We start from the raw sequence: 288,358 nt of genomic DNA on the forward strand, positions 1-288,358 counted from the left end.
TGCTTAATGATGTCTATTTAGTAACATTGAAGTCCCCAGGGTCTAGCTTCCTTGCTGTCCTCTTCTACTGTGTGAACCATTTGGGGTAGGGAGTATATCTGAGCGACTTAGTCTCACATGCACCCTTGACAACATACCTATTAAGCGACTGATGGAGGTTTGCATCTTTCTGAACAGAATCTGCAGTGGAGCCTTCTTGCTGTTTACATGAATACGAATCCTGGGATGGTAATAAAGTGAATCAGGGGCACCTGGGTAGTTCAGTCGCTTACGGGTCTGACTCTTGGTTTCAGCTCAGGTCATGAGCTCCCGGTGCATGAGTTTGAGACCCACGTGGAGCTCGGCACTGACAGTGAGGAGCCTGCTTGGGATTCTCTCTCTCCTCTCTCTCTGCCTGTCCCCAGCTCCGCTGACTTGCTCTCTCAAAATAAATAAAGTAAAAAACATAATAATGACAAAAAAATAAAGTGCATGGGAGGTGAGAGGGAAAAAAAGCAGCACAGAGAAGGGGAAAGGAGGCGCACATGGCAGTTACTGCCGTTGTCGTCATACTTTCTGTCTGGTAACACATCACATTTGGCTGGAGCTGAAAAGCAAAATCCTATATTTAATGAGCCAATAAAATGCCTGGAGCACCAGTGGGCTTGGGGAGGCTTGACTTTCCACTAAGCTAAAAGCTGATAATTGAGCCCGTGTGCCAGCTGGGACCTGGAGGTTTCTACTCAAAGAGCCGTGGCTTTCACATTTTTTTTTTCTTCTTCCCCTCTCATGTACAGCCAGCTCCTGATCAGGGCTCCGATTCTCCGGAGAGTTAACTGCTATCACCTCAATTATTTTGATTAACCCTTAACTCTGAGAGTCTCAATTTACTGACATGCCACATGAACGGCAATACTCCCGTGTAAATGCCTGCAGGGGACGTGCTACACCAGGTCCAATACCAGGAGGATGGGGTTGAGCCTTTTTAGGTTTTTAAGCTTGAAATAGAATTGTAACTGTTTCTGCTTCAGAAACACACAAGGGAGAGGAAAAGGTTAGCAGGAAAGAGCATTTTATATAATTGCAACTAATCTCCCCCTCCAAGTGACAAGTTCAGCTGGAAGATTGCTTTTAGTGGGGATATTTTTAAAAGTTCCATGGTGTGTTTAAGCAATTTTCATAATATAGCTGACCCCTGATTCCCAAAGTCTTCACCATGTATGCCGTGAGTTAGAGTTGATTCTGCAGGGAGTTTTACGTGAATGCTTTCTTGAGATTTAGGAGCCGTGGTCGAGAATTGTCTTGGGCATTTAAGGAACTGAAAACATCAGCAAATCTTAGTCCATTCAGACTGTTCTAACAGAATGCCACAGACGGGTGCCTATAAACAACAGGAATTTACTTCAGAGACCTGGAGGCTGGGAAGACCAAGATCAAGGCACCAGCAAATTCAGTGTCTGATGATAGAGCCAGAGTCCATGTTCGCAGAGGACTGTCTTCTCAGTGCTTTCACATTTGGGGTCTCTTTTGTAAGGTTACTAATCCCATTCATGAGAGCTCTACCCTTGTGACCTAATCACTTCCCAAAGGCGCCACCTTCTAAGACCATGATGTTGGGCATTATGGGTTAATATTACAAATTAGGGATTAATATTATAGTCTCCAGCAAGTCTAACAGACTAGCTCAACTACAGTCGTGGACTTCGAAGGCTAATGCGTGGCTTTTGAGCTCGATCCAGAACCTGGACCTATGGTGTGAGATATGATAAAAGAAACCAATTTGATGTTCAGAGTCCACTGAGGTTTTGGTAGGTTTTTCAAGGTGTGCAGGAAGAAGTTCAAGGTAACATTCTATAGTGATTCATATGTCAAATTTAATACATACTATGACTGCACACCCCAACAATAGACAAATTTAAGTGAAGATGAGTCATTAAAATTTAGGCAAGTGTATTGTATTATAGGCTAGAGAAGCATCGATCTTTTGCCATTTCATCTGCAAAGATGTTTTATGCCATTCTTCTTTCATTTAAAAATGTTTTTAGAGCGTTTACTATAACTTCAATATAGTTCTATAGGATAAAAGGGTTTGTTTAGCATATTTTAGTCAGAAAATCATTCCCCTTTGGCCTACATTTGCAAACTGTCTGTACATACAATCTGGACAATTGAGAAGCCAACTTAAGACTCATTTTCTAGAGATAGTATTTTGTCTTCTTCCTTTTGCCCCTTGCACCTCATTTCTTCTGCATCAGTCTCATTTTGTCTGAGAATTGGCATTGAGATTTCAGAAGAACTTAAGAAGAAATGAGAAAAAATTGCAAATCAAGGAGGTAAATAATGAATAAATAGTGAATGTTGCCTGGAAAGTCCTGCTCAGAACCCCCTAACTGACCTGAGTTAAAGGGGTTGCTAGGCTCCTATATGGGGTTCCTCATGTGTTCTTAATTATGTATTATCCTCATGCTTGCGGACTTTCCTCCATAAATCACACTCTTTTATAAGGAGACGCACACACACAAAAAAAACTTTTTTGTTTGGGGAAATAAAAATTCCGTTTGAATCCATTAAAACTTAAACTGAGATCCATCACTACTGAATGAAACTGGAATCAGTAATAGTTGATGTAATTAATATGGCCATGTATTCTAAAATAATTTATTAGAGTAAGTTCCAGAGATTCACTTTAAAATTGAGAACAGATTTTCTTGGCTTTAAGGTTTGAAATCAAACCATATGCTTTAACCCTTCCTCTTACCTCAGTCATTCTCAAATGCTCGTGCGCATGAATCAGAAGCAGCTGAAGGGCTTGTTCAAACTCTTTAGTGGGGTAGATCCCACTCTGAGAGTTCCCGATTCAGTAAGGCCGGGTTAGGGCCAGAGAATTTGAATTTCTAAAAGTTCCCAGGTGGGATGGCAAAACTCTATAAAGATGTCCCACCAGGAATCCCATCCCCTGGTTTATTCAATCAAATACCAGTCTGGGAAATGCGGGAATGGTCTTTGCAGATGAGATCCAGGTTGCTAATCAACTGACTGTAAAATAGGAGATTAGCTTGGTTTCTCTGGGTGGGACCCAAGGTAATCACATGAGCCCTTAAAAGTGAAAGGGGGAGGTCAGAGAGAGTTCAAGCATGAGAAATATTCACTCCATCCTTGCTAGCTTTGAGGAAGAAGGAAGGAGGCTGCAAGCCAAGGATGTGGTTGGCTTCTGGAAACAGAGAACAGCCCTAAACACTTAAGGAAACAGAGACCTCCGTCCTACATGGATCTGAATTCTGGCAATGACCTGAATGAGCTGGAAAGTGGATTCATTCCCAGAACTTCTAGAAAGAAGTACAGTCCTGATGACACCTCAATTTTGGCCTTGTGAGACTAAACAGAGAACCAGCTGAGCCACGCTATGCCCAGACATCTGACCTGCAGAAACTGTGAGATAATAAATTTCTGTTATTTTTACCATTAAATTTGTGATCATTGATTACAATGGCAACAGAATAGAAAATTAATACACATGGTAATACTGGTGCTGCTGTTCCCAGAAACCCAACTGGAAAATCACTGGCTTCTCTTTTATAAGTCTTATTACCAACTTACAGACTTCTGAAAAAGTTTAATCATATCCTTTGTTTTTTGCTTTTCCAGAAAATGAATACTAATGGAAGGTTGCTATTTTTGTTATTTAAAATGAAATAACATGTAAAACATTTAGAAGAGTGCTCAGCCCTTGCTGAGTGTTTAATAATGAGTAGCTATGATAATAGCTTACGTGAGTGGATAACATTTCCTAAAATGCTCCTTGCCAGGCATTGTGCTAGTTATTTACTATGCATGTGCTTGATTTGTCCTCATATTAACTCTATGACGTAGGTGCTGTCATTGTTCTTATTTTATAGACATGCAAACTGAGGTTCAGAGGAAACTTGCCCGGAATCAGGCACTCAGTAAAAACTGGAGGTGATATATAAATGTAGGCAGTTTGACTGTGGAGCCTAAACTCCTAATTGTTATTGGCTTCTTAATGTTTTTTCACATCTGATTATGCATTTGTATCTTGTTGACCACTGGAGTTAAGCATTCCTACATAGTTTTACAAAGTAATAAAGCTTAGCTGTTCAATTTCATCTTTATCAAACTTTGCTAACACAATAAAGCCTATCATTCATTGAACCAGAATCTACTGACCAGCTACTACATGGCAGGCTCTGTGCTGGGACTGAGTTTACAGGTTTGTGAGTGCTCCCTACCCCTGCTGAATTTATAAAATCACTCACTAAAGTCCTTAGACAAATACTGTAGAGTATTCCTGGTAAAATCAGAAACAGTGCCTCAGTGCTATAATCACTATTATTTGGCATGATTCTTGTACTAGCAATGCAACTATATTGGCTAGATTTAGCAAATAAAAGCATAGGATAGCCAGTTAAATGTGAATTTCAGAAAAACAAAGAATTTTTTAGTATTGATATTTCTAAAATATTGGATGGGAAATAATTGAGAGTTATCTGTTGTTTAACTGAGCAAATAATTTTTAGTCCTTTATTTTATCTGGTTGTGCTAATTGCAGTTATATAAGATTAAAGATGTAGGACTATTATTTGAAGCTAATTAACTGAAAAACTGTTATATTCTATTGATACTAAGTTAAATGACTGGCTATAAAATATGTAAAAGTCAACATTTGCAGACACCAACCATAGTTGGAAAATGTAATGAATACTAGTCCTATTTTACCTTATTTGCTAAATTGAGATATAATTGACATATTACACTGTATTAGTTTTAGGTGTACAACATAATGATTTGGTATATGTATAAATTATGATATGATTACCATAACATCCATCACCACATATAATTACAATTATTTTCTTGTGATGAGAAATTTTAAGATCTGCTCTCTTGGCAACTTTTTATAACTTTTTATTTTTTTAGTGTTTTATTTTTGAGAGAGAGAGCATGAACAGGGGAGGGGCAGAGAGAGAGAGAGAGAGAGAGAGAGAGAGAGAGAATCTGAAGCAGGCTCCAGGTGCCATACTGGCACCAAGCCTGATGCAGGGCTCAAACTCACCAACTGATAGATCATGATTTAAGCCGAAGTTGTATGCTTAACCAACTGAGCCACCCAGGTGCCCTGGCAACTTTCAAATATACACAACCATCCTGTTAACTATAGTTTCCGTGCTACATATCTTCTTAGCACCTTTTAATCTTATCACTGCAAGTTTGTATCTTTTGACCACCTTCACCCATTTCTTCCATTTCTTATCCCCCAACCTAGGCCTCTAGCAACTACTAGTCTTTTCTCTGTATCTCTGAATTTGGTGTTTTTTAGATTCTACCTAAAGTGAAATCATACAATATTTGTCTTTCTCTGTCTGACTGCTTTTACTTACCACAATGCCTTCAAAGTCCATCCATGTTGTTACAAATGGCAAGATTTCCTTCTCTTCTATGGCTGAACAATATTTCACTGAGTACACACACACACACATACACACACACCACATTTTCTTTATTCATTTATCCATTGATGGGCATTTCGGTTGTTTCTATGCCTTAGCTCTTGTGAATGATGTTGCAGTGAATGAACATCGTGGTGTAAACATCTCTTTGACATCATGGCTTCATTTCCTCCTGGGTCATATGGTAGTTATGTTAATTTTTTGAGGAGACTTCACACGTTTTCCATGAAGGCTGAGCTGATTTATGTTCCCACCAACAGTACACAAGGGTTCTACTGTCTCCATATCCTGGCCAACTCTTGTTATTTCTTATCTTTTAAGAATAGGTGTGAGGTGATAACTCATCATGGTTTTTGATTTGCATTTCCCTGATGATCTGTGATGGTGAGTATCTTTTCATGTAACCATCAGCCACTTGTATGCCTCATTTGGAGATATATATAGATCTATATATAATTTGCAAATATTTTCTTCCATCTGGTAGGTTGCCTTTTCATTTTGTTGATGGTTTCCTTTGCTGTGCAAAAGCTTTTTAGTTTGATGTAGTCCCACTTGCTTCTTTTTGCTCTTGTTGCTTTTTGCCAAATTAAAAAAAAATTATTTCCATATCAAGGAGCTTACTACCTTTGTTTTATTCTGGCAATTTTAGGTTTCAGATCTTCTATTCAAGTCTTTAACTAATATTCAGTTGACTTGTGTGTTTGTGTGTGTGTGTATGGTATCAGATAGTAGTCCATTTTCAGTCATTTGAATGTGGTTCTACAGTTCTCCCAACACCATTTACTGAAGAAACGAAACTTTCCTCATTGTATATTCTCGTCTCCTTTGTTGTAAATATGTGGTTTTATTTCTGGGCTTTCAATTTTATTCCATTGATCTCTATGTCTGTTTTTATGTCCATACTATACTGTTTTGATTATTATAGCTTTGTCATATAGTTTGACAAGGAATTCTGATGCCTGTAGCTTTGTTCTTTCTCAGGGCTGCTTTGGTTATTTGGAATCTTTTGTAGTTTTGTACAAATTTTAGGATTGTTTACCCTTTCTATGAAAACTACCAATGGAATTTTGATAAAGATTGCATTGAATCTTTAGATTTCTTTGAGTCATATAGCCATTTCAATATTCTTCCAATCCATGAGCATTGAATAGCTCCACTTATTTGTATCTACTTTAATTCATTTCATCCATGTGTTATAGTTTTCAGAGTACAGATCTTTCATCTTCTTGGTTAAATTTATTCCCAGGTGTTTTATTCTTTTTGATGTAATTCCAAATAACGTTGTTTTCTTTTTCTTTTTTTTTAAATTTTTAAAAATGTTTTGTTTATTTTTGAGAGCAAGAGAGATAAAGAGCACGAGTGGGGGCAGAGAGAGAGAGAGGCAGACACAGAATCCAAAGCAGGTTCCAGGCTCTGAGCTGTCAGCACAGAGCCCAATGTGGGGCTCAAACTCACAGACCATGAGTTCATGACCTGAGCTGAAGTCTGACACTTAACTACCTGAGCCATTCAGGTGCCCCAAATAGCATTGTTTTCTTAATTTCTCTGATAGTTTATTGTTAATGTATAGAAATACAACTTATTTTTCCATGTTGATTTTTCTATTCTGCAACTTTCCTGAATTTCTTTATTAGTTCTAACAGACTTTTGGTGGCATCTTTAGGGTTTTCATCATATACTATTTTACTATTTCCTCTGTAAACAGTTTTATTTCTCCTTCCCAATTTGGATAACTTTTACTTAAAATTTTTTTTTTTTCGGCCTAATTGCTCTGGCTAGGATTTCTAACACTATGGTGAAGAAAAGTAATGCATGGACATACTCCTCTTGTTCTGATCTTAGAAGAAAAGCTTTGATCATACACCATTAGAGTATGATGTTAGCTGTGGATTTGTCATATATGGCCTTAATTGTGTTGGGTATGTTCCTTCTATACTCAGTATGTTGAGACTTTTTATCCCTGATGTTGAATTTTGTCAAATGCCTTTTCTGCATCTGCTGAAATAATCATGTAATTTCATCCTTCTTTTTATTTTTTAATCAAAGTATAATTAAAAAACAGTTATATTAGTTTAAGGTATATAATGTAATGATTCAGTAATTCTATATGTTACTCAGTGCTCATCACAATGAGTGTACTCTTAATCCCTTTTATCTTTTTTATCCATTCCCCCACCTACCTTACCTTTGGCAATCATCAGTTTGTTCTCTGTATTTAAGAATCTGTTTTTCTTTTTTTTCTGTTTTCTTTCTTTAATTCAACATATAAGTGAAGTCATATGCTATTTGCTTTTGTATGTCTGACTTATTTCACTTAGCATTATGCCCTACAGTTTCATCTATGTTATTACAAATGGCAAGATCTCAACCTTTTTTATGGCCAAGTAATATTCCATTGTATATATTTACCTTATCTTCTTTAACCATTCATCTATGAATGGACACTGGGTTACGTCCATATCTTGGCTATTGTAAGTAATGCTGCAATAAACCTAGAGGCTCATTTATCTTTTCAAATTAGTATGTTCACTTTCTTTGGGTATATATCCAGCAATGGAATTACTGGAATGATACAGTATTTCTTTTCTAGTTTTTTGAGGAAACTCCATACTGTTTTCCACAGTAGCTGTACCAATTTGCATTCCCACCAACAGTGCATGAATGTTTTTTTTAAAAAAACATCTTCACCAACACTTATTTCTTGCCTTTTTGATTTTTAGCCATTCTGACAGGTGTGAGATGATATCTCATGGTCATTTTGATTTACATTTTCTTGTTGATTAATGATGTTGAGAATCTTCTTCTGTGTCTGTTTGCCATTGTATGTCTTCTTTGGAAAATGTCTATTAAGGTCTTCTGCCCATTTTTAACTGGATTATTGGTGTGTGTGTGTGTGTGTGTGTGTGTGTGTGTATTGACTAGTACAAGTTCTCTATATATTTTGGATATTAAGCCCTTATCAAATATATCATTTGCAAATATCTTCTATTCAGTGGGTTTCCTTATGATTTTATTGAAGGATTCCTTCACTATACAAAAGCTTTTAATTTTGATAAAATCCCAATAGTTTAATTTTGCTTTTGTTTCTCCTGCTTGAGGAGACATTTATAAAAATGTTTCTATAACCAATATCAAATTACTGCCTATGTTTTCTTCTAGGAATTCTATTATTTAAGGTCTCACATTTATGTCTTTCATCCAGATTTAGTTTTTTTGGTGTACGGTATAAGAAAGTGGTCCTATTTTATTCTTTTACATGTAGCTTTCCAGTTTTTTCTGTGCCATTTGTTGAAGAGGTCATTTTTCATATGTTAATACATATTGTGCTACCCCTTGATGAATCTGCATCCCTGGAAGAAATCCCTCGTGGTCCTGCTGTATGATCTTTTCAATATATTGTTGAATTCAGCTTGCTAATACTTTGTTGAGGATTTCTGTTAAGATTGTTTCACGTATTTTGGTCTGCAGTTTTCTTTTCTTGTACTGTCCTTGTCTGGTTTTGGAATCTGAATAGTGTCTCATAAAATGAGTTTCTATGTTTTAAAAAAATTTTTTTTGGGAACGATTGGTGTTAATTCTTCATGTTTGGAAGAATTCACCTGTGAAGGCATCTGGTCCTGGACTTTTATTTGTTGGGAGGTTTTTCATTAGAGATTCAATCTCTTTACTAGTAATTGGTCTGTTCAGATTTTCTATTTCTTCATGATTCTGTCTATGTAGATATGTTTCTAGAAATTTACTTCTAAGTTGTCCAACTTTTGGAATAAAATTGTTTATAGTAGTCTCTTACAATCCCTTGTTGTTTTGACATCAGTTGTAATCTGTTTCCTTTCTGAATATATGTATTTGAGTCTTCTCTCTTTTTCTGGGTGAGTCTAACTAAGGGTTTGTCCATTTTATTTAGCTTTTCAAAAATCAGCTCTTAGTTTAATCTTTTCTGTTGTCTTTTAAAATCTCTACTTCATTTATTTCCCCTCTGATATTTGATATTTCCTTTCTATTAACTTTGGGCTTCATTCGTTAGTTTTCTACCTCCTTGTGGTGTAAAGTTAGATTGTTCATGTGAGAGCTTTCCTTTTTATCAGTGTAGGTATTTGTTATTATGAACTTTCCTCTTAGCACTACTGAATCCCATAAATTTTGTTATGTTATATTTCCACTTTCAAGTAGCTCAAGATTTTTAAAATTTCTGTTTTGATTCCATTGCCCCATTGATCAGCAGCATGCTTTGTATTGTCCATTTATTTGTGAGAATTTTCCTTTTTTTTCCTTGTAATTGATTTCTAGTTTCATACCACTATGATTAGAAAAGATACTTGGTGTGGTTTTAGTCTTCTTACTTATCAAGACTTGTTTTGAGCCTAAGATCTATTCTATATTAAAGAATGTTACATGTACACTTGAGAGGAATGTATATTCGTCTTTTGGATGGAATGTTCTGGAAATGTCTGTTAAGTCCATCTGGTCTAATGTGGCATTTAAGTCCAATGTTTCCTTATTGATTTTCAGTCTGCATGCTCTATCCATTGATGAAAGTGGTGTGTTGAAGTCCCCTATATTATTGTATTACTCTCTATTTCCTCCTTGAGGTCTGTTAAATTTTTCTTTAAATATATAGGTGCTCCTATGATAGGCAAATAGATGTTTACAATTGTTATATCCTCTCCTGGGATTGATTCTATTGTGGGATTGGCCCCTTTATCATTATATAATGGCCTACTTTGTCTCTTATTACAGTGTTTAAGGCCTATATTGTCTGACATAAGTGTAACCACCGCTGCCTGCTTTCTTTTGGCTTCCTTTTGCATGGAAAATGGTTTTTCATCCTTTCACTTAGAATCTGTGTCCTTTGAGCTGAAATGATTCTTGTAGGCAGCATATAGTTGGGCCCTGCTTTTTAACCCATTCGTTCACTCTGTTTTGATTGTAAGTATTGCCAGTTTAATTGTTTTCTAACTGTGTTGTAATTCATTTTTTTCCTTTTGTTCTCTTCCTTGGTGATTTGATGATTTTCTCTAGTTGTATGCTTAGATTCCTTACTTGTTATCTTTCATGTATCTACCATAAGCTTTTGTTTGGTGGTTATCATGAAGCTTACATAAAACATATTTATAGGTCTATTTGAAGTTAATAACAGCTTAAGTTTGAATATATTCTAAAGTTTTACATTTTTACTCTCCTTTCCCCCTTTTATGTTTTTGATGCTACCATTACCTCTGTTTATCTTGTATATCCATTAAATTGTTATTCTTACTACTTCTGTCTTTTACCCTTCATACTATGTTTCTAAGTAATTAACTCACCACCATTACATTAGAGCATTCTAAATTTAACTATATATTTACCTATATTAAGATTTATACTTCCATATATTTTCCTGTTATTAATTGGTACCCTGTGTTTCATCTTGTGGAGGTCCCCTTAATATTTCTTGTAAGACTGGTCTAATGGTGATGAATTCCCTCAGCTTTTATTTGTCTGAAAAACTCTTTATCCAATTTTAAAAACAAATTTCCAGGTAGACTATTCTTCGTTCCCAGTTGTTTTCTCTCAGTACTTTGGTTCTGCTGAAATAATTTTTCTGCTGAAAAAAGCTGCTGATAGTCTTACGAGGGTCTCCTTGTACATGACTAATTGCTTTTCCTTTGCCACTTTTAAGATTCCCTTGTTGTCTTTCTTTAACTTTTGACATTTAAATATAATGTGGCTTGGTGTGGGTCTCTTTAGGTTCAGCCTATTTGGAACTCTCTATGATTCCCAGATCTGATATCTCGGCCTCCTACAGGTTAGGGAAGTTTTCTTCTATTTTTCCTTCAAATGAGTTTTCTACTCTGTATTTTTTTTCTAGGAGCTCTATAATGTGAATATTGGTCTGGTTTGATGGTATCCCATGAGTCCCTTAAGCTATCTTCATTTTTTTTCCCACTATTTTTCCTCTTTGCTTCTCTGATAGGATGAATTCCACGACCCTGTCTTTGAGTTCACCAGTTTTTTCTTCTTCTTCATCTAGTCTGTTATTGAACCCCTCTATTAAATTTTTCAGTTCAGTTTTTATATTCTTAGATCTGTGATTTTTCTTTAGTACTTTCTCATGTTTTCTCTTTGTTAAAATTCTCACTTTGTTCACACATTGTTCTCTTAACTTCTTTGTGAATGTTGTTTTGAACTCTTTTTTTTAAATAAATCACTCATCTCTATTTTGTTAAGGTCTTTTTCTGTAGTTTTATCTTGCTCATTTATTTGGAACATATTTCTGTCTCTTCATTTTCTTTGACTCTCTGTTGGTTTCTATGCATTTCATAAAGCAATGACCTCTCTTAGTCTTGAAGAAGTTATTTTGTGTAGGAGATGAACCTTATTATTCAACCCAACCCTAGCTCTTAGTTGTCTCTCAAATATTTTGACTGTCCAAGCAGGCTCCTTGTTTTTAGTGGCTCCCAGTAGCTGACGGTGTGCCAAGACCTGTCAGTGTCCCGAGGTGGAGGATCTCGGTCAATACCTAGATTCATGATGATTGGAAGCCCAACTCCCATGCAGGACTTTTAAAATAAGCAAGTATTCCTCTTTCAGAGGAAAATAGGAGAATGAGTGTTTCTGTCTGTTGCTTCTGCACTGAGCCCTGGTTTTGGGTGGGGGGGTGGTGAGGATAGTCAGTTAAAAACTTTATTTGCTACTGTCCTGTTGAAACTTTGAACTTAACCCTGATGGTCATCAGATCCAGGCAATCAAGGGATGCATCCCCTTGTGGCAGTCACAAAAGTCAGGGTGCCAGTCGTGTGTACAAGTTCATTTTCAGGAGATACTGGCAACCTGGAATGACATAGAGGGATAGCATGAAAATGGCAACTGCCAACCTCCATGATCTCTGAAGATTATTAAAGCTGCCTCTAATGTGTGTTAAATTAAAAGACTCCTCCCCCCCCCCCCCCCCCCCCCCCCCCCCCCCCCCCCCCCCCCCCGCCTTACCAAAGCTTATAAGATAAGCAAATAGGTCTCTTTCACAGAAGGGTTGGGCCCATTTTAGTCTGTTGTCTCTGCTCTGTGCCTGGGGAGATACCCAGAGTGAGTCCATGGGAACTTGTTAAGGACTACTTTACAGTCCACTATAACCTTGTGGACCCCATTGACTCAAGCTCCACTAACTCTCAAAGGTAGATATTTGGGGCATCTTTCTCTCTATGTGAAGTCTGAAACACTGGGTACCATATGTGAAGTCCGAAACACTGGATACCATATGTGAAGTCCAAACCCTTCACTCCTCAGGGAGAAGCTGGGAGTAGTGAGCTTCCTCCTGGCTTTGTGTTGTTGCACTAGAGGTGAGATTTATGAAGAGTTTACGTCTCAGCCTCTTCTAACCTGTTTTGATGTGAGTGTTTGCTTGCTTACCAGTATGTAGGAGTTTCTCATTCAGTTTCTAGATTTCTTTCAGAAGGATTTGTTCTATATAAAGATGTTTTTTGGTGTGTGAATGAGAGAAGGTAAGTTCAGAACCTCCTATGTTACCATCTTGACCTAGAACCACTGAAATTAGCAGTCAACAATAAAAAAATAAAGATCAAAGTTACCAAGACATGTATAGGATAATATGGAGAAAATTGTAAAATGTAAGAGGCATGAACGGGTTCTTGAAAAAAATATGCATAGCCATATACAGTCAATTTAGAAGCTATCTTTTTCTTAAAATAGTATATTTAATGTAATCATAATTAAAATCCTTGTGGCATTAGGGGTGGGAAGTGAATAGGAGAAATTTGAAAAATGAATTTAAAATTTTCTGGATGTGGGGCACCTCAGTGGCTCTGTTGGTTAAGTGTCTGACTCTTGATTTTGGTTCAGATCATGATCTCAATTCATGAGTTCAAGCCCCACGTCGGGCTCTGCACTCACAACATAGAGACTGCTTGGGACTCTCTCTCCTTCCCTCTCTCTCTCTCTCTCTCTCTCTGCCCCTCTCCTACACTCTCATGCTTTCTCTCAAAATAGATAAATAAGCATTTAAAATAAATAAATAAAATTTTCTGGACAAGTAAACATATGAGACTAGCTTAAGTCTGCGAAAGAGGATTAGAAGGGATGAAAATGTGGCTAAACTGAATTTTGGTGCAAGAGAGCTGGGTCTTGGTAAGTCCAATTAAGTTCAGGAATTGTTTATATAAGTCTTCCTGAATAGGGTTGTAAGTTCCGAGTATAAAAGAATTGTGGCATAGCATGGTAGCCCCAGCATAGACAGAATAGTGTCACTGGGCTCCCTATCATTAGAATATTGGGGTGTGGGCCAAGGACCTATAATTGAGATACAAAGCATTTGCTTCTGCTTTTACAGCCATCTCACTTTCACCAAATTTGATGAATAAATCAGGAAGTGTGTGTGTGTGTGTGTGTGTGTGTGTGTGTGTTGAGCACTCTTCCTGCTAATCTGTAGCCCACTTGAATTTCTACAGAGGCAGAAGTCAATGTGCATGTACTGTGAAGAGGAGAGGGCATGACACAGGTGAAAACCCACAAGGCAAAAGATGTTTAGATTTGCTTTAAAAATAAAATGCACATTTAAATATGTATACACTAGTTTTTCTCAACCTATCAGACAAAATGCCAATATTCCTCATGGACAAAGAACTCTTTAATTTTTATACAAAAATATGACCCATAATAGAAAAATGAATCTTTACCAATAGTGCTAGGAATGCCCAATAAACCCACAAAAATTAGAAATAAAACAAGGTTCTATTGTTTTAAAACTATTACCCATATAAGGTTTGAAGTAGAGAACACCATACCTTGGCAAGGATAATGCGGGCTCTCATAACTTGTGGTAAAAATGTGTCAAGAGCATCTGAGATTTTATGTTACTGGCAAAACCAACAAGTTAGGCTGTCACATCTCACAAACAGAAGACCGTATTACTCCCACCAATGACAATAGCCAGAAAAGCAGCATCTTTGGTACCAAGTTCCTAAGCCTCAATTCCCACCAGGGGACTTTTACCCAAAATGTATTGTAAGGAAGTTGTTGGAAGGGTGCAGACATACATACACATATGTGTGCATGTGTTTTCATTGCCGCGTTTTTTTACAGCATTGATAAAAAGTTAGAAAGGACTCAGATATGTGATTGTTTAAATGATAGTGCATCCAAACAAGGGAATATTAGGAAACCATTAAAATGATCATACAAATCTATATTTAGTGATGTGAATTTAAATATCTTTAAAATTTTTATGCGGATGTTATAGACTGGATCATGTCTTCCCAAAATTCATATGTTGAAGCCTTAACCCCCCAATGTGACTGTTATTTGGAGAGAGGACTTTTATGGGAATAATTAAAATTAAATAACATAACTAGGGTTGGTCTCTAATTTGACAGGACTAGTGTCCTTTAGGAAGTGGAAAAGACATCAGAACTCTCTTGGCATGCATGGAGGAAAAGCCATGTGAGGGCACAGTGAGAAGGCAGGAGTCTACAATCCAGAAAGAGGGATTTCCCCAGAAGCCGGCCTTCCTCTCCCCTTGCTCTTGGACTTCTACTGGTCTCCATTCCTGTGAGAAAATGAATTTCTGTTGCTTAAGCCATTCAATCAGTGGTATTTTGTTATAGTAGCCTAAGCAAACAAACAAAGGAAGAAAATAGCTCACATGAATTTCAACTAATTTATATATAATTTTACAATTATGTCTTTGCATAAAGAGATGTTTAAAAGGCTATTCACTATTGATATCAACAATGGTTATCTCTGGTATGTGTGGGCTGACATTTAAACCTTCTTACTCATTCTCTTCTATATTGCTTAACTTTCTACAGTAAATGTGTTGTCTTTTATATTCCAGGAAAAAAAAGTTTTTAAAGGTAACATCTTCATAACTCCATTTAAAAAAAATTCTGGCTTGTCACCTCCTAGCCACTTATATGATTTTACCCTTGGTTCAAGTAATGATTTCACTGAGGAGTCAAATGGATCCTGAGATGGACAATCTTAGAGGTTCTGATAAGTGGCTCCTGATTAAAAAAAAAAAAAAAAAAAAGAGTGGTTAGAAGTATGAGACAGGGCTAATGCCACAGGGAATTATATTAGATCTCTTTTTGAATGTGAACTTGAACAGGTTGGAAACTTCCCAGTAATTAGATGGGTGAACATCTTTTGCTTCACTCTCTCTGCTCCTCAAAATAATGCTGACCTATTTAAGTGGTTCTTTTATGGTTTCCTCTTATTGACAGCTTTGGTTCAGATATTATTGGTATGATGAACATTTAAAAGGCAGAGATCCAGAGTTGATTTTTTAAAAAATTTTAGTTAGTATTTTCGGGTAGGTATAAAAGCAGATGCTGTCTCATTTACCAAGGTAAGGCAGCTTATTTTTAAACAGTGTATAGATGAGGCTTATTTTCATTAGTTGTGTCATTAGGAATTCTGTCTTATTCAATGGAACTGTTTTCATTGTAATTGGTGTTGGTCTAATTATAATATCATGCCTTTTGTACACAATTTTGATATATTAGTTCCTTATAACTCATCGCATTTTTCAATAGTGAACCAAGGATGCATTTGTACCCATTATTGAAAATGAAATTAACATATATAACCCAGATGTCAGTTGGGGCTCTGGTCCTTGAAGAATTAGCTAAGTTTGATCCAAACCTTCAATATCTGTTATTCTATACACAGAGTTTTGTATAAAATTTCTATGACTTCCTACACTTATTTCTTTTTTAAAAAAATGTTTATTTATTACTGAGACAGAAACAGAGCATGAGTTGGGGAGGGGCAAAGAGAGGGAGAGACACTAAATCTGAAGCAGGCTCCAAGCTCTGAGCTGTCAGCATAGAGCCTGACACGGGGCTTGAATCCACGAACCATGAGATCATGACCTGAGCTGAAGTCAGATGCTTCACTGACTGAGCCAACCAGGCACCTCCCCCCCATACTTATTTCTAATGGTTGCTCCTATATATCTTCAATCCTAGAATATGCATGCTATTATAATCTAGCCTACACCAGCCAATATGAAGACCTTCATCATTTCATTTTATTTTCTATGAAAAAAATCCTGTTATGATTTTGTGGATTGAGTAACACTATTGAAAGCTTGAAGGGCTGTCATGAGAGATCACATCACTCACACACACTCTTTTACCAGTTTCCTTACCTCACTTGTCAGGCTCTAAATGTCCATACCTCTGACAAAAGACCATTCTCATGATTTACAGATTTCTGAAAAATACAAACTATTCCTATCAGCTTGACTCCTTCTTTAATGGGGAACATTCCCTTCAGTTTGTTATGCCTACCTCTGACACCAGGAATTATGGAAAATACATTTTTTTATTTCATTAGATTTTATTTTTTCTATTTCACTATAATGATGCCATGAAAATGTAACGTTGCTGACACATCACAAATTGGTGGCAGGGGTGATACCCTCATTCAACAAAGAGGAATTTATCAGGCAACCTCCAAGTACTTGATACTGTGCCAAGCTTTTTTCATTTGAAAAAAAAAAAGAATGGAAAGTTACAGAACTTTACAACTAGAAAGGTGCTTGGTGGTCACCTGTTTGAACTATATTCTTACACAGGTTGGAGAACTAAGGAAAAAGAGTATATAATTCATTGATGACAGGGCTAGGGCTGGTAGCTGTGTCTTCTGTCTCTTGGTCTAGTTCTTTGTCCTGGACATCTTGGATTATGGGGGATTTTGACCAAGTAAGATTATGGGTGAGATGTGTTGGAGAAATACCAAGGCGGGGAGTCTAAGTGGTGTATAGGGATAAAAGAAATGACCTAAGCTGGGCCTTATGATGAGAAAAAGTGAGAGGATAGATAATGCCAAGCCACAGGCAGCACCGGGCTCATTCGAGCAGAAGTGGCTCACCAGCAAAGTGAGGTGTGTTGAAAAGGAAATGAACAGGGGCACCTGGGTGAATCAGTCTGTTAAGGGTCTGACTTTGACTTAGGTCATGATCTCCAGGTTCATGGGTTCAAGTCCTGGACTCTGCTTGGGATTTCTCTCTCCCTCTCTCTCTGACTTTCCCCCACTCATGCTTTACTCTCAAAATACATAAATAAACTTTAAAGAAAAGGGAATGAATATAGGGTACATTAGTAGGTGGGAAGAGAGAAATGTAAAAGCAGTGCTCCCTGAAACTAGCTAATGTTTCATATCATTTATTCAGACTGATTGTATACCCCAAATTTCCTCTGATGTCACTTTTTTTATATGGGCAATCAGTAGGAGTTGGTAAATTTTTGAAAAAGTGAGCCATCTTTGTGGGATTCTCAAGGGCTGAGAAAATAAACTGAATGATGTTTTAAAACAAAAGAAACTCTCTTCTCTTAAAAGATTTGTTGGGATTACTGGAGTAGACTGAGTAGCTCTAAATGGTAAAATTAAATGCAACTGTGTTAACTGAAGAAACTTAGACACAGATGCATAATTTCTTTTCTTTCTTTTTTATTTAAAAAAATTTTTTTTAATGTCTTACTTATCTCTGAGAGAGAGAGACAGCATGAGCAGGGAAGGGTCAGAGAGAGAGGGAGATACAGAATCTGAAACAGGCTCCAGGCTCTGAGCTAGCTGTTAGCACAGAGCCCAATGTGGGGCTTGAACTCACGAGCCATGAGATCATGACCTGAGCCAAAGTCGGACGCTTAACCAACTGAGTCACGTGCCCCAGATGCATGATTTCTATGGTCCAGAAGCTACACAACACCAGACTGCTTGCAAGTGGTGATAGAGGATAGAATACTGCTGAGAGCACCTGAGTGGCTCAGGTCATGATCTCATGGCTCATGAGTTCAAGCCCTGCATCGGGCTCTGTGCTAACAGCTCAGAACCTGTAGCCTGCTTCAGATTCTATGTCTCCTCTCTCTCTGCCCCTCCCCCACTCATGCTCTGTCTCTCTCTCTCAATTATAAATAAACATTTAAAAAAAAAAAAGAAATCATGCTGAAGGCTTTTTGGTTCCCGAGTGCATTAAAAGGGAAGCACCGATTATGCTAAGGATTAGCATACTATACTGTTGTATAGTATTTTCACTCTCAATCAGTCCACAGTTTGATCTTGCATGTGAATTGGTAAACTGGGCTAGTTATAACCCTAATTTTTAAAAGTTTACATTCATAAAACTAACACCCATTTATGTTAGAGTAGAATGTAAACATTTAAGAATAGAAAACTAAGTGGAGCAAGGCCATGCAGAAACTAGAACTGGAAATTCAACAAGCAAGGTGCTTCCTCTGTCATTTAAGTGTGCATATTCTTTTTATTCCTGCTTTTGAACATCTCTTTGAAAACTTACATAGTTTTATCAACACTTGGCCCAATACAATTTCCCTGGCCAAATTCTACATGATCATTCTTTTTTTTTTCTTAAATAGTTTATTGTCAAGTTGGTTTCCATACAACACCCAGTGCTCATCCAAAGTGCCCTCCTCCATGCCCATCACCCCCCTCCCCAACCCCCCACCTCCATCAGCCCTCAGTTTGTTCTCAGTATTCAAGAGTCTCTCATGGTTTGCCTCCCTCCCTCTCCCCAATTATTTTCCCCCTTCTTCTCCCCCATGGTCCTCCGTTAAGTTCCTCCTAATCCACCTACATCTACATGATCTTTCTTCTCATTCTACATAATCATTTTTGTATCCATGATCATATTATTGACACATTACTTGTGTTTCATAGCTCGAATTTATTTTTTTATTGAAGTATAGTTGACATACAATATTAGTTTCAGGTGTACAACACAGTGATTTGACACTTATTTACCTTAAGAAATGTTCACTGCAAGAACTCTAGGTCCCAACTGTCAGCATGCAAAGTTATTACAATATTATTGACTACATTCCCTATTCTGTACTTTACATCCCTGTGACATTTATTTTACAACTAGAAAGTTTGTGCCTCTTAATTCCCTTCACCTATTTCACCCACCCACCTACTCTCCTATCATCAGTTTGATTTTTGTATTTATAGGTCTTTCTGTTTTGTTCATTTTTTAAGAGGCCAATATAAATGAAATCATATGGTATTTGTCTTTCTCTGATTCATTTCACTTAGTATTATACCCTCTACATCCATCCATGTTGTCATCAATGACAAATTTCATTCTTTTTTTATGGCTAACTAAATTTCCATTGTTTATATAGCACATTTCTTTATCCACTTATCTACTGATGGACACTTAATTGCTTGAGGTTTTGATTTGCATTTCCCTGATGATGAGTGATGTTGAGCATCTTTTCATATATCTGTTATGGCATCTATGTATCTTCTTTTGAAAAATGTCTCTTTGGGTCCTCTGCCCATTTTTGAAAATTGGATTGTTTGTAGAGTTTGTTTGTTTTGAGCTGTATAACTTCTTTATATATTTTGGATATTAACCCTTATTGGATGTATCGTTTGCAAATATCTTTTCCCATTTAGTAGGTTGCTTGTTCTGTTGATGGTTTTCTTCACTGTGCAAAACATTTTATATTTTTATTCTTTTAAGTTTACTTTTGAGAGAGAGCATGCACATGAGTGGGAGAGGAGCAGAAAGAGAGAGAGAGAGAGAGAGAGAGAGAGAGAGAGAGAATTATGGCAGGCTCCACACTGGCGGGGTGAAACTTAATCCCACAAACCATGAGATGAAATTAAGAGTTGGACTTAACCGCCTGAGCCACCCAGGTGCCCCAGTGCAAAAACTTTTTAATTTGATTTAGTCCCAGTTGTTTGTTTCTGGTTTTATTTCCCTTGCCTGGAGAGACAGATCCATAAAAATATCATTAAAACTTATCTCCAAAAGATTACTGCCTATGTTTTCTTCTAGAAGTTTTATAGCTTCAGGTCTTACATTTAGGTCTTACATCTGTTTTGAGTTTCTTTTTGTGTATATGTAAGAAACTGGTCCATTTTCATTCTTTTACATGTAGTTGTCCAGTTTTCCCAACACTCTTTATTGAAGAGACTATCTTTTCCCCATTGTATATTCTTGTCTCCTCTGTTGTAAGTCAATTGACCATATAAACATTAGTTTGTTTTTTTATTCTCTATTCTGTTATATTAATATATGCATATGTTTTGTACCAGTGCATTACTGTGTTTATTACTACAGATTGGTAGTGTGGTTTGAAATCTGAGAGCGTGATACCTTTAGCTTTTGTTTTTTCCCTATTGACTATTCTAGGTCTTTTGTGGTTCTATACAAATTTTAGGATTATTTGTTCTAGTCCTAGGAAAAATGCCATTGGTATTTTGATAGATATTGCCTTGAATCTGTATATTGCTTTAATAGTTTGGCCATTTTTAACAGTATCATTTCTTCCAACCACTGAGCATGACACAGGAAACCATAGATTATGAGTAACTTGTTCTGTAAGACAAGCAAACATTTCTAATAAATTTTAACTTGATAAATGAGCAATGTCTTGCAATATGAGTAATATGTGATGCCGAATGTCACATGATCACAACTGAGCCAATGGTTCTTGAAATTCACTTTGATATATGAGTGCTTTGGATTATAAGCACATTTCCAGAATGAATTACGCTTGCAAACCAAGGTCTTATTATATATCTTTTTGTTTAAAGTTTTTAGAGTACAGCTCTTCTGCCTCCTTGGTTAAATTTTTTCTAGGTATTTTTTTGGATACAATTGTAAATGGGACTGTTGTCTTAATTTCTCTTTCAGATAGTTTGTTATTAGTAAGTAGAAATGCAACTGATTTCTATATATTAATTTTGTATTCTCCAACTTCACTGAATTCATTTAAATGTTTTAATAGTTTTTTGGTGGAGTGCTTAAGGTTTTGTAAATGTAGTATCATGTCATCAACAAACAATGACAGTTTTACTTCTTTCTAACCAATTTGGATGCTTTTTATTTATTTTTCTTGTCTGAATGCTGTGGTTACGACTTCTAGTACTATGTTGAATGAAAGTGGCAAGAGTGACATCCTTGTTTTGTTCCAGATCATAGAGGAAAAGCTGAAAGCTTTTCATCATTGAATATGACTCTAAAAACTTTAAACAAAAAGATATATAATAAGACCTTGGTTTGCAAGCGTAATTCATTCTGGAAATGTGCTTATAATCCAAAGCACTCATATATCAAAGTGAATTTCAAGAACCATTGGCTCAGTTGTGATCATGTGACATTCGGCATCACATATTACTCATATTGCAAGACATTGCTCATCATTGAATATGATATATTTTTCTTGTCTGAATGCTGTGGTTACGACTTCTAGTACTATGTTGAATGAAAGTGGCAAGAGTGACATCCTTGTTTTGTTCCAGATCTTAGAGGAAAAGCTGAAAGCTTTTCATCATTGAATATGATGTTAGCTGTGGATTTATCATATATGGCCTTTATTATATTGAGGTCTGTTTACTTTATAGTCACTTTTGTTCACTCTGTACCTACTTTGCTGAAAGTTTTCACAATATGGATGTTGCATTTTGCCATATTTTTTTCTACATGTATTTAGATGATCATATGAGTTTTTACCCTTCATTTTGTTCATTTGGTATATCAAATGATTAGTAAATGTTGAATTATTTTTGCAAACTGATTAAATCCCACTTAATCATGTTGTATGATCCTTTTAATGTGTTTCTGAATTTGGTTTGTTAATATTTTGTTGAGGATTTTTGTATCTATGTTCCTCACAGATACTAGAATGTAATTTCATTTTTGTAGTGTCTTTGTCAAAACCAACTGGCTTTGGTTCAGGATAATGCTAGCTTCATAGAGTGAATTTCCAGCCATTTCTTCCTCTACAATGTTTTGAAATGGTTTGGAAAGGATAGGGATTAATTATTTTTTAAGTGGTAGAATTCAGTGAAGCTGTCTAGTCCTGGACTTTTGTTTGTGGGAACTTTTTCATTACAGATTCGATTTCATGACCTGTAAGCAGCCTGTGGTTTTTTTCTTCCTGATTTAGGCTTGGAAGATTGTATATTTCCAGGAAATTATCCATTTCTTCTGTGTTATGCCATTTATTGGTATATAATTGATTATAGTAGTCTCTTATATAATCCTTTGTATTTCTGTGGTGTCAGTTGTGACTTCTCTTTCACTTCTGATTTTTTTCTTTCTCTTCTTGATGGGTCTACCTAAAGGTTCATCAATTTTGCTTTTTTTTTTTTTTTTGAGAGAGTGCACAAGTGAACAAGAGGCAGAGAGAGAGAGAGAGAGAGAGAGAAAGTAGATCAGCTATATCTTCTGGTTTTGAAGGAGTGGACTTATGTAGAAGGAGTAGCCTTATGTTGAAAGGCCCAATCTCCCACCCCTAGTCACCAGAACTAGTCATTCCACAGGTGTCCCCTGTGTGGGTTGTGTGCACTCTTCTGTTGTGGCCAGGTCGTGACTGCTACAAGCATGCTGGTGTACAGGGCTAGCCCTATGTGCCTGCTCTGGGGTGGGAGAGCTGGTTTGACCTGAGCTGTCTTGCTGGACATGGTGCAATGGAAGCTGCTTTGAAAGGGTGCCCTGTGGGCCAAGTCGGTTGGGCAAGATGCAATAAATGCATATGTGACTGCTCATAGCTCAAATTCTTGAGAGAGAATCTAGTTCACTATGCTCAGCTTACATCTTGGTTTCCTTTTGAAAAATGTCTACTTTTGGCCAACTCAGCTATGGATAGAAATTCAGGAGTGATGAAAGCCCCTTTCTTCAGCAAGGGAATGTGATTTTCTGTTTTTAGAGAAAGCCCATATGCTTGACCCTGTGATAAAATTGGTTTTTTTCAAGCTTATAGTTTTGAAGAACAAATAAATCACAGTTTTCAATTCATTAACCGTTTTTTAGTGGTCTTTTGGTCTGGGATTCAGATTTTCTTAGAGAACATTGAAGAAGTTTAGAATTAGGACTCAAGATCTCATCAGAGAAGGTAAGAAAAAGTTAAAGTCATGGGAAATGTGGTATTGTGTTTCCTTAAGCTGTGAATGTCAATAATTACAATGGGGTACAATTTTCTCTCTGTTCCTGATTCTTTCACATGACCTAAATTTAAAACAAAAACAGGGTAAGTTCTTAAAGAAATATATATTTGATATGGTGGCACAACCAAAAATAAAAGTCAATTTGAGAGATTAAATAAAATTGGGTTGTAGTGGGAAGATTGGGGATAAGAGTGGATTTTCTTCTTCTTCTTCTTTTTTTAAAATGTTTTATTTATTTCTAGGAGAGAGAGAGACAGCGTGAGCAGGGGAGGGTCAGAGAGAGAGGGAGTCACAGACTGAAACAGGCTCCAGGCTCTGAGCTGGCAGTCAGCACAGAGCCCGACGCTGGGCCCGAACCCATGAACCGCGAGATCATGACCTAAGCGAAAGTCGGACGCTCAACCGACTAAGCCACGCAGGCACCCCGAGTGGATTTTCTTCTTGTTTATAGATTTAGATAAGTGGTGAAATCATACAATTCCACCTGCTCTTTTATGAAGATCTGGGAACCTAATGCAAGGCATCATTCATATCTCCTAGTAATGTGTGCAGGATTTGGTGGGTCACAATGAAGCATTGTATTGATTACATTATGAAAAATCAATTCAAAATCACCTAGAACTTTAACTCCAGGATGCATTCTGTACATGCAGTGGCAGAGGCTGGTTGTTCATCATTGTGGCTAAAATTGAATATGGTGGGAATGACCAATTATAGCCCTAGCAAGAGGGTCTTCAGGGAAGTAATTGTGGTTTCTTTGATTGCCTTCCTGCAGCCTCTGAGTGAGGAGCCTCATGATTCTTTTCCAGTCTGGAGCAGCGAGAGAACTAATATGGCTCTCTGTAATTTTGACTTCCTCTGTCCACTAGATCAAATCAATACTCCCCCATCCTTTAATAAAATAAAATCATTTCCTACAGATGCTGAGCAGCTGTCCTTGCCTGAAGATGCTCTGAGAAAGAAAAGCAAGGGCTAGAAACCCTTCATTTCCTGTGTTGATAATAAGCAGACTTGTTTATTGAAAACAAAACTTTCCCCCAGGAAAGAATAGAGCAGGAAGACATGGGTGAATGAGTGAGCCAGAGAGGTTGGAGGAGTGTAAAGGAGGAGTTGTCAGAAGACTTCCTATGAAGTCTATATTCTTAAGGTCATCTGTCTTCCTTGTGCATGCTATAGTTGAAAATGGTTAATAAAATGCTCTGGATCAAATAAGTTACTTAGGATATAGGCATTATGGCTGTTAGAATTGAAGCCATCTGCCAAAAAGAAAAAAACACTTATCAGAGCTCTTTGGGCAGTTCCTAAGGTGTCTTACCTACCACATATTGAGTGAGTTCGATAATTTTTTTTTTTTTTTTTGGTTTCACCTGTAGACTCCATGTGTAGAGAATGAAGTAAAAGTACCGTGGGTATATGATAAGAGGGAACTATGTTATTCTATCAAGAAAAGATTTCATTTTCTTATTTCCCCAATCTCCTTCCTTAGTCTAGAATGCTACATAGCAAGAGAAGAACAATAGGCAATAATGTCAAGGAGTTGGGTTTGGATAGGGCTGGTAGGAGACTCAAAGCCCCAGATGGGCTGCTCATAGGTTTAGTCTTCCCGGAAGTACAGTGGACTGATAGATCTGTTACCTTAGGAATTTGATAGACAGAATCTAATAGTGTCTATGACTGGATTTTTATTAAATTTTTCCAGTTGTGGCTAATTTTCTAGATACAGTTTTTGTGATGAAAGAGCTATTCTCATCGCTCAAGTCCTAAATATTTTTATCCTACTCAAAAGAGATAGGTTAGGCTTTCTTAGTGAATCTGCATGGGAATCATTCCTGTAAGGCAATCAATACATATTTTGCATTAAAATAAACTACTCTCCAAGTTCCTGACAGTGGAAATAGAGAATAACTGATGAAAACAAGGTAAGATAAACAAGTAAGCTATGAGGAACTATTTGTCTCTGTTGTCAAAAGCAAACCTCTCTAGACTCACTTTTCTTTTATCAAAATATAGCACACATACACACAGACAGACAAAACATTTAGGGGAAAGGCTGCTATCTTAAAAGTAGAGAAAAATTTAATCTACATTATCTTAGCTGTGTTGAGTTTTGGTGGTGACTGATGGGTACAATTGTGTCATCTATGTTTCTTCAAGAACAAATTGTCAATCTAAACTATGGGAGAAAAAATTGTCAGCTCTGTCTCTGGATGAGCAAAATTATTGGTTGCATCTCTGGAAGGTGAAAGTTCTTGGGAGTAAGAGAAAACTGTCAGATGCATATTTTCAAGACAGAATTGTTGGCCATGTCAGTTAAATAACAGGTTACTATTATTTTACTGCTGAACTGTGAAATTTACCATTTTTATCCTTTTTGACATTTGAATTGACAAAATGAACTCCACCCAACTTGTCATGTGCATTGGTACTTAGCAAGGACAGATGTGCCACATGTGCCTTTGTGTTATGGCTGGAAAGATATATATGGGCAACCAACCAGATAGTATATGATAAAATGTTGCCTGTATAAATGGGGAAAGAGCCATTCTGGATTCCTTTAATAGGTACTTCAATTCAAAATGAAAGGCAGCTAGGTCAGTGGGGGGTGAGACAAAGGCACAGGGAGTGGGACAGTCATTATGAGAGCACTATATTTAATAACATGGCTGGTGACAGGTTTGTAGTAAGTCAATAATTCTTTTCTGAGTTGCCGTTGGTTCTGGGTGGGGGGGTGGTGTGTGGTGTGTGCTGGGAGGGTGAAGAGAAGGATGCAGAGATGAGGGGTAGATGGACAAAGAGACTGACTATATTTCTATACTGGCTCCCATTCAACTGGCAAGAGGTGTTTCTGACAGAGGAAGGTAACCTATAGAGTTTCTGAGAGAGGAAAGTAACTTTAAGAATAAGGAGCAAATAGATGAGACTGTCTTGTGTACACCGACATAACAAGAGTTCTCAAAGTTATGTTTGCAAAACTAGCCTGAATGATACTGAAAAAATGAGGTAGATTAAACTTCATTACTGGAAAGATTGTAATTCCCTTCCCAATCACTGAAATGCTATCACTGGGGGCATTTTATTTTTTGAGACCTAGATGGTGTGCTTCAATTCTGAATTGGGATAAACCCAACCTGAGATAAGCCTCAGAAATTTGTCTGTTTTATTTTTATTCTGTGTGTTTGTGATTGCGGCTATGGAAGGCAGGTCCAGTTTTGAGTCTACATTAAAGAAGTTGGAAATATTGAGTTCCAGGATTCCCAGACTTTGTTCTTTAGCAAACCTTACTTGCTTGGTCATTTTTATTATCGTATGCTCTGGCTCACAACTTTTTAATGGCTTTCAGTGCCTACATGATAAAGTAAATATGCCCCAGACTAGAACCAAAGGCCTATAATATGGCACCACCCTGGTCTTTTCAGTTCTTTTTCAAGATCTACACTGTGCACGGAAACTGTTCTAACCATTATGTATTTCCTGAGCCCTATCCTATTATTAATCTAACCCTAACTTTGACTCGAATCCTGACCTTGACTCTTCCTATTGGAGTTCTTTGGGACTTAGAGCAAATGTATCTTTAGTGATGTCTAATGTATCTAAAGAGTACTCTTACTCCTTTGTACTCTGGGCAGTTATTGTTACTCTGTACGACTAATTTGCCACTGGTTATATACTGTCATTTGTTGAATTTATGTATTTAAATATTTTTAAAAATCTAACAACATGCTTTCTATCTGATGTTAGAGACAGGCACATGTCTTGTTTCCTGTTCTATCTCCTGGGCCATAGTAGTTCAATGGGAGTGACAGGATGCAGAAAGTGTAACATGTGGGAAGCTCAGTGCACAATGAGAGCAGAAGGAAGAACTTACCCAGACTTAGTATTCAGAAGGGGAAGTCTTCCCTGTGGAAGTGACATTTAGGCTGTTACCTGAAGGAAGGGGAAGGGTCAGTGAGGCCCACAGGTGCGAGATCTTAGCTCTTGCAAGGAAATCGTGGCAAGGTCCTTTATGTTCTTTCTATCTCTTCCTTTCTCATTATTCTAAGCACATGGACTCTACGTAAGATGGCAGTGGTAAGCAACGAGGGAGATGCGTATCCTGAAGGACATTGTGGGCTATCCCAAGGTGTTTGAACATTGTCTTATAAGGAGCCATTGAAGAGAAGGACATGGGGGAGAGACTAGGTCAAATTTGCATTTCAGACCCATCACTCTGGCTTTAGTGGAAAAAGATTGTAAGTTGGATAACCAAGCGATTGGTGTGCCAGTTGTAGTGTCCTGGCCATTTTAGCACTTCTGTTAAATTTTTCATTTTTGAAAAAAACAAATTAGGAACTCCATTTTATACTTCCAGCTTCTGCCACGGGCTCTTCTTATAGTGTTTGAAATGTATGTCAGTGAATAGAATCCTCACCTTAACATGTGGATGAGTCTAAAAGGCATCTCCCTTTCAAGGACAGCATGCAAGACAGTCATGGTAAAACAGCCAATGGATAAGTACATCTAAGTCCGTTAGGTCTTGAGTAGAGGTGGGAATCGTACACAAAATTGCTCTCCTGCTTCTGTACTGTCAGTTGTGCAAACCTGTGAGATGCAGGAAACTATAATGGTCAGCAGAGAATGAGAGACAGTAAAGGTTAAATGTACATGAAGTAATGAGTCGAAAACAAACTGAGTGATCTTGAGGCATATAAACAGAAATGTCCTACTACAGTGGTTTTTGTCATTTAGCATGTTATGCATCTACAACTATTCGCTTGGTTTTATTATTTGATGGCCCTTTATTTAGCAATAAAAGCTTTCAGCAGCCATGAGTCAAAAAAAAAAATCAAAAGTACGTGTTTAGTGAAAAATTAGGTGCTGAGTTATTGTTTCTTGGGAAAGTTGATTGATCAACAAAATGATTAAACAGTGGCATCACTTACCAGATGAAAAGCAGAAGATAGGAATCACTGAAAGCAAATCTATTTCAAAACTTAGCATTGAGAAGAAAACTGCATGACTACAATTAAGTGTGGACAGATGCAGAAAGCGTTTTCTTATCACTCTATGAACATGACTTTTCAATAGATCAAATGACTGCTCCATTCATGTTCAATTCCACGTTTTCAAGTACACCTACGAAATGTGTAGCTACTGGTTCCATTAGCAGAAGAGAAAGTCTCAATCAGTGATGCCAGTTTCCAATAGTGGTCCTTTTCCTAAAAAATGTAATTCATGGAATCAAAGTAAACCTGTTGGAAGTTTATTTCATTGTCATTGTGATTGTTTTTGCAAATTTAATTTATTTTTTAAAATACTCTCATTTAAAAAAACGTTTTTTAATGTTTGTTTATTTTTGAGACAGAGAGAGGCAGAGCACGAGTGAGGGAGGTGCAGAAAGAGAGGGAGACACAGAATCTAAAACAGGCTGCAGGCTCTGAGCTGTGAGCACAGAGCTCGATGCAGGACTTGAACCCACAAACTGCGAGATCATGACCTGAGCCGAAGTTGGAAGCTTAACTGACTGAGCCACCCAGGCGCCCCATGCAAATTTAATTTAAAGAGAAGTTCAACTTTGAACAAGAAATTGTTTAGTGGTAATACAAACAAATTTTGGTGAATCACAGACAGGGGGTTATAAACATTTTTATAATAAATTAAGAAACTTATGGAGCTGAAATGAACTTGGATTGTTGTGGGACACACATTATAACGCCAGAACCATTCTTGGGAGGTGACATGGGCCAGGCTTCAAGTTCCCAGCACACTTTCCATTGTCCCACCAGACTTCACTTACAAAAAAGAAAAGAAAAAATCTTCTTAAAGAATTTTAAGAAAGTGACAGGAAGAACATTAAACGCTCATTGTGGGACATTCTGATCATGGGGCCCTCTGTGACTGTACCAGTTGCATACTCATGAGGCTGGCTCTGCATGTAACCAGCTTATCAGAAAATGAAACCAGTTATTAGGTTTATGGCCTTTGTACATTCCAGGTCCTTGACTCCATACAACCTTTTTCAGAGAACTGGGAGTATGACCCTCTCTCACCTTGAAGGTGAGCATCAGCATCCCTAGGCCCATCTGGGGAAACGTCAAGTAGAAGTGGGAAGAGGTTACTTTACACTGAAAACGAATGCCCCTTCCTTGGTCAAGTCTGTCCAGTCCACTTATGGAGAGAACTCTTGGCAACACGAGAGGCTGGTGCAGAACACACCCCCAGAGAATTAAACCTACACAATGGAACAGATGTGTGTTCACACCCACATCTCTTTTCCCCTTTTTCCCTTTATTACTTTTTCATTGTTTCCTAGTGGGGAAAGTAGAAAGAAACCAGAAACACACACAAAAAATGTGAATGTATTCAGTCTAGACTAAGTTTTTTTTTTGGTTCAGATTTTTCTTTGGTTCTGTGGAATGCAGGGCCTGCCACTGGGAAGGAATGTGACGGAGGCTTCTTTTGGCTTTGGAAGAGAAACTTCTAAAATCAGAACCATTTTTACCATGTGTTGAACTTCACATCATCCTGTTTAATTCTGTTAACCCAATCTGCAAGTTAGCCATCAGTATTCTTGTTTTGAAGACAGTAAGGCTCAGAAAAATTAAACATGTTCAAATTCAGACATGGCAGAATCAGAATTTGAATCCATGTCTGTCTGACTGAAATGCTATGGTCTTTCTTTGAAAACTAAGTCCTCATGTGGTAGACTGGCCTCTCGCCTGGGTCTCAAAAAGACTATAAGTGACATATTTACCAGGGGATCTAATCAGTACCAAAAGAGGTAGTATCTCCAACTTTTCACCAGCCAAGTCAGACTCAGAAACGTTTTCTAACAGAATAAAAAGTAGATTTTGCTGAGAGAATAGCAAGTATGAGGGAGGGAGAGAGAGGGAGAGAGGGATTAGGAATAGCTTCCTTTCCCCATTAGGAAGTGTTTAACTTCCTGGCTTTTTGGTGGGGAAAGGATGCTATTCCTCCCTCCTTGACTCCCTGAATAATCCTGTATATTGATCCAGGATCCCTCAATATTGGTATATTGAGTCCAAGTATATAAGATCAGAGAGAAAATTGGGGGAGGATTTTTCTTTACCCAGTTAACTTTCTCTCTCTGGTTTTCAACTGTAGATGCTGTACACACTGGATCGTGAAGGCAGACTCTTTCATTTCCGGGCTGTGTCTCTGAAACTCTGAGGTAGATGGCACTCTGCCCCTTTTGAGTCTCCAGCCTTCTGAGAGTACTGGTGTCATCATAATATGTTTGAGAAGAGCACCAACTTTGAGGAAATGTGCTTCTGTCTGTGTGCCTCCCTCTTCAGCCCCGCCCTCAGCCCTTGCTCCACCCTCTGCTCTCTGACCCCATTTCCAGGACAGGTAGTGCGCTCTTGAGTCATTCTTTCTGTTTCCAGATGGCTCACATTAATGGTGACTCAGAAAAGCTGAACAGCCCTCTTTTCTCCGAAAGATCTCATGGCTAGATTCAGTCAGTGACTTCTGGGTGTCTTTCTGTCCTTCCGTTGTCATTTTGTGCAGCCTTCGGGGCATTCCCTCTTCAAACATTCTGGTTATGAATGGTTATCATAAGAGTGAGTGACTCACCACTATTTAATATATCAAGGGGTAGGCGAGGTGCTGTGCCATCAGCTGCCAGTGTGTCCTGGGAACCAGACACATGCCCACCCACACCCACGCTGTTTCGCTTTTGTCATTTAAGGCTGGAAGTGCTGAATGGAGCAGGATCCCAGGTATTGTAATGTCACTGGGTAATATTTTCCACTGATGCTTTTCAGAGAGTGAGGTGCATGACCCAGCTAGGGGACAGGGGAAGTTGTAAGGTGTAGGTGATCCTAAGCTGTGTCATGGGATCTGAGGCCATTTTGTCCCTTTCACTCACCTTTTCCTATTGACCCAGACACATTTCCCCAGGAACAAAGAAATAGTGGTCAGTGGATCTTGGCCAGCTCATTAATGGGGCCCAGATCCAATCCACAGGACTGTAGTGACAGTCCTAGATGAGGCTAATATATGTGTGGTCACCTGGGAGTGCCATTGAAAATTGGATAGCCAGGCAAAAGGTTAACAACCTCTTGGGCCTCTGATTGATCAGTCCAAGATCTGTTGCCCAGATAAAACAGAATCTCTCACAAAATCTGCTTTACCTCCCACCAGGCTCCAGAGCCACTTAATAAGTAGCTCTATGACCTTAAGAAAATGACTTCAATTCTGTATCTCTGTTCTCAACTATAAAATTCAGATAATAACATTGCTTCCCTTAAATGGTGGTTCGTGAGGATTGAAAGTTAATCCATGTAAAGTACTGTACTTGGATCAAAGTTTGGCCCACAGTAAAATTCTCTATGTGTTAGTAATTGTTATTATCCTTATTAAGCTTCTAATTTGGGAACTTCTAAAACCGCAAATATAGAAGTAATATCATAGCCTATCTGGGAGATGACAGCATAGCTTCTGGAAGGTTCTGTGACTCAACCTAAAAGCACTATGACTGGCTGTCAGAATCTTCCTGATCCACAAGTATCTGATAATCCTTGGATAAGATGCTCTCTGCCTGTGATTATGCTTAAAAGGAAGACTGGAGGGGCTGGAGCCAAGTCATATTTATCCTTATTTCCAGCTATTTCTGTGGTTCCTACATAAAGGCTGGTGTGCGTTGTAGATGCTCCTGACATTGGCGTCGAGGGCCACTATCTTGACCCTTACCGTGAAAAGGCTACTTTTGCTTGTCTGTGCAGAGCTGACTGCTCTGGGGCAGAGAAGAGGCTGATTTCAGGTACTGATAACTCCAGAATTCCTGTTTACTATGATGGAAGTGTCCCGAAGAACACAGGCCTTTTTAAACCTATGGTATTTCCCGGGGTGCCTGGGTGGCTCAGTCGTTGAGCATCTGACTTCAGCTCAGATCATGATCTCACAGTTTGTGAGCTCAAGCCCTACTTTGGGTTCTCCCCTTCTCTTTATCATTTTCCTTCTCTCTTTCTCTCTCCTCCTCTCTCTCTGTCTCCCCCACCCCCCAGCCCCTCTTGGAATTCTCTCTGCCCCTTGCTCACCTGTGCCCTCTCTCAAAAACAAACAAACAAACAAACAAACAAACCTACAGTATTTCTAATCTCCAGAACAGTACCTGGCTCATAGTCAATGTTCAATAAATATTTGTTGAAGGGTATAACTAAATGAGAGACACTGGAAGGGCTTTGGGAGGTGATGTGTTTAGAAGGGAACACGGTGACTATTTGCGGAGCTACTACATTTTCAACTTAGGCTTTATTTTTTTAATTCTCTTTTTATTGTGATAAAATATCCATAAAATAAAATTTACTGTTTTAACAGTTTTTAGGTGTATAGTCCAGTGGTGCTAAATATATTCATATCATTGTGCGGCCATCCTTACCTCTCATCTCCAGAAATTTTCAACCTTACACACTGAAATTCTGTCCCCACTGAACACTGGGTCCCCATTCCCTCCCACTCCCAATTCTGGCAACAATATTCAGTTTTCTATTTCTATAACTCTGACTACTCTCATTACCTCAAATACCTGAAATCATGCAGTGTTTGTCCTTTTGTGTCTGCCTTATCTCACTTGGCACAATGTCTTTAAGGTTTATTGCACGTATCAGAATTTCTTTTCATTTTGTGGCTCAGTAATATCACATCATATAGATGCACCACATTCTCTTTATCCATTAGTCACTTTGGGCGGCTGTAACAAATTACCAAAGACTAGGGAGCTAAAACTATACACATTGTCCTCATACTTCTTGAATTTGGGGACTCAAAGATAAAGGTGCCGGCAGATCTTGTGTCTGGTGGAGGGGTCTACTTCCTGGTGTGCAGGTGGCTGTCTTCTCATGGAATCCCACATGGAGGTGACTGGAGAGTGGGAGCAAGCTCTGGTGTCTCTTCCTGCAAGGACACTAATCTCGTTCCTGAGAGCTTCATCCTCATGATCTAATTACTTCCCAGGGGTCCTGCCTCCCTATAGTATCACTTCGGTGTCAGGAATTTCAATATATGAATTTAGTCAGGGGAGGGGCCACAAATATTCAATGTATAACACTAGTCCTCTGTAATGGACACTGGGGCTCCTTCACTTATTGTGAGTATGCTGTTAGGAACATGGATGTACATGTATCTGAGCCCCTGCTTTTGATTATTTTGGGTGTGTATCCAGGGGTGGAACTGCTAGATTTTATAGTATTTCCATGTTTGAATTTTTTTTTTGTTTTTTGAGGAACCACCAAACTGCATTCCTTAGTGATTGCGCCATTTTGCATTCCCCCCAGCAATGCTCAAGGATTGCAGTTTCTTCATAGCCCCACCATCACTTGTGACTGCTCTCCCGATGGCTGTGAAGTGCTATCTGATTGTGGTTTGATTTGCATTTCTGTAATGATTGGTAGTGTTGAGCATATTCTCGTGTACTTATTTTTAAATAAGTTTTAAAGTTTTAATCAAATGTTTTAAATACACAGTTGTGTATTTTCTTTGGAGAAATGTCTATTCGAGTACTTTGCCCATTTTTTAATTGGGTTGTGTGTTGTTTTGGTGTAGAGTAGGATAGTTGTTTTAAATTCTTTGTCTAGTAAATGTGATGTCTGTACTTTTTAAGGAATGCTTTATGCCAATTTAGCGGCATCTTTGGAATGGGCTGTGTTTTCCTGTTTATCTGCCTTGCGATTTTGTTGTTGTTGAAAATTGGGCATTTGGGAAAACAATCTCTCCCAGTCTGTGTAGACTGGCTCTGTGCTAGAAGAGCTGGGTGTGCTCTGGACCTTGGGACCAGCTTGAGTTGAAAACTCGAGGTCTTTTGGGTCTTTTCTGAGTGTGAGTTTTATCTATTACCACCGCCCACCCTACCCCCATTTTGAATGTTTTATTTTTCCAAAGTGCCCCACTCCTGCTTCTCCTAAGGGCATTAGATAATCTATTTTGTTTCCACCAGTAATCTCTTGCCCCGTGCCCGTATTGGTCTTACTCTCCATGCGGCCTTCCTGAGCTGCTCACACTCCTTTTCCCCACCTGTGCTCCAAGTTAAGCAAAATGGAGACCAGATAGATGTTGGTGCAGAGCCCAGACAGATCAGAAGTTTGCACATAAAGTCTGATCTGACCCTCTGGTTCATGGGAGAGAATTGGAAGCTAGCATGCTGCCTTTTCCAGACCAAGACTATGCTCCACCAGGGAGGTGGTGGGCAAGGGCAAATAAAAACACCACAAAATTCCTACCATTTTGAATGTGGTTTTTTCTTGATTGGATGTTCTCTTGGTTACTGGGAGACTTTTAACTTTTTCCCAGTGCTCCTATAATGTTATTCTGGCCCGTGTGTGTGTGTGTGTGTGTGTGTGTGTGTGTGTGTGTGTGTTTAATGGTTTCATGGGGTTTAGAGATTTTTGGTCCACTATTGTGTCGGTATCCTTCCTCAATTTAGGTTTTATAACTTAGAGTATCTTTGGGGGGGAAGTATTGATGGAAAGTGGTATTTTTGAGCAACCTCCCCACTAAAGTTACTCTTAGGCACTATCCCAGATGTCTTGATTTTGAAACCATGAATATAACTAGTAACTCCTACAAGAAGGCAAAGTAAAGAAAGCCTGCCTTTCTAACCTGTCCTATGAGGACATGATTGAGGACATTACTCACATCATCAGTGTGTGTTTTTTATGACATCCCAGGGGATAAGTTTTTCTTTTTCCTGATAGGTTGTAAAATACTGTAAATATTTCCTGAAAAGCAGGCAACACATTTATCATGGCCATTTGCCTCATAAAGAAACTAAATATTAATAGGAGTTTTAGCCAGGATTTTCCTTCCCACTCTACCATGCTCACCCCCACCTGCTCTCCCTAACTATGGAAGATTCCTTTGTAGTTGAAAGCAGAACCTTTGTTTTAGTTACTGATGTATCCTATGCATCTAGAATGGTGCCTGGCATGAAGTGGGTGTTCAATGAATATTCGTGGAATGGATGAGTGAATGAATGGGAAGAGCCAGTTTTCTATAGTATATGAGAGGAAAAAGGAGGACTTTATCTTTTCAAACTTTGTTTAGTGAACTTTATAATGAAGTGTAACATACATACTAAAAAGGGCACCTGTGTGAAGTATATAGGCCAATAGATTTTCACATGAACATATTCAGGGAAACAGAATACAGAAACAATATGCCCGCTGCTAGTCAGCACCCACCACCAACTCCTATCTTTTCCCTAAGGAGTAAAAACTTTCCTGATTTCCTAATCCCAGTGGGTTTGTTTTGCCTAATTTTATACTCCCCATAGATTAACTAATAGAATATGTATTCTTTTGTGTTTGGCCTTTTTTTGTTCATTTTGTGAGATTCATCTGTGATGTTTCATGAAGTTGTAGTTGAACTATGTTATCCTTTGAAACTTTAGAAACATTTTCGTTTGAAATTAATCCATATCAGGTAAAATCTCAGGTTTATAGAATAATTACCTTCAATAACAACCATGCATTAAACACATAGTGACAGACACACTATGCTGAGAACTGAATGGCATTCATGAACGATCTTACTTGATTAGCCCTTCTAACAGGTTCTTGATGTGTAGGTATCATTTCTCTCTTGATAAAGAAACTCAGAGAAGTTAACTAGCTTCCCAGTACATAACAGGCTTCTAATTGATGAAGCCCTCCTCTGAACCCAGGCCCAGCAGTCAACCGTGTTCATGCTTTTACTGCCACTTGCATTTGCCTCCCCATATGAAACTCCTTTAAGGCATCATTTTAAATGAATACACATTCAGGTAGAACTAGGTGGAAGAGTGGGCTGGTGCTAATTTGGAGATTGCTGTCCTTTAGTCATCTGCGCCATGTGATAGGACAGTTTCCCAGGCCTCTTTGCTGTTCAGAATGGTGTATACGTTGACCCCTGGATCCTTTGCCCTCTGGTCACCATGGCTACTCAAGAACCCAAATGGCCCAGGAGAAGAAGAAGAATGGAGCTGGCCCCCAGCCCATGCAGTACAGATTTGGGCCTCAGGATAAAGTCAGGAAGGACTGTCTCCTAGTCATGTTTTCTTTGGGCCCTAATAGTCGTGGGTCACAGGCCCATCTAAAGGCCAACTCCATACCAGCTGTTCTCAATTTCTGTGTAGGAGGTGGTGTCCTTGGCTTGAATCAACCTCAGTCGAGAACTGGATTTGTCTGTCAAGTGAACTGTGGAACATTTCCCCAGAGGCAAATTCTCCCAGCCTAGGATTTACTGTGTTTACTTCCCAGCTGTTTTTTAACACACCATTCAGAATGCTGCAAGTTTTTTTTCTTGTTAGGTCTTCCTTGGACCAACATTTGACTCTCTCCATTTTTATAGCCTTAAATACTCCAGGCTGACTTTGACTCTTGCTTTTGCATTTGTTTGTAGAAGCTATCCGTGTGCAAGGACAGAGACACCCACTCGGCACCAGCAAGGGCTGTACTCCTACTATGTTGTCTCACCAATGACCTGTCACTTTGTGAGGCAGCACACACCCTCATTGCCCATTCTCCTGTTACTTCTGACTTTTAACAAAGGATCTCTATTTGCTGATTTTACAGATTTAGCCAGCATTTCACTCTTGGTTTAGAGCTTTCACTTCCCCAGTTTGGGGAGAAAGTACATGCTCTCTGTCTCTTCGTCTCTTTCCTTAATTTTCATATTTCAAGCCTCCACCCTTTGAGGGGACCCCTCCTAGTGCCATCAACTCCCTCTGTTCGTTCAGCACTTTATCTCTCCACTGCTTATAAACATCTATACTCTCTGGGGTTCTGTGATTGTGGCCTTTGCTTATTTCCTCTGCTGATCTAACTCTCTTTGAAAGGCATCTTTCTCCAGGCTCGCCTTTTTCTGTTCTACTTCCTCTTGTCTCAGAGAGTGATTTAAAGGCCTTAAGGACAGATTTGTACTCTTGCAGCCTCTCTGAATTGTGTGGAAGAGCCAACTGGATTTTATGCCCGGCACCGTGCTGGACACATTCCCAGGCTTAGCCCTGGGGAGCCTCATGGCCACCTTTGCGAGAGAGTTGTTACTATTCCCATTTAATAGAAAGGAGGAAATTGTGCCCCAGAGCCCAGCGCTAGGAATTAAACTCCACTCTATTTGAGCCAAAATTTTGTCTGCCTTACCCTAGTGCTTTTACTCCAAGTCCTTTTACTTTTGGTTACCATAAGAGAATACTGTCCAGAGGAGAAGGGAGTCCACGTAATATAGTTTGTGGAGAGAGCTTCCTGAAATAGAGAGCTTGTCGGGCAGTAGGTCTCTGTCCATTCAGCCAACCAAGCCCCAAGCCCCTGTGACTTTCAGAGCCCAGCTCAAATCTCACCTGTTGTGCAAGGCCTTCCCTGGGGGTGTCTCCTCCGGTGTACTCTGTGTCCTTAGATAACTGTGAGGCCGGTTGGATCTTGTATTTGGCACCTACTCACCTCACACTTTTATTTCACTCTTCGCAGTAGGACACATCCCCACTTCCTGTTGCTGACCGCTTTGTGGTGGTGAGTCTATGGTGTATTTTGTTTTATCTTTCAGACTGTCCTGAACGGTTTACACCCTCAAAATACACTTTGATGAACTGAGTGGACCACATCTCTGGATTATCCTGTAGATTCTAGCTCTTCTTTTTTAGTTCAGATTTTGTCAATTTTTTTTTTCCCTGAAGTCCAAGGTTTTGCTCTTGAGTTTCTCCCTTTCCTGGCTACTCACAAAAGCTTGTGTATGTCTCTGGTCACTTGAGCCACCTTCCCAGCCTGCTTCAGTCTCCAGTGATGCCCACTCCTTTAGATTCCATATCTTCTTTTTTGTAAAGTTTATTATTTATTTTGAGAGAGACAGACAGAGAGAAAAAGAGGGAGAGAGAGAATCCCAAGCAGGCCCTACACTGACAGCACAGAGCCCAACATGGCGTTTGAACTCATGAATTGTGAGATCATCACCTGAGCCAAAACCAAGAGTCAGATGTTTAACCCACTGAACTACCCAGGAGCCCTAACTCCTTATCTTTTAAAGCATTCATTATGCCTTCATTGTGCCTGGAGCCTAGGCAGCCTTGTATTAATATACTTTCATAATTTATTTCAGGGTACTATTCAGTATCATTCGAATTCCTTTTATTTGCCAGGCACCATATCAGGTAGGGGATGGGGAGGAAAACCAGGGCCCAGAGAGACCCCAGTCCCTGCCTCTGAGGAGCTAAGCAAGACATTGTAGGCTGATGAGTGCTGTGAGTAGGGAGACAGGGCGCTGTGGGAGGGACCCCCTGGAATGGGACAGCTCAGCAGGGGAACATTCCCGTCCATGAAGAGCCTGAAATGGGACAGGGGGCTGGCGTGCAGAGGACTGGCAAGAGATGTGGCCAGAATCCAGAGCAGAATCCAGAATCCAGGGGCCCATCATGAAGAACCCCACCCTGGCCAGAAGGGTGAACTTGAGTCTGAGAGCATGAGAAGCCCCTGAAAGGATTTGGTCAAGGATGGGGTCTCTCTCCCAGCCTGTCATCCTGAATGTGCGCTAAAGTCTCGGAAGGTGGACGCTTGTGTAGCTTTTCTGTAACTGGAGAATACTTAGCACATAACTGCTTAGCTGGTGATAGTGACAAGTGGCAGGGCCAGAATTCTGGCTTTCCTCCCACCCGTCGCACTGCCTGCCTTGGAACTGAAGGAGGAGGGAGTAGGGTCAGGCCATACTGGAGTGCTGACTCTGTTCTGGACCTTTTGCTACACACTATTGTACGTAAATAATTGTAGTTAGTCTTCACACCAACTTTGTGTGCAAATGTGTTATCCTCATTTATCAGATGTGTAAACAAAATGTAAAGAGATTGGAGGATTTGATCAATTAAGATATTAAATAATAACTGCTAGATAAACTGCTTTATGGCGAATTGAAGTGGCCAACGAGCAACCAACCAACCCAATCACACTCTACACTTAATTCCCATTACACCTCACTTCATGGAAGGACTTTATTAAAAATGCACGTAATGAGGGATGCCTGGGTGGCTCAGTCGGTTAAGTGTCTGACTTCGGCTCAGGTCATGGTCTCACGGTTTGTGAGTTCAAGCTCCATGTTGGGCTCTGTGCTGACAGCTCAGAGCCTGAAGCCTGCTTTGGACTCTGTGTCTCCTTCCTTCTGCCCCTCCCCCACTTACACTTGTTTTCTCTCTCTCTCATTCTCTCTCCTTCTCAAAAATAAACATAAAAAAATGCACATAATGGGGCGCCTGGGTGGCTCAGTCAGTTAAGCTCCCGACTTCAGCTCAGGTCATGATCTCACTGTTAATGGGTTCGAGCCCCGCGTCGGGCTCTGTGCTGCCAGCCCAGAGCCTGGAGCCTGTTTCAGAGTCTGTGACTCCCTCTCTCTCTGACCCTACCCTGCTCACGCTGTCTCTCTCTCTCAGAAATAAATAAAACATTAAAAAAAACCCCAGCAGATACTTCCTTGAAGTAAGAGGGAGAGCTGTTTACCTACTTGTGATTCACAAAGTATCTTTTTAGCATTTGGGATGTGAAGGGTCAGCGATACCAAACTTTACATGAATGACCTACTAGCCCAACTGCTTAAGAAAAATCTCCACTTTGGTTAGAAATGGGATTTGATTGTAACAAAATGGCATTTGTTTAATGCAGTCATGGAACTGATCAAGTCAGTGGGGTTTTACCTGCCGCTTTCTCCTGCTGTTCGTTATGGGACCAACTGTGATTGGGTGGGAGTGTCATGCAGGAGATGGAGGGAATCCGGAGTCACCCCTTACTGCTCCGGGACCTCATCCAAACTGTTGGATAGGCCTCAGTTTCCTCACCCACTTCTTTTTGAAAAAAATTTTTAATGTTTTATTATTTTTGAGAGAGAGACAGAGTATGAACAGGGGAGGGGCAGTGAGGAAGAGGAGACACAGAATCTGAAGCAGGCTCCAGGCTCCAAGCTGTCAGCACAGAGCCCAATGGAGGGCTTGAACTCGAGAATGGGAGATCATGCCATGAGCAGAGCCCAGGCGCTGAACTGACTGAGCCACCCAGGCACCCCCTCATCTGTTTTTCAAAGAAGCCTCTTATCAACTCAAGTACAGAAAATTTCCCCTCACTCTTTCTCCCGTGTTATCAGATCTCTGCCTCTACTGACTCACTACCCACTGTGTACAGAGATTCTCGATGGCATCCCACCTTAAGAAGCATTTTCTAGGGTGCCTGGGTGGCTCATTGTTGGTGAAGCATGCCACTCTTGATTTTGGCTCAGGTCATGATTTTGGTGTGTGAGCTCGAGCCCCTCGTCAGGCTCTGCGCCAGCAGCACAGATAGTGATTGGGACTCTCTCCCTCTCCCCGCCCCTCCCCTGCTTCCTCTTTCTCTCTCTCTCTCAAAATAAATAAACTTAAAGAAAAGCAGCATATCCTTGCCTTCCCCTACCCTCAAGATATTACCTCATTTGTCTTTTTCTTATCATAGCAAAACTGACAGAACCACCTATGCTCATCATCTGAAATCCCCTGCTTTTTTTTTTTTTTTACAAATAGTTTATTGTCAAGTTGGTTTCCATATAACACCCAGTGCTCATCCCCACAAGTGCCCTCCTCCATGCCCATCTCCCCCCTCCCCCACCACACCCATGAATCCTCAGTTTGTTCTCAGCATTCAAGAGTCTCTCATGGTTTGCCTCCCTCCCTTTCCCCCACTTCTTCTCCCCATGGTCCTCCATTAAGTTCCTCCTAATCTTCCTATACGTGCAAACATATGGTATTTGTCCTTCTCTGCCTGACTTATTTCGCTCAGCATAACACCCTCAAGTTCCATCCATGTTGCTACACATGGCCACATTTCATTCTTTCTCATTGCCATGTAGTATTCCATGGTATAGATAAACCACATCTTCTTGATCTATTTGTCCGTTGATGGACACTTAGGCTTCTTCCATGTTTTAGCTATTGTGGAGAGTGCTGCTATGAACATTGGGGTCCATGTGCTCCTATGCATCAGCACTCCTATGTCCCTTGGGTAAATTCCTAGCAGTGCTATTGCTGGGTCATAGGGGAGTTCTATTGTTAGTTTCCTGAGGAACCTCCACACTGTTTTCCAGAGGGGCTGTACCAGTTTACATTCCCACCAACAGTGTAGGAGGGTGCCCGTTTCTCCACATCCTCGCCAGCATCTAGAGTTCTCTGATTTGCTCATTTTAGCCACTCTGACTGGTGTGAGGTGGTATCTCAGTGTGGTTTTGATTTGTATTTCCCTGATGAGGAGGGATGCTGAGCATCGTTTCATGTATCTGTTGGCCATATTGAAATCCCCTGCTTCTTGAACTCTCTCCAGTCAGGCTTTAACCTTTGCCGTTCTAGCAGAACACTCTAAGGAAGGTGATGGATGACATTCATGTTTTTAAATCCAGCTGTCTGCACTCAGCCTCATTTAACACAGGTGATCATAGCTTTCTTCACAAAAACGTTTTCTTCACTTGATTTCTGGAAAAACCTCTCCACCCCACCCTGACTCCCACCTACTTCATCCATTTCTCTTTGCTGGTTGATCGTCTTTGCCATTTCTTTTTCACTCCTCAGTCTCTGGAGATGGGAATGGCCCAGAGCTCAGGCTCAGTTGCTCAAGCATCTCTTCTCTTCTATCTATACTCCTCCTTAGATAATTGTATTTAGTCTAATGGCATTAATACCATCTCACATGGATGACATTCAGATTTGTCTCTCTGGCAATATTTCTTCCCTGAACTCCCGAGTTTGTTTCTGGCTGACTTGTCAGTACCTCCACTTGGATGTCTAGTAGGCATCTCAAACTCAACCTCTGGGAAACTAAACCTCTGACTCTTTCCACGTCAGCCTCTAAGCCTCTTCTTTCTATAGTCTTTTTTTTTTTTCTCATTTGAATTTCATTCTTCTCTTCTGAGTAAATGGCCATTGTGATCTTCTACATCCTTGGTTCAACCAGTTATTTATGTCTACCACCCTGGTGTCTTACCTGGCTTATTACAGTGGTCTTTTACCTGGTCTCTTTATTTCCATCTTGGTCTTATTTTGTTCTCTACCTTTGATGAGATAAAACTGACATGTAACAGTGTATAAGTTTAAGGTACACATTGTGTTGATTTGATACATTTATATATTATAAAATGATGATTACCATAGCATTAGCTAACACCACCATCCTGGCATACTGTTACCATTGTGTGTGTGTGTGTGTGTGTGTGTGTGTGTGTGTGTGTTAACACACAAGATCTACTCTCTTAGCAACATTCAAGTATATGATACAGTGTTATCATCAAGACTGTACATGAAACATGTTAAACTTGTAACTGAAAGGTTGTATCCTTTGACCAGGATATCCCCATTTCCACCATTCTTCAGCATAATAATGACCTCAAGTTTCATCCAAGTTACTGGAAATGGCAGGATTTCCTTTATTCTTATGGCTGAATAATAGATAATAGTCAGTGTGTGTGTGTGTGTGTGTGTGTGTGTGTGTGTGTGTGTGTATGTGTATCAATCACTATCAGTTCGACTGTTGATGGACACTTAAGTTATTTCCATATCTTGGCCATTGGGAGTAATTTTGCAGTGAACCTAGGAATGCAGACATCTCTACGAGATCTTGAATTCAACTCCTTCAGATATAGTCCCAGAAGTGGAATTGCTGGATCGTGTGGTAGATCTATTTAATTTTTTGAGGAACGTCCATACTGTTTTCCACAGTGGCTGTATCAATTTGTATTCCCACCAACAGTGCCCTAGGGTTCCCTTTTCACACAATCCCCCCCAACATTTGTTATCTTTTTGGTAATAGCCATTCTCACAGGTATGACGTGATAGCTCATTGTGTTTTGATTTGCATTTCCCTGATGATTAGTGAGACCAAGCACCTTCTCATGTACCTGCTGGCCATTTGTATGTCTTCTTTGAAAAACTGTTAATTCAGTTCCTCTGCCCTTTTAAAAACTGAGTTATTAAGTTTTGTGTTTTCTGCTGAGTTGTGTTAATCTTGAATATTAATCCCTTATCAGATACATGATTTCCAAGTATTTTCTCCCATTCCATAGGTTGCCTTTTCATTTTGTTGATGGTTTCTTTTGCTGTGCAAGGGTTTTTTAGTTTGATGTCATCCCACTCATTTATTTTTGCGTTTGTTGCTTGTCTTATCTAGGAAATCACTGCTGAGACTAATATTCGGGAACTTTCTATGTCTTTTTCTAGGAGTAGGAGTTTCATGTTTTACATTAAGTCTTTAACCTGTTTTTTTTAATATAATTTATTGTCAAGTTAGCTAAGATACAGTATATACATTGTACTCTTGGCTTCAAGAGTAGATTCTGTGATTCATCATTTACATACAACACCCAGTGCTCATCCCAACAAGTGCCCTCCTCAATGCCCATCACCCATTTTCCCCACTCTCCCCCACCAACCCTCAGTTTGTTCTTTGTGTTTAAGAGTCCCTTATATTTTGCCTCCCTCTCTGTAACTAATTTTTTTCCTTCCCTTCCCCCCATGGTCTTCTGTTACATTTGTCTTTTGTTACATTTCACAAATTCCACACACGAATGAAAACATATGTTATCTGTCTTTCTCTGACAGACTTATTTCACTTAGCATAATACCCTTCCATTCCATCCATGTTGTTGCAAATGGCAAGGTTTCATTCTTTTTCCTCACTGAGTAGTAGTCCGTTGTATATATAAACCACATCTTCTGTTTTGAATTAATTTTTCTGAGTGGTCTAAGATAGGGATACACTCTCATTATTCTGTTTTTGTAAAATCTTTTATTGAAGAGACTATCTTTTCCCCACAGAGTGTCCTTGGTGCCTTTGTCACATATTCATTTGCTATATACACAAGGGCCTATTTCTGGGTCTTGGTTCTGTTTCATTGGTCTTTGTGTCTATGTTTATGCTAGTACCATACTATTTGATTACTGTAGTTTTGTAGTATAGCTTGAAATCAGGAACTGTGATGTCTGGCTTTTTTCTTAGGATTGCTTTGGCTATTCAGAATCTATTGTGGCTCTATACAATTTTAGGATCATTTTTCCTACTTCTGTGAAAAATTCCATTGGAATTTTGATAGAGAGTGAATTGAACCTATAAATGGCTTTGGGTAACATGGGCATTTTAACCATATTCTTCTGATACATGAACATGGACTATCTTTCCAATTGTTTATGTCTTCTTCAGGTTTTTTTCATCATAGTCTTATAATCTTCATTGTATAGGCTTTTAACCTCCTTGGTTAAATTTATTTCTAAGTATTTTATTGTTTTTGTTGCTGTTGTGAATGAGATTGTTTTATTTTTCAGATACTTTATTGTGGGTGTATAGAAATAAAACTATTTTCTGTATGTTGATTTTGTATCCAACTTGACTGAGTTCATTGATCAGTTCTGGCAGGTTTTTTAGGTGGAGTCATGAGGACTTCCTTTTTTTTTTTTTTAATGTTTTATTTATTTCTAGGAGAGAGAGAGAGAGAGAGAGAGAGAGAGAGAGAGACAGCGTGAGCAGGGGAGGGTCAGAGAGAGAGGGAGTCACAGACTCTGAAACAGGCTCCAGGCTCCGAGCTGGCAGTCAGCACAGAGCCCGACGCGGGGCCCGAACCCACGAACCGCGAGATCATGACCTAAGCGAAAGTTGAACGCTCAACCGACTAAGCCACCCAGGCGCCCCCATGAGGACTTTCTATATGTAATAGTATATCACCCAGAAGCAAACATAATTTTACTCCTTTTCTATTTGGATGCCCTTTTTCAAAAATTGAAATAGAATTGCCATATAGCATTATATTAGTTTCAGATGAACAACATAATGATTTGATACTTGGATATGTCATAAAATGACCACCACAATAAGTCTAGTTAACATCCATCATCACACATTGGTTACACATTTTTTTATTCTTGTGATGAGAACTTTAAAGATCCACTCTCTTAGGAACCTTCAAACACAGAACACTGTATTAACTATAGCCACCAAGCTGCATGTTGTATCTCCAGGACGTATTTATTTTATAACTAGAAGTTTGCACTTTTTTCAGTACCTTTTATTCCTTCACCCCCACCCCCCCACCTGCCTCTGGCAACTATCGATCCGTTATCTGTATCTATGAGTTCAGGTTTTTTGTTTTTTATTTTGCTTTTATATTTCACACACAAATGAGATCATATGGTATTTATGTTCTCTATCTGACTTATTTCACTTAGCATAATACCATAAAGTTTTATCTATGTTGTTATGGGAGGGTTCTCTTTTTTTGGGGAGGGGGTGCTGAATAATTTCCATTGTGGGTTATATAGATACCACATTTTCTTTGTCCATTCATCCATTGACAAACACTTAGGTTGCTTCCATGTCTTGGATATTGTAAGTTATATTGCAGTGAACATGAGTGTGCAGCTTTTTTTTTTTTTTTAAGCTAATAAGTACCCAGAAGTGGAATTTCTAGAAGAATTTTTTGAGGAATCTCCACACTGTTTTCCCTAATGGTTGCACCAATCTGTATTCCTACCGTTAGTATACAAACATTTTTCTCCACATCTTCACCGACTCTTATTATTTCTTTTTGATGAGCCATACAAACTGGTGTGAAGTGATATCTCATTGTGGTTTGATTTGCATTTCCCTGATGATTAGTGATATCAAGTAGTTTGATTTGCATTTCCCTGATGATTAGTGATATCAAGCACTTTTTCATGTACCTGTTGTCCATCTGTATCCTCTTTGAAAAAAGGTCTACTCAGTCTCTGCCCATTTTGTAATCATATTTGCTTTTTGTTATCAAGTTGTATATAATTTCTTCATATATTTTGGATATTAACCCCTTATGAACTATACGACTGGCAATTATTTTCTCTACTTCCATTGGCTGCCTTTTGTTTTGTTGATGGGTTCCACTGCTGTGCAGAAACATTTTGGTTGATGTAGGCCCACTTGTTTGTTTTTTATTTGGTTTCCTCTACTGTTGGTGTCAAATCCAAAAAAATTTCATTGCCAAGATTGATGTCAAGGAGACCACCTCTTGTATTCTTTCCTAGAAATTTTAGGGTTTTAGGTCTTATGTCTAAGTTCTTAATCCATTTTGAGTTAATTTTTGTGTGTGGTGTAAGATAGTGGTTCAATTACCTTATTTTACATGTGGGTATCCTATTTTCTTACCATTATTTGAAGAGACTGTCTTTCCCCCATTGTATATTCTTAGCTTCTTTGTCATAAAATAATTGGCCATATATGCATGCGTCTATTTCTGGGTCCTCTATTCTCTTCTATTAATCTATGTGTCTTTTTATGTCAGGACCATATAGTTTTAATTACTATAGCTTTGAAATATACTTTGAAGTTAGAAGCTTTTTGCTTTCAGCTTTATTCTTCTTTCTCAAGGCCTTGGCTATTTGGGGTCTTCTGTGGTTCCACACAAATTTTAGAACCATCTTTTTTATTTTTGTGAAAAACACCCTTGGAATTCTGATATATTCAATTGCATTGAATATATAGATTGCTTTGGGGAGTATGGACATTTTAACAGTATTCTTTCAACCCATGAGCACAAAATACCTTTCCACTTATTTGTATGTTTTTCAATTTCTTTCATCCTTATAGTTTTCAGAGTATAGGTCTATCACTTCCTTGGTTAAACTTATTCCTAGATATTATATTCTTTTTGATACAATTGTAGATGAGATTTTTTTTATCAATTTCTCTTTATGATGGTTTGTTGAAGTATAGAAAACAACTGATTTTTCTATATTGATTTTTGTATTCTGCAACTTTACTGAATTTTTTCATTAGTTCTAACATTTATGGTGGATGACAAATAATGTCGTGTCATCTGCAAATAGTAAGTTTCCTTCTTCCTTTTTAATTTGGATGCCTTTAATTTTTGTCTAATTGCTCTGGTTAGGATTTTCAATATTATGTTGAATGAAAGTGGCAAGAGTGAGCATCTTTTTCTTCTTCCTGATCTTACAGGAAAAGCTTTGAGCTTTTTGCCATAGAGTATGATGGTGGCTGTGGGCTTGTCATATGTTTATGTTTATGGGCTTTATTATGTTGAGGTACATTCCCCCAACATTCACTTTAACCATAAATGGATCTTGAATTCTGTCATAAGGGTTTTCTTCATCTATTGATATGATCATATGATTTTTATCCTACATTTTGTTAAGTGGTATATCACATTATTGATTAGCAGATGTTGAAACATTCTTGTATCCCTGAATAAATCCCACTTTGATCATGGTGAATGATTCTTTTGATGCATTTTTAAAATTTGGTTTACTAATATTTCGTTGAGTGTTTTTGAATTTATGCTCATCAGGGATATTGGCCAGTGATTTTTTTTTTTTTTTTTTCTGCAGTGTCCTTGTCTTATTTATATTTAGGGTAATGCTGACCTTGTAAAATGAAGTTGGAAGTGTTATATCCTCTCTAATTTTTTGGAAGTTTGAGAGGGATTGTTGTTAATTCTTCTTTAAATGTTTGATAAAATTCACCAGCGAGGCTCGCTGGCCCTAAACTTTTCTTTGTTGGGAAGTTTGGTTACTGATTCAATAGTTTTACTTATTATTGCACTTCTCAGACTTTCTGTTTTTTAATGAGTCAGTCTTGGATAGGTTATATGTTTCTAGGTATTTATCCATTCCTTCTAAGTTATCTAGTTTTTGGTGTTAAACAGTTTTAGTAGTTTCTCATGATACTTTGTATTTCTGTAGTATCAGTTGTAAATTTTTAAAAAAGTTTTTAAATGTTTATTTTTCAAAGAGAAAGACAGCATGTGAGGAGGGGAGGAGCAGAGAGAGAGGGACACACAGACTCAAAAGCAGGCTCCAGGCTCTGAGCTGTCAGCACAGAGCCCAACACGGGGCTCACACTCACAAACTGTGATATCATGACCGGAGTTGAACACTTAACTGACTGACCCACCCAGGTGTCCCTGTGACATGAGTTGTAACTTCTCTTCCTTCACTTCTGATTATATGAGTCCTCAGTCTTCTTTCTATTCTTTTGAGTTGGTCTAGCTAAAGGTTTATCAATTTTATCTTTTTAAAAAGGCAGCTCTTAGTTTTATCAATTTCTTTTGTGCTTTTTTTTTCAGGTGTCTATTGCATTTATTTCTGCTCTGATTTTTGTTATTGCCTTCCATCCACTAACTTGAGCTTCATTGTTTTCTTCCTTTTCTTGTTTCCTGAGGTGTAAAGTTAGGTTGTTTTTTGAGATCTTTCCATTTTCTTAAGGTGCATTTATCACTGTAAACTCCCCTCTTATTACTGCTCTTCCAGCATCTCACAGGGTTTGATATGTTGTATCTCCATTTTTATTTGTTTCAAGATATTTATTGATTGTCCTTTTGATTTTTTTCATGAAATTTTGACTAATTTTTATATTGTATTATTTTTACTCATGCATTTACTTTATTTTTTAAAAATTTTTAAAATTTTATTTAAACCCAAGTTTGTTAACTTAGTTACTGTAATGGTTTGAGGAATAGACCTTTTGATTTTTTTAGTTTGATCTGTTGGATGTTCATGAACATGCTGTTGAATATTTGTGAATTTTCCAGATTTCCTCTTATTACTGATTTCTAGTTTCATACGATTGTGGCTAGAAAAGATATTTGTTATGATTGGATTTCAAGCTTCTGAAATTTGTTAAAACTTGTTCTATGATGTATCATGTGGTCTCTGGTAAAGAAAGTTCTGTATGCTCTTGAGAAGAATGTGCATTCTGCTAGTGTTGAATCAGAGTTCTGTATATGCCTGTTAGGTTGGTTTGGTCTAATGTTTGGTTCAAGTCTAACATTTCCTTGTTGATTTTCCATTTGGATGATCTCTCCATTGTTAAATATGGAGCATCTAAATCCCCTACTGTTATTGTATAGTTGTATTATATCTCCCCTCGGATCTGTGTCTGTTTGCTTACTACATTTAGGTACTTCAGTGTTGGGTGCATATATATTTGTGATTGTTTTATCTCCTTGATGAGTTGACCTCCTTGTTATATAATCTCCATCTTTTCCCCTTGCTACTGTTATTGGCTAAAGTATATATTTTCTAATATCAGTATAGCTTCCTATCCCTGCTCTTGTTTGGTTTCCATCTACGTGGAATATGGTTTTTCATCTCTTCATTTGAACCTATATGTGTCCTTAAAGCTGAAGTGAGACTTTTACAGGAAGCATATAGTCTTGTGTGTGTGTGTGTGTGTGTCTGTGTGTGTTTAATCCATTAAGTCACTTTTCCCTTTTCATTGGAGAAATCAATCCATTAATACTGGGAGTAATTATTGGTGTGTTAGGGCATACTAATGCCATATTATTAATTTTTTCTAGGTGTTTTAAGTTCCATTTTTCTTTATTTCTATTTTTAAAATTTTTTAAAAAAATTATTTCTGAGAGAGAGAGACAGCATGAGAAGGGGAGAGTCAGAGAGAGAGAGACATAGAATCTGAAACAGACTCCAGGCTCTGAGCTAGCTGTCAGCGCAGAGCCCGATGCGGGGCTCAAACCCACGAACCCTGAGATCATGACCTGAGCTGAAGTTGGCCAGCCAACTGACTGAGCCACCCAGGCACCCCTCTTTTCCTTATTTCTTACTGCCTTTTTTTTTTTTTTTTTTTTTACAAATAGTTTATTGTCAAATTAGTTTCCACATAACACCCAGTGCTCATCCCCACAAGTGTCCTCCTCCATGCCCATCCCCCCTCCCCCCTACATCCATCAGTTCTCAGTTTTTGTCAGCATTCAAGAGTCTCTCATGGTTTGCCTCTCTCCCTTTCCCCCACCATTTCCCCCCTTCTTCTCCCCCTTGGTCCTCTGTTAAGTTCCTCCTAATCCTCCTATATGTGCAAACATATGATATTTGTCCTTCTCTGCCTGACTTATTTCACTCAGCATAACACCCTCAGGGTCCATCCATGTTTCTTACTGCCTTCTTTAGTAAGTTCATGATTTTCCATAGTGGAATGCTTTGAGTCCCTTCTTTTTATCTTTCTGTATCTATTGTAAATTTTAACTTTATCATTTCCATGAGGTTTATATAAAACATTTTACATATAAAATCTATTTTGTGCTAATAACTGTAACTTTGCATACAAAGACACTATACTTTTCCTTCCCCTTTGTATGTTTCTGATGTCATCATTTACCATTTTTTAATCACGTATTCAACAAATTGTTAGAGAGAGAGAGAGAGAATTCCAAGCACTGATGGTTCAGAGCCTGACTTGGGGCTCAAACTCAGGAACCATGAGATGATGACCTGAGCCAAAATCAAGAGTTGGATGCTTACCTGACTCAACCACCCAGATGCCCCTCTCTAGACTCTTTTTAAATGTTCTCTTTGTCTTCAGTTTTAAAGTTTTGTTGTTATGTTTCTTGAAGAACGTTTTGGATTAAAATATTGAAATAATTAACTTCATGAATTTGGATCTTGATCTTTTAAAATCCATTCTTTATGTGTGTGTGTGGGGGGGGGGAATAGCTACAAGTGGAATTATTGGGTTATATAACTCTTTTTAATTTTTTGAGAAATCTCCATGCTGTTTTCCATAATGGCTGCACCAATTTGCATAAGGGTTTCTTTTCCTCCACATCCTCACCAACATTTATTGTCTTGTCTTCTTGATCGTAGCCATTCTGACTGATGTGAGGTGGTGGTGTTGCGGTTTTGATTTGGATTCCCCTGATAGTTAGTGCTGTTGAGCCTCTTTTCATGTATATTGTCCATCTGTATGTCTTCTTTGGAAAAATGTCTATTAATGTCCTCTGCCCATTTTTAATCAGATTTTTTTTTTTTTTTTTTTTTTTTTTTTTTTTTTTTTTTTTTTTTTTTTTTTTTTTTTTTTTTTTTTTTTTTTTTTATCTTTTTTATAAATTTCAACTGTCTTCTCCTTTAGTGGTTGTTTCTTCACTTTGTTGATGGTTTGTTTTCTGTGTAAAAACTTTAGTTCAACATAGTCCCAATNGTTAGTGCTGTTGAGCCTCTTTTCATGTATATTGTCCATCTGTATGTCTTCTTTGGAAAAATGTCTATTAATGTCCTCTGCCCATTTTTAATCAGTTTTTTTTTTTTTTTTTTTTTTTTTTTTTGGTGTTGAGTTGCATGAGTTCTTTATTTAGTTTGGATATTAACCCCTTATCAGATGTATAAATTTCAACTGTCTTCTCCTTTAGTGGTTGTTTCTTCACTTTGTTGATGGTTTGTTTTCTGTGTAAAAACTTTAGTTCAACATAGTCCCAATTATTTGTTTTTATTTTTATTTCACTTGCCTGAGGAGACAGATCCAAACAGATATTGCTGGGACTGATGTCCAAGAGATAACTGCCTATGATTTCTTTTAGAAGTTTTATGGTTTTAGGTCTTGCATTTAGGTCTTGAATCCATTTTGAGTTTCTTTTTGTGTATAGCGTACAAGAGTAGTCCAGTTTCTTTTTTTGCTTTTTTTTTTGTTTTCATTTTTTGTTTTGTTTTCGGTGTTTTTTTGGCATGTAGTTTGGTCCAGTTTTCCCAACACTGCGTAAAGAAGAGGCTGTCTTTACCTCATTGTCCATACTTGCCTTCTGTATTGTAGATTAACTGGCTATATAAGCATGGGTTTGTTTCTGAGCTCTCCATTCTGTTAATCTACATGTCTGTTTTGTAGGTGTGCCAGACTGCTTTGATTACTATAGGTTGGTAGCGTAGTTTGAAATCTGGGAGCATGATCCTTCAGGTTTGTTCTTTCCCAAGACTATTGACTATCTGAGGTTTTGAGTAATTCCATACACATTTTTGGACTATTCATTCAAGTTCTGATTTCTATTTTGATAGGGAATCAAATCTTGTCATTCACAACAACATGGATGGACCTAGAGGGTATTATGCTAAGTAAAATAAAACAGAAAGATAAAAATACTATACGATTTCACTTACATGTGGAGTCTAAAGAACAAAACAAATGAACAAACAGAAGTAGACTGATAAATACAGAGAATAAACTGGTGGTTGCCAGAGGAGGGCTGGTGGGTGGAGGAATGGATAAAATAGGTGAAGGAGATTAAGAAGGGCAAATTTCTAGTTATGAAATAAGTCATGGGAACGTAGAGTACAGCATAGGGAATGCAATTAATGATATTATAAGAACTTTATATAGTGACAGATAGTAACTACACTTATCATGGTGAGAATTTCATAATGTATGTAATTGTCACATTGCCATGTTGTACAACTGAACTACTGTAGTGTTGTACGTTAACTATACCTCAGCAAAAAATGCCTCATTGTCATAGTTCTCCTTGAAGACTCAAGTCAGCTCAGGGTGCCCCTCTGGTGAGAGCCCTGTAAAGTCCTGTTACACAGTGTGCAGGCCAGAAGACTTACAGTGCTCTCCCTAGGGAGGACCCTCCACCACCTGACCATGCTCTCACCACACTTTTCATACCTCATTCTAGTCTAGTCACAGCCTTTCCGTGCTCAGCAGCTCACTTTCAGAGCTTTCACCTGCTGTTCGCCTTGCTTGATGTATTCTTTCTCAAATAGCCACACAGCTTGCATTTACTTCATCAGGAAGACTTCCTTGACCAAGCTATGTTTGTGAAACTCCTCCATCTCTCCCAACGGCCATCACTCCCTTTCTCCATGTCCTTTCTTTTCCTCATGACTTTTATCTCCACATTGACTTCATTCTGTGTCTATCTCTCCCGAGCAGAACATAAGCCCTGAGAAGATAGGGACTTACTGGTTTGTTCATTGCTGGATGACTAACTCCCAGAAATGTGCCTGACACCATTTTTCCAAGTGGGAGCTTGAAAATGTTTGTGAATGCATTAATAAATGAATGATTACATAAAATCAGGATGTGGGGAAAGGTGATGTCTAAGGTCTCATTCAAACCTGCTTATCCATGATTTTATACAGTTAAGGAGTATTTCCTCTTTCCTCACTAATGACTTGGAAATACATAAAACTACTACAGTAAAAAAAATCACTTCAGCTGAACTAATTAATATAATTATAATAGCTGCTTTTTAAAAAATTTATTATTTTTTTATATATATTTTTTATTTATTTCTAGGAGAGAGAGAGAGACAGCGTGAGCAGGGGAGGGTCAGAGAGAGAGGGAGACACAGACTCTGAAATTGGCTCCAGGCTCTGAGCTGCCTGTCAGCACAGAGACCGACGCGGGGCTCGAACCCACGAACCGCGAGATCGTGACCTAAGCGAAAGTCGGACGCTTAACCGACTAAGCCACCCAGGCGCCCCTAAAAAATTCTTTTGATGTGCTTTGAAGAAACTCCTTTATTTCCCCCAACAGCCTTGTGAGATAAGTACTATTGTTTTTATTCTCCAGATACAGAAATTGAGGAAAAGAAAGTATTAGCCCCTAGCCCAGTGTCAACAAGGTGAACACTGAGATGTGGTCACTGGACCAAACCTCCTAGCAAGAAACAAAGGGGAAGGAGGGAGATGAAAAATTTTGTAAGAATAGCTGTTTATTCTACTTTGTGCTTAAAACTTTACGTTTTCATTAATGCGCACCACATCTCTGTGAGGGATGCACTATTTTATCATTTTTCAGATGAGGCCTGATGGCCAGCACAGCTAGTCAAAACGCAAGACTGGCTCCCAAACCAAGTGCTTTCTACTTTGCTGTTACTTGTGCTTTATTGCATTCCTTGGAGCTAAATCAAGAGCTGCCCATGAGGCAGGGGTTAGGGCACCACAGGGGCCCCTCAAGTTTCAAGCAGCAACACCCAGATTTCTATTAATGTGAAGATTCTGTGTAAGGAATAAAAGCCAGCATTCACTGAATATGGCCAGAGAGTCCTAATTCAGTGTTTTTAAATGATCTGAATCCACTCTTCTGGGGGTCGGGGAGAAGTAGAGTGTCTTCATGTAACAATTTTCCTCAACGCTCAAGTAGAAATCTCATTTCAGTTTGAATTAAGAATTGATTAAGAAGTAAAATGTCAAATTGGGTCGAGAAATTCCTTTTGAAACCATATAAAAGGAAGCCCCCAAAGGAAAGCACATTCATCTAGTGTCTGCGCGGGGGAAATAGCTGCTCCTTTCCAGAGTGAATTTTGGACTAGACAAGCAAAGAAATTTTGAGAAATTGCCTGGTAAGAGAGAGGGCAATGCAGGCAGGTGGCCTCCAATATGCGAGAACAAAAGTATCTTTGTTCTTTGAAACTGAGGAGCACTGGTAACACTAGAACAATCTCTAATCACAGTTAACTCTCTTGCAAGCATCTGCTGTGGTGAACTCTAGCAAGCAGACAGTGTGCTCTCAGGGGAGGTGGGAGGGCAGGGGGAAAGCACCCCAAGCCCTCAGCGGGGAGCCTAGTGACTGCTGGGGGAGCGAGCACGTCTTCAGGCAGCAAGCACTCTCCCCTCACACTGTGGAGGGAAAAGATGCTCCCCGCCTTCCTTTCTTCCAGTACAGCCAACTCCAGATGCCCTTTAACCTAACAAAACCAATTTAAAATTCTCAGCATCTTGAGAAGGCCCTTGATCAACTAGGCTTTTCCTCACGGAGTCTGGCTGTCACACAGCTGGGAGGGGTGGATGCTGAGCGAGAATTGCCCAAGGCAGGGGGAGGCGTGATGACAAAGGAACTGAAGAGACTCAGGAAGGAAGAAGTGCCACTGTGTGACAGGGCAGCTGTGTGCCTGCCGGCCGGTAAAAATTCATTCTTGGCAGTATTTCCAGAGCCGGCAAGAGGCACTTCGAACTTCGTGAGTGCCTGCTCATTTGTCGTTTCCAGCTTTCTCTCCCATTCAAGCCCACCTGCTGCCCTGCCTGCCCCTTCACTGCAGCGCACTGGCCCCTGCCAGCGGGGCTCAGGATAGGGTCCTAACAGAGAGAAGCTTCTGAGCTCACAGAATCGCAAATTCCCCTGGCCTTAGGCAGTGACTAGCAAATTTGAAAAGTGGGAGGTTCCCAAGATTCAGCCAGAGGATGGATGGTGAAAGGCGGGTTGACAGTATCCCCAGAGGGTTGAAAAAAAAGTCATTGCATTACTGCTTTTTTTTTTTTTTTAAAACAGTGATATTGCTGCTTCTCTTAATAGTCTGCCTCTGAGTAGAGTGTTGGAGGAATCACCTAGTCGACAAGCTTAAGGGTTTCCAACAGAGCAGTCATTCCCTGGGCTCCAGAATAACTATTTAAATCAAATTGCGTGGTGGGAGGGGGCCGCTGGCTGGCTCAGCCAGTGCAGCATGCCACTCTGGGGTTTTAAGTTCCAGTCCCACATTGGTGTAGAGATTACTTTAAAATCTTAAAAAAAAATTCAAATTTGGCCCAAGCTGAACAGAGATAGAAATAAATATAGAAAAGGGAATTCCCTTAAATGATTTCTGGGCCAATTTGGGAAGGATTGGCCAGGAGTGGTAGGTGGGGGCTGGTTGGAAGACTCAGGTCATTGTAGTTAGTAACTGTTTAATATAGCATGTTTCTAAAAAGTGTTTCAGCAGGAGGCCACTGGTGCTGTGTGAGGGCCGGTCACCATGGAAGAAGGGGGAAACAGGAGGACAGTCTAGCTTCTGGCTCCCTGAAGCCCTGTGGCACATTTGTCTGCTGCCTCCCAGGCCACCTCCCCCCACTCCTCTTCCTAACACTGCCTGCCTTTGGACAGGTGGGAAGAGGAATCTTCCTTGAGAACAGTGGATGTGAAGAGGAACCTGTGTCTGAGAACAGGGCTGGCCTTACACTAAGCCATGTGAGCTCAGCCCTGTGTACCTGTGGCACGGAGAAGCCCTCACAAGCCACATGCCACAAAGGATGGGAGTTTAAGGTCAGCAGAAGCGCTGTTGCTCCAAACCTAATACTGGCTATATAGGCAAAGTGAGCAGGATAAAGTAAGCTGGAGAAAAGAAGTTGAATATCTAGGCTGTTTCCACTAGAGAAAATATTTGGCTCTAATGAGCTAGATATTATTTTAGGTACAGTTTAACAAATAACCATCTAAAAAGTATCTTTAAAAAGCAATTTCTTTTCATTCCCTTTTGCCTCATTGAAGTAGTGGTAGGTAGTTCGGGTAGTAAACAGAAACTTCAACAAGACAATAATTAGAGTGCATTAAATAAATATAAATTTTATTAAAAACACTCACATAGCGTTATCAGGAATGATATAATAATAAACGCTTTCAAATAACCTGCATTCATAACATTACAATACTTACAGTATTTATAACCATCTTCAGGTTTTATAGACAAACCAAACATGAAAATGAAATGAAACTAAGTTTTAAAAAAAGCATAGAAAAATGCACACAGAGTTCATTATCTTAGTGTCAAACTGCAAAAGTTTCCTACAGAAGTTAACCACTAGCTTTAGAAGTGAACTGTACACCACTGTGCGTCAATCAAGATGAAAAATTCATTCAAGTAAAGTTGACACCACTCAGAAGCATTTTCAAGTATGGCTATATAGTTAACCTGATATTCCTATATAAGCAAATTGGAGATCTGCTTCCATTCATTCTAACTGAGGCAGGTTGGATATTTACAATTATAGATCTGTTATTTACAATACGCCACTCGATTTCCTCTCCTCCTCCCTCCTTACCTCCCTCCAAACCCCAAGCTACACTTCTTGCTCTCTTGTTGGCCGGCAGTTTGACAAATGACGGTGGATGATACAGAAACCAAATATTCATATAGGGATGGCTGACTCAAAACCAAGAGATGTGCACGTAGTAACCAAATATTTGGGGTTAGATGTATGGCATATGCAAAATATTAAAATTGTGTGGTTTGACATGTGCAAAGCAAACATTTTTGAAATGTTTGTAAATTGGTCACAGCGGAAAATGAGATTTTTTTAAAACACAAAAGTCCTATTATAAAGATGTGGCCAGTAAAACTCAAAGGCCTCGTCTGGTTGAGAATTTATTTGAAATGTTAGTAAGCACAATTGTACTTAGACAAAAATGTAATTGTCCGATCAATTGCACACCATACCCCTACGTGTTCTGCCTCTGTGGGGACGTCCTCTTGGGCCTGGACTGTATTGACTCCGGGATCGAAACGTTTTATCTAGAGTGCTGACTCTAGCCAACAGCCACTTGCCAAACTCCTGCCTTACAAGTTTCCCTTTATCAACTCAGTGCATTCTATTTTTGTGTAATTTTTTTTCCTGCTTGAAACAGTCAAAAGATTCCCCAAACTTTTAAAATGCTTTTCTTTACAATAAAAGGAGCCAACAGATTTACAAACTTAGTTTTAGTTACATCAGGACATATACAAGTAAAATAGGAGGGATTCAAAATGAAAGGGTTAAATCCCTGAAAAAGAATATATTTATTAACCTACAACAATTTTACATAAACACAGGTGACATGTTGGCATAAGGAGAACATGAGCTGAAATATCCCTGAATTTTTAGAACAAAAAGGATGAAGTTCAAGTTATACTTGCTAAGAAATCAAGTATTGAAAAAAGATATGCTTTTTTTAATAATAATAATAATAATAATAATAAAAAGACTTGGAAAAAAAATGATGGTACATGATGCTATAAGCTTTCACTCTCAGTTCAATATCCTATTGCCAAACTAGTGTTGAGGTATATGACAAGTAGGAACATCACCCAAATCTTTAATGAATTCTTAGCTCACATTATGATATATTTGTAGCAGGCTGAGTAGCACCATCATGATGTGAATTCTGCTTCAAATCCATATATATATATGTATATATATATATACACATATATGTATATATTTAATTTTTTTACAGTACTAAAATACTAAAGCATTGCGTTAAAAAAGTTTTGTTTACAATTTAATTTACTTACTATACATCTCTTTCACTTCTTTATACAAATTAATGATTTATAACCACCACAGCAAACCAGCTGCCTGTTTTTTTTTCTTTGTAATTAACAGATTCACATGGAACTAACCCTGTTTATTCATCTTATGCAGGCATCAGTCTGCTCGATCTTCCTGGAAAAGAGGACACTTAAGCTAAGAAATGACATCACAATGTACAATTACCAACACAAAAGCAGGCTGCCACTGGGTTTGCTGAAGAGCACACACAGATCCATAAAATAGCATCAGCTTGAGTGAACTAGCTTTATTAAGTCTGTAGCATGGCATTAATTGTTACCTGCAGTTAATAGAAAATTCTTAAAACTATGTATTTGAGCAATGAACTTGTCATACAATTTTGTATAAAACTGTTTTACAGTATAGCATGGAGATGAGCACCAGAAAACGTGTTATGGACTAAAGTTATTCCCTTGAATCCAGTAAGCCCTGTTGTGGATTTAACTGGCTATGGTAAAAATGAACACATTGCTCATCAGCAGATGCATGGCTAAAAGCAAAAATATCTTAAAAGCTTTCCTTATTTCCTTAAAAAGAATCAACTTTGCATTCTAAAATGAAAGTAAACTTTTTTTTTTTTTAAACGTCTCAGTACCTTAGCATTGTTCAAGTTGTCAAAGCTTAGGTAGACAAAGTGCTTCTAAAACACCATTTAAAATATTTATACATATACATGTATGTGCACATATACATATGTGTGTATATATATATATATGTACATATATACGTTTATTGTCCTACAAGGACTTCACTGGATGAGCAAATCCAGAGGCCTTTAAACGTCCACATTAAAAAAAAAAAAAAAAAAAGGAACCTTGTGTAAGAATAGGTCATTATGATAAAAATTTGAATGAAAAGGTACCCCTGTTATTCAAGGGCATTGGAGTACACTGATAGAATCTTGATGATATAAAGGCATTACATTTTCAAATGTTAAAGACACCATTTTCTTAGCACCATTTCTTAAAACATCCAAACAAATTCAGTGTTTTGCTGTCTATTCATTTACACTTCCTGTAGCTATTTTGATAAATAAAAGTTAATATTAAGATTACAGTAAAAACTGCATGTTAAAAAGCCATAATTCCAGTATTTCAGTACATTGTATATTCAGCACCAGATGGTATTTTAAAATTCCTGCCACTGTAATACTACAGTACGTGTTTGATTTGTGTTCCATGACTATGCAAACTCGGTATTATTAAAAGTGGTCACAGATGTGTAGAGTTGTAAGGGGGAAAAATCACATTTACATATCATCTCGTCCAATAATAGAACCAGTGTTTAAAAATGTAAATTGTGGAACGCTTTCCTCCCCACCTTCTTTTTGCATAGAATGCTTTGGTCTTTTGCCCAGATGCCATCTGTGACCACTTAGGAGTCGGGGGAAATTAAGTGCTATGGTAAGATGACCTCTTGTTTTGCTGGTGAGCTGAGGTTCTTCCCACCACATTTGTCACGAATCCTGTGTCCTTTCCCCACTGGCCACGTCATGAGAACTATACTACGGACAGGTTGGTTGTGGTCTTTTCAAATGAGGTACCCACCACGAGGGGCGACATCATATGTATCTGTTGTAAGGCCCTGTGACCCGAGTGAAGGCATATGGAGATGTAGTTACTGTGGAGTCTGTGGTCACGGACATGGTCCTTTCGGCAAGGGATTTGATGAAGCGCAGGTAAGTGGGCTCGGAAGGTTCATGAGGCTCAGTGGGCTCCCGTTTCACTTTTTTGCCATGGGTTTTCTGAGGCACATAGTCTGGGCCATACTTCTCACACTCTTCCTCTTTCTCCCGGGCTTTTTCAGCCATTTTGGCTTCCCAGAGTGCCAAGCCATGTTTTGGCTCATTCATGCTCTTATGCTGGTAAAAGACAAGGGAGATCCTGGTGGGGTGATTCCTATTGGGATTCTTTAAAGGGGTTGTGGCATGGAGCTCGCGCTTGGCACACTCGATGAGAATTGACCCATGAGTTGGAGCCACAGCCACTCCCCCAATGTCCGGGTCTAGAAAGCTCTGCTCACTGTCTGACCAGACTTCATCATTGTCCTCGGTGGCAGAGGGCTGCTTCTCTTGATTGCCAGCATCATGTAATTTGTGTAAGCCTTCCTGGACAGAAGCAGTTCTATCATGGTTAAGACCTGGAAGTATCTTAGATAACCCATTAGCTGTGTGGGAAAGCATGTCATTCTCCTTGTTTTGGAGATGTAGGGCATGGAGAGAGCTGTTGAACATGCCTGGCGCTGCACCGTAGTTAGGGATTATATGAGAAGATGGGTGATGTTCACCATTCTTATAGTCGATGTTTGGATTGCTCAAATTGGGTGGTAATCTAGAGGCGGCTCCCATGAAGTGGCCATCCATCTCATGAGTGGAATAAGGAGGAAATGTCCCTACATGGTGCACATTTGTTTTAATAGTACAACTGCTGAAGGCGTCTCCTTGCATATTTTGGTTTCCATAGCCTAAGTACTTAGAAGTAAAACTCGGGCTATTTCCAAACCTTGGCTGGTAGAGTGTATGGATGGGTGGTAGATTGAGTTTAGAGAGGGGGTCTTGGTTTGGATACCTATATAGATCCACGGGCTGAGACTGAGGAGAATAGGAACCCAGATATGGGGAGCAGTTGTCCACTGATACATTTCCATTACACTGATAGGATGGATACTGGTTATTCTGATTCAAAAGCCCAGGATAGGGACTCATGGGATTAGAAGAATTCAAATATGAACCTGCAGCTTGGGTTGAGGTGGAATAGAGGTTCATAGGGCTGCCGCCTCCATAAATCTCTGAAGTGTGTGAAGAGCTTGGATAGGCCTGGATAACTGGATTGGGCCGTCTCATGTACAGACTGGTAGATCCAGAGGAAGAGTAGGCACTGACAGACTCTGACTGAGGGTTATTTGTCATGGGATGATGCTGCGGCTGCTGCGGCGGCTGCGGGGGCTGCTTCTGTGGCTGTGGAGGTTGCTTCGGCATTTGCGGGGGCGGGGGCTGCTGGGACTGTTGCATGACTGGTCCTGAAAGTCGCAAAAGTTCTGTGGACAGGATATGAGAGAGCACACAAGCGTTCCGATTATTATTTTGCAGAAGCTAGCGAGGATGCTTAGCTGTATGTGAGAACCACCACTAACATTATGCAATACCCATCAAATACAGACAAGAGCAAACTCAGGGTTCTGATCGCTGTCTGGCATCATTTTTTTGTCTAAAGCACTAGATAAAATAGCAGATCTCTATAACAGTACAATTTGGTAAGTGAAGAAAAATATAACAAATGTCCAAAAGATATTTGACTGAGAGCATCATGTTTTCTGGAGCTTCTGTGTATCTGACCATGCCACACCCTACCTGAAGTACCCTCCTCCCTCCACCCCATCTCCCTGCCCTGCCTTGGGACAGTCATCCCTTCCTCAAGGAAGCCTTCTATGACCTCATCTGCTAGTACACGTATAACACGCATTGAAATCTTAAGTCAGATAGAGCAATGCTTTATAATATATTATAATTGATCATTTTTACGGCCCTCCTCCTCCTAGCACAAAGCAGTTACTTGAAGGAAGGGACCTTGTCTTATTTTACTTTATTCCTCCAATGCCTGGCTTGCAGTAACAATCTGTTAAGTAGTTGGAAGTGGCATAAAATTTGTTATAGAAGATTCATCAATGCTACGAGAAAAAGAGTGACATTCATTTAACCACCCAAAGCATATTTTCTATAATTGGCAAACCCTATTTACACCATTGTCAATAAAACTTTAAAGAAATTTTCAGCTTTGTAAATGAAAGTTTTAAGTCATACTTCTATTTTATGACTTAAAAATCTATATATGAGAAATGAACAAGTAAATGGAGCTGTAAGGGCAGTCCTGAGAATTGAAATGATTATAGAAACCAGTTAGAAAAGACTGGAGGAAAAGTTCTAACCAATGACAGGATGATACGTTATAGCTAACTTACAGGAGAGATTAATGACCTAATAGGATTTACTTCTCTTAGTATAAGTCAACCAACAAATATTTATTAAGCATCTTTAGCATATCCTAAATTACTTAGATTCTTTAAGTTTTGAAATGAATTAGTAGGGAAATTTGACTTTGTGAAGCAAACATGGTTGGCTCTAAGCAAACTGGTAGACTAAACTTAAAAGACAAGACAAACATTCTTCCTATGTGGAAACTAATTTGACAATAAACTATTTGTAAAAAAAAAAAAAAAAAAAAAAATTCTTTTGTTAATGGCCAGGAGAATACCATCTGTAAAATATGGATGTGGACATTACATTGTATGGCTTTTTATAACAATTAACTGAAGATATAACCAAGGGGCTTTGAAATGAAAATATCAACTTAGCACTGAGAAATAATGCTCTATTACTAATGCTAGAGATGTGATCTGTTTGGATGGATAAAAGCTTTATAAGATAACTACGTGTGGATACCTGTCTTAAACTCAGACTTAATACAGCTACCTTTCCCCAGTAAATCCTATTTTAAAACATCTTATTTTAACAAACAGTACTGTCTTAGTTATCTAGGCTTAAGATGTTTAAGTCAGTCTTAGATTTTTCTTCTTCTTCATTCCAATGTTTGTCATAAATGTACTGATAATCATTTTGGAAGCATTCACTACCATCATTTTTGCTAAATCTTCATTGCTATCATACAAACTCAAGCTTTTATTACTTTACTCTTGGTTTATTGCATCTGTCTCCAAACTCATAGCTCCTCTGCCTCTAATTTGGCTTCCCTGCCTCTGCTAGATTAACACGAATTTCACCATATCACCTACCTATCATGTAAAAGTTTGCCATTTATGATAGAATAAAATCCAGACTTCTCCATCAAGCTGGGGTTGAGGGTGCAATATCTCCTTACCATGTCCAAGAGCAAAACCTGGCCCGTGGGACTTCAGAGAATATTCTAGTACAAAACTGAGACCATGATTGAATATAATCATTCGAAATTATTCACTTTTAAGCTAAGTTTCATACCAACACATATCTACAATGCTTCACATTACATTTACCTGCCAACTGTTTAGCCTGGCTTGCGTTTTCAGTCTGTTTTGTACGAGATGAGGCTGACTTTTCCTTTTCATTCTTATTTGTGCTGTTCTCCAGAGAGGAAAGCTTTTCGGCTGCAGCTTTCTTGGCTTCTAGTTTCCTCTGTCGGCATGTCTTGACTGGCTCTGCTAACATCCTGACTTTCCGCCGAAAAGAGCTCAGCACCTGAATGGCACCACTTTGTTTTTTCTCCTCCTGAGCTTCTACACTCCCAAACTCATCCACATCAGAGACTTTGTAGAGAGGCAGAACATGGAGCTGCTCATCCTCAGGCTGCCCTCCAATTTCTCGATTGTCTTCTCTAGTAAGGGTGCACACCTGGTAGGGCGATAACACAGTATGGCCTCAGTTTCAGTCCAAAAGAAACTCTGTGTGTGTGTGTGTGTGTGTGTGTGTGTCTCCCTCTCAGCATTTAGATTTGTGGTGGTCTACTGGACCTGATCAGCATATTACCATAAAACCACACCTGTCTGTTAATAAGGGTGACTGCATCAAAATGGTACAGGGAGATAGACAAGTGCATGTTGACTTTTTTTTCCCTTTCCCTTTTTTGTGTTTGGTTGGGGGGGGGAGGGGGGAGTCTATCATGAACCTGTGGTGACTTTGTTCTTCACATATATTTCTTATTCTAGGGGAACAAGCAATACTCTCACCAAAAAGAAGCAATCTCCCAGTTTTCACACTTCAAAAATAGATGTGAAGCCTCTTCAAAAAGAGGCTAAAAATTCTACCAAATGATTTCCTGTTTTTGCTAACATCATATTCACCTAATCTCATACTTTGTACACAATGAAATTTTGCATCTATCCTCACACTTGACTTCTAACTCTCCTTCACTGTGTTTAAGACACTGTCACAAGAGACCAAAGAAAAACCTAAATAATGTGAAATGGAAGATTTGGTTGCTATAGGTAGTGTGTAACCGCACACTGCTTCTACCTTCTTGTCTCCTCCTCTGTACTTGTTAAACCTAACTTACTGTTTCTTTTCTCTCTTATATTTCTTTTGTAGGACATGACAACATACAAGGGTCTATTCTAAGTGAGGGGGAAAAACTACTTGCTTTGATAATTTAATGGTACTTTTCCTCTTTTGTTAGCCATAGTCATATTGGTTATGATGAGAAATTATCTGTTGGTTTTAAAATACTAGCTTTTAGTACTTAGTGTTTTTGACTAATGGAGAAAAAATGTGAGCATGATTATTTAAAGCCCTAGGTAATATAAAGTGACTAGAAGATACACTTAAAAGGAATGTGGTCATAAGAGACTTACCCTGATAGAGAAGTTTAATATGAGGTGGTACTAAAATGAATTTTCACTTCCTATACATCAAAGTCTTCCAAATCCATGTCTCTGATTATTACCTTTCCCCACATGTTATTAGTTCTTCTTCCATGTTGTTGACTCACTAGATAGATTACTTTATAGTTTCTTTACTTGAACTTTTTCCTTATTTCCAGTATGGTTTATCCCTCAACATGCAAGGCCACACTGTAGACTCTACCAGTATCAAACTCTGTTCCACGCTAAGACCATATCCATTTTCTCCACTTAGCACAGCCTCTGATTATATGGCTCAATCCATTTCACCCACCATAATATGTAGTCATAATGGGCTCTTTTGTACTTTGAATCTTCTATGGTGGTTGTTGTGCCATGGATGATGCATTTTTTGTTTGTACTTCTTTCTGTGAGGTGGATTGGTGCCTTGGCTTGTATATGGCTTTTTTAACCTACCAGATGCCTGACACTGAATTCTGAAGGAACTTTTGGCAGCTAATGGTAGCTGGCAATGCAATCACTGGTTTAGCTCTGTACCAAGCATTCCCATGATTTTCATGGGCTTATCAACTGTTTTCCACTCATGTGACAACCTGTTGTGAGAGTACTAGATATGCCAAACAAGGGCACCTTAGCACGAGCACTTCATTCATGAAAACACTTGTGCAATGACATCTGCAGAGAACATAGTATTCTAACCACATGCTGCTAACTTCCAGCCTTCCACCCTTCTATAGGATGTGCTGCTAACCTGTTCTGTGCCCCACTTACCAATGTGCTGCCATTCTGCATGTTGTGTAAGTCTCTATGGGCATGAGCACAGAAGTCCAAACATGCAGTGACCCCTGAGAATGGACGGCCTTCCTTCAGACCCAGTCGGCATTCTGGTGCTCTGTGTTCATATTCAATCTGAAAAACAGAAGCGTGTGTGTGGATGGGGAAGTACTTAGGCATTTGAAATTCTTAGGCATACATTTGAGAAAAAAGTATAAGACCTGTGCACTGAACAGATCAGAAAGACTTTTTAGTATTTCGGTTACTCAGAATTAAAAAACGGTTGCATATTTTATATCCAAAAATACAATGGAATGACACAAAACAGACCAAACATATTGACATGGTAAAGTTTTTATTTTATAGTGTTGAGGTATAACTGACATACATTAAACGGTATATATTTAAAGGGTACTATTTGATTAGCTTTGACATTAGTATATGTGAAACCACTGCCACAACCAAAATAATGTACATATCCATTACTCCCAAAAGTTTCTTCCTTCCCCTTTTAATTCATGCCTCTTCCTTTGTTCCCAGGAAACTACTGATCTGCTTTCTGTCACTACAGATTAGTTTACATTTTCTAGAATTTTATATAAATGGATCTGTTTTGAGTTAATTTAATATATGGCATAAGACTGAGAGTCAAGGTTTTTTTTTTTTTTCCATATGGCTATCCAACTGTTCAAACACTACTGGAAAAAATTTTCGTTTGCCATTAAATTGTCTTTTGTTGAAAATCAACTTATTGTACATGCTGGACCTATTTCTGGACTTTTTATTCTGATTGGTGTATAATGGTGTAGTGGGTGTGTATGTGTATATATGCCAACATCACTGTCTTGATTACTAACAAATATAGATTTTTAGTGAATCTTGAAATCAGGGAGTATAAATCTTTAAATTCTGATCTTTTTGAAAACCGTTTGACTATTCCAGGTCCTTTGCATTTGTCTATATTTACAAACACTTTGTCAATTCCTTCAAAACACTCGGTAATATTTGATAGGTCATGTACTATCAAAATTTTGATAGGTCAGTTTTGGGGAAAACTGACATCTTAAAAATATTTAGTCCTGTGATCCATAAACATAGTAGACCTTTCCATTTGGGGTCTTTTATAATTTCTTTCAGCAATGTATTATAGTTTTCAGTGCACAGGTCTATATATTTTGTCAAATTCTTGTGCCTAAGAATTTCATGTTTTTGATGCTATTTAATTGCCATTGCAATTTTTAATTATTACTAGTATATAGAAATACAATTGATTTATTTTTGCAACTTTGCTAAACCATTTCTTAGAAGTTTTTTGGTCTTTGGGACTTTCTATGTAGACAAATGTCTACATTATAAGGACACATATTTCTTTCTTTTCAATCTGTATGATTCCTATTTCTTTTTCTTGCCAATTGCCCTAAAATTTCCAGTGAGATATTAAATAAAAGTGGTAAAAATGGATGTCCTTGTCTTGTTTCTAATCTTAGGCATAAAGCTTTCAGTCTTTCACTGTTAAATATGATATTAGCTTTAGGTTTTTCAATTATGCACCTTATCAAGCTAAGAAAGTTCCTTTCTATGGATATTGAATATTGCTAACTGCTTTTTCCTCTACCTATTGAGATAATCATATTTTCCCCCTATTGTGTTGGCTAGTATAGTGAATCACACTGATTAAATCTTTTTTTTAATGTTTGTTTATTTTGGAGACAGAGAGAGACAGAGTGGAGGATGGGCAGAGAGAATGGGAGACACAGAATCTGAAGCAGGCTCCAGGCTCTGAGCTGTCAGCACAGAGCCCGATGCAGGAATGGAACTCATAGACTGTGAGATCATGACCTGAGCCAAAGTGAAGACACTTAAATGACTGAGTCACCTAGGCGTCCTGCACTGATTGATTTTTTAGTGTTAAACAAAACATTACTGGAAAAAAAAAACAACTCCATTTGGTCATGATATATCCTTTTTACACACTGTTGTCTAGTTGGCGAAAATTCTGTGAAGAATTTTCATATTAATATTTATGAAGAATATTGGACTAGTCTTTTTCTTTTAATGTTTTTGTTTAGTTCCAGTATCAGGATATTTCCAGCTTTGTAAAATAAGTTGGGAAGTTTACTCCTTTTCTATTTTCTAGAAGAGCTTCCATTGAATTGTTACTATTTCTTCTTTAATATCCCTATCAAATTTGACCCATTATTTATCTGGGCCTGGAGTTTTTAGGAAAGCTTTTAACTAAAAATTCAATGTCTTTCATAAGTATAGGTTGACTTACAGTATATGTTGTTTTCTTTAGTTATCTTTGGTAATTTGTGTTCTTTAAATACTTTGCCCATTTCATTCTAGTTGTTGAATTTATCAGCATACAATTTTAATAATTTTATTCCTTTAAAGTTTGTATGATCTGTAGTGCTATCTCATCTCTAATTCTTGATATTGGCAATTTGTGCCTTCTCTTTTTTTCCTGATTGAATTGATTCAAAGTACTAGCTTTTGGTTTTACTGATTTCTTCTCTTGTTTCTGTATTCCATTTCATTGATTTATTTCTTTAGTTGTTCCTTTTGCTTTTTAGGGCTTACATTACTGTCCTTTTCCAAGTTTCTTAGAGCAAAAGCCTAGATCATTAATTTGAGACTTTATATATATTTTCTGGTTTATTTTTTTATTAATTTTTTAATGTTTATTTTATTTTTGACAGTGAGAGAGAGTGTAAGTGGGAGGGACAGAGAGAAAGGAAGACTGATTCTGAAGCAGGCTCTAGGCTCTGAGCTATCAGCACAGAGCTTGACACAGGGCTTGAATTCATGAACCATGAGATCATGACCTGAGCCAAAGTTGGATTCCTAATCAACTGAAGTACCCAGGTGTCCCAAGGTTTGTTTATTTTTGAGAGAGAGAGAGAGCACGCATGAGCAGGACAGGGCCAGAGAGAGGAAGAGAGACAAACCCAAGCAGGCTCCATGCTGACAGAGCAGAGCCTGGTGGCAGGTTTGATCTCATTGATGATGAGATATAACCTGAACTGAAACCAAGGGTTGGATACTTAACTGACTGAGCCACCCAGGTGCCCCTATATTTTTCTAATAAGTGTTCAATGCTATAAAGTCCTCTCTAAGCATGGCTTTATAGCTTTGTTTCACAAAATCAATATCATGTCTTCATTTTCTCATTTTTAAATGTTTGAGAGAGAGTGCATGCATGCACGTGCATGACTGAGGGAGGGGCAGAGAGAGAGAATCTCAAGCAGGCTCGTGGCTGTCAGTGCAGAGCCCAACACAGGGCTCAGTTTCATGAACCATGAGATCATGACCTGAGCTGAAATCAAGAGTCAGAGGCTTAACCGACTGAGTCACCCAGGAACCCCCAAGTTTTCATTTTTATTCAGTTTGAGATACTTTTTAATTTCCCTGTGAATTATTCTTGGCCTCATACGTCATTTAGGAATATGTTGCTTGGTTTCCAGAAGAGGTTTTGTGGATATACTGGTACAAATTTTTCATTTAATTTCATTTTGGCCAGAGAACATATTTGAGGCTTTATAATTTATTGATACTTGTTTTGTGAATCAGTATATAATCTATCATGATAAAACTTCCTGTACTCTTGAAAATGTCAATTCTGTTGTTGGGTGATGACTTCTAATACATGTCAATAAGGTCAAGTTGGTTAAAAGTGCTTTTCATGTCTTCTGTCTCCTTAGTGATTCTGTATTTGTTCTAACAGTTACTCAGAGAGATGTATTGAAATCTGACTGTAATTGTAGATTAATTTCTTTTTTAGTTCTATCAGTTTTGTTTAATAAAATCGGAAGCTCTGTACATAGCTAGGATTATCATATTTTCTTAATGAACTGTACTTTTATTGTCATTAAATGATCCTCTTTATAGCTTATAATATTCTTTGCAATGAAATCTACTTTGTTATTAATATGATCATTCAAGCTTCCCTTTGACTGATATTGGCATGATATTTCTTGGTTCCTGTGTTTTTCAATATCACAATTATTCAATATCAGTGTGATTAATTAGTATCACAAACTCTACCTTATTAATTGGGAATGTTAAAAGCCACTCACATTTAATAAGATTTTTGATAGGCTTGGGATTAAATGTACCATTTTTCTATTTGCTTTATATTTGTCTTATCTTAAATTTGGTTCCATATTCGTTTTAAATACCTTTTTGGATTAATTCTATTTTTTTCCTTTTTATTGGTGGATGAGCTGGTAGATTTTCTTACCAGTAGATTATTTTTTAATGGCTGCTTCCCTTAAAATTTACAGTATATTGTTTTACTTCTCACATTCTACATTCAAGGAATAGTATACTACTCCATATATAACATTAGAGCCTTAACAACAGTATACTTTCAATTCCCCAGCCTCTGTGTTACTTCTACCTGTTATAAACTTTAAGGTACATTGTTAATATATTTTTTCAATAGCAAATTATCTTAAAATTTTTTTTAAATAAGGAAAAAGTTTACATAGCTACTGTTTATGATGTTTTTCCTTCCTTTTTGTCAATACAGATATCCATCTGGTATCATTTTCTTTCTACTGGCAGGGTTCCTTTAATATTTTTAAAGTGTTAGTCCACTGATGGTAATTATTTCAGCTTTTGTATGTTTGAAAAAAATTTTGTTTTGCCTTTACTGTTTTGTTTTTAAAATTTATTTATTTTTCAGAGAGTGAGAGAGGGGAAGGGGCAAAGAGAGAGAGGGAGACACAGAATACAAAGCAGGCTGTCAGCACAGAGACTGACATGGAACTTGAACTCATAAACCGTGAGATCATGACCTGAGCCAAAGTCAGATGGTTAACCAACTGAGCCACCCAGGCAACCCCTTGCCTTTACTTTTGAAGTTTTTCCTGGGTATAGATTTTTGGGTTGACAAGGTTTTTTTTTTTTTTTCCTGTACTTTAAAGATGCTTTTCCTCTATCTTTTTCTCACATTTTTCTCTGATGTGTAGCTTAACTTCAACAATAAGACTTTAACTATAAAATCAAGGAACAAAGCAAAAGAAGAGCATTTAGATAAGAGAAATAAGTATAATACATCCAGTTGGGGGAGGAGACAGAAATCAAATTGTAGGCTTTGACAGCATCCATAACTTCAACAGGTCTTCCCATGTATTGTGTGGAAAGATCACGGCTGTTTTCTTGATCTCTAAACCGTATTAAGACCTATGGATGAATATTACCCAATAGTACATACCAGTCAATATAAAAAAATACCTTATCCATCTTTAGCCATAATTGATTTAATTTATATAGACATTACATCTATTTCTCACGTATGAATGCATGTCTGTATATCAATTTTATTTTGTGGTAAGAATATGTAATATGAGATATAGCTATTTAACAAAATTTTGAGTGTCCAATACATTATTCTGACAATAGGCACACATTGCAAAGCAGATCTCTAGAGCTTATTCATCTTGCTTAACTGAAACTTTCTCCCCATTTATTAGTACATCTACACATGTATTCATATATAAATACTGAAACATATCTAAAAAATTATACCTAATCATCTTGTTATAACTAAACTTTAGGGTACCTTCATATTTTGGATACTCTGGGTTCAGGAAATGCATAAAATACTCCAAACATAATGTAATAGGGTAGAATAATAATGCTTAGAAAATCAAGTGTGTATGATACCATTTATAATAAGAATTAGAGGAGTAAGAAGAACACCAATGCTTTGTTATTCTGTCCCTTCCCCAGCTAAAGCCATTTGATTAATAGCACCTATAAAATATTTTATTCAACAGAAAATGGCCAAACTTGAAATCTAGCAACATAGACTCAATTCATTTTCTTTTTATAGCTTGATTTATTGTGTTTCTCACTTAGAATTATTTTACAAAAGTACCAATACATTCCATATACTTTTCTGTGATACTTACCAAAGTAGATAAGGTTGTAAAATAACAGTATTAATCCTACTACTATTAACATCATTAAAAATAATTTTCATACACATCATATTTCTAAAAGCCTGAGTTGTGACATAAAGCAACTTTATAAACAGATCATTATTAACTTTGCTTCTTTTGTTCCCACTTAAAAAAAGAGAGTTGAAATTTGGGGAAAGTATTAAAGTCCAAAATGGAAACAAAAGTAGATAAATCATTAAATGAGTATTGGTCTCCCCTGTCTGTCTCTGCTATATAAATTAACCCCATTAGCCTTTAATGTTATTAAATGACAATGTTTGCTAAATGTACCACTCTGCATACTCCTCTGTACTCGCCTCCTGCTGTGTACTCTGCTCTGGCTACCTGTATCACCTCTAGCTTTCCTCCATCTATCAGTCTCCCTCTTTTCCTTAAATCTTTAACCTCACTCTGTTGTGCCTACTCCCAGCATTTACTTCACTGGTTTCTCATCCTCCACTCCTAAAATGTCAGTGTACTCCAGAATCCCATCAATAGCCCCTTCTCTTCTTTATCATCTCCACTCTGAAAAAGTACATTCACTCCTATGTGTTCAACTCAACTACTTCTTGCATTTTGATAACTCCCAAATCTACATTGTTAGCCTGGATTTTTCTTGGGATTTTCCATCTAATTATCCTACAGGATCTCAAACATAGTATGTCCAGAATGAAATTTATCATTTCCCCCTTCTGCCCCCAAACCTCCTTTTCCTCACTGATTCCAAATACTACTGAATAGAATCTGCCCAAGCCAGAAATTTGGTAGATCCTCAAATTCTCCCTTTTGCTCATCCTCAAATCCAATTGATCAGTAAGTTATATCTCAAATTTCACATACTTATTTCCTTTATTCTTTCGCTACTGCCATTTCTTTAATGTAGGACCTTAACTTCTCTTGCCTAATGAATGCACTAGCTTACTTCTCCAATTTAATTTTATACTAACCTAAGTTGTATTTCATTTAATTTGGTTAATTAAATTAACCTTTTTAAATTAAATCACTTCATCCTCCCCTGTTCCCAACAACATTTAAAATACCCAAATGGTGGCCTTCTTCCATACCGGATAAAGCTCATAATTCAAAGATCTTTATATGGTCTCCAAGGCCATTTGTGACCTTACATCTCTACCTTCAGAGAAAACTTTTTTTGTTCCTTCAAAAATGAGAATACCTCTATCCTAGCTGTTAACGTATTGTTCTGTAATGGCTGTTTTACATATCTTTGCCTTAAAGGAGTTTCTTTAAAATTTTTTTTTTAATGTTTTATTTATTTCTAGGAGAGAGAGAGAGACAGCGTGAGCAGGGGAGAGTCAGAGAGAGAGGGAGTCACAGACTGAAACAGGCTCCAGGCTCTGAGCTGGCAGTCAGCACAGAGCCCGACGCGGGGCTCGAACCCACGAACCGCGAGATCATGACCTAAGTGAAAGTCGGACGCTTAACCGACTAAGCCACCCAGGTGCCCCAAAGAGTTTCTTTAAAAAAGGAATTCCTTAAAGACAAAAACCTGCATTGCTCATCTTTATATCGACAGAGACTAAATATGGCGTCTAGTTTATAACAGGTTTCCATTTAATGCTTTTCTTGTTGATGTTATAATGACAGGGAAGACTTTACAGATTTTTTCCTCCTTCATGAACATTTCGCAACAAATGACCTAGCCTTCCAAATAGGTATAGCCCAGACCACACTCATAAAATAGGAAAAAATGTTTTAGCTTGGTTCATGGAGCCAAGGCCAAATAAAAAGAGAATCTATCAAAATCAGACATATTTGGACATATGTATGTACACTTACAAAGTAGTATACTCATATCTTAATATGGATAGAACTTCTGTGAAAACAGTTAATAGGTGGTCAGAACCTATAGTTTGGGCCACATAATTTTAATTAATCACCAAAGTCTGCTTATAGAAGAGATATGAGAACAAGATTAGTGGATACAACAGCTTGTGAGACTCATTATCTTTACAGGTTAAAAGACCAACAATAAGCTCTTTTTGATGATATTTTTTTGAAAGTAGGTAGGTCATCAATAATAAATGGTTCCAATCATTGTCCATAATTATTTATGAACTTACCTGATTATTGTATGCATCAGGTGCAAGTTTCTTGTATGTTGGTGCCATAAGAGTGGACAGGTTTTGTAAATGAGATTCCAGTTTCTCTTCCTGTTTAAAATGAATAATTCTACATATTAAATTCTAAATCCTTTCTATATGTAAGAGAGGCTATCAGTAAACAATTTCCTCCTATATCTTAGATCCAAATGACAATATATAGGATCGTTCTTATTAAATAACTGAGGTTTCTTAACATGACTATTTCTTTTTCTAAATATTTATTTAAATTCAAGTTAGTTAACTTACAGTACAGTATTGGTTTCAGGAGTGACCCCAGTGATTCATCAATTACATGTAATACCCAATGCTCATCCCAACAAGTGCCCTCCTTAATGCCCATCTGCCCATCCCCCAACCATTTCCCCTCTAGCATTCCTCAGTTTGTTCTCTGTATTTAAGAGTCTCTTATGTTTTGCCTCCCTCTCTGTTTTTATCTTATTTTTCCTTCCCTTCCCTTATGTTCATCTGTTTTGTTTCTTAAATTCCACATATTAACATGAACATATAACAAGTGGCTGATGACATGTAAAATTGCTACTCTTCTTTAGGCTTATTAAGTATTTGTGTTTTTTTCTTATGAAAAGAGTACATCTATCCCATTTAATAAAGTTTATTAAAAATATAATCCTGTGGGGGCGCCTGGGTGACTTAGTCAATTAAGATTTTTACTTCAGCTCAGGTCATGACCTCTGACAGTGTGGGTTTGAGCCCTACATCTGGCTCTTTGCTGACAGTGCAGAGCTTGCTTGGAATTCTGTCTCTCCCTCCTCCACTTGTGTGCTCTCTCTCTCTCTCAATAAACTTTATATACACATATATATGTATAAACCTTATATATGTGTGTATATATATTTATATTATATTTATATGTATATATAAAATCCTGTAAAGAAAATTATCATAATTTCAAAAGTTTTGAAACTTCATTAAATTTCCACTTACTATTATAGTCACAAATAAAGCTAACAAATATTTCATTTAGAGGGACATATCAATATTATAGTATCCATAGTATAACTGTATATTTCAATTTCATTTAATATTTGTAAGATAATTATAAAGTTCACAGAGCAACTAAAAATTTGGTCATATCTAAATGTAAACATACCGAGGTTTACAGATTATTCAATTATCGTACTCTAGAAGCTACCTAAAAGTTGTTATATTTGAGATCCATCTGTAAGTTATATTTTGAGAAATAGATAATTTCAATTATACTTACATTAAAACCTAAATATGTTTCAGTTTCCTGAATGCATTCATTATGATAACTTTAAAGTATAAAATCTCAGGGCATGAAAATGTGACTAGAAATGGTCTTTATTGAATGTGGCAGTGATTCACATGACTTCTATAATTCAGGTTTGAAAGATGAAAGTTATAATGATGAAATGTTAACATTTAGTTTTAATACCAAAGTGACAGCTATTTAAAACTCTAAAATTAATGTAAAAGATAAGTATAAAAAGCCATAGGTATTAAGAGTTTGTCTTGCTCAAATTTTACTACTTTAGTATCACATGGTTATTATGATGCTAACTTTTTCAAATATTATAATGTGTATCTATAGTTTAGCTAAAATTTTGATTTACCTCTGAGGTGAAATTCTCTATGTTAATGAGAGTTTAACAGAGTATGCCATACTGTTCATTTGTACTCAACAATTCTCCATGAAAAATACAGATTATATATCAGGACGTAAACAAACCTCTTTTGGGTCATCCCCAAGCAGCTTAAATTTTCTTGGGATCTTGCTTCTGGCAAACTTACATCCATTGTAGTACATGCTCCATGAACAACCAAAAGAAAATGAGGCACCACAGGTTTCGGGGTCCAGCCCTTGACAGGCACAGGTTCTCCTGAGGGATCAAAGGATCAAGTTCATAGCTATCGATAACATTTATCTAGGCTACCAATCTTGTATTCTGGTGTCTGCATGCAAAAATGAGTGCAAATTAATTTTAAAAGAAGTTTAACTCTATTAATTAAGCCTGCCATAACCACATCAGAAAAGAACTATATTAATTGATTTTGAAACACAATTTAAATAACTCTTTTTTTTAACACATTACACAGAAAATTACACATAATTTTACAGCTTGCAAATGCTCACAAACAAAACAAATTCAAGTAAGTAGCACCCAAAGTAAGAAACAAACATACACTGGCACTCCACAATTTCCTCTATACTTCCAGTGAGCTTTAACAATAACTTCTATCAGAAGAGATTAGTTGTGCCAATTTTATTCTCTATATTACCATACTATATACATGTGAAAGTATATGTATTGCACACTTTGCATATTTTATACTATATGTAGTATGTATATATGTGTATGTACGTATATATACACACATACACAATTTTGCTTACTCATATATATACTATATAGTGTTTATTTTTATTTATATATGTAGTATAAAAATGGGTAGAACTCTATATATATACAGGTACACACATATACACACTTAGATAGTATAAACTTATTTGTGTCTTGTTATTTTTGCTCAACATGATGTTTGGAATATCCATACTGTTGCATATAGTTGTACTTTTTCATGTGTTTATTCATTGAGTACAATTTTCCATTGTATAAATATTCCACAAATTAACCATTCCATTGATGGGCATTTAAGGACCTTCCAGTTTTTGGCTAAAATACAGTATTGTGACTTAACAGCCTAAGCCAGATATATCCTAAGAGCAATAAGCAAACAGACAAATTTAGCAAAGAAACCAAAAACAAAAAGCCAAATAAATAAAAAATGATGAAACAACCTACTAGGAAAACTATTATTCTATTATTATTTATTATTCAATTATTTTTTCCAGCTTATTGAGGTATAACTGACAAATAGTTAAGATATTGAAAAGTGTACAAAGTGATTTGATATATGTGTACATTGTGAAAGGAATTGCCCACTGAGTTTATATATTTATTATCGCATATATTTAATTCACCTTTTTGGGTAAATGACATTTAAGTTATATTCTTTTAGCCAATTCCAATTATACAATACAGTGTTGTCAACTATAGTCCCCATGCTACACATTAGATCCTTAGACCTTATTCATTTTATAACTGAAAGACTGTACCCTTTTATCAACCTTTCCCTATTTCCCCTGTCCTCACGACCACTTTTCTACTCTGTTTTAGAGTTCTACTTTTGGGTTTGTTTCTCTTTTTGTTTCTACATAGAAGTAACATCATGCAGTATTTGTCTTTCTCTGCTTGGCTTATTTCACTTAGCCTAATGTCTTCTAGATTCATCCATCTTGTTACAAATGACAGGATTCCCTCCCTTTTTAAGGCTGAATAATATTTTCCTTCTTTCCTTCCTCCCTCCCTTCCTGCCTCTCCTTCCTTCCCCCTCTCCCTCTTTCTCCATACCTCATCACTTTTATCCGTTCACCCACTGGTGGATACTTAGGTTGTCTCCACACATTATTTGTTACAGATAATGCTGCAATGAACACTGAAGTGCATAATCTTTTTGAGATAATGATTTAATTCCCTTTGGATATATACTCAGAAGGGGTCATAATAGAACTGGTAGTTCTAGTATTGGTTTTTTGAAGAATCTCCATACTGTTTTCCATAGTGGGTATACCAGCTTATGCTCTCACTAACAGTATACAAGAATTTCCTTTTCTCCACATTCTTGCTATCATTCTTATCTTTTGGTAATAAACACCCTAACAGGTGTCAGGTGATATCTCATTATGGTTTTGATTTGTATTTCCCCAATGATTAGTGATGTTGAGCACATTTTCATGGACCTGTTTGCCATTTGTACACATTCTCTATAAAAATGTCTATTCAGGTCCTTTGCCCAATTAGTTGGTTCGCTTTTTTGCTATTGAGCTGTATATGTTCTTTGTATATTCTGGATATTAACTTCTTTCTGGGTATGTGGTTTGCAAATATTTTCTCCCATTCTATATAGACTGCTTCTTCATTTTGTTGATGGTTTCCTCTACCGTTCAGCTTTTTGGTTTGATGTAGTCACACTTTGCTTTTGTTGCCTTTGCCATTGTTATTAAATGCAAAAAACCATTGTCAAGATCAAGATCAAGTTTACCCCTATGTTTTTTTTCCTAGGAGTTTTACAGTTTCAGGTCTTATGTTCAAAACTTTAATCCATTTTGAGTTGATTGTTTTGTATAGTGTAGGAGAGGTCTAGTTTCATCCTCCCGGGTGTGACATCCATTTTTCCCAAAATCCCTTATTGAAGAATGATCCTTCTCCCATTGTATAGTCTTGGCTTCATTAAAAAAAATTAATTGACCATATTTTAATATATGTATTTGTTGGCTTTGAATTCTGTTCCATTGATTAAAGTGTTTGTTTTGATACCAGTACCATGCTGTTTAATTAATATAGCTCTGTAATATTTTTTGAAATCAGAAAGTATAATGACTCCAGCTTTGTTTTTCATTCTCAAGACTGCTTTAACTGTTTGGGGTCATTTGTGATTCCATATAAATTTAGGATTTTTTTTTTATTACCATGAAAAATGTCATTGGAATTTTGATAGAGATTGTATTGAACCCACAGATTGCTTTGGGTACTATGGGGATTTTAACAATATTGATTCTCCCAATCCATGAACATAGGCTATCTTTCCATTTATTTTTCTTCTTTGATTTCTTTCACCAATCTTTTGTGGTTTTCAGTATACAGATTTAACATCTCCTTGCTTAAATTTATTCCTACATGTTTCATTCTTTTTTTTATTTTCCAGTTTCCTTCTTTTTATTATAACGTGTGTTGGCACAAATCTAGATTTTTTTTTTGAAAAAATTTTTTTTTTTTTTTACAAATAGTTTATTATCAAATTAGTTTCCACATAACACCAAGTGCTCATCCCCACAAGTGCCCTCCTCCATGCCCATCTCCCCTCCCCCCCACATCCATCAGTCCTCAGTTTTTGTCAGCCTTAAGAGTCTCTCATGGTTTGCCTTTCTCCCTTTCCCCCACCATTTCCCCCCTTCTTCTCCCCCTTGTTCCTCAGTTAAGTTCCTCCTAATCCTCCTATACATGCAAACATATGATATTTGTCTTTCTCTGCCTGACTTATTTCGCTCAACATAACACCCTCAAGGTCCATCCATGTGGCTACACATGACCAGATTTCATTCTTTCTCATTGCCATGTAGTATTCCATGGTATAGATAAACCACATCTTCTTGATCCATTCATCCGTTGATGGACACTTAGGCTCTTTCCATGTTTTAGCTATTGTTGAAAGTGCTGCTATGAACATTGGGGTACACGTGCTCCTATGCATCAGCATTTCTATATCCCTTGGGTAAATTCCTAGCAGTGCTACTGCTGGGTCATAGGGGAGTTCTATTGTTAGTTTCCTGAGGAACCTCCACACTGTTTTCCAGAGGGGCTGCACCAGTTTGCATTCCCACCAACAGGGTAGGAGGGTGCCTGTTTCTCCACATCCTCGCCAGCATCTAGAGTTCTCTGATTTGCTCATTTGAGCCACTCTGACTGGCGTGAGGTGGTATCTCAGTGTGGTTTTGATTTGCATTTCCCTGATGAGGAGGGATGCTGAGCATCGTTTCATGTGTCTGTTGGCCATCTGGATGTCCTCTTTGGAGAAGTGTCTGTTCATATCTTTTGCCCATTACTTCACTGGGTTGTTTGTTTTTCGGGCGTGGAGTTTGGTGAGTTCCTTATAGATTCTGGATATCAACCCTTTATCTGATATGTCATTTGCAACTATCTTTTCCCATTCTGTTGGTTGCCTATTAGTTTTCTGGGTTGTTTCCTTGGCTGTGCAGAAGCTTTTAATCTTGATGAGGTCCCAACAGTTTATTTTTGCTCTTGATTCCCTTGCTTTTGGGGATGTGTCAAGTAAGAAGTTGCTGCGGTGGAGGTCAAGGAGGTTGTTTCCTGCTTTCTCCTCTAGGGTGTTGATAGTTTCCTGTCTCACGTTCAGGTCCTTTATCCATTTTGAGTTTATTTTTGTGCATGGTGTGAGAAAATGATCTAGTTTCATTCTTCTGCATGTTGCTGTCCAGTTCTCCCAACACCATCTGTTTAAAAGGCTGTCTTTTTTCCATTGGATATTCTTTCCTGCTTTATCAAAGATTAGTTGGCTGTATACTTTTGGGTCCACTTCTGAGTCGCATTTTTATACACCAACAATGAAGCAACAGAAAGAGAAATCAAGAAACTGATCCCATTCACAATTGCACAAAAAACCATAAAATACCTAGGAATAAACCTAACCAACGATACAAGAGATCTGTATGATGAAAACTATAGAAAACTTATGAAGGAAATTGAAGAAGACACAAAGAAATGGAAAAACATTCCATGCTCATGGATAGGAAGAATAAATATAGTTAAAACGTCATTACTACCCAAAGCTCTCTACACATTCAATGCAATTCCAATCAAAATTGCACCAGCATACTTCTCAAAACTAGAACAAAGTATCCTAAAATTTGTATGGAACCACAAAAGACCCCGAATAGCCAAAGTAATCCTGAAAAATAAAACCAAAATGGGAGGTATCACCATCCCAGACTTTAGCCTCTACTACAAAGCTGTCATCATCAAGACAGTATGGTATTGGCATAAAAACAGACACATAGACCAATGGAACAGAATTGAGAACTCAGAAGTGGACCCATGTTTCATTCTTTTTGATGCTTTTGTAAATGTGATTGTTTCTTTAATTTCTCTTTCTGTTAGTTCATTGTTAGTATATAGAAACACAACTGATTTTTGTATATTGATGTATACTACAACTTTACTGAATTTGTTTATTAGTTCCAACAGGTTTTTTTGATGAGGTCTTTAGAATTTTGTATATGTAAGACCATGTTATCTGCAAACAGTGATACTTTTACGCCATCCTTTCTTATTTGGATGCCTTTTATTTTATTTTCTTGCCTGATTGTTCTAGCTAGTACTTCGAGTAATATATTGAATGAAAGTGGTCACAGTAGGCATTTTTTTTTTTTTTTTTTTTGGTCTTGTTCCTGATCTTAGAGTAAAGCTTTTCGGATTTTCAACACTTAGTATGATGTTAGCTGTGGTTTTCTCATATGTGGTCTTTATTATGTTGAGGTACTTTCTATGCTCAGTTTTTATTATGAAAGGATGTTGAACTTTGTCAAATGCATTTTCTGTACTTCTTGAAATGATTATACAATTTTTATCCTTAATTTTGTTAATGTGGGATTGATTAATTGGGTATGTTGAACCATTCTTGCATTCCTGGAGTAAATCCCACTTGATTATAGTGTGTGATCCTTTTAATGTACTATTGGACTTGGTTTGCAAATATTCTGTTGACAATCTTTGCATTTAATTTTTCATCAGGGATATTGGCAGATAATTTTCTGTTTTTGTAATGTCCTTACCTGGTTTTGGTATCTGTGTAATGCTGGCCATGTAAAAGGAGTTTGGAAATAATTCCTTTTCTTCAACTTTTTGAAAGGGTTTGAGAAGGACTCTGAATTCATCTTCAAATATTTGGTAGAATTCACCATTGAGGCCATCCGATCCTGGACTTTTCTTTCTTGTGAGGTTTTTTATTACAGATTCAGTATCTTTACTAGTAATTGGTCTGTTCAGATTTTCTTTTTCTTCATGACTCTGTCTTGGTAAGTTGTATGTGTATAGGAAGTTAGCCACTTCCTCTAGGTTGTCCAACTTGTGGGTGTACAGTTGTTCACAGTGTTCACTTAAGCACTTGAAATGCCTTCTCTTTCATTTATAATTGTATTTTTTTTTGAGTCCTCCTTTCTCTTGGCAGGTGTAGTTAAAGGTTTACTATTTTGTTTATATTTTCAGAAAAGTAGCTGTTAGTTTCATTCATCGTTTCCATTGTCTTTTTAGTCTCTATTTCATTTATTTCCACTCTGACCCTTGTTATTTCCTTCCTTCTGCTAACTTTGGGCTTAGTTTGCTCCTTTTTATTAGTTTCCTTGAGGTGTAAAGCTAGGTTGTTTGAGATTTTTTAAAAAAAATTTTTAAATGTTTATTTGAGAGAGAGAGGGAGAGAGATCGATCGATCATGAATGGGGAAGGGGCAGAGAGACAGAGACACAAAATCCAAAGCAGGCTTCAGGTTCTGAGCTGTCATTACAGAGCCCGACGCAGGGCTCAAACCCATGAACTATGAGATCATGACCTGAGCTGAAGTTGGACACTCAAACAACTGAGCCACCCAGGCACTCCAGAGATCTTTCTTTTTAATATTGATATTTATTACTATGAAGTTTCCTCTTAAAACTCCTTTTGCTGCAGTCCTAAATTTTAGTATATTTGTTTCAAGATATTTTTTAGCTGTTACTTATTTAATAAACTTTCTACTCCTTTCTCTTTTGTCTCCTTCTAGGAGCCTTATAATGTGTATTTTGGTCCTTTTATGGTGTCTCATAAATTCCTTCAGCTATCTTCACTCTTTTGCATTCGTTTTACTTGATGTCGTCTACTCTTGAACTTGTCTAGTGAATTTTCCAGTTATGTATTCTTCAGCTCTGTGACTTATGTTTGGTATTTTAAAATATTTTCTCTTTGTTAAAATTCTTGTTTATGCAATTCCGTACTGACTTCAGTGAACATCACAGTCTTAGTATTTTGAAACTATGTATATTGTGACATGAGGAAGTCATTGCTTATGTCAAAAAAAGAATTAGAGTTTAAGAGACGTGTAAAAGATAAGTAGATATCCTGTAATTACAAATTACAAATAGGAAATAACAATATAAACCATGATTTGAATTTAAAAGCTCAAAATCACTCTTTCTAAAACCAATTACTATGTCTGCTCACTAAAAATGCCTAAAATTAATATCTTAGTGACAATGAACATATCTGGGCAAAAATTATGACCTCTAAATATCACTTTCCATCAAAATGAAATAGATTAAAACTACAAGTTAATAATGATATTAAAAAGAACAAACGAATTGATAATTTTGGATGATTACTAAGAGACCAAATCCCCATTCTCAGATTTCACAACTAAACATCCATACCATGCATTTATCTGTTATTTGTTTATAATCTATATTTAATGGTAATCAAACAATTGAAAAGAAAAAATTATTTACATAATTCTAACTAATAAATGCAGAAGGAATGCTATAATTAGAAATTATCACTTTAGAGATGATAGAGCAAAAATGGCCAAATAAAGTTCTCCGAAATTTCCCACCTCCATAAGAGCATTGAAAATACTAATAAATACTGTCAGAAATAACTTTTCAGAAATCTGCAAATTAATGAAGACTTGCAGCATTCCAAGGAGTTGATTCAAGAAAGGCACTGAAATTTCAGTAAGAAGAAGCTTTGTGGTTTTCACTTTGCCCTATTCTCATTGTTCCCAGAACTCTATGACAACCTTCAAAACCAACAACTCATATTTATAGTAAAAATCAGTAGCCTGGCAACCACTGGACAGGGCAGAATTAGGTTAGCTATCCTCTGGTGCCCCATTCTCAGAAAAGTGTCATTATTTTACCTATTTGGTAGTTCTCTAGAAGACACTAATAGCAAGGCTGTCTTCATTTTACCTTAGAGTTTACCTAGTATGTACAGCCTTTTCCCCAGGAGGTGTTTGCTCTGTTAACCACTGTAGCTGCCTGAGGTGGTGGGTAACAGTTGGCATTAAAAAAAAAAAAAAAAAAAAGAGGCTAACTCAAACACTTAAAGTTAAAATATGGGAAATAAGATGTCCACTGGAGGCTTTAAAAAGCCAACATGTTCCTGGTAAGCCAGGAAGTCATATACATATTGTATGCTCATTCACAAAAGACATAAACGCTAAACTGGTTAAACTTGAAGCTCTGCACAAGGGAGTTGTAAATTGCCTGGCTGAATGTTGAAGGCATGCTCCAACATACATACAGAGCTCCCATGGTAAAGACTGGGAGACTTACTGGTTTTAGGTAATGAAGGATCTTTGTCTAATAATTAGGTGACCACTAAGCTAACCAAGCGGAGATTTCCACAGCTGCCCATGAGGAAATAATATAGATTTTCTGAAATAGTTCAGAAAAGTCACTAAACTAATAAATAACACTAGTAACAATAATGAATCCTGGGTAGGAAAGAGAATCTAACTTCCCAAGTTACTACACTATATTATTTAAGATATCCAGTTTCTAACAATTATAAAACATACAAAGAAAAAAAGTACGGTCAATACAAAGGAAGAAAGCAGTTAATAGACATTGTCAATGAAGAAGTCTAGATGTAAGACTACTAAACAAAGACTGAGTCATTATTTCAAGTATGTTCAAAAAACAGAAGGAAACCATGCTTAAGGAATCAAAAGTAGGGGTGCCTGGATGGCTCAGTTGGTTAAGTGTCTGACTCTTGATTTAGGCTTGGGTCATGATCTCATGGTTTGTGGGTTGGAGCCCTGAACCTCTCCCCTCTCTCTCACCCTACTCCTCACTTTCGAAATAAATAAACTTAAAAAAAACAAACAAAACTAAGAGTAGGAAAACAGTATTTTATCAAGTAGATGAGATAAAAAGAGATAGAAACTATAATAATAAAGTGGCAATTATGGAACTGAAAAGTAAAATAGCTGAAATTAGAAAGTCCATTAGAATGGTTCAACAGTAGATTTGAGTAAGAGAGAGATAAAGCAACAGGGAGAGAAGCTAAAAACAGCTCAGTTGAGATTATCCAGTCCAAGAAATAGAAAGAAAAAAGAATGAAAAAAAAATAGAACCTCAGAAACCTGTGGGGGATACTATCAAGCATACCAACATATTCATAATGGGAATCACCAAAGTAGAAGAGGGAGAGTAAGAGTATGAAAACTATTAGATGAACTAATAGCCCCCAACTCCCCAAATTTGATGAACATTAACCTATACATTCAAGAAGTTCAGCTAATTCCAAGTAGCATTAAAAAAGTATTCCACACCTAGAATAGTAATAAAACTATTGAAAGCCAAAGATAAAGAATCTTGAAAGCAGCAAGAAAACTCATCATATACAAGAGATTTTTAGTAAGATTAACAGCTGATGATGCATAAGACATATAGAGGCCAAAGGTGCTGGGATGACATATTTAAATGTTGCAAGAAAAATATAATTAACTAAGATGTACTATATATATCAAAACTATGCTTTAAAAGTGAGTAATAAATTAAAGGATCCCCTGACAAAAAAAAATTAGAGTGTTTATTGCCATTAGCTCTGCTCTACAAGAAATTCTAAATGGAGTCCTTTAGTCTGAGAGGAAAGAACACTAGACAGTAATTTGAATCCACATGAAGATATAAAGAACACCAGTAAAAGTAAATACATAGGAAAATAGAAACAACCTTATATATGTATTGTTTTTAACTCTTTTTCTATCTGATATAAAGGCAGTTGTATAAAGCAGTAATTATATCTGTGTTCATGTATATTCAATGCATAACATTTTATGACAATAAAAGCACAAAGGAAAAGGGGTGATTGGAACTATATAGGCCCAAATTCTGTATATCAGTGTAATTAAATTGGTATTACTCTAAATTAGATTGGTATAAGATGTTAACTGAAATTGCCAAGGCAACCACTAACTATATAATTCCAAAAAGTATAGTAAAAGTGACAAGGGAGTTAAAACGGTACACTAGAGGGGCGCCTGGGTGGCTTAGTCGGTTGAGCGTCCGACTTTCGCTTAGGTCATGATCTCACAGTTTGTGGGTTCGAGCCCCGTGTCGGGCTCTGTGCTGACTGCCAGCTCAGAGCCTGGAGCCTGTTTCAGTCTGTGACTCCCTCTCTCTCTGACCCTCCCTTGCTCATGCTGTCTCTCTCTCTCTCCTAGAAATAAATAAAAAACACTAAAAAAAATAAAGGTACACTAGAAATATCCATAAACACAAAATAAGGCAGTAATGGAAGAAGAGTTAAACAAAAGACATATACAAACTGATAATAAATTGGCAGACAATAAATCCTACTTCAACAGTAATTACATTTACTGTATAAAGTTTAAATAATATAATTAAAAGGCAAAGACTGGAAAAATGGATCAAGAATTTCAACTATATGCCATCTATAAGAGACTTGGTTTAAAGGTACAAATAGGCTGAAAATAAATGCATAGACAGTTATTAAAAGAGAAGTAGAGTAGCTATACTAATGACAAAGTAGGTTTTCAGACAATATTATTACCAGAAACAAGTACATTTTATAATAATAAAAGAGTTCATAAAGATGTAAGAATTAAAACACACATGAACCTAAAAATAGAGCACCAAAATACATAAAGTAAAAAATGACAGATCTAAAGGGAAAATATATTATTAAATACTCCATTTTCAACAGTGGATATAACAACTAGACAAAACTGAGGAACAAAAACACTAAGCTAACTGGGTCTAGAGAACACTTCACCAAAGTGGCATTAACAATATTAACACTCCAACAACACGGCATTAAATACATACCTATCAACAATTACTTGAAATGTAAATGAACTAAATGCTTATGAATCAAAAGACATAGGATAACTGAATGGCTGAAAAACAAGACCCATCTATATACTGCCTACAAGAATCAAACTTATACCTAAACACTCACATAGACTGAAAGTGAAGGGATGGAAAAAGATATTCCTTGCAAACAGAAAACAACAACAACAAACTGGAATAGTAATATTTATGTCAGACAAAACAGATTTTAAAACAAAGACAGTAGCAAGAGACCAGGCACTACATAATGCTAAAAGCATCAATCCAGTAAGAGGATATAACAATTATAGATATCTATGCACCCAATATAAGAGCACCAAAATACAAAAAGAAAATGTTACACAGATATAAAGGGAGAAACTGACAGTAATACAATAGTAACACCCCCTTACATAAATGGATAGATCATCCAGACAGAAAATCAAGGAAACAGTGGCTTTGAATGACACATTAAACCAGATGAACATAACAGATATATACAGAACATTGCATCTAAAAACAGCAGAATAAACATTTTTTTCAAGTGCATATGAAACGTTTTCCAGGATAAATCATGTTAGGCTAGAAAACAAATCTAAATAAATTTAAGATGATTAAAATCATCCTTTGACAAAAACGGTATGAAATCAGTTGCAAGGAAAAAATTGGAGAACACCACAAACCTCGCAAACATGTGGAAGCTAAACAACATGCTACTAAACACCTAATGGGTTAACAAGAAACTCAGAGGAAATTTAAAAAAATACATAGAGACAAATGAAAATCAAAACACAATAGTCCAATATCTTTGGGACACAAAGTAGTTTGTAGGGGGAAGTTTATAATATTACAAGCCTACTTCAAGACATAAAAATCTCAAACAATCTAAACTTCCACTTAAAGAAATTAGAAAAAGAAAAAAATCCCAAAGCTAAGAGAAGGAAGAAATAATGAAGATTAGAGCTGAAATGAATAAAACAGAGACTAAAAAATATCAATAAGAAAGATTAATAAAAGAACTGATTCTTTGAAAAGATAAACAAAATTGATAAATCATTAATTAGACTCATCAACAAAAGGAGAGGACTCAAAAACAGAAATGAAGGAGGAAAAATAACTGATGTCACAGAAATATGAAAAATTATAAGAGAATATTATAAAAATTATAATCTGGCCATTTGTAGCAACATGGATGGAACTTGAGGGTGTTATGCTGAGCGAAATAAGTCAGGCAGAGAAGGACAGATACCATATGTTTGCACATATAGGTGAATTAGGAGGAAGCTAACGGAGGATCACGCGGGAGAAGAAGGGGAAAAACAGTTGGGGAGAGGGAGGGAGGCAAACCATGAGAGACTCTTGAATGCTGAGAACAAGCTGAGGGCTGATGGGGGTGGGGGAGAGGGGAAGGGGGGTGATGGGCATGGCACTTGTTGGGGTGAGCACTGGGTGTTATATGTAAACCAACTTGACAATAAACTAAGAAAAAAAAGAATAAAAAATTATATGCCAATGAATTTGACAACCTAGAAGAAATGGATAAATTCCTAGAAACATATAATCTTCCACAACCAAATCAGGAAGAAGTGAAAAATATGAACAAACCAATTACTAGTGACAAAACTGAATCAATAATAAAACTCCCAACAAAAATCTAGGACCAGGTGGCTTCATAGGTGAATTCCAGCAAAAATTTAAAGAATTAATATTTATTCTTAAACTATTTCAAAAAATAACAGAGGAAGGAAAGCTTCCAACTTCATTCTAAGAGGCCTGCATATTCCAATACTACAAAGACACCGTTAAAAAAAAAAACCTAGTGAACACAGATGCAACAATTCTCAACAATATTAGCAAACCGAATTCAACAATACATTAAAAGGTTTATTCAGCATGATCAAGGTGGGATTTATTACAGGGATGTAAGGTGGTTCAATATTCACAAATCAATCAATGTGATATATCACATTAATGAGAAGAAAGATAAAAATCACAGGATTTCTCAATACATGCTGAAAAAGAATTTGACAAATACAATATCCGTTCAGGATAAAAACTCAGTGAGTTTAATGTGAATAGACCTCAACATAATAAAGACTATATATAACAAATCCACAGCTAACATTATACTCAACGGGGAAAACAGAGTTTTTCCTCTAAGGTCAGGAACAAGACAAGGAAGTCCACTCTCACCTCTTTTATTCAACATAGTACTGGAAATCCTAGCTGCAGCAATCAGACAAGGAAGAAAAGGGAAAAAAAAAATCCAAATTGTAAGGAAGAAGTGAGATGGTCACTTTTTGCAGGTAACATGATACCCATACAGAGAAAATCCAAAAGAATCTACCAAAAAAAAAAAAAAAAACCTATTAGAACAGATAAATTCAGTAAGGATATAAAATTAATATACAGAAATGTGTTGTTTCTATATACTAGTAACAAAGTAGCAGAAAGAGAAATTAAGAAAAACAGTCTCATTTACAATTGTACCAAAAAGAATAAAACACCTAGGAATATATATAACCAAAGAGGTGAAAAACTTTTACTCTGAAAATCATAAGACATTAATGAAAAAAACTGACAATACAAAGAAATGAAAAGATACAGCATGCTAATTGGAAGAATTAATATTGTTAAAATGTCCATACTACCCAAAACAATGTATAGATTCAATTCAATCCCTATAAAAATACCAAGGAATTTTTCACAGAAGTAGAGCATATAATGCTAAAATTTTTATAGAACCAGAAAAGACCTCTAATAGCCAGAGCAATCTTGAGAAGAAATCCTAGATTTCAAGATATACTACAGAGCTAAAGTAATCAAAACAGTATGGTACTGGCACAAAACATATGCACAGAAATCAGTGGAACAGCATAGAGAACCCAGAAATAAATCCGACCATACATAGTCAATTAATCAATGAAAAGGAGGCAAGAATATACAGTGGATAAAAGACAGCCTTTTCTATAAATGGCACAGGGAAAACAGGACATCCACAGGCAAAAGAATGAAATGGATGGATTTCTTACAGTATACACAAAAACAAACTAAAAATGGATTGAGGACCTAAATGGGAAACCTGAAAACTCTTAGAAGAAAAAATAAGCAATGTCTTTTGGTCATTAGCCGTAGCAACATTTTTCTAGATATGTTTCCTTAGTCAAAAGAAGTAAAAGCAAAAATAAACTATTGGGAATACAGCAAAGTAAAAAGGTTTTGCACAGCAAAGGACACCATCAATAAAACAAACAGGTTAACCTACCGAATGGGAGAAGATATTTGCAAATGACATCTCCAATATGGGATTAATATCCAAAATATATAAATAACTTCTATAGGTCAACACCAAAAAAAAATTAAATATTGGGTAAAGGGCCTAAATAGATATGATTCCAAAGAAGACATATCAGATGGCCAACAGACACCTGAAAAGATGCTTAATATGGTGATATTCTTCAAACTGGAAACCAGTTCGAAGATTTTAGTCAAAAAATCAAAACTAGGGGCACCTGGGTGGCTCAGTTGGTTAAATGTCTGACGTTGGCTCAGGTCATAATCTTGTGGTTTATGAGTTCAAGCCACTTGTCGGGCTCTGTGCTCACAGCTCAGAGCCTGGAGTCTCCTTTGGATTCTGTGTCTCCCTCTTTCTCTGCCCCTCCCCTAATCACACTCTCTTTCTCTCTCTCTCTCAAAAAAAAAAAAAAAAAAGTAAAACATTTAAAAAAAATGAAAAAAAATAAAACTAGAAATACCATATGAATAATGATCCAATAATAAAATCAAAATAACTCCATTTAAAATACCATCAAAGAGAATTCTTAAAATTTAATAAAAGAGTATAGGACCTACATACTGAAAACTATAAAACATCATTGAAATAAATTAAATACCCAAGTAAATGTAAAGGTATCCCTTTGTTAACCAATTGGAAGACCTAATACTGTTAAGCTGTCATTACACCTCATAGTGGTCTCCTTATTCACCAGAACCCCTGTCAAATCCCAGATGGGGAAATTGACAAATCGCTCCTAAAATTATCAAGGACATTTGATAATTATCAAGGACATCAAGAATCCAGAGTAGCCAAAAAAAAAAAAAAAAAAATCTTGTAAAACAGTTGGAGGATTTCCATAAATACAGAGAAGATGGTTGCCAGAGGGGAGGTGGTAGGGGGAATGGGTAAAACAGGTGAATTCAAATTTCAAAACTTACAACAAACTACAAAAATCAACAGTCTAGTATTGCCACAAGGACTGAGATGTAGATAGATTAATGGAGTAGAAGAATCCCAAAGTAACCCATACATTTTTGCCAATTAATTTTCAACAAGAGTGACAAGACCATTTAATGGAGAAAACAGTCTCCTCAACAAATGGTGCTGATGCATATGCAAAAGAATGGTATTGGGCTCTTACGTCATAAAATTAACTTAGTAATGATCAAAGAGCTAAATGTAAGAGCTAAAACTATAATACTCTGTAAAAAAAAAAAAAAGAAAAAAGAAAAAAACTAGAGGTAACTCAAGACCTTGGATTAGGCTATGGCTTCTTAGATATGACACTAAAAGCACAGTCAATTAAAAAATATATAAACTTGATTTCATCAAGTTTGAAAAATCCTATGCTTCAAGGATATTATCAAGAAAATGATGATATCTGAGGAAATATCTGAAAGCCATATATTTGATAAAGTTCTAGTATCTGGATTATATAAACTATATTGCAACTCAAAAAATAATGAACTCGACTTAAAAATGAGTGAAGAATCAAGTAGGCATGTTCCAAAAAAGACATATGAATAGCCAAAAGTACATAAAATAATGCCTAACATTATTAGTCATTAGAGAAAAGCAAATCAAAATGACATGATATACTTCACACCCACTGGGAAGGCTATAATAAGAAAAGACATACCATAACTAGTTTTGATGAGGATGTGGAGACAGTGAACCCTCGATATACTGCTGGTAGGAATGAAAAATGGTATGGCTGCTTTGGAAAACAGTTTGGCTGTTCCTCAAAAAGTTAAACATAGAGAAACCATAGGACTAACAATGTCACTCCAAGAGAACTGAAAACGTATGTTCATACAAGAACTTGTACACAGATGTTCAAAGGAGCATTATTCATAACAGCTTCAAAGTGGAAACAATACACATGTCCATTAACTGATGACTGGATAAGGAAAATGTGATATATATATATATATATATACAAACATAATACTCATCTACAAAGAGGAATAAAATACTGATTAATGTTATGACATGGATGATCCTTTAAAACATTATGCTAAGTGAAAGAGGCCAGGCAGAAAGGCCAAATATTCTATAATTCCATTAATACAAAATGGCCAGTACAGGCAAATCTACGGAGAAAGAAAATTGATTAGTGGTTGCCATTTTAGGGGAGATGAGAATGGGAACCCATTCCCTAGTAGATATGGGATTTTCTTTTGGGAGTGAAGAAAACGTTCCACAACTTTGTGTATTATTACACAAATTAGTATGTTACTAATATTAGTGTGTTACTAATATTACACAATATTAGCATATTACTAAACCACTGAGTTGTAAACTTTAAAATGGTGAATTTTAGGGGCACCTGGGTGGCTCAGTCAGCTAAGCATCTGACTTCAGCTCAGGTTATGATCTCATCGCTCGTGAGTTCGAGCCCCACATCGAGCTCTCTGCTGTCAGCGTGGAGCTCGCCTCAGCTCCTGTCTCCCTCTCTCTCTGCCCCTTCCCAGCTTGTGCTTTCTCTCTGTCTCAAAAATAAATAAAAACATAAAATAAAATGGTGAATTTTATGGTATGTGAATTATATCTCAAAAAAAAAAAAAATCCCTGAATAACAAGGTGGAGTGACTTCAAGATGATTTCCCACATGAAATGGCTATTAAAAGGCATTTTTATTTCTATATTATTAGAATATTATTAGAATTAGCATTTGGCAGTTTCATTTTATCATGACTCAGAATTTGTCTCATGGTCAAAGAACAAATCAGTAAAGCACCTGTAATAAAAATATTCATCTATGTAACTTATTTTTAAAAACATTCTCAACCTCTGAGTTATCATCTGGACTTCTACGGTAAAGAAAACATAAAACTTTAAACTAAAAATTAGATCAGATATTCAACATTATGCAAGTTTAGAAACACTAGCAAAATAAATGAATTCAAATGTAATAAATAAATTATACTTTCCAAACTGAAAAACTTATGAATTTGCAAACTCAAACAAAAATAATGGAAACAGCCAATGATCCTCAATGAATACACTGTACCATTAGGTGAAAGTTTTCTGGGAAATTTTAGGATGGATGAATCAAGCTGACAACTCCTGAACTCACTGAACGCTCTTAACATCACTAAGAATGGACCAAAGCAGACATTATAACCCTCTTGATGGATATGAAAAAGAACTAAGATTATTTCATCATCACTTATGAAGCATTTTTGCCAATATATACATGCATGTACACATACATAACTTTTTGAAGTCTCTTAATATCAGTGTACAAAAGACAGTTGGTATAGAGGAATAAGTTGAATGAAACAAATGTGCAATAAACCAAATCCAGAACGTGGGGAATTTTACACAGCAAATGATACAGTCTCTTTAAGAAAAAAATTCACTAAAGAGAAGAGGAACTCTTATAAATAAAGAGGCTTATGAAACATATCATTTATCTTTCAAACTGGGGTACTTTTGAGAGTGATAGGAAGTTTCATTCATAGGTATCCCAGACAATAAGCATGAACTGGGACCACTCAAAAGTCTCAATCCAATACAAGGTATGGGCTTTCTTGTTTTCAATATCTTTTTGCTTTTATTATTGTTGTTGTTATTTTTGAAATAGGATCCAATGAGGGAATCTAAGCATGGTCTGAACGTGAAATGATATTAAAGAATGATTGTCAATTTTGAGATGAATGATAATGGCACTGTAACTAGGTTTTATAAAAAAAAAAAAAGTCTGTGTCTGTTAGAGATATACACTGAAGAGTACATAGGTGAGATGGTATCTGTGTTTTGCTTTAAAACACTGTTGGGGGTGGTGGTGGGGATAGGAAATGCAGGGGAAATATGTGAAACAGTATTGATAAAATGTTGATACGTATCGGAGCAATGTAATAGGGATTCATTACACTGTACTCCTCTATTTATGTATGTTTGAAAAATTTTATAATATAAAGTTAACTTAAAAAAAACCCACAACATTTAACATCACCCAGCATGGCAAAACATATTTCTGGCTTTGACTTTCTTATAATGAAACTCCCACAACTCTTTCTTGCCAAAAACATTGGTTAGGCTTAGTCATAAAATGGAAATCTCAAAGGGAAATCTTTAAAGAAGAAACAGCTGGTTAGTCTCAAAGGAAATGTAAAAATCCATTTTTTACTTTCCCACTGAAAGACAGTCTGAGAGTTCTTTTCTGGACTCAAAGTAGGTGGTTATGGTGTATGTAGGCATTGGGATTTGTAAGAACTCAGTGACAAGATTCATATGGCTTTGAACATTAAACTGAGTCAGCAGCCTCAATTTGAGATTATCCTCTGTTTTTGGCAAAGTCATAATTTTAACTTCTGCCAGATATAAAATTTAGTTTATGGAGTATTAGAAACTTCAAAAGCTGTATTTGAATGAAGTCTCCATTGTCATTGGAAACTGTCTGTTTTAATTGTATGTGTTAAGTATATTGTTTTATTTTGTTTTTTGAGAATTGTTCTAAATACTCTTATCCCTAAGCTAAAATTTCATTTAAATAATTACTCACGCTTATGATGGAATTCCAGACAAAGAGAAGCAAAATTATGCAGACTGGCCTTTAAAATGTTTTAATAATTGAAACACATCTTTTTTTTTTTTTTTTAAATTTTTTAATGTTTTATTTATTTCTAGGAGAGAGAGAGACAGCGTGAGCAGGGGAGGGTCAGAGAGAGAGGGAGTCACAGACTGAAACAGGCTCCAGGCTCTGAGCTGGCAGTCAGCACAGAGCCCGACGCGGGGCTCGAACCCACGAACGGCGAGATCATGACCCAAGCGAAAGTCGGACGCTTAACTGACTAAGCCACCCAGGCGCCCCGAAACACATCTTTTAATAGCTTTGTACTCACCTCCTATTTAGACCACTTAAAACTATCATTTTTCTAGGATCCTGGCCCAATCTTTTGCTGTTCATGGATTTTAAATGTAAAATAACAGAATTTAGGAAAGATCTTGACAGAATTTCTTTCTATATGTCAGATTCCATGACAGGCAATGGCATTTATAGAAATTACAAAAAGCCTTCAAGGGAAAAATACCAGATATATAATAACTGAAAATTAAATCAATTACAAAAAATAAATAGAGTTTGCATGAAACTTTAAGAAATTCAAATAAAACAACTGCTATTTTCATAAGAAGTTCCTCAGTAGTTTATAAATTCAAGCCATCAAGTCTAATCTTTCTGATTAAAGGCATCTAAATATATAAAATCTTTTAAAGAAGGAACAAGAGAAATTAGGGTAAACTGAAAAGTATTTTATACCTAAAGCTATCCATCATAAGTCTATGAGTCATGTGTTACGAGCCAGCATTCCAATTTGGTGAAATTGATAGAATGTTCACTGGAAGGCCCATGGTGTTGGAAGGCACATCATTTATAAAAGTGGGTTTATGGCGGTGAAGTACACACACATACCTGACATTTTTGGATCATAACTATCACAGGAAGCCAAGTCCCCACCTTTGATATGTGAACAGTAACTTTCCTAGACATATTTATAGTTGATTTGCATACCCCCCATGACCCAGAGAGAGAACCCATGTTAGGACTTACTAACCACGTTAGTAAAGCTACATCAGTCAGAGTAATAGTCAGCAGAGGAACAAATGAGGTCACAATGGGCTGTTGCAATGAGTGGCACAGCATTTCTATAAATTCAGTAAACTGTACTGCAGTTTGGTGAATGCAGAGGAAAGGAGACTAAAGGAGGAAATGCAAAATTAAAATAATTCTAGAACCAGGGCACTGGGTGGCTCAGTTGGTTAAGCATCAGACTCTTGATGTTGGCTCAGGTCATGACCTCAGGGTTGGTTGGAAGACTGCCCTGTGTAGGGCTCCGTACTGAGTGTGGATCCTGCTTGGGATTCTCTCTCTCCCTTTCTCTCTGCCCCTCCCCTGCTAGTGCTTTCTCTCTCTCTCAAAAAAATAAACATTTTTACCAGTTATTTTAGAGCCAGTTGTCAGTAAAATTACACTGTAGAATTTCAGTGTAGTACTGTGAATTCTCCCATACTCTTTTTAAAAAAATGTTATATAGGAATAGCATACCAGAGGGGGGAAAAAATCTCCAAGTGAAGATTTCAACCTTCTTTTTTTTTTTTTTTTTTTAAATGTTTTATTTATTTCTAGGAGAGAGAGAGAGACAGCGTGAGCAGGGGAGGGTCAGAGAGAGAGGGAGTCACAGACTCTGAAACAGGCTCCAGGCTCTGAGCTGGCAGTCAGCACAGAGCCCGATGCAGGGCTCGAACCCACGAACCGCGAGATCATGACCTAAGCGAAAGTCGGACGCTTAACCGACTGAGCCACCCAGGCGCCCCGAAGATTTCAACCTTCTAAACTGGATAAGGTTGACCAACAAAAACCTACTAGTCCTTGGATGCACTAAATATATTTGACTGCATATCCCTCCACTATTCCAAACGTTTATATTCCTGGGAAATAATACATAAATAGCCACTAATATCTTGGATTATTTCGTAGCAGTAAAAACGAAAGCAATTTTTATTAGTATTGTGAAAATAGTAAACTAGATTGAAGTCTGAATCGGTCTGTTTCCACAGAAATTCTATAAGCCTTATAGTTTTATGTTTGCTATATTAAGGTCCTTGACCTGGGAATCCTAAAATTTCTCACCGAACTTACTTTCTGTTTCAGATCCTGGAACACAGAAATGGTGTCAATACTTACTAAGGTGGTGGCCAGGCACACAAAGAGCTGTCACATGCACCAAGTGGACATGTAGATATTTGCAAATTTGTGGCACGACTGAGTTCCTGTGGGCATGGACACTTAGACTTTCAGCAAGCTGCTCCTAACTAGATGTCTACACTGTCTGAAGGTACAAAATAATTCATGGAATCACCTCAGATTACCCAAGTTAGCAAAAACAACTTCCTACTGCAGGACTGCGAAGTGCATTTCGTTCCCCATTTTGTAAATATAAAAATGCAGGTTCCACTCTCTTCCCACAAACCAACGATTAGGTTTTGCTCTTAGTGGAAAAAGAGGGAGGCAACACTTACTCTTCATTCAGGGCACACCGACGATTGGTGAGAGTGCCATACTTCCTCAGCGTTTCAGTGAGCTCCGAGTAGAGTTTGTCAGCCAGAGACAGTGGGATTCCTTCCCACACCAGGATGAGAATCACGATCACAGCTGCCTCACAGGTGTGGCCAGCTCGCTCCCGCACCAAACACAGTAGCTTCTCCTCGCTGCAGCTTCTGCGAACCACCTGTGCAGGTCACCATTCCATCCCAACACCCCCACCCCAACCAAAACAAAACAAGGGTCACTTGCGGCAGATGAGAGCAATGATTTACGTACGCATATTTTTGCATGTCTGGGTCACAATTAGGGCGAAGTTTGCCAGCTCCTGCAACTTGCCTTTTGTTAGTCATCTATACAGTGGGGTCAGAATTGGAGGGATGCAAAACTGTTCAATGTTTAGTAGACTGTGCCCAGTACAGTGGGGGTCAATGCCCCCTCCATTAAAGCTAGAGCGCATGGAAGACATGCACATCTTTTTTCACAAAGTTCAAGGCTTTCAAAAATGACAATATAAAGTTTAATGGAAGGTATCTGAAGGATTAAGGATGACTTCTTCACATTCCAGGCAGAATCATACTTTTTAGCAAACTGAATGGACCTCATCTTCCCTATTACATTCTATCAATTAAATACAGTTTGTAACTGACTTAAGAACTATCTGCCTTTTCTTTAGGAGATGACACAAAATAAAAAAAAGCAATGTTAATTTCAACCGGCATAAATGGATGTGGGTAACCCAATTCTCAGGGATAGATTAATGAATCAAAATGCCCACGACTGAAGATCAAAGGCCTCGTCAGGTCACACTTACCCATTTAGCAATAGGACATCCCTGAGAACTTTTGCCTTCTTTACCAGTATAGATGACTCTTTCAATCCTAATAGCTTTACCCTTCTGTCCAAACCTTAAAAGAAATCCACAGAAACACACACACATAAAATTAGTAAATGAAGCTGAGGCAACCAAAATACTGAACATTTGAGCATAATTTTATTCTATGACCACATCCTGAGAAATGAATGGTTTATTTTTTAAAAATAGGTCTAAGCCAAGCAAACTGGATAACAGACTTTAAGCTTTATACTTCTTCAGTATCAAAATATATTGATAATTGTAATGAACTATTTTGAAATTATATGTTGGGTTAAAATAATGGGAAAGCTTATTTTTAGACATAATTTCACAAAGCACAAAACTTTTTTAAGTTTGTTAAGTTCAGTCTTCTAAGACATATTACTATTTGATTTTTGTCCTTTACAAAATTACCTATTTTAAAACTTGGGGAATCACAATAGATTTTAGTTAGAACTGTTCCTCAAGGAATCTCTAACATTTAAAAAAAGATGTCTCACAAATCACTAGCATCCAGCTATTTTGAAAATATAGGATAATTCTAGAAATAGATTATATTTTTCCTTATGACCAAGGCACTATTTACTACTTGCTAATAACAAAAGGCACTTAGGGAAATCCACTGTATCTGCCAGGCTACTAGGTGATTATTTAGTGAATTTCTACAAACTAATTTAGAAACGAGTACTTTGTAAATTGGGCAAGAATGATAAAAAAATATGTCCTTGCTGCCCAGAATGTCTCCTAGTATATTTTAATGATAACACTGCCTACCTCTTAAAGAAAGGCACCCTAGCATAGTAACAGCTCACTGCTGGGGGTACCAATATGAAAGTCTCTCTTTGCATTGATTATTTCACTCATTAGAGTCTTCTACATGCAGGACTAACTGTGGAGATTCAGGTAAATACTCGCATACCTGTGATTAACAGTAAAAAAAAAAATGCAGCTATAAATAGAATCCTCTCTATTTCTACTCCGCTTCTCACACTTACCCTCTGCTCATACTAAGGGATCAACTCCCTACAGGGAACTACTCATTTAGAGCTCTAGGTGAATTTAACTCAATGGTTCCTTTCTTATGCCACATCTCCCCACGGTTTCTCCTGTGACCCTTTATCATCAAGTGGGAGATTTGCAGACTGTGCCAGCACCCTTGCGCCTGGCAGGCTGGCTGGCTGGTTCTCGTGCGTGCCTGGGTTTTCTGGCCTCCGTCTCCAAGTGGGCAGCCTGTGCCAGCTCGCAGGCTATTAGTCCTGTGAAATATTGTGACTCTCTGGTGAATAGCACAGTGTGTAGTGCTGGCAACCCTGGAATAGCTAAGCCTACTAATAATTACTCCATTTACAATTGTTTACTGCTTTGTATGTGAAAGCTGAAAAAATTCTGACATATACAAAAGGATAAACGTTAATCTGCCCTGTGCCTTTGCGTTAATTACCTTTCTTCCATGATTTCTCTAATAGCTGCCACATTAGGACCTGCTCCTAGATGGGTATAAAAAGGACCTTCATCTTTTTCAATAATTTGCTCTGTTGAGATAATAGAAGATTATTATTTTAGACCTCAATTATACTAAATATAAAGGCTACATCCACAAAGCTTATCCCCCAACTGCACATTACGGGCCCTAAATGTGACTTTAAACATTTTTTTTTCTTTAAAATGAATAAATTGATGGACTAATCTATTAGAAAATGTGCCAAATAATTAAGTATATGTACATGCTGGCTGTTGGATAAAAATATATTAAATTACATTTCAGATACGGAATAAGAAATTATTTATTTTAAACAAAATAAGTGGAACTAAACAAAACAGTGAGGGAATTAGATTATATGTAATACCAACTACAATCCAGTTTTTTGAATTGAAACAAAATTTTATAGCTAACTAGGAGCCTGCCTGCTACTTGGATGTTAAAGATTAAAAATAAAATTTCCTGTCTTCTCTCACCCCAGGATATTGCTCAGTTTTTATTGTCAAGGTACCTTTTTCTCCTCTTGCTTCCCCTCAACATTTAATAGCTGCGTTTTGAAAGTAAGAATATTGAATCCAGACCCATATTTGTATGTACTTGAGAACAATTTATGATGAGAGAAAATACTGGAGAGAGGGTCAGGTAAAAGGAAGAGGTTCTTGTATACTACCAAAGATAGAAAGTGGAAGGAGAGGTTAGGGTGGCAGGAAAAGAAACTGCAGATGATTAGAACTTACCTAGTGTTATCTATGACTGCACCCCTGAGGCAACCTAATATTAACGACACAAAGGGGCAGTATGGATTCTCCCTCCATTCTTCTATAAAATGTGGGGTGTCCCGTTGTAAGAGGAATAAGAAAAGGCGGGCGGACCCTTGGCCACATTATTTTAACATTTGTTTTTTCAAATGCCTTCTGTATCCAAGCTGAGGAACTATAATAAAGTCTTCACATATACATACATAAAAATGGTTTCCCTATTCCAACAGACCTATTACATATCCTGAATTTTAACAAAAAGGTGTTTGTTTTAAAAGAGAAAAGAAAAAACATATTGTCTATCAAAAGATAAAACTTTAAAGAGAAAACAGAATCAAAATGAATATAGTTCATACAATCTTTCAAGGGCGTTAAGGCAGAAAGGACGACTTCATGAGTATTCAGAACATCAGCATTACACTTTCCCCCAACTCACCAAGACTGAAGATAATAACTTCCCACTTACGTAGAAATTAATGTTATGAAACCACTAATACATTCAACTTCAAATTAATACATATTAAAATGCTCCTCTATGAGTTTACATATTAGTGGTTATTTTCTCATTTTAATAGATGTTTTTACTGTCTAGGTGTCTCTCCAGGGGATGATATACAAAGAGGTAAACAGATCAATTAATCTAAAACTGATACCTTTATATTTTAAAGGGTTTGATTAGAGGAAAAATAAGCATGCACACTGTTTTAATTTTTTGGAAAAACAATGTAAGTGAAGTTCTCTCTTGCACAGCAGAAGCATCTGTAATTTAAAGACAAGAAATGTGAGCTTCAGATTGTTTTTATGAGTCTTTACAAATTGCTGCCAGACTCAAAGATTTTTTAAAAAAGAAAGAAAACCCCATATCTCAAGATGAATTTGCTAATTCTGGATAAACACCATGTGTCTCAGTACATTTCTAGCACTTACCTACACATCTGCATGATGGAAAATCATATTGAGTCTTGACAGGTGTATCCAATAAATTTTTTATAGGAGTATCTAGTAATTTGGAAGGTGACTCTAAAAAATTATTGAGAACAGAACCAGCTGTTCTTTTGGTTGGTGTCTTTTCTGCAGAAGGAGTTGCTTGTTGCTCTAAAGCTTGGGTGTGGCTATCAAGTTCTGCAGCAGTGGTTTGTCTAGTTAAAACTGTGACTGGCCCTGACATTTCAACTTTTACTTGCTTCTGTGATTTGAGAGTTAGAGCCTTATGGTCAAATAATGATTTGACCTGAAACTTCTTCAGATGCTGCTCCATGGTCTCAAGGATGCTCCTTTGCTGCACATTATCACAACTCGGGGGTGGAATCTCTTGTTTAGTTACCTTTTTCCACATTTTGTTTTCTGGTTGTGCTGACATGGGGCGCATACAGGTATGGGGCTTGGATCCAGGTTCAACCTTAATTGGCCTGTGCAGCTGATTATGGCAAGACTCAGTTTGGGACTGTTGTGTTTGTTGCTGTTCTTGCTTTTGCAAGAGGTGCCACCTTAGAGCAGCATGCTTTTGAATGTCCTTCTGAGGAGGGGTCTGAACGTGACATCCTCCCTGCTCAGACGCCGGGAAAGCATTTGCTTGGTTTTGCATTGGGTACCTTTGCTGAAGGGGTTGTGCCGCTTGATGACTTGACATGTCTTGGTTTCTACTTCTATATCCCTGTAGAACTGAAGCTTGCTGAGGCTTCTGCTCTTGTTCTTGAAAGCACCTGTGAAGAACATCTTGCTTTGGAGTCACATTGTTTGGAAAATATTGCATGTCATGCAAATTTTGAGTCTTATTTCCTGCAAAGAGTTCAGAATTTATAGTCTGTTCCTTATTTTCTGGAGCTAAGTGTGTGTTGTTCGGACAAGAAACCTGCAGTTTGCTTGCATTTGATTTCAAGGTCTGACCATAGGGGGAGTTTCTACTATTCATATTCTGTCCTTGCTCCAATCCCATGTGAGTATTGTGAGTCTGGAACTCATTCGGTTTCAAATACTGATTTTCGCCATGGAAACACTCTTCCATTTTAATCTGGCTAAAGAATGATCTTTCTCTTTGCTGATCATTGTTGCCTTGGGGGTGAGAAAAAGTCTGGGGCATTTGTTCTTTATTCTTCATTTGTAATTTTTTCTGCTGCTGCTGGTTTTGAGAGATAAGTGAATTCTGGGATGGTTGCAGTTGTGCTGCCTGCTTATGAGGCTTGTGTTGTAAAAGGTGTGAGTTTGAGAATGGCTCAGTCTCCGAAGCCTGCTGATTCAAGTGCTGTTTTAATGTTAGGGGCATGAGCTTCTCAGTTTGGGAAACTGGTCTTTGCTGAAAATAAAACCCAGGGGTGCACAGTGACTGTACGTGAGCTTCGGATAAAGGGTCTGTCTTAGGGAAGTGCACCTGGAGTGAGGGTTTTTGGAACTGGAGCTGCTGGTCCACTGTACCTTGAAACTGCCCCTGATTCATCTCACCTTGGTACCTTTGTGGCCTCTGCTCTGGCTGCATTATTTTCTGGATGTATGCCTGCCCTGGGAGTCCCCCAGGCAGGTTGGAATTTCCAGTGTATTGTTTGGAGGTCATTTGAGTGGAGGGGTTGGACTGATACTGAAGAACTGACCGCAGTGAGGCCTCATGACATTTTGGATGGGATTCTGCTTGATGAAAGTGTGGGGGTTTCAACTCAATCCACCCTGGTTTCAGATAGGGCTGTGCTGGGGGCACAGGACCTCGTGTTTGTTCCTTGTCTCGACCCTTCGGAGTATCTTGCTCTTTGTGTCCCATCAACTGCTGGCAGTGGTCCTGTGGCTCCCCACTGCTACCAAGAATTGGTGGGTTATGCTTGAGGTGTTCTGATATTTGTCTCGCTTTCTCAGAACATGGTGGAACAGTCATCGTCCCTGGAGTCCGCATGTCATTCCTGTTGACACAATTATTCTGAGGCCTTTCTGGAAGCATCAGAGAGTGGTTGGCTACATGTGTAGATGGATTAGGACTCGGGGATGACAGTGCCTCGGGCTGACCCTCAATTTTCACTTCCCTTAAAAGAGTTGTGTTACTTTGGTTGGGGTAGTGATGGTGTTCTTCGAAAACTCCATCATTCAGAGTGCTTTTTCCATCTGAAGGAAGCTGAGAAACCTGTGAAAGAGGAGGAGGGGGAGAAAGAAGCAACTGTGATGGTGATGGTGTGGTAGAGGCAGAAAAGGAATCCTTAGTGAACACTGAGCTCTGCTTGAAGTAAGCACCATTCGTTTCATTTTGCTTTAAATATCGTTCAGAGCTGCCACCCAGAGCCTGCAAATCGCTGCTGGAACCTGAACAGAATTCTTCACCAGACACTAGCTTTGCGGTTCCTTGGATATTACTGTTCTCCACACGAGACGGACATATCTCAAAAACTGATTTCTGTGTTTCTGGTTTCTGAAAGGGACAGGTCCCTACCATTGCAGTTGTCTTACTGGCTTTGTCAGCAACACAGGCCTCAGTCACCACTGCAACTGGCTCTGGAGGCAGCTCAGAGTTTGAGGTCTGTGGGAGATTGATCTGCCCTGAGGTATGCGATGGGTGAGTGCTCTCACAGGACAACTCATTAGTAGCCTGACTGTTAATGGCATGTATGTGAGATGTGGTTTTCTGCACCGCAACGGAAACACAATCTGGATAATATTGAGACAGTGTTTTTTCCAGGAGTTCACCATGTGTGTTTTCCATGGAAGAGGCAGAAACTGTAGCACCATTAGGCATTAGCACTGCCTTGTTTGTAAGAAGTAATACAATGTTCTTGTCATGGTAGTTAGCATTTTTCTCCTCCTGCTCATTTAGAATCTGAAGCTCTGGTTTTTCAGACCTACTGCAGTTATGTGTTGAAAAACTGATGAGATCTTTAACTGGATTCTCTTGGGTTACAGAGCTCACAGATTCTCTCTTATCACTCAAATCGGAGACATTCAGTTGACTGCTGCCTTTGCTTGGATTTCCTTCTTGGCTTTCCCCGAAGTTCTTTCTTTCTCCATTAGCCTTTAGGTCTTGTCTCAATTTCTTGTTCTGATGAAGCCCAGAGAGAGAAGGTTCACTAACTGTGCGTTTTATTCCTCCATTTTGCAAGCACCTGGAATACCCTCTACCTTCTTGTATAAAGTCCGGACTCACACGGCTATTCTGGCTTCTCTTCATATGGGGTATTCCATAATAACTTTTGAAAGACTGCCACTTGATGTCTCCATTTACTTCTGGATACGGTCTCTCAGTTAATGGGCTTCCATTCTGGAGCTTTAGAGCCAGAGGTTCTGTCTGGCTGAGGGGAGAAGGAGATGGTGTCAGGAATGGACTTAGTCTGTTGCCCTCAACATGGTTGGTTCTATCCTGTTCCATCAGGCTTGCTTCGGGGCCATCCACAAGGCTGCCCTCTGAATGAATTCTAAAAAGCATGGAAACAGAAATTGAAGTGCATTAATACATATCTGTCACTAATAATAAATCTTAGAGAAAAATCATAGCATTAATAGTATTGAAATTCCTAGACCTAGCAAACTATGATTCTCCTAGAGTGACAACCAATAGCTTACTCAGGATCTGACTATTCTTGTCTTCCCAGCAACTCTAAAATATTTATGGTCACAGAGAACAAAGATAATTAAAATCACCAGCTAATGTGGTAAGTTTATGCTGTATTAGTAAGTAGTATCAACTTTCTTCCCAAATCATCCTTTTTGTAAAAATGCTAGAACAAGAAAGACTACTTCCTTTCTTTCTTCTCTAGTACTTTACATCTCCAATCAATTCCATTTCTTATATACTCCCTAAATAATCTTCACTGCTGCTTGGTAGCCAGACCTATATTATCTCGCTTCATTATCTGTTGCAGTGGCTTTTTAAAGGGTTTCTTTCCTAGCTCAGCTGGTCTTTCCCCCAGTACTTCAAGATTCCTTCAAAATGTTACCAAAGGGAATATTCTCAATGCAAATCTGATGTCATATCCTCCTTTAACACACTTTATGGCTCCATATTGCCTGCATCAGTAGTTCTCAAACTCTTTCACTCACATACCTCAAAGACAAGGTATGCTCCCTTTAGTGTTTACCTCCCGGAAATGGAATGGTATAAAAAGTATAGTTTATAAAATGTCATTTCTAGGTGATTCTCTGTCTTCCTCCACAGGGGGTGGCTGCCCACTTCTACTGAGAATTCCTGCCTAATATAAATGGGTTTTCATTGGCAGATTTCTATTTTTCTCTCCTACTTCCTCTCACAGCTTATACTCCAACTATAACAACAGCTTTTAAATACCCAAACATGGTAGCTGTTTCAGATCTTCATGCTGTTGTTGTTTGTTGGCCTAGAATGTTTTCTTAGTGCCCTGTGTATCCCTCTAAAAAGGTCTCAGATATTACTTCCCCTAGGATCCCTTCTTTGATTATCCAAAAGAATTAATATCACTCCCATTTCTATGCTGTTTCTCTATCTTATGTATGGTCTACTGCTGAACATATCATACTCAACTTTATTTTGTTTGCACATCGGACAGTATACTTAAGAATACTTTGTTCAATTTTGGAGCATGTGGGTGGCTCAGTCAGTTGAGCATCCAACTTTGGCTCAGGTCATGATCTCATGGTACGTGAGTTCAAGCCCCACATTGGGCTCTCTGCTGTTGGCCTGTCAGTGCTGAGCCTACTCTGTATCCTCTGTCCCCCTCTCTCTACTCCTCCCCCCTGTGCTCTCCCCAAAATAAATAAATGTTAAAAAGAACAAGAATACTCTGTTCATTTTTGTGCTTAGTATAGAGTGAACATTCAATCAGTTTCACAAAATTGATAGAAATTTGCTCATTTCTCCATTCACTCATTAATTCAAATATTTCCAAGGCAAATATTCATGGAGATTTCAAAGTCCGAATAATTGGTGTGCAGGAAGAAATGAGCACTAAAAACCATGAATAATCCATCCTACAAAGTGAATTCTCCCCCATTCATAATACAGTCATGCTTTATTTTCCCATAGTTTTTCTCATCACATTTATTTTAAGGATGTAAGTAGGAAAAATATCAAGGCTATTTTCCCTTTGGGCTATAAAAAAGCTTTATTAAAATAGCCAGTGCTTACTAACCAAGACAAATGAAACAGAGGAAGAAATAAGATATAAACATTGGAAAGTACCACTAATGTTGTTTACAGATAATAAGATTGCATACTGGTCAACCAAGAGAATCAACTGAAAAACTGTTGCAGTTTATGAGAATTCAGTAAAGTAGTTGAATACAAAAATCAATATCCTTATTATATGAAAGCATTTGTGGAATAAAATACTGTAACAGGAAAAGTATTCTTAAAATACTGGGAATAAATTTAAAAAGAAATGTGGAAGTCCTATTTAAATAAAACTTTAAGACAATATTGACAGATACAGAAAAGCAAAACAAGTAGAAAGGTATAAGATGTTCTTGGATAGTTGTCAAATGCACCCATTAATTTAATGCCTTCTCAATAAAAATACTAGAACAATGTTGTGAGGAATTAAAGAACTAGACTCTTTTTTTTTTTTTTATGTTTTATTTATTTCTAGGAGAGAGAGAGAGACAGCGTGAACAGGGGAGGGTCAGAGAGAGGGAGTCACAGACTGAAACAGGCTCCAGGCTCTGAGCTGGCAGTCAGCACAGAGCCCGACGCGGGGCTCGAACCCACGAACCGCGAGATCATGACCCAAGCGAAAGTCAGACGCTTAACCGACTAAGCCACCCAGGCGCCCCTTAAAGAACTAGACTCTAAAGTACATGTGGAAAAATAAAGAAATTGGGTAGCCAGGAATAACCTGAAAAAGAATTATAATGGGACCTGGGCAGGGCAGTAACAAAATTAAAATGTGTTAGAAAGCAACAAAGGCTACCGTACTTAAAACAGCTTGTACTTGAAAATCAGTAAATAAAAGAATGTTAATATGACCAATGGAATAGAATGTTCAGAAATAGATCCTAACTCACACAGAAATGTGGCATGAGGTACTTACGGCACTTCAAATAAATATGATATTGGAACAACTGGATAGTTTTCTGAACAAATGGTCACATTGGATCTACCTCTTACGTCTTATAACAAAATGAATTTTAGATGGGTTTAATGTTTGAATATGTAAAATTAAACCCTAAAAGATTTAAAACAGGCTGAGAAAACTTAAAAAAATTATCTAATGACTACCATAAGTTCTTTATGACACAAAACCTAGAAGTCATTAAAAATGAGAAAGTTTGTAAAATGTATGCATTCAAAAATGAACACATAAGTAAAGTTAAAAATCACATATAACCTTTCTTAACTTACAGAACTTTGACAAATTGACAAGGAAACGACCAATCATTGAATATAAAAATAAGCAAAGGACATGGACAGTTCACAGAAAATGAGATGCAAATAGCTCTTAAATGAACAAGAGATGTCTAGGAACACTCATAATTAGAAATGTAAATTAAAACATTAACAAAATACGATTTTTTTCCTCAAATCAGCAAAGGTCAAAAGTTTGATAATATACAATGTTGTCAAGCATGTCAGGAAACAGACATTCCCTTGCGTGGTTCTTGGTAATAAAAACTAGTATAAGTGCCATTACTAGGAACTTAGCAATAATCTACAGTTTCCAAAAAGACTTAAGTTTTAAGAAGTTATCTAGCGAATATGCTCTTATGTGTTAAATCATGTATGTACAATCTTTTGCAACAGCAAATGATTGGCAACAACCTCGGTTTTCAGGTGCAAGTATTTCTACGTAATTGAATGAAATACAGCAAGCTGCAGAACTGTGTTATAACAATATCACAACCTGTACATTTATAAAAATAAATATAAAACCAGTTCTGAGAGAATATACAACAAACTTGTAATAATATTTTGCATCTGGGAAACAGAACAGATAGTCTAGAGAATAGCATTGGGGAGGAAACTGCTTTTTATTACTATTTTTGTAACTTTTAGGCATGTAGAGTAATTAGCAAATAAAATTTAAATTAAAAAGTCATAATTCCTGGGGCGCCTGGGTGGCTTAGTCGGTTAAGCGTCCGACTTTCGCTTAGGTCATGATCTCGCGGTTCGTGGGTTTGAGCCCCGCGTCGGGCTCTGTGCTGACTGCCAGCTCAGAGCCTGGAGCCTATTTCAGAGTCTGTGTCTCCCTCTCTCTCTGACCCTCCCCTGCTCACGCTGTCTCTCTCTCTCTCTCCCCTAGATAAAAAATATTAAAAAAAAATATTTATTACACATTGAAATAATAAGATTGTAGCTATTTTATATAAAATGTATCACTAAAATAATTTTATTTGTTCCTAAATTTTAACTTTAAAAAAAATTAAAGTTTATTCATTTTTGAGAGACAGAGTGTAAGTGGGGGAGGAGCAGAGAGAGAGGAAGACACATAATCCAAAGCAGGTTTCAGGCTCTGAGCTGTCAGCACAGAGCCCAATGTGGGGCTCAAACTCATGGACTGCAAGTTCATGACCTGAGCTGAAGTCAGACGCTTAACTGACTGAGCCATGCCAAGTGCCCCTATTTGTATTAGTGTGAGTACTGGAAAATTTTAAATTTCATAGATGGCTTATGTTATACTTCTATTGGACAGCTCTGAGCTAAACTAATACTGTTTTTTATTTTTCTGTGTAGTGTTTGATATAAGGAGTTTCTGGAAAATCAGGGCCACTACCACTTTTCAGAAATTAAGGAACAAAGAAATAAGCCTAGATAAATCATCTAGAGACTAGGTCAATTAGCTTTACAAATACTTTAACAAAAATGCTTTCTTTTAGCAACTGTAAAATCAATTTACACTCATACCAATCAAAATGTATTTACATACATATACACCGACGTTTATGTTATGTATTATATAAAATTTGCAGGCTCCACATATATATTGTTCTTCTTAATTTTCTAGATATAAAATACTGTAAATATTTAACATATTATTCTTTATTATGATCTATTCCACATAATTTGGGTATTCTTTGCAGTGTCAAAGGCAGAATTACAATAGATGGAGTTTGCAAATCTTTTATAAGCATAATAGCTCCTAAGAAGAAATGAAGGTGACTTAAAGTGAAATTTATTTCACTATGGAGCTTTAAACACGATAACTATCTTTAAATACTAATTTAAACTATTAGCAGAACTATTCTGTCTGTAACAGCAATCTCTTTACTGAGTACAACCACTGGATGTAAAAAGTAAAATGGTTAACTTTTATAAGGAGAGTAGGGAAATTATATAATAACTTTACATTTTAGCATGAGGATAATTTTTTGAGGATTATTTGCAACTGGCTTATGAATCTAATTTTGAAGACTTAAATCAATAAAGTGTCATTGTAGAGGAAGAAAAAATATTTTGTTCCAATTCGTTATGTCCAAAATCACATTTCGTGTGTACATATCCTATAATATTACATAATGCAGTAATCCACTTGCCCAGCACACTTTTAATTTTATACTGGCGCCGGTGATTTTATACCAACACTGGCAAGCTTATTTGTTTATTTATTTAAGCATTATTTACCTAAAAAAAAAAAAAAAAAAAAAAAGACATGAAACCTGTTCATTTTGCTCGTTGCAGAAATATATTTAAAAGACATTGATGCTATCATCTTTATGGTATCACTCACTTACATAAAGTTTTCCCAAGCTTACTAAAGTCAATAATCTATACATAAAAGAAAACGATATTGTAAGATGATTTTTTTGTAGATATCTACATAGTAATCATTGAAAAGAGAGTTAATAGGCTGTATTTACAAGTTTAAGGGAAAAAAAGAAAACTTTTTCTGAAGTTACACTGTTTTTGGAATAAATGTAAATTTTCGCCATAGAGATTTTTGTGTGACATCCTTTTGTTTCTCAGAGCCTAGAAATACAAATAGTTTTTATTCACTCATATATGTTCTTACAAGTGATATCAGAAATATTTTAAATTCTCATAGCTGGGTTTTTGGTGATTGAGAAAAAAATATCTTTTATTTTGTCTTACATTAAGAACGTGTAAGGGGCGCCTGGGTGGCTTAGTCGGTTAAGCGTCCGACTTTCGCTTAGGTCATGATCTCGCGGTTCGTGGATTCGGCCCCGAGTCGGGCTCTGTGCTGACTGCCAGCTCAGAGCCTGGAGGCTGTTTCAGTCTGTGACTCCCTCTCTCTCTGACCCTCCCCTGCTCACGCTGTCTCTCTCTCTCTCCTAGAAATAAATAAAAACATTAAAAAAAAAAAAAAGAACGTGTAATTACTATAATATATAGTACAAAACAGGATACTATTCCCTTGTGCAAATAAACATTCAAATGGTTTTTAAAGTAATATTAGCTCTCGGAGGTTTGGTATATGATAATTTACACCAAATAATATTGTATCTATAAAAATCAGAAGAGAGAATTTTTATTTTAGGAATCTCAATTTTACAAAGGAACAGTGACTCACCTAAGAGGATACTGTCCATTCAACATTAAGGCATTTTTTTCTGTAAATTTGTAATGAAGTTTATGTGCAAGTGTACTGGCAGAAGAGCTTCTGGTAAATCCAGTATGGAGGACTAGTTAAGCTTACCCAAGAATGTTTTTCATGGTGTCAGTACATGATGTTATAATAATAAGTTACAATTTTTAAGTGAACAGTGAGCCTTTAACATATTCTTTAAGAGATACTTTACGGGTCATGGTTGATATCAAGCTATCAACCTTCAGCTCACAAAATTCTTGAAAACTTTACAATCTGCTCTCACAAACTGTTATGAGCTGCTTCTAACACACAACTGCTAGAGCTACCAGAATATAAGCAAATATTATTACCATCTTTTTTTTTCTCAAATGGAATGAAAGTTCCCCGAGATCAAATACATGTCATATTGATAGTCTTATATCCAGAATAGTACTGGACAACACAAACTCTTGCTCATAGAATTACTGAATTGCCTTTTAAACTTTTGGAAGGCTAAGAAATTTTATAATGACATATCCAAAATGAGTAATAATATGTGATGATGATGGTTCTAATACGGTATAAAACATTCCAGAGTATAAGAAAGGATCTAGTTCCATTTTCTCATTTTACAGATGTAGAAACTGAGCAATCTGCTCAAGGTTAGGCATCAAAATAATCCCTCCCACAGGGGCTACCCTGGTAGTTCCATAATGTCAAGAAAAATGCATAATTCAGGGAGTAAGTTTTATTTTATTAATAAACTCACTTTGCCTACACTTCAGTCTTTTTAGGATTAGGATGAAAAAGTAAAGGATTCTGCTTACATGCTGGTAGGCCTGTAATTATTGGCACAATTAAGGACATTCTGCATGTATTTCAAAGTATCACTTCTTTTAATTGGAAAAGGATAAAAAAAGAATTTGTAAACATTTAGTACATGGAATTTGATATTGCTACAGTTATTCTGATCCCTTCTTTGCCAACTTTCTGGATTACTTCTGCAATCAACGCTGGGTTGCTGATAATTTTTTCCTTAAAATATTTGAGGACAATTTATAGCTCTCCCTGGTAATATCACTGAGAGAATTAAAGCTCAACACTCATTAGTTCATTTGTAGATACAGTCAAGCATCAGTTGAATCCCCCACTCAGTGCAAGTGCTATGGAGTAGAGCTAACACAAAGATGTGTAGGTCCTGTACTGCCCTGGACTGTGGTTATGGTAAAGTAGTATGACTGTTCAAGAGCCATAGGCTATAGGAGAAGGGAAACTCACTAGCTGTCAGTGTCTGCATACTATCAACCCAAATCTTTCTCGTGAAATTTAACTTCATTCTCTCTTGCCTTAGTAAGAAAGAAATACACATCCCACTAAGTCAAAGTTAGCTTTTAAAGGATAACAATAAATGCGAATCAAACGTGTCTATCAATATTACTGAAGCAGAAGAACTAATGTCTTAAGTAGAATATATCAGTAGTCATCAAATACAGAGACTATGTAATAAAAACTTGGTAGAGTACATTGTTGTAAAAATCGAGTAATATTCAACAAATGGCTTATGGAAACTGTTCTGACTACTGAACCCTTAACCTAGGAAAAGACACGGCATATGCTTATCTGCTTTAATAGTTATCTTTGCTAATCAAAATGCAATAAATAGTTCATTTTTTAAATTGTACACACGCACACATGCACACACACACACAGGGTTTTTGATTATGTGGGACAGCATGATGTTTCTTCATAGGTATACCAAAAAAGGCAATGTGACTTAAACATTAAAAATGGACCAAATAAGGGGCATTTGGATGGCTCAGTCAGTTAAGCAACTGACTTCAGCTCAGGTCATGATCTCACGATTTGTGGGCTCTGTGCTGATAGCTCAGAGCCTGGAGCCTGATTCATAGTCTGTGTCTCCCTCTCTTTCTTCCCCTCCCCTCATTCACGCTTTGTCTCTCTCAAAAAAATATATAAATATGAAAAAAATGGACAAAATGTAACACTCAAATTCTAAAATTAGCTTTGGCATTTTTTGAAAGCCTAAAGAGGCAGATTTAGATATTATTTACTTAAATGACAGATGTCAAATCACGACTTAAAATATCATAATTTAGATCCTATTAGTTATATTTTTTATGTTTATCCCTTTATTCTAATAATGCAATGTTTCCCATAAAACATAACTTTCTAAGAAATGTAAAAGAATAGTTTTATCAGCCATAAATATCACCAATTTTTTTGTAAATTCTAAACATCAAAGTATAACCAGGTACTACAATATATATAGGAACATGCAAAAATATGTTATGGTCACCCTAATTTGTCAAAAGCTATGAGAGAGAGAGAAAGAGAAAGAGAGAGAGAGAAAATAACATACTGAGACAGAGATTGAGAATTTAAGTAAAAATGCCAAGTATGTCAACCTTCAACTTCTATGTCAAAGTACAAATTTATAATGTATATTAAACTCAGCTGAAAATACTGGTCTTTTGATTAGCAGCTAACATTTTGTTTTCCTAAGACCAAAACAGATTTAGCTACAGCAGTTTTCCTTTGGTATTTGATTTTATTCCTTCTCCCGCCTCTCTGACAATAATTTATTATGAATTCAAGTCACATCGGCAGCATCTGTGAAACAATTACTGCATCTAGGACTGACTCTGCAGTCTAATCCATCATAATTATGACAGGCCTCTTTGAAGATGCTATGATGCATGACTTAAAAATAGCACATTAGTGTGCAAATGGATCAGCATCTCATTTCACCAATATGCATTTAGGGTTGTAATTTAGCTCAACACCATTTGACTCTTTTTGAATCATTCAAGAATGGTAGCTGTATCTCTCACCACATAAAGCTGTAGATGATGCTCAAAATTTGTGAAGAGGGCTTTTTGTTTTTGCTTTTATTTTTTGGTTTATTGATTTTGTTGGTGGTGTGTCTTTTACTGTTCTAAGGGAAAAAAACACACGTCATTTAAATCTCATGTCAGCTTTTTTCAAGGAGACAAAAGAATCAATTTATAGATTTGCATAGCTGCCATACTAAAAGGCAGTAAAGTTTTTTCTATAACAACTGACTTTATATACTAATATTAAAAGTATATAAAATACTCTGTTATCATCAGATGAGTCCTATTTATTAATATAAGCAAATTACTGGAGAAAAAATCTTAAGAGAGGTTATTTGTAGGGACAATATCTCCTAAGTCCATGTGTTTCAGCATCAACCTCAGGAGATGACTCTATGTTTTCAATATGTCCACTGACAGGCTTTGCCCTTATAGGTAATTTGGGCATTAAGAAATTATTTAATTCTTGACATAGAAAACACTGAATAACAATGATATATTTGACTCTACTTGCATAGATGGTACTAATCTTCAGATCTGTTTTGGAGTCCTCCTGCCAAAATGGTACATAATTTGTGTCAATCATACATTTATTTTAAGATATGAGCAGGACAATGGGCCTCAGTATTATTTATTAAAATATCTCTATGGATAGGGCTCTAAAATCCAAATCAAAATGTTGGTTTCAATCCCTATCTCCTGCATTTATCAAATTCCATTTAGTTTGACTTTCTTTCTCGATTAATAACTATTAGTTTGGTTGGTAAGTATCACTCTGGTAGTAAGCAAAGTTTTTTTTATAGGGTATTACTCATGAAATTAAAAACTATTCCTTATTAGCTTAAAGCTAACTTAATATTAAAACAAAAAAAATTAAAGGTAAATAGTCAATGAGTCCAAAATATATGTTTTTAACAGCAAAGTTAATGTACCCAAACCACATGCGAAGCCTGGAATATAATGCTTTATACATGCACTAAATATGGAAAATATGAGGTGAATTGGTATTTTCATGGCAAAACTGACTTTTATATTTCTCATCTTATAAGAATTTTCAATCTTAATATTAAGCAATCTGTGAAGATACACTTCACATCTCTTGAAAAAGGATCAGTGAACACACAAGCATCTCAAAATCTCAGAGAAAGTTTCTGCATTTCCGGGAGTACATTAACAAGCAGCTGCATACCCATGACAAGCATGTACACTGCGCCTGCGGTGTGCTGCATGCTCACAGGAGAGATCTTGTCAAGTTTTCCATAATCCTCAGTAGAGACTATTTGATTCCAATGTCTGAAGTTCTAAAATTTGTTCCTTATCCTAAATAACAGTATAGACAAAATTCAATAACATATAGATTATTTGAGGAAGGAGACTCGGGAGGAATGTTACTGAAGACTGGAGAAGAGGCTTAAGACAGAAGTCTGCATTTAAGATGTGGAGACAACTGACAGACTAGAAATATATGTTTAAAAAGATCATGCTCATTTTACTCATTGGTAAAATTTGTCAGTTCTCATTTATCCACATATCTGTTAATTCTGGGATTGTTTCTCAAATTTGGGATTATTCCTCCTGGTCTCTAACTCTCACCAAATTAATATGTGCTGAGAGAAAAGATCATCAAACATAAGTCAAAATGTCCTTTGTCATAAGCATTATTTGTTCCTCATAAATTATATAAAGTTGAGTTCAGATTTTTCAGTTTCATCCCACTCCTATCATTGGAACTGCTAATGGTGAGTTGGTTGTTCTTACTGGGATACCCTCTAGGGTACACTTAGTAGGCTACACACTATCCAATGCTTGATATTTTTAATTAAAGACATATATACTACAGGAACTGTAGTTGTTCGGGCTTGATCTTACTGATACCCTACGTAGAATCTGGCCAGTGGGGAAGGAGACCCAGCAGAAAGAGGTTGTAGAGTAGATTCTGTAGACAAAGCAGAAATAGGTGAAGTGACAGAAAAGATGAAAAGGAGGGAGCTGTGCAGTAAGGACCCCTGCAGGCTCCTCTGAAGAACTCATGAAAGTCAAGAGAGAGGCAGTATGTGAATGCCTGCTGCACAGAGGGCTTCCAATGTCCAGGCAACGTCAGCTACTAAAGGAGCAAAATCCAAAGTCCTGTAGCCTCATTCAGGTGAATAAGGAGCCCTGAAACTCTAAGCTTTGTTTTCCATCCTTCTTAGCACTGCTCAATCTTCTAGAGGCTGGTGCTTAAAATAGGTGGCAGGGGGAGATATTCTGAGTTAGACTCTCCTTCCCTCAACTGCAAGTGTTGGAGGCAGAGGTCAAACACGTGCTGGGGAAGAAGAGAACCGAATTAGGCTGGACCTGGGAATTTTACAATGAATAGGATTCAATTTCAGTAATTGGAATAAAATTGTTCTGATAACTAAAAGACATAAAAATCATGGAATCTAGTTAAGAAGACAACATAGGGAGACTAGGCTGGGGGGAGACTATCATAGTATATGTACTATTTGATGGGCAATTATAGGGAAAAATGCTTTCATTTTTGTATTTTTGAGGTATGGTTTTTCTAATAAAATGGTTATGTAAATCCAATAAAATGATTTCTAGTAGCATGGAAGAACTTTATGTAAATTCTGACATGGTTCGTAATCACTCAATGTTTTTACATAATGACAGTGGGTAGAGTCACAAAAATAACCTGTTAACGTATTCATTCTTTTATTCAACAAATACTTATTGAATGTATCCTATGTGCTACGGCATTATTGTAGCCAACAGCAGTACGCCACTGAACAAAAGAGACAAACACCCTTGCTTTATTGAACCTAATATTTCTAGTGGGGAGAGAAATAACAAACATAATAAAGAATAAATTTAGAGTCAACTAAACTGTGATATCGCCAGGGGACTCTAAAAATATCAACATGAAAATAACATACCTAACATTTCATTGAAAAACTCTACATTAGGGATCCCTGCACATAGGCATTTTGGCAATTATGCACTGTATTGCATTTATGAAATCTACTCCTTCTCAAAGGTGTTTTACTCCTTACCAATGATTCAAATCAGACTCAGGGGAGTCAGACTAAAACATGTCACTTTCTTTCAATCTAATCAACTTTGAAGAGAAGATAAAACTGGATTGGTGGATCTTCAAATTAAAGCACAGATCTTAGGCAATGGTGTCCACCCCAAAGTGAGATCGTCCTGACATCTCTGGCAAGTCTCTTTATAAGGTACGGCTAATTGATTATAGAGAAGTTCATATGTGTAGGTGTTCTGACATTAGAATGTACTGGAATACTATACACACCCATACTATTGGAACAGAGTCACATCTCATGATTTAATACATGTTTATAAAAAGGAAGGGCTAGGCTGAGAGAGAATAAGTAGGGAAAAGGGAATTTAAAACAATTTAAAACTTTCTTTGATGAAAGTCCTGAAAGCCTTTAATATGATGATGGGATGTCTAAAAAGTCACTGTGATATGTGCCATTATTGAGTATCTTGCAAAACCAATATCCCACGGAATAGCACATACTGGAAAACCCTAATTCACATGTATATGATAATTTTATGTAGTTTTAATATGTACACAAATCTGGAGGTGCTGATAAGAACCTGTGGCGTAGGAGAATATAAATTCATATCACCACTCATAAGAGCTATTAACAGTTCCAAGTCCATCTTCAAGAGCCATGGACATGTACATATGCAAGTCTTGCTTTAACCTCAGTTTAAACATATAAAAACTGAACTATTTTCCTCATCCTATTTCTTCCAATTATATTACCATTCTAATTATTCAAACTCTTTTTTAGAAATCGTTCTTGTTTTAGCTCAAAATCTCTTCTGTCATGGTAAAAAATATTCAAAAGTGGTTATAAAATCTCAAACTGAAATAAGAATTTTGAAATGGTAACTCATAATTCTGTAATTAATAGTAAAAATTTTTCTTGATAATTCTGAGTAGAAGCCATTTAATTAATACCAAAAATTATGTTTATGATATATACATATTTTTACAAGAAAAATGAGTACTTATTTTTAAATTTTGTAAACACAGCCTTTATGATTTCTATATTTGCATGTGCCCCATCAAGAAAGCTACTCCTCTTAATTGTCCAATACCAGATGACAATAAAATGTAATGGAAACATTAGGATTGAAATAAGGTAAGTTTTTATATATTAAGTATAAATAATAAAAATAAATTCAGATAGAGTTGAGAAAATACAGTGATATAAAGGGTACTATCGAATACGATAGGAATAGAAAACTTAGCTTTTTAAAATTATTTTTTAAATATCATAAATGCTATTATGTTCTTATATATAAAGGGGAAATAATTTTCTATCAAAGATTTCTTCAGCCTTCAAGTAAACACATTTTTTTCTTCTAAATCTTTCCAAATACACCATGTATTAGATAAAATGGTCTTTAGAACTAGTGTTAAATACAATATAAAATAACTCTGAAGCATTATTTTAAAAATGAAATTGAGAAACAGGAAAATTCAGATTCCCAGCAGAAATTTTATTTTTATAAAACTGTCTCATATAAGTCTCTGCCCAAATACACAGAAAATTATTAATGTTTTCTCATATGAGCTAAACAGACCATTTAAGTTATGTCTTCAAAGTTAAGAGAAAGGTCTGCTCTCAGGGTGTAATCTAAGAGACTGCTCCTTTAATTTAACATTGCTATATGAATTAACTGATGTGTATCTTTATAGAGCATGCCAGGAAGGATAAGAACAAAAATATTTTTAAAAACCTGAAAGGATTGTAAACTAAATCTAAACACTGAGAAAAACTAAAAACATATTTCCACACACATCTGTATTAAAAATACCATTTGAATTCAAAGTAAAACTTAATTACTTGCAAAATAATTTCCATATAATCATAGCATTATTTAGGGAATAACACAAATTCATATATATGTCACACTGAATGAGGCATTTAAGACTGATTTATTTGGTGGTTGGCTTGCCCAATACACATAACTATGCATTGGTTACTTATGACTGTAACTAAATCCTCTAAAAGATGAATTAGTTTTTGGTTTGAAAAAGCTTTAAACTAATAGATAAGTGAATACTTCAGATTTATGGCATTTTTCCATAGAACAAAAATAGAATTTTCTAGACAAAAAATCCTAATAAATATATCTGAATTTTCTGCTTTAACTTGTATCCAATCAGTACTCTTACACTCCAATTATATTTAAATATGGCAGATACAATATAAATCTGAAGCAATGTATACTTAAAAGGTCACCAACCCCTATAAGTTGCTTTCCCCTTTTCCTTGTCTCTCTTTTTTCATCTTTCAGTGGGTATAAGAACTCCGGTTTTAATAGCTATCTTATTCATTTTTTTATTTTTTTAAATTAAAAAAAATTTTAATGTTTATTATTGAGACAGAGAGAAACACAGGGGGAGGAGCAGAGAGGGAGACACAGAATCCAAAACAGGCTCCAGGCTCTGAGTTGTCAGCATAGAGACCAAGGCAGAGCTCGAAACCACTAACCGTGAGATCATGACCTGAGCTGACATCAGACGCTCAACTGACTGAGCCACCCGGGCTCCCCTTTAATAGCTATCTTATAAATATGATATATCCACCAGTTAAAATAAGCACTGAATTCAGATAAAGAGAATGAACTTCTCAGATTAGCTTATATTTGTTATAGAACTGTAGTAACCAGAAGCACCAACAGTCCCATGAAAAGACTGTTAAAATTCAAAAGAGTATTTCCTTTAAAATTTCCCCTTAATCCATTGTGAACAATTACACACAAATAAATATATTTGAAACATTTATTTGTTTGAGTCTTTGGCTTTAAAAATATTAATTTCTATTCTGCTTGTCCTCTTCCATCTGCTCCAGAAATGGTAGCCAAACTCCAGGTCCACTAACTCTAACACTTACAGTGCAGCAGTGTTTTACACTGTCTTCTGAACCCACAGTTAGCAATATGGATCATAAAATACTCTGAAGCTAAAATAATTTTATCAGGGGGGGAGGGAAAGGTTAGAAGGAAATGGTAGGTAGTCTCCTAATAGGAGGAGAACTTTATTCACGTATGGAGAATGCAGAACTCTGACCTGTCAGACTTTCAATTCAAAGGTACTAACTTACGATTAAAACACTACAGAGGCTACTCATTTATAGTATTGCATAGAAATTCAACACTGCTTTGCTAAAAGAGGTTATGGGTTAGAATCCCACAACTGAGTTGGCATGCCAGTCCCCTTTCAGTTTCCTACAATTCAAGGCAAACTCTTTACCATGTTTAAATGTTCTCTTTGTGGCAAAATGCAGCATGAGTAAATGGTGAAAATTCTGCAGCCAAGAAAACAAACTACTTGGCTGATCTCATCTTAACTGCAGTTACTGCTTTGAGATGATGCTTAAGATGGCATTACTGAAGCAATGCTGGGAAAATGTTGTATTCCTTTCTGTTTTTCTATCCAAAATACTTTTAAAACCCTAAATCTTTCCTCAGAACCCACTCTGGCATTTCCAGCATTGAAAGACTTGCACAGAGCTACCAATATTCTAAGGAGTTAAAGTACCTCTTAGTTAATTTAAGTTTTAAATAACGGAAACTGTAATGTGTTGTGTAAGAATTCAGACATTTTGGTAATAAATATAAGTCAAATGTCACCAAGTTTAAAAACCTCTTTCATTAATTTTCTTATATATTTCATGATCTTGCAAGTATCATAAAATATTATAAAGAGACACTGAAATAACCCATTCTCTTCAATTTAAAAGCTATTTAGCTAAAGAAAATTAGATTTTTATAAAAGTTTTCATGTGACATTTTCTGTGAAAGTAAGCATTATACCTTTATTACTACACACAGAAAATGTTTAATGGTAGTTTTTGACACATATTTTCAAAACTGTAGTTCGGCTCATTATTTATTGAGCCTGTCAGCTGAGTACTGTACTAGGTGCCATGAAAAACACAAGGGTGACTGGTCATAGCACTCTCTGGGAGTTGACATTTAATTTCAAGATAGATCCTGGAGTTAGAAGAAGCTAAGTACAATTAGGATCATGTAAACAGAGAACTACAGTAACATCAAAATGAAGATGATTGGTAGAGAACCATACTAATTTTAAGGATATCTTCAGTTGCAGTGCATCTCAACTAAAGGGAAACACTTGAGAAAGCTTATGAAAGACTTAAAGCACAGAGATCTTAAAATAACAAGAAATTCATTTGGTTAAGCCTAGGTATATATAAAACTTTAGAGAGAGAAAGGTACAGATGTGATCATAATTAGGATGTCACTTTTAGATAGGCTATTTGTGATTGTTACTATATGCTTTGGTGCATAATCACTTAACTTGGTTAAAATTGCTTAAAAATTTAGTATGCTTCTTCTAGATTTTACTTCTGAAAATATATTTTCAAAGCTGAGAATGTTCCTAAATTCTACTTCCATGACCTTATGATAACCAAGTATACTGCCAAATTTCAGATTATGTTAGTGTGCTTACAGATTATGTTAGACTAGTGAAGTCTAGTCCTCCAAAAACAGTCACTTAGGTTATTTCATATTGTGGCTACACATTTCTATGTAAGAAGAAGGGCTGAGGAGTTTAGTCAAGATTTAAACTCAGACTTGCAAAACTGGTTTACACAGATAAAAAAAAAAAAAAAAGAAAGAAATTAGATATGCAGATTCATTTGTAAACTAAAACTTCCATGGTGTCTTCTGGTTGGGGAAGTGGGGTGCAGAACATGTTTTAATAACGAAGTTAGAAAATCAAGACTAATAACATTAATTCAATTTTTAATGTATTTAAGCTGGAAAAAGAAGCACTAGAAAATATAGACAGCCTTAACAATTTCAGTTTCTAGAACTTTGGGAATCCTAAACTTTGACTTAGTATACTCAAAGGAACAATTTTTTTCTATTTTAAAACACTGTTGTGTAAAAAAATCTCTAAGTTAAACAGAAGGAATTAAATAATAAAGATTAGAACAGAAATAAATAAAATAGAGAACCAAAAAACAATTGAAAAAATTAACAAAACTAAGAGTTGGCTCCTTGAGAAGATAAAATTGACAAACTTTTAGCTGGATTAACCACGAAAAAAGAGAGAACACTCTAATAAAATTATACATGAAGGAGACGTTACAACTGATACCATAGAAATACACCAGTAAACTGGAATATCCTAGTAGAAATGGATAAATTAGAAGCACACAAACTATCAAGTCTGAATGATGAAGAAATAGAAAATCTGAGCAGACCAATAATGAGTAAGGAGACTGAATCACTAGTAAAATATCTCTCAACAAAGAAAGGCCCAGGACCAAATGGTTTCACTAGTGATTTTAACCAAATGTTGAAAGAAGAATTGACATTAGAAGCCAATACTTCTCAAACTCTTCCAAAACTGAAGAGGGAACACTCCCAGACTCATTTTATGAGGCCAGCATTACCATGATATTAAAGTTAGAGAAGAATAAATACTACAAGAAGACTACACGTCAATATCCCTGATGAATACAGATGCAAAAACTCTCAAGAGAATACTAGCAAACCAAATTTAGCAGCATATTAAAAGGAACATACACTGGTGCACCCGGTGGCTCAGTTGGTTTGGTGTCCAATGTCGGCTCAGGTCATGATCTCATGGTTTGTGGGTTTGAGCCCCACCTTGGGCTCTGTGCTGACAGCTCAGAGCCTGGAGCCTGCTTCAGATTCTGTGTCTTCCTCTCTCTCTGACCCACCTTTGCTCACGTCTGTCTCTCTCTCTCTCTCAAAAACAAATGAACATTTAAAAATTTTATTTAAAAAATCAGACACCATGATCAAATGCAATTAATTCCTGAGATGCACGAATGTCGCCATACTCAAATCAATAAATGTGACATGTCATGTTAATAGAATAAAAAATCACATGATCATTTCAATAGATTAAGAAAAAGCATCTGACAAAATTCAGCATCTATTCATATTAAAAATGTTCAACAAACTGAGTATAGAGGTAACATACCTTAACATGATAAAGACCATAAAAGATAAGCCCAGATAACATCATCCTCAATGGTGAAAGGTTGAAAGCTTTACCTATAATACCAGAAAGAAGACAATGGTGCTCACTGTCAACAATCTTATTCAACATAGTCCTGGAAATTCTAACCAGAAAAATCAGGCAAAAAACAAAACAAAACAAAACAAAAATAAAACAAAAGAAATAAAAAGCATCAGAATTGGAAAGGAAGAAGTAAAACTGTCTCTATTCTCAGATGACATGATTTTATATACAGAAAATCCTAAAGATGCCACCAAAAAAACTGTAGGTATAATCAATGAACTAAATAAAGTTGGATACAAAGTTAACATGCAAAAATCAATAACATTTCTCTACACTAATAATGAGTTTTCTGAAAAAAAATAAAGAAAATGATTCTATTTACAGTAGCCTCAAAAACAAAATTCATAAGAATAGATTTAACTAAGGAGATGAAAGATTTGTACATTGGAAACTACAAAACACTGATGAAAGAACTAGAAGCCAAAAATAAATGGGAAATTATCTTGTGTTCATGAACTGGAAGAACTGATCTCGTTAATATACCCATACTACCTAAAGACATCTATAGATTCAATGCAATCCCTATCAAGATTTCCATAGGATTTTTTTTTTACAGAAGACAAAACAATCCTAACATTTATATGAAACCATAGAAGACCTCAAATAGCCAAAGCAAGTTAAGAAAGAACAGAGAGGGGTCATTACACTTCTAATGATAAGCAATATTATAAAGCTATAGTAATCAAAATGGTATCATGGACACAAATACCAGTGTTAGAAAACCAAGAGCCTAGAAATAAAGCAATGCATATATAATCAATATTTGACAAAGGAGCCAAGAATTCTCAAGGGAGAAAAGACAGTCTTTTCTATAAATGATGTTGGAAACACTGAATATTCACATGTAAAAGAATGGAAATAGACCCTTATCTTATACCACTCAAAAATTAACTCAAAATGAATTAACAACGTGAACATAAGACCTAAAACCATAAAACTCCTAGAAGAAAACCTAGGAAAAAAAGCTGCTTGACAGTGATCTGAGTAATAATGATGGTTTATTTTTGAGAGAGAGAGAGAGAGAGAGAGAGAGAGAGGGAAAGAAGGCAAGCACACAAGAGTGGAGGAAGGGCAGACAAAGAAGGAGAGAGGATCTTAAGCAGTTGCCATGCCCAGGGGGCTAGTCCTCAGTGAGATCATGACCCGAGCTGAAATCAGGTTGGCTGCAAAACCGATTGAGCCACCCAAGTGTCTCACCATTTTTTTTATATAACCTAAAACACAAACAACAAAAGAAAAAATGAACAAGTGACTACATCAAATGAAAAAGCTTCTGCATAGCAAAAGATAATCAACAAAATGTGAAAACAACATACAGAATGGAAAAAATAATCTGCAGATCATTTATCTGATAGCAGGTTAATATCCAAAATAAAGAGCTCATACAATTCAACAGCAAATAATATCACTGCCACCAACAACCCAATTAAAAACGGGCAACAAACCCAAATAGGCCTTTTTCCAGAGAAGAGGTACAAATGGCCAATAGGTACATTAAAGAGTGCTCAATGTCACTAACCATCAGAGAACTGCACATCAAAACCACAATGATTGGGGGTGCCTGGGTGGCTCAGTTGATTAAGCATCCAATGATCAATTTCTGCTCAGGTTAAGCTCCATGTCAGGTTCTGCACTGACAGTGTAGAGGCTGCTTGGGATTCTCTCCCTTTCTCTCTGCCCTTCCCTTGATCTCTCTCTCTCTCTCTCTCAAAATAAATAAATAAACTTAAAAAATAACTTGAAAAAAACAAAAACACTATATCTTCTTTGGAAAATGTCTGTTCAGGTCTTTTGCTCATTTTTTAACCTGATTATTTGTTTTTTAGATGCTGAGTTTGATAAATTCTTTACAGATTTTGGATATTAAACCTTTATTAGATATGTCATTTATAAATATCTTCTCCCATTTCAAAGGCTGCCTTTTAGCTTTGTTGTTTCTTTTGCTGTAGAGAAAGAAGCTTTTTATCTTGAAGTCCCAATAGTTCATTTTTGCTTTTGCTTCCCTTGCCTCGGATGTATCTAGTAAGAAGTTGTTATGGCCGATATCAAAGGGGTTTATGGGTGGTGTTCTCCTCTAGGATTTTGATCATTTCCTGTCTCACATGTAGGTCTTTCATCCATTTGGAATTTATTTTTGTGTATGGTGTAAGAAAGTGGACCAGCCTCAGTCTTTTGAAACTAATATTACACTATATGTTAACTAGCGGGAATTTAAATAAAAACTTGAAACCACAAAAAATTAAAAACATCTCATGTTCTGTGTAGCATTATTTATAATAGCCTAGACACGGAAATAACCTAAGTGTCCATCAACAGATAAATGGATAAAGAAAATGTGATATATATCAAACATCAAGTGATCTGTACAAATCATTTTGCAAAAGAGAACAATAAAATGCTAAAGAAAAGATGCTTTTCATCCCAATTACAAGTAAACTGGATTTGTCAACCATCTGACCACTGGAAACTTCATGATTCAAACATTTTGAAATTTCTTGTATTTTGGGACAGATAAAGGGCTGATAGAACAAAGGCACATCTTCTTTTATTGCACTTTACTCTAGAGTGCTTCACAGATAATGGAGTTTTTACAAATCGAAGGATTGTGGTAACCTGCCATCTAGAAAATCTGTCAGAGCCATTCTTCCAACAGCATTTGCTCACTTTGTGTCTCTGTGTCACATTTTGGTAATTTCCACAATATTTCAACTTTTCTGTTGTTCTATTTGTTATGGTGATCTATGATCAGTAACCTTTGATATTACTATTATTGTTTTGGGTGCACCACACGCTGCACCCATATAAGATGGTGAACTCAAGCAATAAATGTGTGTGTTTTGACTGCTCCACTGACTAGCTATTCCCAGCATGTCTCCCTCTCCTTTGGCCTTCCCATTTCCTTAGACACAATAATATTGAAATTAGGCCAATTAACAACCATATAATGCACTCTAAGTGTTTAAGTGAAAAAGTCACAAATCTCTCACTTTAAATCAAAAGCTAAAAATGATTAAGCTTAGTGAGGAAGGCATGTGTGAAGCTGAGACAGGCCAAAAGCTAGATCTCTTGTACCAAATAGCCAACTGGTGAATGCAAAAGAAAAATTCTTAAGGAAAATTAAAAATGCTATTTCAGGGAACAATGAATGATGAGAAAACAAAACAGCCTCATAACTGATATGGGGAAAATTTGAGTGGTATGAGAGACAATCAAACCAGCCACAACATTCCCTCATGCCAGAGCTTAATCCAGAGCACAGCCCTAACTCTCTTCAATTCTATGAAGGCTGAGAGAGGTGAGGAAGCTGCAGAAGAAAACTTTGAAGCTAGGTGAGGTTGGTTCATGAGGTTTAAGAAAAGAAGCTGTCTCTATAAAAGTGCAAGGTGAAGCAGCAAGTGCTGATACAGAAGCTGCAGCAAGATGTAGCTAAGATGATTAATGAAGGTGGCTACACTAAACAACACATTTTCAGGGTAGATGAAACAGCCTTCTATTAGAAGATGTCATCTAAGACTTTCATAGCTAAAGAGGAGAAGTCAGTGCCTGGTTTCAGAGCTCCAAAGGACAGGGTGACTCTCTTGTTAGGGGCTAATGCAGCTGCTGACTTTAAGTTGAATCCAGTGCTCATTGATCATCCCCCAAATCCTTGGGCTCTTAAGAATTATGCTAAATATACTCTGTCTGTATTCTATAAATGGAACGAAACCCGGCTAGCAGCACATCTGTTTACAATATGGTTTACTGACTTTAAAGCCCACTTTTGAGACCGAGTGCTCAGAGCAAAAAGATTCTTTTCAAAATATGACTGCTCATTGACAATGCACCTGACCCAAGAGCTCTGATGGAGATGGACAATAAGATTCATATTGTTTTTATGTCTGCTAATACAATATGCATTCTGCAGCCCATGGATCAAAGTAATTTCAACTTTCAAATCTTACTTAAGAAATGCATTTCATAAGGCTTTGGCTGCCATACATAGTGATTCCTCTGATGGATCTGGGCAAAGTAAATTGAAAACCTTCTGGAAAGGATTGACCACTATCAATATTATTAAGAACATTCATGATTCATGGGAAAAAGCCAAAATATCAACATGAGCTGGAGTTTGGAAAAAGTTGATTCTAACCCTCCTGATGACTTCGAGGGCTTCCAGACTACAGTGGAGGAAGTAACTGCAGATCTGGTAGAAACAGCAAGAAAGCCAGAATTAGAGGTGGAGCCTGAAAGAGTCTGAAGGTATGACTGATTTTCTGCAATCTCATGACAAAACAGGTAAGTTGATTCTTATGGATGAAAAAAGAAAGTGGTTTCTTGAGATGGAATCCATTCCTGGTAAAGATGCTATGAAGACTGTTGAAATGATAACATAATTTAGAATATTACACAAACCTAGCAAGTGGCAGGGTTTTGGTAGAATGACTCCAATTTTGAAAGGGGTTCTTCTATGAGTGAAATGCTATCAAACAGTAAAATGCATGCTACAGAGAAATCATTCATCAAAGGAAGAATCAAGCATGGCAAACTTCATTGTACTATTGTAAGAAATTGCCACAACCACCCCGAGCTTCAGCAACCACCACCCTAATCAGACAGCAGCCATCCACACTGAGACAAGATCCTCCACCAGGAAAAAGATTACAATTGGCTAAAGGTCAGATAATGGTTAGCATCTTTTAGCAATAAATTCTTTTAGAATTAAGATATGTACATTGTTATTTTAGCCATATGCTATTGCACACTTAATAGAGTGTAAACGTAACTCTTGTATACACTGGGAAACCAAAAAAACCCATTTGACTTGTTTTATTGCAATATCTGCTTTATTGTGGTGGTCTCGCAGTGAATCCGCAATATCTCCAAGGTGTCCCTATAGTTAATTTTATCCTTAACATCAATTTCCCTTAAGGCTATAATGGGAATACTCGAAGTTAAGGTTTTTTGTCTTTACTGTCATGATGCTTAATCACACATCATTCCATCACTGGCATACTTGTTATGTGCTGGGTAAATATAAGATAGCCATAGAAAAACTCATAGTTGACTTAAAGTTGGAATAAACGTGAGATTCGCAGTCAGTTAGATGTGAATTTAAATCCTCATTTTTCCACTTACTGTGTGATCTTGATGGAGACTTCGGTTTTTTTAATCTAGTGACAACACTAACACTAAATGGTTACTCTAAGTATTAAATGAGGTATGTGAAAGACAAAGAAGACGACTCTCTGTTCCCCAAACAGGCATGTGTTTTCTGCCCCTAGGCCTTTGTGCTTCCATTCATTCCTACTTACAAGACTTTCTTACCTAACTTCCAAGCTTCAATAAAAATTCACTTCCTCCATATAGCTTTTCCTGGTCCCTTTCAGCCAGAAGGATTGCCCTCTTCTGAACTCTCTTCCTTCAGACCTGCATTAGGGCATTTCACTTTAGTGACACTTTGGTCTTAGCTTCCTTTATCTCTCATCATTCTTTCTCAGTCTCATCAAGCTCTTTCCTCAGTTTACTCCTTGAAGGCTGATGTCCTCAGGGTTCTAGTCTAGACCCTCCCCAAACATTCATTCATCTAGTCATTCTATTTAACAGATAGGTATATTTGAGGTATCATTCTAAGTTCTAGGGATGTAGGAGCAAACAAGACAGCCTGGGTCCTCTCCCTAGTGAAGCTTTTATAGACAATCATATAAGGCAACTGCTGATTGAGAAGTGCTATGAAGGAAATAAATCTGAGTGATTAGTATAGAGAAGGACTGAAATGTGATTATTTAAATAGAGAAGTTAGCAAACGACTCTCTAAGTTGGTGACATCTATCTGAGCTGACTAAAAGAGCCAAAGGTAGAATGAGCTGCGGGATAATATTCCATCCAGAAGGAACAGACAATACAAAGGCACCAAAGCATAATTGAGCTTGGCATGTCTGAGGAACAGATAAACTGGTCTGGTTAGTTCTCAGCAAGACAGAGAGTGAGTGATTGTAAAATGAGGTTAGAGGTATGTAAAGGCCAAGTAGGGGTAAATTGCTATTTAAATCCAATGGAAAATAAATAAATCCAATGGAAAGGCATCAGAGCATTACATATAGAATAGCTGCATGATCTGATTTCACCTTTTTTTTAAAAGTTTATTTATTTTTAAGAGAGAAAGATAGAGCATGAGTAGGGGAGAGACAGTGAGAGAAGGAGACACAGAGTCCGAAGCAGGCTGCAGGCTCTGAGCTGTCAGCACAGAGCCCGGCACAGGGCTTGAAGCCCCAAACCATGAGATCATGACCTGAGCCAAGTTGGATGCTTAACAGACTGAGCCACCCAGGCAATTCCTGATATGAACTTTTAAAATATCACTCTGGTAGTCTGAGGAGAATGAGCTGAGGGCATTAAGAGTAAATGTTGGGAGATGGTAGTAATCCAAAAGAATGGCTATATATCCTGGACTCAGGTGACAATGGTGGATGGAAAGATTTAGGATATATATTGGGGGCAGAGCAGAAACAAAACAACTTGGAACTAAATTGGATGTGAGGGAAAAAAATAAAAGGGAAGAAACCAAGATTGGCCAGTTTGGGTTTGAGCAATAAGGTTGAAGACGGTGCCATTTACTGAGATAGAGGTGTATAGGAGTAACAAAACTGATGGGAAAATTAGAAGTTCTGTCTTGAACCTCAAGCTAAGTTTGAAATGCATATTATCATTCAACTGGATATATTATGCAGGCGATTGGGTATAAAAGTCAAGGGCTTAAGTAAGGAGTCTAAGCTGAAGTTAACTTTAAGCTCTGTCAGTGAATAGTAGTTAAAGCATAGGACTGGATGAGATTATCCTGAGTGAGAGCACAGTTAGAGAAGATGGCCTAAGACTGGGGCTGAGAAAACTCTAGAATTTAGAGATTATGGGGTGCCTGGGTGGCTCAGTCGGTTAAGCGTCCGACTTCGGCTCAGGTCATGATCTCACGGTTCATGGGTTCGAGCCCCGCATTGGGCTCTGTGCTGACAGCTCAGAGCTTGGAGCCTGTCTTCGGATTCTGTGTCTCCCTCTCTCTCTGACCCTCCCCTGCTCACGCTGTCTTTCTCTCTCAGAAATAAACATTAAAAAAAAATTTAGAATTTAGAGATTATGAAGAGAAAGAAAAGACATCAAGGTGATCCAAGAGATGGCTAGAAAGAGAGTGAGATAACCATTTGCTGGATGACCCATTTAAGTCCCAGGAGCTCTATGTGCAGATCAATCCCAGATCTCTACCTCTAGTCCTCAGCAGAGTCCCCAGTCTGAACTTGCAATAGTCTTCTAGTCATCTGTGTACCCCAAAGTGAATTCATTGCCTTTCGCTCCAAACTTGTCACCTCTTGTGTCTCCTATCCTAGTGGTGGTAATATGATTTGCCCATGTACTTAAGAAACCTTGGATATTTAGTTCTTTCTTCCTTCATACAAACATCCCCTTAAATACCGAGCATGACTGGTTCATACTTTAATTTTACAGAAATTAGTTTTCTGATTGTTTTTGGAATCCATAAATTATCCACATCCTCACTTTTACTACCATGATTCTTGCTGTCATCATCTCAACAGTCCCTTAAATGGACTCCTTGCTTCTAGTCTTGCTCATCTTCTACGTGTTCTCTATACTAAAGCCAGTGCTCAATACCATCACTTCTCTGCTTATTTCCCACCTTTCAGTAGATCCTCTTGGCCTTCCATACCCATTGATATGACTCTAAAGCTGCCAGGATCTAGCCCTGGTCGCCTCTCTGGGATTTTCTCTCATGCCCATTTACCCCAGCCTTTTACTGATACATGTATAATTTTTAGTTCTTTTAACACACCATGTTCTCTCTTATCCCTGTGCCTTTATCCACATAGTCTCTCTCACTGTAACAAATCTTCCTCATGTCTCTCCTCTTTACTTTACCACTCTGGACAAATGAACTCTCACTTATTCTATTCAGGTCATAGTGTAGACAATACATCCTCTAGGAAATCTTGAATGACTTTCCAAGAGGGTGTTAGATGCTCTCCAGAATGTTCCAAGAACATTCTGTATTTTTCCTCCTCACAGCACTTACTACATTATGCTGTATCTACCTGTTTCCCACCTGCATTCTCCACCAGGCTTAAGCTTCTTGCAGAATAAGAGCTGTGTCTATTGCTTTCAGAGTCATAACTAAAATACTTAACTCAGTAACTGGCAGAAAGTAGATATTCAATACATGTTGAATGAATGAATGAGCGTGTATAATATTTTCTTTCCTGTTGATTTCTAGCAATCTTAAGATTTGCATTTAGCAATTAGACCTTTTAACACAGAAATTTATTTTAGTGACAAAGCATATCAAAAGCTGGAACACACACCATTTCTAGAAAGAGAGAGAGTAGTGCTAGGTATAGATATTACCTAGGAAAATTAAACCTAGTCATTGAATTAACAGTCGATGAAAAACAAGTTTAAAGTCATTTCCCACATGTTTATTTTAAAACTAGATCCCAACATACACCAAAACAAACCCTCAAAAAACTACGTGACTTCAATAAAAATGATTCACTTATTTTTTTAGCATATGGAGTAAAAGTGCAAGGACTTCAAAGGGGTGTAGAACCTAAGTTCTCTTAGTATCTCTTCTAGTTATCACTAACAGGGTTTGTCCTTTGGCTCAGTTATTTCTGAACTCCCTATGGGCAAATTCTATGCTTTATCTACCTTCCCTCCCCATCTTAAAACTTAGCACAGGTATGCAGCAGGAACTCAAAACCTGCCTGTTGACCGAATGGAAATAGAATACAGAGGATTATGCTCGATAGGCTCCACTGTAAATAAACAAACCTGAACCGTCAGTAAAATGTCTATAACTTGATAGTTTAAGCTAAGCACATGGGGAGGATGTTAGCATTTTGGTGGTGCCAGGTGATCAGAAATCTGTTTTCTGTTTCTATTTGAAATACTTATTTCATAGCTAGCTACAAGTTTAAGATTTCTGAATGTTCCTAAAAACATCTTTTATTAATATCTTCAGTGTAGAAGAGTAAAGTCACACATTTAATTTAATTAGGAAACAAAAAAATATGAGAGAAATCTGCTATCAGATTTCTGTTCCATTCTCACTGTGACAAACCAAGCTGGTATGTGTACTATTTTAGTTAAAAGAAAGCTGTTAGAGGTATATCGTGTCAGCCATGGATCTGAATCAATGGGTACAGAGCATTTAGACCTCTAACTTTGGAAGATAATTCAACTGACTATTTAATGTGAGGATCCAAAGTCAAAGGGTTGTGTCCAGGATTATCCAGAGCATCTCGGTTAGGGTAAGAACAGATAGTTCAAATTTTACGTTTCCTTCCAGATAAGACTGAACACTTGTTTGGATTCAGAAACCTGTTATTACACTTGACTCATCCTAGAAAAATTCAAGCTTCAAATACTGCTAATCAGATGCAAACTTAACTTGGAGGGTTTTTTGGGTTTTTTTTTTTTTGTACAAACTTAATCACATGGATTGAATAACTGATAGCTGGAATGAACACCCAAGGTGAATATATGAACAATATTCAAGCAGACGTTCATCCCAGTGCATTCAGTTTTGCTGTAAGAGGTCCCCACCCAAACATATACACCATGCATTACGCATCTCTGTATTCTTCTGCTGTGCAAGTTGTAACTTATTAAATACCAAACTTAATTAAACTGGTATGCATTTTAATTGTTTTCCAGCAGATGCCGAAATTTAATAGCTTTGTCCCTTGATTCCTGTTCCATTCTAAAACACTTATCACTATTTGAATTTGAGATTATGTTTCCTGACAGTTCAGTGTTTTGGTGGAAGGAGATTGGCTTTAATTGATACAAAGTTTCCTGCTGTTTCCTCTGTTATGGCAGGTGACTATGTCACACACACACACACACACACACCCCAAAACCAAACAAAACAAAAAACCTCAAACAAAACCCAAAAAACAGGAACACACCAAAGAAAAGATTTAATGCTAAATTAATCTCAAACTTGGAGGTTAACTGGAAACAATGTCTACTCACCATAGTGCCCTACACACTCCTTTTTTTTACTCTTTTTCATCCTATAAGCTAGCAAATAAAACTGAACATGTTTAGCAACTTTTCTATGATTGGAAGAGTCAAGAAATATAAAAGGGTTAAATAGTAAAATAAAGATGACCTAATTAGGTCTTCTAACTTGTTGCTCATAAAAATAAATCCAGGTCTCTCTGTGTCCTTAAACTTCACTTAGTGGCTAGAAAAATAATTAGATAATAAAAATAAAGGAGAACATCAGAGCTTCCCCATTTGGGAAACTGATTCTTCAGAGAACTTACCATGTAACACAGAGGAAGATGTTGAGGAGTTACATATCGAACAATCAATTTGCTCAATTTTTCAGAAATTTGTTCTACCGGCCCACCAAAATGAAAACCAAAACCAAAACAAAAAGCATATGAAAATATTCTGATACATCAGAAGAAGGCATTCTGCTAATGCCTACTTGCATGATGAAGGTATTTTTAGTGAAACACCTTTAGCAGAAAAAGTCGTGCTACCAGTGAAATAGCTGGGCTCTTTTCCCCTCTGCAACCACAGTACACAGTTGCCATCATGACCAATTGTTTCAGTTTCTTCTTATGTTCCCTTAGTGCTGACACTGAAACTGAAGCCATGGCCAAAAGAAACTGAACATGCTCTCCACTCATCTTTAAAACCCCCTCGCCCTTCCTCCTTCAGCATACCAAAGACACTACGCAATACAGGATCTTGTTTAAAATCTGTGGATTATTCTGGATGTACTTCAAATCATAACAAATCCAGCTTTCTGCACTCCAGTTTCAGTTCTTTACCCTCCTTTTATGTAGGAAAAAGAGTTTTCATGCTTAAAGTTTTCATGTTGGTGCTAAAGCAATCTCTTGTGGATAGGCTTATTATCCAAACTAGACTCATAAGATAATGAATTTTGGCATTAATTTTCTTATGCATGTTCAGCATTAATTCCTAAGCTCTGAGATCCTGTTAAGAATCCTATGAAAGCAACTTGTCCCCTCTTCCTAGCAAAATTTATGTAAAATTTCCAGGGGCTAACAGATTCCCATAAATTAATGTTTCGAATGCTTAGGAGTTAAAGTTTTTAGCTCTTCAGTTTCATTTGAAGAGTCTGACTTAAATTAGAAATGTAGGGGGGAAAAAAGTTTACTCCAAAACCTGTTTCATAAGATTTGGCATATTTTTGTCCTTGTGAGACTGGCTGATAATTTATTCTCTTTTTTTTGAAAGCCTGCTTTCTATTTTGAATTTCCTTGAAAGCAGCATACAATATTAAATCCATTTGAGGAGCTAATTTTCATCACGTTCATGAACAAAATTAAGCTGGAGGACCTGTGCAGAAGCGGTAACAGAAGAGCAGACATCCAAGCCCTCTTCCTAGTGAATGTTTGAAGTGATCAAAGCAAAATAAAAAACTGGAAAATATCCCGCATCAGCACTAAAATACCAGGGAACAGTGCCAGCTGAGAGGCAGGAAGTTTGAGGAATTTCTGGATAAACTGCAGATGAATCCATATTAAGAAACTTCATATTAAGAAAGTCCCTCTTCCTAAGCCAGCTGTGGAAAACAAAGAAGAGCTTAGCTGCCTGCCCCCATACCCCTTATGTGGAGGGCACGGGTTGAGGTTAGACAGGGCTGAGAGGAGAGAAGGAGATTTTGTAAGTGAAGCTCTCCACCCTGTTACCACAGCTGAGAGGAAACTGGAAACACAACAGAAACCAGTGATGTGCTCTCTCTGAGCTATAAGCTCTTGTGACACGCATACTGTGTAACAGTTTTCTCAACCAAATGTTCCCTCTTAATGCAAAGGTGAGGTAGGCTTTGCAGAAACAGGCACATTTTATTTAACCACAAAGCAGCCAAAGGTAGCTGTGCTAGGGAAAGGAAATACGCACAAACTCACCAAAAAGAACACCTGTGGGTGGCAGGATTCTTCCCTAACCTGGCTTCTCATTTAGAACGGCTCACCTGGACCAGAGTGCTCAATTTCCTAAACTGGTAGGGCTCACTGGGGGAAGTAGGGTCCAAAAGGAGAGAGCTATTCCCAACTGAATGGGCTAAAGCATTAAAGGAAGGAAGGAAAGAAGGAAGGAAGGAAGAAGGACAATCAGACAAAACCAAATTATGAACCTGAACTAGAGACCACGACGAGTGAAAGAGAAATACAAAGACAGACTGGTGGGCAGGGGGAGCTGAATTCTTGAGCAATATTTTCAAAAATAGAAAACAAAAAAACTACAGTGATTACTAAATGTCCCAGTGAAAGAATGTTTTGAACAGTCTAAGATACTATCACACTTTTGTGGTATTAGGTGAATCAGCTCTCCTTCAAGGATGTAGGAGTAGGGAGGGACAAATCCAGAACAGTACCTATGAAAAAAAACAGAACTTGAACAAAAAGAAAGAAAAAATGAACATATCACTCAATAGTAGCAGAAGAGCATGCTTTTGGAAATGAATTGCTTAGTGTTCTAGAAATAAACTATAGATCTCCTGTGTCTTGTCCTGCCAAGGGAAGTTTTCACAGGTACTCTTTGAGCCAACAGATGGATGATTAAATTAGAAAACAGACTGAAATGAAGAAGTTAAGAAAAATAGAGCACAGTAACATAATTCCACAGCAAAATCTAAAACACAATTAAAAGAAGGGAAAAAAAAAAATCCCACAGAGTTAATACTGCAAAAATCAGTCAAGTAGAGGATAAGGTGAATAGATTTTTGTTTCTTTTTCTAAATAACATTTTGCTCAAAGAAGAAATGAAAACTTTAAAAGAAAGAATTTCTAAAGGAAAAAAGGTGATGAATACAGCATATCTTGAAATGCATGAGCTGTAACCAAATTATAACCAAAGCCTTAAAATTTTTTATTGACAACACAAAATAGAATAAAATAAATGACATGTACATCCTAACCCAATAATTTAGGAGAACAAAACAAACTTAAGCACAAAAGGGAAAAGTAACAATAATAAGAGAATTATATAACAACAAAAATGTACATAGTTGGTTTAATGAATAAATCCAACAGTAGATTCTTTGAAAAGGAATACAGTGGACAGAAAAATCACTAAGGTAATTAAAAAAACCCACATAAAGGAGAGTAGACAGAAGCACTATAACAATAAAAAAATAATAAACACCATATCTTTAAACGAATTAGAAAACCTCGAGAGATTGAATGTTGTTAAACGGAAGTGTAGACTGCTAAAATAAGCTCAAAGGAGGTATAAAGCCTAAATAAATTGATACCTTTGGAATACAATTTTTAAACTTTACAAATTATTATCTGCCAATTAGACCAGAGCTCAAATGTTCTCACAAACACATTCTTTCAATTTTCCAAGAAATATGTAACTACTGTGCTGCTTAAATTTTAAAAAACACAGAAAAAGAAAGGATAACCAAAGATCCCTCCATAAGTACATTATTCTGAATAACTGAGAGCACTCTTTTCTATTCGCTGCATACCTGATATTACACAGTGTCTGTGTTTTTAGGCAATAGCTGCCCATTATTCATTTGAATATTTATTAAGTGCCTTGTATGTATGAAGGAGTCAAGATTCTTGTCCCTGAGGAAGAGAGATAGACACTTGAAACATCTATGGAGATACTGTGGTAAGTTTTCAAATAGAATGTTATACAACATGCTTTGGAGATATAGAAAAGAAAGCCTAAATTTGCCTCAAGGAGTTGGAGATGTCTTCATAGAGGTTGTATATTTCTTACTGTAATTAAAAAGCACTCAAATCATGCCCAAGATGTTTCCTTGACATCCTTAATCATGGCTCTGACTCTTTCTGGCATTGCCGACTGCTTGTCAGCATTACTGTTAAGTAAGAGTTCAGGTAGGTGTGTTTGCCAAAGCCAGACAATCCTTTCTGTGGGATAAAATGTGCAACTACGCCAATCAATGTAGACAAAGACCTTTCTCTGACACAAAGCACATATAATTCCCAACTATTTACAGTATTGGTCAGGATTTTAAAAACTTAGAAACAAGATTATTTTCCAATAAATCCATAGTTTAAAACCCTCTCCTATCACATCCTTTCCCAACTATCTTCTAAGCTAATTTGGTGCTTTGTGTACTCTGGTGAAATTATATAGGCCAAATATGAATTTGTGTCATTCGTGTAAGAAGTAATTCTTAGCATAGTCACATGGCATGTGACTTTTGTTTTCCTCCCTCATTTTATATAAAATGTTCCAAACTAAACAATTTGATATTGATAGGTAGCACTTTCCCAACTCTCTTCCTTGTTAAGTAAATCAGTGATAATTATTCATCTGACAACCATTTACTGATTACTTACCAAGTTCTAAGCACTGTGTTAGGGATCATAAGAATAAAAGGGAAGTTCAAGTACTTCAGCAACTTAAACTTCATTAGGTCATTTTCAGCTTATTTGGAAGACTATGCAATTCAAATGTTTTCACTGATATTTCTTAAAACATTAAAAAATATTTGGCCAGGTATCCAATTATATTTGATACGTTTATTTACTCTTGTTCTGCTTTGGTCCAGAAAACATTTGCATTTATTAAACTTTCATTTTGCCTGCTACAGTTCACAACCATTCCATTTCTTCACAATAAAATCTTTACGGTGTTAATATTGTGTCCACTTATTTTGTTGTTAATAATCTTATACAAAACTACGGAACGTGAAGGGTGGTACTTTCTCTTGAATAAATTATAAATAATGAAAAAGAAAAAAAAAAAGAAACACCCCCGCTTGATTATAAATAGTAAGTAGAAATATGGTTCAAAATGAGGGCTTAATATGTATGGCCTGATAGATTAAAGTTATGATGCTACTAAAAATACTATCACTTACAAGAAGATGAAAACATATTGCCTTTAAGGAAAACAGAATTTCAGAGAAGAAAAACAATTGCTAAGGTATCTGAGAAACCAGTAATTAGAAGTGTTTCCCTTAAGAATTTCTTTAATAACAATGTATCAGTGTATAAAAAAGATTAAAAAGAAAAACTGTGAATTATAGACTTTTTAAGATGGAGGTTGTATGCAGCAGTGGGAAAAAAGTTATTACATAAGCATTCAGAGTGTGAGAGGCAGACCCAGTGCAACCAGTAATTCACCTGCTCACCCTGAAGCAGTCAGCTTACCTCCCAAAACACTCAGGCTTCTTAAAGGCAAGGGCTAAAGAAAACAGAATTAATTTGATTTTCATATTACTTTCAACATCATCTATCTATTCAATAAGATTAATGTGGGTTATGTATTCACAGTTTTTGCAAATCTTCTGTAATAATAAAAGTTTAAAGAGATAAGTGTGTGTGTATGTGTGTGTGTACACTCATTCATTTATTACTCCAGGAACTAGTTCATTAGACATACATCTATGTTCAAAAATAGAACATGGACTGAAGTTGGGGGAGAGGTACTGTCTTACAAAATATGCAGCAGTTTCCATTGTCACACAAATCTGGAGGGCAGGAGATGGTGATGTACAGATTTTGGATGAAGGTGTCCTCTTAATAATACCATATTAAACTATGTTGACAGGATTTCAACTCTTATCCCCAATTTGGAGGTGACCTTCTATTGCTTTATACTTTGCTTCATATAATCCATGATTAGTCCTGAAACCCCTTCAGTAATATTAAGTTTTTAAAAAGCTCACAAATAAGTAATACTTCCACTTACTAAAGTGCCTGGTTTAAATGTTATCAACTGATAATTTTATTTGCAGAAAACTATTGAGCACAGCAATGGGAACAGAAATTTGCATAGCACCAATGCACACATTATTTATCATTTTTAAATTATTTGTTTGCCTCAAATCTGTTGTGTTATTTATTATGAACTCATGAAAATATACTTAAACTTCCAAAAAAAGTTTTAAGAAATACCTTCCATTAAACAATAGAGCAAATAATATATACTAGTATGAATCACTTCAATAGGAAAAGGCTTCTTCTCCATTATATACTTGGGGGGGAAAATGGGGCCTCTTTTGAAGAAGTGATTTTGTTTTAAATGGCAACGTATCCAAATTTTTAAAATATATTGAATGTAATGTTTCCAAATCAAACCTTTGATTTGTAAGTACTTAAATGATTCAGCTGAAAAACTGATGTTAAAGACAATTCTTCCCAATCTTCTAGGGGTAGGATTCATCAATAGGTATTTCAGTCAAGTGTCTCAAGACAATTACCTCATTAACATGAAAACACGATAGCACCCCAGTGAAGTCAACCTTCTTTCTCATTTTGATTAAAATTTGTATGACCTAGGTGTTAAAAAAAAAAAAAAGGTGTGTGTGTGTGTGTGTGTGTGTGTGTGTGTGTGTGTGTGTGTTTTCCTATCAGACAAAGAAGAAGCAGTGTTCTCAGAAAGTGAGGAAAATGAAGAACAGTTATAAATGAGAAGGGAGGGGGCACCTGGGTGGCTCAGTCGGTTGAGTGTATGACTTCAGCTCAGGTCTGATCTCACTGTGAGTACGAGCCCAGAGTTGGGCTCTGTGCTGACAGCTCAGAGCCTGGAGCCTGCTTCGGATTCTGTGTCTCCCCATATCTCTGACCCTCTACCCACTCACACACACACTCTCTCTCTCCCTCTCTCTCTCTTTCAAAAATGAATAAACATTTTAAAAAAATGAGAAGGACGTTAAAAGGTAATTAGATAGTGATTGAATGAGCATATAAAGAGTAGGGAGTTAGCAGATATTTTTATACATACATATCCCTTTTCCTATGTTGACAAAACAAAACTCTTGAAGGAATTTTCCCAAATAGAAACATGATGAACTGATGCTTAGGGCAACAACAGTGGAAGTTTAAAGCTTAGATACACCAGTTCTAATGTTCTCTCAAATCAAATTCACAGTTCTTCATATCCTTGCTAGTTGTGCTTATTACATCATTCTGATCCTCATATTCTACTGTGACTTAGACCAAACATTCTCAGGTTTCTATTTTCTATTATCAGGAATATTAGCTGCTATTCCCGATAAATTGGTTATATGAAAAACAAGTCTATCAATGGATCAAAGATGAAAAGTGCATTATCTGCATAGCCAATGGGACAGTATTTTCCCTCTCCCTAAGCAAAGGCAGAAGGAACCACAAATTCAGAACTGAGAAAATTGCTTCTACATGTTCAAGCCTACCTTCTTTTTATTTTTTAAGTTTATTTATTTTGAGAGAGAGAGAAAGTGTGTGTGATGTGTGGGTGTGGGTGTGTGAGAGAGAGAGAACAGGGGGAGGGGCAGAGGGCAGAGAGAGAGAGAAGAGAGAGAAAGAATCTGATGCAGGCTAGATCTCACCAACCTTGAGATCATGACCTGAGTTGCAATCGATGGTCTGGGGCTTACCCGAGACTGAGCTACCCAAGTACCCCCAAGTCTACCTACTAATACATCCTTAGGTTCATGATTCATAATTGTGTTCAACTCACTAAACAAAGTCCTTAAAATGACTCCAGTAAGGCCAGGCCAATTCAGTATTTGTCCTTTATTTAGGAAAGGAGGACAAAGTGGCGGAGGGCTAAGGGTAGAGTGGATGAATAAGAAGTACTCTAAATTGTAGGCAAGATTTTAATTAAAAACATAAGACTTGATCTCTCAATAATTATCCACTTAAGAAAATTATATGAACATTTAAGTCAGTAATATCAAAGACAACACAGAAGTCATCCTTACGAAATGTATAGAGGAAGTGAGAAAGGGAGAGAAGGGACCATGTGTTTATAAACAATAAATGGAATGGAAATAGATTTCATAAATTTGCCTACACTTGAAGGAGGAACTAAAAGTAACAAAACTGAATGTAATGAATTAAATGTTAAAATCTTCAACACTGATTTAGACCATCACAGTCACAAAGGAAGAGATATGGCTTTTCTGCTGCTTGTGTGATGAAAAGTATGCTGTAGCTTCAGTGTGATGGGGCAGCGTGATCTGCTGGGCAAGGCAACAAGCATACAGACTGGACTGACAGAGATGCAGCACCCAGAGAACTATAGGGGAGCCCTAGGATCATCTGATGGTACCTGAAATACCCAACACTAAAGTGTAATATTTAAGGGATCTCTGTGTGAAAAAAGGATCCAATATTCTCTACCAAATGTAGACTGCAGCTCAGCATGACACTGAACAAGTAAACTTTCTAAAAATGTACTAATTCAGTGAGTGGACCATTATTAGGAGAATGCAATCAGGTACTAGGTTAGTCCTTTCTAGTAAGGCAATAAAGAAGATTCCTGCAAGGGAGCACCTGAGTGGCTTAGGTCATGATCTCATGGTTAGCTCAGGTCATGATCTCATAGTTCATGAGTTCAAGCCCCATGTCAGGCTTGTGCTGACAGCTCAGAGCCAGGAGACGGCTTCAGATTCTGTGTCTCCCTCTTTCTCTGCCCCTCCCCTGCTCATGCTCTGTCACTGTCTCTCAAAAACAAACAAAATATTTTTTTTAAAAAAGAAGTTTCCTGCATGACAGGAAAGAAAATAACCATTTTCTTTGAGCTTTTAAATGCATAATTTTTCTCTCAGATGACATTAATAGCAATTTTGTAATTTTACAAAATTTGCCATTGCAAAGTACAAATTTAGTAAATATTTTGAGTTGCACAAATTTAGTAAATTGCCTTTTTTTATCTCCTGGCCACTTCTCTCCCCCTTTCTGCCTTAACTGGCCTTAATTAAGATGTAAAGTAGTTATTTTATGAGATATTCCAGTTGTATGACCCACATTAATGAAGAAAAGTATCTTCTACATCATTAATAAAAACTAAAGCTTTTAAAAAATATTTTGATATTAAGTTATCTTCCTTCCTATATGATCACAAACCCTTCACTCAACTAAAAGCTATTAAATACTTACTATGTACTAAGCATTCATTCAAATATATTTACTTTGCTACTCTAGGAAAACTTACTAATAGAATAACCATCATAGAAATCTCAGTTTTTTAAAATGTCTAAAAAGTGACTCACCTTGAGAAGATAGAACTTTTGAAAATGAAAATTTGGAAAACTAAAGTACAAATTATACAAAGAGAACTAGTACATTTTACCTTAAGAAAGTATGACACCGAATAAGAGAACCTTTTTGAGACCATCTGGTTTTATACTTTTATTAAATATGACAAAAGGCTACACATTTTTTTTTCATTCTAAGTGAAATACATTTAAGATTCTAAGTGTTTAATTCTGCGTTTTAATTGAGAAGTTTATTTACTCTCTTCTTAGAATTCTTATAATCTAGAAAAGCTATGGATTCTAAACATCACTTTACTCTTTGGTTAGGGAATCTGGAGCTCAGAAATCTTTCCAAAAATGCTCACTGGAGATCTAGCATACTGATGTAGCCCTGCAATCTTGCATACATTCCCAGCTATGTCCTAATAGCACAAAGCACTGTACAGCAAGGCCAAACATACGGACTCTCACAGAGCCTACATTGTAAAGTACACTGGCCACTTTTCTCCTCCTCCCTGAGACTTAAAACCAGAACAAAACAAAAAACTGGTAGATAAGAAAATCTATCATCAACTAAATTTTCTGGAATTTTCAAAACATTTCCTGAATTCATGTTCTACTGAACAAGGTCTTGAGTGTATATATTCATTAAACTTATCACTTATTTAACAGACATTAAATATCATCTACAACAGCTTTCAAATTTCTCCTCCTAGAGTGAAACATTTTTGTTCATCAGTTCTACTGGAATTAGAACACTCAATACACACCTAACTAAAGTCTCCCAAAATAGCCAAAAGCACAAATCCCATCAGTAATATATTTAATTTGGGTAGCATTCTGTAGGCAGGTGTATATTTCAGGTATAATATGTTACTTTCACCAGTGTTAGTTACAACTGAGTATGTCTGGGGTTCAAGCTCTGAAACAATGTTAACTTTGTATATGATATTGCTATGCTTAGACACTCCAAGTTCCAACTACATACCTTCCCCAGTTCCTAACCTCCCTGCCTCCTATCCCCAAATGGAACAAGTGCTGTATCTATTTTAATTAGGGACTAGAAGGGACAAAGAAAAAATAAAAGATATAAGAAGGTTCACAAAGTGAATTGTTTTGAAGAATGTCATAGAGTGACTACTATGTAACCAGACACTGAAAGATATTAGGAATAAGAAGATAAGGCACAGTCTCTGTCCTAGAGATTTCAGGTTGTAGAGAAACAGACACAAATGACTATTCTAAGTATGGTGTTTGAGGAACACAAGTGCCACAAATACGGGGCTTGGCTGAGGAGAAACCTGAGCTGGGTCTTTATGGGAAAAGGGGAGGAGAGGGAGAGCCAGTACAAATGCTAGAATCCATTAAAAAAAAAAAAAATACAATGTTGTGTTCAAGACCTGTAAAGAGTTAGGAATAATTACCTCACAGAATCTCAGGGACAGTATGGTGACCTGGAGGTTGAAGAGTAAGACCCAGATGGGGGTATCAAGCACACAGTATGATCTATTTTCTGTAGTCCAACTGTTTTCCAAACTGAATACTTTAGGTATCAAGGGTTCACAGAGCCGTTCAGGGCCACACTAGCTAAAGAGGGGGTAAGTAAGTGACCCTATGAGCCCCCACGCTACATCTATTTCTGCCTGGACCACATCAATTCCATTATAGTTGTAAAAACTTTGTTGGGGATGGGGAAGCTTACTACTGTTTTAGTAAAGTTTAACAGTGGGCATCCATCAAAGGGTATTAAGAAGGAGTGTACATGGTTAGATTTGCACTTGAGAATGAGCATACTGGGACACTTTAAATTGACCATCAGGAAAACAAAAAACAGGATAGAAGCAGAGGGAACAATTAGGAAATGATTAACTCATGGAAAAAAGTAAGGAAATTCTGAAAAGAGGTAGGAGTTGTGGATAAGCTGGATTTGGGGGTATGGGTGGAAAAGAAAAGCAGAAGTTCTTGTCCAATGAGTTCAAAATAAAATAGGAAGCAAGCTGGCTAGGAGGATTTAAGGAAGACTGTTATGTGTGCATGTGTGTGTGCACACATGTGACTATGGAGGAGGATTCAAGATCTTGAGAAGATGATCAAGGTTTTTTCCTTTCCTTGAAGTCCCTCCAGACTCCCAGCAAAATTCAAGGACTGTACCATACATGCCTTTTGAGAATTACAAAAATGCTACACACATATACAACATTAACTATATGATCACAGATTCTCCAAGAAACCCAGTAACTGTTCTCGCAATCTTCTCAACATTAAAAAAGCCAAGATAACACATTACAGTAGTCTGGCTCCTTGTCCCCACCCCTCCCCTGCCCATCAGTGGTTTCGCTTTCTGCAATTTTGGTTATTGGCGGTCATCCATGATCTAGAAGCAGATGATCCTCCTTTAGACATAGGTCAAAAAGGTCAGGAGTAGCCTAATGCTATGTCACAGTACCTACATCATTCACCTCACTTCACAACATCATGTAGGCATTTTATCTTCTCACATCACCACAAAAAGAAGAGGGGGCGTAGAGTACAATAAGGAGAGGGTACATTTATGTAACCTTTATTACAGTATATTGTTATAATTGTTCTATTTTTGTTCTTGTTGTTAACCTCTTATTGTGTCTACAAATTAAATTTTATCTTAGGTATGTTTGTGTAGGAAAAAACAATATATGTAAGATTTGGTACCATCTGCAGTTTCAGGCATCCACTGGGGGGTCTTGGAACATTTCCCACACAGATAAGGGAAGACTACATTATTTCACATTTTGAGAAAAAGTTTTGGTCAGATTAACATCTGGAAAGATGGGTAAACATTAATGTCTTTATTTGCATTGCAGCTTTCTTTCAGAATACAAAGTGTTTTCACCAAGACTTTCATTTCTGCTTAAAATATCCTATGAGATCAATGGAGACAACTGATACTTCACTGTTTGATGGGGAAACTGAAACAAGAATGGTGAAAATAACTTTCATAGTGTGTAGTCTATTTTAGCATGGCTTGCTCGCTCTGAACACATAGTACAGGTTACGTGGATAGGCATTAATGCAAATAAAAGATGCTAAAGAGTTATTTGTGAATTCAGGGATTGCAAAAGTTCTCAGCAGAATCCCATGAGAATGTCAAGAGTCTTCTATAATTCAGTCTCTTGGAACATAGAGAAAATGAAACCAATCTGGGCCTTAAAATATACATAAGATAAGGCTTTCACACAGTTCACTTATAACTTGTATCCTAATGTGGCACATGTAATGAAGAACGAAAAGAAACAAAGAATTGTAGCACTACTATAAATAGAAAAAGAAACATTTCCTTCTATAAATACACTTCTGCATACTTGCTAGATAATTACATTTTATTAAAAAGAAGGAAACACTTAGTAACAGATGGGTTGGAGAATAGTAGTTTGAAGACAACTTAGATGATGTCTAGGGTCTATTTTTGTTTTAAAGTCTTGTGACTCAATGGGTAAATCAATTGGGTTTGTTAGAATAAGGATGATGGATTTCAGTTCATAAGACTGGTCTGCAATGAAAGGACATTTGGAGTCTTAATTTTAAAGTCTAGGTGATTTAAATTTGAAATAAGTGATATTTCTTTTGAAAGATAAAAAAATGCAATATTAGAAATAACTGTTCTGTCTCCAACTATTGATGACATAGAAAGATGACTAATTTTTCAATCAGGATACATCAACCATGGCAATAATGAGAGAAGATGACTAAGAAGAGTGAAGCTTCTAAAGGAGTAAGGTCTGTTTTGTGAGAAAGGGGAAAATGTCTATATTAATTAGAAGAATGGCTACAAGCAAGTTCTAATGGGCAAATCCAAACCTTCTATCTAACTCCTTTCTCCACAAACAAGATGGCAAAATACAAATACTAACATTTCTTACAGATGGCATGGAGGTGTAGTAGGTCTCAATATGGCCACATGGGGCCAGTCCAGGTTTTGCCAATAGCAAATGGTCATTGTCATGACCATTAAGAAGTCATGTATCATGTCTGGGTAACTTTTAGTCTGCCATAATATTAGCCATTTGGACTAAGGTGGTGTTTAATGGCTTGCTTTTGGGCAACACTTTTATGATTCTGTTGTTCTATCTTGGTGTAAAAAGATAAAATCTGGATAGGCATATTTTCATACAAGTTTTTGCACCACGTTAATATTTACATGAACTCCAATGCACAGTGAAAACTGCTCTTAGCAACTCAATTCAGCCTGTTATCAAGCATTGCATGGACTTTATCCTTAGAAGTTTTAAGGGTACCTACACTGGATTATCTCATCTCACTTACCATGAACTCAAATGCACAATATGCCCTAACTTCCCTATTCCCTTTAATGCCAACACTTAATTGGTCCTTTAAAACCTGAAGAGAAAACTTTGACTCTTCTTCTGTATCTCCTAATGGCAATTAGTGATCAACTCCTCAGGATTGTCCCTATCAAATCGACCTTCCTTCTTCAGTCCTATCTCTAATATCATAATCCATGTTCTCAACCTCACTCCTGAATCACTTCAGCCACTTCTTCCATCTCCATACTCTCCTAAACTTGTCAAAATAATAATACTGAATGCATCTTTCTACTTGCCTGCTTCCATTGCTCCTTAGTATTTGTATGATTGTACGTAATAATCTTTAGCCTGGACTTCAGGCTTTACAAAATTTGGCCTCACCTGCTTTTCTAGCTTCTTTCCCACCACTTGCCATCTCTATACAAGATAGCCTCCCTTTGCCTCCATCCCCCTTGCCCTTTGCTAGCCCCCCTGCCCTCACAGCCAACATCCTTACTGCACTCCACCTCATGACGTTTCTCTTCTACTTCTCCACTAGGATGTCATTCCCCATTTGTTTTGTTGTTGCTATTGTTTTCAGGGCTGACAGTGTGAGGGCTATGGAACTGTGATGTGTAACAATAAATTTTATTAGAACTTTTTCTTTAGAGGTTTTCTTTCAGCATTATTGAGGTATAACTGACCAATAAAATGGTAACACATTTAAAGTGCACAAGGTTATGATTTGCTATTTGTATACATTGTGAAAGGATTCACCCTCCCCCATGAAATTAATAAACATATTCATCCCCTTAAGCATGTGAGAACACTTCTACTCCCTTAGCAAATTTCAGTTATACAATACAGTGTTGTCAACTATCAACAACATATTATACATTAGATTCTCAGACCTTCTTCCTCTTATAACTGAAAACTGTATTCTTTTGCCAACTATCCAAGTTCTCCCTATCCTTCAAGATCCAGGCGATCATCTGTCATCATTCTTTGTGAAGTCCTCCTTTAACTGTTTTAGTCTAGATGGACCTTGCTATTCCTTGAACTTTCAAAGTTCTTACCTGTATCACTTACATGGGTATAACACTTACAGATGATATGTGATGTAGCTGTATAAGATCCTCTTGTTCTGTTTGAATCACTGTGAAAACTTTATATTTCTCTAAGTCTTTGTGACATTCTCCTCTCCCTGTTCTTCCCCATATTACTTTATGGGCTCTTTGTATAATTATTTGTTTTTGGCTTTTACTAAAAAAAAGTCTTCTCATAAGGTCTTTCTTGACTACCCCACCTTTAATTACTACCTCACCATATCTCCAATTTTCTTTCCCTGCATTAAATTTTTCATGCTTAGCTCCTCTTTGTATTTAATGTGCTATACATTTTTATTTATTTATCTTGTTTATGTCTGTCTGCCACTCTAGATTCTAAGTTAAACAACGACAGGGACTTTACCTTTTGCTCAGTAATGCACCCCAGTTCCTAAAGAGTGCCTGGTACTAGACAGGTGCTCAAGAAATGCTTTTTGATTAAATTTTGATTATTTAAAACCAAAGCAACATTAATAACAATAAGTAAATGTTAATATAAAATTTAGAATTTACTTGTGCCAGGCCCTGCATATATCATCTATATATATATACATATGTTCATAAACGTATATAATCCCGTTATTGTTATCTATGACCTATTTTCCTCCTTGTCAAATAAAACAAGGCTTAAAGTGAGGCTAAATAATTTCTCCAAGAACATAAACTAATAAGTATTACTAAAAATAAGTCCTAGGTTTATTTACCACTGAAAATATCTCCTCAGCTAAGCTTATCCCACTGTAAAAAGCTAAATGCAAAAAAATATTCTTTTTTGGATTTGAGGGAAGAACTCTTCTGGGAGTTAATTGTGAAATCTCACTCTCTCTCTTACAAAGAATACTTTAATATCTTCTTTTCTTGTTAGTAATTCTCTTACATTTTTACCTAAACTTTGCACTTCCTTCCTTACCTATCCTTCATCTCCGAGAAAAGCTCTCACTGTTATGATTTTACTAAAGAAGTAAAAATTCCATCCTCAAAATGCATCTCAGTTCTCATGTAAAGGTCAAGTACAGAATGAGTAGCCACAGTCCTCACAGTGAGAGGTAAAGCATCCATTTTGGGAGGAGGGGAAAAGCAAAGAATGCTTTATTCATAATTACCTAAGATTTTCCAGCATGAGAGGGGAAAGAGGAAGTCTATTTTCAGTGACAATGAATGCTCTAAAAATATTAGCATGCAAGGGGAAAATTTTCATTCTGAGAGTTAATAGTGCTGAGTTCTCTTTCCCTTACAGAGTGACTTACAATTCCCAGAGCAGAGAGGTAATCTAGGCAGATGTACTTGCCTTATGTCTTGAAAATGGCAACATCTAGGAATCATGGGAGTTTAACTAAGGACACACTGGAAAGGATTTCTCAGCACCAGGTCAGTCTCTAAGAAGTATCAAGTGGCAGAGTGGATACTTATATCCTCAGGCGTCTAGAGTGAGGGCAGAGATTACAGCTACACAGGCCTTGTAGAAGATTTGTTATGCTGAATGCATAAACAAGATTCAATGAAACTGAAGCTGAACTACCTGCTAAAAGAGTTACAGAAGGAGAAAAAAAAAGACTCATTCTTCTTTTTTTAACCTAACCTGCATTTTCTTTCCAACAACGCCGCTGAAATTTTAACTGACTTATGGTACAGGCAAAGATATACATAAAATTCATTCTGATGTCCATCTTAAATATTTTGGAGAAAATACCAGTTCCTCACTTTTGTTCATCTATATAAATGGTCTAATAAGCAACCCTTAGGTTGGGACACTCATTAGCCTGTGAGTGGCATTAAGAACAAATTGATCTTTACTAATATCAACTGTGGATGAGAAAAGTAGTTGGTATCTCCCTCTCTGTCAGTGCCTCTATTTTCAGAAAAATCATGTGAAAAATTACATAAGCTCTCCTGAAATCTGTCATTGTATACTTTGGTTCTCTGATACTTTGTTGGAGCTAAATCATCATGAAAACTGGCTGCCTAGGCTTAGTAGGTGCTCACTGTCCTGATGAGCATATAACCACAAATAATCTTTTTTTTTGGTACTCAACAAATTGAGACAAAGTGGCCATAAGTGAGGTACAAATGGAGACAAGAAATACTGTGACAACTGGTTATAGATATCATGTTTCTCCATGCTTATAGTTATAGTTGAATGGCTCCTTTTAAATTCAAAGATACTGAGAATCTGATGAAAATCTTTTTCTCCAGAAAATAATATATATACATATACATACATACATACAAGTCAGTATGAAATTTCAAGAAATTCATAGATCATAAAATCCAATCCATGTGTTCTAAGCATAGGTAATTAAGTATTTGAAGGAACACAGAGAAATTTAGAGAGTTGAAGGTCAGAAGGTCAGAGACTATTAAATTAAGAATAAATATATACTTCTTAGAAACCAAGCACCCACTGTCCCCAGTGTCTTACCAGCAGCTCTGTCCCTTACTGCTCCTCCTGGATCATGGCCTGTTGGCTGCTGCTAAGCCCATCTCCTGCCTCCAAGGGTGGTAACTCAACAGGAGCAAGGGCAAGTAGGACAATCTTGAGAGGGTCTGCTGATGATGTTGGCCAGCCTGGAGAATACACAGAATTTGAATATTTCTAAGTTAGCAAAAAAAAACCAAAACCAAAAACAAAACAACAACAACAACAAAAAAAACCAAGATGTATATCTAGTCTGAAAGCTATCACGTAAAGTTTAAAAAGTTGTAAGCGTCCATTATTGGACATTTCCACTAATACCACTGGCTGTTAAAAAATTCAGAGTTAGAGATTATTTCTCAAGGCAGTGAAAACTCCCAAATGCACCATAATATAATACTAATTATTTGTAGAGGACTTTGCAACGCCCAAAGGATCTCTGCCTAATCAGCAATTCTCATATCTTGACCATGATAATCAATTAGTCGTGGGAACCACTGGCTTCCTTACTTCGTCTGTTGAATCCAATGGTTCTCAGCTTTGGTTGTAATAGTATCACCTGCACAAGAAGCTGAGGCCTTATGCTCAGACATTCTGATGTGTTGGGCTAAAATGAAGCCTTGTTTCTCAAGTAATTCTAAGGGGGCACCAGGAGTGAGAATCATTAACTTAAGGCCTTATATTTGTTAAGATGCAACACTAACCTGACTTATAAATAGCAAATGTTTATATAGAATATATTATATCAAGGCAATGTGCTAATTGCTATGGAAAAAGTAAAAGCATTACAACATTATAACATGGTCTCCATGCTCAGGGACTTTAATTTAGCTCAAAAGATTGAATACAAACTTTAATATGATCACCTAACAAGACACATATTTAAAAACTACAACCAAAGTGAGGCTTCAGTAGTCAAAGATGTTGTGAAAATCTTGGATGCTACGAAAGTAGAGAGGACCATGAATTTAAATAAGGGAGAAAGTTTAATACACGAAGAAAGTCATCTGAGGTCTAAGGGCAGGGTGAAAGTCAAAGAAAAGCAGGAACAGGGCAGGCAAAGGCACAGCTTCCAAGAGTATGTGCAGCAAATTGAGGGAGGCTAAAAAGCCCATTCCTACTGATGGCTTTCCATTAAGGAGCATTAGAAGAATCTGAAGGGGCAGATTTGAGCCAGAATGTAAAGACTAGTGATAAATGGCTAAAGAAGTCTGGCCCTTTTCTGGAATATCTGGGAATAGTATCTGGAATGGTATTGAGAGCTGTTGAAGGCTCATGTCCCAAGGGGTCCTAGTAAATTTACGGGGTTCTTAGTGAATGCCAGACACTGGGCTTGATGTACTACAGATGTTACCTCATTTAACACAAACATCTGGTGAAATAGTTATTATTATCCCTATTTTACAGGGTAAGAAGTGCGATCACTTGATTTTCTCACAATTCCATAGCTAGAAATAGTAAGTCAAGACCAGACATGGTTTCTTTAGAAACAAGGCATCATAAAAGTCATGTATTAACAGAGTTTTAAAAAATTGAGATATAATTCACATGCTATAAAATTAATTTTTCTAAAGTATGTAATTCTGTGAGTTTCAGTCCAAAAGTTGCCATTACTGTCACTATCAAATTCCAGACCAATTTAATCACTCCCCAAATAAATCCACTACCCATTAGGAATCAGTCCTCCTTCATCTGTCCTCCAGCTAATTACCCTTCTGTTTCTCTGCATTTGCTTCTTCTGGATATTTCAAATAAATAAAATCATGCAAAATTTGGGTTGTTTTATGTCTGGTTTCTTTCTTTTAGCATGTTTTCAAGTTGATCTATGCTTTAGTGTGAATCAGTACTTCATTCCTGTTTATGGCTGAGTAATATTCCACTGTATAGAGATACCATACTTTATTCATGATGGATAGTTGGGTTACTTCTACTTTTTAGCTATTATAAATAATGCTGCTATGAACACTCATTTACAAGTCTTTTTAGGTTGTGGTAAAAGATATACACAACACATAATTTAGCATTTTAACCGTATTTTAGGCATATAGTTCTGTGGCATTAAGCAGTCTTACTGTCATGCAACCATCACTACCATCAGTAGCTAGAAAACTCAGACACTCTCCCCATTAATCAGGAACTCCCCAGGGTGCCTAGGGGGCTCATTCAGTTAAGCATCTGATTCTTGGTTTCAGCTCAGGTTTTCATAGGTTTCAGCTCATGATTTCATAGGTTATGAATTCAAGCCCCACATCAGGCTCTAGCCTGCTTGGGATTCTTTCTTTCTTCTTTCTCTGCCCTTCCCATACTCATATGTGTGCTCTCTCTGTCTCTGTCTCTCTCCCTCTCACTTTCTCTCTCTCTCTCTCTCTCTTTCAGTAAACTTCAAAAAAAATCAAGAACTCCCCATTCTCCCCTCTCCCAAGCCCCTGGCAAACACAGTTCTACTTTCTGTCTCTATGAATTTGACTATTCCAGGTAACTCATATAAGCAGAAGCATATAATATTTGTCCTTTTGTGACTGGCTATTTCATTTAGCATAATGTCTTCAAGATGTGTCCATGTTGTAGCATGTGTCCAAATTTCCTCCCTTTTAAAGTCTGAATAGTTTCCATTATATGTATATACCACATTTTATCTACTCATCTGTAGATGGATGCTTGTGTTGTTTCCATCTTTAGGCTATTGTGAATAATGTTTCTTTGAACATGGGTATTTACTATTTGTAAGTTTTTGTGTGGACACATATTTTTGATTCTCTTAGAAGTGAAATTCCTATGAATGTAATGGCTGAGTCATATGATAATTACATTTTTAACCTTTTGAGGAATTGCCAAACTGTTCTACAAAGTGGCTATGCCATTTTACATTTCCATCAACAATGTATGAGGGTTCTAATTTTTCCCTATTGTCACCAACACTTGTTATTTTCTTTTTTAAAGAAAGACATCCTAGTAAGTATGAAATAGTAGAAGATTTAGCTTCTAAATGATTACGTACAAGATACCGGCTTATTGCACTAGTTCAGATATTCTGAACAAGAGGTGAGTCTGAACAAGAGGGTGGCAGAGGAAATAAAATGATCAAGGCAGGGAAATATTACTGATTGGGAAAGGAGTGGATATTAGTAGCATTCTAGAAATAGGGAGAAAAAGAAAGGCTCAGTTGTAGGAGTAAAGCTTTGAGTTTGGTTGCAAAGAAAAATGATAGTACTCACCAGAGATAATTCTAAAAAGGAATCTGACATGACAAAATAAATTCTTGATGTGATATATTGGAGAATCTATATATTCTAAATAAATAATTATCAGACAAGAGGTCAGGGTTGGAGACAATAAAGTATCTTGTGTAGTTAGAAAGGATCAAAGAAGCATTGGAGAGATTATAAGAGGGACATTGTATAAGATTAGATTCCTTAAGGCTGGGTTTACTTATGGGGCAAACATTAAGGAATACAGAACAAAGAACCATATATTTGTCCTCTTGTTTTCTGTTTAAAATACTAATACAAAACTTAAATAGTAAAATAATGTATTCTTTATACTCGGAGCTTTATCAGAACTTTAGCTGTAAGTCCCTTGAAGTGGTGTCATATTTTTATCTATCCTTTGAGGCACTCAGGACACCAGTGCCCTTGGTTCAGAATGGTGTGAGCAGGCTTAGTGGTACCACTAAGGGTTGGCACAAGATCAAGAGTCCTAGAGAAATAAGTGTCACTATAAGCAGTTATCTGGTTGGCCGGAAATCAGCTGGCAAACTATCATGGAGAACATGAAGTTCCACTTTCTATGTCCCAAACAACCCCCTTAAAAAAACAACCATCCCAACAATTAGAACATATACCCACAAGAAACCACAAGTCTCTTGTCACAACACAGTTCCTCAACAGTTCATGATCCTGGTGCTGTTCAGTTTGGGAAAATCTCCAATACAGTAACATTCAGAAATCAAAAGAGTGATGACTCATGTGCTGGGTACCTATTCTGAAGGAAAAGTTTAATACTACTTAGGATGTTATGGCAAATATTCTCAAAGAAAATGCAGAACATAGTCAGCTTACACACAGAGTTTTCCCTATGACCTGATATACTGAAACTATACAAAAAAATCACCTAGAAGACAAAAGAGAATAAACACAAAGGCAACTGCTGAAGACAAAGGTTAAAGTAAGAGCCCTAAGAGAAAAAATAACCTAAGAGGGAAAGCCTATGAGTAGGTTTAAATGTTCTCATTCCCACACACAATTCCACATCTTTATTTTAATGAAATAAACCTCAAGGTCAAAGTTGTAATCTTTCTGAGGAAAATGTGGTTCCAAGACAGATTTTTGTTTCTAAATTAAAGTCTATTCTGGTATATTCTATCTTCATAAACCAGTCACTGTGTTTTAAAAAGATAGTATCTACTGTCTTCAGTATTTTCTAGAATGTAGGTTTTTTTAAAAAAGACAATAAAAATTGCTAAGATTTATTGAATGCATTCTTAGTCATTTAATGTTCAAAATATTATTGGCTGTGTCCCTTAGCACACATTTTGTAGGTGGCAGGCTTCCAGAGCCTGTGCTCATAGCTACCATGCTTCATAAGCTCTGACCAGCTTAGAAGAGATTCAATAAAGGAAACATTTCATTTTGGTGAAGGGGAGATTATTCTGTATTTCAAACCCTAGAAGCATATAACTTTCTCTCAAAATCAAAGTAAAACTTTTCTCTGTGAACCAATTACCTATGTAATTGGTATATACCTATGTATATGCCAATATAAGCGAAACATTATGTATAGGAATCTTTCTTTGGAGCCTTAAATTTTCTCCTTTCAATCACTGACCAAAAGTCATTAATACTTTGATCACAAACTATGTTTATCCTGCTGGATCTAGGCCTTCCTTTCCCCTTGGTGCTACCTGCCCATCCTCACTGCACGTCCCTTCAAAGCTTCCAGCAATAGGTGTTTCCTTCCGTTGTGATGCCACCTCAGCTGCTCCCCTGCTCAAATATGATCCTCCTCCAGGTCTAAATGGGGTCACACTGGAGTTCACTGAACAGCAGGTTACTGACCTCAGCAGGATATGCCCATAAAATGGTTTTCCTCCTCTACACCCCTCCCACTCCCTCCCATACCCTTTCTCTGCAAGTACATGATCCCAACTGTATGGTGCCTGAAGGGAAGTGCTATTTCAGAATGTCAGCTGCTTGGCAGCAATGACTACTCTATTAATGTTTTTAAAAAAATCACTGCAGCAGTTAAAACTCTAAGAAGAAAACTAAAGGAGGTCTTCATGCACATTTACTCCCTGCACTTCCTAACAAAGACAAAGTGGTGACTCCAAGGAAAAATTCAGTAAGCATTTAAAGAACAAATTCCACTACACTAAAAACAACTATACATCAAATAAGGTTGTTTCCAAGCAACAATCTTTAAAGATCTATTAGGCAGCAGTTGTAAATTGTTTGGCACAGTATTTCCATTGCACAAAGAAAATTTTTAAGAGCCTATCACAGTGGGGCATTGGGGTGGCTCAGTTGGTTACATATCCACTCTTGGTTTTGGCTTAGGTGGTGATCTCATGGTTTGTAAGATTGAGCCCCACATTGGGCACTGCGTTGACAGTGCAGAGCCTGTTTGGGATTCCATCTCCCTCTCTCTCTGTCCCTCTCCTATGCATGTGTGCTCTCATAAAAAAAAAAATAAGTTAATTAATTAATTAATTAATCTTTTATAAAAAAGAACCAATCACAGAAATGCAGAGGGACAGACCTCTACATTTGGCATTCCATGTACATTATCAGATCAATTTATATACCTTCTGGAAACAAACAAATAGGTATGATGGAATAGATATTTTTAAAACCAAAATGGAGACACCAAATTAGAAGAAAACATTGAATAAAAATCAAACAGAAAATAACCCATATATAAATTCTTGCATCTGAAATGAAAACAGTTCTATGACATTCTGACACTTGCTAATATTTGACTTCTTTGGTCTGAGACTGCACTATTATAAACTAACAGAGGTGTACCCAATATCTTAACTCTGAAAAGCCAATAGAGAATGTGGTTTACAATTTCTTGTAACAACAGAATTGCCATTCCTAACATCCAGACAGTTTGGGGATCCTGTCTAGAAATTTCAGGTAGGGAAGGAGAGGAAAGAGGTAAAGAAAAGCATGTGTACTTATTTAATGGCTCATCTATCATTTCTTTTTTTCTTCGCACACAGAGTTTTGAGAGTTGGCAACTGTATTTATATGATTGACTTGCAGGAGCAATAACTGCTGAGAGCTAGGTTTTGAGCTGAATCTCAAAAGAAACTTCTCTCCCATAACCCTTACAAACCCATAAACAAACTAAAAAGTAGGAAGATGGCAGATATAACCAAAGTATAAATCCATCTCAGGTTCTAATTTTGACATTAATCCTTCATAACTTCATGATCTTGACCCAGTGACTTGAGGAAAATGAGAACTGGATAAGTCTATAGAATGCTGAATTATAATATATCTGTTCCAAATCAGGTTTATGTTTTATGATTCTATGACTTAGATATTATCTAATTTGATATGGATGGAACAAATACATATATTTTTAAAAAGGAGTTATTGCAAAAATGAACAAGGTGTAAAATATTAGCAAAAATTACATGAATAGAATTATCCAATTTAAATACTTATATGACATTAAAACCTTATAATAAATAATTCTTAACTTATGTAACTGTAAGCAATAGTCACAATACTCGTTATTGATTCCAAGGAAATTTTTCTATTCCTTTAGATATGGCAATTCACGTTATAAAGTGATGTAATGAATTTTTCAGAGTAATGAAGCTACTACTATGGTTCATTTAGAGTCAATTGCTAATTACAACCATTTATAACAGCCATAGATTGAGGATCAATAACTTGGTAGACTGTAAGTACTTTTTAAAAATTTGTTTCAAATCTGCAGCATTAACTTAGATATTTTTTAAATGAGTTAATTTCCCTTATTCTTTAGTAAAATTATTAGGCATATACTAGCTCCACCTTCCCATTTATTTTAGGACAGATGGAAAGTAAAGAAATAAAATTTTAAATCATTAATTATGATATAAATTATTCAACAGCCCAAAGAATATCTTCATGTAAAAGTGCCAGAAGTCATATGGGCTATGTTAGCTAAATTTTAAAGCCATTACATTAATAACATCAATACAAACATCAATGGATCAATGAGGAAAATTCAAATGGTTGATGATATGACAAACTGTATAAAATGAAATTTTATGCTATATATAAAACTGCCAACACTTGATTTATTACTATTTGTAAAAAGCAATATTTCTTCAGCTATAATACTGTCTACATTTTGCATTCTAAAAATTTAAGCAAAGAAATTTTATCAAGTCTCATTTCTAAGGCAATGAAAGGAGAATGGAAACTCCACAAATTCCTCAACAATTCTAATTTTATTTTGTTCCTTAAAATGGAATGCTACACTGAAAAGATTTCAGAACATATAGGAAAACTCTGAAGCTAAGCTTACTAGGACTGTTAAAAACAAATGATGCATTTTGCAAAACTGAAGTGTCATTAAGATGATATACAATACTTTTATCACAAGACCTTCTTAAAAAGTTTATTAACCATCAAGTTAAGACAAATAAATGATGATTCTCTTGCCATTGACATGAGTGGTAACAAAAATATTTACAGCTGGCATGTCAAAACGTGGGTCATAGTGCTGGAAGAGGGTTCTAGAGTTCACTTACAGGCCATACATTATTATTTTAGTTACATGATTGTGGGGAGGTACAGGGAGTCATGCAAAGATAGTCACAGTATCCTAGGGAAGAATTCTCTGGCAACCCTGGAAATATTTCAGTAACGATCAGCACAGCCATATTCATGTACACCTGCTGCATATCAGTTCTGGCTGTTTGTATAATTCTTAAATACAGATTTTAAAAAGCATTAAGCAGTTCTTTAAGCGTTTGCAAATCTACTACTTGTTGTTGAATAAAATGTTAACTATTAATTTTGGCAGTTAGCAAGCAACATCATGGGGGAAGGAAATGAGAAATTAAAGATGAAAGTGGTTTTTCTTTTTAATTTTCAAATGAAACAAAAATTATAAAAATATCATATGACATTATTAAAATTATCAAAAATGAAAACATGAGGTTAAACCTTCAAGTAATGACCAGGATGACAGAATTTAAATATATTTCTCTCTAAATAAAGATCTTTAGAATAAAGCGTAATCACACTTAGGACTAGAGAGCCATAGAAATGAATGAGAAACTCAAACAGATACTTAAATAACAAATTTTTGACATAATAGATTTTCACCAAATTATGTTCATATGGTCATATTAAATGGGATTTTCATATATTAATTTCTGGAGATAATGTTCAACTATTGCTACTTGGTATAGTTGATCTCTTAGGAATAAACAAAATCATAATAAAGAAGAAATAGCATAATTAAAAAACATTTGATACAATGTTACAGAGATGTAGGGGATAGTCTATACAGAATTGCATATTTAGAAAGTGTTTTAAATCATTTTTTATTTGCTAGATCTTCTAGGTGGAATACATACATCTAAATAGCATGAATTTGTTGTTTATTGTCCTCTTGTTGAAAGGGATTAAAGTCACCTAGCAACCTCTGTGTTGTAGAAACCAAAATAGAATAGTTGGTTGTCTATTACCAATTCATCTAAAATGGAAGAGTGCAAACAAGTAGAAAAGCACTGTTTGTGCTATGTTATGGTGTTCTCATGCATATTTTTCACCACATGACAAGGTAAAAATCATCAAGAAATTCTCAGGAAAAAAGCCTCCTATAAAAGCATATGAAGTGTTACTAAATTGAGAGCTTTCAAATCTCGACCAGACAGACATGTATCACACAACTCCAAAAAATAACAAAAGACTTAACCAGCGTATAAGATCATAGTTCCGAGAAGGCGACTAATAAATAATGCAAACTTTGTTAAAGGCTTTAAAATATTCTAGGTAGAAATGGAAATGGGCGTAATAATAATTTATAGAGGCAGAGACTTTATTTTTGAATTTTTATAGAGGCAAACAAAGAATGAAAATTAAAGTAGGATAGGAGGTAGTTAGGGAAAGCAACTTTAACATGGAGTAAAAATATGAGGATTTGAATTATAAAGAATGATCAGAGGATAATGTCAATTAGAATGTGAAATGCCATTTGTGATAATGGAATGATAGTAAATGATAGAGCAGATTTATATTTCAGAAAGGTTTTTGAGTGTCATTCCAGGGTGCAGGAAATAAGCTCTGCAATAAACATAACTTAGCTCCTAGTAAAACAAAGAAACTATATATTTCAAAAGAACACAATAATTATAGAAGACATATTTTATATATGTGAACGTATAAGAGCAGAAAAGAGGAGGTATGTGAGAATTTGTATTTTCCTCTATGCATTAATGACTGAGGTTTTGGAATGTGGGGCAACATTTCTAGATAGTGAAAGGAAAGTCACCATTTTCAAGCTATCACCAAAGTGGGGTTGGGGGAAAAAGAAGCCACTGACTTTGCCTTCAGAGAAGAAATGTCTGGAAAAAGTCTGTGCCAAGTTGACACAGGCTCAAAGACCATGGAAATCAATATGGAATGTCTTGATTCTTCATTGGTTCTAAGTAGATGAGAAGGTAAATGAAAATTGGAACATCTAACTCCTTATACTTGGAGATATGAAAGTGTCATTTCCAAGAAGGGTCAATTGTCAGCTGACCAGAAAGGCACACCTACTCTAACCTCCAAGAATGAACCAGTAAAGAAGAGAAGGAAAACAAATGAACAGCCATTAGTATATGCCTGTTATTTCAGCTCTGTTGGCCATTTAAAACCAGATACACTGCATGCTAAAAACCTTTCCTTTTGAGAAAGATGAGTAATACTGAAGAACTTAATAGTGGGATAAACTTAATCAGGTATCACTAGGAATGCAGCTGCTTTACAGAACCTTACTGCAGACAGTGTTATAGTGGGATGTCAATCTTCCCTCCGGCAAGTGCCAGTGAAATGACTTAACACTCCAGGTTTACACCAGGTCAGTGCACACAGGTCATGTCCAGAGCCATGAATGAAGTCATGCTTTATCAGAAAGCAGGTCAGAGGTGACATAAATCATGTAAGTGTAACAGCTGACTAAAAATAAGTTTCTATGATAAGCAGTCATTTCCTAAATGAAGAAGATATATTCCCTTCATTTTTTGAGGAGTGACGGGAGGGGGATCCTTACATAAAACCAAACAAGTCTTCTTTATCTTTAACACTCCGAGAAAAGGCAAGAGTCTGTAGGTACATGAATTTGGCTGGTAGTCTTTGATGTACCATGGGCACTGAATGAAGCCACTTGAATTATGCCTACCAACTGCCTCTGGGCATCCCCTACCTCCTCTTCCACTTGCCTTCTTATGAAGGACTAGTGCTACTTGTTTATTGTAAATAGGGTTGTAGGTCAGTTAAGAAGGAGATTAAGTCATTTTTTCTTAACTTCCAGTTGGAAAACTGAGTGACTTGAAATGAAACATTACAGCTATCCATAATAAAAAGAACACATACTTGTATTGCCTAATTTATTTTCTTTTTATCAATTTAGAGGGTTTTTTCAGGGTGCTTTGTATGTTTTAATTTATAACCTTTATTTTTTTTAGGGAAAATTCAGGTTCACTCTAAAATTTAGCAGAAAGTACATGGTTGTCATACTTCTGTCCACACATATGCACAATCTCCCTAACAACATCCCCCATCAGAGTTGCACATTTATTATAACTGATGAACCTATATTGATAGATCATTATCATCCAAAATCTATAGTTTACATTAGGGCTCACTCTTGGTGTTTGTACGTTCTGTGAGTTTTGACAGATGAATAATTACATATATCTACCGCTGTAGATTACAGAGTAGTTTCATTATACTAAAAATCCTCTATACTGTGCTTATTCATCCCTTCTTAACCCCCTAATCTGTGAAAAACACTGATTTTTTTGCTTTCTCTATAATTTTGCCTTTTCCAGGATGTCCTACAACTGGTATCAAACAGAACAGCTTATTTAATAATATGCATTTGAGTTTCTTCCATATTTCTTTATGGTTTGACAACATTTTTGTTTTGTTTTGTTTTGTTTGTGTTTTATTTTAGTGCTGAATAATATTCTATTGTCTGACTACCAAATATTATTTATTCATTCACTCACTGAAACATAGTTTTGGCAATTATGAAAAAAGCTGCTACCTACACCATGTGCAGGTTTTTGGGTAGACATAACTTTTTAACTCCTTTGGGTAAATATCAAGGAGTGCAATTGCTGGATTGTATGATAAAAATAAGTTCAATTTTGTGAGAAACTTTCTTCCACAGTGGCTGTACCATTTTGCATCCCCACCAGCAAGAAAGGCTTTTTGTCATTCCACATCCTTACCAACATTTGGTGTCAGGTATGTAATAGAATATCATTGTTGTTTTAATTTGCACTTCCCTAATGGCTTTTGATGTTGAATATCTTTCATATGCTTACTTGCATCTATATATCTCCTTTGGTGAGGTATCTATTCAGGTCTTTGCCCATTTTAAAAATTATGTTGCTCATTTTTTTAAAATTGTTGAGAATTTGAGATATACTTTGTATATTTTGGATATCAATCCTTTATGAGATGAGTGTTTTGTAAATAATTTCTCCCAGTCTGTGACTTGTATTCTCACTCCCTTGACATTGACTTTAGCAGGGCAGAATTTTTTTAATTTTAAAGAAGTTCAGCTTAAAAATTATTTATTTCATGAATCATGTCTTTGGTGTTGTATCTAAAAAGTCATTACCATATCTAAGCTCATCCAAGTTTCCTCCTATGTCATCTCTAGGAGTTTTATAGTTTTGCATTTTACATTTATGTCTATGATCCATTTTAATTTTTGCAAAAAGTATAAGGTTTGTGTCTAGATCCACGTTGCTGCATGTGGACGTCCAGTTGTTTTTACACCATTTGCGGAAAAGATTATCTTTATTGTACAGCGTTTAGCCTTTGTAAAAGATCAGTTGGCTATATTTATGTGGATCTATTTCTGGGCTCCCTGTTCTCTTCTACTGATCTATTTTTTTATCCTTTCACCAATACCACACTGTATTGATTATTGCAGCTTTATAGTAAGCCTTGAAGTTGAGTTGTGTTGGTCCTCCAACTTTATTCTTCTCCTTCAACAGTGTTTGAATATTGAATTTTCTGCCTCTCCATATAAGCTTTATAATCCATCTGTTGATATTCACAAATATTGGGATTTTGATTGAAATTGTATTCAAATACAATTAGATAAAGTTAGGAAGAAGTGAAAGCTTGAGAATATTGAGTCCTACCCACAAACATGGACTATCTCTCCATTTATTTCTTTTTTAGATATCTTTCATCAGAATGCTGTAGTTTTCCTCATACAGATGTTGTACCTATTTTGTTAAATTTGTACCTAAGTACCTCATTTGGGGGAATTCTAATGTAAATGATTATGTGATTTCAATTTCAAGTTCCACTTGCTCATTGTTGATAAGTAGGAAAAGTGATGAACATTTGTACATTAACCTTGTACTCTGTGACCTTGCTGTAATTGCTCTAACTGCGTCATAATGTATGATTCTTTTTATCTATTGTGGGATTTGTTAATACTTTGTTAAGGATTTTTGCATCTGTGTTCATGAGAGATACTGTTCCGTAGTTTTCTTTTCTTGTAATGTCTTTGTCTAGTTTTGTATTAGGGTAATGTTGGTCTCAGAATGAGGAAGTATTTCCTCTGTTTCAGTTCTGTGAAAGAGATTATAGAGAATTGGTATAATTTCTTCCTTAAGTATTTGACAGAATTCAACAGTGAACCCATATGGGCCTGATGCTTTGTTTTTTGGAAGGCTATTAATTATGGATTCAATTTCCTTAATAGATATAGTCCTATTTAGATTTTCTACTTCTTCTTTTGTGAGTTTTGGCAGATTGTGTCTTTAAGAAATTGGTCCTATTAATCTAATTTACCAAATTTGTGCAAATAGAGTTGTTTTTTATTATCCTTTTAATGTCCATGTAATCTGTAGTGCTGTCCCCTCTTTTATTTCTAATATTAGTAAATTGTGTCTTTTTATCTTAGCTAACTTGGTAGAGGCTCATCTATTTTATTGATCTTTTCAAAGAACTACCTTTAGTTTTGTTGGTTGTCTCTACTGCTTGTTTTCATTTTCACTGATTTCTGCTTTAATTTTTAATTTTTTCTATTTTGGATTTAATTTGTTCTTTTTCTAGTTTCCTAAAATAGAAGCTTAGATTACTGATTTTAGATCTTTTCTAATATATACATTCAATGCTATAAATTTCCCTATAAGCCCTATTTTCACTGCATCAAATTTTGATAAGTTTATTTTCATTTTCATTTAATTCAAAAATTTTTCAGATTTATAATAACTTTTATTGCACCTTTTTTTTTTTTTTAACACTGTGGTCTGAGGTCCTCAGACAGTGAAATTGTCTGGCAGTAAGAAATCACAAAAAATGAAGTAAGCAGACAGTTAAAACATAAGTAGCACTGGAACTGCATGAAAATCAGTGTCAACTAGAGTAGTTCAAAATATTTTTATAGATCTTGTTATTCCTTCCTTGACCCATGTGCTATTTATAAATATGCTGTTAAATCTCCAAGTATTTGGGATTTTCCAATGATGTTCCTATTATTGATTTCTGGTTTAATTCCCTTGTGGTGTGTGAGCAGGCTTTGTGTAATTTCTATTCTTTTAACCTTGTTAAGGTAAGTTTTATGGCCCAAAGTGTGGTCTGTGTTGGTTAAATGTTCCATAAGAGCTTGAAAAGAACATGTAATCTGCTGTTCTTGGATGAAGTAGTCTATAGATATCAATTATATCCAGTTGATTGACGATGCTATTGAGCTCAACTATATTTTTACTGATTTTCTGCCTGCTGGATCAGTTCACTTTCGACAGAGGAACATTAAAGTTTCCAGTTATAATAGTGGATTCATCTATTTTTCCTTGCAGCTCTACCAGTTTTTGCCTCATGTATTTTAAGACTGTTGTTAGATGCATGCACATTAAGGACTGTTATGCCTTCTTGGAGTGTTGACTTCTTCATCATTAAGCAATGTCTTCTTTATGTCTGATGACTTTCTTTACTCTGAAGTCTGCTCTGTTTGAAATTGATGCAGCTACCTCAGCTTTTCTTTTGATTAGTGTTAATATGGTATATATTTCTCTCTCTCTTTACATTTAACCTGCATCTGTCTTTATACTTAAGGTAAGCATCTTTTTTTATTAATTTTTTTAAATATTTTTATTTATTTCTAGGAGAGAGAGAGAGAGAGAGAGAGAGAGAGCGTGAGCAGGGGAGGGGCAGAGAGAGAGGGAGACAGAATCCCAAGCAGGCTCCCTGCTAAGAGAGAGAGCTCAAACTCACAAACTGTGAGATCATGACCTGAGCCAAAACCAAGAGTTAGACACTTAACTGACTGAGCCACCAAGGTACCCCTAATTGAGCTTTTTATATGTTTCTTTTTTTGTCTTCTTTCTTAACATAGTAGTTATACCTTTTTAAACTTTCTTTAATGATTGCCCTGGAGTTTGTAATAAACATTTACAACTAATCCAAGTTCACTATGAAATAATACTATACCACTTCCTAGTTAATGGAAGTACCTTATATTAACAGAATTCTCTTAATTTCTCCTCTTTTCTCTTTATCATTTCTGTCATTTATTTCACTTATACACTTAGTAAATTGTTATTATCTTCAAAGAACTGTTATATGTTAGAATTAACAAAATAAACAGAAAAGGTTTTATTTTACCTTCAGTTATTTATTCTTCAAAGTTCTTTTATGTTGACCCTAGTTTCTGATCTATGTCATTTTCTTTCTCCCTGAAGAATTTTTTAAAACACTTCTTGCAAGGAAATCTACTGTCAACAAATTCCCTCAATTTTTGTTTGTCTGAGAAAAGTCTTTGTTTCTCCTTCATTTTGCAAGATAATTTCATAGGGTACAGAATTCTAGACTGGTAGTTTTTTTCTCTCAACAATTTAAATGTCTCCCTCTACTCTCTTCTTGCTTGTATAGTGTCCCAGGAGAGGTCATATGTAATTCTTATCTTTGCTCCTGTATAGGTGGATGTGTAATTTTCTTCTAGCTTATTCAAGAATTTTTCTTTATCTTTGATTTCAGAAAAGTGAATATGATATGTCTCCATGTAATGGTTTGCTTTTTTGTTTTTGTTTTTCTTTTTTTTTCTTTTCTTTTCTTTTTTTTTTTTTTTTTTTTTTTTTTTTTTTTTTTTTTTTTTTTTTTTTTTTTTTTTTTTTTTTTTTTTTTTTTGGTATTTATCCTACTTGGTGTTCCCTGCACTTCCTGGGTCTGTGGTCTGGTGTCTGATATTAACTTGGGAAAATTCTCAATCAGTATTGCTTCAAATATTGCTTGTGTTTCATTCTCTCTTTTTCTTCTCATACTCTCATGGTATCTGTATCATGTCTTTTATAATTGTCCCATAGTTCTTGGATACTGTTTTGTCCCCTGTACTGTTTCTCTTTACATGTCAGTTTTAGAAGCTTCCAGTCATAGTCTCAAGCTCAGAGATTCCTTCCCCAGTCATATCCAGTCTACTAATGAATCTAATAGGGTATTTTTTATTTCTGTATTTTTGATCTCTAACATTTCTTTTTCTTTCTTACAATTTCTATCTCTCTGCTTAGATTATCCATATGTTCTTGCATGATGTCAATTTTTTTCATTAAAGCCCTTCACATATTAACCACAGTTTTTAAAAATTCTTGGTGTGATAGTTCCAACATTCCTGCCATATTTGATTCTAATACTTGTTCAATCTCTTTGAACTTTTTTTTGTCTTTTAGTATGTCTAGTAATTTTTTGTTCTAAGGTGAACAAGATGTGCTGGGGAAAAGGAACTGTGTAGTAAAGAGAACTTCAGTAATGTAGTGGTAAGGTGTGGAGGGATAGGGAGCATTCTGTTGTCCTATGATTAGGTTCCACCTCAGTCTTTTGGTCAACCTGTGCCACTGGACTGTGAAGTTCACCAGTACTTCTCAGTGCTAACCACTCCCTCCTTAGGTAGGAAAGGATAGCTGGAGGGGTCTGGAAATACACAATCCCTTTCCCCCAAATAGAAGGTCAGAGGGAACTAAAGTTGGGACCTGCCCTTCCTCCGGGCATTTTAGGCTCTGGTAAAATAGTTTCTTTTGAAAACAGGTCTTGTAAGAAGAACGGAATGTTCTGGCATATTTCAAAATGGTTCATCTCTCCCCCTACTGAAGTACAAGGGGACTCATATTTACTGAGGGTACCTGGTAGATCACCTGGAGGTAAAACTCATGGGGGAGGGGTGTGTGTGTGGAATCCCCATACCTGTGTCCCCTCGGATTTTTACTCTATGATTTATCCACACTGAGCCTCCAGCAATTTGTTTTACAGTTCAGGTTTTTGTACCCTGGCACTAATTCCTATGGATGGGGTTTCTACTTCTGTGGGTTTCTGCTCTGATAAGTTATGGTTCTCTATATTTGTCTGTCTCTCCACTTTTGGGGGCAGTGGTTTGCCCTATGACTTCACTTCTCTGACAGAGCTAAGAAGAGTTTTCGATTTTTTCAGTTCAGTTTTTTACTTGTTGCGATGGTAAGCTCCTTACATGTTAAAGTGGAAACCGGAAATCTCAAGCTTTTCTTAAAATATATTTTTTAACATCTTAACCATATGTAATCCTAGTAATATATCAAGTCTTTTTTTAAAAAAAATATGTATTAGAAAATACTAGTGACTATGAATTCTTTGTGCGTGGTGAGCCATTTCTCAAAAAGAGCTCTTAAAATGTACAAATAATTTTTGTAAGAAGAAAGCAGTGGTAAAATGTCTTTTAAAACCTATTAAATAAGGTGTAGGGTTACCATGGTTATGTACATAGATTTGCTCTTTTCTTTGATATCCCTAAAATTTTATTCGTATATGTACTGTAGTGATACAACAAATTGCAGTTCTAGGTGACAATGGAATTAGTACATTAAGTTCATAGTTAAAATAATTTTGTCAATGTGTATGTTGACAAAGAGATCTATGGTCCTTTGAAGTCACTGCTACCTACCATTAAGAAATGATTCTGAGTTGACCCTGAAACAATGTGCCGGTTGGGGTGCCAACCCTCTGCATAGTCAAAAATCTATGTATAACTTTTTACTTCTCAAAACTTAACTATTAATAGCTACTACTGACTAGAAACCTTACTGATAACATAAGCAGTCAACACATACTTTGCATATGTATTATATGCTGTATTCTTACAATAAAGTAAGTTAGAAAATCATATAGAGGAGAAAATACATTTATATTACCATATTGTATTTATTCTTGAAAAAAATCTCAGGATAACCGGACCCAAGCAGTACAAACCTGTGTTGTTCAAGGATCAATGGACAATTTTTATAGGCAAGAGTAAAATGTTTTATACTTCCATGTATATACATCTACTGTCAGTCAATATTTCATTAAACTGAAGTCCTGAAAAAGTCTCAAGATTTTTCATAACCAGTATTAATTTGTTAAATTATAATCCTAGTTATATACCAGTTTGTTTAGAAGAATTATCCTAATGATAGTAGCCTGACTCAAAGATATTTTAATTTACCTAGTATTAATATCTGAATAAATGGACTTTTGCATTCACTGAGCAATAGAGAAAATAAATTAGCAAATTTCTTTGGACTTCATAGACTCATCAACTTTGCATTCTCATAGCAAATTTGTCATTTTCAAAACTAGACTTTATTTCCTTTACTTACTAAAATGACTCATTTTTATCTCATTTTTCAATAAACTTGATTTTTTAAGACCAAAGTAATTTTGCTCTCTGCTCTATCAGAAAAGTATTATCATTGCATAACACGATAGTAATAGCATAGCCAACTTAGAAAAAACTGTTAATTGCCCCTATCAGTTTCATTACCAAAAATATATCATCTAGTAGAACACTTTTGATGAATACTCTTTCCCTCACTTAAAGATTTTTTTTTATTGGACAAAAAGTTAATCAGGTTCACATCTTAGATCCACAAATATTCTCACATTATAAGAAACACTGCTGAAAGTAAAAAGAATATCTATAATAAACCCTGAATTCAACCTTAATAGTTTTGAAATGTTTCTCTTAAACATACAGGCATTTGACTGTAACACCATTTTTCCTTGAAAGGAAATAATAATGTGGTCATTTACAAAATGCAATAAAACAAATTAACATCAGCAATATGCTGCAAGTAGTCACATATATACATATTTATTATGCTAAATTTTTAGTTCATTGAAATTTCAAAATATTTTGCCCAAGTCTTTCATTTGATAAATGACCAAATTGTAAACTTCCTGCCTGGCATCACATGAAAAGTCAAAGCCTCATTTAAAGTCAATAATGCCTTTTTGCAATACAAAAGATGCACTAATTTTGTTTGGCCTCTGAGAAATGCATACTATGGACATTTGAAGGAGATGATATGCCTTGAAAGAAGATTAGAAAACAGACTTCCCAAACAGGTAAAGACAAACATATGAAAATGAATAATGCAATCTGAAAGAGTCTAGTCTATTTCTGTAAGACTGTCCACAAGTATGAACACACCCTTACCTGTTCCAACATCTCAGGTATCACATTGTACTTTTCATCATATAGAGGTAGATGTAATACTGGCAGCATGAACCAATGTCCTTTAGCAAAAAGCAGTTGTAGCTCACAAGCTGAACCTTGCACTCACTACCTACAGAATTTAAATATTTCAGAAGATGACTCAGTAAGTTATACTGTTTAAGACTTTTTGGACCTCTGATTTTTTTTTTTTCATCTTCTTGCCATTATTTGAAGAATAGAAGATCAATAAGGGATTACTGGTTTCTGTTACCTCATTATACATATTATTATTTCAACAGCTCATTAATCAATTCTCTGATTTCAGAAAGTCCTCTGTATTTGGAAGAAAAGTAAAGAAGGAGCTACTCTACCTACTTGTACTTCATTTCACTAGTATTGAATAGAATATTACTCATACAAGGTTCCTTATGCTACCAAGTCTTTGGAATAATGAGAATTCTCTGGAAGGATTTGTCTGTATTCAACAAATACAGATTATAGCTTGTAATGTTTCAGGCACTATGCTAGACACTGAACAAAACTATGCTAGACATTGAACAAAACAGAAGTAGAACACTCCATCATAGAGCTTATAAATCAAACTCATATTCTGTAGGGTTTTGAAACTTTAATAATAAATACAATAACAGCAGCAAGAAAAATGCACTTAAAATATTATAGATTCATTTTAGCCATATTTAAAGAGAATAAAGAAGGTATTTCAAAACCAGTGGAAAACATACATATGAAGAATCATCTACCTGTAACTATTTTTCACTATGAAATAAATGCCAAGTTCTCTCAACCCAGAACTAAAGAACTAATTGAGTATTATCTCTTCATGATAGGACATACTGAGAGATATTGGACACAGTGCTACTTCTTGTAGCCCAGAAGGGAGTTGGTAGGCATACAACTGAGAAAGCAAGGAAGCAAAAGGAAGATCACAGGCAGTGCTCATCTTTCATGAGGCCTGAGCTCCTAAGTCTATTTATAAATCAGTTGTTTAAAATTTAGTTTTGCAAATCATGCTTGTATTTTGAAGTAGTCACAAAAGCCTTTTAAACACACGATATAACTGAATACTATTCAAACAATAACAGCAGAAAGTATAGTTGCCAACATACACGGTATTGTAGCTACAAAAATTTCCTTGGCCCCAGAGCTCCTGGGATATTGTCTCAGCGACGGCACATGGACCCCAAGGCCTAATTTCACCTTTCTGTGTGCCCAACAGATACTTTATCTATCTTTATTTTCTGACGAGAAGGAATAAGGAGAGAAAACAACACTGGTAGCCTTATAAGAAAAGCAGTAAAAATAAATGTATATCATTACCATTGTTTTTCCACTATTTTTATTCACTCATATATTCACCAAATACTGGCTGAGTGCCTACTGCTGCCAGGCATGGCTCTATGTGTTGAAGCAGTAGGTCAGTGATTCAAAAAATACCTCTGTTCTCACAAAACTCATACCTACTGGAGGAGGCAAACAAGAAATGATTTTTGTTATACAGGGGAAAAAAACCCTAATTCTAGGCAAAGTGATGACAATCTTAAGAAAGAAAACAAGGCATGGTAAGAATGCCAGTTCCACTAGACAGAATGGTTAGGGAATATGTGTCTGAAAAAGTAATGCTTAAGGAGCATTACATTAAAAGACCAGAAAGAAGGGAAAAAAGCAACACATGTGGCTATCTGAAGGAAGGGTGTCCCATGAAGAGGGAACAGCAAGTGTAAAAACCTACAGGAAAGAGGATGCTCATCTTGTTGCCAGGACAGCAAGAAAGCCACAAAGGTTTGAGCAAGTGAGAATGGCCATTTACTGAAATGTGAACAGTGGCAGGATTACCTGGCACTTCATGGGCCACAGAAAGACTTTGGCTTTTATTTTGAAATAAATGAGTATCTACCAATGGCTTTAAGCAGAGAGGCTTAAAAAATTGATCTTACTCAATTTTTAAATGATCACTTGAATTTCTCGGTTTGGGTAAACGACCATGCTAAGGTGAAAAGGGAGCAAAGCCAGAAGTAGAGAGACCCATTATGAGGATACTGGGGAAACAATATTCAAAGTGAGACACCATGATGATTTCAGAATGTGTGGAAATGATGGGACATAAGTTTGGGATGTAGTTTAAAGGTAGGGTTAAGAGATTTTGTTTAGTTGAGGAGGGCACTTGTTGAGATGAGCACTGGGTGTTGTATGGAAGCCAATTTGACAATAAATTTAAAAAATAATGTGCTCCCACAAAGAGAACTATAAAAAAAGAGAGACTCTGTTTAGGAATTGGATATTTTTTGTCTGTTTTTCTACTGTTCCCTTCTTTCCCTCAAGGGAAGTGGGGCTCTCAGAAAAGATTATGTTCTTATGGATTTTGCATTTATTTTTAAAGTTTGCTGAGAAGTGCAAAATAGTGAAATTTAGGTTTCATCTCCTCTTCTTAGTTTCTGGTATCTCTTACAAGCAGCAAAACAGGTAGAAGATATGAAGATGAGCAAAGTATCCTTGAAGTTCCAGAAATTAGATAATCAACATTAGATCTGCATAGGATGAACCACCACTGCTAGAACTAATAAGCACAATCACTGACTATGTCTAGAAACTATACTACTGAAGCATGATAGGGGCATATGAGGACTTAGTAAATGATCACACACACAAAGTTTGGAAAACTAGGCAGTAATAGACTCTAGCTCTATTTTAATTTTTTAAGGAGTGTAAATAAAGTACCAATGAAACTGAACATATGTATATATTTTCTATGTACATATTATATAGTACAAACACATTTTTTAGGTTTGTTGCATTGTTTTTTAGAGATAGATAAATTTTAATTCTTTGTTGCTCTAATTTTTTTCCACAAAATTTCATTCATTCCCTAGGATTTGAGTTGCAAAATGGGCTTCCATTAGAAAGAGTCAATCAGAGAATATAAAAATTTGGGGAAAATAAAATTTAAAATTTTTTAGAGAGAGAGAAAGAGAGAACATGTGCAAGCGGTAGAGGGGCAAAGGGAGAAAAAGAGAGAGAATCTTAAGCAGGCTCCACAGCCAGCTCTGAGCTTGACACAAGCTTGACCTCAGGGCAGTGAGATCATTACCTGAGCCAAAATCGAAAGTCAGGCCCTTAACTGACTGAGCCACCCAGGTACCCCTAAAATTTAATTCTTAACATTTAAAAAAGATCAAAAGCATTAGAAAAATATGAGAAGAATTTAATAAACAAGAAAATAAATTGAGGGGGTCAAACGTACAGTAAGCATGAGTTCCACAAAGAGAAGAAAAAATAGAGGGGAAAAATAATCAAAGGTGTAATAGACGAAAAGTTCCTAAAATGGAATAGGAATCCACTTGTTTCTGGATTGCACAGGATCATTTAGTGCTGAGTAGGATGCATTTTAAAAGAGCTACGCCTAGACAGATCTGGACTTAGATTTCCCTATGAGTTTTTAAGTTTCTAGGTGGAATTTCAGGGCTGACAAGGTAAAGATCCCAATTACCATTTAAGTAAGATAAAACTTATCTTAAAAAGATAAATCAAGGGGCACCTGGGTGGCTCAGTCAGTTAAGCGTCCGACTTCAGCTCAGGTCATGATCTCGCAGTTTGTGGGTTCAAGCCCCGCATCGGGCTCTGTGCTGACAGCTAGCTAAGAGCCTGGAGCCTGTGTCAGATTCTGTATCTCCTTCTCTTTTTGAACCTCCCCTGCTCATGCTGTGTGTCTCTCTCCTTCTCCCAGAAATAAATAAAACATTTAAAAAAAGGATAAATCAAATTTTTATCAGATATCTTGTAAACAACACAGGATAAAAGTCTCCCAAATTTTGGAGGGGATCATACACACAATAATTTATCAATTAACTGGAGGAAAAATTAAGACATTTTGGATATGCAACGACTCAGTTTGCTTCCTATCCACCATCTCTGGAAAACACAAAAAGAATAAAATCTTGGAGATATATGCAAGGAGAAAGAAGATAAAAAACCAAATATCAAGAAAGACAAGGGAGTGAAGTAATAAAGTAGACCTCACCAGGAAAATAATGAAAAGAAACTCTAATTTAGAAAAGAAGAACCAGGGAGTATAGAGAAAAATGACTTTAAGAAGAAGATATATTTCATTTACCAAGTGATACAATTACGAAATTGGAAAAATCATTTTGATATGATGAAAGCATATAATTCTTCTATCAAGAATAGCAAAGAAGGAGATTAGAATTTTCAAGAAAAAGTTAAAGCTCACAGAAAAATCTAAATCCAAATGTGGAAGAAACTGAAATATGGCACAATTTTGAGGAAATAAAGGAATTTAAGAAAATTGAATCTATTTTATCTTGATGCTTAAAATTTATCTTTGGAACAAACCAAGTTTTAATGCTGTGGGATCATTTTTTCCTTCTTTGCATATGCAACCATACCACTTGGTATTATACTGAATTCTACTTATTAAAATCACAACATTGTAAATGCTGGCGCTTTTTTTTTCTCAATTAGCATTGTGCAACAAAACAAGCACAGGAGAAACAATTGTAGATGAAGGACAGAGTAGAAAGATTACAAACTTAGCAATATAGAATGGTATAGAACACAAAATGTTAGCAGAAGGCAAAGGAGGAAAAGTAGATGGAAACTTGAAATACTAATGTTCATATCTTGCATAGTGAGGAGTTGGAAGCTATGGTTTGATATTGATAATTGTGGAAATTAAGTGTGTTATTGTAGGAAAAATAATAAAGACATATTTATGATTACATTAAATTGTTTTTATTACCATGTACCATTTTTTGAAAAATCACTGTAGAAACTAACCAGCCAAGCATCTCCTTTTTTGTGTTTCAGATTTCTCAGAAATGATAGTTCAGACTGGGATGGTAGTCAAGAATATTTCCAACCTACACAAGGCAACCAGTCAGCCTGTCTGCCTGCCTGCCTGCCTATCTATCTATCTATCTATCTATCTATCTATCTATCTATCTATACTGAGGTCTGCTATGCACTTGGTGAATGCTAATTATGAAGGGGATTCAATGGATATACAAGATAGGATCCTGGCTCTCAAGGAAACTTCTATCATGATGAAAGGAGGCAGTTGCTGACACATAAATAGCTGATATATTTTAAACTGTTAAGTAATTGAGAGACACTCCAAAACATCTTTCACATGGGCCCCAAATCCCATGACACCACCATGTAAGGCATCTTCATTCTCATGGGAAGCCCCTGGGATTAGCACAACAAGACTATCATCTATCTTTAAGCAAGGTGTGCCAGAGTATCTGTTCTTGTTCCTAAATACAGAATATGAAACAGAATAAGAACAAATAACATCTATATCCTTAGTAGTTTTTAAATCATGCATGCTATCCTTTAGTATTTCTATGGTCAAGCTTGTAGCCTTGTGGTGTACCTAATAAAGATGGTAAAAGATGATGAGAACAGATGAAACTAAGGACTCATCATTTTTATCCTGATTTAAATAATAAAAGGGATGGAAATAGTGTTTCCATCTAGGGGCATTCGTCAGAGACCATGCTGTCAGACTTGTACAATCTCTGTCAGACTCCACTGTTGAAAACACTATGCCAACTCTTGTGCCTAGGACCATTCAGGAATGGTCATACCTTTGAACAGAACCATACCTTTGAGCAGAGTGCTGGATGCATCCTGGGAAATTCCCCACCTGACCAGTCTGTCAGTCTTACAATTTCCATCTCATTATGCTTTTTAAAAGATCATGGTATTGATTCTTTCTTATGGGTCTATATACTCCAGAAGCACAAGGAGAGTGGCTTTCTTCTTTCATAACACGTCGATGCTCAACATAAGCTTGAGGAATAAGCAAATACTTATTCAGTCACTGCAACTGTGCCAAGTAATATCCTGGATGTTTTATTTACATTAACTCATAATTTATTCCCTCTTGGAAACATGGGAGTTAAAAAATTACTAGCTATTCCTATTTCACAGATGGAGCAGATTCAGGGAGCCTAAAGCTACTATGTTGAATAACAACATACACAGCTTATAAGAAGGAAAGTCAGGATTCAAAACTAGATCTTCCTAATCCTAAAGACCAAACTGTTGAATGGCAGCCAGCTGTTTAAGAATTCATTGTGATCCATTAGAAATAAGGAGGCAATGTAGATTCCTTTGGTGGGAAAATACAGTGAAAAGCAGGAATAACCATAGACGGATGGAAAGAAAGGTCACACAGGTCAGAACACCAAGGAGGAAGAAATTACAGTACTATAGGAATGGAGTAAAAATAAGGTGATATTAAATATAATTCAAAATGTATACTGAGGTTTAAAGCCCTATGTCCCTTTTTCTCCTCAGTAAAATGGGGATATATAGCACAAACAAAAAGGAGGTTGTGTGAGAATAAGATAATCTCTGTAAAGTGCCTAGCATGATGCTTAACACAATGTAAGAACACAGTCAATAGTGGCTACTATTAGAATGATAGATATCCTATTATGTAATTTGAGGTAACTGTTTTTTCCTTCCCATGTCTCCATTTTCTCAACTGTAAATGCAACAGATAGGTTGGAGAGTCTCTAAAGTCCTTTTTTGGCTGATAACAATTTATGGTTCTATGTTTGAAAATGGACTATATTTTTGCAAATCTGATGAGTGATTTATTGAAATGTCTGAAGTAAATGTGGTGGGAATCCAGGTGGCAATACTTTAAAAACAATTGGAAACAACTCTAGTTTACATAGCTAGATCTAAAATATAAAAAAAGCATTCAAACACACATATATGTGCAAATAGAATTAAACCCACAGTTCAGGGGGGAAAAACCTGTTAAAAGTTCAAAGGAAAGTAGATGAAAAAGTCTTTGATAATTTGTCACAAGTAGGAAGGTTGGAAACATATCTTCAGAATGTTCATAATTTGTGAGAGAGCATTTATTCTTAAAAACTCTCTATATTCTCCTTATTTTTTTAATTTGTTTTCCCCCTCATCATTTTAGAAACTTTTCCATGTTAAACAAAATTGCTGGAGTTTAGTTGAATGAATGCCACCACTTTGTTATTACATATTTTAAATTATCACTGACCTTTTCCTTTATCATGATTCTACAAGATAAGATGGGGTTTTCCCCCCATATAATTGTAGATATAAACTCTTAAACAGATTATAATTTAAGTAGTTCTAAGTAAACATATTCAGTGATTTTGGAAAGCATTTCTATATATACTAGGAAAGGCATATTTTCAAACATAAAACAAAAAATGAATGAAGAACAATTTTAAAACATGAGAAAATGGCATCTCTAACTCTAACCATTTCTAGCAGGTATGCATTCACGTTATTAGTGATGGTTAAGCTGCCACAATAGTTTCTAACAGAGTCTGAGTCAGCTTGGTTATGAGAAAGAGTGACACTCTTATGAGCTTCAGTCTTTGGATACCTTCAGTCTTTGGATACTAAAGCGCTTAGTCACCTGTCAGGGTTAAAAGCTACTATTTTAAGTTCAAAGTGGAAAGCTCCCTTTGAGTGGTAACACTAGTTTAAAATAACAATGTGGGGGTTTGGGGGAAAGCCTCCTTTATGCATCTACCATTCCCCCCACCCCACCTCCCTCCGCACCAAATATTACTACAGTCAGTGCTTTCTTATTCTGTATCAATATTCATGATCCAGGTCGCTAAACAATTTATGAGAAACAGACTACTCCTTCTACCCCCACTGCTGCATCACTGGTGTACAAAATTCTGGAACAGTGTGTGTAAACATTAAAGCCATGTGTGCCTGACCACATGGGAAGGCATCAGCATGACCTGGAACTCCCATGCAAGAGGGAACACCTGGCGCCAGTCATAACATCACCAAGCCAGCTGTTTGTTTATGTGTACACTATTTGATTCCTCAGCTGTCTTATAAAAGAACCATATAAGAAAAGTTTACACAAATGACCTTGAGGATTTTGTGCAACTTCATGGTATCTGGAAAAATGAATGACATCAGTTATTTTCTTCACTTTATATTCAAAGACAGAAATATTTAGTATGGTTCATTTAATTAACCATTTCTACAAAGAGGACTTCACTGATATCAAAAGTCCAAAATACACGCGCAAGGACACGTGCGCACCAACACACATGTAGACACACACTCAGTAGAAAATGAAAGGGGATAAACTAAAATTTTCATATTGCTCTTTGGTGAATCTTTCACATTCAACCTACCATTTTGATATTTTGAGATAATTGCCACTAAGTCTCATCTTTATGGAGGGAGTCCATCCATTAAATAAACCAAATTTTATATTGCATGCTTGCCCCTTCAAGTGAAACCAAAGTACAATCAAATGAAAGTTGTATTTAAATCTTTTCTTAACAGAAATGCATTAGGTTATAGCCTTTATCAAATTCTGAGCACTTTCAGTTTATAATCATATATAATTTACTGTCCAACAAAGGTCTAAGAGAATACTAATGTTCTGATATATCATAAGATAATTTTTGTGAAACCCCAGGAGTGTTTAAAATTGGCACTGCTCTTAGTAGAAAAGGGTAATTATAAATTATAATTATAAGGAATTTCACACAGACTTTCATTATTTGGGGCAAGGGTGATTAAGATAAATACATTATCTTTAGACCAAAACAACAAAAAGCAAGCAAATGAAAAAGAATCTTTTTAAGACTATATCTACTTTCACCAAATCTTACTTCAATGTATTAAAAAATGTACAATATATTTTAACTGATAAACACTAAATAAATTATATCTTTTCAAGTCCAGAAGGAACTTTTTACTCAGTAACAGGGATGAAAAATGCCCATCCTTAGATTTCATTGTGTTGGTTAAATGAGTCATTTCTTTGGCAATTTCTTCCAAATATGAGCAGATTCAGATGTTAAACAGCTAAACCTTAATTTCGAAGTCTCATATGTAAATAATAAATTTGGACAGATAATCTCTAAATTATTTCCGATCTAAACTTCTCTTCTACCAAACAGTACTTAAAACAAAAGATTTTTGGTGCTTTGTTTATATCTTGGGGAAGATTCTTTATTTTTAAAAGCTAAACAAATTCCTTTTGTTTATAGTACTACATTTCAAAGATTCTGATTTTCCTTTTTTTTTATTTTTTAGAAAGGTAGTACAGGCCTTTTTAACTATGAGTTCATTTTTTGATGGTCTAATTTCAAGTTTTTGTTATACATGGTTTCTATGTTTGGATAATCAATGGTGATACCCATCTAAAATGATCCTTAGACTCAATACAAAAAAAAAAAATCCCTCAAAATTTACTCGTATTTTAGAGATTCCAACAAGTCAGCTTACAATTTATGATGAAAAGCACCAAAAAACAGTATACCAGATACAGGATTAAATCTTTAAATTAGTGTGCTTTAATTTTTTAAACTCAACTTTCTTTTTATTGATAAATATAAATGATAAATTCTCAAAGTCTATCTGGGAAAGGAAGAACAATTCTCTAAGTATAGTGACCTATATTTTCTCTGTTTGTTTAAACACAAGTCTTAATGTAGAATTTAAAAGCAGAGGAGGGCCGAGGGAGGTGTGATATTGAAGAATTGAAAAGGGCCTGGGGAAGAAGAGTGGTGACTGCAGAAAGGGAAAAGGAAGATAATCAATTAATCATCCTTGAGTGTTCTGTGGTTTGAGTGTTAGTTTGGCATGTCAGATTATGAATTCTGTTGCATCTCAAGATGCTTACAAATTCAAAAATAGACTTCATACACTTTTTTTTAAGGCATTTGTGAGACTGGGCGGCAGGTGAGACCTCTTTGTCTCAGTGGCACTGTAAACTACAACCAGAACCAAAATACAATCTGCCCGCATTTACCAAAATCACAAAAAACGTTTGGCAGAACTGGTTCCATTTGCTGAAGGAGGGGGAAGAAAAAAAGATCAATCCTGTATTAAAGCACAGCCTCTGAGACTTCAGTAGGAAAACTGCATATTGGGTGGATCCTGACCTAGACACCTTGATCTTTGGTTCATGACCCTGTCAGAGCCAGACAAGGGCTCACTGACTATGAATTAAACTGTTTGATTCCTCCGCCCACAGACACACAAAGCCCGCACTCTCCCAGCTGTTACATAAGAGTCTCTGGAATCCTAGGATGGTGTTTGTAAATAGCGCTGCCATGCGCACGGTACCCACGTGTCAGAAGTTGACGCTTGGCGTGTAACTGGAAAGCAAGAAAGCATCCGCAAGCTCCAAAGAGAAATCTCCCATTTCTTTGCCCCTAAAAATGAGCATGTGCCTGTCAAGGGACTGTCTCTATGAGTGATTTATTTTTTTCTTTTCTTTTCCTTTCCTTCTTCCCTTCCCCTCCTCCTCCAAAAAAATTGCTGGGAGAAAGGACAGGAGAAATGACCAATACCCAGTGCATTCCTTCCCTTCTTTAAGCAACATCTAACTAGAGGACAGGATCACAATTAACTGCCTTTCCTAATTAAATTTGAGGCAAGTTTTGAAATCTCAGCAATGCATCCTGAATGCACTTTCTACCTCCTCTTAAATAATCTTAAAAAAGATTTCTCCTTTTTTTCTCACTTACTTCAGTGTGAACTGAAATATTATGAGGGAGGATTATACAACAACTAGAGAGAAATATGCTAAGTAGGCAAATGGTTTGCAAAATGACAATTTACATCTAAATAAAATTACAACATGGCCCTTTCAGTAAAAGTATACAATGGCTCTGAGTAAGGAGAAACACAATTTAGTGTTTTATTTGTCTTACTTTAATTTTCACTTTCATCTACATTCATTGTATCTTTTATAGTGGGTTTGTGAACAGGAGATAAGTAAACTTCATTTCTAAAGGAGACTGAATTCTAACCAATATTAGTGGAAAATGTCAATATCAAGATGTTTTTTAAAAAATATTTTTAATGCTTATTTAGTTTTGAGAGAGAGAGCAAGGGAGGGGTGCAGAGAAGGGGAGAGAGGAGCGGAAGCAGGCTCTTTGCTGACAACCAAGAGCCCCATGTGAGGCTTGAGCTCACAAGCCATGAAATCATGACCTGAGCAGAAGTCGGACATTTAATCAACTGAGCCACCCAGGTGCCCCTCAATATCAAGTTTTTTTACCCCTAAAGATGGTACATTTCCTATATCCCTCAGTTTTATTTAAAGCATGACAAATTGTAACCATGCAAAAAAAAATCGAAGTAAAACTGTCAGTAGCAAATTAAACTAGTGATTTGAAAAATACTCTGATTTCAACAAAATCTCAAGCATGTCTTTAAGTCATTTTAAAATGTTATATCCTATCTCTTATACAATTGGTAAAAAACGTTTTTATTTTTGGGGTTTTTTTGGTAGAATATGTTTTTAAATTATATATTAAAAGTAGTTGATGTCTATAAAATTTCCTACTTGAATTAAGAATCACATTTAAGAGTAAACAGGTTAGGTTTCAAAATACTGAAAATTCAGTTCCCAAAGTTAATAACCAAATGCCCTTACCAATTTTGATTTTCAGTAGAAACACATAATTGTATTAGAACTATTAAAAAGATAAGCCCTAAGCAAAATGTCTACTAGCTTTACTTTCTGCCAGTACGGTTTTCTACAAGTTATGATGAGATACACATTCCAAAATTAAGTACAACTTTGTCTTAATTTCAACTATATATATTATAACTTCCTAGGAGAAAAAAATCATTTGAGTGGATCTACTGGAATAAAAATAGATTAAATCTAGAGTACAAAGTTTAAAATATAAGCTTTCCTGCTAAAATGTACCTGCTTCTCTTTTTACTGAAACAAATAATTAATGTGGTATTTTTAGGTTAGAAAATATGTTCTTCCTTAATGTTTGACAAGTATCCATATATGGTATTTTTCCTTTCACCAGCTCTCTTTGCTACCTTAAACTATAAATGTAAGTGAATTAATGTTTTAATAACTGGATTCACTTTTTAAGATGCTTATTCTAATTCTGTGAACTATCAGACACTTTACTTGCAGAAGTGACTTCTTGTTCTGTTATGGTGTATGCAGTAAAACAAACAAAAAGTTAATAATCATCCAAGCTAATTAGAGGGTGTATAAAAGTAATCCTTTTAATGCAAAAATCATGAGAGTTATAAAAGAGCTGAGAGAACTTTATAGCCAGTGGCAAATATGAAACTCTATAACTTCAAAGTTAAGAGACTTCAAACATAAAAAGTGGAAAAAGTGCTGAAGGAACAAACAGATTAAAAAATAAATTAATAGGAACAAGACAGTATGTTAGGGATGGAATCTGGGTGTGGTATCATTGTATTATTTTCAGATTCTGGCACTTTAGAAGCAAGCACAGCTAATAATTAAGTTTTTTTTAATAGTTGCTCTTATTTCTTAATGTAGACAGGAGAGAAACACAGGAGGAATAACTCAGAGATAGATCGTGTTATATCCTCTGTGTTTCACTATTATTGTGTAAGCCTTTTTTTCTTCTACATTGCTAGACCAAATATATGAATTTGAGGAGAAATACTATAATAAAAACTCATCTTGAGAACTGAGTGAGTAGTTTTCATTAAGGTATAATCTGGACATAGAAACTAGTTGAATACTCTATCAAGAAAACAAGTGACTTGAAAAGGCAGGCTTTAGCAATGGCTACTGAGATATGGCAATAGTAATTAAAATGATCATTACTCTGTAGCATTCACAGAACTGTAACAAATCTCAAAATTATAAAAGTAGCAAGTGAAAAATATCAATACTATGTATCGCATGCCTTAATGGGAGATTTGCTATGTCTCTGCCTGATCATAGACAGTTTTGTTCCCTGAAGAGAGCAGTCCACTAGCTAAAAGTCACAGCCCAACATATCCTGTATCCTATATTTTTAATTTATTTGAAAAAAATTACAATATTTGGAAGAGCATTTAAAAAGCAAAGATGGAGTAGCACACTAAAGTCCAGTGAACAACTTTTGAATAGTATGGAGATATTATTTTAACAACCTATTATCAACTGTAAAGTATTAAGAGAAACGAGAGGGCAAAAAAAAAAAAAAAAAAAAAAAGCAGGTATTCATTTCTCCTATGAGGAGGACCAGGTCTATTTTGTACCTCAATGCTTTCTACAACAATCACTTCATCAGCTTGATAGAATAAAGATTCTAACCTGAGCGTCTAACTTACATTTCTTGCAAATATACAATAAATTTATAGATAGGTGCTATATGTAATCATACTTCCTAAAAGTAGAATTCTAGGCCATTTCTACAGCTATTCCTTAAAAAAAAAAATACTGATTACAGCAATTAGATGAAGCCAAGGCCTTTCTTTATCAAGTACAATAATATATATACATTATTAAAGCGGAATGCTTCCAGCACATTGAATCTCCCCCACTTTAGTTATATCTTAGCTCCAAACTATGGGATCAGATTGGCAGCAAATCAACATTCTCATCAGAATAAAAAGGGAGAGAAGCATTGCTTAACAAGAAGAATGTCTGGTATCTAGAATCACATTAGGTTAGAAATTCAAATAAAACCAATCCTAAGTAATTCACCCTGTGTGTCCATAACTAAAAGTCCTAATTTTATAGGGACAAGTCCTAAAACTCACTGGTGCCATGTTTCTACAAAGACATGCATAGCACCACATAATTCAATTCAAACAGTACCCTGCATTTCTTTTCTTTTTTTTTTTTTATGTTTTTTATTTATTTCTAGGGGAGAGAGAGAGAGAGAGAGAGAGAGAGCGTGAGCAGGGGAGGGTCAGAGAGAGAGGGAGTCACAGACTGAAACAGGCTCCAGGCTCTGAGCTGGCAGTCAGCACAGAGCCCGACGCGGGGCTCGAACCCACGAACTGCGAAATCATGACCTAAGCGAAAGTCGGACTCTTAACCAACTAAGCCACCCAGGCGCCCCAGTACCCTACATTTCTTTGCATGAGGTAAGAGATACTTTCTGAACACCAAATACCTTCTCAGTGGTATGCATTGTTTTTAACTTTATTTAGACACAACTCACATATAATAAAATTCACTCCCTTAAAGTATATAATTGAGTACTTCTTAGGAGTTGTACAAACATTACTATGTTTATTGGCTCCCAAAAAAAGCCCATATCTATTAGCCATCAGTCCTCTGTCTCTTCCCCCCTAGCAATAAGTAATCTACTTTCTGCCTTCTTAGATTTGCTGATTCTGGACATTCCATATAAGTGAAATCATATCATATGTGGTCTTTTGTTATTTACTTCTTTTAAAGTTCACCTATGATGCAGCATATATTAGACCTTAATTCCTTTTTATTGCTGAATATTATTCCATTGTATGAGTATGCCACAGCTTATGTATTTATGAGTTGATGGACATTTGGGTTGTGCCAGTTTTTGACAATTACTAATAATGTTGCTATGAATATTCAGGTACCAGTTTTTGTGTAGACAAATTGTGTGCATTCTAAGTCTCCTCTTATGACTTTCCCTGCATAGCCTACATTATAGCTTTACTTTTTTGTTAATGGTAATGAGGCAGAATAGCATAGTGGTTGAAGGACTGGGCTCCAGAGACAGACTGCCTACTTCAAACCTAAGCTAAGGTACATACTGGCTGTATGATTTTGGTTATCCAACCTCACTATGATTCAATTAGCTCAAGAGAGATGAGGATAATAACACCTATCGCTAGAGTTGTGATAAGAATTAGATGACATAAATTACAATGTAATAAATCATTAAACAACTTAAAATATTTTGAACACAAAGGCCATTTTGTGCAAAAAACACTTCTAAGTAAACAAAAGCCTATATTCTGATTAACATTTTGATAAGGAATGATAGCACAGCCACATGATCGATGAAGTAGAACTGTGTTAAACTTTTCTGTTTCCAGGAAAAAAGGGTTAAAGATATCGGACAATGGGATAAAATGGTATGGAACTAAATATACAATATACAAATGAACACATCAAACTAGGGGAAGCTGAGTAAGATTGGTAGAATATATCAATGACAGTATTTTGGCTGTGATATTTCAGTTTTACCAAAAGTTACCAGTAGGGAAACTGGACAGCATGTGTATGTCCAATTATTATTATTTCATACAGCTGCATCTGAATCTATAATAATCTTAATAGAGATTTCAATTAAAAATACGTGTTCTTCAGGTAAATTTACTAAAATTCATTAAGCTGTATGTTTACAATGGATGGCTTTTATGAGTCATTTGCCATAGCCTGTAGGAGTTACACTTAAGGAAAAACCACCATCATTACTACCATCATCACCACTACCAGTGAGAACAGATTACACATTTTCTCATTAAATGACATTACTTTTTTCCAGTTTTAGGTCATTTGTGACTTTTTCTCTGCTTTTAAGATAAACTGACATACAATATCATGTAAGTTTAAGGTGTACAATGTAATGACTTGATGTATGTACATACTGAAAATGATTACCACAAAAGGTTAGCTAACACACACCCATCACCTCACATACTTACAATTTTTGATATACTCTTTTGACAGATATACTTCCAAACATATTTTGAAATACTGTTATATATCTTGAAATACTGAAATATATTTTGAAGTATTGTACATGATAGTCACGGTGGAATACGTTACATTCCAGAATGTACTCATCTTATAAATGGAAGCTGTCCTCCATTACATCTTGACTGAGTAGATCACCACTACATTTAATCATGGAATAAACAGATGTAGAAATCAGCACCTCTCTTCCAAGAGACATAAATCTAATTTAAAATAAATATGTATAGCATGTTTAGTGAAGCAACCAGTACAGTTTACGTCCTAACTTGTCCACCAAAAACACTTCATCTCAACTTAGTCATCTCTTAACTTAATTCTCAGATTATTTGGACCTTGATTTCAAGTCAGTTTGAGTAACAGCCCTGAGTGAATACAAAACATTGAGTTCCAGATTCTTAAAATTGCAGGTAGGTTGACATTATCATTGAATATGTTTTTACACAAAATATTGAAAATCCACCTAGTATCTATTTCTACTTTCTGCAGCTTGGCATATTTACCTAAATTTCATGACAAGTGGAAAAAGCAAAAATCAAAGCTGATAGAATTTTCCTATTTTGGAATGGGCAACCAGAATCTTTTTTATTGTGAAAAGATTATATGTCTATCTTAAGTTAGGGATTTTCTGCAATGTACAATCTAGGATCAGAATAACGCTGGAAAGATCAGACACTTAAGACCCTTTTTGGCTTGCAGTCACAGTGCTTCAAGGGCTCTCCCTTGCCCTGTCCTCCTCCTGTACATGTGGGACTCTCCCTTCCTACTGTATATATTTATTTTGTACCATATGCCAAGGTATATAGCTGTACTATCCACCCTCCTTAAATAACGTCACAGTATTCCCTGAGTTTGGGCAGTGAGTCAAAATAGAAATTGGAGATCTAGACCAAGTAAATACTGTATATTTGGCAAAATCATTTGTGGTTGTGTTCTTCAGCACAATTTCCAAAATAACCACCAGCTCTACTTGGCAACCCAATTCTCCCACAGTTAAGATTCCAGTTGTAAATTTGGCTTGTGCGAGTTTCCTGCTACTGGCTTTGGTGCCATCACCATGCTTAAGAACTACTATGCAATGGTGGCATAGTCATTGAGGAAATGTTATTTTGATGAACCAACACTGACAGCTGCTCCAAATTTTAACCTGTCTATATGGTTGTTTATAAATCAAAGAAGTTCCCCTCTAGTGATTTGAGATGGCTAGGTAAGACTTAAATTCTGCTGGGCAACAACTGAACTCACAGAAGGAATCAGAACATAAAAAAAGCAAGTTTCATATTTCTTAGTAGTAGATATTCTAACATCCTTTTGAAGATATTTTATTTCAAGATAATTTCAAAGAATTCATAAGAATTTACGAACCTGGATCTGGGGCATAATGTAAAATCAGGTTTCTTCTAAGTGTGTCTGTGAATTATAGGAAAGGTTTCTTACTGAGATCAGCAAATAAGGAAATGCATTTTATTTCTTTTTTATTTTTTTAATGTTTGTTTGAGAGAGAGAGAGACAGACAGACAGAGTGTGAGCAGGGGAGGGGCAGAGAGAGAGGGAGACACAGAATCTGAACAGGCTCCAGGCTCTGAGCTGTCAGCACAGAGCCTGATGGGGGCCTTGAACACACAAACCAGACCCTTAAGTCAGACCCTTAACCGACTGAGCCACCCAGGTGCCCCAGGAAATGCATTTTAATAGTGATATTTGACTTACAGCTTTGTGTGGGGGTGGAGCCTTGGAGGAATTGATAGAAAAATTATAACTTCAGCAAGTGAAACCAAAACATTAACTGCAGTTTTTGTTACCTAATACAAGTCCAGTGCCCAAACAGGACTTTGGAAGTCTGTCACAATAACTGCTTGGCAGGTGCATTTCACTTGTTCTGGAAGTGAGGTTGACCTGTCCATGTGCCACTGCATCAAAATCATACCAACCTCTTTGACTGCTGTCATGGACCAGCACAGTGCCAGATATAATTAAGGCTGTAGTTGGTAAATGTGTGCATTTAAACAAAACAAGGGACTCCCTTCTTTCCAAGTTAATTTCTCATTAACCACTAGTTCAGTAATAAAATAAGCAAAACAATACTGCAGATTAAAAAAAAGATCTACCTTGTAATTGTCCACCATCACTCCCATAAAATGCAATTGTTCAAGACAGTTCTATCTATGTAATTCTGGGAACATCCAGGTGGTACTATCACACATACGGTAAATAAAATACAGACATTATGTCTTTTACAGTAGACTATCCTATAGTGATTCAAATAACTTCTCTTTTATAATAAAGGAGAAAGTGGTACTTATATTCAGAATGATGAATATATATACATCTCCTCCTTAAAATCATTTAAGCTCCTTATACGATATTAAATTAATATCTATTTTCAGCATACTAATAGGACACATAAAATAACAAAAGAGTCTAAATTTGATAACAGGAAAGAACAAATCTTCATGGTCACAATAAAACTATTAACCGATGTATGTATTCTTATTTACCAATATGAATGAAAATGTTACACCTGTTATTAGTTGAATAACTTGGAGAAAGCATATATCACAGCATTTGAAAAGTCTCCAAAAAGCAGTTAGATATTAGTCTGTTAGCAAAAAGAACTGTTTATTTTTAATTCTGAATTGCTGGAATAATTAATCATAGTTTTCTCAACAAATAGTAAGCATTTATGCCAAACTCCTAAGCAATTCCTTTATTATTTTAGGACAAATAAGAACTAACCAAATGAGCTGTTTCTATTCCAGAGATCAGTAGTAATACTTCCCCCTTGTAATCATGTGAAATAACCTCCAGTATCAATGATTAAAGTGAACTTAACTGCTGTTTCAAAGATCAAAATAGAAAGTGTTACAAAGTGAACCACAGAGGACAAATGACTTTGGAAGTCTGATTTTGGAAGTAATGTCCATTATTGTGCTCTTTATTCTGTCCATTTTTAATCGTATACATGCCTTCTAAACTTAAGTTTGACTTTCCAATCCTTCACTAACACTTCTCTGCTGAGTGACATTGAAAAACTATTATTTATTGTGTTGAAATTTATATTCTGCCTCAAACCTGTTATAAAACACACATGCAAACATGTAAAAGAATAGAACACTCGTCCAGTATTTCAAGTTTCCATTAAAATGCAAATATAATGATTTCATTAACCAGGCAACAATACCCAGAGTCTTAAACCCAAAGCAAAGCAAACCAGACCTATACCTTTTCTCTTTAAACCTCAACTTCCCCTAAGGAACAATCTTACTCTTATGTTGATTCATTTGTTGATGAATATTTTTATTTGGATTTGCCAGTATAACCCCTTATTAGAGAGGAGAAAGCACAGTGTGAGACTTGAGATTTTAAATTCATGGATGCATCCTACCTTACACAGGAAAATATAAAAAAAAAAACTATTTCAGTAAATCTTAAGCAAACGACTGGAAAATAACCCTATGCTCGATTCTTAAATACTAAATGCAGGGGGTGGGGGAAACAGTCGATGCAATTAAAAGTAAGTCCTGAAGGTAACACTCAGTAAATAACACTTCTATTTCGTAGTCGACCTTGTCAGGAGTCTATCCAGGCCACACTTTGTCATAGGTAGAAAACTCTCCATAGAAACTCTGTTGGCTTAATAACACTAGACAAGCAGCCCCAGTGAAAAGATTCGGCAAGACTGGAGTGTGTGTGTGTGAGTGTAGACGAAGGAGGGGAGAGGGAGAGAGGGAGAGAGGGAGAGAGGGAGAGAGGGAGAGAGGGAGAGAGAGAGAGACGGACACAGGGGCAGATTAATAAAAGACCAAAGAAAAGAAAGCAACCAAGACAGAGAGAGAAATTTGGATGGGGCTGTTAGAAATCCGCTCCCTACTTCTCCGTTTCTTTGCTGGGATTGGGTTTCATTTCTTTCGGCGCCCCTGACCTTGCAGTCTTCCAACTCTCAACTCTGCCCCCCTCCTCCCGCCCGCCCGCCCCCTCCCCCGGCCTGCGCCTGCCTTTGTGTCTGCCTGTCACTTACCGGGGAACCAAACGAAGCTGATTCGGGAGAAGCACAAAGCCAGGACCCAGATTTGCCCACAAATTCTCCCACACACGCTCCCCAGGCTGGCAGGCACAGCCCATCGCGGAGCCGACGTGCCCGGAGAGAAGCGGGGTCTGCTCGGGTTCGGGGGACCCGAGGAGCTACGCTCTCCGCTCCCTCCCTCGGCGCCGCCGGCAAAACGCGCGGACTCCGGGAAAAAACAAAACCCCACTTGGTGTGCTGCAGTTCCACTCCCCGTGACACTCGCTCCGCTCGTCCCCCGAAAAGCGGACACGGGGGCAGAGAGGGGCGGACGCGGACGCGCAGCCAGACCCAGACCCCGCAGCAGATAAAAGGGCCGAAAAACACTCCGTCAGAGTTCTTTTCCGGGGTGGGTGAGGTGAAACGAGAGACGGGTCTGACTTACAAGAAGGGGAGAGGGTCGGGGAGGGCTCGAGGGGAAAGTAGTGCCCCCCAAAGCTGAACTATCTGAGAAAGGGAAGCAAAGAAAAATCACTTTCCTGAAGATAAAAGGCCGGGGAACCGGCTGGCCGCAGTCACAAAGGTAAGTTTTCTGGGGGGGGCGGGGGCGAGGAGCGTTAGCAGGGGAGAGAAGAGAGCACGGAACCGCAGGTTTGAGGGGAGGGGGGGAATTAAAACTATATTTGTCAGCCATGTTGAAGAGGCTCCAGTAATTTGTGAGGCTTCCCTCTTCGCTCCCGGTATTTGCGGGTGACACCGCAGGGTCCGCGCCCCCGCGCCTGGGAGCCCGAGGGAAAGCGAGGGGGGAGGAAGGGGGAGATCCGCGGCATGGGAGAAGCGCTCTGACCTCGTTCTCGTCCCGCAGCCGTGCAGCCAGCCAGCAGTTGCAGTCGGGGCTCCTTTCTAACAAATCCTAAAGGGCAGCCATCTTGCTTCCTTTTGCTTCTCTCTACGAAAGCAGCCTAGCCTCCGCATCAATATTCATAAGGCAGTTTGACGTGTGTTCTCATCACTCGGCGGGGCCGGCGTCTCGGGGCGGCCGCGCCGAGGGGGCGGACGTGACTCGCATGCGAGCGGGGCCTGGGCGCGCGGCGCTCGCGAGGAGGCGGCGGCGGCCGCCCGAGCTCTGGCCGCAGCCGCTGCTGCCGGCTCGCCCCCGCCCCCGCCCCCGCCCCCGCCCCGCCGCCGCGCGCTCGCCTCCTCCGCCTCCTCCCCTCCCTCCTCCTCCTCCTCCTCCTCCTCCTCCTCCTCCGCCCCGGCCTCCGCCGCCGCCCTGGGGCTCTCAGCCCCGGCTCCCAGGGAACCAGCCCCCTCGCCCGGGGCTTCTGCACAAAGGCCGGCGGCCGCACCTGGGGGCTGTACAATGGGGTGCGCGGTCCAGGCCGGGGCCGCCCTGGCGCGGGGCGGGGGAGCCCGGAGAGCGGTGCGCGGGGATGAGCGCGGGGGGAGGTCCAGCCCCCCGCCCCCTCCCTTCCCCGGCAGCGAAGCCAGACCCGGGGCGCCCGGGGACCCCTCGGAGCGGCAGCCACCAGGGTGAAGTTGCGGGGCAGGCGCGCACAGGAGGGTGGCGGGGGTGCTTGCACGAGGATGGAGACCTTAGATTAACCTTTTAAACTTTCTGTTAGCACCGCACTCCGCCACCCACCTGGAGGTCGGGGCGCACCCCTCACCCCTGCGCGCACCCAGCCGCACCCGGCAGCCTCGCGCGTTCGCCCCTACTCCCACCGCCTCGCAGGTATCTCCGCGCGCGCGCGCCCACCCCCTGGAAGGCGCTCGGGCTCGCGCCTCGCCCCCGCCTTGGCATCCTCTACACTGTCGCTTTCATCTCGCTCCGCAGAAGCGCTCCCCGGTTTCGCAGAGGGCATGCCCTTAGTGCTTTAGGGGCCTGTAGTTTTAAAGACTCGACAAATTAGGAAATTGACCGAGGCCTGCTTCACCCCGCCCCGGCCCACCTTCTGTTTACTTTTGCCACGTGGCCTGGGAAGGAGAGGGATTCTCACAGATCCAGGATGAAATTCTCACCAGTGACTACTACTCGCTAGATGCGATTCTAAGAAATAAACCTGCGCTTCCAAATGCCTACGTTTTCTGTAGTAAGAGCCTCTATTTTGAAAATTTTCTACCCGTACGTATAATTAAGTAACGAAGAAGTCGACCCGTAAAGAACTAAATTCCAAGCGACGACACTCGATATCCCCCGACGTTCCGGATTCTATACGTACGTCTTTCCATTGACAGTTGTCTTTTCTCCTGTCGACTAGCCTTAATTCGCTTTTTAATGCCCTTTTTTTTCAAATCATAAAATTTTTATTTGAAGATAAGATAAAGAGCAAAGCCCACGTGAATCATTACAACAGTAGTTGTTGAAATTCGTCCCGTACAAGAAGTTTTCGCATACCGACCTTCAAATTTTAAGTAGGCTTTTGGGGCACATCTTTTATAGGATCACTGCATTGTGATCCCAATACCTTTGAGTCAACACAAGTTATTTTGCGTAGCCCACTTTGTTTCCTGTAGTTTCTTTAGAAGTAAGGCGTTTTCCTAATTTTATAAAATCACAATATTTCCCATCTGAAAGAGGTTAAAAGGGAACTCTTTCTATGTGCCACATAGTTACTAAGAAGAACGTTTAAAGTGTGTTCTAATGAAACATTGTATATTCCCTTCTGAGACAGAGTTCACTCAGAATTCGAATTTTGCAAGAGCTAAGCAAAATTGTTCATTTCTCCTTAAGCATTTCACGTGACATTAAGTTTCTGCCTCTTCTAACTGTACACTAATGTGTCACTGAGGTCTTGTTAGTGGACTTTAAGCTGTTTGGGAGGTTCCTTCTAATTTTTTTTTTATCAAGTCCAGAAAGTAAAATTTTCCAAAGGCTATGACATATATTTATGTAGTGCATAGTATAGCAGAATTGTTGAAAGCATGGGCTTTGGAGTTGGACAGATATGGTTGAATCCTGACTCCACCCCTTATCAAGCGTGTGGCTTTGGGCATGTAGCTTAACTCTCTCTGTATCCGTTTTTTCCTTATGTATTAAACACCTTCTGAAACAAAAGGGTTGTTGTGAGGATTGAGACACTAGGTGTCCAGGTGGCAATTATTATTACCATTAAGAAACCATTTACTTCCATAAGCTTTTCTTGATTAGAAATATATAAGTAATTCTATGTCTTCTTATCTTGAATACATGTGGATAATATTGTATTCACGTGTGTTTGATATAAATATCTTCATGTTCCCTTAGCTGTTTACATTATAATTGGGGAAATGATCTTTAAGGTCACCTCCTTCTCATTTCATCTTTTAAACCTCTCCCTCTGTTGTAACAGGTGGTTCTTGTCTATCTGGAATCATGCTTGCAGTTGGTTTTGCAACAGGCCCTGAACCTTTTCTTGCCAACTTCTTACTCTTGCACCCTGACCCCACCCTTAACCACGGCAACAAGTGTTAATTTAGAAGAATACACATTACTCCACTTAGCTATTGTGACTTTTCAATAGCAAAAGGAAGCAGAATTCTGCAGGCCTCCAACTGTAAAATATGTTAATGAGATTTTATATTGTTGATAAAAAAGAAAAAAGAACCCTTCTTGCTTAGTTGCTATTTCTGGGAAAGAAAAATAGCACAATCAGTTGTTTACTGCACATTAGTGCATACCTGTATGAGTAACTCAGAACCAGCTTTTATTAACTGTGTGCCTTCTTGAGATTCTTCCTATAGGTGTGGGCAATCTATTTTTAAAAGGTAACTTGTTTTAACACCAATTATTACCAAATTCCTTACCATTTTTTTCTGAATAGAAATAACAGCACTACATCCACCCAGAGAAATTCTTGGTTCCTTAACAGAGAAGAAAAAGACTAATAGAACAAGTTCCACAACATGCATTCTGTGTTAGAAAATTGACTTGATGGGCCTGGGCACCTGCTGTCTAACTCAGTTGCTCAACTCCGTCTCTAAGCCTCTTAGGGTGGAGGCAGCTTTCTGACTGCTCTGTCCATTAAAGAGCTGACAACAGCAGCTTGCTTTACAATGCAAATTTCTTATATTGTGCTAACAAAACAACAAAACAAAACAAAGCCAAAAAAAAAAAAGAAAAACCAAAGGTGCATTCTTAACTTCCTCCCCACCTGCAGAATAGGAAATTTTCTTTAAGGACTTGATGTTCTCCTTTACGGAGAGAAATTGTTGTGATACATATTGCTTTGGAAGAATTAGAGTGGTTTAACATTAACATTGCCATGGCCTGTTGTTTCCCATCTCCGAAAACGTATTTCTGAAGTAAGACATGATAAAGATTTTCTGCAGAAAATGACCTTCAGACAGCACAGCAGTCATTGCTGTAAAGGGGTTTTCTTGTTTCTCTTGTTTGGTGACATTACTGCACACCATACTAAGGTATTTTGTGTAATGTTATAATGTGTAAACCTACACATTTAACATAGGTAGAATGTGAATTTTTAAAAGTTTCCAATAAATGAAACATTTAGACATAACACTAATAATACGCTATTATTAGTAATAAAAGCCATTATTGTCTAAGGCCAGGGATCATACTATCATGAGGTCTTGGTAGATTCTTCTTTTATTAATATGATTTCTATTTTTTTCTGACTTTATTTCATGTGGCTATTTTCTCTTTCTATAATTTGGAAATTTTTAAGACACAGAGACACATGAGACAATACTGATGCAAGTCAGGAGCTAAGCCAATGTGTATACTGTCATAATGGGGGCAAAATGAAATGTCAGATAAAACTCAAAAGTCTAATCTTGTTAAAATATTGCTAAAGGCATTATAAAAAAGAATATTAGGATCATTCATGGGACAAATGTCATGGAAATGCTTTCAGAAGTATTGCAGTTATGTTGCTGATATCAATCTCTTTTCTCCTCATGAAGTATGATTTCACAATTTAGTAACTACTTTCTTTACTGTCATTCAAATTTGGTAACCCACTTAATACCCCAGTTTCTTAGAATAATTTTTCAACTTTGATGGTGAATTTCAATAATGAATAAATTTTAACTATTAGTAGTTACCTCAACACCATTTTACATTTATATTGGATTTTATAGACTTCAAAGCATCTTTTTGTACACTAAACAATAGTTTTATTTGGTAAAATTATGCTATTATGTTTAATATTCAAAATCATATGCCATATTCCAATTGGCATTGAATTTAATTCCAGGCCTATGAAATATGAGTTTCAGGGATTTTTCTCAAGGTCACTTAGCCTGTAAATAGAGGAAGAAGCACCTCTTAAACTCAAGTTCTGTGAATCCAAGTTCAGGCCTTATTCATTACACCAAAATTAACCATATATCTTTTCCTGTTCAGCTTCCTCTAAATTTTTTCTTGCTATTAATAGTCCCAACTGGTATAGGAATCCTTCCTTCAAAACTCACAATGATTTTCCATTATTCTTTGTTATTTAGAAAAAAAAAAAAGTCTCAGCATTTACATTTACTCATTTTTAGTACTCCAAAGGGAATACAATTGGCTAAATACTGGCTATACACCAAGCATGGGGATAATTGTTGTACATTTATTATCTCTTTTAATGTAATGCTTATTAAAAGCAAATAATGTAAGTATCATCTTATAGAGAATTAAGGATTGAGTAATTTGGTTGGGATGAAATATTAAAGAGCTGGAACTAAGGTCTAAATCAAGGTTTCTCTGACTCTAAAGCTCATGTTCTTGCAAACTAACATTGTCCTGTCTTCCTGCCTTAGCACATATGAAGGTTCATGTGTACCATAAGTTCTTCACACAGCAGGTTTTAGCAATAACATCAGTATTCCCCCATATATATAATCATGTATATATAACACCATGTATATATAAAACCATATATATAAAATCATATATATAATATTTGTGTATATTTAAATTTCTTTTGTCTAAATCTCTACTTGGTATTTCTTATTATTTACTCTCTACTCTGTTTCTTTAGTTTCCATTTCAGGCTAGGAAGTTGGCATGCTTGAACTCTTTGGAACAATGATTACATTTGTGTAATAAACATGATGCCACAGTGCCGTCCACCCCTCCCACCACCACCACTGTAACACAAGTCTCACTCCCTCCCCCAACAAATTGTTTGCAAAGATAAGTTCTGCTGTTTTCAATATTGGTGTGGTAAGAGAGAATTGCACCCTTGATCTGCTCCTGACTTCCTTGAAAGACTTGAGTTCATTCCCGCCAAACAGGGAAGCTGGCAGGTGGAAAGAGCGCCACCTACTGAAATTGTTACTAAGACATGGGTCTTTGGGGATAAAATGTTCAGAATGGGATAACACCAAAGCATTCCATTGGGAAATTGAATCAGAATCACCTGTGGAGCACTTTAAAAAATAAGCATAACTAGATTCCACTCCAATTCCCCTACCAGGTCTGGGATGGGGGCTAATATAGCAGTATTTTTAAAAGATTCATGGACAATCACATGTATAAATCTGGTTAAAAATTACTGGTGTAGCACCCTATGTGAATATTAATAGTTACTAGGCACACAATGTTGATACTCACAGAATGTCCCATGACAGAGCAAATGGTGTGTATCTCTCTATAGTCTAGTGAAGACTTCACACCTTTGCAAAGGTCCAGTGGAGCTGCCTGTGACTCTCTTTCTGTATTTCAGGTTGATTGAATTCATCTAAGTTCTCTTGTGACAGGGTAAAAAAATAAATCTCCTTTGAGGAAAAGATAAATAATTAGCAGCCTAAGAATGACTCAGATTATCAGTAGTGAGAAAGAAAGATTAGAGGGAAATGTAAGCAATAGTACTGATACCCTGATGCAGTGGGTGGGTGGGTGGGGGAAAATGATTGGAAGTTGCCAGAGTTCAATTTGTGAAGAATATTTTGGGATTTGCATTCCCAGGGGATAATGGATTGGTTGATCTTTGTCACACTTCTTTTTCTAAAAATTTTAAACCATTTTTTAATCCAGGTAATTAGACAAATTGAATCTAATTTCACTTTTCGTGAAAATAATGCCCATATGATAGGTTATGAATGTGTTCTATAGCTCCATGCTAACTATTAGTGCCGTGCTTCTAGAAGTAAGAGCTACAGAGATTAAACTAATTTGAGGTCCCTATTTGATTCGGCCCTTTCTTATAGATACTATGTATGAAAAAAAGAAAAATTTAAAAAGGAAGTCGGGTAGCCATTATTTGACATCCAATTTTCTTATTCTAAAGTATGTTATGTTTCATTCTTTCTAGAGGTGTGTGAGAAAGCCTAATGAGATCTGACTCATGCCAACTCAGACTAGTGGGAGCAGGAGGGGCCTAGTAGTATCCTGCAAAACTCTGCACTACCAACCTCTGTTTAATCTGTTTTCTTATTTTATGTCTTAGTGTACAATATTGTTACTATTTGGCAGAAAACCTCCTTGAAATGTCACTAATTAGGCATGCCTGTAGGGAGAATATGGATTGATTTTCAAACACGTATCCTGACACTTCACAGTGACTTTTATTCCCAAGAAAATAAAGTAAGTCCAAGCAGGGGCCACAAAATAAACGCTCCTGAAACAAAGATTAGAGTCAAAGGTGAAAAGAAACACAGGTGCGTACACGCATACACACACACACACACACACACACACACACACACATTAAATCAGAATATCCAAAACAAATCCTAAAGGAACATTTCATTAGTGGATCCCTAACTTTTATTGCTCTGATATATGATAATCATTGGCTCTAGTTAGACTGGGTAGGGAGAGGGAAGGAAGTGAGGACTATTGGAGATAGGTGTGTTTACTGTGGGGCTGGTGGCTGTCAGGTGGGTGCAATCTTAATGATAATATGGATAAATTTTCTGAAGGAAACTTTCTTAAATATTCTGGAACCATAAAACATCAGTAGGGACTTTCTACTAGTGAAAAAGGAATGAAAGAGCCTCTCCCTAAATTTAATACTCAGAAAAGAGTAAAGTCTTAATTTTGATGGGTGAGGACTCCCGTTAAAGGTCAAAGTTGGATGAACTCACAAAATAAATGTTCAAAACATTTAGAAAGCATAAGTAGTAAAAGCATCATTATTGAAAGTGTTAAACTCAATCTAGAGTCAATGACATGGTCTAAAATTGTAGTCTAGATGCTGCAACTGCAAACCTACCAAGAAAACTTTGATATGCCCTCTCTCATTTAGAGTTTACAATAACTTTGAAAAATAGGTGAGAGAGTTATGACTTAACTCATTGGAAAAAAAATTTTAAACTAGAGAACATGTGTTTAACACATAAGGGGACATGTCAGAGAGATTAAGTAACTTGTCCAGGGTCACACAGCAGGTGATAAATTCTCAGACTTAAGTCTTCTTCAGTGTTCTCTTCACAAACTGAAGGGAAACAAATAAACCAACTTTAATTCCTTCCTTGGGGCAGAAAAGAAGCTCTGATCAACTTGTGACATTGTATCTTAGGCTGATACATTTTCATTACTTGCCTATGCTCACCCAGATGGAGGAGAATGCTACATTTAGGAAAAGATGTGTTTAGTGTTATTTTTTTAAAGTAGGTCATCCATTGTGGTAGGAATTCTGTTCATTGCAAAAGTGAGAGTTAATCTAGTCCCTAAAAACATTTCCAAGGGAGAGAATAACAAGTTACTCAAAGGTAGGAAAGATCAAACATTGGAGCTCTTCCTTGATTTCTCCTTTCTCAGGCCACAGAGAAAGCTGTTTGGGGTATGAGTGTTTGTAATTAAAGAAGCAAACTTGGATAAGAAGTTGTTGGATAAGAAGACATAGATCACATTTTCATAAAAAGCAAAAAAAAATTTTTTTTAATATCTGAAACTAATGTGAACAATTCCCTTTTTATTGCATAGGGCTGGAGAGGGTAGAGTTGGTTGATTTAGTTTAAGTCAGACTTTCGAACTCACAGATTTTCTAATGAAACCAAAACTCAGAATGAAACTTCACTCACACAATCTGGAGTAAGTGAACTGTTTTCCTCTAAACCATTTCATGAAAAGACAAATTTCTTGCAATTCTAGCAAATAACAGTGTCCCCCAACAGGGCAGCTTTCCAAGCAAAAAACACCTTATTACATATCCTAGATCTTTAGAAAAAAAATTAACATAGAATGAATTTATTATAGAATTGTTAATTCTTGGTGACAATAATTATTTTTACTTGCTAGCATCCATCTTTAGTTCTGAATTTTTAGAGACTTCATGCATGGTAGCCTATGTGGAGGGCACTGGTTTGGGTAGTAATGCATAGAAATCAGAAGCATAGCTTTGGGCGACAAGAAAAATAAAGTCCCAACTAAGGGACCTTTCAGATAGCTTTGCCCATGAAAGGGTTGTGCTATGAATTGGGTGTTGGGGAGAAGCTTACAAAAGGACTTGAGATGAATGAAAACTAACCTAGTCTGGACATCTTCTCAGAAATGTTAAAAAAGAAAAAAAACAACAACTTTAGAAATGAAGGATTGTTAGTTTCACTTTCCATTGCATAAATGGTTGTTCAGGTCTGCATTTCTAATTTATCATAGTTGATGGTGGTGTTTGAGATACTGGTGTGTCATTTGTACTTCAATTTTCCCATTCTTGAGAGGCAGTTTAATCAGGGCATGACCAAACTGAGTCAAACTGCATCATTACGGGGGTCTGCTCAGGAAATCCTCAAACACAGAAGGATCAGAAGTGGATGGAAATACCATCATAGAATGTCCCTCAAAAGAGCATTATGAGAATGACATTATATATTCATTCTTGTTCCACACTAGTGGTGACATTTTCCATGCTCTACTTTCTTAGCCTTATTGTTTAAAATTAAATGTATGTAATGATGGCCCACAGCAGTATTCTCAATCCAATACACTCCTATTTCTTCTCTCATCCAGTGATATAATAGTAAACAAGATATGTCATCTGCTCTCACAGACCATATAATCAAGGGGGGAAACAGACATGTGAATGGGCAATTAAAACATTACCATGTTTTGGTAAACTCTATTAACAAAAATGTGAGGATGCAATAGACGGAGTGCTTAGCTCATATTTGAAGGCTCAGAGAAACTGCCCCTTAAAAGTGAGATTTCATGTGAGATCTTAAGAATAAATTGGAATTATTAAGTCTAGGCTTAAACTCAGAGAAAAGTATTTGGTAGAGATAAAAAGAGTCTATGAAGAACCAGGGCATGACAAAGCATGATATATTTGAGAGAGAGAGAGAGGAAGAAAAAAAAAACCACATTCCAAATGCCATGTTTAGAAAGCCAAGAGCAAGAGAGTGAACTCTCAGACCTCAGCAGTGTGCAGGGAGCTGATCATGAGGGTTAGTGTAAATCATAGTGAAGAGTTTGGATTGTGGCCTAAGTTGCAATGGGAAATCAATAACAGGTTTTAAAAGAGAAGAAATGATTCGGACTTTGGAAATTTCTTGGTAGTTGCAGTGGGGAGAAGAGATTGAGAGAACACAAGAGAGACTAGGACCCCAGTGAGGAGACAGGAGAAGTCCATTAGGAAAAATTAGAGTGTTCTGGGTTAGAGATAAGGCAACAAGAAGGAGAGAAATGGAGAGGTCCAGGGATATCACAGACTTAGAAGAAATGGAGCATGGTAACTAGTACTTTGAAGCAGGGATAAGGCAGAAGCAGGGCTGAAGGATGTTACCCACATTTCTGACCTGGCCAATGAGATGGTTGTTGGTGACTTTCAGTTGAGATAAAAATAACAGGAAGAGAATAGGGCATGAAGGTAGGAGTTTGGAGACTGTGGGAGAAAACATGAATCAGTCACACACACACACACAAAAGTTACGTTGAGGGGGCACCTGGGTGGCTCAGTCGCTTAGGTGTCCAACTTCAGCTCAGGTCATGATCTCATGGTTCGTGGGTTCGAGCCCCATGTCAGGCTCTGTGCTGACAGCCAGCTCAGAGCCTGGAGCCTGTTTCAGATTCTGTGTCTCCCTCTTTCTCTGCCCCTCCTCTGCTCATGCTCTGCCTGTCTCTCTTTCAAAAATAAATAAAACGTTAAAAAAATTTTTTTAAAAGTTATGTTGAGGCACCTGAGGGTTGCCATGTGAGAATGTGAGAATCCAAGCAGTTTGATAGCTGAGCCTGAAACCTTGGAACCAGATTCAGACTGGAGTTACAAATGTGTGACTCTTCTGCATCAGGACGGCAGCTGAGGAGGAAAACTTTTGTGCTCTGATTGAGAAGAAAAGCGGAACTCTAGGAAAAGAACAGAGGAACACCATCCTTGAGCTTTGACAGAAAGAAGACCTCTCAGAGGAGGAAGGCAGAGGTGAGTGGTGGTGTGGGAGTGAGCAAGCTTCAAAAAGGAGGTCTAACCTGTTAGCAGTACCACATACTACTGAGCTATCACCGGAGACGAGTAATGAGAAGTATGCCTGGGGTAGGACAGTGGGGCATTTGCTGCATTCTTGGGCACAGTGCAATTCAGCTGAAGACCAGACCTAACAGAAGCCAGATTGCCTGAGGTTGAAGGATAAACAGGAAGGGAGGATGAGGAGATAGGGAGTACAAATGACTACTTAAAGGTTAGTTCAAGATGCGAGGAAGGAGATAGCAAAGTTAAGCACAGAGGGATATAGGCTTGAAGAAAGAATTTTCTAAGATGGGAAAGATGAAATTGAGGTGGGTGGTTAAAGATGCAGAGAAGAAAATAAACCTTCCTATACAAGGCCCCTAAAAGGTGAGGTCTTTTAACAAAATGTTGAAATGACCCCAGAAAATATAGTCTTAAAGGTGAAGATCTTTAAAAATGTTTTTAATGTTTATTTTTGAGAGAGAGGAGTAAGGACAGAGGATCCAAAGCAGGATCTGTGCCTATAACAAGTAGTCTTGTGTTAGGCTCAAAGTCACTTATCACAGGATCATGACTTGAGCCGAAGTTAGACACTCAAACAACGGAGCCACCCAGATACCCCAAAGGTGAAGTCTTTTAAAAGATATTCTGCTGGGGCACCTGGGTGGCTCTGTCGGTTGAGCATCCGACTTCAGCTCAGGTCATGATCTCACGGTTTGTGGGTTAGAGCCCCGTGTCAGGCTCTGTGCTGACACTAGCTCAGAGCCTGGAGCCTGTCTTCAGATTTTATGTCTCCCTCTCTCTCTGACCCTCCCCTGCTCATGCTGTCTCTATCTCCCTCTCTCAAAAAAAAAAAAAAAGAGAGAGAGAGAGAGAGAGATTCTGCTGAGAAGCTGAGGTGGAAGATTGGCCAATTTTTTCAGTGTGAAGTTTTCTTTACATTTCTTATGGCTCAGGTAGGGTTTACTCCATAGTTACTGACAGAGGTTAAAAGAGTTCATTTCACTGTGCCCTACCTCCCTCTCTGTCTCTAGTGGGTCCCAGAGACTGCCTTCATGAGTGTTTTATCATTGCTTTGTAGAGAGAGAGGAATGGGGTCTATGAAAAGTGTTATGAATAAATGATGATGTTTTGAACAGACTGGTGTCTGTTATATAATATAAAGTTCTAGAAGTCAGAGCTTTCTTTAAAATGCAAAGGTATATTGTAAAACACTATAGGTAATAACAGAGTTATCCTAAGGTCATATGAAGCTCTCTTCTAGGTGATATGAAGTCATGGCTATGATTTCTAGTCCATACTTCCTACTATAGTGACAGGTCTGTGATCCAAGAATAATCATAATCATAAGAATACATATCAAATATTGATTGTCTACCTAATGCTGGGCACAAAGTATATAATATTTTTATATTCTTACAAAAATCCTACAAGACAGATACCATTATTTTTAGTATATAGATAAGTAAAGGCTCAGAGAGGATAAATAAATTACTTATAAAGAGCTAGTAAATGGCTCCACTATCATTAGAACAGGCTTGTTTGTTTCAGGGTGTGAGCCTTTTACATTGAGTACCATGATGCATATTGCAGAAATATCTAATTAAAATTATGCTTGTTTTGAATTTGTTTCTTGTTTTTATTAATTTTTTAATAGTTTATTTATTTTTGAGACAGAGAGAGACAGAGAATGAGTGGGGAAGGGGTAGAGAGAGAGACACACAGAATCTGAAACAGGCTCCAGGCTCTGAGCTGTCAGCACAGAACCTGACGAGGGGCTCGAACCCACGAACTGCAAGACCATGACTGGAGCCGAAGTCGGACGCTTAACTGACTGAGCTACCCAGATGCCCCCTGAATTTCTTTCTTAGTCATTTGTTATGCAACTAAAATATCTCCTCTGTTAGAAAATAGTGAATAGCTAACATAGGGAAAAATTGGTTTTGGTACATAAGGGAGAGAGAGTTGGAAGAAAACTGGATCCAGAAATACAGAGATCGGAGGTATAGCTTAGTAGTAGAATATTTGACTGCAGAAATACAGAGATGAATGGGAGGGAAAAAAATTATTATCCCCAGCATCACATATTCCTTTAGCTTGTGCATTTCTTCATGCACTTCATTTATTCATTCAATGAATAGTATTTTTAAATTTATAGAGACATTTTATCCTCATAGAACTAAAAGTAATTACATAATTAAATACTTACTTGCAATTATGAAGCCCTACAAAGGAGAAGTTTAGAGGCTGTGGGGGAAGATAAAAGGAAGGAAAAACTCAGTTAAGAAGTCAATTTAAGCTTTCCTTGAGGAAGTGATAAACTGAGCCGACTTTTGAAAAATAAGCAGAAATGAACCAATCAAAGGAGGCATGAGGAGAGGTGTCTTGTTCCGGGCAGAGGGAATTGTACATGGGAAGGTCCAAAAGCAGGAAATAAGGCCAGTGTGGCTGGAGCTCAGAGTAAGTAGGAGAATGTAATTAAATGCGATTCATCAGGTAGGCAGGGGCCAGAACATGCAAGGCCTTGTGGGTTATATTAAGTACTGTTTTTTTTTTTTAAATAATTATCTATCATTTTTATCTATCTGCTCGGGATTCACCTCTCCCCTCCTTTTGTTGGGCAATGAATTACGTATGATTTACCCTTAAGGTGCCAATCTTTAAACCATGAAACTCAGGGGGAACTAGTCTACCAGGAGCTTCAAGGGTGAGCACATGTTAAATCAGCCTTGATCAATCAGAGAATAACCTTCTTGTCTCCCTACAGGAACTGTTAAGAGACGGAAGCATACAGCCCAAGTCAGGCCAGGCAGAACCAATAAGGCTAACTGACAGCCTTTTGCAGGTGCTGTTGCAGAAAAGTACTCTCTTTCTGTGGGGATTGCTGCCTTTGTGGGATGTAAACCTAAAGCTAGGCAACCAGAAGGGGAAAGCTCAATTCTCTCAAAGGAAACATCTCTCCTACAGTATAGCCAACACACAGGCCAGCCGAGTTGAGAGATGAAGAGATAGGTCCGGTTGACATAAATGAACAGATCTCCTCTATAACGTTTTAATTTTGTGAAACAGTAAATTTCTCTTGGCAGGCAAGCCTGTTTGAAATATATTTTAGTCACTCAGATCTGGAAGAGTCTTGATTGATTTTCTAAAGTATGGTACGAGAATTGAAGTGCGGTAGGTAACAGACTTTAAAATGTGGAATTATCAGAATGTTAGTAAGGAAGATACAGTGATAAGCCCTCTTTCATTAGCTGAGAAATTCACACAGCAGTTGATTAACTTGTGACTGTGGCATCCTGAGACTTAGAGCCTGGGCCTTTGAGACTGGAGATTAGAGGGCATGTTTGAGAAAAAAATCAGGAACGTATTGGCTCTCTCTTGGGAGGTTTAGGGAGGTCCTTAATGAAAGGGGCAAACTGCAGTTAAAGCTGGTTTGTCTGGAAGCAGTGAAAACACAAGAGCAGACCTGAGCCCTTACCCTGAAATCCCAAACAGCCAAGAGTCAGAAGTACTTTAACTGTTTGGAGTTTACAAAGTCAGGTTCTCGCCTCCAATTTAAATTTAGTGGTATCAGAGTTGGGGAGGGTAGAACAAAATTGGAAAATAAGATTGAAACCAGAAGCCCTACCCACGCCTGTTGACAGAACTTCAAAGTCAATAGTCAGAAGACAGAAAGATCCTGATTGGAATCTAGAATAAAGGATTAGGCCTCAATGCTAACTCCGGCTTTTGTTGCTTACTCACTGAATTTACTGGAAACAAATAGTTTGTCGAGTTTACCAAGCTTTTAAGGAACTTGGGTTACCAGAGAAACTCAAATACCCATAAACTCAGGGGTGTGATTGCTCAACCCCCTAGGCAATACTGAGTGGGAATCTTTAAGCCACACTAACAGAAACAGCACTGTTAGTCAGATATGATAATCAGAAAGTAAATATTCCTCAGTGTCGTTCTTAGCTGTGGCCATACAGGACAAATTACAAGGAAATCTTCCCAGAAAACAGGTCCAAGAGCAGACAGAAGAGATCCCCCAAGAAATTCACTTTGAAACCAAAACTAGGGGTCCTTCTCCTCCTGTCTAGCAGGATAGTAAGTATGCAGATAGTAGATTGCATACTGCCCCTCCTCCCATTTCCCCTTTTTAAAGTAGAGGTTTTTATGGTAGCTGTTTTGTGTTCTCCTCATAAATGTATATTATGTTTGTTGGAGATGGTTAAATGTCTCATTTTACAATAGGTTTCTTAACCATGAGGAAAGCACAGTAAAGAGAGTCTGGACTCAGGCTGGATGCAGTAACTGGATAAAACTCGAGTGGTGCTGGTATTCGTATATTTTTTATTCTATCTGATATTATTGCCTAATGTAGGCTTGGGGAATTCAAAAAATTTAGGTATAAGAAAAATAAATATGGATCTTGTGTAGCCAGAAAGTGAATATAATTGTCTGTGTTTTGGCCTATTCTGAATCCATTTCTCATAGGTTCACTCCCTGATTTTCTCAGGGGAACTATTCTCTCCTCCTCAAACACACCCTCCACCCCCAACCCAGGTAGGTGACTAGGTGAATCTAACTTCATGTGCAGCCTCAGAGGTCAATATTGACATGGACCTGGCCAATCAGAACACTGTAAACCTCTGGGGCACCTGGGTTTGGTTAAGTGTTGGACTCTTGGTTTTGGCTCAGGTCATGATCTTATGGTTCATGGGGTGGAGCCCCACACCACACTCTGCACTGACAATTCCGAGCCTGCTTGGGATTCTCTCTCTCCCTCACTCTCTGCCCCTCCCCTGCTTGTGCTCTCTCTCTCTCTCTCAAAATAAGTGAACATTTTTTAAAAAACATTGTAAAGCTCTGATTTTAGTGATTGATTCTGGACATCTGAATCACATGTTCATACCTAGACCAGTTAAATCAAAAGTGATGAGGCAGTTCTGGAGAAGAGGTATTTTATTTCTGTTGAGATTGTTGCAAATATAGAATATAAGCTTCGAGCTTCTAGCAACTATCACAAATGAAGAACCTACCTACCAACAGAGCTAAAATAGACAAAATAAGAGAAGAGAGAGAGACTTGGTCCTGGTGATAGCGTTTGAGCCACTTCATCTAGGTGAATCTAAAGATAATCTATCCTTGATATTTTTATTATGTCAGTTAATCCTCTGCCCTTCAACATTTTGGGGGGGGGGTGTGGGCAATTTAGTTTATGTTGGTTTATTTCCTTCCCAACTGAAAGAGTGTTTAATTCAAGAGCAACAGGATGTCATGAAATGGATTTTATCGGGAGAGAGATGTGATGAGACTTGGGATTTTTTAAGACAAGGCTTTGATTCAGCAACTCTTCTTGAAGGAACACCACTAAAGCCTTTCCCATGTCATTCCTGAAAAGTAATAAAGAAGGCAAATTATTTGGCTTACTGGTTGTACCTATATTTGTACCCAGTGTTTGTAAGGAGACCAAATGTAACTGGCTAGGGGTCATTGCTGGAGACACGGTAGACGAGTAGAATATTGAATACACATCATTTTGTTTATTCTTCTTTACGGCCTGCTGTTTAATCTCCCTTTACTTTGCATAGAATTCTACCCATGAACACTTTTATACTTTTACCAAGCCAGTTAGCATTTCACAGATGACTAATTTCTGGTTCATTTGCTGATTGTGAATTAAAAGTTTGAGAAGACAGTTGGTAGGACTCCTTTGTCTTCTCCAAGATAGAAATATATTAAGCATTTTTAATGAAAAGATGGAAGAGAACAGCCCTTTTAATTGCTGTAATTATCTATAGCAAGATACAGAATTACTCATTAGCATTGATTATGTCACATATGCATATATTTATTAAGACTAAGAAGAATATTGGGAATTTTCTAATGAAGTTAGAAGTGTCTGGCTGTCTTCTGGCACATTGTATAAACTAACCTGTTTTTTTAAAAAGTCTTTTAATTTTACCCAATATGTAAAAGTAAAGTATACGACTTGTATATCACATTTTTAAAGGCATTTTGTTGCCCTCCATTTCATCTCCTTGCCCCACTATGGCCCAGATTGTGCACATGATGGTATGAGCCAGTGTTGATCATAATCCTTACAGATGAGGCCAACACTTCAGAGGAGGCAGAGCAACAGTGAAGAACTAACTTGGATCCTCAAATGACCTCCTGGAATGGAGCCACCTACTTACCTTGGAGCACAGATGGAAATAAATAAACTCTGTTTTATATAAAGCATGATAGTTCAGTGACTCTTTATTATATCAGCTTAGCATGTACCCTAATTATATATCCATCAAATACAATGGATTATTATTTCCAAATAATCACTGGTGTGTGTGTGTGTGTGTGTGTGTGTGTGTGTGTAGCAGATAAAGTGGCCAAAAGCTAAATAAAACACAACTGTTCCTTTATCCCATGTAGGATCACCCTACATGGCCATGGCTGTTGAACTTTAGAATGCATAAGAATTTCCTGGGAAACTTTTTTAAAAAGATAATTTCTGGGGTGCCTGGCTGGCTCAATCAGTTAAGTGTCTGACTTTGACTCAGATCATGATCTCACAGTTTGTGAGTTTGAGCCCTGCATTGGACTCTGTGCTGACAGCTCAGATCCTGGAGCCTGCTTCAGTTTCTGTGTCTCCCTCTCTCTCTGCCCCTCCCCCACTTGTGCTCTGTCTTTTTCCCTCATAAATAATAAATGAATAAACTTAAAAAAATAAAAAAATAGAAGGATAATTTCTGGTTCTACTCCCAGAGATTCTCATTTACTTGGGCAGGAGTGTAGTCCAGGAGTCTACATTTTTAAGTAAGCATTAGAGATAACTGTGATATAAATGGTCTGAGAAACTTTATGTGTAGATACATCAACACTGCCCATGGAAAATTATGTGTACTTTATGAAAAATATGGGTATCTAACAGAATAACAAGGGATGTGTCTAAATTCACAATTTTTTAGCAGAAAAATTTGAATGTGATTACTTGGTTTATAAGTAATGTTATTATATTTACTTTTTTAAAATGTTTTTAACATTTTAATTTAATTTTGAGAAACAGAGAGCATGAGTGGAGGAAGAGCAGAGAGAGAGAGGGAGACACAGAATCTGAAGAGGTTCCAGGTTCTGATTTGTCAGCACAGAGCCCAATGAGGAGCTCAAACCCATCAACTGTGAGATTATGACCTAAGCCAAAGTCAGATGCTTAACTGACTGAGCTACCCAGGTGCCCCTATATTTACTCTTTTAAAATCAGATTGAATTTAATTCTATCTAAGATATACCAGAACTTGCCACACTTAATTCTGGGGGCACCTGGATGGCTCAGTCAGTTAACTATTTGACTCTTGATTTTGGCTCAGGTCACGATCTCACAGTTCAAGAGTTGGAGCCCTGCACTGAACTCCATGATGACAGCATGGAACCTGCTTGGGATTCTTTCTCCCCCTTCTACCTGCCCTTCCCCTGCTCATGCTCGCTCTCTCTCAAAATAAATAAATAAAAATTTAAAAAAATAAGAAAGGAAACAATTCTGCATGTTCTAAAATGTTTGAAATATGCTAAAGTTATGAATAATAATTGAATTATAGAAAGTGACTGAGAATCTGAAATTTATATCAGAAAGATATAAAACAAGAGGGGCGCCTGGGTGGCTTAGTCGGTTAAGTGTCCGACTTTCGCTTAGGTCATGATCCCGCGGTTCGTGGGTTCGAGCCCCGCGTCGGGCTCTGTGCTGACTGCCAGCTCAGAGCCTGGAGCCTGTTTCAGTCTGTGACTCCCTCTCTCTCTGACCCTCCCCTGCTCATGCTGCCTCTCTCTCTCTCTCTCCTAGAAATAAATAAAACATTAAAAAAAAATTTTTTTTTAAAATAAAAAAAAAGAAAGATATAAAACAAGAAATAGAATTCTTGCTGCAATATTCAGTTTTTTATGTAATAAATGAAGGTTCTAAACTTTAATTTATTTTGAGAGAGAGACAGAGTGTGAGCAGGGGAAGGGCAGAGAGAGAGGGAGACACAGAATCTGAAGCAGGCCATAGGCTCTGAGCTGTCAGCACAGATTTCAATGCAGGGCTCAAACTCAGGAGCCATGAGATCATGAACTGAACCAAAGTCAGATGCTCAACCAACTGAGCCACTCAGGCACCCCTAAAGGTTCTAAACTTTAAGCAATCATAAATTTAAGGATAGAATGACAACCTTAGTATTTGTTTCTTGGATATTTCTGTAACTTATTGAAATAGCAAGAGGTAAGTAAGCAGATAAGAAAAAGGAAGGGAAAGGAAATGCTAAACTTAGCCTCCTCTTGCCTCAAATCCTCAGGTTTAAAAAAAATATGATGCCTTGGAGGAAAACAAAAGCCAACCTGGGGTAAAAAAAAAAAATGCCTCCAAACTGTGCCTTTAAACTCTTTACTTCATTTTTGTTGAATTATGGGTCCTCTACCTCTTGCTATATATTTGCTGTGAAGAAAAAAGGACCTATTTTTCAGCTGAGGGCTTATTCCACTTTCTCAGAATGCAAGAAAAACATAAAACGAGGAAAATTTTGACCTAATGCAAATTTTTCTTCAAGGTAACTATGTTCATTTCGTGGAAGAAAGCAGCTGACACAAGAGGCCTGAGCAGCAACAGAGAAGCGTGTTTCTCTTCCAGACAAGGGGCTTTACATGCTCCTCTCATTCAAAGGAGGAAACAAGTAGGACTTCACATCTATGCTACTTGAAAGTAAAGAGGTGGGGGCACCTGAGTGGCTTAGTCGGTTAAGGTTAAGTGTCTCGCTCTTGATTCCAGCTTAGGTCATGACCTCACGGAGATTGACCCCATGCTGACAGCGTGGAGCTGCTTGGGATTATCTCTTTCCCCCTCTCTCTGCCCCTTCTCCCCATTCGGGCTCTCTCTCTCTCTCTCTTTCTGTCTCTCTCAAAAATAGATAAACATTGAAAAAAAAGTAAAGAGGTGAAAATTTTCACACTTTTTTACTTCTTTACCTTTTCACATTTTTTTTTAGTGGGTTTTTCAAATGGTTAAGCAGTTTACCTTTAATAGACATTTAAAAATGCTCTTTTTTGGTGTTTTCATTCCAGAGGAAAGAATGCACTTTGCACTCTGATATCAACATTATTAGTGCATGTAAATTTTTCTTTCCAAGAGAGTCCAGAATTACTTTGTGTAAACAGATTCCTAGAACCTGAAGTCTTATTTGGCATACATATAAATTTTAAAAGGAACTACCAATCAGCAATATCAAATTTCTCGACATCCTGTTATATATCTGGATGTGGGTGAAATACTGTTATCTAGTTTTTATTGCAAAGCAAAAATTCAAAGCTGGGTGTTTACACAAAGATACTCTCAGTGCCATACCATTATGAGGAATAATTGGGTAATGTAATGTTTGTAATATGTAATGTGTTTGATTGAAGATTTTTAGGAAAATTAATTTTGAGAAAAGCAAGCCATGTTTTCTTGGTGGATTTTTGTTTGATTTTTAAGTTAATGTTAGTGACATAATTTTTTACTTTAAAATTGAGTTTCATGAAACAAGTGAAGGGGTTTAAGAGGTATAAACTTCTAGTTATAAAATAAGTACGTCATGGAGGTGAAAAGTGCAGCATTGAGAATATAGTCAATTAAAAATTAAAATAAGTAGCACGTTTTCCCCTTTTAAAGTTACCACCACATTAGTACCTTCTAGTTGTGAAATTTCATGACTTCATTATAATTAGAAAAATCTAGAAAGCTCTGATGCTATAATGCCTGCCTTGGCTTCCCACTGTAGTCTTCCTGTGTCAAGATGCTAACCTCTATACATATATTTTACTTACTTTCCATCCCCAAATGCTTCTGAGCTCCAAGATACCCTTCTTTATAACAATGTTCTTTTTCTGTGTATAACTGTTAACATTTTACTGAGGAAGAATGACTTAAAAGCCTACATCACTGGATTTTGTAGGTGAAATTTTGCTTAATTATTGACTGAGAGGTATTTGCATCAACAACTATTTTACGTAATTCATTAGACTAATTCTCAGAAGAAAAATAAGAAATACTCCTCTTGAGACTGTTTACTCAACAAGTTCATCACTTAACATTTAAAAAAAATTTTTTTTTTAAATGTTTGTACTTATTTCTGAGAGAGAGAGAGACAGCTTGAGCAGAGGAGGGTCAGAGAGAGAGGGAGACACGGAATCTGAAACAGGCTCCAGGCTCTGAGCTGTCAGCACAAAGCCCGACACGGGGCTCAAACCCACGAACTGTGAGATCATGACCTTATTTGAAGTTGGACGCCCAACCGACTGAGCCACCCAGGCGCCCCCATCACTTAACATTTTAAACTGTTTCTGTTTGAGCAGAAGCAAGAGATGGAAGCATGAAGACTAATTTACTGTTTGACAGAGTTTGTTATTCAAAAACAGGCTTCTGTGACCAATTCTAAGTGGCCGAGGTTTGGGGTAACCCTTTTGTGGTTTTACAAGTGATTGTCCTTAAAATCTGAGTTTCTTAAGATGAATCCACATATGTGTCAGTAAAGACCACAGCTTAAGAGTATCCTCCCCATTCCCCATTCTATTTTAACCAATATATACATGTGAGTTTAACCACAAGAAAATTGACTGCATCCATAATGTCATGGTCCTCAGGACATCTGCCAACTATTTCAAAACATAGAGGGCATTGGCTGGCATCAGAGAGATAAATGGTATTTAGTTTTGAAAACTGATTTTGCAAGTGTTCTTGTTTGTACTATGCCTCATAGAATCTCATTCAAATATGTTTTGCAAAAGTGTGGTTACTACCATATTGATCCCTGAAAAAAGACAGGTACTGTACTCCTTAGAAGAGAAAATATTCTCATCACATTTGGTTAAGGTTCATTTATGAACCCCAAGTACTCTTCATTCAGCATAGATTTTTCCATCTGTTCCATGGACAGCTACTTTGGACATAAAGAATATCTACAAAAGCAAAATATTTTATTAAAAGGTCCAGATTTCTCTAGAGAAGAATAATTAAATTTTTCTTTATAAAAATTCAAAATAGTGGTCACAGTTTATGATAAAAGAGACATCTGTTTCTATAGGTCCAAAAGTGTGTTCAGAAATTGTCCACAAACAGCTTATATGAGGGGATTATACTACATAATTGGATAGCCCTTTTTTCTTCCATAAAGGAGCACAGAGTAAGGTTTCTTATTAAAAACATGTGCGGGGCACCTGGGTGGCTCAGTTGGTTAAGTGTCCAGCTCTTGATTTCAGCTCAGGTCATGATCTCATGGTTGGTCATGAGATCGGGCTCTATGCTGGGCATAGAGCCTGCTTGAGATTCTCTCTCTCTCTTTCTCTCTTTCTCTCTCCCTGCCCCTCCCCAACTTGTGCTCTCTCTCTCAAAAAATTAAAAACAAACAAGCATGTGCCAAAGATTTGTTTATCCAAATCTGTATGTTATTTACCACTTAGAAAGTTATTTATGTATAATTCCCTGGTTAACAGCCCTTCTCAATCAAGATAAACCTTAGAAATCAATCATATAAAGCTAACAAAGTCAAGATCTATATTACATAATTGATCTTTTATTTGTTTCTTACATTCTTTTTCCAAAAGGAAATTTTGATCCATAGAATGTAATACCTGTCAGGACTTCCAGAATTTTTATTCATGCTAGAATACCATGTAGACAAGTCATGGAACATGGGAAAATACTGACACTTAAAGTTTTTAGATTATAGCAACTTTTAAAAACTTAGCAACTTTTCCATTAATGCTGTTTTTTAAAATTGAACAATAGTTATTGAATGCAGAAGGTATACCTCTGTTAGGGACCTTTATAATTGTATTAAACAACTTTTAGTTCATCAAATTCCAATTAATTCTTCTGCTTATTAGTTTACATTTTAGGTATACCATCCTACTATTTAATAGGTACATACTCAGAATTGATCATTCCTGAAATAATACTTCAGGGAATATCGCCTTTAAGTCCTTTAGAAAAATCCTAATAAAAGAACTGTGGTTCAGTGAGGGTCCCAGCTGGAAGCAGAGGGCATAGTCAAGTAATTTGAGAAGGATTTATTAAAGACATATTATAAATGTTTGAAGAAGAGTTATGGAAATCACAAAGGAGAACACTATTACTACCCTTAAACTTGAAGGGGCAAGATGAGGGAATGGTTATCAGAACCCCAAAGTGGAGCAGTGTACAAAGTAGGACACCTTGAGAGGATCTATGACCTTAGGATAAAGAACAAAGCCAATCTGAGATGATCCTACAGAGAAGGAGTCAGGGAAAAAATATCCCAAATTTACTCTTCATTCTCTCTCTCTGATCCATTGCCAGGCATCCCTTTGAGCTAAACTGCACTGTTTATTGTGGCGGCCTAGTTGCAGATGTCTACTGAGCACTTGAAATGTGGGTATAAATGTAAAACATACACCAAATTTGAAACCTTAGTATAAAAAAGAATGTAAAACATCACATTAACAAATTTACATTCATTAAAAACAGGAAGGGTAATATTTTGGACCTGTATATTCAATGTATGTATTATTAAATATTAACTTATATTATTAAATCTATATTTATTATATATAACATATAATAAGTATTAATACTAATTTTACCTATTGTAAATTTTTGAAATGTTCTACTAAAAATGTAAATTATTTATAAAATTATTAAAATTTAAAAATACACTTATACAGTATTGTACCACATCATATCATATACAGCACATATCATATTTCTTGGAGAGCTCTGGATAAACTCAGCAAAAGTAAGAGGATATAGGAGTCTGTTGATGGGGTTCATTAGAGGCCAATCTCCTACAGCAGAAAGTAGGATGGAGAGGGATGGAAAATGGACCTAAAGTAGACAACAAAGATATCTGGCTTGAGCTGTTAATTAAGAAAATTATCACAAAAAGATTGCCTGAAGTAAGAGGATTTTTTAAATATTTTAATAATTTATTTATTTTTAAATTTACATCCAAGTTATTTAGCATATAATGCAACAATGATTTCAGGAGTAAATTCCTTAATGCCCCTTTTACCCATTTAGCCCATCTCCCCAACCCCTCCAGCAACCCTCTGTTCTCCATATTTAAGAGTCTCTTATGTTTTTCTCCCCTCCCTGTTTTTATATTATTTTTGCTTTCCTTCCCTTATGTTCATCTGTTTTGTATCTTAACATCCTCATATGAGTGAAATCATATGATATTTGTCTTTCTCTGACTGACTAATTTCACATCCACAAAGTTGCAAAAGGCAAATTTCATTTTTTTTTTTATTGCGAGTAATACTCTATTGTGTATCTATACCACATTTTGGTACTTTCTATAGTTGGCCTATGGAATAGTTTGGAAACAGACTTGTTAGGACATCCTATATCAATGAAGATATTATGGTTTTGGGGTTTTTTTTTTTGTTTGTTTTTTAAACAGCATTGGGAGTGAACCAAGTAGTCATCTGAGTCCCTTAGAATTGTAAGTTTTAACTTTCGTCCATTTTTCATGTTGCTTAATCTTAAATATAAATTGAAATTCATATTTTGGAAATATCTTAGTTCTTCAAAAGACAGTTACAGCAATCTTTTGTTTTAACTTTTAATGTTTATTTATTTTTGAGAGAGAGACAGACAGACAGAACATGAGCAGGAGAGAGGCAGATGCAGAATCTGAAGCAGGCTCCAGGCCCTGAGCTGTCAGCACAGAGCCTGATGCGGGGCTCAAACTCATGGGCCATGAGATCATGACCTGACCCAAAGTCGGACACTTAACCGACTAAGCCACCCAGGCGCCCCTAGATTATTTTTAAAAATTAGAACAGCAGATTAGTTTTCTGTTGCTGTGCAACAAATTACCACAAATGTAGCTATTTAAACATCACCCATTAATGATATTATGGCTCCGTAAGTCAGAAGTCTGGCATAGTGTGACTGCATCTGCTCAGGACCTCAGAAGGCTGAAATCAAGGTGTTGGCTAGGATTTGTTCTCTTCTGAAGGCTCTGGAAAAATATGCCCCCAAACTCAGTGCTGTTATGGCAAATTTCAGTTCTCTGCAGTTGCAGGATACAGTCTTTGATTCCCTGCAGACTGTCAGCCTGGTTATGATCACCTCCCATGTTCTTTGACTTCCTCTACCTTCACATTAGGATCAGCATGTGAAATCCTTCTCATGCTTTGAATCTCTGATTTCTGTGAGTAGCCAGGGAAAATTATCTATTTTTTTAAAAGGCTCATGTGATTAGGTCAGGTCTACCCTGTTAAGCTTCCCAATTTAAAGTCAACAGATTTGGGACCTTGATTTCATCTCCAGAATCCCTTCACAGCAGGATCCAGACTAGTGTTCGAATAACTAGAAGAAGGTATGTATGTATACCAGGGCCGGGAAGCTTAAGGCTGTCCTAGAATTCTGGCTACCCAGATGGTAAGGAGGGAAAAAGTCTCTCTGAAGAGTTTCTGTATGAACCAAGACCTGGATGATGTGGAAAAAAACCAAAAAACAGTTAATAGTAGATTTGAGGAGTGGGAGAGGGGGACAGTGTAGCCAGAGAGAATAAGAGTCAAAATCCTGAGGCAACCAGAAATGTATATATTCAAGAAGCAGAAAGAGGCCAGTAGGATAAGACTGTGGTGTGGAAAAGTGTAAAGAGATGAGGTCCGAAAAGTGATCAGAGTTGAGACCAAGGGAAGGAATTTAGAGTTTATCCTAATTGCAGTAAGAAGCTATTGAAGGGTTTAATTAAGTTAGGGACATTTTCAAATGACTAAAGGAGATCTCTTGTTACTTTAGTGCCCTCATCAAAATGGATACTTGGCCAGATTCTGGTATATGAATTCTTTCCTGGTGTCCTCAGACGTTTTCCTGGTGATCTACCTCACAGAAGTCAGATTCCTGGGCTCTTTCTGAAATGAGTACAAGGCTTATATTTGAAATCCTTTTTGTTGAATTTGTTTTTGCAGTTTTGAGTGCTATGATATACTACTGTTATAGTTTTTATAAAGTGAATAAAAATAAATATTGTGGAGAGAACATTAAAATTAAAGTCTTTAATTTCCTGATTGTATAGTCTTTGATAGAAATTAAGAAGTTTGTGGAGCACCTGGGTGGCTCAGTCAATCAGGTGTCCAATTCTTGATTTCAGTGGTTAGGTTTGTGAGATCGAGCCCCATGTCAGGTTCTGTTCTCACAGCACAGAGACTACTTGGGATTCTCTCTCTCTCTCTCTCTCTCTCTGTCTGCTTCTCTCTCTCTCTCTCTCTCTTTCTCTCAAAATAAATGAATAAACATTTAAAAAAAGATATTAACAAGTTTGGTACAATTAATATTAGAAAGATTATTTAAAAAAATCTTTTATATAAACTTGAGGGAACAAATGAAATTTTCTCTGGCATGAGAAACAAATATGTTTTGTCTGGATTTTGAAATTTATTGATATAAGAGGTTACTTCATTTGACTTTTGCCACTTGGGTAATTTTCACATTCCTTTCTGCACCCGATGTTCTGGATCATCTGCATAGCTTACCAAAAACCCTGATATTTGAGATGATGTACATTTCAAATTGGCATTTACTCAAAAAATTATAAAGGGAGTACTATTTTAAAAACTCTGGAAACCTCTGAATGCACACAGACCGTCAAATTCTAGAAGTGAATAATGGCTATCTCCATGTGTCTATTATATAGGTGCTGCTGTTAAGTACTAGAGTTTAACAGAGAAGGTTATAGAGTTGGACAATATTTTTAGGGCTTTAAACATTTTATACTTCTCAAAATCTCTATTCTCTTCCTCTTTTTCTAGGCTCCACGCCTTGTTCACATTCCTCATGTATCTTCCTGTTCCATATTCTGCTTCCTTTCCTGTCACAGAGTCTTAATGCCATATTATGCCTTCATACAATCTTTTAAGGGGTCCAACACATCTAGAAAAATCTCATCTTTCATCAGCACTGTGCTGTTAAGCCAAAGGGTTTGCTCTAGGCAAAAGTAGGAAAAATTACCCTTCATGGTTCTTTAATCTTTCCTTTAAGTCTTGGTTGGCTTCTTTTTAGCACCGTAGGTCTCAGGACTGCTCTTCCAACATTAAACAGATGCAGCTAGAACATATTGGAAACCTGTATGTGTATTAGAGCATAAACATTTGAGTAGTTTCATGTGTGCAGGGAGTGTCTGTATTTTAATATGGAGTAATTGGTTAATTGAAAGGTCTGAGGATCATGAACCATTCAGAACAATCAAGTTAGGTGCCAACCATGGCCAAAGTTCTTATGACCTGCCCTGCTCAGGAGGGCAGCACCAGAGGCTCTCTGTGCACTTAGCGCAGAGTCAGACACTACTTTGACCAAAGTGGGTACCTGGTCAAGTAAGACCTACCCATAAAAATGCCAATGGCCTATAAGACTGATTGGTATAAAAGGTTTTACCCAAGAAAGGTGTGATAATTTACCAGGCCAATTAGCCTATCTTCTTCCAAAGTTTTGTCTTAGATTTTGGAAACAACTTCCCAGCAAGAGTGCAAGAGCAGGGTAAGCAGGCCAGTCAGGAAAAACTGAGATGTCATAGCAGAACGACTATACAATAATAAAAGAGAAAATAATGGGATCACCTTTAAATGTACCGAAAGACTGTTATTAAGTTCATAGGACAGTAAAAATACAAAGCTAAAAAATGCAAAACAGGTCTTGATGGAAGATTTATTTAAAAATCTGTGCAGAAGAGGAAAAAGGACACTTGGTCTGACAGCATGAAGAATAAGGAGTGAATATGGGTTGAAGAGGGGATATTACAAAGGTTAGATATTTATTTTATTGTGCCCCATTGAGTGAGTGTAAGTATGATACATATGAATAAATTCTTTTCTGATCTATCTGAAATGACAAAGGCTTTTGACAATACAGGCTGTTTGTACATTTCATGGGCTAGAAGTATATTTAGAATGCATTTGGCATATGTCTCACAAAACCAGGCAGAGTCAGGGATGGGGTGGGGCAGGAGGTATAGGCAATGGCCAAGCTGGAGTGACCTAGGTTGAAAGAGATGTACCTGTTAACGTGTGGGAAATGAATCCAGAGGCACTTGAAGGTAAGAGAAAACTCACATTAGGGCTAGAAGACTTCTGTTTTTGCCCTTTTCTTTTCTTTCTTTCGTTTATTTTTTTTATTAAAATGTTTTAAATGTTTATTTATTTTTGAAAGAGAGAGACAGAATGCAAGCAGGGGTGGGGCAGAGAGAGAGGGAGACACATAATTCGAAGCAGGCTCCCGGCTCTGAGCTATCAACACACATGGGGGTCGAACTCACTAACCGTGAATTATGACCCAAGCTGAAGTCGGACACTTAACGGACTGAGCCACCCAGGTGGCCCTCTCTTTTATTTATTTTTTTAAACAAATAATTCTAAGACAGATTAGGACACTCATCCAAAGTTTCATAATTACCTGGGTACAGCCGTTTGGCTTCATGTATCTACCACACCATACATGTGAGTAATATTTTGGACCTTCCAAACATCACCTCTGGTTCTGTCACCATTTATGAGATCTACTTCCCTTGTGTTTTCTTTTAAGGCAGGCTTTTTTTTTTTTTTTAAGATTTATTTATTTATTTTTAAATAAAGAGAGAGAGAGAGAGAGAGAGAGAGAGAGAGAGAGAGAGAGAATCCCAAGCAAGCTCCATACTGTCAGCAAAGAGCCCATTGTGGGGCTCAAACTCACAAACCGTGAGATCATAACCTGAGCCGAAACCAAGAGTTAGTTGCTTAACCTGCTGAGCCACCAAGGCACCCAAGGCAGGCTTTTGATTTTGATTTTAAAATGACTTCACTTGCCCTAAATCAGGTTTTCTCAAACTTGAATGTGAAGATTCTGGTTCATTAGGTCTGAGATTTTGTAGTTCTCGAAGCTGCTGTGATGATGATGTTGATAATGTTAGTCTGTGGGCCACGCTTTGAATAGCAAGGAATTAGGTTACTGGGATCTCAAAACTTATCCTAAAATACCAGTGGAAATCACCAGGAAATTAATAGTAGGTATAAATGCCAAATGAACTGTCTTTCTCCAGGCTATTTGTTTATTGAAGAAACATTTATCAAAAGCTTAAAATGTGATTGGCATTGTTCTAGGAAGAGAAAAGATGAAAATTTTACTCTCATTTCTTTTACTATAATAAAACAAACACTAAAATTGTGCTAACTTAGAAGTCACTTTTGATATGCTAAAGCAGAGTTGCTTTCAAATGCACTTTGGACATAAATTACATATATTAAAAGACCTTTTCCAGGAATAGATTCTTTCACTCTATCAGTATAGTGTTCAAGTTTCTAGAATTTAGAAATAATTTTGGAGAATACTCTCAGTAAAATGTTCCTCTACAATAAAATATTTCACCAATTAAACAAATGGAAAAAAACATGTTTAATTTTAGTCCTCAGGGGAAAACCAGCTTATATCATATGGTATCTGAACTTGTGAAGTGTGCACAGAATGCTTTGTGCGACCCTCAAGCTAGGATTGCTGATTTGCTTCCACAGCTGCCCCATGTTGTCTTTTGCAACATAACCCAGGTCAGGATGACATGCTAAATAACTAACGTTGCCAAGTGCCAACCAGAGAGAGCTAGCTCAAGTATTCGGTACTGTCTTCCCTCATTGCAAGAGCAACACCTGCAGTATTCATTAATCCAATGAGTTACTTCATAATCAGCATGGGAGCTGCATTAAATCTCTAACTGTACACCTGACAGCAAGAAGGTGAACTTTGCTGAGCCTTGACACTCTCTCAACACATTCTTGAAAGTCTCAACACACGTTCAGCTTTGCATCTATCAGTTGGTGGCTTCGAGAGTAAAAAAAAATAGTCATGCTGTTGCAACAGTGATTGCCTCAGCCTCTTATTTCAGTTAATGAAGTGTTGAAAGTTTGAGACCTGTTATTGGTGGAACTAACAAGAACCAAAAGAAAACTACTTGCTGGAAAAGCCTTTAGGATTTAAAGCTTATTCACAGCCATGTTATCAGAACCATATTTTGTATGCCTTTACTAATTCATAATGCATTTATTTATGAATATCTTTGTATTACCAAAGTGTAAGCTACTTGTGAACAAAGATGATCCCACCTGTCTCTCCACTGGACTGGCATACAGCCTTGGTCATTATAAGTTCTCAGAACTGCTTGGTGAATAATTACAACAGGATGCAATCCAAATACTTGTCTTCTTTACTAGCATCCAATGTTCTCTGCTTACACCAAAGAGGTTTTCTTAGCCCACTTCTTGCCTTCCTGATAATGGCTGGATTAAAAATTAGACTACTCCCTCAATGCAGTTTGGATGAATTCTCATTATTCCACAACTGACTTTTCTAGAAAACCAGGATATACAGATAACCTAGAGTGTCTGAATATCTTCCTGGATAGTCCAAACCCTGAGGGTTGGTTTGGGGAATTCAGGCAGAGGCATTTGAGAGGTGGATTCCTTCCTGCATTGGTTTCAGGAGGACCAAAATGTGCTCTTTGGTTTCCCCTCAAGCACATATAGTCTGTGGGACTCAAGAAGCGACATATCTGGATATAAGTTTGCAATGTCTTTTTCTGAAAAATCTCCCACATCCCTATTACTATATTACTTAATATGATATCCGATATCAGGGTTTGGACTATTTATTTTGAGAGAGAGAGAGAGAGAGAACGAGCACATGAGTGGGGGTGGGGGCAGAGAGAGGGGAGAGAGAGAATCCCAAGCAGGCTCCACTCTGTCAGGGCAGAGCCGAACATGAGACTCCATCTCATGAGCTGTGAGATCATGACCTGAGCCGAAATCAAGAGTTGGTCATAGAGCCCTCATTCTGATCCCTGGTATACTGTTTCTCTTCTAAACCAAGCTTCCTGTGAATGGAAAACAGAATTGTTGCCAGTTCTAAAAGCTTACTGTAAAAGGTGAAAATCTAAAGTAAATGCTATCACCAAATTGGCATAAACAGCTTTTCTAAGCTTAAAAATATTGTTTTTATGTCTTGAAAAGATGGTTTTATAGCAGAATAGGCTGAGGAGTAGTGGAGATTTAACATAAATTTCACATAGATAGTCTGTAGCAGAGGTGAAGAGAGAATTTTTATTTGCTGACACCCCAAAAGATATATTTAATATGGTAGATGTTGCTACAAGCACGCCATATCCTATTTAAAGAGCACTTAGAATAAGTCTACTCTCATAACAATAGCAATGGGGAGTTTTGAAGAATTGACTCCTATTCTCATCCTGATTTTAGTCTAACAGATCAACTTTTCCTTGTGCTCTTTACTTTAAATAGTTGCATCATAATATAGATGTAATTTTTAATTCTATATTTTAATTCTTTGCTTGGCACCATATATTAACATTTTCTTTTTTCTTGTATAGTCTTATGTTTGATGTACAAAATGTTTTATGTACTTGATGTATGTTATGCAAACATTTCATTATTCTTGAGCATTTTCTTCCCCCCTCCTTTTCTTTTAAGTATCTGAAATGACTCTTGTTATATATAGTTCGCTTTCCTTTCTTCCTTATTTCTCTCCTTCCTTCCTCCCTCCCTCCCTTCCTGCCTGACTACTTCTCCTGTTTCCCTTATTCCTTCTCTTTCTCTCTCTTTCTCCAACTTTTTAAGATAAATTGCAAGAAGTGATCAAAGAAAAAGATTTTTGCAACTCTTGAAAATTTGCCAATTTACCAAAAATGTATCAATTTATGCTGAAATTAGTAATGTATATGTCGTTTCTTGTCATCTTTTTTTACCAGAATTGTTCATCATAATTTTAAGTGGTAGAATGCTTCTCCATTAGCAAAACTTCTACCTTTCTGAGAGACTTCCTTTTTAAAGGGATGGACACTTTAAAAAATTCTTTTTTATAGGAAGAGAGAGAGCCTGAGTGGGGGAGAGGGGCAGAGAGAGAGAGAGAGAGAAAATCTTAGTGGCGCCTGACATGGGGCTCGATCCCATGATCATGTCCTACGCTGAAATCAAGAGTCAGACACTCAGCTGACTGAGCCACCCATGGACCCCTTGAGAGAGTTCCTTTTAAAGTTTGTCATCTTTTACATTGTTAGAAAGGTTAAACTTTTGATTATTGACAAAATATTCAATCTGCATCTCTTTTTAAAGACAGACTACCAAAATCTGTCTGTATCTTACCAAAATATATGAGACATGCAGCTGTATTTGCCAATTTATCACTCCCATTTGTCCACTCACGACTCTACACTGCTACCTCAGTCGAGGAAAATAAATTCCCTTGGGCTACCCATTTTTTTTTTTCACCACAGGCTGATTTTGCATTTACATGTTCCCATTTTTTTCTTTTGATCTTACCCAATAGATAACCACAATGTAACTGGCGGTGGAGAACTCTAGTGGCTCTATTTATAAGAAGAGCACCAACCTCCAAAGACCCTGGTGTTTTTATGTGAAGAGCTGATGAGCAACTAGCACTGATCTGGTTTGACACATTCTCCCTTTGATGAAGTGCTAGGGAAGGAGGGTGATGGACAAGGGTGGATGGCTGAAAACTCATTTTTTGGAACCCGTGTCACAACTTATTTACTCAAAGGGTATGTGTGAATAATGTTTTCTTTAATTTTGAGAAACCTTTTTATTTTTAAAATGATCAAACCTACAGTCAAATTGCAAGAATGAAATAATAAACATTTAGAGATTCTTAATCTACATTCACTAATTGTCAATATTGTGCCACATTTACTGTGTCTCCTTTTCTTTCCTTTTTCCCTTTTCTTTCTTTCTCTTTTTTTTTTTTTTAGGGATAAAGAGAGAACATGCAAGAGAATGAACATGAGCAGGGAAGGAAAGAGAGAGAGGGGGAAGGAGAAAATCTTAAGCAAGCTCCAAGCTCAGCAGAGAGCCAAAAAAGGCTGGATCTCATGAACCTTGAGATCATGACCTGAGCCCAAATCAAGAGTCAGAAGCTTTAACAGACTGAGCCACCCAGGCACCCGTCTTTTCCTTTATATTACATTTTTTCCTCTGAGTCATTTGAGAGTCAGATACATTTTATCACATTACTTACCCCTAAACACTTTAGCATAAAAGTCCCAATAATAAGACATTTTTCTACTCAACCACAATATTATCACTCTCAGAAAATTTACTGTTGATACAATACTATGACCTATATACAGAGCATATCCAAATTTCTCCTACTGTCTCAATGCCTTTATAACATTTTTTTTAAATTTAGGATTCTATCAAAGATCATGTATTTTCTTTAGTCTACTTTAATCTAGAACTGTTTCTCTGTCTTTTCTTTTTTTTTTTTAAGTTTCATGACATTGAAATTTTTGAAGGTCCCAAGACCTGTCCCCACCCTTCCATATTTTGGAATAGGGAAGATGCCTTCTTGATTGTCATATCAATCTACTTTTGATGTCATCTCTCTCTATGTTCTCTTTGGGTCCCTTCTATGTCCACCCCCCACCCCCCCATCTCCATGTGTTTGTTCTATCTCTTTAATTATTTAGAAAGCCCCTTTCTTCTTTTTCATCAGTTTTGGGGATTTTTAAAAAAATTTTTTTTCCTTAACCAACTTTCCCCCTTCCCTATAGGCACTCATCTGTTTCCTTAAGATAATACTATTTTTGGAATTACTTTGGTGTTATTCATTTTCTTTCTGACTCCACAGCACCTCCCTTTAAGACTGTGTATGTGCTCCCTGCAAAGACAAACCCTCTGTTTTACAAATATTTTCTAAAGTGTAATTTAAATTCTCCTTTAAGCCTTAAACTTACTTTTTGGCACTTTTTCAGCTCTCTCTCCTTTATGCAGATCTTAACTGAAGTCCTCATTTTCTGAATTGTCCCAATCTAGAAGTTTACTTTCATTAAAATTATGTGCACTTAAAAGTATAATATCCTATCCTTGACTCTTTGGTAGAAAAATGATTTTTGGCACATTTCTGGCTCAATATTCATGAGATTTTTGTTTGTTTTGGTTAACATAAACCTTGGGCTTAAAGTTTAAAAGACGTAAAATGAGCTTATACCTCAGCAAACATACCTGTTGAAAAATGGCTCTTCTAAAATGGCATTCCAATAATTTCAGTCCTACTAGAGAGAACGAAAGATCTGGAGGGACCTTAGAGATCATGAATTTACTGCTCTCAGTTTTCAGATGAGGAAACTCAGAGCACAAATCACTTAAGGTTACAATTTGTTGGTAGTAGAGACAGCCACCATATCCTGATTCTTAGTTCACAATGATTTCTTTTGCTCTCATTGTGCTTCAATTTAATATTTTCCTAAAAATAATATTCAGATATAACAGAAATCATTGCAAAACATTGTGGGAAAGTGTGATAATGAAATGTCAAGAGGGCCAGTCACAGCCTCATTAGCTGTATGTTCTGATTGTTTAAAATAGAGTCTTGCTTTTTAAAAAAGGGGAGACAAACCAAGAAACTGATTCATGACTATAGAGAACAAACTTGATGGTTACCAGAAGGGCGGTGGGGTGGGGGATGGGTGAAATCAGTGATGTAAATTAAGGAAGACATTTGTGATGAGCACTGGGTGTTGTATGAAAGTGTTGAATCACCATATTGTATCTGAATACCTTAAACTAATATTTAAATTTCAATTAGTTAACACACAAATGTTTAATTTAAATTAAACCTTAAAAAATATATATAGTCTTGCTTTGTTGGCTATGGCTACAGACCTAACATTTATTGAATTTTTTATTGCTTTGTATTGGATACCATTCTAGGTGTTTTACATCTATTCATTCATTTAATCTTTACAATAGTCCCTCAAGTTGGCATATTATTATCATCCTTGTTTACAGATGCAGAGATGGAGATAGAGGAAGCTGGAGTAACTTGTGGAAAGTTATTTATTGGCTGTGTCAGAAAGGGCTGCAAACTCATTCAGTATGTTTCCAGGGCCATGCACCTAATCATTGTGACATACTGCCTCTTTTGGTCTTCAGAGCTTCAAACACAAATGGGATTCATTCTGTTTCACAGAAGTAGAAACTGAGGCATAAATATGTTTGAATGATTTATTTATTTGTACCCAGTCAATGAGATGCCAATAGCTATTCAAAACTACTTTTGTCTTAAGTTGGAATTTCCCCAGTATCACAAAAGTGCTGTATTCTCCATTTTAACAGAATTGCTGGTGAGACTTCCAGCAGGGGATTTATTTACAGGTACATTGATTTGCCATGTTGTTTCTTCTTGCCAATGTGAACTGGCAAGATGGCTATCTGTAGTTTATGTTCTATCATCTCTGATAATAGAATTGGTTCTTTTCCTATTCAGAACTAAGTCACTTGTACCTGCTGGAGACTAGATACTTATAACTAATTAAAGGTCTCCTTTTAAATATAAAAAATATCACTAAGCTAACTGTATTTATGATTAATCACTTTCATTCAAGCATTATCTATAAAATAACTTTTTAAAGGTTATGAGGATTAGAAATAACTTAAATGTGGTCAATAGCTAAGTGCCTAATAGATAATTGACTTTTGGCAAAGAGTATGATATATGAACTAAATTGTGAATCGGAGTTGACCTAACAGAGGGATAAATTTTGAGCAGATGACCTAAATCCTGAATGTTTCAGACACCTCTGGAAAGATGAACTGTAGGATATTTTACTTGGTAGATAATGTATGACACCACAGTGACCCTCTATTAAATTTAAGACTGGTAGGAAATTATACTTAAAATGTTGGAAGAATTGGGCTGGAGCTCATGGGGTTGTGTTTCTGTCTGCCCCCTTCTCAAAGTTGGCTAACAGCTGAAGAAATAATTTGAGAAGAGAAATAGGGCCTCTTGAGACTGGCTGTGGACTGAGGACTTAAGGCTTACCTTGAGCTAGGTTTGGCCTGATACATAATTTCTCCAGACAATCTGGAGAATGTGAATGGTTACTAACACCCTGGAATGACTACTTATACAAAAACCCACTGGTGTCTCCAATAAAATTCCTCTTATTCTTTGGGGGGGGGGGGCAGTGTACAAAGCAGGTAATCACAGTTAGGCCAGAATATAAGTCAGCCAAGGCATTATCTTGTTTGGCTCATCTTGCATAAAACATGAAGTGTAAGAGTTTAACTCAGGAAGAATATATGGCTGAGTAGGTTTCTTGGGAAAGGACTTGGAGACACAGAGAAGGAGAGAATAATAGGAAAGGAGCAAGGCAAATATAACCCTTTTTGGTCTTCTAGGTGCTACATAAAAATCCAGAATCTTATATCTCATGACCACCATGCAATAAATCCTATAGGAAAACTTATTTAAACATGTAAGGTGATGCTCCAGTTCTGTTGAGAGGATTTATTGTCAAAGAACACCAAAATGTGAATTTGTTATTTGTGGCAAAGGATGGGGTGTACTTTAACACGAGCACTAACTTTAAAAATGTATAAATGAAATTTCATAAACTTGGGTTGATATGTATCAGCTAAGGATCTGGAGAATATGTATAGTCTGCTGCACATCTTGACGATTCTTGACTTAGGAATGACACACATATTCTTGCTTGTTACGGGAACCATCTTCCTGGGGTGCTATCCCAGCTGCTTTTCCTCAGTCCCTTGCTACCTTTGGAGTTCACAGTGGCTTAGGACTCATGTGACTTGAAATGTAGTGCTCAACATTTGGATGGTCCAGATTTTCAACTGCATGATTTTTAAGTAAATGTCTCAGATATGGTGGGGGAAAAATGTTCTAACTCCAATCAGCTGATTTACAAATGTGTTTTGGAAAACACTCTTTTTTATTTTTTATTCTGAGTGTTTGTAAAACTCTCCTCCATGGATTTATGTAAGACATGTAATGTGTTGTTCTCAATCAGGTATAGATATTTGGGGACTGCAGATGCTGTGTCCATTTGGGCCTGTGGAAGGGTGTGTACTTAAAAGCACAAGGCTTGCTCTCCTCACTCTTGGCTAATGCCAAAGGAATTATATATCTCATTTCTGGCAGTTGGCTTGATATCTCCCTTTGGGATCAAGTGAGACAATTTTCATATTTATGGATTTTCTAAAAACAAATTTTCCAACTACTTATAATTTAATGAGATCTATTACTTCAATTTTTAAAAATTTCTCAGAAAAGGTTCCAAAAGTTCTCTTAGCCATTCTGATCTCCCCATATACTTCTTAATATGCAACTTTACTTTACCTGCAACTACTACCCAGACCTATTAGATCCAGCACTGACTTCCCCCCGTGCTCCCAGGAATTGGAATCAATACCCTGCTGGCATCCTGATGGGAAGGTGGCATAGGATTTATTCCCTGATATCGGTGACTTAAATTAATTCCTGGTGCACTACAACTTTTTAAATATTTTTCAAGTTTATGTCTTTGGCCCTTCCCTCCTTTTATTCATTAGCTAACTAGAACCAGGTACTCGATCACTTTTCTAATGGCCAGTAGATGAAGACAAGGAAGTGGAGTCAGCCTCTGGCTAGATTTCAGACAGCATCAAGGAGTCTATGTTCATCATCAACCGTTACCTTGTTTGGTGTCTCAAGTGGGAACAAAGATTAAAGAAACAGATGACAGGGGTGCCTGGGTGACTCAGTTGGTTAAGCATCCAATTCTTGAATTTGGCTCAGGCTATGATCTCATGGTTTGTGAGACAGAACCCATCAAGCCCCATTGGGCTCTGCACTGATACCACGGAACCTGCTTGGGATTCTCTCTCTCCCTCTCTCTCTGCCTCTCCTCTGCCCATGCTCTTTCTCTCTGTCTCTCAAAACAAATAAACATTAAAAAAAAAAAAAAAGAAAGAAACACAGATTACACATATCACCATGTAGAACAGGGGCCTAAGACATAATATAATATGTCCTGCTCCTTATATTCTGTAACAAGCCTTTAAAAATTCTTGAAGAAGTGAACTGGTACCATCTCCCTGACAATATGTGCTCACCTACTAGGGCAAATGAAAGAAAGATGTGCCATATTGGGTATTCAGAAAATAAACTGCAGCTTGCACTTGAATCATGCTCCTGAACAATTACACATGGTATGCAGATGGCTATTGTCATGAGAACCAACTTCCTAAAATGCTATAAAAGTTGCTCTTTCTCTAATTTCCCACCTTCAGAGTTCCCAGTAACTTAAGATTCCAATATAAAACTGAACTGTTTCCATCCTTCATGTTCTTTTGCAATATAATCTTTCTATCCATCCGTTAAGAGGTAGAATCTGTTTCTCTTCCCCTTGAATTTTGGCTTGGCTGTGGCGATGTTATCCAATAATTAGTAGTTTTTTAGTTACATCATAGGTTCATTAGAATTCTTTTGATGCATAGAAACTAACCACAGATACTGTGAAGATGCATATGCTAAGCTCCAAACAGTTGTATCCACAGATTTGGCCACAGGAATTGAGCCTGGTTTGGTGGATCCAGGGCAAGTGATGGCTTGCATAGTTGCTAATGTTTTTGATTCAAGAACATTGGGAACAGAGAATTTATTATTGTACTTAGGGCTGGATTTCTCAAGCAAAAACTAGGAGAAACAAAAAGAATAGAAAGATCAAGTTAGAAGACGCTGAAGTAAGAGGAGTCTATGGCAACAATGCAAACATGGCAGTTTATGAAGATATATGGCAAAAAAAAAAGTTATGAGTTCTTGGAACACTCCAGTCAAAAGAGAAGTTAGATCAACCTCCAATAAATAAGAAAAGGAAGAGGAATAAGAGGAACTATACTGAAAAGGACAAACCATAGAGATGTGTCCTCAGGAAATGACTAATTGAACTAAAAGTCTTCTGACCAGGGCCATCTGGTCTTAAAAGAAATTCACTGGATGGAAGGAATGTGGGGTCTTTAACAGTATTCATGTCTTCTCAAAAATTGAATGTTTTCACTGTGTGTCTGTTTTATTAACATGAAAAGCTACAATGCCAAGCTGTTTAGCAGTCATTTCTATACTCTTTATGAAGTTTTGTAGCATGGACTTGGAAGCAGGGTAACAAACTTCTTTATCTGGCTATTAAAAACTCAGCAATCTGACTATAAGTCAACTAATGATCTTCCTCACATTTATCAAATATTATTTACTGTGTATTATATAAAGGGATGAAATTAGGCATGGTTAAGACTCAGAAATTTAAAATTTGAGTCAGAATTGTAAAGCATTCTAGGACTGTTGAAGATATGGAATAAATAAATGCACACATGCATGCCACATGCACACACACACACACACACAATCCTAAAATACAGGCTTAAAAGAGGGATTGCTTTTTCTACCAAGAGAATGTTAGAGAAACGTTGTATGAACTAACCCAAATCTTGATTCTAAATGCTTAAATTTTTAGTAGCGCTTATTAAAAAAAAAAAAAAAAAAAAAAAGGTGAGTGATCCAGCAAGAGGAGAGTGACAGCATGAAACCTAGACCAAAGCATAGTCGAACGGGAAGAATGCCAGGAATAATCGGCGACAACATTTCATTCATTCATTTTCTCATTTATTCACTCATTCAGAAATGGCTGAGTGCCGGAGCAGATTTGTTTCATTTTCAAAGATGGCTGCAACAATGTTTCCCATCTCACTTGCTCTTTTGCAATAATCTTGCTACTCATTGACTGAGAGCTGGAGTCTGTTTTTTCCTCTTGAATCTTGGCTGCCCTGTGGCAATTTCGTCCAGCAATATTGGCAGAAGTGATGCCGTGTAACTTCTGAGGCTGGGCTTTAAACGATCTTTAGCTACTGCCTTTGCTGTTTGGAATCCAGCCACCATGCTGTGAAGAAGCCCGAGGAGCCCCATGAAGAGGCCCGTGTGAAGGAGAACCAAGTGCTCTGGCAGACAACCCCAACGGAACTCCTGTGTGTCCACTGACAGTCATGTGACTGAAGCCATTTTGTATCTTCCAATTGTCCCAGTATCCTAGATGACAGGACACAAAGCAGAACTATATGGTAAAACCACAGAATCAAGAGAAATTGGGATTTTTTTTTTCTGTAAGTCACTGAGTTTGGGGAAGTTTCAGTATGCAGAAATATATAACTACAAGGGCTTACTGTGTATCTGTCATTGGGCTAGTTGATGAAAATAGACACACTTTCATTCAGGAAACAAATAGAATTAATAGTCCAGTGGGAGAGACCTATATATTAACTATGCATATGATATATGGTGATAAATTCAACAGTCGCATATTCACATACAAAGAGAACACAATGAAAGAGATGATGAATACATTTCTAGGTAATTAAGGAAGACTTCTAAGAGAAGATAACATATAGCCAAGATATGTATGTATGTATGTATATATTTTTCTTTTTTTGCATTTTTAAAAATATTTATTTATTTATTTTGGGAGAGAGAGAGAACAGGGAAAAGGCAGACAGAGAAGGAGAGAGACAGAAAACCAAGCATAGTCAAGGTATTTAAATAATGCATTTTAGGGGCACCTGGGTGGCTCAGTTGGTTAAGTGTCTGACTTCAGCTCAGGTCATGATCTCACAGTTTGTGAGTTTGAGCCCTGCGTCGGGCTCTGTGCTGACAGCTCGGGGAGCCTGGACCCTGCTTCGGATTCTGTGTCTCTTTCTCTCTCTCTGCCCCTCCCCCACTTGTGCTCAGTCTTTCTCTCTCTCTCTCTCAAAAATAAATAAATGTAAAAAATTTTTTATAAATAAATAATGCAGTTTAGACTATGGGAATTGCATGTACAAGTATAAGAGGGCATGAAGCACTTTATATGTGTATCAATTAGGACACATCTGATGATCAATAAAAGAAAATCTGAATCAAATTAGGTTAAGCTAAAAGTGAAAGGTATTGGATCATACACATAGACAGCCTGGGGTAGACCTGGCTTCCAGTTTGGCTGCAAACTGGTCTCTGATGAGGTAATCGGTATCCAATTCCATTCTCTCCATCATTCACTTTCCTTCCTCTGTGCTGGTTTTATTCTTAGGGCTATCCCCTGTAGTCTCCAGATGGCTACCAGTAGATCCAGAGGTTACACAATTCTGGGTTTGTGTTTAACAGAAAAAGCTTGAGAATTTCTTTCTCAAGATTCCTGAAAAAATAAATTTCAACACAAATCACTGGCTCTGACTGGTTAGTGCCCATTGCTGGTATAATCACTGTGGCTTAATTGCAAGCAGCTACTCTGGAAAAGGGAGGAGGTGGTGGTTCTCCCCCTTCCCCCAAGAGACCTTGTAATACAGCTTCTGGAAGGGAGAATGGATATTAAAATGCCTACTACAGAGTATTTGGGAGTTTATGCTACTTGATATTTCTAGAGCATGAAGTGGCCTAAAGATGAAAAATAACTGGACATGAGGCTGAAGACACAGGCAGAGAAACAGACCAACCAGAATCTTATAGGCCATGCTAAAGAACTGAGTCCTGGGTGCCTGGGTGTCTCAGTTGGTTAAGCATCCAACTTTGGCTCAGGGCATAATCTCACAGTTCATAGGTTCAAGCCCCACACTGGGCTCTGTGCTAACAGCTCGGAGCCTGGAGCCTGCTTCAGATTCTGTGTCTCCCTCTGTCTCTGCCCCTCCTTGACTCATGCTCTGTCTCCCTCTGTCTCTCAAAAATAAATAAACATTAAAAATGAGAAAAAAAAAAAAAAGAAAGTCAGTCCTTAACCTGAAGGTAATATGGAAGCATTGAAAGGTTTAAATAAGAGCAGAGGTATAACTTGCTTTCTAAAAGCCCGTCATAGCATTAGAGAAGAAGATTTGGAAGAAACAAGGTTTCAGTCAGGGGGAACAGAAAAAGAAACACTATTCAAATGATAGGTTAAATATTCTTAGAAGGTAGTGTCCATTGCATGTAGGAATTGATTGGATGAGTGTTGTCAAGGTAAGCTTGCAGAAGTGTGAACTGTATTGCCATTCTGTTCTGTTGTGTTAGAGAAGCCATAGCAACTTCTGTTGTGTTAGAGAAGGCCCTGGCCAGAAGGCAGGAAGATACCCAGGTTAACTGGTAGTATCAGCTACAGTCTTCGTTGTTTCATTGGTCCTCAGACTGTAATTGATTTTTATCATCTTCCTTTTCCACCACCAATGCTAGATTTTTATAACACTCAGCCAACACTTAAGTTGGTCCAAGTTGCTTGCTTTGTCAAGTTGAGGGGGTACTTCGCCCTCGTGAGGCTATAATTGCTCCAACTGCTGGTTAGCAGTTATCACCAGGCGTGGAAATATGGCAATACACTATGGTTAATGTTCCAAGTTGCAGATATAGTCCACTTTATCTCTGTTCTGTGGCAACACTAGCTCTGCCAGAGAATCCCATTTAAATGTTTCCATCAATAGAATATCTCTTTTATTTTCCAATTGGTCCATTGGCATGAGGAACTATAGTTTTAGGTTCAGTAGAATAGTTACAATGTTTCCAAATGGAAGAGTTCCCTGATATTGCCACCCCTCTCAGAGTTAGAACCTCTAATTCAACATAGCTTAAGTCTGCTGAGAGGGAGCACAAATTTTGCCAGTGAATTATTGGCAGTGGTCAGAGTGCTCCTCTTTCCCCAGTGTGCAATTCACTGGGGTAAATGGCCGCAGGTCCTTTTGGTAATGAAATAGGGGATGCTCTATATGCGCCTGCAGTAGTATACATAATATACACACTTTCCTTAAAGAAATCTTCAAAGATTTTTCTTTAGGAAGGACCATTCTCCCTTTCAATGACTGTCTCTTTGGGAGCAAGATCTAATCTTAGAGCTGGTTGAAAAATTATGATTTTCCAAGGTGGAGGCTGATTTCAGACTTCTACTTGCCAGCCCTCAATTTTGTCTGTAGTCAACTGCCCATCTGTCTCACTCCTTGGAACACCATGGCCAAAATTCTTAGATTACCATTCTGTATTTGATGCCCATTATGGTAATCACTTCCACCTTGCCTCTAAATGCTACAACCTTGTCTCTGATCTTTTTTTAATTCTATCATCCTCATTGACACATGGAAATGAGTTCCACCATGGCATAATTTCCTACTATCTGCCCTAGCTTATTAAGAAGAGATACCACTGGTTTGACAAATATCATATGTTTGCAAGTATAGGAGGATTAGGAGGAACTTAACTGAGGAACAAGAGGGAGAAGAAGGGGGGAAATGGTGGGGGAAAGGGAGAGAGGCAAACCATGAGAGACTCTTGAATGCTGACAAAAACTGAGGACTGATGGATGTGGGGGGGAGGGGGGGATGGGCATGGAGGAGGGCACTTGCGGGGATGAGCACTAGATGTTATGTGGAAACTAATTTGACAATAAACTATTTGTAAAAAAAAAATAAATAAAAAAATAAATAATAAAACAACAAAAAAAGAAGAGATACCACTGAAATTCTCAAATATATAATGCAATCTCATAAAAAATGTATGCCTTATTGGCTTAGTAAAGGGAGTATCCTGCAAAACATGGTTAGGATGTGTTTTGTTTCACACTTTTCTGATACTTTCAAGTCTTTCTCCAATACTCTGCCAAAGTGGTTCAAGCATTTCTACCTTTATCACTATAGGCCAAACTGTGACTAAGCTTCAGCATGGCTTCCCAGCTCTGGGTTAAGACTGGATCCAGGTGTTCTTGCTGAGACATTATATTCTGAGTCATGAAGACTATTCTTCAATGTCAATAAATCTCTCCTGTTCAGGTTTATATACTGCCTCCCATCTTAATCCTTAAAATCCACTCCCACATATATTCTGCCAGTTCCTGACAGAGCATATAAATAGCAGTACATTTTCTGTAAAAAATAAATAAATAAAAAGCTGTTTCCTTCTGGATCAAGGACTCTATTTCCTGCTAAATTAATGCTGAGTCATGATCCTCATTAATTGGTTTGTAAGGTATAACAGGAGGCGATCGTGGATCTTGAGGAGGCAATATCATCCTGCTAGACATTTGCCTCAGATGAGGTCTTTCCAAATCTTCGGATAAGGCAGACTTCTCTTCTCTGAGGGGATGCTCGGAGGGAGCTGCTTCTGCCAATTTGGGGGATCCAGGAGAAGTTGGGGGGTTCAGTCTTCTCAAATTAATCCACTCAATGGCCCCATATCAAGTTTCAGGACTCTATTATGTTTCCATTACGGTTGTGTCTTCAGCTTAGGAGACCTCTCAATACTGTACATTCTATCTTTCCATAAGGTTTAGATATTTTAGATATTTGTCCCAACTTTCACCATAGATGACCCTCTGACTGTAGGAGTTGAAGGTCTTTTTGAACCTTTCTGTGGAAGCTTTCTGATCTTCACAGTGTGCACTGAGTTGATAGCTGACCTGAGCTTGGTATTTTATCTCTATTCCATATTCTATGTTTTCAAAGCTTTTAAGCCATTTAGGAACAGCCATTCAACTCCATAACCATAATTAGCACTGCCCCATATCATTCACTGCAATGCTTTTCTTTTCCCTTATACTCCATCACATCCATTATGGATGAGAGTCCTAGTAATTGAATGCTACAGCATGCTAAGTCTTATCATCATCCTGCTTACCACCAGTAATTTGGTTACTGGTATCATCTAAATAGAGATAATCCACCTGTAGAATCCCATTTTGAAAGTCTGCTTTCTGGGACCATCCCTGGTACCCAATGCCTTTGGGTTTCCCCAAAAGCAGTACCTGCAATAGGAACTTGGGTACAGTTGATTTACTTGGGAAGTGATCCCACAAAACAGGAGTGACCAAGTAAGGAGAGAGAGATAGTGAAGGAGAAAGATCTAGTGTAAAAGTACTTCACTGAGGTCAGTGCTCTGGTCAGCAAGGGGACTTTTGAGAAGAATAAAGAATGCCTGCAAGAATTAGCCTGTGTGAAAGACAGTACTCTGGAGCATTTACCAATTGAATCCCTCATTGTGGGTCACCCTGGTTTAAGTGGGCAAGCCAGCTCCGGTTATAGAAGGCCTTTGGGGCAAAATATGGAAAGTCACACAAAGGCAGGCACGCGAGGGGGGAATTTGGAAGCAGGAGCTGACTTGGAATTGTGCTTAATAACCACAGCTGGTGACAACTGAGATATGCACATAAAGATATGAGGACTTAGGAAGAAAGTCTAGGCTAGAGATGTGAAAATTATGTAGAGGTGATATTGAAAATGTAAGAAGGAATGAGATCATCAAAGAAGAGGTGGAGAACACAAAGAACACCTATTTTTAAGAAAACGGGGGAAGAGAATTCAGAGAAGGCAGAAATGAGCCGAGATAGAAGAGAAATCCAGCCAAATAAGTACTAAGAAACAATCATTGTACTTAGGAATAATTTGGTCATTTTGGCCACTGTCTTTGTAAGTTTCAGTAAGGTAGAAAGGACAAAAGCCAGATTTTAGTGGGTTAATAAATCAGATGGGGGGCACAGAGACACTGAATATGGCAACACTTTTAAGTTGGCCCCCTGCGAAGCAAAATAGATGTACAATATTCAAGATTAACAGGAAAGGGAGAGACTCTTGGGTGGGTGTTCATGTTCCAAGGCTATAAATTAGTCAGCGTCAAGATTTTTTTCTCCCTTAAACCAGTTCATTTGACTAATTCTTTATTGAGGAGCTGGTTCTTTAGCCAGCTAATCAGAGTCTCAGATGCTTTAGGAAATGACATCCTTTTATTTATCCTCCTACCACTTCCTCTTACAAAAGGAGAGACTTGGGTTACAACTTGGTCGTGCTCTACTTGACCCAGCATAATTTGAGTGGGGGGCTGGGTTGTCTACAGCCTGGAAACAGGAGGAAAAAGTGATTAAAATAAACACAAAGCATGTTTACATATTCACAGGAAACTTCCCACGACATATTAAAATGGAAACAAAGAGATCAAATTGAAGAAAGGGATGCAAATGTTGAATTTCTCTTAATCCATGGAGGCCAATTTTCTTAACAGTAAAAAGCCTTGAAATAGAAAATTAGCCAAATGCACTACTGTTTTCCCTGGCTGCCAGCTTTCCAGCATCCGGTCACATTGTTGCACTGATTTTCCCCCTTATTATAGGCAGGCAGGAGCTTGAAATCCCTGCTAAAGCAGAAGGAATTTGTGCAGATGCATATCATAGGCAATTGCAGTGTGACTCACATGGTGAGGCTGGGAATCTTGGGAGTTGAACTGAGGACAAAATGGGAGGGATTTTCCTTCCCTAGGCTGGTCTCCAAGAACACACTTTACATGCCGCATTTTTAATGTAAGCTTACTGCCTGGTTAGATAGCCTCCTGGAGAAAGATTATGAAGCCTCTATGGAAAGTTAGTGCTTGTCGCTTTCTTTTCTTTCTTAACTTTCTTGACTTTGTGATTTACTTGCTCTTTCTGTTGTTTTTTTCCTGATGTTCCTCAACTTTATATATGAGTTTATGAAAAATGTGATCACTAAGGTTGTGGTGATGATACTACTACTTAAAATTATTGGAGAGTCTAAAGAACGGTGTGGATCTAAGTGAGTCCTTGAAACACTTTTGAGGAGGTGTTAGGAACAGTTTTTAGGAATAAGACTGATACCTTATTGCAGGAAGAGCTGAGTAGGCAGCTACTCCTTATCTCCACATACCCCCTGTTTGTTCTCCCTCTTTCCCTTTCCTTATTTTCTTTCCCATCCTTCCTCTTTCTTCTTAATGCCAATATCTTTGCCCTGATAGTCTGCTTTTCACACAGAATTATTATGAGTTTAAGTTACAAACAGAAAACTATTTTTAATTCCATAAAGCACTATGGGACTGTTTTATGATTAGAATGATCACCCTAGTGCTATTTTGGAAGGAAGATCAAAGGTGAAATCACTGATGGAAACACACCAGTTGATGCAAGAGTATTTCTTTCTTTTACCCTGAACATGAAACTGAAGTAGAAGTAGTAGAGGGTTTGTCATATTGTTTCTTAACTAATTGGTAACAGTTACAATACTTTTGTCTCAATTCTACCTATGTATGGCCTTGAGTGCATTAAGAGAAATTCAACATCCCTTTCTTTAATTTGATCTCTTTGTTTCCACTTTAATAACTCTCTCCATCCCAACCTCTATCCCTGTATCCTCTCTGTCATCTCTATATCATCTCTGTCTCTCTGTATCTATCTCTTTCTCTATATCTGTATCTATCACAGATGTTTAGGATTATTTGTCATAAATTACATTGGGTTGTTCAAAGTGTTTACTGATTTGTTGATATCACAACCATTTGTAGGGTCTGACTGTACCTTCCTTCCTGCTCTCATCTTCCTTCCCTTACAAAAAGATCTGCTTGTCACCTGTTTATGGCAGAATGGGCTGGTTTATTTTCCTAGAGTCCAGAATTATTAGAGCATCCCAAAACTTTCCTCAGTCTCTGAGGCCATAGTAGTTACTTTCCATATGTTTCTGAACTTACAGTGAGCAAGACATTAGAGCTTCAATATATGATATGATATACTTCTGGGAAATTAGATACTCCCAGATGTTAGCTACAAAGCCAGTCTAGTGAATACATAGTAGGGTCTCTGGAAGATGTTGGAATTGTTCATATGAACATCTGGGGCATCTGCGGTAGGCTCATATCTCCAGACTGTGTAGAAGGTTGGCACATGCTTATCAGGTGAATACTCTCTGTTCATTTTTTGGTAGCTCAAAGTCTACCCTGAGCTGAGATGCTGACTTCTTGTTTCAGGAATATTATTGAGTTGGCTAAATTTTTAAATGGGAAGAAAATGTAAAAATGAAGTAGAATCTTTTTCTGTTAAGTTCTCTTTGATCCCTCTAGGTAGTTCATCTTTTCTAGGTTGACAGGCTGGGATTTTTTTTGTTTTGTTTTGTTTTAAAGATCCCATTCTTTTTTCTCTGACCACACAAAATCATAACAACACATCAAAAGTATCACATATCAGGTGCTCACTCTTAGTTGAAGTATCTGCAAGATGTATAGGCTTCTTTGGGGACCAAGCACTATAGGAAACCATTGGCTTGGCAATGGAGACAATATCTATAGTGTGAAATAAAAAAGATTATCTGCACCATTTCTGGGGCTTGGCAGTTTTGTGATTGTGTAACAATAACAAGATTACTTCCTCCAAACTACACCTTTCCACCACATAACAAACTGTACCTACAGAGGTTTTTAGATGTCATAAGCATAACAAATAATTTGTTAACTGTGGGCATCAATTTGGATTGCTCCCTAGTATGTGTGCTTCTGGTTCTATGATTTAACTGGCTACTGAATTTTCTCAGAGCAATCAGTGATTTCTTTGAGATGGAGGCTTTAAGAACCCTGTTGGGACAGAGGAGTTGCTTTTTGTTTGATATTAGAGGGGAGAGAGAGAAAAAAAAGGCTTTTTCCCTCTCCCCCAATTTGGACAGGACCCTGACAGATTCGATAGTATTGTATTACCCTCCACCCCCCAATCAGCTCAAGATTGTATTGTTTAATCACTTCATGCTTCGTCTTTGTATATCACCTTGAAAAACACCTCCCAAAGGCATTTAAAGTTACAAATGCTAGACAATTTTACTAAGCTGGAACCTGACCATGATACTCTTGGGTATATAGCAGAATTTTGTTCAAGGGTTTTAGTTTCATTGCTGAGGTGATGTTGCATGAAGATGATCAGCCTTTAAATAATACTCCATTCATAATTTAATTTTAGTTCAAAACCAGTGGGTGTTCAAAATGAAGCATAGAGCTCAAGACTTTCTTTCTAGGAGAGTGGCTACAGATGCTAATTTAAATTTATGGAGGAAAACAATGGCCCATGGCAAACTAAGTAGAGCGTCTGGGAGGCCATTGGTATTCTGGGAGGACACTTCCTAATTAAGCTGTACACCTCCCTCTCAGACTCTCAAGACCCAGCAGTTGTTGTTTGTGACAGATAACTTACCATTTGTTGTTGCTTTCACTGACTTCCTTCAAGGTTTTGGATTTGTATTTCTGCTAGCAAAGTTTGAAAATTATCTCATTCACTGGACAGCTCTCCCTTAAAGGGAAGCATAAGCTTGAATTAAAAATTAACTTTTGCTTCAGAGCCCAAGAAGTATCCTTTTTTGGGGGTATGAGAGAAGAAGCTTGTCACAATTTCCCCTTTGTGCACTGGCCCAGATTACTCCCAGGGATATACTGAAATTATTAGGGAAGGAAGGAGGAGTGGCAAACACAGACACTGTGTTATCATTTCAAATCACCAAGGAACCCTATTAATAAAGCAGAAACTCAGCTCTTACAGAACTCATGCCACACGAGGTGCCATTCCTAATTTCTTTTCTTGTTCTGGCTCTCTTCCCCTTTGCCCAGACTTTTTCTTGCTGCATCAGCACTGGTGTATCCCTTTGAACTTGCCCAGGTTATATTTTAGTAGCTGATTGCCTGGGTTTAGGATGTACCTACTTATTGATGAGTGAAGGTGTTGTCTGATCAGAAATAGTGACTCTCAAAAAGCTAAGATGAAGTAATTGAACAGTTCACAATTGTGTGTCGTGCAGAGGTCAGGAATGATGGAGACTGCGTGGCAAAAGGAAGAACATGCTACCAACTTTTCCCAGAAGTGCCTGTGGTGGAGGGAAGGTAATGTCAGTGATGACCTCCTCAGCCTTAGTTGTACTCCAGTCATGTCTTTCCTTACTTTTTCAGTCTCAGATTTTTCCTTCCCTTCCCCTGCTCAAGCATAGGTTTCCTGTTGATGAAATAATGCAGAGTAATACATTAAGAAAGCAATAGTGATATTCGGTCTTGGAAAAGACTGGCTTAAGACCAGTGATGTGTTAAGGTTTAATGACTGGCTCTCTGGGTAAAAAGTTCAGGTTTGCAGTATCTGCTGATTTCAATGGTGTAAATACTCCCACTGTCTGATTCCAAGGTACCAATGTGAGGTCACTGAATTCAGAGTTGAGAAAAGATGGGTATAATTAGTTTTTGCAAGCTGGTATTAGCTGACTTTGGCACACTACTGGAGAATGAAAAGTGCTTAGGAGACATGACTTGGAACAAAGTACATACTAAATTGATGCATCTTTTTTATCAATCATTATTAATTACTATTGTGATTATTATTGTCTTCTGTTTCTTCTTCTTTTATTAATGTATGTATGCATCCAATGATGTGTTGGAAAACTCTAAAAATATGCTTTGATTTGTATCATTTGCCAACTTCCTTTTTCTGCTCTTGTTGTTTAGCATATTTGACATACACTGTTACATTAGTTTCAGGTGTAGAACATAGTGATTTGACAACTCTATACAATATACTATACTCCCCATGAGTGTAGCTACCATCTGTCACCATACAGGGCTACTACAACCCCACTGAATATATTTCCTTTAATGTACCTTTTATCCCTATGACTTATTCATTCCACACCTGGAAGTCTGTATCTTCTACTCCCTTTCACCCATTTTGACCATCTCCTCACCTTCTCACCCCCACCTCTGGCAATCACCATTTTATTTGCTATGTTTGTGGGTCTCTTTATGCTTTTTTACTTTTTTGTTTTATATTTTAGATTTTACATGTAAATGAAATAATATTTTTCTTTCTCAGTCAGACTTAATTTTACTCAGCATAATACTCTCTAGTTCAATACGTGATGTTGCAAATGGCAAGATGTCATCCTTTTTAATGGCTGAGTAATATCCCATTGTATATGTATGTATATGTTTCTGAGTTATAGATACATTGTAGCATGCCTTTTTGCCTTAATCCAGCTATTCCATTGAAGCTGGAATCACAAATATTCACTTTATGCAAATCCTAGGCCATGAATGTGGCATACCTTCAGTCATATCAAGCCATAAATTAAAAAATTAAAAACTTAGCAAACATTTACTGAGTGCTTTCAAGTACTAGGCGTTGTGCCAGGCACTATGCATTTATAAAGAATATATTTGAAAGAAGTTAGTTAGAAAGTTAGAAAATAATATTTGCATTTACGAAAAGGCATCATGGGGCACCTGTGTTGCACAGTCAGATGAGTTCCGACTTTGGCTCAGGTCATGATCTTGTGGTTTGTGGGTTTGAGTCTCTAGTCGGGCTCTGTGCTGACAGCTCAGAGCCTGAAGCCTGCTTCGAACTCTGTGTGTGTGTGTGTGTGTGTGTGTGTGTGTGTGTGTGGTGTCTCTCTCTGTCCCTCCCCCACTCACAATCTCTCTCTCTCAAAAATAAATATTAAAAAGTTTTTTAAAAAATCATAATTAGTGTTATTTATGGGAAATGAAAAATATTTTGCAGTTAAGGGAATTATAAACATGGGGGGAAGGTACATCATATAATAGATACATTATTTAAACAGTATACAGTATCAAATACATATTTTTTTTTTTTACAAATAGTGTATTGTCAAATTAGTTTCCACATAACACTCAGTGCTCATCCCCAAAGTGCCCTCCTCCATGCCCATCCCCCCCTCCCCCCCACATCCATCAGTCCTCAGTTTTTGTCAGCATTCAAGAGTCTCTCATGGTTTGCCTCTCTCCCTTTCCCCCACCATTTCTGCCATATTTTAATGGTGTTCACAATAGAAATATTAAAGCAGTGAGAATCACAGAGGAGGGAGCACCTTAGTCTACCTGTGAGGATGAACAGTGTGAGAGAAAGCTTCAGAGTTCAGGAGACTTTTTATTTTTTTGTTATTATTTTTTAATATACTTTATTGTCAAATTGGTTTCCAGACAACACCCAGTGCTCATCCCAACAAGTGCCCTCCTCCATGCCCATCACCCACTTTCCCCTCTCCCCCACCCTCTATCAACCCTCAGTTTGTTCTCAGTATTTTAGGGTCTCTCATGGTTTGCTTCCCTCCCTGTCTGTAACTTTTTTTCCCCTTCCCCTCCCCCATGGTCTTCTGTTAAGTTTCTAAGATCCACATATGAGTGGAAGCATATGATATCTGTCTTTCTTTGCCTGACTTATTTCACCTAACATAATAGCCTCCACATTGCTACAAATGACCAGATTTCATTCTTATTGCCACGTAGTAATCCATTGTATATATAAACTACATCTTGATCCATTCATCAGTTGATGGACATTTAGGCTCTTTCCATGATTTGACTATGGTTGAAAGTGCTGCTATGAACACTGGGGTACATGTGCCCCTATACATCAGCCCTCTTGTATCCCTTGGGTAAATTCCTAGCAGTGCCATTGCTGGGTCATAGGGGAGTTCTATTGTTACTTTTTGAGGAACCTCCATACTGTTCTCCAGAGGGGCTGCACCAGTTTGCATTCCCACCAGCAGTAAGCAGATGCCCATTTCTCCACATGCTCGCCAGAATCTAGTCTCCTGATTTATTCATTTTAGCCACTTTGACCGGCGTGAGGTGGTATCTCAGTGTGGTTTTGATCTGTATTTCCTTGATAAGGAGGGATACTGAGCATCATTTCATGTGTCTGTTGGCCATCTGAATGTCCTCTTTGGAGAAGTGTCTACTCATGTCTTCTGCCCATTTCTACACTGGATTATTTGTTTTTCAGGTGTGGAGTCTGGTGAGTTCCTTATAGATATTGGATACTAGCCCTTTAATATGTCATTTAACTGATATGTCATTTCCAACTATCTTTTCCCATTCTGTCAGTTGCCTTTTAGTTTTGTTTATTGTTTCCTTTGCCATGCAGAAGCTTTTTACCTTTTTTAAAAAATGTTTTTATTTATTTCTAGGAGAGAGAGAGAGAGACAGCGTGAGAAGGGAAGGGTCAGAGAGAGAGAGAGATACAGACTCTGAAATAGGCTCCAGGCTCTGAGCTGGCAGTCAGCACAGAGCCCGACGCAGGGCTCGAACCCACGAACCGCGAGATCATGACCTAAGCGAAAGTCGGACGCTTAACCGACTAAGCCACCCAGGCGCCCCCCTCTGCCTATTTTTAATCAGATTGTTTTTCTTTTTAATTGGTGTTGAGTTATATGACTTCTTTATACATTTTGGATATTAATCCCTTATCAGATATGTTATTTGCAAACATCATCTCCATTTTATTTAATTAATTAATTAATTAATTTTTTAATGTTTTATTTATTTCTGAGAGAGAGAGAGAAACAGCGTGAGCAGTGTAAGGTCAGAGAGAGAGAGGGAGATATAGAATTTGAAACAGGCTCTAGGCTCTGAGCCGGCAGTCAGCACAGAGCCCAATGCGGAGCTCAAACCCACGAACCATGAGATCATGACCTGAGCCGATGTCGGATGCTTAACCAGCTGAGCCACCCAGGTGCCCCAATATCATCTCCATTTTTGTAGGTTGCATTTCATTTTATGACAGGTTTCTTCACTGTGGAAAAAGGTTTTTAGTTTGATATAACCCTAATTGTTTACTTTTGCTTTTGTTTCCCTTGACTGAGGAGATAGTTCCAGACAAACTTTGCTAAGACTGATGTTTAAGAGATTACTACCTATGTTTTCTTCTAGGAATTTAATGTCAATCCCTATTAAATAATATTTTTTCACAGAACTGGAGCAAATAATTCTACAATTTGTAAGAAACCACAAAAGAGCCTGAAAAACCAAACCAATCTTGAGAAAGAACAAAGCTAAAGGCACACAATCCCAGATTTCAGATTTTACTTCAAAGCTATAGTAATCAAAACAGAATGGTGCTGGCACACACACACACAAAAGACACACAAAAATTAATGGAACAGCATAGAGAGCCCAGAAATAAACACTTATACAGTCAACTAATCTATGACAAAGGAGGCAAGGATATACAATGGGGACAAGACAGTCTCTTTAACAAATGTAGCTAAGAAAACTGGTCAGCTAAACATGCAAAAGAATGCAACTGGACACTGGGGCACTTTCCCACACCATATACAAAACAAAACCACACACACACACACACACACACACACACACACACACACAAATACCTTAAAGTGAATTTAAGACCTAAATGTAAGACCTAAAAACCACTCCGTGTAAGAGTTGTCTCCCAGGGATGTCTATATTGTCCATAGGATTTTTGTTCACAAACACTGAAAGGACAGGTTGTAATTTTTAGATTGTTTTAGTCAACTTTTCTTTTCTTGAGTAATAATCTGTGAATATGTGTTTTCTGTTTCTTTCCCACAACTTTTCCTTCTTTTTCTATTTGAATAATTTTAATCTCAATTTACAAAAAAAAAAAATATTTTAGGACCAAATCTTATAATACACAACTCATCTGGTATTTCCTGGAAAGTACTATAAATTTCAGAGTCTTGGAACTTGAACTCCTATAGTTAGAAATTGAATAATAATTTTGACTCTTAATAGTTGCTAGTCTTGTATTTGGAAAATTCCCAAATCAAGGCTAATAAGAAATACCTCAAATGATAACTGTGAAGTATGTGAAGGGATGTTACAAAAATGTGCATAAACATATGGTATGTTCTTATTGTCTCAAGAATCAATGTTGTGGCTAATTCCATATTCACTTGTGAAGGAAGCTGTGGGTGGATGGATGGTATGAATTCTTAGTGTCACATAATTTAAACGAAGGAAGAGACCATTAAGAATAAGACAGTCTAGAGAGAAGCTGGGACTAGAGAAAATAGGATGGATAGATAGAAAAGAAGGGAGAAGGTGTCTTAGGTAGAAGAAGTCTATAAATAAAGTAACAAAAGTAGAAATAAAATCAGTAGTAAACAAGGGGAATATTCATTTAGCACACTCCCTCATTGCCATATGCCAGACATTGTGTTTGGTTCCAGAGCACAGGAATAAGCATAAGACATAATTCCTATATTTCTAGCACATAAGATAGAATTCCTTTGTTCCTAGGCTCTGAGATTTGGTAAGAGAAACTGAAGAAATCGGTTTGTGAAAAGGGAAATTTGAATTTTCTTGGGTAAATTGAGATACTTTGGTGGAAGGACATAGGCTTTGTAATGATAAGATACATCATTAGAAGTTGCTATAGAATTATTAGGAGGTGAGTGACAATTAAAATGGTATTTTGCGATGATCAATTTACATGAAAATTTACATCCGTTGGACACAAAAAAGCAAAAGAAGGAATTAGTGGTTTAATAAAGAGGTTGGTGAATTTTCTGAATTTTCTATATTTTCTTGAAAGCTGAATAGTAAAAATTCTCAACTTTGCAGGTCAGTGGTCTCTGTTGCAAGTCTTTCGTTCTGTCACTGTAGCATGAAAGCAGCAGCCACAAACAGTAAAAAAGTAAAGGAGAATGGCTGTGTCCCAGTAAAACTGGTGGTGGTGAGGTTGGCTCACAGGCTGTACTTATTTGACCTCTCATTTGTAGTGTTGAGACAAGGTCAAGAGTCATTATTCCAAGGAGAGGATTATAACTTAAGTTTTGGACATGTTAGGTTTAGGTGACAAAAGGGAAATCTTGGTGGAAATATGGAAATTTAGGATTGGATTTAGGATGAGAGATTAAGTTTGGATTCAGATTTCAGTTATTCACTGTAGATGTGAATGAAAGAAAGAAAGTAGATGTGCATTTCTGGTCAAGCCAGGCACAGGGAAACCAGAAGCAATTTATTGCAAAGAACTACTTAAACAAGTGGTGACGGGGCTAAAGAGAAAAATAGGAAACAATGCAGAGACTGAGAACAGCAAGTGGCTAGTGTCCCACACTGTGGCTATGATGGAGGTGGTGTTTCTGGAGCCCAACACTGAGTTGAGGTGCATGGTTTCAATAACAGCTTGTAGTGAACACTTCCTTGTGGCCAGGCTGTTTGCAACGGTGTATCACTGTTCTTTTCACTAAGAAGCACAGTCTATCTCTTTGGATGAGGGCTGGGCCTTGTGACTGGCTATGACTAATAGAATATGGTAGACGTGACATTGTGTGAATTCTGGAACCTCTAGGACTTACGAGGTCTTGTAGTTCCAGTCTTGTCCTCTTGAAGCTTTGGACTACAATGCTGTGAAGAAGCCCAGTCTAGTCTACTGAAAGGTGTGAGGTTACATGGAGGAGAACCCAGCAAATAGTCCAAACAAATTGTCAGATGTGTGAGTGAATCCATTTTGAACCATCTACTTGCAGTCAAGACATCAGAGATGGTGTTCAAGGCAGAAAGAGGGACAGAGAGAAACACCCAAGCTACTTTTGTCCTTTATCATTCTCAGTGCATCTTTTCTCCCTCAAGTGCCCCCATTTGGTCTAACAAAATGAAACAAGATGATGGGGGACCCAGGGACCCTACAACATGAAGCACAGCTGGGGAAATAAGCCTGGGATCAGCATAGTCAGTTAAGCAAAGAAGAGCAAGTATGAAGCAAGGGAGGGAGTAAAGCAGAGGGTTTAGTCCTGTTGTGTCCATGGAGAGGAACTCATAAAGAAGCAGAGATGGGCCAGCCAGACAGGTTGGAGAAGCAATAATACAATGTTGGCCTGAAGTAGGAAATGAGAAAATTATAAGGAAGAAGGAGGAGTCTGATAAATGCTGTAAAATAATGCAGAGACTTCAAAGAGGGTGACTAGCAAAAGAGACAAATTTATTTGCTGACGTGCAATAATTAGTGACCCATGAGTGGCCTGTAAATGTTAATTTTTTCCCTTCCCACACTGTTATTTGAAGATCCTCAAAGGTTTGTGAAAGTGTCATAAGGAAGTCATCATTAAAAATGGTAATGACAGGGGTGCCTGGGTGGCTTTGTTGGTTAAGCATCTGACACTTGATTTCTGCTCAGGTCATGATCTAGCAGTTGTGAGATCAAGCCCCTTGTGATGCTCAGTGCTGGGTGGGGAGCCTACTTAAGACTCTTTTGGAGTGCCTGGGTGGCTCAGTGGGTTAAGTGTCTGACTTTGGTTCAGGTCATGATCTCGTGGTTCGTGAGTTTGAGCCCCATGTCTGGCTCTGTGCTGACAGCTCAGAGCCTGGAGTCTGCTTTGGATTCTGTGTCTCTGCCTCTCTCTGCCCCTTCCCTGCTCTCACTCTGTCTGTCTCTCTCAAAATAAATAAACATTTAAAATATTTTTTTAAAAAAGATTCTTTCTCGGGGCGCCTGGGTGGCTTAGTCGGTTGAGCGTCCGACTTTCGCTTAGGTCATGATCTCTCGGTTCGTGGGTTCGAGCCCCGCGTCGGGCTCTGTGCTGGCTGCCAGCTCGGAGCCTGGAGCCTGTTTCAGTCTGTGGCTCCCTCTCTCTCTGACCCTCCCCTGCTCACGCTGTCTCTCTCTCTCTCTCTCCTAGAAATAAATAGAACATTAAAAAAAAAAATTAAAAAAAAAAAAGATTCTTTCTCTCCCCTTCCCGCTGTCCCCTCCCCACTTACACTCTCTCTCTCTCAAAAAATAAAATTACAAAACTAAAAATAGCAATGTCATCTGTTTTTGTTTCTAGCATGTTTTAAAATTCTTAATTTACTTGGTAGGTTTATAAAAGATTTTCAAATGTAATACTACTCTACTAAAAAATAAAGAGATGCATAAATAAAGTTGATCTGTAATTCTGTTTTTTGAAAATCTCTAAGTTAAATGATGATGTAATTGTTTTTTCTTTCAGAACTGAACACTTTGAGGGGTTCGTAGGGTGAATTGAGTGGCCATGCATACCAATCACTGGATATAAAAGGATTATATTTGTGATTTGCTCACCTAGGTAGATACCTGTAGCCATTGTGTTGCTTTTGATTACTATAGAGCTAAATATTCTTTTTATTCTTAAGTACCTTTTAGATTTAATTTATATCTATGATGGGGCTTTTGATAAAGACAAAAACCAAAATGAATACTGAAGTTAAATATAAGTTAATTAAGGGTGTTAAATGATAGTAGTTCTCTAATTTGCTCCAAGATGTCCTGTACGAGATCCTTAAGTTTGATTAAATTAATCACAATTTTAGAGTAGCACACCAAAATCTCTCATAATTTTAAAACCACTATAAAAAGAAAAAAAATGTGCAGAGACAAGTATATCCAATTAAACTTTTTTTACTCACTGCAAATCAAGATAACCCATAATGCAACATTTTAAAGAAGTGCTGCCTTAGATACTTTTATTATTGAAAAGCAAAATGTAAGTACTGTATAATTCCATTTATATAAAATTGTGAAAAGTCAAATCTAAATTACAGTAACAGGAAGCAGATCAGTGGTTTCCTAGGAGCAGGAGTGGGTACGGATAAAAGAAAAAGAATAGGTGGGAACTTTGGGGGATGATGGAAATGTTCTGTCTCTTGGTTTTGGAGGTAGATATAGTTAAATTCAATGAAGTATATACGTGTACAGTGGTGCATGATATTGAAACATAAGTTAGATCACACCATAGCAGATTAAAAAAACCAATACATGGGGGCTCCTGGATGATTCAGTCGGTTAAGCATCCAACTCTTGATTTCAGCTCAGGCCATGATCCCATGATGATTTGTGAGACTGAGCCCCGGTTTGGGCTCTGCACTGACAGCGTGGAACCTGCTTGGGATTCTCTCTCTCCTTCTCTCTGTGCCCCGGCCCGACTTGCACATGCTTCTGTTTACGCACCCACACACTCTCTCTCAAAATAAACAAATAAACATTAAAATAACCAACATATAAATTTCATTAAAATAACCCAATTTATTGAGTTACTGTTTTAAACATTCAATTACATAACTACAAATGTAGGATCACAAAAGCAGATTTTTGTCTGCAAGGGTGAGGACTGGGGTGAGGCAAGTGAGACTTCCAGGGCACAAAATGTAAGGAGACACTCACTGCCAGATTTCTTTGAGGGTCACCCTGCACCCGCACACCGCTAAATTTCCGCTCAAAATTTGTGCTCCTGGTATCTCACTTGCCTCACTGTTTTTGATGACTTACTATAAGTTGAAATTTCATTCTACCTTTTAATGTATATTAATTGAATAAAATGTTATAATATATGCTGTCATTAAACTTTGTTGCCAGATAAAAATTAAAACACACACACACACACACACACACACACACACACAACCCAAACCCTGGTGTGATTTGTTAGGCTTATTGAGTGTGAGGATTGTGGCCTTTTACTCTGGAAAAGTCTCAGTCATTATTTCTTGGAATAATGCACCTCTCTCTCCTCCATTTTCTCCTTCAGAAATAGTGTTTGGATGTATATTAGAGCTTCTCTATTCTTCTTGTCCTGTAACTTCTTGCTCATATTCTCCGTCCCTTTGTCTCATTGCACTGCATTCTGGATAAAACTCAAGTTCTCTCTTCAGCTGTTATCCTGTGGCTTGTCCTGTCCAGTGAGTTTCTAATTTCAGTCATTATTTTTTTTTCCTTCAAGTTCTATTTGTTTATCAAATCTGCCTGGTAATTTTGACATCCTCTTGTATTTCTTTAAGACATTTCCAGACATTCTTTACATTTTATTTTAAATGCAGATATTAAATATCACCAAAATGGCAGAAACTCAGTTTTACTCATTGATGTGCCTGATCCCAAGTACCAAACATAGTTGGGCACAAAGTAGGAAATCTTTAAATATTTGTTTTAAAATTCATTATTTGCTATCTTTGCAGGTCAGATGCTGTTCATTACCTCTGCGGACTCTTGCTAATGGCAGCCTAATTCCTTAGATATATTGTGATTGTTTGTTTGTGTGTGTGTGTGAGCTCATGTTACTTGGGAAAACTTTGTGTCCTGGGTTTAAGGTGCTTTCCTTTGGAAATTTTCTTTATTTGCTCTTTCCAGATGCCTTGAAGTCATTTGCAGCCATGGGCTACTTTAAACTAAATGCTCATCTTGAGATTTTTATGGCTTACACAGGTAGAGTACATGAGTCTGCAGCCCACATGAAGACTAGCTTATGATTAAGAATTCTCATGGGAGACCTTTTGTTTTCTTAATGAAGGATCAAGACAGGATTTTTAAAAAAAAAAATCATTTCTCCCAAAGGTAGAGATGGAGGCATACGAGGAGTAAGATCATCCAACTAGAAAAGGACTTAGGAAGACTACATCTATTTGTAGGACTTTGGAGCCCATGCTTTCTCTTTATACCAAGTATCTTCAAATGACTTGTGTTGATGGATGAACCTGACTTAAACCAGCTCTTGAGTGGGTAAACAGGTTAGATCTTTAGGGAAGCAAGTCATATCCAGCTGCTAGAGTGGAATCAGAAAAGGGATTGGAACAGAAGTCTGTGGAAGGTTGTTGGTTCTTTGTGGCCAATGCCTCTGTCAGTTCACCATAAAGGGTCAGATGGCAGCCTTGTTTTGCTATTTGTCAGGAGAGCAGGCAGTCAGGTAGGGAGCCGGACACAGATCAGGGAAGGCAGGACAAACTGCTTTTTTGTTTTGTCTTTCCCTCTGCCTTGAGCAACCATAGTCTATTGAGCATAATGGCTGCTGCTTTAGGTCATCTCCCAAATTTCATTACACAGGAGTCTCTTGTGCCTAGCACTAACCCAGGACTGTGAAGTGAAGGGGATTCTGGGAAATGTAGTTCCCAGAACTTATCTAAGCAGACACAGCATACAAGCACCAAAGAAGGGGGAAAGATTTGCAACCTACATATGCTGCTCACTTCTTTCTCCTCTGACTAGAGGAAACATAGTGCTCACAGACTCTTCAGAGTGGCCACCAGCTGCCTTACCTTCTCACCACACAACTTATCACCCTGAGAACAAGTGTGGGAAGCTGCATATCTCTCGCATCTAATGTTAAAAGTGTATTCATTTTCTTGGGATTTTGGTTTCAGAAGCAAAAGTAAGCAGTACTTTTCCATCCATAATTCCTGCAACTTTTTTAGTATTTAAAAATCTTGAGTTCCTGTAACAATGGAAAGCTGGAAATTTTGAAGCAGAGATATAATAATGAATGCTTGCCATGCTGATGACTTCATGTAAGGCTACACAAACATGTCGGAAACCGACCTAGTGAGGGGGAAACACGACCTTGGTATGTTAACGTGACCCCATGTTCTATGGGAAAAGGTTATTTGAAACCCTGCAAGCTCTTTGAAAAGCAGGATCTTCTATCAGCCTACCCGTTGCCTTTGAAAAAGGCTCTCAGAAAGATGTGACTTGAATTTAAAGCTTGCAGAGTTTCTTCCAAAGAATGTGTATTAATGTGTCTAAAGTCTACTTCAGTCAGAATAGATTTTATTTTTTCTATATGGGATTATAAGGCCTGTGTGTCTCCTTTTCTTCCAGGCCAGTCCAGAGAATAACAGAACCTGAGCTATGCCATCTACCAATTTTCAGTACTTCTGGGCAAGTTTCACTATTTGTAATAGTAATTGTCAGTATTATATTTAATATTATGATTGTTATATATTATAATTGTTATTATTATTGCCATTATCATTCCTCTTGCTCCTTTTTTGCTTCCTGATGCTTTTAAAATGTTTTACCATTTGTGAAGCTTTCACAAACATTTTCCCATTTCCTGCTTACAAGGGCCCTGGAAGGGAACATTTCACTATTTCCACTTTATAGATGGGGAACCGGAAGCTCAGAGACTGAAATGATTTGCCTGGGCTCTTACCATCAAGGTCAGAGCTGGGCTCAACCCAGGCTATTGTTCTATTCCCTCCCATATGATTTTTAAAAATCATTCTTTCTATTTTTAAGAAAGCTGATTATTCCCATTTCTAACGTTTGGTCACTTACATAATGTGAGCTTTTGGAGTAGGAATTATGGAAAGATCGCCAATTTACTCAATATTACCTGTTTAATCAGTGAACATATGTGACAATCATTTTCCTGGACAAACTGATGAATTTGTACCATTTGTTCCTCCTCCCCTAAAAGATGACATTTTGGGATCAATCTTCCAGGTAAATGACATATTCGCAAGAAACTGATTAAATATGGGAACATTTTGACTCCTTCAAATGGCCAGCCCACAGAGATGGGTAGGGGATATTTCCTTTTGCCCACACAGAACAGAATAAAAAATGATTCGTCATGCACTGATAATTACAGTACAAAAGAGATGTGACTATTTTTAAAGCACCATTTTTCTTTCTAAGACCCAAAGCTTCCCATCTCTTATAAGAATCCATTCACCTGATTTTAAAAGCTCAGTTCCCTGCACCAAACCTCAGTCTCTGACCTGAAACATAATGGCAAGTTCCAAGAAAATGATGCAGCCGCTGCCACAGTGGAAGCCTTTGTTGTTTGCACTTATCCTCACACGCAGACATCTCTGAATAGAGAGGCAGGTGCTGTTTGATTAAAAAAAAAAAAACAAAAAAAAACCCCTCTTCCCCACCGTAAATGTGAACTGCAGTGAGAGTGCATTTACATTTTTCTGTTTTGTGAAGCAAATCTTAGATGAGTGTGAGTTTGGAATCCTGCAATAGCCTCCTGCCGTTGAACGCCCATCCGCCTTCAACACTGACCAATTCCAATATTTTAAAGCGGCGTTGAGTTGTTAATGCATACAAGTTGTTCAGATGCAGGCGTCCCCACAGATGACAAAACAATGGCAAAGAGAAAAATCATTGTATATTTCAACTGAAACCCTCGTTTTTAGAATTAAAGGCTATGCTAGCATAGTTCCATTTCTTATTATTTAGAAAGGTTCTTTGGAGTTGCTCTTTGCAGACACAGCAAATTCATTGACAGGATTAAAAAAAAATTTGGAGCCAGATTTTAGATGAAAGTGTTACTGTCTGCATATCAATGCCAGCTACAAATCAGCACAAACAATTGTTCCGTCATTAGCAAAAGCCTGTGAACAGGAGCAGTCCTAATATTAAGCCTTCTGGCGCTCTCGTTGGATTTGTTTGACTTGATTGCATCCCGTTACATTTACAATCTGTTTTGTGTTATCGGCACATAGACTGACAGACTTTTAAATTTACATTTAGAAAATTTGAGAGCAGTTTTCAAAAAACAAACACTCCCCGAAAGAATAATATATCAGCAGCATTGGCTTGCACTGCCAATAAATAATATTTAGTCACTGGAAACAAATAACCTGATCCAATTAAAGAGGGATCCTAGAAGTTGAGAGACCCAGATACTGCTAAGGGTTTTCTTGGTTTTACTTTGTGCATGTGGAGTTAGTTTTCTATACTACCGTTCTTTTTAGTAACTAGGCCATTGTGTGTGTTCCTGCCTTTGCTAGCATAAATAAAGTAGACAAGAATTAATATTTGCCGGGGCTTTGGTCCACTGAGATGAAAGGTGCTGTGGAAATGCAAAGACCTATTAAAACTGTGCATTCCAAATGTTATCATTCGGCTCAGACACATGAAGCAGCTAGTCTATGCACAGTGAAAGTAATGATGAGTATAAATTCCTATTTAATGAATGTTTATCATGTGCTGGCCATGTGCTAAGTGCTTTACATTTGCTCTTTCTTTTAATTCTTACAGCAACACTATTATTATCTCTGTTTTACACACAAGGAAACTGTGGTTGGAGAGGCTTAGCAACTTGTCCAAGGTCACACAGCTCAGTGTCACAGGATCCAAACGAAGGCTGGTCTGTCTCCAAAGCATGTGCTCTTTACCATGAGGTGAACTCAGAAAACTACCGCCAAGCCCCTATTTTCTGAAGTTCCTTTCATAATCTGTTCCCCACATCACATGGGCTCTTTTCTTTTATGTTTCTGACTGGTCATCTCTCCACAGAGTAGGGAAACTCAGGGGATGAGTTCCTGGATTGGGGACCCTGTTGATTCCCATGACCAATATACATCTTCTAGCTGAGAAAAAGGCTAAACAACTTTTGGGTTCCCAAGAAATAGGATTTTAAGGCTTTTGAGAAGGCCTTTCCACTATGATGTGCATCCCAAAAAGTAGAGAATGTGTTTTCCTAACATTCTGATGCGTTATATTAGAGTAACTGGAGAATTAGCAGAGAAATGAACTCAGTTGTTTGAGATTTCATTTTTGGCTCAATATACATAAATTAAGTACATACAGTATTCAGGCCTCATTCTAGTTGGTTAGGGGTGAGATGAATTAGACCTGATAGCCGTCCTCCAGGAGTTTACAATTTAAGTGAGAGAAAATAGATCTATGAACAACTAACTACTTAAAACAAGGTGGTGTTCACAGGAGTAGGGAAAAAAAAATCAGTATAGGTTTTACATATTTAAAAATATATAACATAGGAAAATATTCTTTTCCATCTTGGAAATAAAAGTATTTAAAATAACAAATCTTCTGTAATTCTTATGGAAGGTCTACTTTAAATTTTTTAATGAAATATACAAAGCCCTGGAGTCTATTGTTGATTATTTCTGATAATGAACTGAGCTACTATGGACAAGTTACTTAACTTCTATAAGCCTCAATTTCCACTTAATAGGCAGATAATAATTCCTTTTCCAGAGTGTCGTAAGGATGAAGTGAAAAAATATCTGTAAAGTGACTAAAGAAGTACCTGGTATAAATCAGCACTTAATATATGTTATAAGCTAGTAGGATATTTTTCTTCTTTCCAAATAAACAATAGGAGAGATGCATTTTAGTTCATAATAATGGGTATAAAACAGAATACATTTTAAGACCATGTCTGTAAGAGATAAGTGCATCCTGTTTTCTTTCTTGTGCTGTTCAAAATATAAAGTGCTGAACAATGCTTTTAATGAGGAATGGGGGTTGTAAATGCAGAGAGGCAGCCTCCAAGTCTACCTGTCTACATGGAATCAGGGCCACCACATTTCGTTGAAGAGCACTCAGGGGCTCTTCTTAATATTCTATTTATTTATTTATTTTTAGGGAATATATAAATTAACAGTTGTTAAGTACTCTCACCATCTGGATTCTGAGCTAGGCCTTTCCATGCACATCTACCATCAGTTCTTCTAACAATTTCATGAGCAAAAGCTACAGATATGGAAGAGTTACGGGCTCAGGAATGATCTGATTCAGGATTACAAACTTTCTATTTCTCTCGTGTTTTTCAAAAAAGTTTGTTTATTTTGAGAGAGAGTTAGAGAAAGGAAGAACGGGAGGGGCAGATAGAGGGGGAGAGAAAATCCCAAGTAGGCTCCTCACTGTCACCACAGACCCAAGGGGCTTAATCCACAAACCATGAGATCATGACCTGAGCTAAGATCAAGAGTTGGATGCTCAACTGACTGAGCCACCCAGATGCCCCATCTATTTCCCTCTTTACAGATGTCTGTTCCCCATCACGGCCCAAAGACTCTCCTTGTCCCCTCCCTCTTCATCATTCACAGGATTTTCTCCCTGTCAACATCTTGCATGTGTAATCCTGGCTTGGTGTCTGCTTCTGGATTGACCTGAATTGATATAGTTGATAGTGAAAGTTCTGGTACATGAGGAGGTAAGATGGGTTTGAGGTTTGGCTCACTCTCTGCCCAGCAAACAAAGAGGACCCGATCCTTAGAGGAATGTAGGGCACAGAGAGTTCCCTGGCACAAGATAGCAATCGAGTTGCTGAACATTTCACCTGTGGTGACTTGCAGAAACATCTCAGTGGATAACACCCTTACAGGTGTGATGATTCCCCATTTGAAAGATACGGGGATGGGTGTGCAGGGACAGCAGAATTGCCAGTAATTACTAAGCTATATACTGATGCTCTGCAGTAGGATAATAAGAAACTGAGGTCCATTAACAAACAAATGCTGAGACTGAGAGCCAGAGAGCCTCCTTGTTATTTTATAAAAAGGCTCTTATCTCTTGCCATCCATAGTGAACGGCTAAAGGGCAGAATCAGAACCTGATAGAGTTCTAAAAGCTCTAGGGATATTTGGATGCTCAGACAAGGCCTGTCTCTTCCAGACCTTGATTGGGAAAAACCCAGGATCTTGAAATATGGGATGGAGAAAGTTCGATAGTTGCTGCCAGGGGATTTTGCCTCTGGATGTTTAAAATTTACAGAGATAGTCAACTTCTCTATAGTAAGAGTTAGCAATCCTTGAGCGTGGGAGATAAAGTTTCAGGGACCCATACTTCTGTGAAGTTTGAAGATGCACAAGGGCCAGGAACATGGTACAAAGTGTCCTCCTATGCAAAAGTCAGGTTGCTGTGTCTTATCTGGCCACCACGAGAAAGGAATCATTGCTTCTGGTAGGTATCCTAGAGGCAACACCTTCTATAGCTAGGAATGCTGCTTTAGCCGAAATACTTGGTTACATAGAAGGCTATCAGCTTTGAGTGGGTACCTGTGCTGGAAAGGGCTTGGCAACAGGTTTAGACTGAAGCAGGGGTCTAGGACCTTGGGCTATTTGATCCATCTGACCCTATGGTGTTGGAAACGTCAGTGTTGGGAAAAGGCATGGTTTGAAGTTTATGGCAGCCTCTAGTAGGAGAAACCCAAGGCAGGTGTTTGGGTGAGCAAGGCCATGCCATCTTCAGCAAGTTCGTGCCATCTGCAGTAGAAAATGACATGCTTTTTGAAAAACAGCTCTTGTAGTGGTATTGGGTCCTACTGGAGGTGGAACTCTTGATCACTGGACGCCAGTTGAGGTGCTCATTATGAGCTAATTTCTATTGGACTGGTGAAGCCATAAATATGGATGCGCCTGCTGCAGTCTATCATTAGAACTGTATATCCAAAAATGTCACAAGTAATAACAGCACAAGGAAGCTGCATGGGCAGGTAGCCCAGAGCCCCATGTCACTCAACACAGTCACACCAGTGATTTTTCCTTTAGCTTACACCTTTCTTTGCCTACGGTGGGGTGGATGGAGGTGCAATCAACTGACAGAGAGTGAACGTCCCTGAGCTTGGTTTATAGAGGAGTTGGCTCACTGTGCGAAAGTGGAAATGGACTATATTATGAGGATATTCAGCATAGCTACAGCTTATGGACAAATATTTGACTGTCAAAGTAGTCACTTTATTTAGTTAACTATATGTCAAATTTCAGAATGCATATCTTTTTTTCTTTTCTGACGTTTTTTCTCCTAAAATATATTTTTTTTTAAATTCAGGAAACCTACAGATTATTATTTGGATTACAGTTATATTCTCTGACCACCTAATTTATGATAATAAAGTTTTTAGTTTTTACCTTAAACATTCCCATATGCCCAACAACTGGAGTTCATCTGCAATCATGTATTTTTTAATCAGATTATATGGGTAATTCAAACCAAGATCACGCATCTGAAGAGAGAATGGTTGTTATTTCCTAGTTCACACATGGGCAAATTGATCTATAGCTATGAAATGAATAATAGTGTTATTCGACTATGCAGTTAAATGTAAGTCTTGGAAATTATACCGTTGAATATTTTGCATTATTGTTGCTATTTTCTCTAGATTTCTTTTTGGGAGGACCTTTATACTTAGAATTTGTCCTCACTCTTCAGCTATCTATTAAATGATAAAAAGGACCGTTTTGTTAGTCCAGGGCTGATAAGCAGTTCTGAAATGCTTCATGCATGTGACAAAACTATGACAAGTTAACACCTCTTAATGCAGATTCATGAGTTTAAAGTCAGTGCACGGCCTTTCCAATTAGTGATTGACTCTGACCCCAGATGGAATTATTTCACAATATGGAACAGAAGATAACTGGATAATTCTAAAATGCAGTTTTATTTTCTCTCCATCAGCACAGTGACATAAAACAGCTCTTGTATCTAGGTTACCTGAATTTGGCTTAGCTTCTTCCCTGTGTAACTGCTGTGATCTGCAGATATCACTTATTTTTGTGTGTGCCTTAGTTTCCTTATCTATAAGATGGAAGGGTCAGAGTTGAAATATTTTCTTCCAGTTTTGATTTTAAATTTCTAGAAACTACGTTTTTAAATAATTAAGGCTGACCAACATGAATATCCAACTGCCCCCAACCATTCTTCCTAAAACAGTCTCTTAAAATGATGTTTGAAGGTTAAACAGATTACCATATGCATTGTGACTTAATCTTCTCACTAACAATCAATTGTGCTAAATCCTCATGATTAATTCTCTATTCTCCCTCCAACAAGATGACATTAAAATGTCTCATTGTAATATTTTAAATTATTTTCTGGCTGAGTTAGACCTTGAGAGATATTGATCATACTTTTAAAACGTCAGTTATCTGAGTAGATGGCACATGAGATTGTTTATATAACATATTTCATACAGAAATTCTCAAAGATGATGGACAGGATTTACCATATACATAGATGTCTATTTTCTGCCCTTTCCTTGTTCTACTGCCAATGGTGCTCCTGCCTCAAATTTTATCCAAACATTTTTTACATCCATTTTACCTTTCTAAAAATTTTAAAGTAGTGAATTTCATAATCTCATTACACTCTTGTGAAGTGGTAATTAGGGTATTTGTCTACAAATGGCCTCATTTATTTCATTTTAATATTTGCCTGTGTTCCTCCTATCAACTGATTTAAGGATTTTTAAAAAATCTTTATACTGTTGATAAATAACCTTTGTTTTGAGAATTCACCATGGAAGAATGATTCGGAGGGCTGATGTTTGGCCACCTTGAGGAATTACAAGAAAAGTCTTGGCGTAATGTGCAAAGGCTTAGAGGCAAGAAGGGAATATGCTATGACCTTCACAACCCTAATGTTCACAATAGAACCTGTCCTAGAGTGAGCGCTTAATAGTCACTTGCTGAATAAATAAAGGGATTACATTAGCACAGTAAGTTTTTTTTTCTTTAAGCTCAATGCAGATGGTGATTGTCAGACAAAAAAATACTATCTCAAATATTTCCTAGCCAACAAATGTCATCATATCCCTCTCCTAATTTTGGAGATTTTATCATGTCTAGTAACAATATTGTAGATCAAGATTACAATCCATTTTGTTGGTCTTAAGATCCTAAATATATGATAATTAGAGTATTCTGGTTGCTTACTCTTCCTGTTGGAATTATATTGATATTATCATTTCACTTTTTTTGTTCATTTTTTTCCCCCTCATAACAGCATTCCCATCTTGGCACTTAGGCAGAAAGCTTCACTTGTTCTGGTTGTTTCACAGTTGATTCCATCCTTGACTTCCTGTTTTCACAATTGGCCAGCCAATCAAAGATATCTGTGGTTTCAAAGCATGTGTCAACTGAACAGATATCAAGAATAAAATGCACATATACATCCCAAAAGACTTGTGTCAAAATCAGTAAGATTGCACAAGGCAGGGACCTTGGATGGCATTTTAACAGAAGAAAATTGTCAGAAATTAGTTCATTCTGTCCAGTATCTGAGCTTCAATAAACCACGTCTTATCTCCTTTGGCCAGTGGACAGCTTCTAATTGGTAAGGGTCCAAGGTAAAGCAAACAAATGCAAGGAAACCTGTCTGCCCGGCTTTCTATATCAGCAAGATAGCCCTATCGTACATCAACGGACAGGCTTCAAGTTGACAACAGGAAAAATGTGACTCAGCTCATACAAAGGGGGAAGTCCCGCATTGGGCTCAAACAATGGGCCTGTCATTTTACTGTTTTGTCGGTCTGTCTTACTGTCTTAACTTTTTTGAAGATATGCAGGGGCAGAGAACTCCGTATTCTTCTCTGGGTCTTGGACAGGGACACTGAATTTAGTATCAAAGGAGACAGTATTATTCAAGGGTGAGGGCAGGGCAGAGGAAACCAGGTGGAATTTGTGGCCAGGCTGGTAAAATGACCCCTTAAATTCCAGGAATACTTCACTTGGGTAAGGATACAGGATGGGCCCAGCAACAAAACAAAAGCAGCAGAAAACCCTCCTGAGAATGATGAGTCTCCGGAATGAATAAAGCAAAGAAAGCAGTCTGAAGGATAGCCCCTTTCCTCCTCTTCTAGTCCCCTATCTGCAGTTCACACTGCAGAAGAGAAATCCCCTTTCAGGTCCGTAACTATCTGCTCATCAATGCAAAAACATTCCTCCACAGGAGGCCAAACACCATGCATGCATGGTTTACATTGTGTGCTGCCTGGATTTGGGGTATTCTTTACTTAAGACCTATAAGGCAGAAGAAAACGTTTATTTCTCTGACAGCTGAGCTCCATCTTACATAAACCACACCACCAACACCAAATGGGCAGACCTCACTGTAGAGTCAAGAGCAGAGAAAGCATGTTCTCCACATAAGCTGCTCCAAGAGGCCTGTGGCCTCTAACAACCTGACCACCGCTACCCTCTGTGCTAATAGATTGTCCTGAGTCCCTGACTCAGGGCTTCACCTTACTTCACGGGTTCCAATTTTTCTTCATTGACTTTTGTGAAGCTTCTATCATTTTCCTTTCTTGTGGTGGAGTGAAAATATAGTAAATGTGGGTGATTAAAGCCTTTCAGTGAAACACAGACTTGCTAACAGGAACCAGGAGGAGGGGCTAAATGTTGCTAGGGTTACAGAGTTTTATGGGAAAGACAATGACAGTAGTTAATCATTGGTAAGACCATGAATTATTTCTTAAGTTTCAATCCTTTAGAATCCATTGAGCAATGTTTATTATGTTTGACTGGATTGTTTCTAGAGTATAACAGACCTATTTTGTTGTTTTCCTATGACTTGAGGTCATTATGTCTGGTTTAGTAACACTGCAACAAGTTATTAAGGATGGCTTCTCACTACTGATAGAGTTGTATTTTCCTCATCTTTGTATCCATCATACATAGACAGGACCTGAAGTGTCAATCACTTAATAAACATATTTCATTGAATGAATAAATTTTCAACTGTGTCTTTTTAAATATTTATTTACTTACTTTGAGGGGGAGAGAGAGAGAGAGAGAGAGAGAGAGAGAACAAGCGAGCACAACAGGGGAGGGACAGAGAGTGAAGGAGAGAAAGAATCCCAAGTAGGATCTGTGTTCAGTCCCACAACCATGAGATCATGGCCTGAGCCAATATCAAGAGTCAGACACTCAATTGACTGAGCCACCCAGGCATCCCTGATTAGCTATGCTGAAAAAGGCCCAAGGAACAGAGAGATACAATGAGCTAAGTGTAGGATAGAGCAAGGATTAAAACAACAAAACCAGAATTCCCTCTTTGGGGCCAAAAATAATACTTTTGATTGATCTCCTTTGGTTGCCACAGAAATATAGAATAAAGGGGGGAAAACAGTTAAAGAAGTCTTTAGTGGCAGCATAAAAGATCTGTGAGTTTAGATAACTTAAGCTCATTATAGGGAAGAACATTAAGGAAATAGCAAAGGTTTTGACTTCATACAACCCACAAGATTTCCAGAACCTTCCTTGATCTCAGGGTAGAGTACAGCTCCCTCTTCTTCCCAACCCCACCCCATTCTTGAGTTCTGTGCTTCTCCTTTCTCTGTTCCTATTCTCAGTCTCCCATGCCACACAACAGTAACAAAATGACTAAAACCTTACTCACTGAATTTACTGTGTGAGCCAAAAGCAAGTGTTTTGGCCATTTGGCAAACTTACCACATCTTCTGAGTCCCAAGGCAGCACTGGCTGAATGTCTTCTATGCAGCTGGGAAAAGAAAGTATGATACATTTTTTTCCCCTCAAATATCAACTTGGCTAGCTCTACCACCTCCTTCAAGTCTGATCAAATCTTACCTTCTCAATGAGGCACACTCTGTTCTATTGAGTGTTTTAAACCACACAACCCCAAACCTATATCCTGGCACTGCTGATATTTCTTACTCTACTTTTTCTCTTTTTACAGCATGTATCATCTTCTAATGTACTTAGTGTGTCTACTTAATTGTATTTATTTTCTTTCTTTCTCCCACTTGAATATAAGCTTTATAAGGGCAAGAATCTTAGGTTACTAATGTATCCCAAGCCCAAGAACTGTAAGTAGCACATAGTGGCTGCTCAATAAAAATGTATAAATAACACTTTGCTGCCCTCTGTTAGCTAAGTTTTTCAATGGAGCAGCTAAAGTCTCAGTGGAATTTAATAGGATTCTATACAAGAATTGTAACCAAAGTCTTATTAGATATTCATGTAGCATGACAGGCCACAGGTAAAAATTAGGGGTGAAGTCCAGTTAACTTCAGTTTACTAAAATGTTTTCCGTGCCTATTCTGGTCCAGGAACTTTGCTGGACACTGGAGAGACAGAAATAAATAAGCCATTGCTCCTGTTCCCAAAGAGTTTACCATCTGTTAAAAAGACAGATACAAAGCCACATAATACAGTGCGACCCATTATAAAACAGCGATATAAACCAGGAGTGAGGGAATGCGAAGCTCCGCTGAACGTAGAACATTTCCATAGAATAGTTTTCAGTCCTGGAAAGGTAGCCACAGCAGATCATCAGAGAGAGCTGACCTGGTGGGGATATAAAAAGAGATGTAAAATATGCTGTCAACTTCTCTTCCCTCAGTGGAATGGGGTCCTCCTTAAGGCTTTTCCTGCCTCTGGTATTGCAGGCTGAGCCAGCAAATGGAGTTGAAAGAAAGTTGGTGAACTGGAGCTCGCTTATTCAATCTGACTTCCAATTCTCTGGTTGGCTAAAGCATAGGCCTCCTTTTATTTATTTATTTATTTATTTATTTATTTATTTATTTATCTACATCACTTACTCTAGGTTTTAGGTTTCACAAAATTTGTTTCTGCCCAGCCTGCTCAGTGAGAGGTTCTAAATAAGTTGATCTTGTGATTGCTTCTTCCAGACTTCATCTCTTTGTCTCTCATTCCAGAAAAACAGTCCGTTTTGCCTTCTCTTGATATTGCTTTACACTTGGTTATCTGTACCTTGACTTATCTTTTCTGAATGAGGAGCAGATGGCAGATGAGTCATCAGTACAATCATTATGACTTTCTTTGCTGCTCATAATTGCAGATTCCTGGCCACGCTGTTTCTTCTCACTTCTGCTTCAAATGAGTCATAGGACTTCAGGTGGAGGATTAGAACCTCTGCTGTCTCTGCCCTAACCAGTTCTGAGTATCCACTTTTAGGTTGGGGGGTGTTTAGAAGTTTTGCTACCAAGTAGACCCTCCCCACTAAAAAGAATGGGGAGAAGTTCTGTGGATGTGATATCTTATTTTTGTTGATTGGCAAAGGATTGTTGTATTGTTCATTGCCCTAAACATTTAAAAGACTTCATGAGTGAAGACACAGTATATTTTTTTAGGCATCTACCCCTATTTGTTGTGTTCTCTGTGGCTTTGGAAAGTGACAAACAAATGAGTTACATCACTTCTTTGTGAAGCTTTTACTTATTTCCTAAGACAGAGGCTGGGAAACACAAGGGAAAGTACCTAACCATTTGCCTAACCATCTTACTAGCACTAACGTGCAAGGAAGTTTTCTGCATCAAATTCAGTTTTGCATACCTAGCTCTTAACACAGGGCTGCACATACAGTAAGGTATCTAACAGATGTTATGAATTAGTGAATAAAAGAAGGCAGTGGATTGGCCAGATTAATCGTATGAGGAATAACATGGAATCTGCCCCTTCAATTTCTCTTCTCTAAGAAAGAAAATACATGCCTATCAATTATCTACTATTGAGAAATGTCATAGGGTAAATTGAACAGCTGAGGTTATGTTCAACAAAATGTTCAAATATTACATTTCTCCAACTTTATAAGAAGGGAAAATTGCCTAAGGAATGCATTAAGTACCACCTACAAAGCGTAATATGAGGAGCTCTAAATCAAAGTCTCTCGGATGCCTGCTATGATACTGCCTTCTCTCACACCTTGTCAGTGATATCCATCAATAGCACTGGCCTTCAAAGTCAAGGATTAAGTATCTTTGTAGAGAGGACACATCAATGAGAGTGAAGAGAAAATGTTGAGGATTTTTTAAAGGCTTCTTCTTTTATAGGTCTTTTCCACCTTGGCTAACACATAGGTATAAATGAGGGAGAATTTCCCAAACTATATTCTGTGGATTCCTATACCACATATACTCTAGGCTCAATGGTTATCATTTATCTCCATATCCTGCTTAATTTTCCTTCAAGGAGCTTATTACTATCTGAAATCACATGTTAGTCTTCACTATCTGCCTTTATCACAAAAATGTATAAGCTCCTGGAGAGCAGGAACTGGTTAATGACATTTCTAAGGTATGAAAACAGTGTTTGGTGTATGTAGATATTCCATGAATATTTGCATAATTGAAGGAATGTCATGATGTAAAAAAAAAAATCAGTGGACACACTCCTTTTGAAAATGCTGGATAGACAAAGACATGGGATTCTTAGCTGATGGGAGTCTGCTCTTGCTACTTCATTGCACCTAGAAGTAGAGGGGCTACCAGATTATGTTTTGTTTTTTATTTATTTATTGAAGGGTTAATACCAGAAAATATGAAAAATGCTTTAGATATCCATTCATTTATTAAACAAATATCTACTGAGCACCTACTAAGTGCTTGCTTAACTTTTTAAGCACATGGGCTAGGTCAGTGAAAAACACCATCAAAATATGTCTTCACACAACTTCAATTCTTGTCAGAGTAAAGTTAAAGAAAACAAATATTATTCATCTTCATTGACAGATGATAAATCCAAGACACAGAGAGATTCTTTAACTTGCTCGGGGCCAAATAGTTCATGAGTGAAAAAGCTGGAGTTGGCACCCATGGGGCTCTCTCTGAAGCCCTATACTATTCTGCACAAAGTATATGCACCTGTTGGACCTTTCCCAAGAGTGAAAACTTGGCCATTTTTATGTATTTCGAAATTCTTAGGAGAATTGCCTCTACAAACTCAAGCTATTATTCATAAAATAGGAACTTTCTTTTATGAAGAATTTTTGTAGATAAGCTTTTGTTCCATTCTGGTGTTTTTGAAAGTTGTTTTTAATGTTTATTTTTGAGAGAGAGCGAGCATGCACGTGAGCAGGGGAGGGACAGAGGAGAGGATGGACAGAGGAGCTGAAACAGGCTCTGTGCTGACAGCAGAGAGCCTCACCTGGGACTCGAACCTACAAACCATAAGATGGTGATCTGAGATGAAGTCAGACACTTAACCCACTGAGCCACCCAAGTGGCCCTGTCCTGATCATTTTAAATGGGCCTATTCTGCTTCCAAAACCTAAAAGTGAGACAGGCAAACGTTCCTGGGGAGGAGCTGATCTCAGCTCAGTTTGCAGCACTCATCCCCACTGCCTTTTGGGATGCTTCGGTCATGTCACTACTTCCGGTTCTTGTGTTCCCTGATTCTCAAGCTACACCACAGCCCGTGTCATCACTGATGGGTGGCATGGTTGTACTTCTCTGCTTGACTCTTAATATGTCCCTCAGGACACAATCTTGGTTTTTGCCTGTTAGCTCTCCACGTCACTGGTGAAGGTAAGAAGCCCAACGCTATGCAGCCTTCCTACCATTGTGACTGAAGAGCATTAGGCTGATATTTAAATATTTCAGCTGCTCACTTAGTCCATAAGTCAAATTCTTTGCACTCGAGTTCCCTTTGGCTCTCCAGACACACAGAGTAAATTGTTTTTTAATCTGGCATTTATTTTCACTTGACTCATTTTTAAAGTCTTCTTCATTTTTTTCTGTTCATTTATAACTCTATTAGCTTGGAGACACCATTCATTTTGTAAGCAGTGCTTTAAACACATTTCATCTATCAGGATTAATTTTGCTGAATGCATCACCAAATAAATACATTAAAAACAACTGTAACACTTCATTAATCAAAATGTCAACTTCCGCACATGTAAAATGTCCCCCACTTTTAAAATTCTCTTCCTTTGCTTGTGAGCGCTTGTCTGTTTGACTAAAACATAAAAAGTGGTACAAAATGCTGCCATTCTATTAGAATATACATGCAGGATTTGAAGGTGCAATCCATTATAATTAAGGCTAATTAATTATTATATGGTCAAATGAGCAACAAATGCACATGCAAAATCTAAAAAGTTAATTATTTGAAAATTGGTTAATCAATTGTGCATTCAAATGCACATTTGTTTTAGTATGCAGACGGTTTGCACTTTTACAAGGAATTAGTCTAGATAAAAAACCATTAAAATAAAACATTGTCAAAATATCTCTGCTCTATAGGGGAAGAAAATAATATTAAAATCAAATGGATCAGATTCTTGAAAACCAAAACTGTGTTTTCCAATAAACAGTCTTCAAAAGAAAGAAAAAAAATATTAGTAGGAAATTAATTTACAGTGAAAAAAAGAAAGCCATCCAGATTCCCTACTCTGTGGAAGCCACTCATAACATGAACATAATTAAAAGGAAGTCTCCACCATGTTCGGTGGCCTGCCACCTGCATAAAGTCCCTCCAAAGGCTGGTATCCAGATGAAGCTGCTCTTTTTAAAAACAAAACTAGAATCATGTAAAGATATACAAGTCCCTAGTCGGCGTGAAGTGATTTCAAGGAAGTTCTTTTCATCCTCGAATTTCACAAGCTGCATAACTAACTTAAAATAAGCGAGGGCAGCTCAAGAGACCGTCGCAGTGGCAGCGATAGCAAAAACCCTAACAAACTACAAGAAAGACATGAGAAGAATGGTTGCCGAAAGAACCCATAGTACATGTTATCCATTCCTTTGTGTATTCATCAGGGAGTCAACTCTAGTGAAAGCGGAGAAAATGTTTTATGGGCTCCTGCGTATCAGAAAAAGAACATTCTGTTCTTCGTTCAAGGTGATTTCCTGCAATCCCTGTGGGAGAAGCAAGAGTAGAGTTGTTAAGTGGGGAGGGGGTAGGTGGCGGCATGGCAGGGTAAAAGCATGGAGGTGAAAATGAACTTGTCTCACTATAAAAAATGATTCATTTGGGGAGAATAGACAACTAATGTGGATGCATCAAAGGCATAATCGTTGGCTCTGAAAGACATCCTCATGAATCTGGTCTTTATGTGATGGGGAGGGTATAGTCATTGAAGGATTTGGGCTAAGAATAATGACTTCATTTACTCTAAATTTTAAAAAGATTAATCTGCTTAGGACAGATTAGAGCTCTCTGTGACAGGGAGAATTGTTTGGGGTTATTTAGTTAATTGAGGTAAATATATCTGCATTTCGACGAAGGAAGACGAGTGAAACCATAGATAGAGACATGTCAAGGATTGAATCAACATGACAAGAGCAGTTAGAAATGCCTCAAATATTTCATGCTCCAAACAAGAAGAGTGATGACACTGCTGGAAGAAATACGAAAATTGGAATAAATCATATATTTGAACTTAATATGATACGTTTGGTGTCAGAAACCCTGAGCTTGAAATGATCACAATGCAACAAATACTGATGCAGACATGAGTAGGACCACCTTCATTGCTTTTGGGAATCATCTAAATGAGAATGGATCTGCTCAGAGAAAAAGGCTAAGGAGGAAAGGAGGCTCAAATACGTACGAACTCTCAGGAGATGAGGGTAAAAGGAAAAGAAGAATAAGGTGAAAAGAGGAACCAGCAAGAGGCAGGGAAAGGACAGAAACCCAGGAGGATAACTAGAATGACACAGAATCACAGAAGCCGGTGGTGGCCATGGTAGTCCATACCAAATCAGCATGGTAGCAAGGGGTGAAGCAGAACAGGTTTTCTCTGTGAGGATAGCTAATTAGCATTTAAAAACAGATCAATAAAATTAAGTCATAAAATAGAGTCAATGAATTAGGGTGTAGGATAAATATGAAAGATGTGTCACTAAGCCAAAGGAGTTATGGAGAATGTAAGTAATGACATAATCACTCAGTTTGCTAGTAAATAATGAACACTGACTGAGCATTTAGTATCGTCAGGGTCCTAGGATAGGTGATGTGAGCTATGAGTCATATTCTCAAAAAGCTTACACTCTGGTTTGGAAGATGGAAAGGATAACAATGCAGCAAGTGATCATACTCAGAAGAAAGATGCACTCTATACTAGTTACTAACAACTGATACATGGAAAGAGGGCAGGCCCCATGGGCAAAGCATGATGCCCAAGGCTTAACAAATGGTAGCCTGAAGCTTGGATTAAGGACATGGAGACTTATGTAAACAGATGAAGGGAGAAGACAAGGCATTCTAGGCAGGAAAGACTAGATGCTGAGGAAGTGTTAGCTGCTGCAACAGACATAAGTTAATGCCTACCCAATGTTAATTCTCTAACACCCTTCATTCTAATCACAGAATCCCAGTTTATTCAGGTAGGGATGGGGAACTCCTGAACTCAAGTGGAGCAGTGCCTTATCCTAGCTTCAGGGAATGTGATTGGTCTATATTAGAAATGGTCTTTTCAGGGTGCCTGGGTGGCTCAGTAGGTTAAGTATTTGACCTCAGCTCAGGTCATGACTTCACGGTTTGTGAGTTTGAGCCCTTGTGTTGGGCTCTGTGCTGACAGCTCAGAGTCTGGAGCCTGCTTCAGATTCTGTGTCTCCTTTCTCTCTCTGACCCTCCTCCCCTCGTACTCTCTCTCTCTCTCAAAAATAAACAAACATTAAAAAATAGAAAAAAAAAGAAATGGTATTTTCATGTGCTTTTGCCATTTATTGCTTTGAGGTAACCATGTATTTCAGTTCTGTGAATGAAATTATTACTATTAAATTTTTTTTTGTTTTTTAAAAAATCAAAAATTATTTTAAAAGGTTATTTATTTTGAGATTGAAAGAGAGAAAGAGAAAGAAAGAATCCCAAGTAGGCTCCACATCATCAGCGCAGAGCCCGACTCAGGGCTTTAACTCACAAATCGTGAGATGGAGACCTGAGCTGAAATCAAGAGTTAGATGCTTGACTGACTGAACCATCCAGGTGTCCCGAAATTATTATCTCTTAATAAAAATTTCTTAGTTAAGAAAAATTTAGTTGGCCCAGCCTTTTGTCGTCTTGGCTTTTCCTTTTTATTTTGCTTGTAAAATGGACTAATTTGTCAAGGAACAACAGTAGCTAACTTGTAACCGTGTTGACAAGCAATGAAGATAAAAGTCAAAACACTAAATTTGGCCAAGCAGAGAGGTAGAAAAGAGCCTGAATCTTGGTCATTGTCATTGATATTGAGCAGCTGCTGACCTGGAATACCTACTTCTAGACTTCTTCTTTCATAAGAAGAAAGCAACTATTTGTAGCATCTATTTAGTCATTTTTGTTGGTACTGTTAACTTGAAGCCAAATAATTTCTAACAGATTTAGATGATGAGCAGTTATAACAATGAGACATTAAAGTTGAATGGAAGAAGGCCAGAAGAGATTTCTGGAGCAATAGCAAACTAGATCTCTAGACTGACAGTTCTGAGAACAAAATGCTGGGGAAAATATAGAAAAATACTCTTTGGGGCGACTGAGTGGCTCAGTTGGTTAAGCGGCCATCTTCGGTTCAGGTCATGATCTTATGGTTCCTGGGTTTGAGCCCTGCATCGGGCTCTGTGCTGACAGCTCGGAGCCTGGAGCCTGCTTCAGATTCTGCGTCTCCTTCTCTGTCCTTCCCCCACTCACATTCTCTCTGTCTGTCTCTCACTCTCCAAAATAAATAAAACATTAAAATTATTTTTAATTTAAAGAATTTGCAGGCCAGAATCTGTGGTGTACCTAGGGACCAAGAGAAGGACATAGATAAGACTCAAAACAGATTTTGTTTGTTTCTTGAAGGCATGAACCATATCATGAGAACTTGAACACTGGTTTCTGTGGGATTGTGAAATTTAAGGAAGGGAAAAACATTCTGGAAGGCACCTAAAGTACAAGCCTGAGAAGAAAAGCCTCACATAAAGCTGGGGTCACGAAGGACTTTACAACCATAGTATGCATTGACTAGAAATAAATCTACATCCTCTTTCTCTTTAAGAAACTATAAAGAAAATTGTCTGCCTCAAAACTTGGTGCTTCATAGAAAAAATTTTAAAACTGTCCTTTGATATTTGCAACCACAATTCAATTTTGTGACCCAAATACATGCTAACCGGATAGCCAAAAATCCTCCAGATAGCTGAATGGAACAAAGACAAGTTTTTTCTAGAATAACCTTCCTTCACATCAGGCAATGATGTGTTTCTACAGATAAAGCTCTAAGGCATAAGAGCGGCATATAATTTAAAAAAATCATTAAATACAAGGAAATAAGCTATCCTATACAAAAAAGGAAATAGGAACATATATTCAAGCTTCATATTTTAGAATTATAGGACACAGAGTATAAACTTATGTGAATATATTTTAATAAGTAAAATGAAATATGAGTAAATTTTAAAAAGCATAAAATAGAACCAAAAATGAAAATAATATTATTTTATTTTTTAAACTTAACTTTTTTAAGTTTATTAATTTATTTTGAGAGAGAGAGACTAAAAGAGAGGGAGGGAGGGAGGAGCAGTGAGAGGGAGAGAGAGAGAATCCCAAGCAGACTCCACACTGGCAGTGCAGAGCCCAATGTGGGGCTTGAACTCACGAACCATGAGATCATGACCTGAGCTAAAACCAAGAGTCAGATGCTTAACCCACTGACCCACTCAGGCAGCCTGAAAACTATAGTTATTAAAATAAAAAATTCAATGGATTGAGTGTAGAACAGATTATACATATCTAATAAAAGAATTACTACATTAGAAAAAAGAACAGCTGAAGAGATCTTCCTAGTAGTCCATATAGACAGAGATGAAAAATATCAAAGATAGGTCAAAATATATAGGAGAAAGAACAGAAAATGTCAAACACATTTATGTGTGTATATATTTAGTTGAGATTTCTGTTTGAGTAAAAAGAAGGAATGAAGCAGAAGAAATCTTTGAAGATATTATGGCATAGAATTTTCCAGAAGTGATGAAAGATAGCAATATCATTCAACAAATCCAACAGATTCCAAGAAAATTTTAAACCTAGTTGTACCACAGTACAATTGGACATGCAAAATCATCCAATGAATTATATGCCTTTTGAAAACCACTCTTTGCACACCACTAGACAATGACAGAAAAGCAGTGCATGACTATGTATCTGGAGCTGCCCATCACAGCTGAGGTCTGTCAGACTCTTTGAGGTGTGCAATTGGGTGGGCTCAGCAACAATACATTATAAAATAACAGTGGGACATCTGGAATAAAGGATAAGCAAAAGGTGAAAGCAAGCTCACTCCCATCTCATCTGCCATTATCACACCAGGAACCACTTAGCTTACAATTTTAGTTATAATTTATTTACATTAAGATGACTGAGGAAAACAAAGCCCGAGCTTGGTGTATGAATGTATGAATGTCAGCTTGGTCTGTTGATGCTTGCCCAAAATGGACTGCAAATTCACTACAGCCATCCTGAGTGGCTTTTAAAAACAATGGTGAGAGAAACTAACCCCATCTTGTGCCCCTGACCACCCACAGGCAGAGCTTTGGGTGATGCAACTGGTCACATGCTTTGGGTAAAGGGACAGGCATATGGACTTTTGGACAGTGACTTGTAAGGAGAACAATTGGGTGGTCACAGATCACAAGGTATGGGATAGAGACGTATGTATGGAAATATAGGAAAGGGCACAAAGTTTAAAACTTTTGTATTACTTATTAATCCCCCCAGAGAGTAGCTGTCACAGAAAAGACACTCAAAAGCAAAGTACATCAAATAACTTAGCTGATTAATGCCAACAAATTGTCATCAGCTATCCCAGTGCTACAGCAATAGGCACATGATCAGAGTGGCTGTTGTGATTAGGGATGGAGGTTCTGCAGGGAGAATTCCCACTTATTAAGACTATTCTTTCTGATGCCACCATCAAACGTCCAGCCTGTAGTCACATATACAAACATTGACCTCTAATATGGACATTCCTTGTAGAGACCAACTGACCACATGGTGGCTTGAGGTGTGCACCCTGTAGCATTTCAGGGCAGCACAAAGCATTGGTCTTCCTAGCCCTGGGCTGGCTTGCCACAGTATTTTCAGTGGCAACGCCACTGGGGTCTCTCGCTGACTCCTCACCAAGTTACTGAGTGTTTCTTTTGCCATGGGTTGGGGTGTAGGCCTGTGGGAAGGGGAGATTGACTCTCCTGCCCCTGATGGATCTGCACATTTCACTTTGAGCTAAGTCCTGCAGATTATGAAGCTGGCCCTACTCGTAGGACAGACAGGAGCAGGCTCCCTCGCACTGCTGGTAAGTGGTCAAGTCAGATTCATGGGGATTCATAAGTAAAGCTCTGATCTCCACGTTTGACAACGAGTAAATGACCCAAAATGTCATTTGTTATTGCTGTTATTAAGAGGGGAAAACAAAAAAGGAAAAACAATGTTAACTGCTTTGCAGAAACAGGCTTTGAAGATGGAGGAAGGGGGGAGGGGCACAAGGTGAGGGATACACATGGCCTCTAGCAGCTGGGAGTGACTTTCAGCTGACAGCAAAGAAATGGAACCCTAGTCCTACAACCACACAAGAAACTGAATTCCTGTAATATACTGTAGAAACAGGGAAATGGATTCTCCCCTGGAGGCTCTGGAAAGGAATGCAGCCCTCCTGACCCCTTGATTTCCTACCTGGTGGGATCTGGAACACAGAAACCAGCCAAACACACCTGGACTTTTGACCTACAGAACTCTGAAATAATAAATTGTGTTGTTCCGTGTTGCTAAGTTGGTAGGGATTTGTTACAGTAGTTATAAAAACTAACACAGTTGTTATCTATAATTCCAAATAAAAAGTTGAGCTATAGGAGAATTAAGTGCGCACACACACGCACGCACGCACACACACACACACACACACACACACAGTCTTCACTTATTAGATTGATTAGATTTCTATTTGCTTTTTCACTCTTTAGAAAGTCTTTCGATGATCCAAGTTATTTTATTTTATTATTTTTTTTTTTTACAAATAGTTTATTGTCAAATTAGTTTCTACATAACACTCAGTGCTCATCCCCAAAGTGCCCTCCTTCATGCGATCCAAGTTATTTTAAAAGCTGCCTAAAGAAATTTGCCTCATGAAATTTTATTTTTCTCTTATCTGGTTGTGTAATAAGCAAAGATAATCAAAATCATTTCATTATCCTTAGAGCTGGGCTCACAATCATGAAATGCACTTTAAATGACTTCTGTTCATTGTCGTCATTCATGGTGACAACATGGTAATACTTGGAAACTCTCATGGGCATTTGTGATTTTTTTGCTGCTGCTTTGTGTATAATTTTCCTTCGTGTTGGGGGGATTTTCCACTGTATGTAGACTGGTGAGATGTGAAGTCTATTTCCCTTTACTTTCCCTAGCACCACAGCTTATAAATCAATGCAAAGATTCATGAACTGGACTCTGAATCCTTGTAGTTAGAATTTTGAACGTGGAGACAGTGTGACAAGGAACTGGAAATAATTTCAAAGTATCGAGAGGCCACTGATGGCAGCACCACACAGTGACATCTGATGGACAGAGGCCTAGTACCAGTGATAGCAAGGTAACTAGACTTTCTTGGGGTATCGCTTTTGTTTTGGTTCTGCTGTCCTGAATCCATTGGTTCCTGCTTATCTTCTGAGCCTATTTCTCTATTCGTTCCTCCCCTTAATTCTTTAATCCACTCAATATTTTCTTTTTTTTTCCCATCTGAATGTAGTCCTTTATTGTCTTAGAAATGATTAACTTGAATCATTTTTTTTAACAAATAGTTTATTGTCAAATTAGTTCCCACATAACACCAAGTGCTCATCCCCACAAGTGCCCTCCTCCATCCCCCCCTCCCCGCCCAACATCCATCAGTCCTGAGTTTTTGTCAGCATTCAAGAGTCTCTCATGGTTTGCCTCTCTCCCTTTCCCCCACCATTTCCCCCCTTCTTCTCCCCCTTGTTCCTCAGTTAATTTCCTCCTAATCCTCCTATACCTGCAAACATGATATTTGTCCTTCTCTGCCTGACTTATTTCGCTCAGCATAACACCCTCAAGGTCCATCCATGTTGCTACACATGGCCAGATTTCATTGTTTCTCATTGCCATGTAGTATTCCATGGTATAGATAAACCACATCTTCTTGATCCATTCATCTGTTGATGGACACTTAGGCTCTTTCCATGTTTTAGCTATTGTGGAGAGTGCTGCTATGAACACTGGGGTACATGTGCTCCTATGCCTCAGCATTTCTGTATCCCTTGGGTAAATTCCTAGCAGTACTATTAATCCACTCAATATATTCTAATCAACTTGGCCATAGTTGCTTTTAGTGGCCTTACACACCAGCATTCTCACTGAATTCTCACAGACCTAAAAGATGTGTTTTCCTTTTTTTTTAAATTAATTTTTATTTTTTATTTTGAGAGAGGGAGAGAGAGAATCCTAAGCAGTTTCCATGCTCAGTGCAGAGCCTGGCACAGGGGATCAATCCCACGACCTGGGGATCATGACCTGAGCCGAAATCAAGAGTCAGATGCTCAACAGACTGAGCCAACCTGGTGCCCAAAGATGTGGTTTCTGTATGCTGAAAAGTACAATATAATGAGAAGCTGGATGTACTAAGCAAAAATTTTTACAAGAGCATGTATGAATGAATAACAGTATGTCCAAGCGCTCTAATGGATGCACATGTAAGGAGTGGAGAACATAAAGGGGAGAGGAAAGACTAGGGAATCCGGCTTTTTCACAGAGTGGGGACTCGAGCTGAGGAGACAGCTGGCAGCAGAAAGCAGACAAGTAGTGGGGTGGGGAAGGGATTCTAGGCAGAGGGCATAGCATGAGCTACAATAGGATTGTATCATGGAATACTGAGAGTCACTAAGGTAACGAGATAGATACATGATGGCAAAATAGAAGGAAGGAAGCCTGAATATGGAGGTGGATGCCACACTAAGGGCTTGAGAATTCAAAAGAGAAATTAGATTACTCGCAAGATCTTTCTGGAAAGGGGAAAGTAGATGAGAATGTGCTATAAGGCAAAGAAACCAGTTAAGATTGTGGTGTTTCTCTTCATAAACACCACAGTTTCCTATTTTTAGTAAGTCTCATATTTTAGGGGGCTGAAATTACTTCTCCTCAGAACCTCTCCCGTGCTCCTTTTGCAAACTCACAAGCATAGTGTCTTAAAAGCAGACCTGACTTTTTTGACTTCCAAATATTAAGAACCAACAAGTAAATCTAAGTAGTCTTTTATGGGCTTGAGTTCGATTATCATGTATTTCCATTCTGTCTCACCTCTTCACATTATAGGAAAGCAATAAAAAATTACCTAGTTAGTAGGAAGGTCAAACAGAACTGTAAAGTTGTTTAAATCTCACAATCAATTGAAGAGTGTCTTCACTATGCATGTTGCTATTACACTACGGAAGAAATGGGTGAAAGCGAAAGTGAGGTGAGGATAACAAGACATGCAGATGACTGAAGAGGTGGGAAATGTGCACGGGACAAGGAGTTATAGATAATGAGATACGGTAGAACTGAATGCAACAGGATGTCTCAAAAAATTTAATAGAAGATGATGATCAAAGCGAAAAGTTCCCTGTATGCAGAAGGCAACATACACAGGCCTCAGTTCGGTAAATAAAAGACTTGTTTTCCCTTCAGTTACTGTGTTCTGTGCCTGTTCCGGGGTAAGCTGTAGCCAGGAGGATGATGAGGACCGAGTGTGCTCATAATCTTTTCTTGCTAAACCCGCCCGCAGGAGAAGCGCGGTGTACATCGTGACTTAGTTCCCAGAGCAATTCTCAAGTTTTGTTTTAACAGATACTGTGGCTGAAACCTTATGGAAAGAGGAAGTAGGGCTGGTGGTGACCGTAGGAGGGGCAGGAAAGATAGGAAGGGAAAGACAAGAGAGGGGGAAGCAGTAAGCAAAGAGGAGGAAGAGGGAAGTAAGGAAAGTCTACAAGGCAGTGAAAGAAGACAGATCTGCTCCAAAGAAAATAATAAATTGAAGTAATTCCAGCTGCTGACGAGTTTAAATGGGACTTGTGGGCCAGCCAGGAGTCTAAACACTCTTTAGAGTCATTGTTCCAATTCCAATCATTGGGGAATGTTTGTTGAATTAACATCATTTAAATAAATGTTTGGATTTAAGAGAGACAGAGGGAGGAAGGATAGGGCTGCCAAGAATAAAAAGAAGCCACTGCAAGGAGAGCTGATGGAAATGAAGAAACATTATTGCTCTAAAATAAGGAAGCAAATCACTTGTTGGGGCGTCTGGGTGGCTTAGCTGGTTGAGCATCTGACTCGATTTCAGCTCAGGTCATGATCTCAGAGTTCATGAACTTGAGCCCTGCATCGAACTCAGCATGCAGCCTGCTTAAAATTCTCTCTCTCTCTCTCTCTCTCTTTCTCTCTCTCTCTTTCAATACAATATGGAAGCAAATCACTTGTTATAGATGAGGTGAAACCAGGAAGTTTGGCAGAAAATGTTAATTTAAGGCTTAGAGAAGATGCACTGCCTGTGCTAAGACATTTAATATGAGATGGAGGAACATAGAAATTCAACTCATCTCTTTAGAAAGCAGAGGTATACAACGCCTCTGCTGGGATTTCAGTTCATTGGATACTGTAGATCTGAGGCATGTAATTATTTTGGCACTGTTTACTTTTGTGTCTTAAGAGACTTAAAAACTAATATTTAACTGTAATTTCGTTTAGAAAGAGCAGAGCTGGCCATGGCTTCAAAACACACAGATCTATTTCTGAAAGGACCCATATCAAGCTGTTGACAGCAGCGACCTGTGGGAGGCGGGTTGAGATGAGCAATGCTTTCGCCTGTGACTTAACACATTTTTGTAATTTATACTAAGGTTAATTTTTAAATGTTTATTTATTTTTGAAGAGAGACACAGAGAGGGCAGAGAGAGAGAGAGAGAGAGGAGGACCGAGGATCTGAAACACTCGAGCTGTCAGCCGAGAGCCTGAGGCAGGGTTTGAATTCGCAAACTGTGAGATCATGACCTGAGCTGAAGTCAGGTGCTTAACTGATTGAGCCACCCAGGTGTTATACTAAACTATACCATACTATACTAAAGTTAATTTTTAAAGTTAACACGTTAAACAAATTTACTCTTTCTTCCCTCTCCCCCTTCCATACCTGAAGGTTTTCTTGAAATTACAAAATGGATAAGTGCTTGTTATAGGACTTTAGGGTGATTTATTTAATCAAATCCTACTGACACATTTTTAGGTTGTTTCTAATTTTTGCAACGACAAATACTGTTAAGGTGATCGGGCTTGTATGTTTCATGTTTCTGTATTACCGTAGGATAGATTCATAGAAGTGGATTGCTGTGTCAAAGTGGTTGTGCATCTTAATTCTGAGAAATGTCGCTAAAAGATTAGCTTGCTGAAGTAGTAATATATGCTTCCACAAAAGTGCATGATTGTGTTAATTTCTCCCTACATTACCCAGTACGGGATATTATTATTAGTATTAATCTTGGTCTGTCTTATAAGTAAAATTAATTTCTTCTTGTTTAAATTGGAATTATTAGTGGGGTTGGGAATAGTTTCATATGCTTCATGATTATATATTTTTAAAAATTGATTTGTAACAGCTTTCTCTCCAGAGAGAGATTTACCCTCTACCACACATGTTGAAAATATTTTCTTCCAGTTTGTAGTGTCTTTCACCTTTCTTTATATAAAAGTATTATCTTCATACAAAAACACTGTGGTTTTGTGAAGTCAAGTGTGTCAATCTTTTTTTAAGGCTTCTGGGTTTTATATCATGATTAGAAAGAATTATTGACATATTCTCATCTATATCACTGCCACTTTATTGGTGAAGAATGGGAACTCAAAAACTGGTTCTAAAATTCATAAGCCTATTTTACAGAGCTAGATAATCAAGTTGACAGAAAATATTAGCCACCTTAAAATTATTAAAAACACCCGGGTGCCTGGGTGGTTCAATCGGTTGAGCTTCTGACTTCGGCTCAGGTCATGATCTGGGGGTTCGTGGGTTCCAGCCTCGCGTCGGGCTCTGTGCAGCTAGCCCATAGCCTGGAGCCTGTTTCAGATTCTGTGTTCCCCTCTCTCTCTGACCCTCCCCTGCTCATGCTGTCTCTTTCTCTCTCTCTCTCAGAAATAAATAAAACACTAAAAAAATTCTTTTTTAATTATTAAAAACACCGCTCCTAGAGAAAATCGTTACTGACTTTCTTTGACGTGAGTTTTTGGTCTAATATAGTAACTACAGAACAACAACAAGATGTTGGATATTAAAAAAAATTTAATCTTCTCAAATAAGAGCTAAAATTATGTTCTCAGTTGTCTTTTTATTTGAACCTGGGGTTGGATTTGTGATTCTTTGAAATCTACATTGTAGCCACACAATGGATAATGTGGATAATGTGTATGGGTGTGTTTGAATCAAAACAATGTGATTTCAATGGAAAAATAGCTAATTAAGTGCTATCATTCCTCAATCATCAACAGAGAAAAGCCAATAATTGATTTGGGAAGGAAGGGAGAATATTATACAAACTGGCACTTATTTTTTAAAAATAATTTTTATTTTATTGAATCTGTCTCCTGATGGTTAACACAGAAATCCTTCTGGCAATTATGGACTCGCTTACAAATGATTGTCTCCTAATTTACAGTTCGCCAGGAGCACCTTCAACTCAAATGTATGCAATTCACCCTTCTGGCTCCTTTCCACCACATCAGCACCCCCAATCCAGACTTTCTCACACATGTGATATGCTCTGTGCTGAGAATTTGTGCCCCTTTTCCAGAAAAACTGACCTACCATATAGAGAATACCGTAAAGGAATCCCATAGCTTAGGTTTCACACTTCATTCTAATCACCAATTTCAAACTCCTACACTTTCTATCAGCTTTGTCTTCCTCATCTTTATTTTTTAAGTTATTAGAGTTATGGACAAACAATTCAGTGTATAAATGTGAATTTTAGTTCCTTTCCTATTTATATTTCCCCATCTCTAGTAAGGGTGCTAATGATCTGTGAAATGGCCAGAATATGAGTATTCATAGACAAAATAAAGAAGAAAATAATAACATGGAGACTATATAAACCAAAAATTCCTCCCTGAACAATAAGCACGTGAAAATGGAACCATATTAAACTTTCCCAGTCCTGGGGCACCTGGGTGGCTCAGTCAGTTGAGAGTCTGACTTTGGCTCAGGTCATGATCTCATAGTTTGTGGGTTCAGGCCCCACATAGGGCTCTGTGCTGATAGCTTGGAGCCTGCTTCGGATTCTATATCTCCTCCTCTCTCTGCTTCTCCTCTGTTCATGCTCTGTCTCTGTCTCTCAAGAATAAACATTAAAAAAACTTTTTAAAAAAGTTCCCAGTCCTGTAAAAGACATGTAATTTGACATTAATGTAGCTCTTATCTTTATTAGTAGTAACATTTACATTATTATTAAATGGGCCTATTTCTTTTCTATCATGCATGGTAATGGCGGGCTGAGGAAAAGCAGAGAGACATATTAATAGCTTTGGGCCTATAAGGTGTTACATTTCCAGGAAGATAATTTGCTAAAAATGTATTGCATGCCTACCTTTTTCAAGGCACTGTACCTTGTCAGGCTTGCCAGTGTGGATTGAGGGAAAGGGTACGGAATGAATGTGAGAAAAGAGTATAATCAATAGACAAAGCTGCAGAAAATATTGTATCACAAAGGGTCTGCCAGGGAGCCATAAAAATGGAGCTAAAGGGACTGATCTGGGATCAATGCTCAGTTGCCATTTATTCAATCTGCATTTGTCATTCACCTATGGTGAATGTGGAACAAAGCTCTGGGGGATGGAACAATAAATAGGAGAGAGTTGCTGTACCTCCCACCCAGTTTACAGGTTGGTGTGGAGCTGGGGATGCTAGTAGGAGGTAGCAGCAGCAGCAGCAGCAGCACAGATGTTTGGACATGAGGACAGAATGAAGCATGGTGGGAAATGGAAAAATATGCTTAGGATTCAAGGCCTTCCTAAATGTAAATGTTTCTTTTATATTGCCCTAATGTGGAATTGTCAAGTTGAGGACACACAGTCAATAGCTGCAAGACAGAGATAGTTAAGACATAGTCTCTGAGTACAGATCCTTCAATGTAGAAGCTGCCCCATGTAATACACATGTATTACCATATTACAAGATAGCATGTTCCCATTCCACTAGAGAGGGAGGGGACAATTGAATATTTACTGAGGGCCACTACACTAGCTATATCACATCATCTTCAATGCCCAATGTTCCTCCTTCTTTGATAAAGTTGCCTTGCCCTCAACTGCCTACTCAGAGGAGCAGTAAAAGGCTAATTTTTGGTGTGGCCAGTGTTTGTACTGTCTATGTATACTTGAGCAAATCAGCTCATGTATAGCCTGGTAGATAATATATGATGTAGCCTGACCTAAAAATATGAAATCATCAATTGGTTCATTTTTCACTAGAATTGAGCTTAGAGCCACAAAGAGAATAAAAACAATTAGCATGGGGGAGGTAAAGTGAAGTCTTGGTTCAGAGCATTGAGAGACACTGTGTAGAAACAAACAGAAGCAGTGGAATCAGGACCAGAGACGCTGAGGGCTTCTGCACATGTTGGGGCACAAGGAATGTCTGGGGCTCCCCTCCTCCATCTGACTAGGAGACGATGGTTTACCAGTGCAGGATGATAAGAACATATTTGGAAAAATAGCAAACACCTGAATTGGCTCAAGAACAAATAGAAGGGAAATTTAAAGCATAAATAGAGTCAACTATTCTGAAGAGTTTAGATGTGAAGGGGAGAGAAATGGGGCAGTGACCAGAGGAAAAAGGGGTTGAGAGAAGAAGTTTTATTGAGATGGGGAAAGAAGTATATTTTTATGTTGGTAGGAAAGATTCAGTAGAGAGGGAATCAACCATGTGGGTGAAAAGAGACGGAGTTGTTGGAGCTGATTTTCTGGAGCAAGTGAGAAGGGTTGTTAGAGCTGGTCGATCAATGAAACTCGTTTGTCACAAGAAGAAGGCAAAAATGTGCACCAGTTGCATGGAATCAGTGGTTGTGGCAATAAGAGCTTGCAGAACTTCTCTGATTGCTTTTATTTTCTTGGTGACACTAGAAACAGGGCAAGCGACTTGGGAGTAAAGGAAGGATAGGTGGTAGAAGGCATTTGAAGAGTGGGTGCAAAGTATGAAATGGGCGAGAGAATGAAGTCTCTGCAGAAATGTGATGCCAGCACAGCATTCAGGACCCACTTGATGGTCAGTGACCATAACCTTAAAGTGACACCAGTCAAGGCAGCTGCATTGTGGGTCTAGAAAGGCACACGCTCAGATTTAGTAGCATTAGGATTGGTCAAGAGGGGCCTACAAAGGAAGCTAGACAAGGGGGTCTCGGGGGTATAAAAGGGAATGGTTACTGTAATTGACTATGGAATTTAATTTCATCAGAGGCCGTGAAGGAGTAAAAGAAAATGAAAATGTGGTAGGTGGGAGGCCCTGATTGTAAGAGTGAGTGGCTAAGGTAAGAGAGTGGGCAAGATCCCTGGAAGACAGGAGGTCAATGAAGTTTTCACATTCTATTAAAATGATCTGTTAATGTATCTGTTTCTCCCACTAGATTAGGGTTTCTCAACCTCAGCGCTATTGGCATTCAGGACTGGACTAGGGGAGTCAGGGGGAACTACTCTGTATTGTAGGATATTTAGCAACATGCCTGTCTTCTACCCATTTGATGCCAGTAGCACTGTCCCAGTAGTGATAAAAATGTCTCCTGGGAGAAAAAAAAATCAGTCTTGGGTAAGAATCATACCACTGGACCATTGGGTGCTCTTTCTTTCTTTCTTTCTTTCTTTCTTTCTTTCTTTCTAAGTTTATTTGTTTATTTTTGAGACAGGGAAAGCACAAGCGGGGGTGAGGGGAAGAGAAAGGGAGAGAGAGAATCCAAAGCAGGCTCTGCCTGACACAGTGAGGCTTTAATCCATAAACTGTGAGATCCTGACCTGAGCTGAATGGGATGCTTAACAGACTCAGCCACCCAGGCACCCCTGGACCATAGGATTCTTAATAGAGATTGTACCTTATTCATTATTATATTCTCAATGTTTAAAAAAATACTTAGGCACATAGTGAAAACTCACTCAACTCAGTAATACCCTGAAGATTTTGAGGAATAGTGAGTGAGGTGCTGTGTTAACGTTCTCCAAGATCACCCCTAGGTTTGGTGATTTGCTAGGAGAACTCATAAGACTCAGCATATAGTCACACAGCTATGATTTATTGCAACAATGGCACAAAACACAATCAGCAAAGGGAAAAGGCACTTGGGGTGAAGTCTGGAAAATACCAGGTGTAAGTTTCAAAGAATCTTCTTCCAGTAGAGTCACACAGGATGCACTTAATTCTCCCAGCAACAAGTTATGACAATTCATGACTGGCTATTGCCAACCAGGGAAGCTTGTTCAAAACTCAGTGCCCAGAGTTTTGAAAAAAGGTCATGTAGGCATCCTCTCTCTGCCTGGTACTCAAATTCCAGGTTCCCAGAGGAAAAGCAGGTGTTTAGGATAAGCCATATTATTTGCTCAACATTGCTGATCATCAGGGAAATGCAAATCAAAACCACAGTGAGATCCCATTATAAACCTGTCAGAATGGCTATTATCAAAAAGATAAGAATTAACAAGTATTGGTGAGGATGTGGAGAAAAGGGAACGTTTGTGCACTGTTGGTGGGGATATAAGTTCATACAGCCACTATGGAAAATGATATGGGGACATCACTAAAAAAATTAAAAACAGAACTACCATATGATCCAAAAAGTCCACACTGGGTATTTATCTGAAGAAAATGAACACACTAACTCAAAAATATACACGCACCCCATGTTCATTGTAGCATTATTTACAATAAGCAAGACATGGAAACAACCTAACTGTCCACTGATGGATGGATAAAGAATTTGTTTTACACATGTGTATATTTAGGCAATGTACTGCACAGTGAGTATAGTTAATAATGTCGTACTGCATATCTAAAAGTTACTAAGAGAAAAGTTCTCATCACAAGAAAAGAAATTGTAACTGTATGATGAGGGGTATTAACTAGACTTGTGATCATTTCTAAGTACATACAAATACCAAATCAGTAAAAGTAATACAGTATATGTCAATTATACCTCAATAAAAAGCTGAAAACCATAAAAAAGAAACTAATCAGATGTGAGTAACAATGTGTATTTTGAGAAAATTTTGAAATATTTTATATTGTATATTTATACTTTTTATATGCTTATACTTTTAAAAGAATAATTAACTTGTTAGCTCCATAGTCATTAAGAGCATGGAATCAGATCATGATTAAAGTCCTAGATCCTATGCCTAGTAGCCATGACCTCAGGTCAAGTAACAACTTTTCTAAGCCCAATTCTCATCTACAAAACAGAATAATAGTACCTATATCCTAGGTTTTGAGTAGTAAAACAGACAATGCATGTGAGCATACAGTTTGTCCTCATACTACTAGCCCATTGTCTATTCTCAATAAATTTCAGTTTTTGTTTTAGTGACACATTTATTTGCTGTTGCTAATTGACTATCCATGCATTCATTCAAAAGTCTCATGTGACACTAGACTCTGCTCTAGGTAGTAGGAACATATCAGTGAACGTGACATCTGTGGCTTCTATCCTCAGAGGGCTAAGAATCTAACAGGCAATTAAGTATGGGATTATAACAAAACAACTACTAGAATAAGTACGAGTGACAAAATAATCAAAGCATAACCCACAAATTACTGAGATACCTCAGTGTGTTAGATACTGGCTTTAGGAGCCTCTAAATTAGCAGACAGGGCATATGGATCTATCCCATTTTGTAAAAACAGCAGTAAAAATGATCCTATAAATGACTAATTACGTTGTTGACCATGTGAAAGACGTGAAAGATGAATGCCTGTTTATTCCCAGTGTCGGCAGGAGGAAGAGAGGATACTTTTGTATGTAGTTTTCCTTATATTTACAGATTGGGGTTAACATGTTACTCTTGAGATTTTTGAGAAACTTTTAATTTAAAAAAGTGTTAAGAAACATCACGTTTCTATGGAGGGAGATTATTTTATTTTATTTTTTTTAAATGTGTTTGTTTTTAATTTATTTCTGAGAGAGAGAGACAGCGTGAACATGGGAGGGACAGAGAGAGAGGGAGACACAGAATCTGAAACAGGCTCCAGGCTCTGAGCTGGCAGCACAGGGCCTGACATGGGGCTCGAACCCACAAACTGTGAGATCATGATCTGAGCCGAAGTCAGACGCTTAACCGACTGAGCCACCCAGGTGCCCCGGAGGGAGATTATTTTAAAGACTACTACAAACATCTTCATAAGGAACGATAACGTGTTTGACCAAGGTATGGGAGGAAGAGAAGGAACAACAAAAAGCTGATTCTAAGTTGCCATTGTTAAACCGTGACCTGGTAAGATGTAGACATGGAGAGAGGAGTCAAGGACGACTTCTAGATCTGTGGTGAGATAAGAGGATACACTTAGCTAAGCAGAGACTATAAGGAAAGGATGGGATGCTCAAAACTGAAGGATTGTGAGTTGACCTGTGAGCATGTTGACAGATAGGCTCCTACAGGACATCAGAGAGGAGAAAGCTGTTTGACAAGAGGGTCTGTTTAGGCAGAGACATCAAAATTGCAGAGAAATATTGACTGGAAAATCAGTCAGCTTATCGTTCATTTATCCACCATCTGCTCTGTGGCAGGCACTTGCTGAGACTGTAAATGCGTGTTTCCTGCCCTCCATTGCCTCCTCCACTTAGCCTCTGACTTCCATGTCCCCGTCTTACAGCTTGTCATAACCAATAACTTCAGCTAACTCCACAATCTCAGTTCTGAGCTTTTTACTTTCTGCTCACTACCTCCTATCATTCCAGTTTCCCCGTCGGGTGTCCTGACTCCAGACGTTCCTTTGGCTCACTGGAGCCTATAATTTTTACAACCTTTCCACTGTCAATTCTTAACCTCTTCATGTTTTCACTTTGCCTCTTATCTAGCTTAAATTCTAAACCCCTTTCCCTTGATTACTCCTGCAGAGCTCAGTCATCTCCCCAGCAGCTAGGGGTTTTCATATGACTCATTTCTGGCCCATAAACCGTCAGTAGAAACCTGATGGGTTTTGTATGGGTACAGGGGGTGGTTTGGGGAGCACTCCTTCCACCTCACTTTATCCTGTCGTAAAGGAGGGCAAGATGGTGAAAGCCTTGGCAGCCATGTTGCAACCATGAATGAAAAGCCATGAGAACTGCCAAGATGCTGGCTGGCCCAGACATACTGGAACAGCTGAGCCAGAGGCAGCAACTGCATACCTCTGGATATCTTTTCATGCAAAATTCAATCCCTAATTGAGGCAGGGAACATTCCTAAGTATTATGCCCAAATAAAAATGATGGGTGTTTTGCTGAATCCATGTCCTTTTGAGTGTCTAGTGTTATAATGTTTTCTGCTATAGGCAATGGTGAAAGTTGACATTTAAACAATGGAAAAACCGTTTTAGGTCTGTATTTTAGAGTCCTCAGTTGGATATATGGAAGTTTATTTATTTCATTTTAACTCTTTTAATGTTTATTTATTTTTGAGAGAGGGAAAGAGAGAGAGAGAGAGAGAGAGAGAGAGAGAGAATGAGCGAGAGCATGCAAGTTAGTTGGGGAGGGGCAGAGAGAGAGGGAAAAAATCCAAAGCAGGCTCCAGACTCTGAGCTGTCAGCACAGAGCCCAAAGTGGGGCTTGAACTCGGGAATGGGGAGATCATGCCCTGAGCTGAATTCGGATGCCCAACCGACTAAGCACCCAGGCACCCCAAGCTATATGGGAGTTTAAAGAGGGCAATATTTTCCTTCCTTTAGATAACTCTTCCTTTCTCATTCTATGTGGTCTTGGTGAGGGTCAAACATAGTTCCTGACTGCATAGCTCTAGTAATTAGTCCAGTGAATGAAATGTGAACCAAGGAAGGTCAATCAGAATCCATCCTTACGATTGTTCCAATCATAGCTAGGGGGAAGGCCTAGCCCCACTTCTAGGACAACAGAGCTGGGATACTGTGAAGTTCTAGTCACTCAGCATGTAATTCACTATTACAGTGAGTTTCTTGGAGGCAGACAGAGATGGAGTTTGGAGTACGGGTATTCATTAGGGATCAATTAACCCCTGCGAAAGGAATGGGGAAAACACATGGTTGGGCAGAGGGAGAAGCAGAATTGAGAAAGATTTGGCAAAGCTTCAGTGAACCTGGCAGGAAGCTCTGGAGTGAGGAAAGCCCATCAATGTCCTGCATAGATCTCAAATGGCTGGTCAGCTTCACTTAGTAACCAGATGCATGCTACCATAAAAAGGTGTGACCTTGAGTGAGGTGGCTCTCTGCAGCCAAGACAGACTCTAAAGGAACTGACAACTGGAGGTTGTTGGCTCATTGCATTTCCTGCCGTTGGCAGCAAGTCTTTTCTAGAAGGGGGGTTTGGCCAGTACATCTCCATGTCTATAACACCACCATATGGAGAAAGTCTGTCCGCAATAGGCGAGAATGGGGCCAACACATTGACAAAAAGAGAGCTGAGAGATGGAAAAAGAAACCTAATAATAGGCTTGGATATACAGACCCAGTTGTTCTTGAGGCCAGAACTACTCTTACTATCTTGGTTACCTGAGTCAGCGGTTTCCTTTTTTTTTTTTTTTTTTTTTTTGGCTAATCCATTTTAGGCATGCAAATCAGGGTTGAATCTGTTCTGTTTAAGACAATAATTAACGGATTTTAAGGGACAATAACTAGTAGAGAGAGAGACCTTTATAGGCATTTGGGGAGAATTGATGAAGGACTAAGACAGTAGCAATGGGGATGTAGAAATGTTACATGTTATGTGACAACATGACCAATTTAATGCATGGACCAAGGAGAACAAAGATTCTTAGATTCACTTCCCAGAATTTGGTTTAGGTGATATGGGAAATAGTGAAACTATTTATGGAGATAGGGACTAAAGGCAGAGCTGGAAAGTGGGAAGAATTTATGAGTTTAAACATGTTATATTCCAAGTGCATATACTGGACTTATTTAAAGTCCAGAATGCTACTAAAGCTTCAATGAAAAATATTTCTACTGATAGGAAAACTTAAAGCAGTTGGGGATCTCAAGAGTTTTTCTGCTTAGAAGGGCTGTTCATAAAAGTAAATTTAAATTGGAAATTTGCTTGAGTCAGGATAAATTAGTCAAATGATGCTTTTTAATTATCATGAAGCTATGACACCCATCTTCACACGGATAGATCCACAAAGAAAACTTGAATGTTGTGTCGGTTGCCCAGAATACCTGTGCCTTTGGGCAGTCATAGCTAAAACTTGGAAAATACTCATTACCTTTGTTTTAATCCCTAAGACTCAGTGCAGACTCCCTTTATTTATCATTATGTCATCATTTCATGACATTTTATAAGTTTCAAGCTTATACTCTATATGTTTAAGAAGGTTACTCTCTGGGAGCGCCTGGGTGGCTTAGTCGTTTAAGCGTCCGACTTTTGCTTAGGTCATGATCTCGTGGTTCGTGGGTTCGAGCCCCGCGTCAGGCTCTGTGCTGACTGCCAGCTCAGAGCCTGGAGCCTGTTTCAGTCTGTGACTCCCTCTCTCTCTGACCCTCCACTGCTAACGCTGTCTCTCTCTCTCTCTCTCCTAGAAATAAATAAAAAACATTTAAAAAAAAGAAAAGAAAAAGAAAGTTACTCTCTGACAGTATCTAAGGGTTTGCATTTTGCTTCGTAAGATAAATTCTGTGAAATTACCTTATGAGATGATTACTATGGAAATAAATATTATTCACATGAATCTTTATTTACATAAAATGGGACTGATTGACCTTTGCTCCACATTTGGGTGTACATCTTCCTTTAGAGTCATTACCCTTGTTTTACTATCCACTACAGGGGTAATGGAGATGAAAGGAAGGCAAAAATCAAGGAGGAGTCCATGATGGTATAGTGTTTGCTTTATTAGATTCCAAAAACTGGAAATAAAGCTATTATACATTATATATACTACTTAACTTCCTGATTTCAACTCAACTTTAGATTTAGAATCTCTACTTATGGGAGGAATTAGTGATATAACAACACCTGCTATATTGATGATATGCAGTCATTCTACAATTGACATTACTGTGAGTCAGGTGCCGCCCCAACATTTTACCTGTCTGAAAAAGTGTATAATCCAAAGGTACAGACAAAAAGTGTTAGATAATTGTGGTTACTAATATTCATACCCTGCATCAGATCCTCATTTTGGTAACTCTGCCTTATTATTCTTCAACCTAGTTCTTTTTCAGTTAACTCATGACTCCTTATTTGTCATTGCTTCACACTGTCTAAAGATTGATTCTATTCTCACTAGGACTTCTAGTCACTTAACCCTCCCCAATTACTCTGAAACATGAATTCTTGATGGGAGCAATATCACCCCAAAAGGGGCCAGCTGTTAAATATAAACTGGACAAAAACATCTTAGAGACTAGAATGTTTTATCATTCTCCAAAGGGCCATAGTACATAAGCAGATATATAGTATATTTTTGGTTTCAATTTCATGGGGGAATGACTTCAGAAAAATGTCTAAAAAGGCACCTTATTGGATGATAAAAGAAAAAAAACCAAGAAACACTGACCTAGAACAACCACCTACCTGAATGTTCAATTAATACAATACCTACTTACTCTCACCCTCCCCTTCCCCATCCTTGTGATCTTTCTGTAGTGTCCAATGTTGTCTAATATAAATAAAATATGAGTCTCACATCCAATTTTAAATTTTCCAATAACTGTATTTAAAAAGGTAAAAAGAAACAGGCAAAATTGGTTTGAATAATGTATTTGACTTAACCTAATATATCTGAAATAGTCAACATATAATTAGTATATTAATTATTAAATAGCTAATTTGTATATAAGATAAATCCTCAAAGTCTAGCATACATTTTATTCTTACTGAACATTTCAATTTTCACTGACATTACTTGATCTGTTTCTAGATTATATACGATGGTTAAAAAGTGGAATCACATATCCAAGTTATTCTAAGCTATTTAAACATTCTTAATGACCAAATACAGTATCCAGTATTTTAATTTAAATTGAAATTAATTCAAGTTAAGTGAAATAAAAATTTCAGTTTCTGAGTCACTCTAGGCAGATTTTAAGTGCTCAAAAGCCATGTATAGCTGGTGACTATTGTAGAAAACGCAGGTTTGGTCTAGCATTCCTTCCCAGATTTCTTTCTTTCTTTTTTTAAATTGTAGTTAAATAACATACAGTGCAATATTAGTTTCAGGAGTAGAATTCAGTTTTCTTTCACTTCTTTTTTTCCCCTGGATTACTGGGTACAAATGTGAAGATGTAGAATTGTGAGATGCTGGTCAGGACAGGTACAGAATATCAAAATTCATTTGAGTCCTCACTGTTATTAGGCAATCATATGGCTGGTGTCTTGTGGATTGCCTTGCACAGGATAGCCACTAACTCAGTACAATATCACAGCTTCTCTATTCTGACTTCAGGGCAGACATCACAAATTAAAGATGGCGCTCTTTCCCACAAAGCTCAAGTGCAGTCACAGAATACATTTATAGGTTATTTCAATTCATGTAACTGCTCTTAAGACAGAGTTTCAGTCAGCCACAATAAATATATTGGAGTTACCATAAAAGTTGAAAGCATTCTTCCATTCTTTGTTTATCCCACCACATTCCTTTCCAGAATATATTTTAAGTGAACATAATGGGTTTTAAAATGGGTTATATAATGATTCATGGACATTAGAAGGCAAGTACCCATAGCATAGGAGTAAAAAGCAAATCCTCTGTCATAAAACAGGCTTGGCCTTGAATCTACTTTTACCACTTACCATCTGTATAATCTTGGGGAAGTCACCTAACTTCTCTGAGTTTTATTTCCTAACCTAAAAAATTGGAATAACACCTGCTTTACAGGATTATCATAACAATATAGGACATTGGCATAGAGCCTGGCACATAGGAAGTATTTAGATTAAATTGATATCTCTCATCTTGAGATAATTGAATATATTATTACATTAATGATCAGTGTTCACATTTTTTGGCTTCTCTACTGGATTTTAACTTCTTGGAAAGAAGAATTATGTGTTATTCTATGTTTTTTGTCCTTTCCAGAGGTTAGCAAAATTCTAACCATAAGGCTGTACTTCAAGGGCTACTGAATGAACAAATCGATGTACCTGTAAAGTTATTATTGCTCTCATAATATTTACAAGATAAATATGTATTATCTGATAAGTGGTTAGTATCCAAAATACATAAAGAACTTATACAACTCAACAACCCCAAAACAATCTAATTAAAAAATGGGCAGGGGTGTCTGGGTGGCTCAGTAGATTAAGCATCTGACTTCGGCTCAGGTCATGATCTCACAGTTCATGGGTTCGAGCCTTGTGTCAGGCTCATTGCTTACAGCTAGCTCAGAGCCTGGAGCCTGTTTCAGATTCTGTGTCTACCTCTCTCTCTGACCCTCCCTGGCTCACACTGTCTCTTCCTCTCTCTGTGTCAGATATAAATAAAACATTAAAAAATATTTAATAAAAAATGGGCAGAATAACAGACATTTTTCCAAAGAAGACCATACTGATGGTCAACAGACACATGAAAAGACGCTCAACAGCACTTATCATAAGGGAAATGCAAATCAAAACTACAATATCACCTCATACCTATCAAAGTGGTGAAAATCAACAACACAAGAAACAACAGGTGTTTGCAAGGATTTAGAGAAAGGGAAACCTTCTTGCACTATTGATAGGAATGCAAACTGGTCTAGCACTCAGGAAAACAGTGTGGAATTTCCTCAAAAAGTTAAAAATAGAATCACCCTATGATCTAGTAGTAATACCATTACTACTAGGTATTTATCCAAAGAATACAAAAATACTAATTCAAAAGGATACACGCACGCCCATGTTTATAGCAGCATTATCTGGAATGGCCAAATTATGGAAATAGCCCATGTCCATTGACTGATGAATGGGTTAAGATGTGGTATGTGTATGTGCACGCACGTGCGCACACACACACACACACACACTGGAATATTACTCAGATATATAAAAACTAAATGTTGACACTTGCAATGACAGGAATGGGGCTAGAGAGCATTATACAAAGTGAAATTAGTCAGTCAAATAGACAAATATCATATGATTTCACTCATATATATACTTTAAGAAAGAAAATAAATGAGCAAAGGGGTAAAAAAAAAAAAAAGGGAGAGAGAGAAGCAAACCAAGAAACACACCCTTAACTATAGAGAACAAACCTGATGGTTTCCAAAAGGGAGGTGTATGGGGGGATGGGTTAAATAGATGATGGGAATTAAGATGGCACTTGTGATGAGCACAGGGTGGTATATGGAACTGTACAATCACTGTATTTTACACCTGAAAGTAATATTACTCTATATGTTAACTAACTGAAATTTAAATTAAAAGGTAAAAGAAGATAAATATGCCTATTCAGATCAAGTAGCTATTAAACACAGGCTGAGGAAATTTCTTTGACATCAGAGTGAAGCCTAAGGACTGTAGGTGGAGGCAGGTCAAAAGTCCCAAGATCTATGTCAACATAACTTAGAGACTATTGTTATTAGTGTTTCAATTGGAGCTTAGATCATAGGAAGAATAGGACAACATGGTAAAGACATGGTAAAGAGTACAGTTTCACAGAGGAATGACAGCAAATTGAGAGGTCTCGGCATCAAAAACTAGGAAGTAATTAAGTAGGAGTTATTTAGGGAAATATTGACAGTAGGCAAGAAATACATGTCCCAGTAGTGGAGTACAGCATATCATAGTTGGGGAACACATGGTTAAGAATATCAGAGGGACAGCCTGGCAATCAATTACTTTCAAGTATATTTGGTGTCATGTAGAAGTTCAGCTATTGAGATTAACTTGGAGTCACACTTTAACATCTAGAAGGGACTGTGAGGGGTAAGTCAGGAAACCAATTCTAAATGAAATACAATGGTCGTCTAAATGAAACCCAGAGGAACACTCAATGCCATGGATTAAACTACCATACTTTCATGCTTGAATTATGGCAGTGGGGCACCTGG

At 37.3% G+C, this 288,358-nt stretch overlaps 1 protein-coding gene and 1 long non-coding RNA gene across 5 annotated transcripts; one reads left to right on the top strand and one right to left on the bottom strand.

Annotated features, from left to right (window-relative positions):
- Nucleotides 1–56,373: 56,373 nt before the first annotated feature.
- On the bottom strand, nucleotides 56,374–187,582 carry TET2 (tet methylcytosine dioxygenase 2). Of its 4 annotated transcripts, XM_039255630.1 has the most exons (11): nucleotides 187,364–187,579; nucleotides 148,337–148,482; nucleotides 100,113–103,567; nucleotides 98,389–98,479; nucleotides 96,906–96,999; nucleotides 96,070–96,278; nucleotides 75,036–75,186; nucleotides 73,286–73,375; nucleotides 65,254–65,391; nucleotides 63,163–63,517; nucleotides 56,374–61,173 (listed from the first exon to the last, which is right to left on the bottom strand). In XM_039255630.1, the coding sequence occupies exons 3-11, from the start codon at nucleotides 103,519–103,521 to the stop codon at nucleotides 59,699–59,701; spliced, it is 6,012 nt and encodes a 2,003-aa protein (XP_039111561.1). In that variant the 5' UTR covers nucleotides 103,522–103,567; nucleotides 148,337–148,482; nucleotides 187,364–187,579; the 3' UTR covers nucleotides 56,374–59,698. The 4 variants fall into 4 exon arrangements, with proteins under 4 accessions (XP_039111561.1, XP_039111562.1, XP_039111563.1 ...); XM_039255631.1 differs by lacking the exons at nucleotides 56,374–61,173; nucleotides 63,163–63,517; nucleotides 65,254–65,391 and adding an exon at nucleotides 70,199–70,443 and having other exon boundaries at nucleotides 187,364–187,582; XM_039255632.1 differs by lacking the exons at nucleotides 56,374–61,173; nucleotides 63,163–63,517; nucleotides 65,254–65,391; ... (1 more) ...; nucleotides 75,036–75,186; nucleotides 98,389–98,479 and having other exon boundaries at nucleotides 96,111–96,278; nucleotides 187,364–187,582.
- LOC120247617 lies at nucleotides 186,538–204,051 on the top strand. Its single transcript, XR_005532367.1, has 5 exons — nucleotides 186,538–187,099; nucleotides 197,674–197,801; nucleotides 200,593–200,670; nucleotides 202,062–202,145; nucleotides 203,918–204,051. It is a non-coding gene; the product is annotated as an uncharacterized LOC120247617 (long non-coding RNA).
- The last annotated feature ends 84,307 nt before the right edge of the window (nucleotides 204,052–288,358 follow it).

Source organism: Hyaena hyaena, unplaced genomic scaffold, assembly GCF_003009895.1.
Source record: "Hyaena hyaena isolate Hyena2069 unplaced genomic scaffold, ASM300989v1 scaffold_535, whole genome shotgun sequence".
Classification (NCBI taxonomy): Eukaryota; Metazoa; Chordata; class Mammalia; order Carnivora; family Hyaenidae; genus Hyaena; species Hyaena hyaena.

Bases quoted from the DNA above. Each gene is read 5' to 3' on its own strand.
- TET2 (XM_039255630.1), bottom strand. From the start codon at position 103,521: ATGGAACAGGATAGAACCAACCATGTTGAGGGCAACAGACTAAGTCCA. The intron at 97,000-98,388 runs GTAATTAACGCA...ATTTCTTTTAAG, and splicing joins AGAGAAATCATGGAAGAAAG to GTTTGGACAGAAGGGTAAAG. The intron at 61,174-63,162 runs GTAAATGTAATG...TCCTGTCCACAG, and splicing joins CCAGGCTAAACAGTTGGCAG to AACTTTTGCGACTTTCAGGA.